The 227,678-nt window shown below is 41.8% G+C and overlaps 10 protein-coding genes and 2 long non-coding RNA genes across 18 annotated transcripts in view; 7 read left to right on the top strand and 5 right to left on the bottom strand.

Moving 5' to 3' along the window:
* Nucleotides 1-4,704, bottom strand: part of LOC125901998 (uncharacterized) — a 14,288-nt gene extending 9,584 nt beyond the window's left edge. The window contains exon 1 of the long non-coding RNA XR_007451052.1: nucleotides 4,572-4,704. This is a non-coding gene — a long non-coding RNA (uncharacterized LOC125901998). The remainder of the gene's footprint in view (nucleotides 1-4,571) is intronic.
* Nucleotides 4,705-25,176: 20,472 nt separating this feature from the next.
* On the top strand, nucleotides 25,177-29,332 carry ticam1 (toll-like receptor adaptor molecule 1). Its single transcript, XM_049598822.1, has 2 exons — nucleotides 25,177-25,575; nucleotides 25,774-29,332. The coding sequence occupies exon 2, from the start codon at nucleotides 25,876-25,878 to the stop codon at nucleotides 27,634-27,636; it is 1,761 nt and encodes a 586-aa protein (XP_049454779.1). The 5' UTR covers nucleotides 25,177-25,575; nucleotides 25,774-25,875; the 3' UTR covers nucleotides 27,637-29,332.
* A 1,749-nt stretch (nucleotides 29,333-31,081) lies between these two features.
* On the top strand, nucleotides 31,082-84,360 carry camsap2b (calmodulin regulated spectrin-associated protein family, member 2b). Of its 4 annotated transcripts, none has more exons than XM_049597928.1 (22): nucleotides 31,082-31,749; nucleotides 41,842-42,101; nucleotides 52,229-52,408; nucleotides 53,525-53,611; nucleotides 62,473-62,614; nucleotides 67,955-68,094; nucleotides 71,355-71,445; nucleotides 71,584-71,685; nucleotides 72,262-72,331; nucleotides 72,438-72,719; nucleotides 73,108-73,846; nucleotides 73,942-74,088; nucleotides 74,167-74,398; nucleotides 74,830-75,013; nucleotides 75,096-75,795; nucleotides 77,412-77,548; nucleotides 77,678-77,892; nucleotides 77,982-78,081; nucleotides 80,164-80,223; nucleotides 80,889-81,004; nucleotides 81,664-81,782; nucleotides 82,311-84,360. In XM_049597928.1, exons 1-22 carry the CDS (start codon nucleotides 31,611-31,613, stop codon nucleotides 82,608-82,610), a joined length of 4,542 nt encoding a protein of 1,513 aa, XP_049453885.1. In that variant the 5' UTR covers nucleotides 31,082-31,610; the 3' UTR covers nucleotides 82,611-84,360. The 4 variants fall into 4 exon arrangements, with proteins under 4 accessions (XP_049453885.1, XP_049453884.1, XP_049453887.1 ...); XM_049597927.1 differs by having other exon boundaries at nucleotides 71,581-71,685; XM_049597930.1 differs by lacking the exon at nucleotides 80,164-80,223 and having other exon boundaries at nucleotides 82,311-84,359.
* Nucleotides 84,361-88,077: 3,717 nt separating this feature from the next.
* Nucleotides 88,078-104,868, top strand: wdr47a (WD repeat domain 47a). The gene is made up of 17 exons (XM_049597720.1): nucleotides 88,078-88,346; nucleotides 90,365-90,534; nucleotides 90,994-91,077; nucleotides 91,225-91,309; nucleotides 93,999-94,130; nucleotides 94,223-94,399; nucleotides 94,597-95,108; nucleotides 95,211-95,328; nucleotides 98,017-98,198; nucleotides 99,201-99,440; nucleotides 99,528-99,591; nucleotides 99,913-100,070; nucleotides 100,324-100,493; nucleotides 100,597-100,767; nucleotides 100,884-101,015; nucleotides 101,216-101,434; nucleotides 101,927-104,868. Exons 2-17 carry the CDS (start codon nucleotides 90,377-90,379, stop codon nucleotides 102,067-102,069), a joined length of 2,745 nt encoding a protein of 914 aa, XP_049453677.1. The 5' UTR covers nucleotides 88,078-88,346; nucleotides 90,365-90,376; the 3' UTR covers nucleotides 102,070-104,868.
* A 48-nt stretch (nucleotides 104,869-104,916) lies between these two features.
* On the bottom strand, nucleotides 104,917-118,290 carry gpsm2 (G protein signaling modulator 2). 2 transcript variants are annotated; one of them, XM_049597721.1, is made up of 16 exons: nucleotides 118,088-118,290; nucleotides 116,500-116,538; nucleotides 113,734-114,099; nucleotides 111,433-111,654; nucleotides 111,218-111,353; nucleotides 110,885-111,024; nucleotides 109,499-109,622; nucleotides 109,256-109,371; nucleotides 108,472-108,627; nucleotides 108,268-108,376; nucleotides 107,990-108,119; nucleotides 106,999-107,075; nucleotides 106,670-106,858; nucleotides 106,377-106,536; nucleotides 106,061-106,251; nucleotides 104,917-105,750 (listed from the first exon to the last, which is right to left on the bottom strand). In XM_049597721.1, exons 3-16 carry the CDS (start codon nucleotides 113,796-113,798, stop codon nucleotides 105,580-105,582), a joined length of 1,986 nt encoding a protein of 661 aa, XP_049453678.1. In that variant the 5' UTR covers nucleotides 113,799-114,099; nucleotides 116,500-116,538; nucleotides 118,088-118,290; the 3' UTR covers nucleotides 104,917-105,579. The 2 variants fall into 2 exon arrangements, with proteins under 2 accessions (XP_049453678.1, XP_049453679.1); XM_049597722.1 differs by lacking the exon at nucleotides 113,734-114,099.
* A 1,897-nt stretch (nucleotides 118,291-120,187) lies between these two features.
* On the top strand, nucleotides 120,188-132,579 carry LOC125901799 (uncharacterized). Its single transcript, XM_049597717.1, has 22 exons — nucleotides 120,188-120,442; nucleotides 121,594-121,815; nucleotides 122,648-123,855; nucleotides 123,967-124,041; nucleotides 124,147-124,267; nucleotides 125,619-125,758; nucleotides 125,838-125,897; nucleotides 126,040-126,173; nucleotides 126,275-126,461; nucleotides 128,196-128,377; nucleotides 128,803-128,955; nucleotides 129,285-129,444; nucleotides 129,584-129,678; nucleotides 129,838-130,034; nucleotides 130,131-130,245; nucleotides 130,417-130,599; nucleotides 130,768-130,874; nucleotides 130,966-131,109; nucleotides 131,192-131,287; nucleotides 131,554-131,668; nucleotides 131,792-131,960; nucleotides 132,310-132,579. The coding sequence occupies exons 2-22, from the start codon at nucleotides 121,611-121,613 to the stop codon at nucleotides 132,478-132,480; spliced, it is 4,017 nt and encodes a 1,338-aa protein (XP_049453674.1). The 5' UTR covers nucleotides 120,188-120,442; nucleotides 121,594-121,610; the 3' UTR covers nucleotides 132,481-132,579.
* Nucleotides 123,766-131,625, bottom strand: LOC125901801 (uncharacterized). 3 transcript variants are annotated; one of them, XR_007451029.1, is made up of 5 exons: nucleotides 131,535-131,625; nucleotides 130,522-130,620; nucleotides 129,265-129,433; nucleotides 126,994-127,153; nucleotides 123,766-123,849 (listed from the first exon to the last, which is right to left on the bottom strand). It is a non-coding gene; the product is annotated as an uncharacterized LOC125901801 (long non-coding RNA). The 3 variants fall into 3 exon arrangements; XR_007451031.1 differs by lacking the exon at nucleotides 131,535-131,625 and having other exon boundaries at nucleotides 130,437-130,546; XR_007451030.1 differs by lacking the exons at nucleotides 130,522-130,620; nucleotides 131,535-131,625 and adding an exon at nucleotides 129,559-129,712.
* Nucleotides 132,580-139,579: 7,000 nt separating the features above from the next.
* fndc7a (fibronectin type III domain containing 7a) lies at nucleotides 139,580-153,435 on the top strand. The gene is made up of 13 exons (XM_049597719.1): nucleotides 139,580-139,636; nucleotides 140,145-140,163; nucleotides 141,510-141,767; nucleotides 143,419-143,679; nucleotides 144,266-144,523; nucleotides 144,601-144,855; nucleotides 145,415-145,669; nucleotides 147,562-147,819; nucleotides 150,145-150,402; nucleotides 150,634-150,888; nucleotides 151,104-151,370; nucleotides 151,486-151,515; nucleotides 153,404-153,435. The coding sequence occupies exons 1-13, from the start codon at nucleotides 139,580-139,582 to the stop codon at nucleotides 153,433-153,435; spliced, it is 2,463 nt and encodes an 820-aa protein (XP_049453676.1).
* A 36,211-nt stretch (nucleotides 153,436-189,646) lies between these two features.
* prpf38b (pre-mRNA processing factor 38B) lies at nucleotides 189,647-195,422 on the bottom strand. Its single transcript, XM_049598334.1, has 6 exons — nucleotides 194,990-195,422; nucleotides 194,310-194,378; nucleotides 193,978-194,129; nucleotides 192,884-192,944; nucleotides 191,425-191,660; nucleotides 189,647-191,064 (listed from the first exon to the last, which is right to left on the bottom strand). Exons 1-6 carry the CDS (start codon nucleotides 195,197-195,199, stop codon nucleotides 190,383-190,385), a joined length of 1,410 nt encoding a protein of 469 aa, XP_049454291.1. The 5' UTR covers nucleotides 195,200-195,422; the 3' UTR covers nucleotides 189,647-190,382.
* Nucleotides 195,423-196,436: 1,014 nt separating this feature from the next.
* Nucleotides 196,437-206,970, bottom strand: LOC125902468 (protein FAM102B-like). Its single transcript, XM_049598815.1, has 11 exons — nucleotides 206,683-206,970; nucleotides 204,404-204,524; nucleotides 204,086-204,115; nucleotides 203,473-203,589; nucleotides 202,174-202,220; nucleotides 200,320-200,423; nucleotides 200,044-200,139; nucleotides 199,723-199,915; nucleotides 199,404-199,540; nucleotides 197,573-197,636; nucleotides 196,437-197,332 (listed from the first exon to the last, which is right to left on the bottom strand). Exons 1-11 carry the CDS (start codon nucleotides 206,826-206,828, stop codon nucleotides 197,290-197,292), a joined length of 1,098 nt encoding a protein of 365 aa, XP_049454772.1. The 5' UTR covers nucleotides 206,829-206,970; the 3' UTR covers nucleotides 196,437-197,289.
* Nucleotides 206,971-209,114: 2,144 nt separating this feature from the next.
* On the top strand, nucleotides 209,115-217,567 carry LOC125901834 (calcium-binding mitochondrial carrier protein SCaMC-1-like). Its single transcript, XM_049597784.1, has 10 exons — nucleotides 209,115-209,758; nucleotides 209,937-210,063; nucleotides 210,225-210,312; nucleotides 210,456-210,567; nucleotides 212,013-212,171; nucleotides 212,668-212,820; nucleotides 212,931-213,038; nucleotides 213,182-213,349; nucleotides 213,511-213,661; nucleotides 215,135-217,567. The coding sequence occupies exons 1-10, from the start codon at nucleotides 209,579-209,581 to the stop codon at nucleotides 215,314-215,316; spliced, it is 1,428 nt and encodes a 475-aa protein (XP_049453741.1). The 5' UTR covers nucleotides 209,115-209,578; the 3' UTR covers nucleotides 215,317-217,567.
* Nucleotides 217,568-218,422: 855 nt separating this feature from the next.
* prkab2 (protein kinase, AMP-activated, beta 2 non-catalytic subunit) lies at nucleotides 218,423-224,654 on the top strand. The gene is made up of 8 exons (XM_049597785.1): nucleotides 218,423-218,568; nucleotides 219,615-219,791; nucleotides 219,910-220,055; nucleotides 220,184-220,277; nucleotides 221,686-221,800; nucleotides 221,913-222,046; nucleotides 222,178-222,246; nucleotides 224,284-224,654. Exons 2-8 carry the CDS (start codon nucleotides 219,636-219,638, stop codon nucleotides 224,359-224,361), a joined length of 792 nt encoding a protein of 263 aa, XP_049453742.1. The 5' UTR covers nucleotides 218,423-218,568; nucleotides 219,615-219,635; the 3' UTR covers nucleotides 224,362-224,654.
* The last annotated feature ends 3,024 nt before the right edge of the window (nucleotides 224,655-227,678 follow it).

Here is a 227,678-nt window from a genome sequence, read left to right as displayed (position 1 = left end):
TGGTTATTTGCTCTACAACCTCACTAAGGAGGTTTCCCATTGTAAAAAGGAGTGGCTGCACAGCCCCGTTTCCTTTCATCCCTCTCCTTGAGGCACGCTGCCTTTGTCTCACAGAGGACAGAACAACCAGCCTCCCAGCCACGCTACACTGGTCAAATACCTGGGAACTACCACTGGCCTGGTGGGAAAAACAACAAGAGGAGGAGGAGGAGGAAGAGAGAGAGATGAGGGTGGGGGTAAGGTGTGAGTGTTAATCTGAGGTACGGCGAGACTGACCAGCTCAGGGAAAAAAAAAAAGGAGCCTGTTAAATAAAACCTGTTATTAAATCTCAAAAGGAAGGAGAGGGAGGTTGAACTATGAACACCTGGTGCCAAACTCCACTTCAAAAAGATGTTGTTGACTCTGAAGGAAAAAAATGTTATGTATGATTTTTAAATCACCACCACCTGTTTTTACTTTTCTTTGCTCTTTTTTTCATCCTTATTAAAGGTAGCAACTGTATGTGTGCAATTAAGGACTCTGAGGTTAAGGAAGGCACGTCTAATGTGTGCTTTTTTCTCCTTTTTTTTTCTCTCCTCCCTCCAATTCTGCACTTTCATGCCAGCTCAGCAGAATGAAGGCAGTTCCTGTATACGAGGCACTGTATAGGGGTGAAGTGAGTTTAAGTCCTCCCCAAACCCGACCGCAGCCGGCTGAATGTAAAGCTTTAACGTTCCAGTCCACACGGACTGCCTCGGCAACCAGACCTCACTGTCACACCTCATAAAGCAGAGCTCAAGCAGCAGGGTTGTGTTTAAAGCCAGGGGAAAAGATAAGGCAAAATAAGGACAAATAAGGAGGAAAATAAGAATGCACCCATTCAGGAAACTGTAGAGAAAAGAGTGAAAAGCCCTTGACAAAAGCTCTTTAGCTGAAACTCTGATGGCATGTCTCCAGTACGCCGAATACGAAAATATACTTTCGGGACAAATTGCAGCAGGAAACATGAGAAAGTGAAAAAGCCATTGAGGGATTTTTAAGACCATAATCCTCTCTTCTTATTTCTAGTTTTTGCCTAGCTGTCGAGGGGGAAGCAAGGACCCATAAGTTTATTTTCAAATAGTCCACAAAGAATGCCTGTCATTTCCTGGCGTTCCCCACTTCCATATGAAAGCCCCCTTTCCTTTAGGAACAATGGGAAAGATTCCAAAATTTCCATGGGGAGTTTCTTGCATGGCGATACAATAGAGAGCATGTTGTGACAGAATCGAGACGGGCTGTTTTCTCTCAGCTGTGACAAGATCGGGACTAATGCAGTGTTTTTGTCTTACAGCTACCACACTTCATGATTAAAAGCGGCCGCACGACAGCTGTAACGTCTCATAAATGAACCCAGAGTGAAATCTAATGGCGGGCCTGAGTGTGTGACAACTTACTGGAATATCTGTTATTTCGAGGAAAAATTTGAGTGCGAGCTTCTAGATAAAATGAGCTCCTGAAGCATCAAACTGTTTGGACAAGTGTCTGACTTCATTAAGCATAGAAGAGGGCTAAAATCAGATTACATCAGAGAGCAGATGTTCCGAGTTTGACAGGTTTTAACAGGCTTCCCTCACCTCTTAATCTGTGTTCTCTGATTTATAAATTTACCTGCAACACACACACATATCTACGCACAGTCACACACAAGCCGTAAGGGTTTCTTAATTAACCAAAAGAACGTGTTTGGTCCCAAAGTGGAAAGAGTTCAAATGTCATGTGTGCTCCTGAACGGGCCAATGGGTTCTTGAAAGCCACCTGGCTTGACCCGAGCAGACCCGCGCCTTTGGCTAGACGAGAGGTCAGAGGTCATCCACTCAGCTAGATAGGCAGTATGTCAAGATGCCTGGGGCAGGGGGCAGGGGTCTGCACTGCCTAACCTTTCCATTTACCCAACACTGCAACAGCACACTCGAGGGAAGCACAAACACGCACATATGGACACGCAGGGTCCTGCTGCTGTGAACTCGTTCAACCCTTGACTTCATTTACCTGTAATGCATGAGGCCAAGTGTGTGTGTGGTGAACATCTGCTATTAGATATTTCGCTTTGGATCTATAGATGTGAACGAGAGTGTAGGTTTTGTTTCAATATTAAGGGGGAGGGGCATGATTTTGAGCTTTAAAACCTTAATTTCCTGCATTCTGGTGAATTCTAAGCACCAATTTGTGCCTTTATTGCATCAGTGTATAGCAAAAATGTCTTTAATATTGTCAGAATAAAAGTCCTCTGATACTTTCATGTTAGTATTGGAGCACATGTTCTAACCTATGAATGTACAACAAAGTCTTACGTGAAAAAACAACACAGGCATTACCCAGCTCCACTTCTATAAATTAAGGTCATTATCCCTCGGGCATCTGTGCTTTTTATGTCTTCCAGATGACTCAGAAATAATGAATTAAAAGTTTGCATGTTGTATTTTAATGATTGAAAAAGGGGGGGAAGCAAGTGTGTAAGCTTTTTTTCCCCCTTCCTCCTCATCTGTGCGTTCTACGTTTGATGGCAGCAGGGAAGGAGCTGGGTGTCTGCTGGGAGTCATGTGACGGTGGGAGATGGGACTCCCTGATGCTAACAACATTACATTTTCACCGCCTAACAAAAACAATAGGAGCATTATTTTTTAATTTGAACTGTTCTGCGAGGAGGAGGAGGCGATGATGTGGAGGAACCGGCGGTGGCGAGCGGTTGAGGGCCTCTCCACCGTGATGGCAGGTTGCTTCTCGACATAATTGCAGGTTGATGAAGCTCGTCTCGGGTGATGATGAGATGCACAGGAATGATGATCATAGCTCCAGCAGGAGATAAGATAAGCCAACATGCAACCGGCCCTCTGCCTCGTGCAACATTAGGAGGGGGAGACAGAGGGCTTTGCTCCATTCACTCAGCTGAGAGCAACTCCAAACTGAATTAAGGCCCTACAGCAGATATGCACTCGCGCTGCTCTTTGCTGCGAGGGAGCAGGAGGATGCTGCTTTTTCTCTTCATGAGGTACAAAGTGAATTATATGCAACTCAGGCCTGAGAGGGACGGAAGTGAGGCCATCACAGCACATCAGCACCTATCAGCACCACTGTGCATTTCTCTATTAACATAATACAGATATTTTTCCACCCAGTGGATTATGTACCAAAAAAAATAAAGTTCAAGCTGCATTAAGGTAAATGTTTGTTCTTCAATAAATAGCCATGCATTTTTCATTAGAGCAAGCTGTGTACAATCCATAGCCAGTAAAATGTAGTGCTGCACTAAGCGTCTAGACCTTCCATAATCTAAATGGCAGAAGAATTTATGGAGGCTACCTCATTAACCTTAAGGCATATTAGTGCTTGGCACTGCACGCAGAGAGACTGAGCACGGCAGCTTCGAAAGTCTAAAGAAAGATAGTCTCAGCTGCATTAAATTACCTGCAGGGTCAGGCTGAGTACACCAAAAAAAACTGTACCGCTCGTGATGTTTATTTGGTCAGTGCATCCTCTCAGAGTGCCCACCCTGAAAATGGCAGTCTGGCTGTTTTTTGCCATGTGCTGGAGGCCCAAATTCCGGGAGGAAGTCAGATGCGCACAGACTGTTTCCGAGAATTCAGGATGCGCAAAGCCACGCAAGTAGTCTACTTACACTATTCCAATTCCTGTCTGCGTTTGAAAGACACAAGTCATGCGGGCGTGTTGCTCTGCACCTTTCCACGAAACACTAAACATTTTTAATTGCACCAGTTTGTTTTTCTGTTCATTTCCTGGCTTCGTTACGCACCCATCCACACAGACACCGACGGATCACATCATGAGTCACGGCATGGCGAGAGACGGGTGGCGGCTGTGAATGATCGCTGTCTGCTTTCGCTCTTCAGGTGTCTCACTCGGATTCTCCGGGGCAGGAGGGCTGCTGGTAATGTCGATACAATGACAGATGGTCCGCACAAAGCCGGTGCGCATTGTTCAGCTGGAAAATAATAGCCACCATTTATCAGTGTTCGCCGACTTTCAGGCCCAATAGGAGCAGCAGACTGTCTGCTGAGTGAAATGAATCAAAGTTATATTGTTTGGGAGGCTCCCACCAGGATTCCTTTGGGCCGCACTGGCTGTTTAAACATCGCGTTCAAACTTTCCAAGCAGCGGAAACAAGCATTTATCTGTACACTGTGTACCATCGATGCGTCGCGCGGAGCTGTGTAAAAGTTGGAAGTGTGCAAAAGAAGGTCGCGCGGACCGGTCGGAAATCACGTTTTTCCTCGAGTCACACGGATGCTCTTATGAAATGACCGATGAAAGACACGCTTTTCTGTCCGCTGGCATGTTTCACATGCGCTCATTTTGGAGACGCCTCATTAGTACCGAGCGCCAACCCAGACCCCGTCACACATTGTCACAGTTTCACATTCAGTCCATGTGCATTAATCAGCAGAAAACCCACACTTTGTTTCTATTAATGAATAAATTAAAAAAAGCATTTCCCTTTTTTTTGCAGTTTGCACAATTTCTGGATTTAACAAAGCAACGCGTCACAATTTTTAGATCATACTTTATGCATTTTACATGATGGCATACTTACATTCCTCTTCTTGTGAATCAGCAGGATTCACTGTCCTGCCGATGCCATTTCTTCAAGTCTGTCACACAGGGTATTTTCACTCTCATCACTTCCGTCCGAGCCCAACTCTACACCGACTGAGCGCCTGCCTCTCTGATCCACAGATTACGTCTGTTTGAGATGCAGGAGGGAGGGCATCCGGTTTACAGGGATCACCGGGAGGACCGGGATTGGCTCAGAGGAGATAGCTTGATAAAATGCGCGTCTGCCATTGGACGGCGGGGGCCACGCGGGGAGGGTGGAGGGTGGATGGGGAGGGGAGGGGGGGGGGGGGCGTCGTGTATTATTCAGGAGAAACCGGGTGGGGAGTGGAAGAGGAGGATACTCCGGGGCAAAGCGGCATATGCAGACAATACCCCGTGTCTCAGAAATTTCATTGGTGGATTTGTCCACCACAGTTTATGGCTTCCAATAATGTCCTCATGTGGACTAACAGGCAAATTGGAGCACTTATGTTAACCCAGGAGTGTCTGTGGTAGCTATTAGTGTTTATAATGACCTCAGAGTTCTTAATATAGGCTCTGGGATCACTGTAATAGCCCCATAATGGCAATTTCATATAGGAAAAAATGATGTGACATAGAGAAAACTGTAAGATTTACACCATTACTTCTCTTTTCTAGTTTCTCTCTCTATGTTTGTCCTATTTTAAGATAAAATTAAATATGCCGGACTAACCAGATGGAAGGGAACAACTATAAATAAATCAAACAACCATTATTTTGCAACATCAAACCTCAAGAAAGTCTGTGTGTGTGTGACTGTGCAGGAGTGTGTACGAGGCTGTGTGTGTTTCTGCTGTATGTAGGCTGCGAGACAGCTGGAACTGCAGAATTTTCCACACAGGAGTAGGGGAGGAAATGGTGCATGGATAATTCTCTCTTCAGATCCTCTGGTACTCGCTCCGAGAGTACTCAGCTGAATCAATACTGTTCAAAGCTTTCTCATGTTCCCCTTCTCACATCAGTGCTACTGTTGGGAGGCAGCAGAGTCCAGGGCAGTCCATTTTAGGGCGTCTTCTAGAGATGATTATTTGAATTAAAAAAAAAAAAAAAAAAAAATCACTCCTTGTGCAGAGGGATAATTACAATGCTAAATCACCCTTGACCTATAGGCCTACTGCACATGCACAGATTGACATCCATAATACGGACTGTGAGTTGTTAACCTGCATACTGAGCCGGTGTGTGAGCAGACAGAGAAATCCTAATAACCACAGCGGGGGCTCTTCTCTGACCGGTAGCCATGGTGATTGAACACATTTCTCCACACAGCAAGAAAGGCGGTCTGTCTGCGCTGCACCACACAGGCCTTTATTAGGCCCAGACCCTCTGGACTGGAAGGAAGGAAGCACCAAGTGGAGGATCACACCCATTTCTTTGTGACTCTACAATTTTACGACAGTCAAGAGGCCGTCCACCACAAATTAGCTCTTTTCTGGAAGCCCTTGTCTCCGCTAAACCGATAAAATAGCACGCTCAAATCTCAACAAAGCGGCACATCATCTGATTATTGTGCGGATTTGAAGGCTGATTTGCATAACTGGTGGGAATGATGCTCTCAGAAGTGTAGCACCTAGATTTATTCGGTATTCAGTCTAATTTCAAACATCCAAACGGGAGCAACAGCCTTGGCTTGATTTCCTTTAAGCTTCTAATCTCTCTTTCCTCTTAATTTAGCTGCAGCTTCAATCACAGCTCTTTCACAAATCTAACCGTGTGGGAGTTTTATGTGTGTGACTGCTATCATGTGAAAAACCTCATAATTCCATTTTCGAAGAATTTAATAATTTCATTTTAATTGAGGAGTCACGTGGTTCTCTGTGGGTTTAAAGATTTTAGCACCACTTTCTGATACAGCAGGCTTCATAACAAATCTATGAGTTGTAACTTTTATTTCAGTTATAAGCCAATACGACTTGGTGTTTGTTAGTCAATGGGCCACTTCTGGAACACTGCAGAGGATCAATTTAATAGCCTCATACTAACATTTATACCTCCATTCTTATAGCCTCACTACAAAGTGAAAAATGTCCCATCCTTTACTTTCATTAACACTCCAAACATAATGGTTTATAAGTTAAAAGTATTATTATGAACATGCTGGTAAAGATTCTCAGTCATCCAGGTCATGGTAATCTGAAGTGCTTTGTCGTTCAGCTCCTCAGAACTGAAGAAGCCTCTTGAATAAGAGGTGAAACATCCTCAAGAAACTCAAGTAAGTCCAGTTGCCTACGATATAGCACTTAAGATTATTATTACCAACATAACTGCGTCATTACAGAGAGGATGGAACATATATCGGTCAAAGTGTTTTCACAACTGGACAATAGGCCTTAATGAGGATTGTGATATGATGGCTCTCACCTGATACCCTTTCATAACCCTTTGTTCTGCTTTGGTGTTGAGATGTGCATTTTCTAGGTTTCGGGATCTCTGTTTAATGATGGCTTTAGCCTGATTCCTCTCAAAGCCCCATTTACTATGTGATGAAAGTGTAAATTGATACTGTTATAAGGTGCTTTGTGCCGTTACATGTTTTTCTGTAGTCACTATGTTCCACCATTTTTGGTATTCTGGTATTGTATGTCGAGACAAATATGGCTTCCATTTGTATGCCCCACAGTTTGCCATTAAGTACTTAAAAAAACTACAACTCCCAGGAGGTGGAGCTTCTACCACCAGGGTTGAGCACAGCAGTGTTACACTAGACAATTCTCAATCTGCATTCTTCCCTGTTGTGTTCTTGCGGACTTGTGAAACGTCATCAGCCACAGCCCAAGTACTGTTCTAATTCAAAGTCTGCATCCAGCCAAGCACAGTCCAAATGCCCAGATGTGAACTTGCTCTGCCTGTTCCATTGGGGATGCATCAGGAGGTGACTTGTGTAGACTTTTGACAGCCAGGTATCCCAGAATGCATTTCTCACAGACCAGTGGCAATGGCAGCCGTCCTTTGGAGTTTGTACTCCCAAGTCGAACTTTTCAAGTTGGAACTCCAAAGTGTGCAAGTCCGAACTTGGCGTACTTGGTATTGAGAAATGCCTATATTGCCAATGATCAGACTGTAGGTGTTTCTCAAAGCATCCTTGGTAGGATGGGTCCTTCCAAGTTGGGTCCTACAGAGGCTAGGCAAGACTCCTTCCTATTCGATGAACACGCATTGGAACAGGCAAGTGAGTGCCCAGGTGTGCGTCATTGAAGAGGCCCCGCCTTCAATTCTGGCAAATAAAAGAATTGTGGGTACTTCACGCTTGCTAAGGATAAACACATGCATCCTTGAAAGTTCTCCTACAGAAGGACTTGGTCCTCTGTAGGTTTGACGGATCCTTGACATTGGAACAGTGCTTTGGCAACACTTTATGACGTAGCCTCCTTGAAATTCAACCATTTAAGGATCCCTCCTTGACTTTGAGAGGCATCATGAGATTGGTTACTTTTACTTGCCTGTCTATTGTTGCCTCATTTACGTTCTGATGAAGGTTTCTAGAAAACGGAAACCTCAACAGAAAAGTGAAACACTGCTTAGATGTCAGTGTGCAGAAATCTTTTCAACCAGTCACAACTTGACAATACAAGCATATAATCTCTTATAATTGATCTATAAAGCATTAGTACATGTTCATGTTAACAGCTAAAGAAAGGTTATTTAGCAGTTGAACAGCTGTTTCATAAAAATTAAACTACCTGGCATGATATCACATTTTCACTACACAGTTATTGTGACGATTATTGAGTTCATGATAACGATATTATCGCAATATAAATCTTTTAAAATAAAAATAGCCAAATGCTCTCAGTCAAAATCATCTTTAATTTTGTTGATTGTGCATTTTATGTCTTTTTTTGGCAAACAAATTACACTCAAAATCAAGTGTGGGGAGGTGCAGTGAGGGTCTGTAACCATACCTGTACAACACTGCACAAAAAGAGCAGTTTCACTCGACAGATAGCGAAAAGGCAACCAGGTCGCGTTGGGGGAGGGAGACAAAGTGAGAAAGAAAGACATGGACATGATTAGATTATTTACACAATATTATTATATGTGCATTGTGATACTATGATATCAATATTTAAGTTTCAAATATAAATGAAACATTGAATTTATTCCCCACCATTGCTTACTTCAGTACGCTCTTACCATGCATTGTACGTATATGAAGATGGACAACTTGTCTTCACTTTCTCAAAAATGAAAATATCCCGGATATGGGTGCCGCCATCTTGTGTTGGTGATGTCTCTGGAGCCAGAGTCTGTGCAGTAGCAATCAGGAACTAAAACAGAGGTATGGAGTTACAGCCAATAGACTCATCCAACCCAATGGAGATCTGTGTCATTGTTCACGAGCGCTTGCAGCTGTCAATCATGACGTCAGGTCCCTTTTTTATGGCATCAAATAACAAACCCTGCTTTCATGTAGTGTCGAAATAATTGGAAGAATGAGGTGCCATCTGGGAACATTTCCCCTTAAGCAACTCTTAAAGTCAGCACAAGTTTTGGTACACAAGTTGCAGAATTGACATCATATACGCAGAAACTTGGTCAATTAAAGTAAATGTTTGGTTGATGGAGACAAACTTTTTGCATGTCAATTTTTTTGTTTACTTGTGATTTGTATTATGGTATTAGATTGTAATCATTAGGTGCTCTCTGTGTAGTGTCCTAGGCAAATTAAAAAAGTTATTTTTATGCATTAACCCTGATAAGAAGTCAGGTAAAGCAATATTTTAGTGGGATTGTAATATAAAGCTTCAATCTGTTATCAACGTGTTGTTTAAATGCTCTGAGCAACAGAAGACAGCACGTTTTTTGTAGCGTCCATGTTGTTTCCACCTGAGGGAGGAGCACATGAATGCAGCATGATTAAAACTTATGAGGATAAAGCAACACTTGAACATATATCAACAGCTCAAGTACTGTTTAAAATGACAGAAACCATCTTTGGTAAAAATTTAATTGACATATGTTGAGTCTTTAGTTTGGCCCATGTTCCATCTGCTAACATGGAGCGGGCAGGCTTTATTAAGGAGCCTATATTTGGGACAGGCCTTTAATTCCTTTCACACACAATTGTTGATCAGCAACGATCGGGAAATACAATCAAACTGTTCATTTAAACCAGTATGAATATTACTGGTATAAAAATTAGGCTTCAGATAATAAATCAGTTATGAATCATTCATTTGATCGAGCTCCATCAGACACAGATCAGAGCGAGTGAGTTACGGCACCCAGCATACCGACACAGCGCCACTCTATGCTGTTAAAACAATCCTCACAGCTTGGATTAATTTTTATGAAAACCCCTTTTGATTCTTTTGATCCCTTTCAGACTAAAGGAATATGAATAACTGATAGGGTGATCAAGGAATGGACTCTTGTCACTGACTCTTACCAGCAGCATGTTGTGGCTTATGTTAGCTAGTGTTAGCAAACTTTAGATCTTGTTGTATAGGTGATATTGCTGATTCAGCTCACTAGCTTTATGACTCCTCTCTATATGTGCTGTAAACACTATGTATTAGCATGTCACAAATAAATATTTCAACAGTTTTACCCTAAAGGTCATACAAGAAGTGAGCTAGAACTCACTTGGAGAGTGCAGACCTCAAGGCCAATAATTTGTGTATCTGACTCGTGATTTGGATTTGCTCCTAATCGGTTCTTCCTTGGCCCATCCAACACCTTTCCACCAAGTTTCATGATAAACGGGCCTGAAGTTTTTCCTGTAATCCTGCTGAAAAACCTCCTTAACAGTGGTAATGAATTGCACAACGCAATGTTTGTGTGTTCCCACTTTTGTTCCCGTCATACCCACTCTAAGTCAGTTCGCCTCTGGTGATGATATCTTTGAACCAACTAAGTCAAGAGTAGACGAACAAAATCTTCACGCAATCAATCATATAAATTCCAAAATGGCTCTTCATCAATCTGCAAACATGTCTGTCTGCTCAGCTCCTAAAAAGTTGATATTTCGTCCATGAGGCTGATGTGCAGCCGTGCCTGTGTAAGCTAGACTGATGTTCGTATTTACTCTCATGTCCACATGTGTGTGTGATCCAGACACAAGCCAGCCCTGGACCCAACACAAATGGAAAGTGTCCGATGTGCTTCTGTTGATTACCATGACAACGTATTAAGCTGAGGCTTAAAACCATGGCTGTCCCATACTGTGCCTAGTAAGAGTGACATCTCCAACTGCTTCAGTAATTAGCTGTCTAACATGCTGTCATCCTCCACAGATGGAGCACATACTGTACAGTAGGCCACTCAACATTTCTGACAATTATCCAGTCAGACGTTGTTTTTTTTTAAGGGAATATTTTGACATTTCAGGAAATATGTTAATTCCCTTTCTTGTTGAGATCGAGATGAGAAGATTGATAAAAGTCTTAGGTGTGCGAGTGATATCAATCTCCTCATGTAACTCTCATCAGTGTGGAAGCAACATGAAAGCTCCTTACACCTGTATTTTTTGCTAAGGCCACTAGTTTGAAAATAAATCAAAGTCTTTGAAAAAATGCCCTACTTCTCATTTGATTTATTATCTCAGTAACTATTTACTGATTTACTGAGTTTATGGTCTCAGTCGCTAGTTTCAAGTCTTCAAGGATAGACATGTAGCAATGCATACATGCATGTACCATTAGGTAGATGGGTAGGTTACCAAGGAGGAAGTTGGTATACTTTATATATTCAAATGGCTTTTTGGCAGATAGGTGGTGTTACTTCTCTCCGTCAACTTCTCTCGCTCCAAATCGTAGCTGGGAACACGCTGGCTTATTAACATTAGTTTTAGCTTGGCCTGTTATTAGCTGGTAACTAGCTTCCAGCAGTCCAGACCACTCTGCAGAAGGAAGGATGGCGAGGCTAACGGATCAATCCTAATGGATCAATTGCAGTTTTCACCACAAAACAATAAACATGGCCTTCTCATGAGGTGTAGCAGTAGCCCTGAGCTTATCTAGACACTTAATTCTGCTGACTATCATCACTCTTTGCCACCTGCCGTCTTCACCGTGACGCACCAAGAGGGCTGCTTCCTTCCACACACAATGACGCACATGTCACACCCTCACAGGTTACCCACAAGGCCACCACCCATAAAGGGGAATAGGGTGAGCTGGTAACAGTGGGTACAGTATAGTGTAAATGGCCAGAGAAAAAGGTGGGTATACCCCTTACACCCGTGTATACCCTCCACTACACCACTGGTGTTGTTCATGTATGTGAGAACTCTGATCTTCACAGTACATTTTAAGTTCATGAAAGTTAGTTGTATCATTTTGATCACCTAAAATTGTCTTGTTCAAGCACATTCATTCATTCATTCATCTTCTAACCGCTTCATCCTCTTGAGGGTCGCAGGGGGGGCTGGAGCCTATCCCAGCTGACATTGGGCGAGAGGCAGGGTACACCCTGGACAGGTCGCCAGACTATCACGGGGCTGACACATAGAGACAAACAACCATTCACGCTCACATTCACACCTACGGACAATTTAGAGTTATCAATTAACCTAGTCCCCAATCTGCATGTCTTTGGACTGTGGGAGGAAGCTGGAGTGCCCGGAGAGAACCCACGCTGACACGGGGAGAACATGCAAACTCCGCACAGAAGGGCTCCCACGCCCGGGATCGAACCGGCAACCCTCTTGCTGTGAGGCGACAGTGCTAACCACCACACCACCGTGCGGCCCTCAAGCACATCTGCCAGAGGAAATGTTCGCATTGTACGTTTCTGCAAATACACTACATTTGTACTATGTAGCAGTTTCATCAATGCCACGGTTAACATGTGGTTAGGTTTAGGCACATAAACACATTAGTTGTGGCAAGGGAAAGATCCATGCTTTGTGGGTAAACAGCCGCTGGAAGACGCAGCAATGCCACACTAAAAAACAACTGGTTTTGTCATTTGCTGGTCTCGAACAGTGGTCTGCATTTTGGCAGACGTCTCACGTAGGTGTCAGGTCATTCAGTGTCCCTCCACCTCTTGATGACAAAGTCAGCTCAAATACTCCATTACTTTAGAAATGTTGATATGTATGAAACATACAAATGTATTGTAGGCCTATCCACGATTTGCAGAATCACGCAAGGCCAACATTTTCTTCAGGTGACTGGACTGCTTGTTCAGTGTTCTGTTTCCCGAACCCTATAAGAACTGGGCTGCTAACCAAGCTAGTTAGGGGTCCATGTCATTGGTTTGACATCCCATTAGTCTGACTGTCCGCGGTGCTGAATGGCTCGTGGCGGGCGTATGGTGCGCCACGACCAGCTTGAGGCGGAGCAGGCTCACGGCTTATGTGTTTGTCACTTTCTTTTTCATTTTAACCCACACCATGATCTTTTCCTGACCCTAACCAAGTGGTTTTTGTGCCTAAACCTATCCAGACCTTAACCACAGGGCATCATGATGATTTCGGAACGGACTTCGGAACAATGAGTTTAATATGGTCGGAACAATGGGCCGTCGAACCAATGGGCAGTTCCCGATAGTTAGCATTAGCTTTAGCTAACTAGTGTGAGGGGATAACTTTGCATTTGTTAACCATCCCTGGCCTGCTCTCTGTCAGATCCACCCTCACTCTTCCACAGCGCCAACCTTTGGTCCAGATTTGATCACTTCTTGCTCCAAAAACCAAGATGGCGACAGCCAAATTTTAGGCTTCAAAAAGGTAATCTGCAAACCAAAGGTGGCAACATTATGTTGTTTATGTCCACTAATTTCCTATGGTCTGTGCAAGAAAGTGAATAAAATTATTTCCCAAAGTCTCAAAGTGTGAGCAGTTAGGCTAATCCTTACATATGAGATAAATCTGTCCACTAGCCAAATGAATACACACGTGTGTCATACAGGGCTGTTGTGCTTTGGGTAATTTGGGAATCTAGATATCATCTGTTTTTCTGAAAGAGAATAGCGATCACCACCAATCCCCTTTTTTTGCCTCCAAATGCAAGTAGCTATAAAAGCTTGGTTATCATTAGACACACACAGGTTTTGTTTACTTGATGGGTCAGGAAATCTACATATGGCTGTTGTCTGGTAACTGTTCTCATACAGCTAATTGTGAAACCACAGTGTGAGCACCTTATCTCACACCATCAACAGTATGGCACAGTCCCCGGCAACTCCGGACCACCTCCACCAACCCTGCGTACAACTCTGCCATCATGGATGCCTCCTGTCGGGTTTCATTCTTGCTCGATGCCAGGAGCAAATTCTCCGTCTCAATTAATCACTGAGTTTCTAATGGAATGCTTCCCTTCAGGATGAGGCCCATCACAGAGGGGGCTGCAGTCAGTGCTGTCGGTGAAGCTGCTCTGATTGCCTGAATACACTCCCAGCTTTGGAGTCACTGCAGATGTCTGCTAATTGTGGTGATTATGGTGAACGGAGGGGGGTAGGAATATGTAATGAATTTCCCATTGCTTTCATGTCTCACATCCTTTGGTTATGTGCATCTGCTATACAAGCGGAGCATCCGCAGGGTTTGGAGATGGACAAAAGTGACATGGGGGATTGGGCACAGGCTTTTGGACGGGCAGCTATTCTAACGGCAAGTGCAGCCAGATTGGGTCCATTTATTCTTTTAGTTCTGTTCATTTCTGACACAATGCTGGTTTTAATTCCTCTCCTCTTCTCTTCTGCTCTCTGCTCTTGTTCTGTCACTTCTTCTCTTCCTTTTTACAAATCCGTGAACGAGTGAATGACAACCTTTCGCACTGGCCAAAATGAGATCCAATTTACCCCCCAACAAAACCTCAGTTTTACTTATATAGCCTAGAATCACAGATTTGTAATAGAGGGCTTTATAATTTGGACAGAGCATTGGTTAACAAGGGAAACAGCTAACCTGGCTCTGTCCAAAGTATAGAAACAGACTGAGTAGGGAGGACACTGCGCTGTTTGCTGTGGTCATTTCACTAATACAAAAGAACATGGTGATTGTTTTTAGTTGTTATGGCAACAATACACATCCACGTAGCCATAAAGTGTGTCATGAGTTTGAGAGCTTCGTTTTGGCACTCTGTTATTTAGATATGTTTCCAAAAAAAGCAATACACTTGAAATATTACAGCATTTCTTTGTATCTTTTATGCTATTAATTGCATGCTTGCTGAAACATGATGTAACGTTACTGTAGCTGCCTCTGAGGATCGAGTGAGAGGTGGTTCTCAGTGCCCAGCTGAGAGGAGAGAGACAGCAGGGGGAAACACAGCATGTAGATCAGTTAATTTTAACACCGAACTAAATGAATTAAGGGTTTATTTTGACCAAACCACAGTTGGTGAGTGTTGACTAACAAGACTAACTGAGACGTTTTATTTTGATTCCTCTGAGTTTGAATAAAGCGTGTTTTAGTTTGTCAAGGCAATTAAACTCGTCTTAGTTGGAAAATAAAGAGAGAAACTTTGATTGGTGTATAGTTGTATTTTTCTTTTTAATAAAGAAAACAGGTGTGAGAATATTTCCTTTCCTAACATGAGATTATGCTCTTTATTCAATATATACAAAGGTAGTGAAGTCTCTGCTCAAACATATCTCCCATCTAAAACAGCGGAGGAATTGTAACGAGTTACTTTTTTCAGTAGGTAACGCTGTAACGTAAATCCGGCGATCCTCAATTCCTCTTTAGCAGCAACCCAACAGAAACCAAAGCTGCCTCTCCATGTTTTGCACTACTACTCTACTGCTTGTTTGGTCGTTACTGCAAAACCTCACCTCAGTGAGTTCACAACCTGTCGCACATGGGTTTGTTTATACAGAAGTTCATACAGAAGTTGTTCTGCTCAGCACTGATTTTAATAATAACTAGATGCTGGATGCCAAGATGGGGAGTTGCTCGCCTGGTGCATCCGCTAAAAAAGCTTTCTAGCTTCCGGGTTTTGCTTCCACTGTACGCGGCCCACTGAATAGGCACAGCAGTATTTGTCCTGTTGGACCCGCACGCAAATTCCCACTCAGCTCATAGACTTTACATCATCGACGTCACAGCTTTTTGAATCTCTTTTCTCGGCTTGAGGAAAGTTTTACAAATATAAAACCACCATGGATCAAAAATTCTGATCAGAAGGATTCATAATTGGCCTTGTTTGCAGTTTGAGGTGTCCTGTCAAATGTTTTACAGACGTGTCTTTTATTGTCTTTTTCTGCAGTACCACTGGGAAAAATTTGATGCGAGGTTGAGCAGCCTACCTTGGGTTCCTGTGCTGCAGCAGTTGCAATAGCAACAATACACATAAAAATGGCCAACGCTGTGATCATCCTGCTATGTTGATTTGAATGGGAGTGTCCATTCTACTCACTTTCTCTGTGTTTTAAAGGTAACAAAAACCTGACCAGCAGCTCTAAAGTTCACTAATTATATCTTGTTAGTTTAATCTGCACAAAAACTAAAGTGTAAAAATGACAAGTTGTAGTTTTGCCGGAGGTTTTGTCTCGAACTACAGAGCCAGCCTAGCTGTTTCCCCCGTTTCAAGTCTGTATGCTAAGCTATGCTAAGCAGCTGGTAGCTGTAGCTTTATATCTAACAGGCAAACATGAGACTTGTACCATCAATCTTCAGCAAGAAAACAAATTAACTTATTTTTTTAAAAAGTCAAATTTTCCCTTTAAGGAAATAAATAACAAATATACAATAGTAAGCAAACATGAAACATAATACCTTGAAGAATTTCAGGCAGGATGTGAACTCGAGTGCAGAATATGGACCAGAACAACTTCCAGGTGCCACTGAACATGAATTCCAGGGCTGCATTCAATCTCGACAAAACGTTTTTCAACAGAAAGGGTGGTGTGTTCAACACCCTGTTGCGTTACACAGGCACGCTGCCATTTTATATGGTGGGGTTTAATTCAGTTTAAGTCGAAATGGCTTTATTGGCACGGGAAAAACATTTACATTTAAATTCTAATTTTAAAAATCGTTAGAATAAGTAAAGATCTATTACACATTCATTTATATATATGTCACTGCTGATTGGGTAACACCTCTGACACACCCACCAAACCAGAGAAAATGTACCTCAAAGCCTGTTTCACACCGTTTCAAAGAGTCATGTCATTCAACCTGCAAACCGTAACAAAAAGGTGCACACCACTCTGAGACTGAACATTCCCTAGTTGTATTCGTGATTAAACACTGTAGCTTCCAAATCCACCGGCAGAAATAAACAAAATGTTAAATAAGTTGTACAGTCTTCATGTCAGAAAACACTGTGTCATTTTAATATATTTACAGGAGAAATAAAACTGGTGGTTGTGCGTATTTTAAAAGCCATATGTAAATTGCTTGCACAGCTTAACAACCTATTAAACTGAGAGGATTATACACGCAACCTGAATTTCTGCACATTCTTCTCTTTATGGTTATCATGCCACTCTTGGACATGCTACTCTGGACGCTGAACTGGAACAAATCATATTCATACATTTAGCATATTAATGAAGCTAAATATCAGACAGACATTCTCTCTGCTCCTCTGTTGCAAATGCAAACACGCCTGATTTATTGTGGATGTGCTTTTGCAAGGCAAGAGTTAGCTAATTCCTTTGGGCGAGTGCCCTTCCTGTCACACTGATCAAAGACTTTCTCTTGATATGAGCATAAACTGCTCCATGCCCCATCACCGTCAATGTCTGTGCATGCGTGTGAGCTTGTGTGTGTGTTGACGCAAGTGTATGTCTATGCGTGTGTGAGGTGGGGGTGTTGTGTGTGTATCCATCCCCCATCACCAGAGGCTGTATTATGCATTGTTGTTGGCATGGCCTACATGCTCACCCAAGCATGGTCCAGTGTGGTACAGTACACACGTCTTCCCATCCCCACCGCGCTCCCCTGTCGTGTCCGCAGGCCCGCTTCATTTACCTTTGCTCCTGAATTAATGCTAGTTAACTGTCACATTAACTCAGATCTGTTGGCCCGCTTTGTCAACAACATAAACTAGCCTCAGTGTGTGATAGCCAGGGTTATTTTTGCTTTGATACACAGCACACGCATGGACTGAGCTTGACTCAATGCATGTACCTAAAGCTGCAGCCATCCATATATATAACATAATCAGGACACTATGCACTGTTGTGTGAGATTTTAAAGCTATATGCTGCTCCGTAATTTCTCGACAAAACTGCAGAGAATGCAGAAAATTGCAAAACTTGTGCAGTCATGGCTGCAGTGCAGGTGTTTCATTCAGTGTCTCAATAGAGGCCAAACCGTGGGCGTGGACGTCGACTGAATGAGTGCACGTCCTTGTATCTGCGTATATCTTCACATGTACATGTGTGTGGAGCATATATTTGCCTGCCAGAAGAGAGTGTGTTAAATTCTCTTAGCATGTGTGACGAATCAAGTGGCTGGGAAAAGAGCAGCGCGTTGCATGGCCTCTCTCGGCCTCTCACAAACTGAATTCTAAAGAGGCTATCGATCTGTCAAGGTCTCAATTCGAATTTTGCTCTGCCCCTATCTCACTGTCTTATCTATATGGCTTTGTATCTGGCTCTCTGCATCTTCCACTGTGTCTGTCTTTGTATCTTCTTCTTTATGTCTTGCTCATTTTTTTTTTTGAATAGATATCGTGCAGAATGTGGGAGAGAGATGCAGCAAGCGTGTGAGACAGATAAAAAAAGAGAGAGCATCCCCCACTCATAGGTCTTTCATCCTAATCCGTAGTCTCTGTCCAAGAAAGGGCCTCCTTTTCACTTGTCTGCCCTAAAGCCTCTTATATGTGACCCCTCTGTGTCTCCCTCAGGGCTCTCTCCCACGGCCAGAAACCACAGGCACAAACACACAAACACACACATCTGTGCATTTTAGTTTATGGTTATAAACCATGTAAAAAGTTTGCATGTGTTTGTGTTGATATATTGTAATATTTCCACTAACAAAAAACAAGCAAAGGTCAGGATGCATTTGCTCCAAACACTATTACCATAGCTGTCCAAAGTCAAGGTTTGCGGAACTGACAGAGCCTCTTGGTATATGTTTTGCCTGAAGGTGAAGGCGAATTTACCGCCAGGCTGACTAACACAGCTGCTGGGAGAGCGTGTTTCTCGTTAAAAGAACTGACCTCAATAAAGATGGACGTTTGGCAGTCCGTTATGTAACTGACTGAGGATGATCCTGAGGCTGTGTGAATGTGTGTGTGTGTGTTTCTTTTTTTGTGCGAGTGTTTTCATGTTAGGAGCAGATTATGTGTGCATCTGCTTGCATGTATGAGTTTTATGGAGGTATACAGGGGCCTATATGGTGTGAGAATGTTTACAAGGAAATTCATGGGCACATCATGGCAAGTTAGGGACCGTATAAAAGTTAGTAAGGTTAGGAGGCGTCTGAATCTTATGTCTCACTAAATTTAAAGGGACAGTTCACCCCCAAATCAAAAATACATATTTTTCCTCTTACTTGTAGTGCTATTTATCAGTTTTAACTGTTTTGGTGTGTGTTGCCGAGTGATGGAGATAATATAATCTCCAATATAATGGAATTAGATGGCACCAAATAAATACACTTGAAAAACTCAACACTGTCTCTCTCCAGAAATCATGACCCAGTTACTCAAGATAATCCACAGACCTTGTTGTGAGCAGTTTCATGTAGGAACTATTTTCTTTATACCGAACTACACCCACCAACCGTATCACCGTGCAGAAGGAAGCATGCATCTACTCATGGATGAGAGGCTCTCGCTCAAGACAGCACAGGGAAACTGAAAATTTACAATAGCTATAAACTCTCTGTGCAACACATCACTCTCATGCTCTGTATTGGAACTGTGTTAAATTGCAGCATCCCTATAAAACAAAAAATATATTGGCTGAGCTGTAACATTAGCTAACTCAGCAGTGCTAGGTGAGCTAGCAGTAGATGCATGCTTCCTCCGTGGTACAGTTGATGGGTCTCGTTTGGTAGAAATAAAATAGCTCCTACATGAAACTGCTCACAACACGGTCTGTGGATTATCTTGAGTAACCAGGTCATGATTTTTGGAAAGAGACATTGCTGTTGAGTTTTTCAGTTGTACTGTAACACGAGGGTTCGATGTGTGGTGGTTGGATGACTCTTGCTGAGAGTGCACAGCAGGATGGAGACTTTAGCAGCACTTTACTGTTCCCTGAACGTCAGCAGCTTCACAATAACAACCACATTTCTTTGTTACACTTCCTTGTTATGGGTCACATGTCTCTTAACTAACCAATGAGAAGCTTGAAGGACTTAGACTGAGGCAAATATGTGTGAGAATTAGTGAAGTATAATTTTTTAACTGTTTTCAACAATGCTGCTGCAAAAATTTTAACATGTAAATAATAATTGTGAACATAAATGTGTAAATAGTTAACTGTACGAACACAATGTATTTTTTAGCAAATTACTAAAACACATGAAATAACTTGTAAACCCTACAGTACTTTTGGGTGCTTGAGCACTACAAGCTGAGTGCCATCCAGTTCCTTTACATTCAACAGAAATTTGTTTTTGTCTTTCTAACATGTGTGTCTAATAACATATCCAATGTACAGAGTAAATGTGAATTAGGAAACTGCCAAATCTATAGCAGACATCACAAAATTTCAAGTATACTATTAATGTATTTCATATGGAAGATTCCACTTTGAATTGTGAGGCCTGTGTTTTTACTCCACACCAGATTTCAAATGAAAAGAGTAAATGTTCATTGGATCAGCTGTTGTTGTAACTTATGTGTAAGGTAAGTCTTTAGTGTGATTGCCTGTCATATATGTGGACTGATTCTGAAAACCTGCTCCATTTTGGATTCGTTTCCAGGTTGGTAAAACCTCAAGATTCGGCAAACTCTGCAGCCAATCTTTCCTTCATGATCTCTCTTAGATCGTCTCCTTTGTCTCTTTCTGACACTATAGGCATCTGCAAAAACTGGTGCCAAAAACTGGACATGTGTTATCAGCAGGTCATTAACTTCATTGACTGACTGAAAAAAGCACACCACCTGACTTAAACGTGTAGATACACTTCATCAAAGTCAACAAAACAACTGCTCAATGCAATATTTGCTGGAGGACAACCACAACAACGGGGGGAACACTTCCCTTGCTTAAATATTTATTTATCGTCCTTCATGTTAAAGTAAGAGCTTGTTGCATTTTTGATAACCTGAGAAGGACAAGTACCAGTGTTGCACTGTAATCTGTGACCTATCAGATCCTGTGACCTGTAGCTGTGAAACAGCCATTTCATTTTCAGACAATCGTGGCTGCAGAAAAATCAGTAATTTATTTAGTTGTATTATATATTCAATATATTTATATTATTTCCTCTGTGTTGTTTTTGCTTTTGCTTCTATGGCTTCTGTGGATGTCACACAGCCCCCCAGCGAGGAGCAACCGCTGTTTTCCCTCGCAGCAAAAGGAAACATGAGTCAGGTCCGTTAGTGAATGTCACAGAGCAGTGACAAAATATGTGGTGACGGCTGCTCACCCTTTTAGCACAGTGCAATCTCTGTGGTTTAGGTTTCTTACTAAAAACATATCTTTTAAACTGTGCTGTTGTTTCACTCCCCACCACATAAACTACCTAAAAAATTCCCCCTTTTTAAAATAATGCAAATATGCAGGATCTTTTAAATGGGGGGGGAAACCCACTAAAAATATGCAATAGAGTCCTTTCCCATTGCTTATAGATCAGAGCATGTAGCCAGCTCTGCAGCAGACGAGTATACTGTACATTCTGTTCTTTATTCAGAGTCACACTCGATGCCACAGATGCACCAGAAAACTGGTTTAGTAAAGTGTAGAGAGCAGCATGGAGGCCAGTGAAACTGTTACAATGGTTATTTCTTTTTTATAACTGTTACCTTTTAAGTCTCTTTCAATTGTAACCTTTCCCACTGAAGAAAAAAGCCACATGTTAGTGGGGTTTTTGTCCAGTGGGAAAGAGACTTAAAGGTCCAGTGTGTACAATTTAGTGGCATCAAGTGGTGAAGTCTGCAGATTGCAACTGAAACTTAGGACAGGGGTCGGCAACCTTTAATTTTAAAAGAACCATTTTTGACCAAAAGTGAGAAAAAACCATCTGTATGGAGCCACAAAACATATTTGATGCTTTCAATGAAGGTAAAAAAAAGCCTGTTAAGTCTAAATTACTAGTTTTTATTAGTTTCCTGTACTAATAGTCTAAATGAGTATTCATTCATGTTTAAACACGAGATGGCTACTCTGCAGGGCACTATTTTTGATTTTTTTTTGTACTTCAACTTTGCAGAGTTGGCGGTGAAAGCAAACAAATCCGTCCACACACTACTAAATTTTCTATTTAATTCCCAGACTTTTACATTTTTGGATTTGGCATCCATGGCTAACCAGTTAGGAGGACTTAAGACTAGCCACTGCTATCGAGGTTCGGCAAAATTTCAAGGAAAAGGTGCCAGGCAGTAGATGTATTACACACATTTTAGTTTAGATGTTAAAACATTTTTTATTCAGTATAGAGGCTTCACATTTTCACAGTTGGGGAATGTAAGAATTTCTTTAGGCCTACAACATTGTTATATAAAAAATAAAATGTTAAAAAAATAATTAATAACTATAATCAGTTTCCATATAATTCATTTGTCAAAGCCACATGTGAAATCACGAAAACATGAAAATGCAAGTATCCCTATCTAGAGTCAGTAGCCCCTTTAACACTATCTCTTCAAAGTGGGAATTTCACGTTGTTATGCCGTCTCACTGTTATGTATAAAAAGGTACAATCATGGAACGGGGGGACAGAGTTGTCTTGCCTTTAAGATGGCATCGAAGGTAGTAACAGTATCGGAACAATGTCTGCATAAACGGGAGAGTCGGCAGGAAGGGATCATGCGCAGCACAGGTGCGACGTTTTCACGAAGTCTCACTTTCAGGAGATTTAAAAAATAGCTAATAGTGGTTAGCAGCTAACTCAAATTTGAAGAAAAAAGCAAAAAATGTCCTCAAATTGGGAAAACAATGAGGGCCAGGATCAGTCGCCATATAACAGGGATGCTTAATTACTGTTACTGCCATGTTAATGCCATTGTTATTCTGGTTCAGAAGGAGAGATCTACTCAAAGGTTTATTTTCTAAACTCACGCAATCATAGTCAAAGGCGCTGTATGTAAGAATGTGGCCAAAATGGTTACTGCACTCAAATTCAAAATACTGCTGCAAGTCGTGTCTGCCCCCCCTCCCCTACAGATTCGAGGTTGCTGGACAGCAGCACGCTGGAGACTGATTTGTTTGCCCACGAGCGGCTGCCGTGGCAAGGCCGCATCGCCGCATCGCCGCATCGCCGCATCCTTGATCTTCGGTTTTCCAGTGGACCGTTCGAGTAAGTCCGGCTTCTCTGCTGCTAAAGCTGCTGCTGGGATACAGCTGAGGAGACTGCTAATGCTATGTACCGGGACACTGCTAATGCTGCTTGCTGTGCTGCTGTAGCTCAGTTGTAACTGTAACTGATGCTGAGACTCTACTGACTGCGTGACTGGTAGACGGCAGTGGGTGGCGCAACAGGCCAAAACACAAATTCAAAACATAAACATGATTTGCGGGCCGTAAAAATTTTTTTTAAATGCGAATATTCTGGCCGTACTATTGTTGTCGGTGAGATCAGTATGTTATATGAACATTATTCCTTAGTCTCTGTGACATATTAGGAGGATTTTATGACTATTTGCTTTAGATTTCTTACATATAGCTCCTTTAATCATAAAGGGGGAAGCAAACACATGGACTGTGGAACCGAAAGAAACAAATACAAAAACTTGATTCAAATTAAACAAATGTCCACCTTAATAAGGATAAATAATGCTCTTAAACTATTAATGTACAGGATCAACTAAAGAGAAAGAAACTCTGTTTACCAGCACTGCCGCTCCATGTGATGATGAAAAAAGTATGAGTGGAAGGGTGTACAGGGTTTAAATAGGAGTGAGCAGGTGAACTCAGTGAGGTTAATGAGTGAACAGAGAGTGAAAGGAACCAATCAGTGCTGAGGAAAGGAAGTGAGGTAAGTAGAGCATGTCAAAATAAGAAAAGTAATGTCACAATAAAGGAAAATAGGAATCTTTACTACAGTAATTGTTTCCAAAGTGCTGCCAATGTATATGTTGTATGTCACAGTAGAGGCAGATGCTGTTGTGTTACGGTTCACGCCTGTCACGCCTCTTTTGCTTCTGCGAAGCTGCCATGCTGTCTACATTGGCATATAGAAGATTGAACACACTGTGGCATATGCCAGTGCTATACTGTGTCTTAGCTGGTCTTTGCATTCATGTGTAGTTGCCATTTTTGTGTATTTATGGTTCATTTTTAGTATATATTTACATACTTTTTGGCTTTTCTTTGTAGGAATCTCATTGCATGTTTTATATTGCTTGTTTTAGAGCTTTACATTTCCATTCTATATTTTTGTTTGAAGTTGTCTGTCTGTTATGTTGCTGCCTGTCTTGGCAAGGACACTCTTGAAAAAGAGATGTTTAATCTCAAGAGGTTTTTTCTGGCTAAATAAAGGTAAACAAAGATGACAAATAAAACACACACTGAAGCAGTATGATGTGCCCTTGTTTGGTGCTGTGTAAAAATGCAAAGGCAGCATAAAGAAGGGACTTTTTAGTGGCCCTATAGTGTGATATCTGTGTAAAAAGGGCAAATGTTTGTCTTGTCCACTGTGGGCTAATGCAGAAACAACATGGTGGACACTCGCCATACTGCTCCGTATGTAGATATAAACAGCTAATTTTTAAGGTAACAAAAGCACGACAAGTTTTAGTTTGGGGTGATTATGAAAACATAGAATATTATACACTGTTGCTGACTATAGGTGCACCTATGGACACACTGGACCTCTAAAGGCTTCAGATTTGTGAAAATGCTATTGAACACAATCCCTGATCATAGAACTAATACAGTCCCAAACCCCAGTAACTGTACCCCTTGATATTGTTATAAAACAAAGACCCAGAAAAGTCAAAGTACTGTCCTTTCAGCCAAAAGTGAACCATCTGTTTTTCCTGACCCCTCCTCCACGCTCCTTGACCCCTAATAATTTTCATACAGTCCCTTAGTTGGTATGATTTATGCTTAAAACAACAGAGCTGTGGTCGTGGTGGCATGAGCTCAGCTGAATACTTTATTCTGTATAGATGCATACATACCAACGCCACAATATACATAGAAACCACACTTCCTATGGAGTTACTGTAATCCTTCAGAAGTGGTCACACAGTAAACATATCACACTGCACTCAGCACTAAGAACAGAGAAGTTCTCTGTCTGCACTGTATTGAGGGATTTGATGCTGGCTTGCACTCTGCCTGGTGTGACCCCACCCCTGGTAAATACAGGGTTGGAGGTTTCCTCCGTGGATAAAAATACACTTGCCTCTCAGACGGGGGGAGAAAAGCCAGAATTCTTCTCTCTTCTGCACCCATTGTGCACGAGGCGCTAAAGACGTCCACACTTATCTCAAGTGTGTTTTTTTTTCTTTTTTTTTTTAGCAGGCCTGCTATGTTGTGAGAAATCAAAATGAACAAAAGTTGACACTGTTTTATAGAAGTGAGCAGCAGTTCTGGTGAATGTGCATTAGTGTCTATAAAGGATGGAGGAACTTCTTCTATGTTATGGAGAACTATGCTTTCCCTTCTTCCTGCTTCTGTCTTTTGTCCCTCATGAGCTCCCTTAGTGCACAACCTGTGACATCATCAGTATGTTGCTAGAAGTTTTTCAAAATGGCAGAGGCCTGCAGCCGACTGAGGTATGGTCACTGATAAACTCTGGACCAAAAGTTTGACAAGACGCAACAGAGGTGTCCTGTGTTTGACCTCAGCTGTGCACTAAGAGCTTCCTGTTTAGAGAAAAGTTTTTTACTGGTTGAGTTGAACTGAACAAGAGACATGTTTAGTGACTTCCTTATTTGAAGTGGAAACACACAAACTTTACCCAGTGCCATGGCTCCGAGGAATCCGTGCCAGTAAGTTGTGTCATCAAGTTTATGATTGTTATTGTGTTTGTGTGAACGTGTGGATCAAGTCTTATCCATTAAATTGCATTTTGGCTACGTGTACAAATAGTTTTACAGCTTTTGTAACATGCAGTCAGTACGAAATGTCCAACATGTGATCATAAATGTTGACTGTATACTTTCTGATGTTTGTTGATCTCTTCACAGAAATTGTGCACCTCTCTCTTCATCAAAGTTTATGAAGACTTAATGAATATGTCTGAAAATCACATGTGATCCTGTCGGCCTCTGAAGCACATAAAACTGAAGATGAGTCAAGGGGGGCAAGAGGTCCACGGGACGGGACTGAGAGACGTCTTTGACATACTAGTCAAAGCACCTCCGCAGCGACTCCTAAGCCTGACATTCCAGCTGGGCGAGTCTCCTGAAGATAATATCGTACACGCCTTATGTCTGATTATTCTCCAGAAAGAGGAGCGGGCCCTGAACAAACTCCAGATGCTGAAGGGCAACTACTTAGCTAAACACATAGCTGAGAAGTGGCAGAACAGTGGAGGCAAATTAGACGATTTTGCCGTTCAGTGTGGTCAAGAGCATCCAGGAGAGCCTTTGTCAGCATTGCCTCGTATTTTTAAAGTGTTGTCAGAACAAAGGCTGTGTGATTCACATCTGAGGAATCTGGCGTATAAGAGAGCCCTCTCCGGTGTCGGCAATTGTGAGGATCTGGAGTATGATCAACTCAGAGAGGAAGCTAAAGTCGTCTGTGGGCCTGAGTTTGCAGAGATGATGTGCTTCCCAAAGGATCTCAAGTCAGGGTCTTACCGTGATCCTCTTAGCAGCCTGGGTGGAGGAAGCATGACTTTAAAAGTTACCCTGTCTCAGGATCAGTCAGCGAGCGCTCACAGTCTGCCGAGCCCATTGCAGGTGACCTCTTCAATGCCCTCATACCCCACTCATTTAGAGATAAGCATTCCTCCAACAGCCCCATTTCAAGGCGACAAAATTACTCCTGAAGCATCAGGTGAATCCAAACAACATGTCCGTGTTAGTGAATGTGAAGCACCTCGGCAATCTCACACATCTGAGCCTAGGTCCAGTCAACCTCCAGCGTTTGGCGCAAATAAACACTCAAAGAATGAATCATTAACCACAGAGAGCAGCCTTGTCTCTCGGAGTGAGACTCTTAACCAAATCACCAAACCAACCACTGGACCAAACTTTGCACTACCAGCTGCAGCAAACATGTTTCTACCCATGATGCCTGCTATGGATGAAATGTGTGAAACTATAGATGCAGAAGAGGAAGAAGAGGCAACGTTTTATGCATTTGTCATCTTGCATGCACCTGAGGATGCAGATATGGCCGAGAGCATGAGGGAGAAACTGGAAACAGTCCTGGAGAGTGATAGTGAAGGTGCAACTTTCTCTGGGGACTTTGCCCTCCCTGGGAAGAGCACCCTGAGGTGTGTCGAGGATGCCATCAGCAACTCGGCCTTCACTATCCTGCTGCTCACCCACAATTTCAACACTCGCTTGCTGGAGATGAAGACGGACTCTGCCCTTATCAACTCCATAAACAAAAAATACAAGCACAACACTGTCATCCCTCTGCTGCCACGAGAGAACAGCATGCCCAGACACAGCCTCCCCATGGTTTTGCAGACAATAATTCCACTCGTGGAGGACAAGAGCTTCACGAGGAAAATACAAAAGGTCTTGTCTCCAGTGAAGATTAGAAACCAGAAGAAAATCTGGACTGCAGAGCAGAGGGTGAAAATGCAGATAGAGAGGCAGGAGAGACTAAAGCATTTAAACCAGCACCAGAAGCAGCTGATCAGAGAGTGTACAGCAGCAGAGTTGCTAGAGACAGAGAAACTCAACCTTTATATGGAACAAAGACTTCTTCTCACGCAACCACAACAGGACGGGGGTCAGTGGCAACAACAACAACCAAATATTCACATTAATAATGCTAAGTACATTATGATTGGTAATGATTCTCGAATGAATGTGGATTTGAGTGGTAGTCCAGACAATGAAGATTCAATTTATAGAGAGGAAGAGCAATAACCTTAATGATGAAAACAAAGACATCCTCTAGAGTTGGTGTGTTTGTAGAAAATGAGAGCAATAATCACACTTCTTGTCTGAACACTAAAATGTCAGGGCTGTTAGAGCCACGGCGAGGTATTCACTGCAGACTGTTTTATTGTATTTAAACCTGTTGGTGAGAGAAAATTCAATAAAACCGTTGAAAGTGCAATTAAGTGCCATCTTATGGATTTCAGAGGACGCTGTAAAGAGAGTCTATTGAGCAGAACGAGGGCTTCAGATGATTATTTAGCAGAGGACTGCCATCTACTGACCCAGTGTGTGATGCATGCCTCCAGATCTCACTGACTGTATGAACCCACTGTGGACACTAGGGAGCGATGTTGTTACACACTCAGTGCTCCTCAGGATCTTTGAAGTGCAGTGTCATCCAGTAGCATCACTGCTTTGGTTTATGGGAGCTAAACAAGATTAAATAAACTTTTAATGTCAGTGTTTACCATATTATTTTAAGTGTTCTTGTCTGTGTTTGCAGATTCAGATCATGAAATTAATCGTGAAGGTACAGCTTTGTATAAGAGTAACTGAGTAACTATGAGCCTTTAACATTTTTGGTGAGGAGATCAAGTTTGAAGCATGCAATACAGTCTCCATAATATGTTATATCCTTGTCTGACCTTGACTTTTATATCATCTCATCATCTTCCTGTCTCTGTGACAACTCTCTGTCACGTCTGCTGTCTGAGGGTGACAGCAGCAAAAGTTGGAGAGTTGCCAGTAACCAACAGAGAAATATGTCACTGATAGGCTGAAGTTAATGCTTACGCTCCTAGAACCTTCCCACATATATCTGACTTTTTGTCTCTGAGACAAACTGCACCCTAAGATTCTCAGACAGGTTGCTTTTAATAGTTCAGACTGAAAATGAGGACAAGCAGTGAGAGAAACTACCTGAGGAGGTCAGGTAAAAACACACTTCCATGTCTGTTGCTGGAGCCACAACCCAAATGTATGTGTATGCTTGTTTTCTACCTGATCTGCACCACTGTAACATCTTATTTTGCTTTTAATCAGGAATAGAAAAAGTATTCAAACCCTTTATTGAACAAATGTAGCAACACACAACTTAAAGTGAACAAGTACTTAAATAAAATGTAAAGTGCTTGGTGTTAAAAAGTAGGCTTGTCTAACGTTGACCTTCAGTAACTTGAATAAAGTCGTCAGCTAAAGTAGTGGAGTACCGAGCACATTTCTCCCTCTTATGTTGAGTGGTGTAAATCTCTACAGCAGGGATACTTAACTTGCTTTGCCTGGGGGCCACTTTTGCAAAATGACAGGAGGCCAGGGGCCACTTAGTAAACATTAATGTCATTAACATAATATATATCAAATGAAATACATAGACATGCCCATAACAAATACCAATGCCTGTAGCTCATCTAAACATCTTCAAAAATCTTTATTTTTTCAATTAAATGACTTATTAACTAAATCTATGAACTAAAATAACTGGCATTGACACTGTGTGACAGAGAGATCACATATTTTACAGCCAGGTACAGCAGCCCTGCACAGGTGTATGCAGTGGCAATGCTAGGGGTTGAGGACTTTCGGGGGCTTTTTAGGGGTTTAGCCTGGACCTGTGTTGGGGCTTTATGAGATCCTCCCCCATTTTTTTAAAAAATAAATCTTTTTTTTTTTTTTTTTGCTTTTTACACACTCTGGCACCTTTTTTACATTCACAGCACAAAAAATAAATAAAAATCCCAGTGTAAATCAATTAATTTTCATTGTAAAATAGAAAATAGTCAGCAGGCTCCCCAGCACCCTATCAAGCACCAGATTTGGCCTGAAAGCTGTAAGTAGAGATCACTGGTCTTACAAAATACAAATACTCACTGTACCAGAAGGAACTAAGTCTAAAATCAATATTAATTTCCCTTTCTTAACATCTTAAACATGTTTTATGAGAAATAAACATGCAATAATTATTCATATTTTCATAATTAGTTTTAACTTTTGTTGGTGTTTCAAACCAGAATATCAAAAAGGACAAAATAGTTTTAAAATAATGTATAGTGGTAAATAAATCAAATTGATACAGAGGTTTCTGACATTTCATGGATTTCATTGTAATGCATCTTAAGTTGTAAACTAACTTATTTGTCTTCTTTACAGCATAGTCCTTAAACTTTGATTAATTATGCAATATCTGCATTTTTTTTTAATCTTTTTATTTTTCTGACAGTTGATAATTAATATGAGAGGTATCTTCATAGACCATTTTTGGCTTCTAACCTGCACAATGTTCACACTTTTTATTTTTCTTACTGTTTTTATATTATTTTATTTTATTTTATTTTATTTTTTTGCCGGTCACCACTTTTCAGGAATCCTCATGATAAGATGGTATAAAAAAAATAAAAATAAACAAATAATACTTTGAAATTTGAGGAAATTGTTTATGTGTAATTTGTCTGGTCTGTACAGAAGCCCTGAGCAAGGTGATTTTTATTTTATTTTGTTTTATATTATTTTATTTTATCTTATCTTTTACTTTATCTATCAACTGTTTTTTTTTTGTTTATTATTATTATTATTAGTTTTTATTTATTACCACTTCTAAGGAATCCTCATAATAAGACAATACAAAAAAAAGAAAGAAATGAAATGAGGAAATTTGAGATAAAAAATTTTTATGTGTAATTTGTCAAGATGATTTTCTTTTATTTTGTTTTATTTTTTTTCTAATCAGTGCTGATTTATCCCCTATGTAGGACATAAATGTAGAAAATCGCCTTGCCCCTAAGGGCTTCTGTAAGTCTGCCCTCAAGTAGCCTGTAATTAATTTTAATTTTTTAAGTATATCTTTCCAGATGTCTAATGAAAAATAAAACGTGTATTTATGACTCTTTCTTCTTCTTTCTTACAAAATGCATCATGAGTGTCTGTGAATCTGACATTAATAATAATAACAATAAACTTCATATATATATAGATAGATAGATAGATAGATAGATATAGATATGTATGTATCTATCTATCTATCTATCTATCTATCTATATCTATATATATATATATATATATATATATATATATATATATAGCACCTTTCATACAAGAAATGCAGCACAAAGCTTCACAATAAGGGCATTATGTGCTTCACCTAAAAATAGACATAATGAACATACATAAACAAACAAGACAATTCAATGTAAAAATAGCCTACATTTAAAACAGTTCCAAAAATCATATTGTTCATTGTTCCAGATATATATGAAGAATTACATACAGAAAAATAATCTCTTTTCTGCCCATGTGTCCACTGAAGCAACATCTGGGCTTTAGTCAGAGACCATCCTGCCAGTGAACTCCACCTTGGTTTGTGTTACACTGTGGTGACTCCTGTCAGGACTGAATAGACTGGGTGGGTGGATCGCGCATGCGCAGTGCGCTCTATCCTCCTATCAGTGCCGCAGGAAAAGCGCAGAGAAGACGCCGCGGAGAGATCAGATAGAGGGGCAGAGGAAAACTGTTACAAAAGAGAAACAAGATCAACATGGACACAAACAGCGTCTGTAGTTGATGTGTGAAAGTGTCCGCTGGTGTCGGACTGTAGCTCCGCTCCTGTGCCGCACAGCTGCTCCGTTATGTCGGACAACCTGAGGGGGATAATGCCAGGGAATGGAGGAAATCTTGAGAAATCCTGCTGCTAAACTGCGCTGCTGTGTCTGGCTTTAAGGATCTTACTGAGACATTAAAGTGAGGATGGTGCTGGTGTGACCGAGGAGCGCCCCTGTGCTGTAGAAACTCGTCGTGCTCTCCAACAACCAGGCCAAAGTTTTTTTCCATTATTTTTTTTTTTTTCAGGAGAAGGGGAAATTTTGCTGCATTGAATTCCTCTGGACGGGATGTCATCCGCAGTCAGGAGGAGTTCCTCTGGCTGACTGATCCTCCAGCTGCAGTGTAGCGGGATCCCGAAAGAGAGAAGATGGGAGATGCGGCAGATGACAGAGGGATGAGACGGACCTTCATCGTCCCTGCCATCAAGAGCTTCGATCACTACGACTTCACCAGGGCCAAGATATCATGCAGCCTGACGTGGCTGGTGGCCAAGGCTTTCGGCTCGGGTAGGTGGCGCCTCTTATATCTTCCTCATCTTTGGATGAAATCAGTGGGAAACACAGTTCAGATAATCATCTAGCGTGTGTAATAATGTGAACTGATGTCGTGTTGGACCAGGGGGGATATTTAGTAAACAACAGCCTGTAAACAGACACTCACTGTCAGACAAACACAATTAAACTACTTTAATGCTCCTTCCTTGTTGTAATAAATAACACTGAGGTATTTCCTCTCTTTAAAGCCAATGAAAAGGCACCAAAAAAGAGCGTTAGTGTGTAATTGCTGCATTTCTATGTGTTGTTTACATTGTTTTCCATACAACAACATCTCCCTGGTGGTCAAATCAGCTGCTCATGTCACAGTGTCATTGATCTAACCTGTTGCTGGGCTATTGCTAATTATCCCCCCCACTGCAGGAGTGTGAGGCTAAACCTATTATGTAACAGTCTGACTGCAGATCTTTACTGTCAGCTGTCACTGTTTGATGGCTGATCAACAGATGCAGAGACTCTGTGCTGTAACTTGAGTCAGTCATGTCTGGAAATTCATGGCAATTGAATGTATTTTTTGAGGCAAGCACGTTTGCACACACAACACACACACAAACATTCAGTCACACCCATAAAAACAAACTAAAATACAAAATAGTAGAAGGCGAGAGCTGGCCGACAGTGTTTAAGAACACAAAGACAGATGTCAACAAGTGAGGATGCATTTGTCACTCTATACACATGGAAAATGAACTGTCTTGCACTCTGGTGTCTGGAAAAAAACAAACCAGGTCCTGAAAAAGTCTTAACATTCCTTAAATTCAATTCTTAGATAAATATTAGGCCTTTAAATAGTAATTAAATAGTCTTTATTCATCTTAAAGTTGATTTTGGGTGGCGTGGTGGTGCAGTGGTTAGCATTGTTGCTTCACAGCAAGAGGGTTCCTGGTTCGAACCCCATTGTGGGGGAGCCCTTCTGTGCAGAGTTTGCATGTTCTCCCTGTGTCAGCGTGGGTTTTCTCTGGGTACTCCAGCTTCCTCCCACAGTCCAAAGACATGCAGGTTAATTGGTGACTCTCAATGGTGAGTGTGAATGGTTGTTTGTCTCTATGCGTCAGCCCTGTGATAGTCTGGTGACCTGTCCAGGGTGTACCCTGCCTCTCACCCAGTGTCAGCTGGGATAGGCTTCAACCCTCTTGTGACCCCTAAGAGGGTAAGCGATCACAGAAGATGGATGAAAGTCCAAATTTTTGGTCTTTCAAAGTTAAACTGTCTTTTTACTTTATCCTTGTACTTACCTGTTGGCTAAATGTAGGTTAACCTAACTGACTAATAACCATATTCCTACATAAAACCTACCTCTAGACGGGACTACATATGCACTACTTACCTTTATACTTACCTGAAGTGCTTAATTGAATAAGAAAAAGAGGATTAGTCCAAAAAACAGTCTTAAATTTGGTTAAAAATTATCTTGAAGGGGTTTTTAAAGGTGTTGAATATCTCTGCTCCATTTGTTTAGCTTGAGGCCAATCTCAGTGTTCTGAAACAGTGGTTCCCAACTGGTGGGTCGCGGTCCAAAAGTGGGTCGCAGGTCCATTCTGAGTGACTCGCAAATGTGTCAAGTAAAAAACACACTTCATTTTTAAGTACAGCAAATTTCTGACGCAGAGCTTGTATTTTGAAGTGATGTTTCCTGCTGTGGAGTGAGTGGATAATGGACATTTGCTTGAGAGAGACACTCATCGCACTTTGTTAAAGCCCAAGATGATGTCTTAAATGTGCTTGTTCTGTCCCACTAAGGCTCCAGAGCCCAAAGATATTCAGTTTACTGTCACATTAGATGAGAAAAGCAGCAAATCCCCACAATAGAGAAACTGGAAACAGGAAATGTTTGGTGTTTTTGTTTGAAAAATTGCTTAAATGATTCATCTCTTGGTCGCAAAAAGGTAATAAAATGGTGAATAATGACCAAAACACTCTCCTAAAGCTGAAGGTGACGTCTTAAAATGTCTTGTTTTGTTTGACCAGAGGTCCAAAACCCAAAGATACTCAGTTTACTGCCACATAAGACAAAGACAAACTCCAAAATGACTCCATTATTGACTTAACTGTTAAAAGTAGTTGCTGTTGATCAACTAGTTGTTTCAGCTCTACTAAAGTTACTCCTTTTAAAATACAGTATAACAGCTCACAGTCATAACGGTGATGTTTTGACATGTATGTGTGTGTCAGTAAATGTTTTTCGCGTGTGACTACATGTATGCGAGCTCTGGCCTGTCTCCTGTCCTCAGTGTGGTCTGGCGGCCTCCTCTCATAAAGACTGAGTAATTCCAGCCGGCTCTCAGCCCAGAAGTTTACTCCAGCTCCTAATGAATGCTTTTAACGGCTGCTCCTCCATGTATGATACTCCGAGCCTCCGAGTGGCCACCGCACAGACAGACGAACCTAGAAAGAGACAGATCAAAAGGCAGACCTCTGAATCACACCCACTGGTCCAACAGCGAGCGCCAAACAGAGCTGCACGTGACTCTTTACTCTCAGAGAGCATGAAATGTTGGAGAGACACAGGACAGCAGCGTGTCTCAGTTCAACAAATCCTGCGGCTGTTAGCGTACTGCTGCCGCTGCCTTGTTTTTTCCCATCCCTGTAGTGACACAGTTTCAGCTCCCAGCACCGCCAAGAACTGTGGCCCAATTCATAACCAGTCCTCAGAGCCTTGTTTGGCCTAGTTTGGACGGATGAGAGATGGTTTGAGTCGGACGATGCTCAGATATAACAACTTTCTCATCAGCTGAAAGTCTGTACTGAAACTATGTGCTGACCACATATGCAAAGTGTGCAAGGAAGTTAAAATATTCATACGACACTCTTTAAAACAAAGTGATTTACTACAAGAAGAAGAAGAGGCAAAACACATTGGTGCATGTGGAGATCTGTGAGTGAGTGGGTGTGTAATGAATGTCAGAGCACAGCTTAACTGTCTCCACACTTTTGTCCTGATGTGTCTCCATGTTGGCATCACATGACCAACAAAGATCGCCTCAGATTTTAACACCAGTGTCTAAGTGCCAGACTGATGTTTTCATGTCTTGCTAAAAGACCCCACCAGGCATGTTTGAAGACATATTAGACTGCTCTGCTTTTTCACTGTGTGTGTGAGTGTTTGAGGTTTTGTGTTGCATTTTGAACTACGATTTGCTTCCAAACTAGTACATATGAAAGCAACAGTTCACCCCAAAGTCAAAAATGCATATTTTTCCTCTTACCTGTAGAGCTATTTATCAGTCTAGATTGTTTTGGTGTGAGATACCGGCTGTAGAGATGTCTGCCTTCTCTGGAATATAATGGAACTAGATGGCTTGTGGTGCTCAAAGTGGCAAAACATACATTTGAAAAACTCAACAGCAATGTCTCTTTCCAGAAATCATGACCCGGCTACTCAAGATAATCCACAGACCTTGTTGTGAGCAGTTTCATATCGCAACTATTTTCTTTCTACCAGCCGTATCACCACGCAGAAGGAAGTGTGCATCTACCACTAGCTCACCTAGCACCACTAATCTAGCTAACGTTACAGCTCAAACATTAACATCGATGCCATTAATGTTTACATCTCGCACTGTCACGAGCCTGTTGTCCATGAGTGTATGCTTCTGTCTGCGTGGTGATACAGTTGGCGGGTGTCGTGCGCTAGAGAGAAAATAGTTCCTACATGAAACTCAACATAACAAGGTCTGTGGATTATTTTGAGTAACTGGGTCATGATTTCTGGACAGAGACAAGCCGAGTGCCGTCTAGTTCCATTAAACTCAAGAGAAGGCAGACATCTCTTCGGCCAGTATCTCCAACATTCGGCAACTCGCACCAAAACAGCGCTACAGGTAAGATTTAGGGGTGAGCTGTCCCTTAAAGTGAGTGGAGATAAACTAACCTGAACCCTTTATTCAGAATATGGATGTGAAGAAAGTCTGCACATAATTAACTCTGCACAGTGAGGCCCAAACATCCAAGTAAAGTCACAACAAGTGAAACACATGTCTGTGTGGAGGGGGACTTTTAGAATCAATGCCTGAACAGCGCTGATTTCTGCAGAGTTCTCTTGAGGCTAATGTATCTGGTGGTTACTGGTCACTCACTGTCTGACATTTGTTTATCTCTGTGATGCCTCAGTGTAACCGCACTCAGCAGCAATATATGGTTATAATTTGAATAATATATCAAGTCTGAGTGGTGAGTTTACACCAGAGTGTGATTTCACGTTATCAGCTGCAGCACAGAAACCACAATGATTCTGTCTGGACAGCAGTGATGTAACCGACATCATCACAGGTCATCGACACTGACCTTTCATTCAGCTCATTGAGAGGATGCCATCAGATAGCTGGAAATGCAATCCATGAATTCCATCACTTAAAACAATGAAAAATCTCATCATGTAAAGTCAAGAGAGTAAAAAATACTGCTTTGCCTCTGAAGCTATGAGGAAGCTGATCAGTGAAATCAGATGGGGCAGGGATTGGCTTGAATGGAAACATGCATACTCCTTACATGAAGTGTAGGGACTTTTAGGCTTTGATCGACTAACGGCTGTGCAGTGATTTTCATGGCTTTGTGCTCTCTGTTTCATATGTTACTCTGCTTTGAAATGAGAGTCGTCCACTAACTTCCACAGCATGTAGTGCAGGAAAATTAATAAATATTGGATATCCAGTATATGGATACATTTGCTGCCAGCCATCATGTGGCAAAATGCAATGACAGGTAACCTACATTGGCATCCATCCTGCAGCTCAGATGGTAGAGAGGATTGGTTCACTCTTCCTGTTCTCATTGTCGTTTTTGGCCGCAGCAGACAGTTGTTTTCAACAGAAAAGTTGTAAAAACCAACTGTGAGCCAACTGCGAAGCACAAAATGACACAGTTAGACACAGTTTGCAGCTCGCTGGTGAGCCTTTTTCCACACATGTGCTGGCTTGGCTTGACTCACTTTGACTCAGCGCATCAGCCCAGTGTTGCACGGATTTGCATCTCCACAGGACTACCTGCTTGAAAGTGCGTCTGTAACTGATGGCACGCTTATCTTCTTAACTTGCTTACCTCTTATCCATCTGAAAAATGCAAGAAGCTACCATCTACACTCTCTGACATATTCACAAGGCCTACTCTATCTGTTCCCAAAGTTTGTCTTGAAGTGGGGGAAAGTGTGAATCTGCCAGAGACTGATTTGAGTCATGAGGAGCTGTTCTCTTTCAGTGTTTCATAAGCAGACTGAAGAAGTTGGAGGAAAGTGAATCAGGTCACCATGATGGATTTTCAGGCTGTTTTGTCTTGATTTTGCCTGGCATCTAGCGCTTTAAAAACAGAGTTAAATCATTGCTAAATCATACTTGATGATTACGAAGTCCATTTGACATCACACACCCCTCTTGGAGGTCGTCGGGTGCGCTTTAACCCAAACCTGGAGATGGTTCATAATGGGAACAACCTGGCACAACTCAGCGCATAGAGACACATAATGGAGGCACAGATCAATGCAAAATGCCCTGTCAAAAGTGCCAGTGGAAAAGCCCTACAGTAATAGTTGAGCATTTAGCAGCTAAAGAGCCAGATATTTCCCTCAGGGGTTGGTAGAGACCAAAATCAGAGCTAAAAGATTGACTACTGGACTCACATCCATCAGGTGGCCAGAAACACGACTCCAAATAAAAGATAATGTTGATCTGTAACTGTTGGAGGTGTAAATAAAGCTAGCCTACGGCTATAATCTGGCATATTTACGTATTAATATGCACTGTCCCTTTTTAAATACTTTTAAATACTACTTATGAAGAAGTTTGTTTCAGCTTGTACCCAAGTATCCAAAAAAATCATTTACTGCAGGTGTAGGGCTCCAACTAGCGATTATTTTCATTATCGATTAATCCGCCAATTATTTCCTCTGTTAATGGACTATTGGTTTTGTCAGTAAAATGTTTCCCAGAGCCCAAGGCGACTTCTTGAAATGGTATTTTTTAACCAACCAACAGTCAAAAAATCCAAAGCTATTCAGTTTATTATAATAGATGACATAATAGATGACAAAGAACTTTCAAGATCATCACTTCAAGATCATCATTTCTTTGCAACCCAGACGGTGAACTGAATTTGTTTTTTTAACAAAGAGCAGTTAGCCAGCAGAGATAAACGCTGCTGACCGTGACGTTGTGTATGCTGAGCTGTGATCCCGGGGGTCTCCAGAGCACTCTTCTACGTGCCTGGACTTCCTGTGGCAGCTACTTCCTGTCTGTTTCCTCTTTGATGGCCAACACAAAGGAGAGGGTTTTTACTTGACGAGGCAGATTTTCATGAACTCTAGAAAAGCTATTGTAGCCTGCTGTTCTTTTTGTTAAATGTTTATTTGAAAGGATTTCATTAAAAAAGGTCATCTGATTAAATACTTTAAACGTAAACTGCCATTATCTGAAAAGAAAGCTTGTGTCTGTGAATTTCTGAGGGATCGTCTTCAAAGAGTGTACTGTAGCTAACCATTTCTAACAAAAGAACCATAGTTGCTCTGCACAGACGTCACTTTTGTTGCCATATCTGTATTCTCAGAGGCTACAGCTTCATTAATAAGCTTTAAAGACACTCTGACAAGAGTTGGATCGATTTAATCGCTGTTACTAGACGCAGGAGGGCTTGTTCTGAAGTAGATGTTGATGTGGTTCAACATCTGCCTGTTGCTTTAAATATATCTTTTCATCGCCCACCGCTGGAGCATGGGAGGGCTGGTCTAACCACAGCAACTGGAAAACTGCAGAGTTTGATCACGAGCTTAATGGATTTTGAGCTGTAAATATTTTATTTTATTGTGTTGTTTTGCTGAGCTTTTTTTTTTTGCCTTTTCAGTGTTGTTATTTTGGAAAACTGAAGAACAGAAAGCTGTACCTTTAAGATAAACTCGTCTAATGTCCTCTATTTCCTTCAGTGTGATTCAGAGGCGGGCAGAGAGGAAATGACCCCACACACCAGGAATACACACTCATACTGGAGCATGCAGTAAAAGTGTGTCACCACACACACACACACACACACACACACACACAAACACACACATGCCTATCCAAGGGGTCTGACTAAAGTGATGAGATAGAGATGATATATATAGGGTTTATATGTAATACAGTGAGAGATTGATGACTAGTACAGTATAACTCTGAGTCACAACATGTGGCTAACAACAACAAAGTATGATGAAGAAAGAAAGAGTGAAGAAAGTAAGGAAGTAAACTTACTAGTTACAAGGTGCTGTACAGTGCAAACAATAAAAAGTACAGAAGGAATATACATTATAGGAGAAGATGATGACGAAACAGGTGAGTTTGTAACAGCTTCTTAAAATCATCAATTGTTTTTCATAACCAGGGGGAGACAACACATTCTCAGTCCTCAAATACTGATGCTTGGTTTTAACATCCCCTTAAACAGCCCTTAACATCAAACTATGACGTTCTGGTCCTCCCAGCGTTAGTTTTGGATGTTCAGGAACTGTGTGTCAATTTACACCATCACATGCATTGCGTCCTCAGAAGAAATGCACAGTTTCTGCTCATTAAATGCATGTAGTTTCCTTTCAAAATAAACTCAGAACGTAGGTTAAAGACTTTGTTTTAGGTTTACTTCCTTAGGTTTAGACAACAAAAGGACTAAGATTAGTTTAGAAAAAAAACTTTGGCTTAAAATAAGTACGATTGTCACTAATCTGATGTCATGTCACGTGCACAGCATGCCACATATATTAACACACTACAATATTATTAAAATAACTCGATTCACTTTTGGTTTACACAAAACACAAACAGCGATCTTGTGGGTGAAAGACCTGAGTTTGTTTGACCCATTCACCTCCCTCCCATATGTCCTGTGCAGATTTTCTTGGTCCTTAAACTATGGCAGCTGCTTGGAGCATCAAAAACTCCTGCTGCCCAGTGCGTCTCACACTGCCACTAAAGGAAGCCTCTCTGCATTGGTATCTCCTTTGGTCCCCTTTGGTTTTAAGCCTAGATTTTGGGACAACTAGAGGGCCCTGGTCATAAAACCTTACCGTGTCTTGGAGACACAATAATTTAAAAATGGTAAAAAAAACTAATTAAGAAACCAAGGTGGAGCATCTACAGGGAGAAAAGAATTGGACCAAGGATTGAACCCTGGGGTACACCAGACAGCAGCTGAGCAGATGAGGCTGTGCCTGTCATACCTGCCCAATTATAAAGCCTACTAAGGAAAATAAAGAGGTCAACAGTCTGAAAAGCTGAAAAGAAGAAGAAGAAGTTAGTCCTTGAGGTGTAGCTATGTGTGTGTGTCCAGCTATGTTCTTCAAATCAGATTTACAGGATGAGGTAACAGGATTAGAACATACTCCATGCTTTGTAAAATACTCTTCCACTTCCACACATAGAGGCTACAGTGTACTTCATACACACACACACACACACACACTGTGGCTTTGTGCTCACAAGATGTCCTGTGTGGATCTTCAGTGAGATAAGCATTAGCAACGTGACATCGGTGTGCTTATTATTGTGATGGTGAAAACTCTCCTTCTCTGCCTGAAAACTGCCTTTTACCTCTGACTGACCTTTAACTCGTCACTGACTGGGTGTGTCTGGTTGTATGTGGTTGTGGCCATGAAGCCATACTAACAGCAAAGGCAGTAAAATATGGAAAGAATAGTAGCATTATTTTCTTCTATAGGCATTCACTGTTTGCTTCTCTGTTGATGGTGGTGGAGTTCATGTTAGGGATGAACTGTAATATCACCATGTCATCAGTATCGGTAGGCAAAGGCTCAGTATTTTTTAACCTGGACCTGGATCTTCTCATGTTTTTGTGGCGAATGGAGACAACGATTTTTTAAGATTGGTCCGGTATCGAGAGAGACTGCTGCAGCTATAGCGGCGAAACAGGCTGCAATGTAATGTCATTTTGCACCTTCAATTTACATCAAATAAAAGTGCTTCTTTTTGCGTCTGACAGGCTCAGATTATTATTAGAAGTGTCTGATGTGTTTGTTATTGTGTGTAACAGTCGCACTCAAGGCGAAGTCTCATTCTGAAATCACACACATTTCCATATTGTTGAAATTAGCTACATATTCAGCCATGACACTGAAATTCTTTTAAATAACAATCAGCTACACTGGGTATTTCAACACAACAAACTCCTCTTGCCAACTTTCAATAACATTTCAATGTTGTTTTGGCTCCAACAATTCAACTCTTGCGAGATTTTTAGAACAAGACTAGTCTTTGAGCGAAAATTGGTAACAATAACAAACAGACCAGTAAAAGGTACAGAAAATTTAGTTTCTCTCTTCGCCTTTCAGTGGCAAAGACAAGCACTTTTACTGGAAGCAAATTGACGGTGCTCAATTGCGCGGAGGGATTACATTGCAGCCTGATTCACCGCTGTGGCTGCAGCGGCCTCTCTTCAATTTCAAAAATCTGTGTCGCCATTTGTCCCTTAAACACAAAAACATGGGAAAATAGAGTCCAGGATAAAAAAATACTTAAGTGTCCTTTCAACATGAAATATTGGTATCAACCTGAAATGAACATTTCTGCTGCTGTGACAGATCAAGTATTTAATTAAGCGACTTTAATTAGCCAAAATAGGTCAAATTAGCCCTGGTTATGGCTGATGTCAGGATTGACTTAGGGAGAGCATCATCCAAGGCTGTTAAAGTAGGATGAATTTTACAGTTTTGTTTCAAAATGTCACATAGAAATAAATAATGCATGTTTTATATGCAACCCAAATGAAGTAGTTTTCTTGTTTTGCCCTGTGAATGTGTACATTTCAAAAAGCCTTGTATTTTGTCTGCATGTGCCAGAATAATAAGAGCAGGGATATTATTATATTAATTTCACTCCACTACTTCACATTCTCTGCAAAGTGGAGAAAAGTATGTGCATATATCTGTATCTGCAATCAGCTGAAATGAGTTGGAAAACATCAGCAAAAAACACAACATTGTGCATCCCTAGTTTCCTTAGGGCATATTGATCTAACCCAGCTCTAACCCGTTTATCCCATTTCCATTTTTGTGTCTTTCTCTCTTCTCAGATGCCGTCCCAGACGAGCTGGCCGAGCCTCTATACAGGGACCAGTACAACCAGGAGCACCTGAAGCCCCCGGTGGCCTGCCTGCTTCAGTCCGCAGAGCTCTACTGCCGAGCGGGGAGCCTGATCCTCCGTAGTGATGCTGTCAAACCATTACTGGGACACAATGCTGTCATCCAGGCCCTGGCTCAGAAAGGCCTGTACGTCACTGACCAGGACCGACTGGTCACTGAGAGAGATCTGACCAGCACGCCTATACACATGGTGAGTGGAGATGCACTTGACAGAGGACGTATTTTGAAACATCATGATTTTTTTCTCCTGCTTTTACATTTCACAGTTCAGTCTTATTTATGTTTTTGCACGTTTTTTTCTGTACATTTTCTTTTGTATTTTTTCATACACCACTGTTCACACTTTGATATGCATATATGGTAACTGTGGTGATAAGATGTGTGAAATGCTGGATTTAGATCGCAGTCTGTTCATTTGTAAGGACTACAACAAAGGATTAATTTGCATTTATTGTCTATAAAATGTAAAAAACTAGTGGAAATTACCCACAGTTACCCAGAGACCAAAATTATGTCTTTAAATTGCTTGATTTGCCTAACTAACAGTCCAAACCCAAACATATAAAACATGCAGTGATATAAAACAAAGAAAAGCAACAAATGTGAAAAGCTGGAAGCAGCAAATGCTCGCTAAATGATACATTAATCAGCTAATCATTTCAGGATTATAATAACTGTGGATGTTGTTGCTTCTCTGTGTCTCCCCTCATTGGGGAATAAGTTAGTTATATGATAGTATGTTTGTGTGTGCGGCTCCATATGTCCGACTGTTAGACTGTCCTCCAAGATCTGTCCTGTTGAGAGAAAAACAACCGCTAATGACGGGTTTCCTATAGCAACCCATTACTCACTGTTCGGTCTCTGTGTCATTAGACAACTCCGGGCAAACATGCCTTAGAGATATTCTAGTACTGTGTTGTTAATACTGTGTGCAGCACTGGATGGGAGAACATAATAAGGCTGCAGTGTACAGTTATTTTCATTACTGATTCAGCTTAATGTGAAAAATCCTTATTTTTTTGTAGATTAGTCGTTTAGTAATGTGTTCATATTGTTCATTGTGTCATCAACAGTCCAAAATCCAATGATATATTCAGTTTATAATGATATTAAAGGGACAGTTCACCCCAAAATCAAATATACAAATTTTTCCTAATACCTGTAGTGCTGTTTATCAGTCTCAATTGTTTTGGTGTGAGTTGCAGAGTGTTGGAGATATCGGCCGTAGAGGTGTCCGCCCACTCTTGTATATAATGGTACTAGATGGCGCTCGACTTGTGGTTTTCAACGAACAAATACATTTGAAAAACTCAACAGCAATATCTTTTTCCAGAAATCATGACCCAGTTACTCAAGATTGTTGTGATTACACTGGCCAACCGTATCATAGTGCAGAAGGAAGTGTGCATCTACTCATGGGCGAGAAGCTCTTGCTTGTCACAGTGCGAGATGTGAACATCAATTGTGTTCTCCTCAGCTGAGCTCTAATGTCAGCTAGCTCAGTGGTGCTAGGTGAGCTTGCAGTAGATGCATGCTTCCCTCTGCATGGTGATATGGTCAGTCAGTGTACTTCCGGGGACGTTTTTGTCATATAGCTGCAAAGTGAAGGTTAATGCTCTCCGGCACAGGCAGCTGCAAACCCAGACCCAGAATGAGTCTGAGTGAGACGCAGGCAGCTCCCCGGAGGAAGAGAAACTTTGTGCGTTCAGGCTCTGAGACAGTGTTATATTCTTACAGCTCACAGCAACTTAACACGATACAGTCTCTGGCTTTTTTTTTTAAATGTAATATCGGCAAAAAAAATGCTGTTGCACGTTTCTAATCAGTTGTTTGCGTAGTTAGCGTGCATTAGCTCGGAGGGCTAACTTGGCTTGTTTACTTTATTACATAGATGTTACTGTCAACCTCTCAGTACTGTCACTGCTGAATATTTGTTTCAAACAGCCAAGTCTGATTCGACTGACATCATTCTGAGGTGGGTACAGCCCTAAAAATAGTTCTTACATGAAATGACCAGCCGATATCGCCAACTCTCGGCAGTTCACACCAAAAACAATCTAGGTCACTGGTTCCCAACTGGTCCACCTACAGGGTCCAGATTTCTCCTTAGTCATTTGTTCAAGGTCCACACAGTTCAATATATTCAGCGACATACTTATGTTTGGACATGTCATCAAGCTAGATTGCGGTCTCTGTCAAGTGCACTTTATCTACAACAGGAAACAGCACTTCAAAGTAAAAGCTATGTGCTGGAAATTCACTGTATTCAAACATAAAGACTTAGACTTAGACTTCTTTAATGTCCATCAAACTTTACATAAAATGGAAATTTGTCTTTGACAGTGGCATAAAAAAACACACAATACAGACGACACTATGCACAATAAATACATATAAATAAGAATAAATATAAGTAAAATAGACTATGAAATCAGTCCAGTTTGCTCCAGAGAGGAGTTACAAGATAGATGGGCATGAATAAAAATGCACAAAGTGCCTATACCAAACTAACTGCATAGTAAAATTGTAAAAGTGTGTTTTTACAAACTTGACATGTTCCCAAGTCACTTGTGGTCCATTCAGAGTGGACCTGCGACCCAGTTTTGAAACCGCGACCCAGCAGTTAGGAGCCACTGATGTAGATTAATTAATAACACTACAGGTAAGAGGAATGATATTTATTTTAGGTAAGGTTAGGTTAGGTTCTTTAATGTCCCTTTAAACGGAGACAAGCATAAAATCCTCACATCTGAGAGGCTGTAACGAGCTAATTTGGGGGATGTTTGCTTGAGTAATGACGCAAGTATCAAGCAAGTATCATAACACCTTTTACTGAACTGTGAGTAGAGCAGATTAGATTCAGAGCCCCAAAAGCGTTCGTTTATTGTCATGAAAGGAGGGTGAGTCTGTGGCAGCCGATCCAGACACACTGCTAGCACACGCATGGCTGGAGACCGGGCACTTCTGCTGACGCCAAAAGGTGTCTGCATTGCAGTGCACCCTCTCTCCCTCCCTCCCTCTCTCCCTCCCCTCCCTCTCGTGCTCTCACTCTGTCTGTCTCACTGTCTGTCTCACTGTTCCTCAACTCTCCATCTCTCTCATCCTGTCATGGGCTTTGCTGTCCTTTCCTACTCCTACCTCCGTCTCATCCAAGCTCTTATCTTTGTGGATTAAATGAGACCAGGACATTATTATCTCCTGAATGTTTAATTGAAGCTTGAGCACATTTCAGCACGTCTACCACTGCCCACATATGTTTCTCTCTCTCAGGTTGTAGGCAGTGTTTTATTTGTTTGATTCAAAGTCACTAGTCAAGGGCATTTTTATGTTTACAGTTGATTGTGTTTACTACATCTCTTATTGATTGAGGGTGTCATGAAGGTGGGAATGATGGGCGGCGATTAGGTGCAGCACTTAATGACCTCATGTCTTTTGTCACCTATAAAAGTGCATGTGTATGTCTATATATCTCTTTGTCTCTGTGATCCTGTGTGCACGGCAGGTGATTTAATGACAGCGTTAAGTAGACAAATGGAGTCTACAGTATAGCCCACTGAATACTGTTGACCTTCGTTTGTGTAACACACATTAATCTGTCCATTCGTATTGCTGCTCTGTGCCCTTCTCAATTCATCGGATTGGCTCTGCAAAGTAGAGGAGGAGTGTGTGTGTGTGTGTGTGTGTGAGTGTGAGTGTGAGTGTATTTGTGGACTCAGCAGGATAAATTCAGTCACGCTACAGTCAAGGCTTTTCATTTTGGGTTATGGTATATCTGCGGAGAAAGTGATGACCTCATGGTTTTCCAAATACTGTGCAACAGAAGAATAACTCATGTCAGGGAGGAGGAGGAGCGTGGCAGTCTGTCAGAGGGCGAATGGATCTATAGAGAGAAGGAGGGAGCGGAGGGAGGGGGGGTAAGATGGAGTTTAGGGGCTGCCATTTGGCTGTGATTAAGGGAGAAGCAGGAAAGTAGAGCAAGAAAGAGAGGAGAGGAAAGGCTGGATGTGAAAGATGTGGAAGTCTACAAGATTGGAAAAGAGGGAGATGGGGAATAGCTGTGGAAAGGCGGGAAGGGAAGGAAAGATAGAGAAGAGAGGAGAGGGAAGGTATTGCCTTCTTGGCAGGCGGGACGACATGTGTGAGCCAGAGAACGAGTGGAAAAGGCCCACTGTTAATATGGCCATCTGGAAAGAGGGGAGAGGAGGGGACAAAAGGGAGACGACGGGGGAGGAGAAGAGCGGAGTACATACATGGAGAGCAGGGAGGGTTGAGGAGAGGAGAGGAGGGAGGAGGAAGGAGGAAGACGTGATGTGCACTACTGCAGCACTGTAGTGGGTGGGGTCTCACCGTGAGTCAAAGCACGTCTGGTGCACAAATGAGAGGCCCCCCCCCCTTGATACTCACACATGCACATACACCTCCAAAGAGCTGTCAGACCTCCAGAAGTGTGTGCAAGTCCTGTGTGTCCTTGTCCAGCTTTACTTTCCTGCTTCTCTCCGACTTTTTTTTCTGTCTCACACACGCTGCCCTCTGAGTGTTAAAACACTAAAGTGTCGGTGGAGAGGGAGCTGTAGCCATAATTGAATTTTCCTGCAGAGGGGTGTGTACCCTCGTCTAAAAGCCTCCTGCCGAATAGCGCTGAGAGATTTGGAGGATTTTATGGATGTGTGTGTGAGAACGATAGCTGAAGCGGTCATTATTTTTAGTGGCAGTTTGGACAAACACGTAGGTGTAAAGTTGTACAATAAAAACTCTTGTGTTGTACCTGCGTCCAACGGACATTTGTGATGTTTGTGGGGAAAGAGGTTACTTTGATTATCTGTTTGCTCAGCTGTATTGTGCTTTCCTATAGATGCCTTTGATCAAGGGCACACACACACATACACACACACTCGTGCAGCTATAGTGAGGATGAATACCGATGCTGCTGTTACACAGCACTGCAGCTCTTTACAGCACTTTATGACCAGTATCTGCCATTTCCACAGCCTTATAAGGCGTGTCTGTCACCATGAGTGGTTTAGACTTGCTTCTGTGCCCACACACACACACACACACACACACACACACACCCCAAAGGTCTTTGTGAAGGGATAATAGACAGCCCACGGCTTTTAAATCCATGCTCTAGTGTCAACAGTAGTGTTTTTTTCATGGATATGAGAGCAGCCCGTAGATATGTAAGCAACGGCTCCATATACTGTCTGTCTCCTCTGTCTCTCGTGCACACTTCCATAGACACATACACACATTCATATGCATACACACGCGCACGTTAGATCTGAATACAATGTGTTATTAGAAATGGTGACAAAACAGTAGCACAGACACTTCTTCACAGCACAGTGAGGCATAAAAGCAAAGAAAAAAAAATGTTAATGGGGAAACAGCTTCCTGGCTCTATCCAAAGTTTAAAAATCTGCCTACCAGCACCTATAAAGCTCACTAATTAACACAGTTAATCTCGTTAATTTTATCTATGCACAAATGTAAAAATGACAAGTTATGGTTTTCCATTCCGTGCTGCTGCACACAATACTACTAATACACTGCTACGCTAAGGCCCCGATGACATAGAAAGCATTTTGCAGGTTGCAAACGTATTTAGTAGCTAGTTCCTAAAAAGTTGAGGCAGAGGGTACTTGCTGTAGCTCTGGTTGAGGGTGAGAGGCTGTCAGCACATAGTTTGTTGGTCACAGGGAAACAGAGATCAGTGTGGGTAAATGAGACCCTAAAAAAGAGGGTGGATCACAGGGAGTACCACCAGTTGGTCCAGGAGCTTGGGTTCCATGATGGCCACTTCCAGGCATATTTGAGGACGACTCTGGAGCAGTTTGACAACCTGCTGTCTATGGTCGGGTCATATAGCTCTGGGTATCCAGCAACAGCTACCCCTAGTTTCTCCTCCATTGTTTACCAACTGTAAACTTGTTGTCATGACCACCATAGAAGGCCCGCCTCTCAAATCATTCTATTGGACAATGGGAAAAAAGATGGTGAAAAAAGGGATGACATGGGCCACTTTTATGCTCTGAGTTGAAGTTTTTTCAACTCAAGCAGTTGAGAGCACTGTTGCAAAAACACCTGGAGCCTAGAGCGTAGAAACGTGAGCTGAGGCGCATCGCAATGCGAGCAAAATGCTTCATTCTCATCGAAAACAGTTACAAAAAGCCGCCTTCAGCTGCTAAAATGCTTTCTGTGTAATAGGGCCTAAAAGACCCTCCCCTGCTCTCCTTAAAGTGCGGATGACCCTACCCTATGATCATTTTCATACAGTCCCTTACAAAATTTACAAAATATACACTTTTGTCAAATGATGGTCAAACATTTACATTCCATTATACAGGTGGACAAATTGTGATCCGTGTTTTGTATTTTAATGCAGAGTACAATGTGTTCAATAGCCCTAATGAAACATAAATTAACAAAGTGATTTGTCATTACCATTAAAATTCATGTGGCCTCTGTGCCCCATGCTCTGAACACACACACGCAGACACATGTGCACACACCTTCACAAGCTTCTTAACATCATTAAAGATTTAGGGGGGGTTTATGCAAATGAGTTCAGAAAAGCTTCAATCACAGAAAAAGCTCAGTGGGTTTTCATGAAAATCATGTTTTCTGGATCTCCAGCTCCGGTCTAAGCTGCTTGGCCTGTCTCTCACTCCCTCTGTCTGTCTGTCTCTCCCTCCCTCTGCTTGTCAGTCAGACCTGCTACTGTACTGTAGAATGCATGCAATGTCAAATATCTGGCAATATCCTGAAGATGCAGGAATTCAAAACAGTGTCTGCAGACTGATTCGCAGACAGTTCAATATCAGGCACCTATCCAAACAATCCTGTTTACCCATTTAATGAACTACAGCTGCAGCATTGATAATGTCCACCAGCATGCATCATCATACAGGTCAGCTATAAGCATCAGTGTCGACAACTTTCAATAAAATTTTACAGTCATCTTCTCGGTTTTGTAATTAACGACATATGCTGACTTCGGGTGACACATATTTCCAGTTTATTTAAGCATCTCAGCACTTATTTCCATGAGGAGTTTGTTTCTAACAGCCATATTTCTTCGGTACACGCTGTCTGTTTAGACTGGCGGGCCCTGAGGACCAGCACCAGTCCAGAGTCGTAGCGCTGGATTAGTTGTTGGTTTCTTGGGGAAACACTTGGTCACACTGGCTGTTACACGAGGCTCTGTGGTTATGAATAGAGGCCTGTGCTTGACAGTACAGGCTGCGGTGGGACGACGTCTCACTGCTTGTTTGTGTCTGTTGGTTTGAGTCACCTGGATGGTGGAGCACCTGACTGTAGGTGTTTGTTTAGTTAGGTTGCACACATGCACACAGAGCGTAAATGTTTTTGAGGTGACCTGGTGGTGTGACAGGAAAGGGAAGGGGAGGTCTGTTGGTCTGACCGGCCTGGAATGGGATTAAAAAGGCCACGAGAATGTCAAGCTTTGTGTGCTGTAGGTGTCGATGGCCAGTAAAACCACATTAGGTAATTTTAGTTTAAAAGTAGTTCCACACATACAGATGTTTAAGGGTGTTTCAGATGTCATGAGGCAAGAGGGGTTAAACAGAAACTCTGAATCTCTAAAACATCACATCTGAGCAACTTCCTGGTGTCCACAAGACTTCACAAGCCGGAGAAGGTTTGACACCTGACAGATTTACTACAGTAGCCAGGCCTGTTACTTCACATGAGCAAACAAAAGTCTGTGTGGCACATGCAAGATCCTTGCTTACATAGCAAACACTCGCACAGTGGCTTTATTGAGCTCCTTCTGAAGTTACAAAACACAATTCCACACAGAGGAAGTTGAGCCGGTGTGATGCAAAACAAATTTTTGAATTAAATGAATTGAAAAATTGTTAGCTACTGGCACTCAGTCTCTGACCTTTTAGTGCCCTACACACCAAGACGTACTTTGAGGTCCTCAGGCAGAGGTGTTTTGTCTGTTCCAGAGGGGACAGAGCGTTTGCTGTCGGGGGCCCGAGTCTCTGGAATAGTCTGCCCGAGGAAATCACGTCTGCCAAGTCTGTGATCTCCTTTAAGTCTCTTCTTAAAACATACTTTTATCTGAGGGCCTTTACTGATTTTACTAGAGTTTTAAGTTCATTTTATTTCCTCAGTTTTTATACACTAAAGTGTTTTTTATCAGTTCTTTTTGAAGTTGTGAAGATGTCTTGGCTCTTTTAATTACTGACATGTAAAGCATTCAGTGAATGTAGAGTCTGTAGGCAAACCCTGGAGATCTTGCCTCCGGAAGACGAGCGGAAGAGCCCTGGTTTCCGGTTGTAGGCTGTTTGTAGTCCGCGTGATATTGACCAATCACGTTTGAGCCGGCTGCAGTTGTTGCCAGGTTAAACGCTCCATGTGGTGAACTAACGAGGCGGAACATAATTTCGCCGTCTGCTGGAAGTCAGACGCCGAAAACAGCCGATGGGTTCCGAGAATGAGCACGTTGTAACTCTGTTATGAAAATCACTTTATAAGTAAAGATTATTATTGTTATTATTATTATTATTATTTGTGGTCTAGAGTTTTAAAGAAATGCTTCAACCTGAAAATGACCATTTGAATACTTGTGACTCACGCTGTGTTGGATTCTTGAAGTAAACAGTGGACGAAGAATCCAAAAACAGAGAAAATTCTTGATGAATGTAAGTCATAGGAATCTGTGTTTAACAACAGTAAAACTATATCAAAACTTCAGTTCACAACTCTAACAACTCATACAGTATAATCCAAGTCTCACATATTGAGTCGTATGCACAGTACTTTTCTGATGGGGAACTGAACTAAAAGTGAAACTCTTAGATGCTCTATTTCAAAGCCAGTCTGCATCGACAACAACAGTAATTTCACCTCTCTGAACACGAGAGCTTCAGGATAATCAACTGCCTTGACTGGTACTTTTTTTAATGTTCTTGTGTGACCTTTGTGTTTTAAAGGGTTAATTTGGATTCATCAAAGTCACATAATGTCTCTGCAGTGAACGGAGAATCCAAAAGAAGCAAACATGTTTCATGAATTGACGTAAACTCTGACACAATTCGTGCAGTATAATTAAAGTCTCAAATATCCAGTCGTATGCTCAGTACTTCCAAACACATGCATTTTAGCTAAAATTTATGATTTAAACTACATTTTACTACAAACATTCTCTGCACGGCTGAATAGCGTGCCTGAGTATGCACATGCACTTGAACTCTACTCAAGCGGAGTTCATACACTCGTACATGCTCAGGAATACGTGGGCGGCAGTGTTATAAATAGTAAGGTTTTAGTGAAAATGCATGTGTTTGGAAAGAAGTGAGCATACAGCTGGATAAATGAGACTTGGATTGTACTGCACCAGTTCTGTGCAAGTTTTCAAACAGATGTTTCTCTATTTTTGGATTCTTTGTCCATGCAAGAAAAATTCAATTTTCTTAATGAATTAAATGTAACAAAGACATACAAAGGGTCATTTTGGGAGCTGAAGTACCTTCAAGGCGCAGACCTTAAACCACAACATCCCCAGTTTGAGTGCAGCTGCACACCTTTGTTGCATGTTGTTCCAATTTCTCTTCTTCTGTCATATCTCTACTGTCAGCTGGCTAATTAAAAAAGGCACAGGCCTAATAAACCCCCCAAAAATATCACTGTGTGGCAAAATCTCTCACTGTAGGCATATTTATATCGCCTCACAGCATATAGTGTCATATTTCCCAACTTTAATCCTGTAGGTGAAAATTCTCACCTCTTTCCACTGATGCTCGGGGGGGGGGGGGGGTTCACAGGAAGTGGCTTCTTTATTATTAGTTGCTAAGTATTTTCTTTTAGAAACCCCACTTGAAATGTGTAATGCTTCAGCAGATGTCACCGTCATGTCACTGCATAATTAATGCATAATTAATGCATAATGCCAGTTACATTAACAAGGAACACCACTTTCAGTGTCAGGTTCCTTATACCATTTCAAGGAATTTGCCAGGTTTGACACACTGCATGAAAGTGGGGTAGACTGTTGAAAAGTATTTTAGGCAGAGGAGATGTGACGTGTATTCAATCTGAGTGTCAATCTTAATTGCTATCCTGTAGATGCTGTTTCAGATGCCTTTTGGAGCTGCATCCAAACACATACTTGCATTTTTTCTTTTAAGAGAACAAAACTTATGATCATTTATTGAATGAAAACTTCTGTTTCAACCTTCTGTGCTTAAAAAAAGTCAATGTAATGCACAGAGAGGCACAATATGAAAATATGTAATGTCAGGCCTTTAGTTGTCAGATTGATGCTGTAACGCTCTTGTATTTCTACAGAGTTCCCATCTGGCGCTCATAGACACCCTGATGATGGCGTATACCGTGGAGATGGTGAGTGTGGAGAGGGTGATGTCCTGCATCAACAGGTACTCCTCAGCCGAACCCTCACACAGTGACGGACACATCCAGGAGCTGCCTTACGACACCGAGGATGCAATCGCCACCTGGATCAACAAGGTACACACACACACAAGAGCACGTTGTGTGCACACAAAACCTCAAAGGACAAGTGCTTTCTCATTTCAGAGGACAACGACTGCACACATCCTTAAGCCTTTTGACAATTTGACACACAGGACTTTGTTGTACTCCACATACAGACGACACAAGAGGTGCTGGAAAATGTGTCAGCGTTCACATCCTCTGCTGCTGGTTCAAAATTTAATATGTTTGCAAGAGAACTAGATGGAAAAACTGGCGCTGAACACATGTAATCATGCCAGAGAGATTACCGAGAGATAACTGACTCGACCTAACTCCTCTGGTCTGCTAAAGCAGGATTGGGAGGGTAAAGTCAGACCTGGAGTGGGCTTTAAGCTTTAAGAGGGCAGTTGTTAAATCCCTGTGATTGAATCTTTAGTTTATGTCATCATCATACAGATTATTTAGCAGTTTAAAGGTGCTTTTACTGACATTACAGGAGATTTTAAGGGTAGTTTGACGCAGTTGTCTCAAAATGTGATGTTGACCTAACTCTGCCATGTTTAAAATAATGAAACAAGCCCCAGCGTAGCATGAATTAATCAATTAAACATTCATGCTGAAGAAGCTTGTGTGCTCACTGCTCCCTTATTGAGCCCAAAGACAGGAAAGACACATATGCAGGATTCATTTACAGACACACATAAAAAAACACATGGGAGATTGTCTGTCTGTGTAGCCCTGAGACGTAGCACGCTATCGTTGAGACTGGCCTTGTGCACCCTCAAGCCAAAATGTTACATCACTGTTAGTGCAGAGCCATTGAAGATAAAGGGAGCAATGCTTAAAAGAAAAAATACTATCATTAGAGTAATCTTTGAAGATCTTTCTACATTGTGTCTGAGTCGGAAGTGAGCTGCATGCTGTATATCAGGTTACAGCGATATTTAGCATCAGCGGCTAATGAGCACAGGTGGTGGTGAAAAGGTTTTTCTTTGATGTGTGGGTGGAGCCTCTTGTTCTCGTGTTCAGGTTTCTCCTCTGCAGCACAGACTCACCATTCAGTCTCTCAGTGCGCATAAATTCCTGTCATTTGACCTTGATCTCTCCGTCTGTCTCTCTCTCTCTCTGTGTCTGTCTGATTCCCTCCAGGTGAATGAACACCTGAGGGACATCCTTGTTGAAGAGCAGAAGCTGAGAGAGGCTGCCTTCCAGGGGTCAAACGCAACAACACAGAAAGTGAGGACACATTCACACTAACACAACCTCCCATTTATCAGTTATCCAAATAACATTGAGTTTGAAGAGATATTTCAACATTTTGTTTGTAGCTTAGCTTAGCATAAAGACTTGAAACAAGGGGAAACAGCTAGCACCTCCTTTGTTTACTTACACAGAAACCGAAAAATGACAAATTGTGGTTCTGACGTTACTGCTAATTATTTTATTACTTATTCACTTTTTTAACTGAGGGTTAGATGGTACAGAGCTACAGCCAAGAGCTTAGCTTAGCTTACCTGAGCATAAACACTTGAAGCGGGGGGTAACAGTTAGCCTGGCCCTGTCCGACGTTTGAAAATATTTTGACCGGCATCTTTTATGTTCATTAAGTAACAGGTTGAATCTCTCTCTTTGTACAAGAGTGATGTTAAAATGACAATTTGTGGCGTTAGACTTTTAAGCAAAGAAATAATGCTATGTTACCTCCTCTAAAGTTCAGCAGGAGTTACGTAGCATTCTTGGAGACTCCCTAAAAGCCCCTTGTTAAAACTATTTCACCTGGATGGGTGGGGGTTTTGCAGGATGCAGCAGTGAATACTTCTGTGAGCTCATTGACCTGACCATCTCAGCCCATGCTCTGAGTGCATGTTCATACTTTATATGACAACCTACGTGCACCTTTGTAAGAATGCAGAACAAAAATCCTGAATTATTTTGGTTTGATGATAATGAGACGTTGGACTGAGTGGCAAAGCATGGGCTACTTTTATTTCTAAAGCTTGAAAATTAGGCAAAATAGACTGAATAATACACATCTGAGTAGATTTTTGTCATTGGACATACTTTAGTCCATCTTAGTGTTAATATTTTTTAGCACTGTATAGTTAGAAATATTTTTCAGTATAATGTTATGAAGGACAATTTGAGAATTTATCAGCAGTCAGGTAAAAGTCATTTTAAAATCTGCAGGGCAGTACATAGACAAGTCAAGTCAACATTATACCCAACATAGCAGTGAGAAACAGTCCCTCCAGAAAAACGCGATTATGTGATTGCATAATTCAACGCATAATCAGCCAAAGTCCACATATTTATGCGGGGGCCGCATTTTTTCAAAGACGCTGCACTTTCGCCGCATAAATTGCTGATTTCTGCACAAAATGCGCAAAATATGCGGGGCTTGCATGATTTCATAATCCTTGCATTTTCATTGCAAAAAAGTCACATGTATCTTAGCAGAAAGTTGAAAAATGTTGCGTTTACTTCACACAAGAGCAGCCATTTTCCCCCTGTTGCCTTGGGAACATTATGAAGTGACGTGGTGGAGGGGGAGGAGATGGAGGAAAAAAACAGAAAGCACACATTTTATTTTTTTATATTATATTTATTCATTTTCACGGAAGTTGTAGCATTCTTTTTGTAAAGCTACAGAACTTGTTTGACTCAACAATGTTTTGTAAGTTTGAGCCATGTGTTTATTAAGGTCTGAAATTAAACAAGATGAGAACTTAAATATTCCCTGCACTTTCTCTGATGTAGTATGCTTGCTTATCATAGGAAGTAAATAGAAATGACTCTTTACATTAAGGTAGTAGCCTAGTGAGAACAGGGTGTTGGGGGAATCACTTTTTTTCTCTTTTTCATCAAACTCCAGTTTTTGCAAGTTCTCGCAATTTCATTGCATAAATATTCTGCATATTCCGTCGCATTTTTTAAGAAAACGTGCCGCATCATCAAGGATTTTTGCCCGCAACAATCACAAAAAAACTCCGCATTTTTCTGGAAGGACTGAAGAAACACAAAATGTCATAATCCAATGCCAGTTCTGGCTTTATCTGCCATTGTTTAAAAGCTTTATAGACAGAGGTATGAATGAATTTTTAAATCTGTTCAGTCAACAACGAAGCACTCTGAGTTTCCTACCGGAGGGCAGCGGCTCGTACTCTGTATGCAGGACATGAGAGGAGTCATTGATGATCTTATTGGCTTGACTTAGAGTGGTCTGTTCAAAAATAGACTTCACGGAAACATGCTCTTGACACATGATCACACAGAAACAAAAATCATCTCTGTTTGAAGTTGGCGTAAGGACTCCTGCAGGTTTAAATTTGGACTTAAGGCAAAGATTAGGTAAATAAGCAGCTAGCTTATTCAAAAAGTGACGAGACAATTTAATGAGAGCCGACAAGAACACACATCAGGAACACAACATTCTCTGTGACACAGGACGTAAGGGGCCACCCCGGGTGAAACACCAAGTTTTTAGGGAGTCCTGGTGACAACAGCAGGCGCACTGACTTCCCTGAGTCCTGGCATCTTAGGGAGGTTGCCAGGCAACGAGCAGAGACGTGACACAGGAGTGAACTGTTGTTTGTCAGTATTGTTTTTTGTTTTTTTTTTTATATTTCTCAGCTTGCCTACAAATTAGACAAAGAGACACAGATTGTTATTAAGTGAGCTTTTCAAGTGTTTTAAACTTCAGAGAGAGCCAGGCTGCCCCACTGTTTCCAGTCTTTAGGCTGAACGAAGCTAATCTGGTGGCTCCAGCTCTGCACTGAACAGTCAGATATAACACAATCATCCTTATCAAAAAGTATATTTTCCAAAATGTTGAATTATTCCTTCATAAGCAGCAAGAAAAATTGCTTTTCTTCTAATGCTTTTATCTAATTTGCTTTTGTTTGAGTCATATTTCCTGCTTCTTAAACTTTTGTTTTGTCTCCTCTCTGTTCAGATTACTTTTTAAATATTTCCCACTTTAACTCACAGCCATTAGGACATGTCTTCGTCCACATAAGGCACACTCAGACACGTAATATATACACACACACACACACACACACACACACACACATACAGCACAGTACAGAGAGCTCTGTAAATCAGAGGAACAGATGAGCTCAGTCTCCGACCAGCTGCAGAGAAATGTTGGCAAGAGTCGCGACGCCGCTGTTAGTGGAGACAAAGAAATGTGAAACAGAGAGAGAAGAAAAGTGAGGAGGGGAAAATCAGAGAGAGGGGAGCGGGTGAAATGACACCGGGGTGGGAGACATGCAGAGAGACACTCAGGAACTTTGTCAGCTGTAGCGAAAGAGAGTCAGTGACAGACAGAGACAGTGTTGTCATCCTGCGGGCCTCGTAGTTATGTAAGATCCATGTGACCCAAAGAGTCAGTCTGCTGGGACAAACACACAGCAGTCAGCTACCGTCCTCTTCCACTCACTTAACCATGAAGCTGCAGCACAGCACCGTATCGGGTCGTGACCCTCGCCTCGGTTCGGTGCTCTGAAACACTGACAAAAGGGTGCAGGTTAAAAAATGGAAAAAGAGATATAATCTCACTGCGAGCATGTGTGTAAACAGGCCGAAATAGAACTATGGCGAATGGGAATGGGTCGGTAAACTTCCTGCACTTCAATAGCACGTCAAAGAGGTAAACACTGATTAAAGCTCTGATTCAGCTGAATGTGTAAATACCATTACCTCCATGCAAACCTGTGTGGTTTCAGAGATAGCTGCAGCTAACTGGTGCGCTAACCTTTGTCTGGAGTCAACAAGACTGAAAGTCCACAGCTCTGTGAGGCTGATCACAGATACGGGGGTGATTTAAACTAAAAGCTAACAGCAGCATGCTCACAGTGACAGTGTTTAGAAATAATGTTTTCCATCTTCGTTTAGCATGTTAGCATGATGCACCCATTTTCTAAATATACACAGTGACAACACTCATTTGTTTTGCAGGTTATTTGGTCCTAAACTAAAATTCTGGACAATTGAAAATTTCATCTAATGATGGTGCAAGATGAAAAGTCAAAGGATCACCAAAATCATTAAAATACATCCTGACGGGAACATAAACGTCTGTAGGGCCCTTTCTACATCCCAAGCCTCTAATGAAGTTTTCAAATGAAGCTTCAAATGTCTGTCATCATATTTTATGACATCATTACCTTACAAAAAAGAATCAGTAAATAAAAAATCCTTTGTACAAAATGTTCCATTTAAATGAAGTGATTCATCTGATTAAATTAGTTAGCCCGGCTTTATTAAATCAGCTTTCTTTAATGAATAAATGTAATTTATAGCTGTGGGTGGAGACAGAAGCAATCATTATCAGGATCTTAGATTAAGACTGTCATGTAGAGCAAAGAGAAAACACTTTTACATCATAAATTAATCAACGAAGAACAGAGTAACAGTGAAATTTGAATAGCTTCTTTTTTAGCATTTTAACCATGTGACTGATTTTAACTATTATCCACTTTTATGAGTTTAGTCAATTCTTATGAACTGTTGTTATGAACTTCTCAGGCTTTTTATAAACAGGCTACGAGTAAATCAACTTTTAACTATTAGGGGGCAGCAGGGGGGGCTGCGAGCTGGAATCGAACCCATGACCGCTGCGACAAGGACATTTCCTTTGTACATGTGGCAGAATTTTAACTTTAAACTGTCTTTAACACTATTAAATCGGCCTGTGAGTACAAGGACATGCCTCTCTTTGGGGAGAGCAAACAGTTTTTCACCGCACTGACATGTTTATGTATTTATTTTATTTTTATTTAACGTTTATTGAACCAGAAAAACCTTTTGAGATTAAAAATCTCTTTTTCAAGAGTGTCCTGGCCAGACAGGCAGCAACATCAGTTACCTACAATAAAGAACAAAAATACAGAATAAAAATTTAAAGCTGTAAAACAAGCAATATACTGTAAAACACAAAATAAGATCACTACAAACAAAAGCCCAAAAACATGTTAAGATATACTAGAAATGAACCATAAAAATGCAAAAAAAATGGCAACTACACATCATTACAAAGACCAGCTAAGATGCATCGTGACATTGACATATAGAAGACTGACAAGTGTAGTTTTTGAAAGGCTAAACGGCAGTAAATATGGATTGAAGATGATGTTCTAGATTCAAAAGTTGATTTACTATTAGAGTGTCAGTGTTATGAATGAGGATTTGAACTACCAGATACAGCCCTTAACATCTTAAACCCAATTTTAATGGCAATCCATCCAGTGGTTGTTGAGGCATTTCACTTAAACCCACAAATGTTAACCTCATGGTGGCGCTAGTGTAAAAGTCAGTGGATCACCAAAGTAAGACGGATTCATTCTCTGAGTACGATGAATGTACAAAATGTCATGGCAGTCCGTCCGATAGTTGTTGGGATATTTTAATTTGGACCAAAGTGATGGACTGACCGACAGACAGAGAAAGCGAGCATCGCTGAAAACAAATCCGATCACAGATTACACTGTTTACACACAACAGGTCTCTGTTCCCTCACATGGAGCTAAACTTTCTCTTCAAAGAGCTGCAGGATGTCACGAGTGGCTAAATCAGTTTAGAGGGAGCTTTTATCTGCTGTGGGAGTTTCTCTTCTTTTACTCTCCCTTGTTTTGTTTCTGTGTCGGTACAGTGAGGGTGCTCACTGCCTCAGTGCGGCTGCTCTGTGAGCTGATAATACACATGGGGTATGTGACCCATCACACACTCAGGCTTTGTCAAAGGCAACAAGTTACAAGAAGGGAAGAAGAAGGTCTTTTTAAGAGTGTGGGGACGACGCTGTACACTCGGTGTCAGTCAGCTGCTTTCCTCCTGCATGCTCCATCACACTGCACCCTCTCTGCATTATCAGCTGCAACAGAAGTCTATTCACTGAGTGGGACATACTCAGAGGAGATAATTTCACACACACACACACACACACACACACACACACACACATACACACTAATGGAAGAGCACAAGACACTTCTCAGTCTCGTCTATTCTGGGACGGTGTGAAAAATCTTTAACTCTGGTCTTATGACTAAGTGCTCAGTATGTTTGTGTGTGGATACTGTGCGAATGTAAGCTTGTAGCTTTGACTAAATCCATTAAGGAGTTGAAGTTTCAGGTCCTATTTTTCTTCTGTTCATTAGCTTGCAACATCTTTAAAAACCTTTCAACAGATTTCAATATTCTTTGGTGGAATGTTTGGACGGAGGCCGAGATATGAGCGCAGAGCCACATTTTTTGAAGGTTTTCTAAGAGTACAAGATGAAATACCTCAACGATTATTGAAAGATAGTCTTGTTACCCTGAGAATTAATCCTTTATGACCCCTATTTTTCCTTCTAGCGCCACCATCACGTCAAAATTTAATCTGTCCGATACCTGAGTTAATTACCAAATACCTACAAAACTCCCATCCCATCAGACTCTGCTGTACTTTGTGTTTAGTGCTAATCAGCAAATGGTAGCATGCTAACAAGCTAAACTCAGATGGTAAACATGGTACACATTATACCTGATAAACATAAGCATTGTTGTTGAGAGTATTTTATCATGTTTATGAGACTGAAGACAAGGTCCATTTTAAATTGCTCCTTATATGATGACTTTAAGAGTAATATATGTAGTTTTCTACCATGTTTTGTGTTTGAGTGACTAATGGGAACAACAGTTTTTGAAATTGGTCCAGTTTTTAATGAGAGTGCTGTAGTCAGCAGTGGCAAAACAGGCTGCAGTGTAACCACTCTGGCCATTTGGGCACTGTCAGTGTGCGTTCACTAAAAGTGCCTGTTATTGCAACTGACATTTTAGATTTTTATTCAAGTCTCTGATGATTTATATAAAGTATTCCTACAGAGATAGACCTTTTTGTTAAAGAGTAAGATCTTTTTTTTTAATAACAAGTAACAGCCCGTAAATCACTATCACCAAAGCCACCAGACTCCATTTAAAAAAGCAGCAATTTTATCATCGTAAAACACACTTTATTCAAAGTTGACAGAAGCAAAATGAAACTCACAAAAACTGTCTGGATTCCTCTATCCACTATTCCAGCAATTGCCAACTCTGGTGTGGTTGAAATAGACCCTCAGTTCACCCAATTTGATGTAAAAAGATGCTGGCTCTACACATGCTAAAACTACTGTTTATTTATATGGAGTCTGGTGACTTTGGCTACAGTGACTTCAGGGTTGCCTCTAGTTGAACAAACAGGATCGTACTCTGTCTTTTCATAATGTTGTCAGACACTTACAATAATGTGTCATATCTCACGGCAGCATTTACAAGCAGACCAGATCAAATGCCTTGTGCGAGAAAGCTGCCCTTGATTGGTCAGAATTTCCATGTGGGAAAAATCCAGGAAGTAAACAAAACGTTGAAGCAGAGTACACTTGCAAGATAAATGTGACACTTCCTAATGTCACAATGGAGGGACAACTACGCAGGTTGATTTTAGCGCTGCTCATCGTGGACTATATTGCTGTCATTGTTCATTTTAGTCAAACCATACAGTTTGAAAACGAGGCGCGGCTCCAACTAGAAAACAATGTTTTGATGCATTGGATGTGCTGAATGTGCATATTAAGGCAGTACAGGAGGAGGTGCACATTAATAATCCTCCAGGACTGTAACATGCTCATGTTTAACCCAAACAATGTGTCATGTGACTGCAGTTGCTTCGGATCCAGGTCGGAACACGTTCTCACCACAAACAAACTGCACCAGAGTTCATTTGTAATTGCTGTGTTCACACCTGCCCAGATGAACCGCACTTAGGGGGCATGACAAAGGTCTTTGAATGCAACGTAATGTTACATATTAGAAGTTGTCGACAGATGGATTCAATTTAGAGGATTGTGCAGCTTTTGCAGAGATGTACCATAGACTCTTAGAGTTCTTCCTCGTCTTAAGAGAGGGTTTATCCAGTTCCAGCTGCAGTAGCAAACTTATTTTACATTTGGCCTAATGCGTCTCCCACTCTCTCCTGTTGTTGTCCAATCATCATCCACCATCAAGTCTCCTACCAAATGGTACTGGAGATTAGTACCTGTAAGTCCATCCATTCTGAAGAACTCCTCTTCATCAGCCACTATCATCAGCCTCCTCTGTCTAATCTGAAACCTGCAAGGATACACCCCCTCACATGCTCCCCTCCAGTTCTCTTGTCATTGCATGTGGCCCTGAGCCCCATCATGCATTGGTCAGATACCTCTCACCCAACCCCACCCGAGCCCTTGTCTCCACATTCATAAAATCCAGTTGAATGATTTACTAACCATTTTAAACTTGCATCACTGTCAAGAGCAGTCCTGTAGCATGATAATACCAGGAATTACCCAGTTCATCATCAAGTTGCTTGACAGTAAAAAAGCTGTCAAAAATGTTCTGTAATACAAACCACATTTAATGAAGGACAACATTGTGTTCCTCATAGTTCAGTACACAGACTGAGAGGCTGTCAGACAGTGAGCTGATCTGTAGAATGCATATGTGACGCCACTCTTGTGTGTTTACGGGCAAACTGGGAGCTCTGATGTCGTGAAGACATATGCAGTAGTGTTGTCTCTGTGGCTTTTACTGGCCCAGAGAGACAGAGACAGAAAAAAATGGATGTGCTAACACAACATTTTATTAAACTTTAAATCACATGGCGCCCTAAGATGTATAATGCTCATCTGTTACATGCATTTTGTGCCTTTTCTCCATTTAGAGAACTAACAGCTCATCACAAGCAATCAGAAGGAGCAAAATAATGCTGAATTCTTTTGATTGCATCTTTTTTTTTAGCCATTTATTTATTTAAAATGTAGGATGACACTGTGAATCTAAATATTTAGGTGTGTTTTTGCTGCATAAATTCAATCTGCATCATCTGAGTTGAGCCTGAAGCCCTCCCTATGCTTGAAATTAACACCTACGTGTCTGTGAACGTGTGATTGAGTTGTGTGTGTGCGCACCAGTGCATGCAGATAAACGTGTTTCTGCAGATGCTGGCCTGTTTGCACCAACAATCAGAGAGCCAGCTGTACATACCCACCCCGATGACACATATATGTGATGTCTTTGTGCCGTTGCCATGGTTTCAGGCTCGCTACAGGAGGGAGCATGCCCAGCACAGGAGCGCTCCATCGCTCCCCCTGGTGGAGAACCTGCTGAAGGACAACACAGACGGCTGTGCCCTCACCGCCCTGCTGCACTTCTACTGCCCACAGGCCGTCAAACTGGAAGGTGGGAACATCCCCTCATTCTGTAACCACACCCACTTGATCTCAGTGACCACACCCTCTTTTATTGTGATTATCCAAAAAGTAAACACAAGACTAAAGTCAGTTTTGTTGTAGAATCAAAAATATGAAAGAAAAGGCATACAATAAGCGAACCACAATGACTTTCAGTCTTAACTTGAAAGCACAAAGGAGGCTCTACTCTGCTCGCTGCTCTAACTACAACCATACATCTGAATAGAAGGCTTCAGACAAAGGCTGTATTTTCTGAGAGCCTTTTGCCTTATGATGATATAATAAAGTCAGTTCAAAGAAAACAAATAACAATAGCACTAGTTAAATGCCATTTGTTATACCAGTGCCTGTTATAAAAGATAAAGCTGGTTAACTATAAACAGTTTGAAGAATTACAGACATGAACATGGCACTGATAGGTGTAGTTTTGGCCCCAGAAGAGATTTTAAATAAACACAATAAGCAGACAAAATTCCACAATTTTTATGTGCTTTATTGATTCCTCTAAACCTTTTTAATCACATAAATCATGAAAAATTACTTAACAAATTCTATAGTAGAGGGGTCCCTATGTTTCTAGTGAGAATCCTGGGACCTTTTGCACAAAACATCTTAAGTTTTCTCCTCAAGTATGACACCTCAGGCCTTATTTCTCCTAGATGAGGGACTTACATATATGCACACAATCCCTTGAAAGGTATCCTTTGTTAAGGAAAAGCATTAATTCATGTACTGTGTTGAAAGAGATTTGACAGTGGTACAAGTTTCCATGGAGATTGTTTGTTTGCTTGGACTCACGCTTGTGATGCCTGTTATCATCTCACGAAGTTGACTTATGGTTAGACGGTGAAAAATGGCAGAAGAAAACAAGACTAGAAAATCATACTGGCCAGAGGAGGAAAAGATTAAACTTCTGGAGGAATACAATCATAGACAGTAAAACTACAAAGTAAACTTGATCCCCAAATCCAAGAAAACAAACAACGGTTGCAGGAAGAAATTGCACGGTCAGATCTATAGTGTCAAATCAGAAGCGTTTCCATTGAGTTCTCCTGGTCGCAGAACGCTCTTCTCAGGATGTGTTAGTTCTTTTCATTTATCACGATAAACTTGGTCATGTTGCAGTTAAGATAGAGTCAGGGTTTTTTTTTTTACCTTGCTTTGGTTGCTAAGGTCTTTTGTGCAACAATCCAGGAACCAGTTTTGAAATGAAGAAACCTTAACTAGGACTTTAAGGAAAACCTTAACCTGGTTTTCTGGTATGCTTATCACCCAGTTAAATGAGGAAATTCTGCATCTACTCTGTGCCATGTGAATAGTGGAGTTTGACAGGGCAGTACTTTGTCTCCTTGTTTTCACATTTGTATGGATGATCTGTTACTGCAGCTAAATGGAAATGGAACAGGGTGCATGGTTGGTGAATTTCCAGCACATAGCTTTTACATTGAAGTGCTGTTTCCCGCTGTCGAGTGAGTGACTAGCAGGCAACGACTTGACAGAGACAGCAAATTAGCTCAAACACATAGCCAAGGGGAAGTATTATGTTGAATAAATAAAACTGTGCAGACATTGAACTAATGACTGAGGAGAAATCTGGACCCCGTGGCTGGACCAGTTGGGAACCACTGATCTAGCAGATGATGAGGACATTTACCAACAGTGTTGTAAAGTACATGCATAAGCAGACGTGATTGAATTTAGTGTGTGGTCAGTGTCTGTGAAGATCTCACTTTTTGAAGCTTTTGGTGCCCCACTATATGATAATAAAGACACCTTATGTACAGTACAGGCCAAAAGTTTGGACACACCTTCTCATTCAATGCGTTTTCTTTATTTTCATGACTATTTACATTGTAGATTCTCACTGAAGGCATCAAAACTATGAATGAACACATGTGGAGTTATGTACTTAACAAAAAAATGTGAAATAACTGAAAACATGTTTTATATTCTAGTTTCTTCAAAATAGCCACCCTTTGCTCTGATTACTGCTTTGCACACTCTTGGCATTCTCTCCATGAGCTTCAAGAGGTAGTCACCTGAAATGGTTTTCCAACAGTCTTGAAGGAGTTCCCAGAGGTGTTTAGCACTTGTTGGCCCCTTTGCCTTCACTCTGCGGTCCAGCTCACCCCAAACCATCTCGATTGGGTTCAGGTCCGGTGACTGTGGAGGCCAGGTCATCTGCCGCAGCACTCCATCACTCTCCTTCTTGGTCAAATAGCCCTTACACAGCCTGGAGGTGTGTTTGGGGTCATTGTCCTGTTGAAAAATAAATGATCGTCAACTAAACGCATAAACCGGATGGGATGGCATGTCGCTGCAGGATGCTGTGGTAGCCATGCTGGTTCAGTGTGCCTTCAATTTTGAATAAATCCCCAACAGTGTCACCAGCAAAACACCCCCACACCATCACACCTCCTCCTCCATGCTTCACAGTGGGAACCAGGCATGTGGAATCCATCCGTTCACCTTTTCTGCCTCTCACAAAGACACGGCGGTTGGAACCAAAGATCTCAAATTTGGACTCATCAGACCAAAGCACAGATTTCCACTGGTCTAATGTCCATTCCTTGTGTTTCTTGGCCCAAACAAATCTCTTCTGCTTGTTGCCTCTCCTTAGCAGTGGTTTCCTAGCAGCTATTTGACCATGAAGGCCTGATTCGCAGTCTCCTCTTAACAGTTGTTCTAGAGATGGGTCTGCTGCTAGAACTCTGTGTGGCATTCATCTGGTCTCTGATCTGAGCTGCTGTTAACTTGCCATTTCTGAGGCTGGTGACTCGGATGAACTTATCCTCAGAAGCAGAGGTGACTCTTGGTCTTCCTTTCCTGGGTCGGTCCTCATGTGTGCCAGTTTCGTTGTAGCGCTTGATGGTTTTTGCGAATCCACTTGGGGACACATTTAAAGTTTTTGCAATTTTCCGGACTGACTGACCTTCATTTCTTAAAGTAATGATGGCCACTCGTTTTCTTTAGTTAGCTGATTGGTTCTTGCCATAATATGAATTTTAACAGTTGTCCAATAGGGCTGTCGGCTGTGTATTAACCTGACTTCTGCACAACACAACTGATGGTCCCAACCCCATTGATAAAGCAAGAAATTCCACTAATTAACCCTGATAAGGCACACCTGTGAAGTGGAAACCATTTCAGGTGACTACCTCTTGAAGCTCATGGAGAGAATGCCAAGAGTGTGCAAAGCAGTAATCAGAGCAAAGGGTGGCTATTTTGAAGAAACTAGAATATAAAACATGTTTTCAGTTATTTCACCTTTTTTTGTTAAGTACATAACTCCACATGTGTTCATTCATAGTTTTGATGCCTTCAGTGAGAATCTACAATGTAAATAGTCATGAAAATAAAGAAAACGCATTGAATGAGAAGGTGTGTCCAAACTTTTGGCCTGTACTGTAAGTTAAAATAATCTTAGAAACAGATTACACTAAAAACATGTAACACACAACATTAATCACTCTGATTCGTGATTTGAACTGGGAGAGTTTGATGCAGTCCCGATTGTGTTTTTGGAGAGAGTACTAGAAGGAGGGGGCGGCTATGGAGACGACTCTGTCACCACAGGTCCGTCGTTTGGTCCTGAGTGATGGAAACAGGAGGTTGGCATCAGAGGAGTGGAGAATGGGGGAAGGAGTGTGGTGGTGGAGCAGGTCAGTTAGGTAGGAAGGGGCCTGGTTATGGAGTCCTTTGTGAGCAAGGAGAGGGACTTGCCAGTGAAGGTACTGGAGAACGGGTGAGGTGATGACGGGAGCATGAATGAGTAAGCAGCAGAGTTCTGAGTGTGCCGGAGTTTATTTAAGACTTTGGATGGTGTACCATACAGGATGCTGTTGCCATAGTCAATCCTGGATGTGCTGCAGGCATGGATGAGAGTTTCAGCAGCAGAGAGGGAAAGTGATGGGCTGTGATAAGCAATATTTTTTTTGGTTGGACAAAGGCAGTTCTAGTGGTGTGACTGACAAAGTCTTCAAAGGAGAGCTTGCAGCCCACCTGTGGCATCGCTATAAAAAAGGCAGCATGCAGAGACTCACAGTGGCTTATGATGACAGTATGAGGCTGCTGCTTGAAGCTCCAAGAAGCTGCAGCACGATCCAAAAGTTTGTTAGTGTTGGTGTAGCCACCTGCTCTGCTGTAATAAGGAATCTTATAAATAGATGTATGTGTAGGTTATCTAATTCTGTGGACAGTATTGTTAAAGTCTGAAACAACCGAGCTCTGTCAGGTTCTAGAGTGTGAAACACACCTGTGTGTAAATGTGTAGTCATTGTGGTATGTCTTTTGTGGATTTATTTATTTTATCTTATTTTATTTATTTTTTTATTTTATTCTGTTTTATTTTATTTTATTTTATCTAATTTTATTTTTTTTTATTCTATTTTATTTTATCTAATTTTATTTTATTTTTTTTATTCTATTTTATTTTATCTAATTGTATTTTATTTTTTATTGTATTATTTTATTTTTTTACTTTATTTATTATTGAGTTTTATTACCCTCATGTCCTTCATAATGTCTGAATTGAGCTGAGAGCATACTCAAGAGATTAAGGACGGCGTTTTGACTCTCCATGGTTACATTTAACAATATCAGTGGAGGATATTTTACTGACCCAAGAAGGACACAGTGAGGCAGAGAGTATTCAGGACAGACACAGAGAACAAGTGCGAGGCATGAGAAACAAAGACCCGTTTCCTCTCAGCTCGCCTGCGCTCTCATTTCTAAAAATGCCCTGGGTTGGGTTGTGATTGGTCACGAGGGGTCTGTGACGGCAGACCGTTAGAGGAGTAGCTGGCTGCTATTTCAAAGATAAACAACTCTCATATCGGCGCTCTGAGATTGAATGTAGTTCACAGGGTGTACGTACACATGTGAGCCAGATGTGGGGGGCAAGATAATTTAGGTTTTTCTTGCTGGCAGATTGATTTACTCTAAGAATAATAAAGAAATACAGTGAAGTAGAGAATGACATCATTCCAGAGAAATCAGCTGTGTTTGGTCATCTGTCCCTGAATTGTTCCCTCTTGTCAGACAGTACACTCATACAGTACGTGGGCAGTTCGTACAGTCACGTCAGGGGATAGAAATCCTGATGATTCATTCAGAGGGAGCTGAAGACGGTTTGAAAACTCAAACTGTGTCAAGGGTTTTGAGTGATTCAAATCAGCGACTGCATATGGTGCACATACCAGTGGAAAATGTAGGCTCTTTTTTTAACGTAAACTATGCCTTATCTTCCCCTCATCTCCCTGCCTGGCCTTTGCTATCACCCCTCCCTCGTGTGTGTGCGTCTGACCCCTCCCCTCCCCTGGTGGAGCAGATATCTGCCTCAAGGAGACCATGTCTTTGGCTGACAGTCTGTACAACCTCCAGCTGGTGCAGGAATTCTGCAGGAACAACCTCAACCACTGCTGCCACTTCAGCCTGGAGGACATGCTCTATGCACATGCGTCCATAAAGGTAAGGAGGAAGAGGTTCAAAGAAATGTTTAGGTTTAAAAAAGACATGTATGTGGAGGATTTGGGAAGGTGCTATTTTTATAATGTGGATTAAGTTAGAGGAGGAGAGAAAGGAAAAGAGTTTTGGGGATAAGGAGAGTCAGGGCGGGAAATTACAAACAGGCAAAAATGAGTCACACAAGGAAAAGTTTAATAATGAATGTGTGTGAGCGGGTTGGGCTCTCACAGGGGTTGTTATTGTGTGTGTGTGTGTGTGTGTGTATTAGCAGGGACATAAAGATCATTTTTGCTACAGTGAGAATTTCTTTGCTGCCAGATTTAATGAATATGAATATGTGTGTGTGTGTGTGTGTGTGTGTGTGTGTGTGCTACAAACGCTGCAAGCCAAATACCCCCCTCTCTCTCAGACAGAGGACAGATTCTGCTCAGAGGAGATTCACAGTCCTGACCCGTCTCTGCCTGCCTCCCTTGTTCTCCCCTCTCCTCCCTCCTCTCCCACATCCCTTCTGTTTTTTTTTATCAAAACAACAAAATCTGTGAACTTTAGAGATAACAACTGCTGATTCACTCAGTCCTCAGGCTGACATCTCCCTGGTACACACACATGTGCGTCTGATTAATAAAATACTTAGTGTACAACTTCTGTTCCATCCAGACATCAGATGCAGCTGAGCCAGTGTGGGTAAATAGTATGCGGGGAGCGTGGGTAGGAACATTCGGATTCAAGTCACGGTCCGAGCTGACTGCGACTTTCCATTCTTCAAAACAACACAGCAGACGGTTTTCACACTTGTGCACTCTATGCTCTCTGTTTTCCCTTCCTCTCTCATTCACCACAGTGTTTATAGTGAGTGTGTTTTGACTGCATAGAGTAACAATCGTACAAGGAGGCAAATGAGGGTGAGGAATGGTCTTGAAGAGCAGTTAAAGAGACTGGCACACTGCCCATTCACCATAGACTGCCCACTGAATCCTAACCAGTGTGTGTGTGCATGTCCATTTATCTAATATACTACACAAATACCATTAACCCTTTAAAACCTGAGCAAGTTGGCTTTATTTCTTTCAAAAACACAGGAGGAAGGCAACGAAAGAAGAATTGACCCACAATATTGCAAGAAATTAGTAAAAAATAAAATAAAATAAAAAGTGATTTATTATAAAAAGAAACAAACAAATAAGAAAATTACTTGGAAAAAGTGCTTAAAAATTATAACAATTCTTTACCATAATTTTTTAAAATTATTCATTTCATATATATATTTTTCTATTATTTTATTTTATTTATTTTTTATTTTATCTTTTTTATTTATTATTTTATTATTATTTTTATCTTTACCATAATTTTAAATATGTAATAATAATTATTAATAATGAATAATTATTAATAATAATGATTATAAATATAGTTTTTCTGTGTTTTTTAACATAATTTTCTAAATCTATTAATTTATAATTTGTGGGACATTTCTCGACAAGTTCCTCATTGCCTTTATCCCCCATGCTTTTGACAGAAATCGCACCAATTTGCTCAGATCGGAGTTCAAAGTTTTATGTATTTGTGAAAAGCGTCTGAAAGCAGCACAAGGAAAGTGATGTGACGTCAGGTTTCAATGGGTTAAAGGTCCAGTGTGTAGGACTCAGTGGGATATATTGGCAGAAATGGAATATGAGAGATAAGAAGTCATTCTTTCTCTCTAAAATGATAGGCTGGCCAGTAATAAGACTCACCAGTGCAGGGCAGACGCAGCAGGAGCTCAGCCATGTATCAGTTCAGTCAGTCGGACTACACGGTACACAGTCAGGGCTCTTCCCGCCAAGCACTAAATGATTCGGTGAACGAATCTTTTGAACAAATCTTTTTAATTAACTGATTCTAGTGATTCAGTAACATCTAAAGAACTGCTTTGCCCATCAGTAGCCTTGACGTCTTGTGAGGTACCCAGCTAGTTGGTGGCTGGGATGTCACAAGTGAGTTAAGTTAGCCTGGGAAGTGCAGCTTATATGCATTTTAAACTACTTAAATAAAGTCATGGAAATTAGGTAAATTATAATGGAAAAGCTATTGAAAAAAGTTTTGAAAATTCATTGGTGAAAATTTGCGGGAACCTTGTAATGTACAATTACCTGAAAAAAAGAACCACTATGTTTTCGTTGCCTTAGAATGAGCTGTCAGTATCTACACAGGGCGCGGGTCCTCGTCCACAGAGTCCGCAATGTTTCTATTGAAGCCACGGACGGACAGACCAAACACTGGCTCTAGATAGCACCACTCGCATTTTCACATTATCGCATCAGCTGCTGTAGTTAGCAGCCCCTCTGTGATGAGCTGAACATCATTGGAAAACCACTATTTTTAATGTGAAAGTGCTTTTTTCCTATGTTTTTTCATGCTAAAATTACCTGGTCCATTTGTTTTGGAGAGGAAGACACCTCTGCAGAGAATTCGGCTCTCAGTCAAAACCTCCTGAACGTCTGGATCTGAAGTTATCAGAGAAAAAAGGGCGAGCATACTTGAGCACACTTTCAGCTAGCACCCCATCTGCGATTAGCCAAACAGTGCGGGAGAAACACTCATTTACAATGTGAAACTGCTTTACTTTATTGGTTTAAATCACCAGGTGTATTTGTTTTGGAGAGGAAGAGACCTCTGTGGATAATTCGGCTCCCTGTTTAAACCTCCTGAACAATCAACTCTGAAAGAATCCTAACCGGGAGTTCACTCTTTCTATTCCAGTTTATAGGAACTGGAATCTTTTTTGTCTTTCTCTCCATGCTAGAAAGTAAATCAACAGACCTGTGTGTGTTTTAACTGAAAGGTTTCCTACAGATGAAATCATCTGTTTTGGCCCCCAGAGTCTGTTTACAACATGAATGCATTTATCACTGATGTGGGTTACTCACTGGCTGCTTCATGCATCCGTCTATGCACATGTGACATATTTAAACTAAACTCCAGATGGTGTTTTTGGCAGTTTTCATGAGGCATATGGGTTTGACATTAAACCACTCAGACAATGAAACATGCCCTAATATTGAACTACACACACCTGAGCCTGTTACCTAGCAACAGCTTTCAGGCCGTGATCTCATTGATCTGTCAAAATGCTGTATTGTAGTGTGAGTGTAGCTCATCCTACATCTTTGCAGAGATACAGGGAGAAGGAGCTGTGACTGCAGAGAGGACATGTTGTTCCAGTGACATTCATAAATAACTGCAACATTAACCGTGTGTGTGTGTGTGTGTGTGTGGCCTTGCAGAGTAACTACCTGGTGTTTATGGCTGAGCTTTTCTGGTGGTTTGAAGTGGTTAAACCCTCGTTCGTACAGCCCAGAGTCTTCGATCCAAACGGTACGGTACAAGTTCACAGTAACATCAGCATGCTAATGATGGTGTTGCCAGTTTTGCCATGTTATGCATACTAACTCTGATAATTAACTCAAGGTTGCAGCTGAATATTGAGTATCTGTCATGTGTTTCCCTCAGCAGCCTGTGAGCCTGTGCCCTGTAGAAATATGGCTCCTGTGTCCAGTCCAGTCAAACAGAGCTATGCAGACAGACCTGACAGCCCAGAGAACATCCCTACACAGGGTAAAATATCTGTTATTGATCGGGGATGGGATTGGTTCATGGTCCTCACTTGTGAATACAACAAAAGGCTTGGTATCAATATTCTTTTCAGCATTGCTTTCACAAAGTTTTTCCTCTATTTTCTTGACTTTTCAGTGATGTCATGATATTAAAATGACGTTTTCTACTGTTGCATAAAATATATAAATTTAAGCAATTTAAATGACCCATGCCTACTTTCAAAAGCTTTCAAGGCCTTGTGTTTTCCCTTCAAATGCACAGACTTTCAAGTATTTCCAGGACCTGTGAGAATCCTGATTTACACAGAACAGTTCCACAGTTTGTGTGGATGTTGTTTGAAACCAGAGGCCCTCTAGTGGCTGATTTATAGACATGCAGTGGCTCAGATGCTCATTTCAGCCCTACACTTAAATATTTGGCTTCTTTTAATTATCAGTAAATGAGGATGGGAACTGATCCGATTTTTTCATACCAATACTGTCATTGATTCTGCTAATTGATCTGATTTTTTTTTTTATGCCAATGCTATCAGGGATTTGACACATCCAGTAAGAAGCTACTCTGTGTCTGTAACAGGTATAATGAAGAGGTCTACCTCCATGTCCTATGTGGATGGCTGTGTTGGGACGTGGCCCAAAGAAAAACGGTTCGTACCTAAACTCCACAGAGCAGATGACATTCACTAACCTACGAATGCGAAGTAGTTTGTTGTTTCCCTGTTTAACCGACAGTACATTTCCTCCCTCCCTCAGCTCCACCTCTCGGGGAATCTCCTTCGAGATTCCTCTGGATGGAGACCCGACTGTGCCACTCTGTGAATCTCCCTCCCTCCGAGGGATGACCCGCTCTGCCAGCAGTGACGGTCTTGGGTTCAAAGTTCACTATGCATCTCGAGGGGGCATGAAGCGCCACCTCTCCCTCATGCCTGTTGATGTCAATGGCCAGAGCAGACACATACCTGAGGAGGACGAGGACTTCACCCCCCACAAGCCCTTGGGGCGGAACAACACATTCTCAGTGAAGAACCAAAGCAGGTACGGTATGGAGAACAAAACTGAACGTCTGCAAAATGTCATAATGTTAATGCTAAAATTCTAACGTTGTTATAAACGTTTAAAATATCGTCAACCTGATTTTTAGTCCAATCAAAATTTAATTTCTGTCTGAACGTTTTTCTCACATCATGTTGACATCCGGTGCCAACTGGGAGGTTGTTTTTGAATCAATGTCATTTCTGCTAAAAAAAAAAAAAAAAAAAAAAGCTGATCATATAGTTGAAAATATGATTAAACTTCATGAAGAGACATAAAAATAAGAGGGACATCCGGCTGTGTATCTGACTCTGGGTGAGCAGGAGACATGTTAAAAAGCTGACTGTTACTTTAAACAACCATCGGTTAATTTACCCACACTTGTCCCTAGGTACTCTAATGGAGTCCTCCCAGACAGCAACCACAGCCCCAGTGATCACCATGGCAACCACAGTGGCCAAATCAGCCCATCAACTCCTCCGAGCATTGAGGAGGCCCTGAAGATTATCCACGACACTGAAAGGCCCCACGCCAGCTTGGGCGTGGGGGAAGGAGACAATGGCTTCTTTCTCCATGGGGCAGAGCCCTCAGACCCTTTGGACCCTCCAGGGGCCCAGGGTCAAGGGGATGACCCAGGTTCAGCGAAAGCTCGGCTGAACGACCACGACGCCAACTCTGTGTCCACCGACGAAGTCGACACGGGCATCCACGTGAGGACAGAGGACATCCAGAGCTTGGATGAGGACTCCTCCTCTCTGAGAGACTATTCAGACATAGACCCAGACTGCGAGGCCATGACCCGGTCGTGCCCTCTGCCTGACCAGCAGGAGAAGGAGAGAAGCAGGGAGGGAAGAAGGAAGGGGGTCGGTGATGCTAACCATGAGGGTGAGAGCGGAGGTGGGGGTGAGAGGAGCAGCCCCTGTCCCAGTTCAGCACCCACAATCCCCAGATCGCACACAGTCAGCCCCACCTCGTCCTCTGGAGGCTCTGGAGGCGGCATGGTCCGGATGACGAGCTTTGCAGAGCAGAAGTTCAGGAAGCTGGAGGGAAGGAGCAGCGGAGGAACCACACCAGAGAGTTCAGACCTTAATGTGCCGTACACACACCCACCAAAAAGCATTTCTTCTCAGGTTTGTGTCCAAATGTGTGTCACTCACCCACTCTTTTATCTGAACTCTATTTTTGTAAAGGATAGCTTGAATTAAAACTTTGCAATTTTTTCTAGATGTCTACACCTCCTTTGCCAATCACATCCCCATCTCCAGTAACGCCTTCCCCCAGAGATCCCTCCCATCTGATAGCTTCAGAGATGATTCAGCTGAGGATGAAGCTTGAAGAGAAACGGAGAGCCATTGAAGCCCAGAAAAAGAAGGTCAATGAATACACAATAAAGTTCTCAATTGGTGTAGATTTAAATGGAAATGTTAACACTATGTTGCTCCCGTCACAGGTGGAAGCAGCTTTCACCCGCCATCGTCAGAGGATGGGCAGAACAGCCTTTCTGAATGTAGTGAGAAGGAAAGGAATCACTGCCCCTCTCAGCCCCAGCTCAGGGGCAGCAGAGACACCTTCTCCAGAGCCTCTCACAGCCTCAAAGGAACCCAACCAGAGCAGCATGGAGCGGGCGGAGAGATGCAAGCCGGACGGAGCAGCTCCTAAATCTCCCTGTGAGGATGGTGGAGGTGAATGTTGTTTACACATCACTTATAAGCACGCTTTCCTGACATTTCATGACCAGAGGAAGTAGAAGTTTATACTAAAATCACACTTACTATCACAAGGTCCTGTGATGGGACAGCTTCAAACAGACAAGAGTCCACTTGGAAGCAGACCCTCCTTCTCAGGTAGTCCCAGTTCCTGATCACACAGAAAGCGTTTTAGCAGCTGGAGGCGGCCTTTGCGTTGCGATGTGCCTCGTGTTTATGTGCTCTAGGTGCCTGGCATTTTTGTTTGAGCTCTCTGAACTCCTCAAGTTGAAAAACCTTCAACTCAAAGCGGAAAAACACCCCGTGTCAGGACAGACAAGGCCAGCATTAGGGTGTTTCTCTGGGCATCATTTTCCACAATGCTTTTAGACTTTGTAAATGATGATGTTTGCTCTGTGGTGATACAGGTGTGGCTCCAGGAGAAATCGACCTTACAGAATACACACGCTCCATTGAGAGGCTGAACACGTCGCTGGGCTTCCTGCAGACAGAGATGCAGCGCTTGGCTCAGCAGCAGGAGAAGATCATGTCCATGAGAGAGCAGCAGCAGCAAGCCTGGGTCATTCCTCCTCCTGCTCCATCTCCACACAGGTATTACCTAATGATAGATACTTTAATCCAAAGAATAAGTTCACCATCATTTACCACTGTGTGTGTTTTCTGTCCCCCTCAGGCAGCTCCGTGAGTTACGCAGCAGCAGTGTAACAGGACGGGGATCAGGCCGAGGCTCGGTTGGGTCTTTATCTCCCATCCTTTCTTCCTCCGGCTCACCCCGTGCTCCCAATCGTTCCCCTGCTGGCATCAAGCGGCGGCCGGCCTCCTTTCATGCCCGGACACCACGTACTCCGCGACCAAATGATCTGAAGGTCACACCTTTCAGTCGAATGCTAAACACCCCAACTTCAGTGGACAGCCTACCCAGACTGAGGCGTTTCACCTCCAGCCAAAACCAGATCAGCTCGTTTGCTTACCTGGGCCACGACGAAGGGGGTCAGGACAGTAAGAAACAAGAGGCCAAGGACAATAAAGAAAACACTAAGGACGAAGAAGAGGCAGCGGCGAAGAAGAGTGCTGGCACTCCTCAGCCTTCTGCTAAAGAAGCAGCCAAAGAGAAAGAAGATGAGCGAAAGGAGGAAGGAAAGAAGGGTGAAGTCAAACAGTCGAGGTCATCAGAGGTGTTGCGTCAACCGGTGTCTGAGAACCAAGGGCCCACAAGCAGCCAGCTCAAGGGAGAGCAGCAGGACAGAAGAGACCTGGTGGAGGTGCCTCTGTCTGGGCTGAAAGCTCCAGGAGGAGCACCAGAAGGAGAAGGAGAGACAGGTGGAGACACGTACGGAGACGACCAAAAGATGTGCTGTGGATTCTTCTTCAAGGTGAGCTGGAGCTACAGAATTATATAAAGGATCATATTTATAGTCATAAAAACATTTTTTTTTATCTTTCCAGTGTCTAGGATATTTAATGTAATAGTTTAAGGAAATATTTCCTGTGAAACCCCGTTTCCACCACTTTCTGTGTGGTACCTTTGAAACCAACAGTAACCCTTCAGACATGGTACCTAGACTACAGCGTTTCCACTGCAAACAGTACTCTTAAATGTGGGTGGAGATGTTGCACACACTTTCATTTTGTAGTTATAGGTTACTAGTTACAGTCTACTACTAATAAAACCCTCCACAGTATGAACAGTGGTTACATGAGTCTCAAAACCAACAACAACTCAGCCCTGAGCAGAGTGACCGTCTGCTATTGAACAATCAACAGACTGCAGTGTTCACAGCTCCACCTTTTAGTACCACATCTGTATGTTAGGTACCCCAACAGAGGGGGGACCAAACATGGGGACGGAGGGGCACGTTCGAACCAGGGACCCACTGCTCCACCGTGCCACTGACACCTTCCAGCAACCCTGTTTTAACAAATAAATGTAAATTTTAAACGTCATTTATGATTTTTGTAAAGGTACTATATTATTACTGTACTTAAATGGCTTTACATTTAGTGAAGAGTGCATTATGACTTCTCTAGCACATAAAACTCAAAGTTTAGGACTTGGGATTTGCCTTTCTTGACTTAAGACTTAACTGCAAGGACTTGAGACTTACTTGTGACTTGCAAAACAATGACTTGGTCCCACCTCTGTTTATGACAAACTTTTTCACAGGAGGCATTTTGACAGAAATGCCCAGGTGGCACTAACAGTATTAAAGGTGTCTTCAAACCCACAATTGTTGCAGTGCAGCAGTTAATGATGTTATTAGCTGCTCCTGTCTTTGACAAGTCAAAATATCTGCTGAGAAAAAGGGCTATTTAACTTAAGTTTTGGGCGCCCAGTGGCTTAGTCCCATATATGAAGCCACTGTCTTTTCCGCAGTGGCCATGTATTTGATTCTAGGGTGCGGCCCTTTGCCCCTTTTGTGCTTAGACTGTCCTGTCCAATAAAGGCAAAAAGCCAAAAAAATAATAGTATTAACTTAAGTGCAACTCCACCTTTTACCTCCCTTTTATTCCCCATTTTATTCCTCCCTCACCCAGGTCTGGAACCACTACAGTAAAATTATAATACCAACTGATATACACAGTTAATTAACTCCTCATTAATAATACAGTATATAGAGCCTCATGGTGCTATATGCAGGCTGCAGCGACAGGAAGAATCTCATACTGTGTGAGCCGGGTACAACATGTGCAGTGTTGTGCCTGTTGAGCCATGAGCTGATCAAATACAATACATGAGTGAATCTAGGCCAAAAAAAAAAGAACAGCCAGAGCACAGATGCATGGTCGACCATCAGAGCTCTGATTATAGAGCAAAGTCACAGCTTTGTTGACAGAAGGTAATTATATTAAAGCCACATTAAATACTTGATACCACCATAATTCCAATAATTACACTCTAGGGTTTATTATGTCATAACAACTTAATGCAGGATGTAGTCATTCATCAACTGAGTAAACATTTGTGTGCTCCCCATCCATCAAACACCAGGATGATGTGAAAGGGGAAGAGGACATGGCAGCAAAGAAGGCAGCTCTGCTGGAGAAGAGGCTGAGGAGGGAGAAGGAGATTCAGGAGAAGAAGCAGCAGCAGGAGCTGGACCAGGAGCAGAAGAGGGAAGCTGCACGGTCTGTCTGACTTTCTTACTCTCTATACTCCTGTGCGGGCACTGTTCCCAGGTTTATGGCATCAATACACACAGTTAAAATTGAGTGTGCAGTCCTACAATAAATCTTTATCTTGGGCTCCTCCTCTAGGTTGAAAGCCGAGGAGGAGCAGCAGAAGAAGGACGATGAGAAGGCGAGGAGGGAATACATCAAGCATGAATATCTGAGGAGGAAGCAGCTCAAGCTGATGGATGATATGGACGAGGTCATCAAGCCCCGATCTGGAAGTCTCAAGAAGAAGCCGCGACCCAAGTCCATCCACAGGGACGTCATGGAGTCATCTACGCCCCCTGTGAAAGCGACAGGTTAGCAGCTTACAAATCATACGCACGAACACACATGTATCACTGCATGAGAGCCACTGATCCATGCTTTACCTGTTCATGTGTTGCAGGGGTGCGTCCTCGAGGCTTCTCAGTGTCAAGTGTTTCTTTGGCGTCTCTCAATTTGGCTGACAACGACAGAGATCAGCCAAATAACAAGAAGAACAACAGGTGAGACCCATTCGAGTGGATTTTAGACTCTTTCCTTTCCCTTGATTTCAATTTCATTTATCCCATTAAAAGAACATATCACCCGCAAAATAAAAATTTCTATGTCAGTTACTCACCGCATGTTGAGTTGAATTTGTGAAGAAAACATTATTCTTCTCACATGCCTCCACGGTGAACGAAGAATCAAAAAACGGCAAACATTTTTGATGAATTGAAGTCCAAGTGAAACCATGTTTAACAACAGTAAAACTATATCAAAACTTCATCTGCAATCTCTCACACAACTTGGCAGTGTACTCTAGGGCTGCCCCGACTAAGATTTTTCTTTGTCGATCAACAGTCGTCATTTTGGACCATTAGTTAACTAGTTGCCTGCATGTTTACGATATTAATGTAATTATTAAATAACATATTTTGGGTGGGGCAACACAATGGTTTGAGTTAAAGGTGTGAGAAAGAATAGTATCAGTAACATTGTTAACACTGTGCTACATTACAGAGAAATACAAAACCGTACTAATGAACCTTCATTAATATAGGCCTATATTTTATCTACAAGTGCACGTCACACACTGAGCGAGCCGCCTGTTAATGACGCTGTGGGCTAATGGGCATGTAGCTACTTCCGTGTTTCAGATGATACGTCATGTTTGTAGTCGACCAATGAAGATGAGTTTACATATCACCTTGGGTTCGTCCTTCACCTTCTCAAAATGATCCCACACTTTGGATTTCCTGCCCGACATGTTATTAACTAGCCTGTGGAATAACCGCAGGTACCAGCCCTGGAAATCAGTGTCACTCCTGTCTGACTGCTGAGCGTGGACACTTCCTGTGTCTGTCCTTTGAAATTAAATCCCCACATGGTCCAGTCATATAGGTTTTGATTTATTTTGACAAGGCGCAGCTCATAATAGAGTTTCAAGTTTGTTTGTTTTTTTGTTTTGTTTTTTGCAACTAAGCGACCTCTGAAATCTTGCTGACTAATGACCTTTCTGGTCGACTAATGTTTGGTTGACTCCAAACAGAATCCAAGTCTCATGTTTTCAGTCGTTTGCTCAGTACGTCCCAAACACATGCAGTTTCACTAAAATGTTACAATATAAAACACTTCTGCCTGCATTAGTTCCACATGAGTAGAGATGCAGCCACATGCTCAGGTGCTACTCAACCGTGTGTGAGACTCTTTTAAACTGAAATGTTTTAGCGAAAATACATGTGTTTTGGAAGTACTGAGCATATGACTACATAAATAAGACTTGGATTATACTGTTTGAGTCGTGTGAGAGTTTGTAAACAGATGCTTTGATATAGTTTTGCTGTTGTTGAACGTGGTCCCCACTGACTTCATTTCATTAAAATTGTTCCTCCTTTTTGGATTCTTCGTTTACGGTGGAGGCATGCAGAAAAAAAAATGTTTTCTTCACGAATTCAACATAACACGGGGTGAATAATTGATACTGAAATGGTCATTGTGTGGGTGAACTATTCCTTTAAGTAACGGGAACTGTGCTGCAGTGTGCTGCTTTACAAACTTTTGTGTGATGGGTTGGTCGTATCTAATAATTTTAATCGTCATGTTGCCTTGTTGGATCTGTCTAAAAAACTTGATGAACTTAACACCACCTTAGTTCTGTTATCTTCTGCCCTCTCACCACCTCTCCATTCTCATCCCCAAATCAAAGTCACCTATTTAAGTTGGCTGACATCTTATAGTACTACGAGCAGACTTAACATGCATCTCATTTTCGTGCAGCTTCTCTTCAAACTCGTTACAATCGTATTTTATTCTTCAAGTAGAAGTGGTTTGTGCAGTTAACCATTCATTCATCCACATATTACCACCACTGTGATGTGCTCTCCCACAATTAAACTTTTAAAACTTTAAGACACTCCCACCCCATATTTCATCTGCATCACACCCAGATGTCATAAACTCTGCTGGGATTTTAATGTCATGGGGCGTTTTGATGTTGAAGTCATTTTGCTCTTATTGTTAAGTCTTGACTTTTATGAGGTTTACACTCTCGACTCTTTGTACCCCTCCCTCCTTTCTCTTTCTATTTTGCATGCGTCCCTCAGAGGCAATAGAGTATCCCATATCCCGTTCTATCTAAGCTCTCCCAAAGAAAGAAAGGGAAGGTTAGTAAGTGATGAAGTGTACTGGATGTGGCTCCATGTAGAAATAGCTCCATGTAACTTTAGCCTGTGTTTCATTAGACATTCTTTCAACGCAGACTCACATTACAGCAGACAGACAGTATAATTCAACATATTCCATTACTGCAGTTTTTGCTTCTGTATTAAGGTACATGGGACCGGCGTGCGCTGAGATGTTTCCGCCTCAGTTCTCCTGCTCTGTATCCTCTCTCTGCCTCTTGCAGTATTGCTCTCAGGCTGCTGTTTGCTCTCCTCTCTCTGCTGGCTGCTCTGCGCTTCACCACTGTGTTTGCTGTTTTCTCCCACAAGTACTCGAGCTCATCCCTCACAGTAGCCATAAAGACAGCACTGAGACTTTGCTTTGCTTGGCTGAACATGCCTTTCTGTCTCTCGCTGTGCAGCTTCGTCGGAGTACGTACAGTGTGATGTAATGCAAGACAACAGGCAGGGGTTGGAGAATTGTGTCACAGCGTCTGACCTTGTTCTGCAACATCTCTCTCTCTCTCTCTGTGCATGTCTGTCTGTGCAATCTGTCGGCGTGCGCTTTCATACCCCATATATGCTCATGTGTGTCAACCTCTACGTGTGTGTTGTGGGTTCTTGTGTCCGTGTGTGTCATTTGTTGGTTTGATTGTGATCGTTTCCAGGCCAGACTCTGCTGAGGGGTTTTCTTCCTGTCCTTCGACTGGTAGTCGTAACGGAGAGAAGGATTGGGAAAATGACTCCACCACCTCCTCCACTCCCTCCAACAATGAGTACACAGGTAGAAGACACACCCAGCTGTGTATTGTGTAAAAAATAACTGTACCACTATCGTTATATCAATACCAATAGAATACTTCATTTGAAATAATCCTTTCATTTTATGGATTTATTTCTATCAGACGCCACAAGTGTGTAGTGTAGCCATACTTTCAAACAATTTGGTTGCATCTCTGTGTGCTAAACCACTAGCTACATCAAATACACTGCACTCGAAGACACCACAAAACAGGCTGTATGGGTTGTAGCTGTTGCAGTAGTGGGCCAGTCACACGTCGCACAACCTGTTCAAATCCCCCGTCCATTCCAATAGACATGACTTTTCTAAGATGTCTAGATATATGATTACTGTCAGCTGATTCCACCCAAATGCTCAGACTTATTTGAATGGCTTGCAGTGCTTGGTCGCGAGCAAAACCATACAAGTAGTCTTTTTTTTTCCCCAAGATCTGGGTGCAAAAAGTTTTGAATGCAGGTAACGCTTGACTTGACAAGTTTTAGCACTACTTGGTACTGTGTTATTTCAGCCAATACCTTGAAGGTATGGATTAGCGATACCCAGCCCTACTGTTTATAGAGTTTGTCAACATCTACACAGCTACTGAGCATGACGTGACATTTCATGTTTGCAGTCTGATGCTTGTGCTTTTCTTCCCACAGGACCCAAACTATACAAGGAGCCCAGTGCCAAGTCCAACAAGCACATCATCCAGAACGCCCTGGCTCACTGCTGCCTCGCTGGCAAGGTCAACGAAGGACAGAAGAACAAGATACTTGATGTACGTTTTCCAATTATGCGTCTGTGTCTTTCTGCATTAGTGGTCCAGTGTTTAGGATTTATGGGGATTGCTTATCTTGGTTAGGACTCCGTCAGTGTTCATTGCTCATGACGTTTTTACAATGAGCCGAATTATCCGCAGAGGTCTCTTCCTCTTCAGTTTCATGTTACAATTCAGTGTTTTCCGACACTCTTTTTGCGGAGAGGCTGCTAACTATGGTGGCTAATGCAAGTATGCAAATGGCCCTATCCAGGGCCAATATTTGGTTTGTCCATTCTGGGCTACTGTATGAAAATGGTGGTGCAACATGGCAATCTCCGTGGACGAGGACCCGCTCCCTGTGTAGATAGAAACAGCTCATTATGAGGTAATGAAAAAACAAAGATTCTTATTTTCAGGTGATTATACACTGTAGAAAACATACTTATATTATATTCCACTTCTGCCAATATATCCCCCTAAATCCCACACACTGGACCTTTAAATATTCCGCACTAAACAATGACTTTTCTCTGTGGTTTTCTGCAGGAAATGGAGAAATCCGAAGCCAATAACTTCCTGGTGTTATTCCGTGACGGTGGATGCCAGTTCAGGTCTGTGTACACATACTGCCCCGAGACGGAGGAGATCACCAAACTGGCTGGCATCGGGCCGAGGAACATAACGACCAAGATGATCGAAGGCCTGTACAAGTACAACTCAGACAGGAAGCAGTTCAGCCAGATCCCAGCCAAAACCATGTCCGCCAGCGTGGACGCCATCACCATCACCAGCCACCTGTGGCAAACCAAGAAGCAGGGGACGCCCAAAAAACTGCACACTAAGTAGCGCAAGATGGCAGGGCAAGATTTGCTTCTCTGGAAGGAACACAGACAAATTTGTGGATTTTACTTCATCATTAAAAGGACACACGGTCCCACTGTAATAAATCACAACTGGAATGTAGAACACGAGTGGGCCTCACAGACGTTGTTGTCACGGAGCTGACTGTTGCGCTCTGGACTGCTTAAACGGGCACAAGTGTGTACGTGTCAGCATGTGTATCAATGTTCTCATGTGCCAAAAAAGAGAAGAAAACAATAGGCGGACCAATGCCTTACCTAGTTGAACCACTGAAGCACTGAATGTCACGCCTCAGACAGAGGCAGTTTGGTTTCTATAAGTTGATCATGCGTGGCCTTATGCTTGTTTTGTGTCATATGGATGCGCTGTGGTGTCATTTTGTCAGCGCCTGTTGAAACAGTCTGTTGTGATACAGGAGAGGTTGTGTGTACTCACAGGTCTGGGATCAGATTACGCCCCCCGGCAAGCCCAGGTCGTTAAAAGGGTGGCCTGTCTGATCTGTGATCAGATAGAGGCAGCATTTTTGATGACCGTTTTGCTGCTACACAGGCATGTTTTTGTTTTTTTACATGTGACTGAAAAACAGTTCAATTTTGTGTATGTGTGTGTATATTGAAGTGCCAAGACGAGTGAGGAAAATACCTCAGTTGGTGATTGCAATTACTTTCCAAAAGTGTGAAATGATGAGAGTGTTGAGCATATGGAGTACCATGAAACAATTCTGGAAAGCACCTGCAATAGACTCTTAATTTATTTCATTTTGATAATGCTTTGAAGAATATTTTAAAAAGGCGTCTTAGATTTTATCCAGAGAAACATAATATACTGTGCGTATATAAGTTAAATTAGTTTGTATATGATGGCAGATCCATTCGAAATGAACGAGTCCGCTTGTAGTAGCTTTTTGAGTAGCTTTTATAATTTATCACGTGTGTGTATCAGTACGTATGTCGTCGTTTGGGGCCTTTAAATGTGTTACAAATGCAAAAAGTGTGATCCAACGCATCACTGATAAGACGATCATTAGCGGTAGAATAGACGGACATCCCACGCTGTGTCATCTGTCTGTGCAATTTAAGAGTATTTTAAATAATCACCACTGACCATGTTTGAACTAACAGATGCTCAAATGCCACTTTAACGTGGGTATTGTCTTAACTATTAGATCTTGATGACGCCCAAAGTAGTCCACACTTGTAAATAAATGAATTCACGTCTGATAGCACTTCAAGACCCCGCCCACTGTCGTTAAGTCATTCAAGACTGTCATGCTTGTTACTTTACTTTTACATATTTTTTTTTTATCACATGTTCCTTCAGTATGTGTTGACACTGTACAGATATATTTTTGGCATATAGAAGTATTTTTTGTAATGACATTGACTTGTCAGAGGTGTGTGCTCATGAAGCATGTTGAAGGAAGTGTGTTGAAAGCAAAGGCAAGGTATGCAAAGTCTCAACGAGGCTTTATTGTTGTGTTGTATGAAATCCATTAAGTATACTGAGGAAATCATAGTATTTTTTTTTCCAACTCTTGAATTCATTTTCTTTTCAATTTACTAAATATGCTAAACTGTTCATGGATTTTTTTTTCTATTACTTTGAGCTTTATTAAAATGCCAGCTATCAACAGTATTCATGGTGTCTCATTTCACATCTCTATCTCGATTCAAGTGTGATGATGATGAAAATAGCCTCATTTAAACTGATATTAAAGGAACACTTCAACTACAAAATGATCATTTGTATCTAAGTTAATCACCCTGTGTTACAGTGAATTTGTGAAGAAAACGCTGTTTTTCTCACACGCGTCAACAGTAAACAATGAATACAAGAAGTGAGACAGTTCCTAATGAATTGAAATCATAGGGGGCCATGTTTCACCACGGCAAAACTAACACAAAGTCGTACAGTAAAATCCCAGTCTCATTTATCCAGTTGGATGCTCAGTACTTTCCAAACACATGCATTCTCATTAAAACCTTACTATTCAAAACACTTACATATAGTAGTAGTGCACCTGGGCAAGTGCATGCATTTGACCTCTGCTCATGCATTGGGTCTTTTTATGTGAAAGTGTTTCAAATACTGAGGTTTAACTAAAATGCATGAGTTTAAGATGAGTTTAAGAGTTTTGAGATCAGACTTGGATTAGAGATAATTTGATATAGTTTTGCTGTTGTTAAATGTGGCCCCCTTTTTACTCTCACTTATCCAGGATTTTATCCATTTCTGCATTCTTAGTTTTAATGCAATTTTATTTGTAAAGTCCAACATCACAAATCACAATTTGCCTCAGCGAGCTTTACAGTGTACGACATCCCTCTGTCCTTAGGACCCTCACAGCGGGTAAGGAAAAACTCCCCCCAAAAAACCTTTAACGGGGAAAAAATGATACAAAACCTCAGGAAGAGCAGCTGAGAAGGGATCCCTCTACCAGGACGGACAGATGTGCAATAGATGTTGTGTGTACAGAGCAGATCAACATAATAAATTTACAGTAATCCATATGACAGTGATACATAAAGACAGGGAGAGACAGAGAAGGCATGCATGAGTTATTAATATCCAAAAGATCATGTGTGGTTTAAGTATTCTTTTAATGCTGTTCGGTTTACTCTCTGAAATAAAATCACTCCCCCTTATTGATGCAAAGAGCTAAGTAAATAAAACCTGCTCGTATCATCTTGATTATCATCACTGTGTTGTGTAGGCTGCACAAACAGAGACCATCAGCGGGACTCACACAGACAGTTTATAAAAAAAATCTAGTTACTATGCAACTCTATTATCATCATCATAGTCATTATTTGTAGCCGTGTGTATTTTCATCCAGACTAATGAAGCTTCACTGAGGCAGTTAAATAAAACATGGAGTTAATAAGAAACTTTGCACTTTATCCACCACATCCATCATATTATTCTTATAGATGGATATATCAGCTGGGCCCATATATCAGCCAGTATCAGCTTATTGTAGATATATTGGTATCAGAATTATGTCGGCTGATAATTAAATGGCAGACAGAAATGTCAAAGGCATGTTTGAGGTCATTTAGAAATCGTTTTCAGTACATCATTTGAAATGGTGATTTGAAATTGTAATCATTTCTGTGTTAGGGTTATTTTTCAACTATAAAATGTCAACTTACATATCTTGGTATCAATTCTCTGATAAACAGATAAGAGGGGATCTTTATCAAAATGTTTGTCAATGTTCAGAAGTGATTAGACTCAAAATAGTTCAGGCTCTAATATGATGTTTTTGGAAATATCACCAGAAAGTCTTAGATATTATTTATACAAATGTTTAATAGATGTCATATTTATGGACTGTGAAAATTATATATTTCATAATGCAAATTAGACCAATGTTGTGCACAAAAACTAACGGGCAGGGGTTAAAAAACCTTTTTGGCTGTGACAGAATAGTTTCCACTGAGGGGCCACAGAAGGTCTGTGCTAATGAGGACAAGACACCACAGGCATACAGAGCACTAACAGCTTACAAACATTTCTTCCAGCTTTTTTGGAAGACAGTGTCACTCTCTTAAAAGTAGTATCCAAATGTATTTAAAGAACCAAAGGTAAAAGTATTCATTATGCAGTATAGCTCATGTCAGAATAAATATCTGTGACATCACTGGATTACAATTAGTGATGCATTTATGTGTAAGTGTCACTAATGTTACAGCTGGTGAAGGTGGGGCTAAGTTCATCATATATTTGCATTGATAATCTAATTCTGCAAAGTAGCTGGCCCTTTTCAAAGCAAAGTTGCAGTGCCTCTACTCCGAACTCCTTACCCTATTTCCAAGACTAAACCCAGCCACCCTTCAAAGGAAACTCATTTCAACCACTTGTATCCACGATCTCATTCTTTCGGTGACTACCCAGAGCTCAAGACCATTGGTGAGGGTTGGGTCGTAGATGGACCAGTAAATTAAAAGCTTGGCCTTCTGGCTCAGCTCTCTCGTCACCACAACAGTCTGGCACAGCACAGTGACCATGGTTCAAACACTGTGCAGAGTTTGCATGTTCTCCTGGTGTAAATTAAGTTAAGCCTTAGAGATAGGGTAAGGAGCTCAGACACCCAGAGGGAGCTCGAAGTAGAGCCGCTGCTCCTTTGCATGGAAAGGGGTGAGTTGAGATGGTTCGGGCATCTGATCAGGATGCCTCCTGGGTGCCTCCTGTTAGAGGTGTTTCAGGCACGTCCCACTGGTCGGAGGCCCCGGGGCAGACCCAGAACACGCTGGAAGGATTATATATCTCGTCTGGCCTGGGAAAGCCTTGGGGTCCCCCAGGAGGAGCTGGAAAGCGTTGCTGGGCAGAGGCACGTCTGGAGTACTTTGCTCAGCCTGCTGCCCCCACGACCCCGCTTCGGATAAGTGGTTGAAGTCCCACTGAATGTTCTCCTCGGCAAATAAGCTCAAAATAGCCTGGACCTCGTCCACTTCTCGTAACTCCTCTTCTTTTGCTCCATTCTCCAAATGATCAAAACACACATGTTAAGCTTGTAAAACTGAAATAAAGTTTGCAGCCACACTGGTATTAAGGTGCGGAAAGCTGCAAGTGTGTCTTGGTCATTTCGGTGCAAACACACCAAGGTTTTTCAAAATCCCGGGTAATGAAAAAAAGTTCCTGCAGTGGAAAAGGGGCTAATGCTTGATTTTTCATACTTAAAGGGATAGTGCACCCAAAAATGAAAATTCAGCCATTATCTACTCACCCTTATGCCAAGGGAGGCTCAGGTGAAGTTTTAGAGTCCTCACAACACTTGCGGAGATCCAAGAAGAGAAGGGGTAGCAACACAACTCCACCTAATGGAGGCTGATGGTGCCCCAGATTCAAATGTCCAAAAACACATAATTGAAACCACAGAATATCTCCATACTGCTCGTCCGTAGTGATCCAAGTGTCCTGAAGCCCCGACATAAAAGTTGTTTGGAAAAACCTCATTTGAACTCTGTTTTTAGCCTCATTGTAGCCTGTAGCTCTGACTGCCTCTCTCTGGACCACGCTCAGGTGTGTGCGCTTGTGTGGGACACCAGCGAAAGCACGTGAACACACATGAACACGGTGCCCAAGTCTCACGGTCTCGCACAAGCGCACACATGAGCACAGTGTAGATAATGGCTGAATTTTCATTTTGGGGTGCACTATCCCTTTAAGTATGAATCCCACTGATCGCAAATAAATAGGAAAAATTAAAACAAAAGTTTCAGGAAGATATCCTACACACTGGACCTTTAATGTTTTTTATTTAGGTGAATGCATTATTCCACAGAAAAGTCAGAAGAGTCTTTTGCAGATAAGATGAAAAGGGCCCCATGTCAACCTCTATGTACGCCACTGTTTCATTTTCCATCTCCCCTCACAATATTTATGTATTTGATGTGTGTATCATATTGTTGCTGCAGCTGATGTGAAGTTTAGTGTGGAGGGCTGGAGGGAGGCGGTGCTCCTGCAGGCAGCAGGCAGCAGGCAGCACCAGCAGCAGGGCTGGGCAGCAGCAGCAGTAGCAGCAGACCGCAGCGGAGCGGCAGAGACACATCCAGCAGGGAGGGGACACAGTCATACACGGAGGAGGAGGGACAGCCAGCCGGGCAGGACAAACACCACCCACAATACCGAGCCGCACTCGTCGTGACAGCGTCTGTCAACAGCGCGGAGACACCCGTGGGGACCGTTTTCTTCCACCTCATGTATTTATAGACACAGGTGAGCTTTAAACGCAGGCAGATTTGTGTTGTTGTTGGGGGAGCTGTCAGTGCGCACCCCGCCCGTGCAGCTAACTAGCGGATGATGCCTCCTCTCCCCTCGGCCTGGCTAGCTGCTCAGCCCCCTCCTCCGACAACCAACGGTTAAATTAGCCCGCTTTCCTTGAGCTCTAACGGTAACTAGCTGTTTGTTGGTTTCGCTGTAATCCGGTCGTTAAATTCAGAAGCTATGTAAAGCTAACAAGTAGCCTAAGCTTCTTATGCTGTTTGACTTGGGGCTTAGTGCCAGTGTTATTAGCTAACCATCTCTCATGCTAGCTTAGCAGGACTGCAGTGCTGGTGTCTGTCAGGACATGTAAGCAAAACTGCTTCATGGCTAGTTTTATAGCTGCTAATGTGTACTGTTGATAGACAGATAACTGTACATCCATTAGAGGCTAGTTACTGTCATGACAATAATATCAGAGGTTATTCTGTCCTGTGTAAACACATGTGGAGGGGTGTACATCCTGTCAAGCTAAGTCTTGTTTCATCTACCTCTGTTGTCTGTGACATCCTAGTTGAATGTGATTGAAGACCAACATGCTGCAGACACTTCTCCCACTGTTGGATCATCTGATTAAGAAAAAGCTGGACTCCTATTATATTAAAACAGTCAGTTGTATGATCCTGGATAGTGCTGATATAGCTGCAATATCTCAGAGGATCAGTCCATCTGGGTACCACCACCAGGTTACCTGACCAGGTGTAGCCTGAAGATAAATTTAACATGCAAACAAGAGTTTGTTGCAAATCATAACAGGCTACATGGTTGTCAGGTTGGACACCTTAGCAGTTTGAGAGGTGATGTGAGATTATCGTGATGGCCCACCAGCAGATACGTACATGAAATACAGTGGTTTTCAGGGTATATGATATTTATTTATTGTGCAAATTAAGAAAAAGCATGTTGGCTGATTCTGATTGTCCATTTTAAAGCTGGTATTGGCCAATATCGATGACCGATACTGTCAGCATGTTGACTGACTCCAATAGTTCATTTGAAAGCCATTATCGGCCGATGACATGCCAATATTATCGTGCATCCCTAATTTGGATGCTTAGTCTCTTCTGTTGTTTTTTCCTGGACATGAAAGCAAAACTAGTTTTGGAGCTGCTGATGTGTAATTATGGATAGATAGATTACTGTACATGCATTAGAGGCTGTTTACTACTTTTCATTTTGACTGCATTCAGTTCCACACGTGCATATTTAAGAGCTTTCCAGTCTAACCACAGTCCTCCAGTCATTGCCAGATCAGCTTCACTTAAAGGTCCAGTGTGCAGGATTAAGGGGGATATATTGGCAGAAATTAAATATAATATAATTAGTATGTTTTCTTCAGTGTATAATCAATTGAAAAGAAGAATCATTGTGTTTTCCTTACCTTACATTGGTCCTTGTTCAAGGAGTCCATCATGTACACTGCCATGTTTCTATAGTAGCCCAGAATGGACAAACTGAACGCTGGCTCTCGAAAGGGCAATTCGTGTTTTCGCATCGGCCACAACAGTGTCAGAAAAACACAGATTTGTAACATGAAACTGCTTCAGTCAGTGTTGTTGCCGGTTTGACTCACTAGAAGAGGAAGCGATCTCTGCGAATAATTCAGCTCTCAGTAAAAAACCTCCCGAATGTCTGGATCTTAAGCTATCACAGAAAAAGGTGCTTGTCACAGATGAGCCGGACTCGTGTGAAACTGGTCCTGGTGTTTTTACCTGTTATAATCACTGGGTTCATTTGTTTTGGAGAGGTAGAGCTTCTGCTAAAAACCTCCTGAACGATGAACACTGAAGGAATCCTGAATGGGAGTTCATGCTCGGCACATGGGAGAAGTTCCAGCTGTTTGCAATCTATAATCTTCCCCGCTAGATGCCACTAAATTCTACACACTGTTCCTTTAAACATCTGCATTTTAAAGGCCTTCTTCATGTGTAGTTTAATTAGTATTTTTGCTTCTTTGCCCTTGTTATTTGCAGCCCGTCGTCACCATGACAGCGGAGGAAACCATAAATGTGAAGGAGGTGGAGATCATCAAGGTGATCCTGGACTTTCTCAACTCCAGGAAGCTGCACATCAGCATGCTGGCCCTGGAGAAGGAGAGCGGCGTCATCAATGGGCTCTACTCAGACGACATGCTCTTTCTCAGGTAAATGAACTCAGGTGTGGTCTCAGGTTGCAGCTCCAGAAAGGTTCCTACTATAAGGCAGAAACAACGGGCAACTGTCCCAGTCATAATAAGTTTAGTGTTTCTGATAGTGTCCTTTTTCATTTGGGATACTGTAACACTGCACTGCTGTTGGAGAGGTGAGTGCTCCCTTGAAAGCCAGCCAACTGTGTGTGGTCTGTAATTCTACTCAGCCTGAGTCTTAAATACATTTTGATATTTCACCTAGTGTGAAATGTGTCTCACCTCGTCGTAGTACACCTTATTAAGAAAATACTACAGCAATTAGGGAGTCAGAGATTCTGGAAATGTTCAGTTATATACACTTACCTGGCCACTTTATTAGGAACACCTTGCTAGTACTGAGTTGGACCCCCCTTTGCCTTCAGAACTGCCTAAATTCTTGGTGGCATAGATTCAACAAGGTCAATTCTGTTTCAGGCAGTTGGTGCTTGATGGCCAATGGGACGAGGTCCTGCAGTTTATTCAGCCTTTGGAGTGCATGGATAAGTTTGACAGAAAAAGGTGAGTTCACTGTGTGTTGGTATGTTCAGGTTCATGCATCCTTCCTTGACGCTGGGGTAGCCTACAGCTGCTAAATTAGACACAAACAGCATCACCGCTTGCTTCTCTAAGTGTGACGTCTTCTAATATCAGCTGTCGTGTCCACAGGTTTCGTTACATCATCCTGAAGCAGAAGTTTCTGGAGGCTCTGTGTGTAAATAACGCCATGTCTGCAGAAGACGAGCCACAGCATGTGAGTCACTAAACGTTGTAAATGTACTAATAATCAGTGTTTTTATAGTGTTCTCTGAGCCTCCTAAGTGACAACACGGCCTTGAATTCTCATCCTGATGAATAGATTTTGTAACAGCGCTGCTTTGTCCTCCCAGTGACTGTCACCGGTTGTCATGGTAGTAAACAAGTCGGCTCAATCTCAAAGGCAAGACGAGAAGCAAACAGTGTTCAGCTCGTGTAGTTTGAAACTGTAAGCCTCACGATCTTTGACAGAGAGCAGGGAGGAGAAGGCAGGTTGCGTGTGTGTGTGTGCGCTCAGCAGTGGCTGCATTTGCATGCAAGGAGTGACGTGACTATTGGCCTCGCTGCGGTCAAGGATTTATCCGGATTAAGCTGTTTATGTGCGCCTCTGATACAACTTCATCGACTGGCCATGTTAGAGTAAACCATCATTATTTATCTGTTCACCTGTGATTTTCCTGCCCACAGAAGATTTGGTCAAAAGGCAAAAAAAGTGTGGCCATCTGCTGCCCCCTCTCTGTTTTTGTCACAGTGGAAAGAATGAATGACCCAGTAGCAACAGTAACAGCAAGAAATAGAAACTAGTATGGTTTTTCTCAACACAAAAATGTACTTGTATATTAAGATGTGCATAAATATGCACAAAAATCCAAATTGATTCAGGTGAAATCCAAAAGTAAGATGTTTTCTGCTCCACTGTCGTCAGTTTAATCTGTGGGAACAAGCAGGTTGCGTCTTGTTATAAGTATAAGTATTTGCTTTATGGGGTCGTAGCTCAGTAATGACATGTCAATCCAAAATCTTGTTACTGAATGACACATAAGAGATGACGATGTGGGATCAGAGGGGTTTAAAAATAGTAGCTGGAGAATGAAATTCACCCAGAGGCTTGTCAGCAGCTTTACCTGGACATGACTGAATGTTTCTCTGTGGTGCAGAAATGTCCCCAAAACAAATGCATAATGACCTAAGTCTTTAACAGGGGGTCCACAACCTCTAGGGGGTCCTCAGAGTTACTGCAGGGGGGCCACCAAATTTTAGTAATTTAATTTATGTTTTGATTTAAGATTCTTCACACACAATATGAATCCAAGATAATATTAGTAACATCTAACTAGTTTTATGTACAACTCATTTTATACAATATATGTAGTAGAGGGTCCCTGCTCCATCTCTCATGTAGCTAAGGGGTTGTGAAAAATGCTGAAGACCCCTGCAGAGCTAGGTTGTAGACGGCCTTAAAGGTGAGGAGTAAGATTATGCAGGGGTCTTCAGCATTTTTCACGACCCCTCAGGTCTTCCTCTTCCATCCACCTCACTGTCCCGCCAGCCCGCCCGACCACCATGGGGTGTTAGAGCCTTCAGCCACTCTGTCCCCCGACCTCTGGGCCTCCCTCCCACCGGACATTCGTAGCATCAACTGTCTTTCCACATGCAAATCCCGCCTCAAACTCATCTCTTTCAAAGAGCCTATTCAGTCTGACTCACTATGTATTTGTTGTTATGTTACTACTGTTTTATTATTTAGTTATTTCTTTGATGTTACTTTATTCCTCACCTTGTTGACCTTTTTAATCTGCTGTTATTTTCTCTATCTTTGCCTGTAAGGTTAGGTGACCTTGAGTGTCATGAGAGACGCCCATAAATACAATGTATTATTATTATTATTTATATTGACGTTGATCATCTTGGCCATCTTGTCATCAATGCTTGCAGAAGCTAGACGACTCAGAATCAAATCTAGGTGTTTGTATGATTACAAACACAGATGCCAGTGTACTTATCTGTTGTGTTGCATCAGTTGTATGTGGGCTAAATGTTGTGTTGGTTATTTATGGGGTTTTTTTTTTTGTCTCTTTCTTATCATTATTATTCGGAAGAGGAGGCCCAGGGAATCGGAAGGCTCTCCTAAGAGGCTCATTTTTGTTTTGTAAAGAGGCCCATGTTCGGCCCCATGATCATATAAAAGGTTGTTTAATAAATATATACACACAACTGGGGGATAAATGACAACAAAAACCACAATCAACAATAAAAAAAAACATCAGTATCGGCACTGGCTATCGGCCAAATTGTTATAACCATCGCTAACAGTCCAGAATTCCACAATCAGTGCATCCCTGATAATAAATTATCAAACACATCAGTAGATCTGACACACAGTCAGTTTTATTCACACATGCTTATATTCAGATCTCTTCTTTTCTATTCATGCCCTAGCTGTGGGCCAGATGTCCCACGGCAGAGCTCTGAATGCAGCTCGTGACACTGTGCCAGAGCCATCGTGTCCTATTAACTGGATTAGCTCAGACTTCTTTGGACATCTGTGGACATCAGTGCGTTGGTGTGCTGATGGGTGTGTACTGGCTGCTGTGATATGGCATTGATTGTGTGCTGGCAGCAACTTTACGGGGTGGTGCAGGATAAAATTTGAGGAATAACCCCAAAGCTTTGTCCTCTTTTTTCTGGATAATTTTGTCTTGTGCATGTTTTTATTGAAGCTGCTGTTTTGTTTTTCGGTCTCATGACATTTAAGAGTCAGCTGTGCCTCCGGTGTGCTGCTGGAGACAAAACTCTCTTTAAAAGTACCGTGTTTTTCTACCTCTGCTGCACAGGGAGAAACTTCTACGCAGTCATCTATGAAAATCTGAAACATATTTCATGTTTTTTTTGTTTTTTTTTTGTAGTTGGAGTTCACGATGCAGGAAGCAGTTAAGTGTCTCCATGCCCTGGAGGAGTTCTGTCCCTCTAAAGATGACTACAGCAAACTGTGTCTGCTCCTCACACTGCCTCGCCTCACAAACCACGCAGAGTTCAAGGCAAGTTATATAAAATATGTCTGTTTTTTTGCAGCATGCTGAGACTGTGCACGTGTATGCTGATCTCTTATTTCTCTGCTGCTGTCCTGCAGGATTGGAACCCGAGCACGGCCAGGGTGCAGTGTTTCGAGGAGGCCTGCACCATGGTAGCGGAGTTCATCCCTGCCGACAGGAAGCTGAGCGAGGCTGGATTCAAGGCCAGCAGGGATCGACTCTTCCAGCTGATGCTCAAAGGAGTCCTCTATGAGTGCTGCGTGGAGTTCTGCCAGGTCTGAACCACTAGAACCAAACATAAACACTGAGGTCTGAACCAGTTTACAGAAGGGTTGGTGTCATGTTTGCAGACGATTAAAGGGACAGTTCACCCTCTTCCTCTACCTGTAGTGTTGTTTATCAGTCTAAATTGTTTTGGTGTTAATTGCGGAGTGTTGGAGACATCTGTAATTTGTTGGATGTCTTTGTGCAGAGCAAGGCGACAGGCGAGGAGATCACAGAAAGCGAGGTCCTCCTGGGTGTCGACATGCTGTGTGGTAACGGCTGCGACGACCTGGACCTGTCCCTGCTCTCCTGGATGCAGAACCTCTCCCACACCGTTTTCTCCTGCGCCTTTGAGCAGAAGCAGCTCAACATCCACGTGGACCGCTTGGTCAAGCCCGCAAAGACCGGCTACGCTGACCTCCTCACCCCGCTCATCAGCAAACTATCTCCATACCCTTCCTCCCCGCTGCGGCGCCCCCAGTCCGCCGATACCTACATGTCACGCTCCTTGAACCCGGCGTTGGACGGGTTGTCTTACGGGCTGTCCGGCCAGGATAAGAGAGCAAGTGGCGGGGAGGTAGTGCCGGGTAAAGGGGTCTCTCCCATGTCCCACTCGTTTGCCAACTTCCACTACCCTGGAGCAGGAGGGCAGAGCCTGAGCAGGAGTCTCATGATGGAGAGCTCTGACTGCCACAGCATCTTTGAGGAATCCCCTGAGACGTGAGTGGCCTTTTTTTGTTTCAGCATCGAGGTTTTTTACAGATGCCATCCCTTATCTACTGCTCTAATAATCTGTTGCTCTGGTGTGTTTTCTCTTTAAAGGTCGAGGACAGACACACCTGTGGATAAGATGATGAGTTCAGGTGGCACTCCGAACCTGCGTCCTGCCTCAGCTCCGGGCGAGGACGCACCATCCGATGGTTCTGTTGACAGGAACGAGGTGAGCATTGCTGACCTTTTTAACTTGTTAGTTTTATGTCACACATCACTGAACAAGCACTTGATTTAATTACGTCCTTGCATTGTTTTGTTTTTTTTCATCAATGGGTGTTGCCTTCACTGAGGTTCTATATATAGGCCAGTTCCCATTAATTGTTTTCAGTTTGTGTCTGAGTCATTGTCCTCCGGCAAGTCTGCTTTACAGTCTAGTCACTGACAAGGCTGACGTGGCTGCTTAGAGTGATAGGCTCAGGCCCATTTAGCTCAGAGGTCCTCTGCCTGGATGAGAGATGTTTGTGGTGAATGCTTTTATTATGTCCCACCACTTTATGTACACGTCAGAAATGGCTGTGTACAGATTGTTCACACATTCATTTAAAGAATAGACAGAGGAAACCTTTTCAAACAGTCAGGCGTGTCTCTCTGGGGAGGTGACGCAAAGAGGACAGCTGCATGCTGGTGTTGGAGGAAGGTAGTTATTGTGCTGTAGCCCGGGCTACTGATAAATCACAATTCAGACTCCTTCTCTGAGTCATAACTCACATCTGAACAGGCAAACATGATGCACATATTTTTGATTCAGTGTGAATTACACTTTGCACGGATATCATCATCTCTGATGTCAAGGCTCAAAATGCTTTTCTCTGTGTACATGAAATTACATGCATTTGTCCTTCTTTGTCAAAAGCAATCCAACATCTACTGCTGCAAAATGTTCTTTTTTTTTTTTATGAGCGTTCAAATATGAAGAAAATCATCACTGTGTTTTAAAGTAATTTGGCCTGACATTCCTTTTCATATCCTTAAAAATTGTACAGTATAAAAATTTCAAATTTTACGTAGTCATGGTCAGGGTCTTCCTGAACAGGATTACAGTAAAAATTTCTGCAAACCTCTGAAGGAAAACATTTATTCTTGTAGTTTATGAGAATTTAAAAATGAGGACATTTTCATTGTGTTCCAGTATAATTTAATTTGACTTTCCCTGAACTGTAAAACTACTTAATCATTTTTATGGTCATAGGAACAGTTTGAGCAGAATGTGGAAACTGTTTTTATCATCTTAGGACTTCTTCTCTGACATCGCATATTCAGTCCAAGTACCGGTACCTTAACAGCAGTAATAGATCCAAATCCAAATCCAAGCGGCGGCTGGCTTGAGTTGGTTTTACTCAGTGCTACTGTGTTGTTCCTGTCTTGTCTCTGTCAGTGTGTCCTCTTTTTGTGCCACAACGTTATTAATTTGTTTTTCGCTGCGTCAGAAAAATGGACGTGTGGCATGATAGAGTGTGAAAATTGTTAATTGCATAAGTCTCACGATCACTGCGTGGGAGATGGCAGCCCTGCACGACGTATTTTCTGTACCAAGTTACGTGCAACTGTGGATGTAGAGCTGAGAATTATGTGTACAGATCAAGTTTTACGTGCACTACTGTGCCTATGCATGTGGTATTTTAAGCCCTGGGTGTTAATTGCAAACAAAAGTTCATAATCTGCTAAGAAATTATAGAACTCAGAGTCATCACGTTTTTAAGTTTTCTTCATTAACAAAGTAGTAATATTGCACCAGGTACAAGATGATGAGATATATAGATAATCTAAATAGATTTAGAGCAACTTGCTGCATACATTTCTATATTAATAATGAATGATTGTGGTCGTTTGTTTTAAGTATCCAGTCTGTAACAAAGGAGACTGACAGGGCAGAAACAGAAAAGGAAGCCCAGGTGGATTTAGTTCTAGGTCAGCAGAGACACGTGGCTGAAGCACCCAGGAGCTTAACCACAAGAATGAGTCATTCTTGCCCTCCTGTTGCTTGTAAACACAGAGTTAACACAGTATCCATTTCTGTCTGTCTCATGCCTTCTATTCTGGTCCCCTTGTGCAGCGCCGTGTGAAGTTGGTGCTTTGTACTGCCTTCCCCGTCACCCTAGAGACACACAGAGTCCAGAACCAGAAGCAGACTTTGGGGCCTCTGTGATCTCGCCGTCACACTCCTCCTACCCATTCTTTCTTGTTTTCCTCTCTGCCCCTCCATCCGTTTTCAAGAGCGGGCGCAGCGCCAGTGTGTCTCTCCCCTCCTGAAACATACAGTAAATCTGTTCCCACCAGATTGTCAGGATAGGAAGGAGAGAACAGAGAGGGGAAGTGACCTGTCCTCAGCTATCAGTCTCACCCTCCTTCCTCCTCTAATACCTGAGCTGACAGAAGAACAGGGCGGAGTAGGGTTCATCTCATCACAATGCTGGCTTTGAATCGTGTTGATAGGAGTTGGCAGTGGCCGTCTTCGGATGTTAATGTGCTTCACTGTGTGAGAATACTGTTTTGTATGTGTTATGTTTAATTTGTGTAGAAAATTTTGTTTTTCTTGCACGCCTCTACAGGGAAAAACTGTTCACAAACTCTCACACAACTCATGCAGTATAATCCAAGTCTCATTTATTCAGTCGTATGCTCAGCACTTCCCAAACACATGTATTTCTGCTAAAACCTTACTATTTAAAACACTTTTGCCGAAACAGTCTCACGCCTGGAGGAGTAGCACAGCTGGATATATAAATCGATATAAACGGTGTTGTCTAAATCTATATCATGCTTGAAAATATATCGATGTATTGTACACAGTCATTATATCGCCGAGCCCAATTCCATGTATATTTTCTCTAATGGTATCATGTTCGATCCTCAGCTTCGAGACTCAACAGAGAAGTACGAGGAGTTCTATCGGCAGCGCCTCCGCGTGCAGCAGCACCTGGAGCAGAAGCAGCAGCAGAGGCAAATGTACCAGCAGATGCTGCTGGAGGGAGGAGTCCAGCAGGAGCCCCCGCCCAGCGACATGCAGCACAGCCTCACAGAGAAGTTCCTCAACAGGTACAGACGGCAGAGATGTCTAAAATGTTCCCCTGTCAGACAGGTATTGCACGTCTCTAACATCTGTTAGAAGTCATATGGCAAACTTCAGTCTGTCGGTGCAGCTCGCCTGAGTTGAGCTTGTTAATTACAGCATGGCTTTTAATATCGTGGAACAATAGAGGAGCAGCTGTCAGACATGGAGAGGTAGACATGTTAAGGCCCTGATAATGATGAGCCCCATGTGGCTTCTCCTAGTATGACACACACACACCTCCCCCAAAACCCGCCTCCGTCCACACTGCACCATCTGTGGTGATCAGCTGCATCACGTCACGTGGGACCATCATCTCGTGTTTATTACTTAGACACAATTAGATTCAGACTCCACTCAAAAATAGCATCTAAACATGTATGGTGCCAACAGAAACATGCTCCCAAACCACCACAGGAGTATATTTAGTGTCGAGTCTGAGACAGAAACGACATGGAAATTTGTTCATTTTTGCTTTTTCAGCATGATTTGATTTGTCCCGTGAGAGTTCCTCCTTTTCCCCAGCCTCTCCCTGTCTCTGTATCCTCTGCATTATTCACAAGGGTGGCCGTGCATAATTACATCATTACTTCAGTTTTCTTTTATCTGCTGCCCTTTGTAGTTTAAAGGGACAGTTCACCCCAAAATCAAAAATACATATTCCTCCTCTTACCTGTAGTGCTGTTTATCAGTCTAGATTTTTTTGGTGTGAGTTGGCTAGTGTTGGAGATATCAGCCGTAGAGATGTCTGCCATCTTTTGAATATAATGGAACTAGATGGCACTTGGCCTGTGGCGCATTTGGAAAAATTCAACAGCAGTGTTTCTTTCTATAACTCATGACCCAGTTACTCAAGATAATCCACAGACCTTGTTGAGAGCAGTTTCATGTAGGAACTATTTTCTCTCTACTGAACTACAGCCACCAGTTGAAAGGCCAAAAGTAAGACAGATTTGTAGACACAGTTCATGAGTATGTGTGTTCTTTAGGTCCATCCAGAAGCTGGAGGAGCTCAATGTGGGGATGGAGAATTTAGGGGGGGACATGAAGTCTCTGACCCAGCAATGCAATGGCAATGGGAACCCGCCCACCTCTGAGGACAATAACAACCCTCCATCTGCGACCCCGGAGAAAACCCTAGGGGGAGGGGTGCTCAGCAGCACCCCACAACGCACCGTGGGGGGCCGCCCCGTCCAGCCTCCAAATGAGTCCCCTGTCATCGCCCAGAGGTACTGTGGATATCACTTTTTTTGTTTTTATACCGGAGTTTGTTGCAGGATTGAATTTGATGATTTGCGGTATTTGTTTTTTGGCAGTGAGCAGAAACTAAAAGGAAGTCAACCAGGTGACTCTCCAGGCTCCTTGTCCCGAAGTAAAGAGGTAGGTATGCACACAAGTAACAACGACTTGTTCATTTTCCCTCATGTTAGCTGATATTACTATAACAGAACAACGGTTTTATGGCACTTTGTAAAATTCTCAGATCTGATTTTAAAATTGTTTTCCTCACAGCACAAGACAAAACAGTGAAATGCTAATTTCTCATTTGACTAAGCAGATTATAACATGATTATATCCTGATGTCACGCTGGCATCATGACAGTATAAATATCATAGAGTAGAGAAGATCAAAGTAGATTACACTGCTAATTACATGTAATCTGTGCACTGACATGTTTTCATATGTGGGTCTGTTTACAGGGTGACAAGTCTAAAAGCCTGTTTGTGCCAGTGCATTCTCTGGAAGACACTCAGGCTATCCGAGCTGTCGCCTTTCACCCGTCCGGATCGCTCTACGCTGTGGGATCCAACTCCAAAACTCTACGTGTCTGTGCTTATCCAGAAACACTGGACCCAAGGTAACATGGACAGTCACCTCAAGAACTTTGAGAAACAATTGTCCGTTGGCTTTTCTTCTTATCAAGAGAAAGACCCTGCATCCTGTTCTTGTTGTTCCCATCAGTCACATTGACTCGAACACATGGAAAATAGAGTCCAGGTTGAAAAGCACTGAAGATACCATGTAAAACAAATGATGAACACGATGAGGTTTGCTCATCTTCTCTTCTACCATTTGTCACTTCTCTCCTTTCTTTTTCCTTCTCTCCTCAGTGGTTCAAGTCCAACAAAGCCGCCAGTTGTCCGCTTCAAACGAAACAAACACCACAAAGGGTCCATCTACTGCGTGGCCTGGAGCCACTGTGGGCAGCTGCTGGCCACAGGCTCCAACGACAAATATGTCAAAGTTTTACCTTTCAGTGCGGAGACGTGCAACGCCACAGGTACAGGCAGTGGGATATTTCCTTGCTAAAATGAGGGCACGTGTCTGTTAGTATCAGCATCTCACTAGCAGTCTACTTTTTGTTTGTCTCTCTGTGCCATTAGGCCCAGACCTGGAGTTCAGCATGCATGACGGCACCATCAGAGACCTGGCCTTCATGGAGGGTCCCGAAAGTGGAGGAGCCATCTTGATAAGCGCCGGAGCTGGAGACTGTAACATCTACACTACTGACTGTCAGAGAGGACAGGGTCTGCATGCCCTCAGTGGACACACAGGTGCACTGACTGTCTCATTCACCCGTCCATCTGTCTGTCTGAGCTCAGAACATGAAGTGGAGAGAGAAAGATCGCAACTAACGTGTGTGACGTGTGATTTTTGTGTCACTTTTCAGGTCACATCCTGTCTCTGTATACGTGGGGAGGCTGGATGATTGCTTCTGGCTCTCAAGACAAGACGGTGCGTTTCTGGGACCTCAGGGTGCCCAGCTGTGTCCGAGTGGTGGGAACTGCTTTCCATGGCTCAGGTATGACTCACTTCCTGTGTGTTACAGGTTTCACCTCCATCTTTGGATCAAACAACTCCACCAAATGTTGAAATCTTCCATAATAGGTGCTGATGCTCTCCATAGGAAAATACTGATTCTCCCAGTTAGTGCAGGAGGATTTTACTGGTAATCATGTACTGGTTTACACAGCTACACCCCATTTTCTATTTACTCCACAGGCAGTCCTGTTGCCTCAGTAGCAGTAGATCCTAGTGGCCGTCTCCTAGCAACAGGACAGGAGGACAGCGCATGCATGCTGTATGACATCAGAGGAGGACGAATCGTCCAGGTGTATCGGCCGCACTCCAGTGATGTGCGATCCGTCAGGTTCTCCCCTGGAGCGCACTACCTGCTCACCGGCTCCTACGACACAAAGGTCATAGTCACCAACCTCCAAGGTACGTCTCATCTCATCTGCTGACGTATCAAAGCAGCTACAAGGTTATAGAACAGCCTTGATTCAACACTGACGCCTCTATGTGACCGATAAAAGCAAACGAGACCATTAGCGAGAAGATTTAGACTATCTTCCCTCAGTGTGTAACGTCTATAAAAATAAGAATGATGGAAAGTGGAGTCTGTTTAAAGGTGGAGTCCGCAGTTCTGTAGAAAGATTATCAATACGCTGTGGAGTTCAGCACTTTATTTAACGTGTGCCAGATTTATTGTCCCTTTCACTCCCACTGCCTTTTTCTTTACACATACACGGCGGTGTTTCCCCTCAGGGCTTTTCCATCCGCTGACATTAAAGTATTTATAGATCTGCTGTCATGTCGGCCACATGGGAACAATCCAGGACAAATTCTGACTATTCTGTTTTTCAGATGTGAAACATGTGTCATGGTTTTGAATCCGCTTTTCTGAGCTCCATTCCCTGTGTGTGTTTCCAGGTGACCTGACCAAGCAGTTGCCTCAGACCGTGGTGGGAGAGCACGGCGACAAGGTGATCCAGTGTCGATGGCACACAAATGACCTGTCCTTCCTCTCGTCCTCTGCTGACCGCACTGTCACACTCTGGACTCACAACCCATAACACACACACACACACACACACACACAGAACCAGTCAAAATCTAACAGCCTGTTTACACCTGGTATTAACGTTCATTTCAGTCATCTGAACACAAGTGGACAGCCGAGACACATCGCCACTTAAACCTGTGTGTGTATATGCGCCTGCAGCTGACCACTTGTGTTAGATTTCGTTACTGCCTACGTCACGTACGCTGGAACAGGGGTAGGCAAGCTGCAGCTATTTAGTCCCTCTCTTGCGCCGTGCTTTTGACAAATTATATGTAAAATAATATCGGCTTATTTTTAACATTTCATTTATCATTGTCGTCGACCTAAAGTGATGCACATATTCTCCAGTGGTAAAAACGTGTACCCTATACACCAAGGAAAAAAGGGTCTTAACATTTCGTCACCAAAAATGTGTGTCACATGTCTATGGCCTTGTTCCTTTTTCCTCTAAATTTTGCCAATACTGGCTAGTCTTGTTTCGCCCTAGCTAAGTCTCGTAGGAAAATAGAGAAATTAATAGTGCATGGACAGATTTGTTTGCTTTCACAGCCAATGCTACAAAGTTAAAGTACCAAGCAATCATCAACAGATCACTGCAGAGTAGCCTTCTAAGCTAAAACATATTAATGAATGCTCACTTAGACCTATTAGTAATGTTGATAGACTGATTTAGACTAGAATAGGCTGGGTTTTTTTGTTTTATTTTGACCAAAAATGTCTCTTTTGATATTTAAGGTTGCCAACCCCTGCGCTAGAAGGTTTAAGGGCCCTGCACACGGGTATTACATCCACACTAGCTGCTCGCTAGTCATGTTAGAGGATGTGTCGGTACAGCTGGAGATATCACTGGCAAAATGATGCACAGTCACACAACACTTAGTCCTGCACTGATGGAGTAATCTTTGTCAGGGACGCATCAGGACACAATAGCATTTACACTACAATAGACGTGGTCAAATGCGTCCCAAGTTTTGTTCTGGAGTTCGTTCACACTTATATTAGGTGCTGTCCACTTGTAATCTGATCACGCTGTTAATACCAGTTGTAAAGTGGCTCTTAAAGACACATTCCCTCTAAAGCAGTGGTTCCCAACTGGTCCAGCCACGGGGTCCAGATTTCTCCTTAGTCATTAGTTCAAGGTCCACACAGTTTAATATATTCAATGTCATATTTGCGCTTGGCCATGTCGTTGAGCTAGTTTGCTGTCTCTGTCAAGTAGCTGTCCGTTAGTCACTCACTCTGCAGCAGGAAACGGCACTTCAAACTAAAAGCTCTGTGCTGGAAATTCACTATACGTCAAAATAAAGTGTATTTTAATAAACTTGCGGTCCATTAAGAACAGACCTGAGACCCACTTTTGGACCGCGACCCACCAGTTTGGAACCACTGCTCTAAAACAGCACAGCTCCTCCTGCACTATCAACACCGTCACACCCTCTCAACACACTTATAGCTCGAAAACACCCACACACATACACACACATACACCGACACACGAGCAGGTGAATGAGCCTTTCGCTCCTGTCTGTAGGAAACCAAAATGGATACAAACCTGTGACACATCAGAAGCACACGTTGCATGTTGTCTCCTTTTTTTCTTTTACATCACTCACATTGTATTTGTCATGCCGATTGTCGTCACCTTGAGGGTCAAACAGCGGGATCATTCATTATTCTCACTGTCACTCCATCCTACATCTTCACTTGTTACACACGAGTCAGTTGCTGCATGTCCTTTTCACTGAGGAGTTGTTGAGGTTAGACAGGACAGAGTGCTTTGTTCATGATGGTGCCTTTCTTGAGTTTCCATAGCAAAAATGTAAAAAAAAAAAAAAAAAAAAAAACAAAGACAAAAAAAAGATAATATGGTCATTTTTCAAGATCAGATTTTGTTAAGCCATCTTGGAAAGTCCGACATTCCTTCTTCTTTTGCATATCATTTTCTTACAGCTGGTGTAATGCTGCTATTGTTTGAGGAAACGAGTTGAATCTCTGGTGTAAAATGTTTTCTCAGTGTGTCAGTAGTGAGCTTTTTCCCCTATCAGGAGGCTGAATCTGTGGAGGTCATACTATCTGTTGATCAGTCAGCTGTTGCTTCCCTGTGGGATGTGCTGATGTCTAATGTTACCGTATCCACTGCATCGCTACAACTCAAAAATGTGTAAAAATAATTAGCTTGTGCATTCGTTTTGAAAATTTGAAATCAGTGTTTTTTGCGCTGAAGCTGTTACAGTGTCTTGCGATGGCTTGCTTGCAATGGAAGATCGTTACTATGTCAGCATCAAAGGGAAAATGTGATTTGTGGTTGAGCGCCCCAGCATTCAGTTTAGGAGTTGTAAGTGTTCAAAAGCTTTGGTTTGTCTACTGCTGTAACACTATAACAACAGTAGGTGGCAGTCTTTGCCCATAGCAAAGGTCTAACCATATGCACAATGAAATCTGAATGGACGCACGGGTGTTTTGATATTCATTTAGAACCAGTATTCGGGGCATATGCATCCTTTTCTTGTATTTTACATGCGCACTTTGTCTTTTAACATCGTCTTCTGATATTAATTTACTTACAAAGATGCATATTTTACGTTAATGTATAGTATATATTGTTTTAACAAATAAGGCCAAACTAATACGTACATAGATGTATTTATTTCAGTTGTGTTAATGTATGTACAGTTATTAGTATGTTTTTGAAATGCTAGTGGCTCTTGTATTAAGCCTTTCTAATTCTTGTTTTTAAAAGTGACTTAAATTAATTCAAGCTAACTCAAGTCTGACTGCTGGTACGTTCAATAAAGTGTCTTTTACACAAGCTGGGTCTTTTGTGTCAAGTTGAAATGAACAGGTCAAAGTGAACATCTTAAAAAGTTAAAACATGATGCCTACGTGGGCGAGGCTTTATTCCTCTGATGTCATTTAGTACAAACTGGCATACTGGCTGTACACACGGGTTAAATTCATTCTTTTATCAAATAGTTTGCTTAAAATATAATTTCCTTAGCCTGGCCTTTGTGACTATTAAACATAACAACCCCCCCACCCCCCCACCATCCCCCACATACAAAACACAGAATACATGGAAATAGTGCTGTACCTCTGTGTCCGCACTGACTCAAACACCACTGTGAGTAAAACCACACGACTTCATAGTGGTGGGACGGCAGTAAACAGAATCATAACAATCATCAAAAGTACAATAAATACAGACATAACTGCAGTTGTGTATTGAAAAATACACGAAGGGTGAAATGAAATTTATAGGAGTACAGAAAAAACACTTTTGTCCCTGAAGCTACTGAGAGTTTGTCGCTGTTGTGTGAAACAAGTCCTTGTTCATTTGAAAATGTTCCATACTGTGTACTACATATAATGCTGACAGTGCTTTGTTTTGTCCAAAAGGACAAATGTGAAGACACAAGGCTTTCCCGTGAGTGACCACCCACTGGTCAGTCACATCACTGTCCACACCTTCATGAGATGAAAAACAAAAAGACAAAACCTGGCTGTCCCTTTAGTGCTTAGTTCAGTTGGAGCTGGAGCCCGGCCTGGCTGCAGAAGGCAGGGTGACACGTTGCTCGTCCATTCGTTTGGCCTGAGAGCGCATGATGAGGCTGAAGAAGTCCTCGTCTGGTACGGTCGGCCCTCGGACCGGGGGAGGGGGAGGGGCGCAGCGCTGGTCATCCAAACGGGATCCCTGGAAGAGTAGAGGGGAGAGGAAGTAAGAGAGCGGCAGTTTGAGATTTGGTCATGGCTTTTTTTATGTTCTGTTTTAGAAACACACATTATAACTTCTTGACACAAATAAGATGTGCCAGAAGAACATGATTTTTCTAATAGTTATCAGTCTCGTGTACTACTGTCAGGATACGGTGACGATTTTATCAAATATGGCAACTTATCTTTACAAAAGTTACCAACTGTAGCTTTAAATGTACTGTATGTTTATCATTGTGCAGGAGACAGCGTTTTTCTTAAAGCACCGTACAGTTGGTCGTGTCAGGTACCTGGCATTTGACAAGCATATCGAAGAAGTCGTCGTCAGGCTCAGCACTGTCAGCGTTGGCCATCAGGTGGCTGAGCACGGCCTGGTTGCTGTTTTGATTGAGCCTGAGGCCGGGCAGGCTTCCCCCTGCTGCCGACGACTCCTCTAACCGCCGGCCTTGGGCACCAGAGACGTTGGCGGACTCTGATACAGCTATAGTTTGAGAGAGTCGATGAAATTCAAGAAGAGACACACAGCAGAGAAGATTTACTTCAGTATGAAAAAGAAGATCTACTGTGGGAATAAGATGACTTCTGAGTGTGAACACATGGACTCACATTTCCTGATGGCTCTGGGCGGTGACTCTGGACCGCTGTTTAATGATAACCTGCTGCCCTTATCCTGTATTGAGCAGCGCTGGTCATCCATACGGTTGCTCTGGAAACGGCTCAGCAGGTCGAAGAAACCCTCGTCCCCGAGCATGTCAGGACTGAGCCGCTGATAAAGTACAAAAACATGAACATAAGAAACAGCTCAACAGAGCGGGCTTTGTTTGATGATAGCTGAAGGAAATTAAATGTGGTCCAGGCATGTGTGTGGTTATCAGCTGAATGCACCCTGTACAGTGTACCTTCTGTGGTCCCTGTGCGGGCGTCTGGCTGGTGTCCAGGGTGTTGCTGGTGTCCTGGAGGACCTTACTGGAGCTGCCAGTCTTGTACTTCTTCCCACGCAGACGGCTGACAAAGAACAGCTTAGAGGAGGCCTTAGCCAAGGAGGGTTTGGACTGTTTGGTCAGGATGTCACTGTTCCACTTCTGACCCTTCAATACACACAAACAGATTAGTTACCACAATGCAGAGGGAAACGATGTTAAGCATGGAGAAGATAAAGCATCCAATTGTGATAGATCATGTGTGTTGGTGGACTGTGGACATCATGTGACAGGAATGAAGTTCTTACGTTTATCTTGTCTGGAGTGAGTTTCATCAGCTCCAGGTTCTCCATGCTGTGTCTTCTGCTCATCCTGGGCCTCGCTCCTAAAACACAACAACACAACACAGCAATGACACCAATATAAACAACAATTATAAGAACTACACTGTGTAAAGAAGACACAGACAACCCCCATGTCTTTGGACTGTGGAAGGAAGCTGGAGCACCTGGAGAAAACCCACGCTGACACAGGGAGAACCTGCAAAGTCCACACAGATGGGCTGACCACCCTGGGGTTTCGAACCCTCTTGCTGTGAGGCAACAATGCTAACCACTGCACCACCGTGCCCCCGTTGCAATGTTGTGACCACAACAATTAACACAAATTCAACCAATCTCCATGGATTTTGTGCAACCTTGCAATTTTGTCCCATCACCCCAACTCTTCTGCAGATTTGATCAATCATCATAGCTTCCCCCGAGTTTCACCAATCATAGCAGTCACCCGCTCATCATCACCAAACTCACTTCCTTGTTTCTGGTTGTGAAGATACAGACACGTGTGACATGAACGTCTCACATTTACCAACAAAAATTACTGCCAAAGACTGTGCAAGGCAATTCCCTGATGTTCTGCAAGAAAACAGGAGTAAACTGTTTTGCACCGCGTGCAACTTGGTGGTGGAACACAAACCAAAGCCATTGATTACATTTTTTTTTATACTACACAACACGTCTGGACAATGGCTAAAACATGTGGGCAGCAGATAAGATAAATCACCATGACAGACGCTGTTGGATCCAGATCTATCGCGCATGTGGAAAGAATCAAGGTGAGTTAGATTAAATATGCAAGGTGAGTAGTAATATTAGTGTACAAGTACTTTTGCAATTTTCACTTGCTAAAAAAAAGAGCAGTTACAAACAAATGACAGAAAAGCTGCCATGAAATTGGGCATTATAGGCCGCAACTATCCCTGTGAAATCCTGGAGGTACTGCATATAACTTCTAACTTACCATGCACGTTGTAGTCTATATCCGTATTCTCTGACATTGTGGAGTTATTTGTGCTGTAACTCAGACCCAGAACAGTCTGGAGATCAGACACATTCATACGAGCCGTCAGCTCCCCGCTCCTGTCTCCAGTCTAGAAAGAAAGAAAAACGTACATACATATAAAGAGGTTAATTTTGCCACTGAAGAATTTCTTTACCTGTTTTGGTAAAGAGAAATAAAAGTACTTAGAAGACAAGGACAGAAGAACATTTTACACTGCTTTTAATTACATGATGTACCTCTTTGCAGATCTCCAGGTGTTTCTCAGCAAAGTGCATGGCTTGGTCATGGTTCCCCAGTGCAGTGTAAGCATTTCCCAGACTCCAGCATGCACGGCCCTCCCCAATCCTACATCAGAAAACATATTTAATACATGTACAGGGGCGTAGTTAACATGTAGGGAATACTTCCTTCTATAGTGAATGTGTTGTGTGTGTGTGTACCTGTCATTGAGGTCCTGGGCTATGATGAGGTGTTTGAGGTGGTAGTCTATGGCTCTCTCATAATCCTGGAGAAGAGTGTAGGTGTTGCCCAGACTGTAGCAGGCCTGGGCCTCCACAGCGCGGTCCTTTAGCTGCCTCGCGAGCTGCAGTGTTCTCCTGAAAAACAACCAAAACAGCTGGTGTAAAACACTGCAGAGACTGCTTAAGTATGTGCCTCTGGTTTCTTGTCCCCACAGTCTGGCAACAACATATGATGTCATACACATGGGGAGATTGGTTTCTGACATCAAGACTATTTTTATTGTCTTCAGAGAGACATTTTTAAGATGCTCATGAGAGAAAGCTTAATTTGTGCTCGGTGGTGCAACGCTCTTAATGTGGTCTTTCAACAGAGATGATATGTCAAATCTCACCCAACATTTATATCTTTGTGGCAGTTATGTAGACAGAGACAGAAATAATGAAGTGGAGTGTTTGTGCAGTTAACCCCTCACTGCCCTGCTGATTTGAGCAAGTCTGCTGTCATTTCAGTAAAGAAAGAATTCAAAATTAAGCACCTTATCTCATAATTGTAACAAAAGACCTCGGAACAACGAGATCAGGATCCTGTAGCCTAATTCTAAAACAAACTGGAAGTGCATGAATTTATATCCTGCAGGAGGAGCAATACAGCAAAACTCTTTGATATTACCTGTCATGTAAGATACTACATGTACACATACCCTGTCACACTTTTTTATATAGAAAATGATGTAAAAAGATTAATGTGTAGGCTGTGGCTCACTTGTAATGCTCAGCTGCCACTTCAAATTCCCCCAAAAAGATATAGGCGTTCCCCAGGTTGCAGTAAGCCCGTCTCTCTGCCGAGCGGTCGCCAAACTCCTTAGCTATGAGCAAGCGCTGTTCAAGGAAAGAGACATAAAAACACATTTTATCATTTCTGTTAGAATAAGTCACACGTATGTTTAAGTGAGTCACATTTATGATGATGAGATTGATAGTGGAAGTTTTCGGGGTTACACCACACCTGCTCGTGAGAAGCTACAGCTTTGCGAAAGTTTCCCAACAGGTAGTACGTGTTGCCGAGGTTGCCGTAGGTCCGACCCTGAGCTGCGCGGTCCCCGAGCTCCTTCACGATTGCCAAGTTTGCCCTGAAAATACACAAACAGTCAAATGCAGTATGATAAGACAAGACACTGGGCCTCATGCAAGAAAAGATACATGAACACATCTTTTCTTATTTTAGTTCATATGTCCACGATTTGTTCTTATTTTGTTAGTTCTTTGTGATTTTTTGCTCTTAGGTAAGAGATAATTTTACGAGTGGTCGAGAGCACTCTCACCTCGATAAGAAAAAGCCATGAAAAGACATGAAATTTATACAATCAAACTTAGATTATATTCTAGAGGAATCAAACAACTGGGTTATTTAATTTGTGGGCTAAAGAAATATTACTATATGTGGTCCATTGATCCAAATTACTGTAATTACTCTAAGTTTCTTTTTACTCGAGTACTGTACTTAAGTATAGATTTGAGGTACTTTTACTTTACTTAAGTATTTAAAATCACATGCCACTTTCTGTCTCTACTCCACTTCACTTCAAAAGGAAAATATTGTACTTACTTACTCCGCTAGAATTATTGAGTAACTATGAAAATATACCAGTTCATCTGAAACAATTGGTTGATTAATTAGAAAATTAATTGGCAACTATCTTAATAATCATTTAAGTCATTTTTCCATGCAAAAAAAAGAAGATTTGCTTTTTATTTTAATTATCATTATGTATTATTTTTATGCAAACTTCTCTGCATTGAGCACTTTTACTTTTAATACTTAAATTGTACTTGCATACTTTTATGTAAGTAACATTTTTACTGCAGGGATTTTACTGGTAACAGAGTTTTTTGACAGTGTGGTATTAGTATTTTTACTTAAGTGAAGGATCTGAATACTTCCTTCAACAGTGCTGCTGACATGGCAAATGTTTTTCCATTACCGTGTTCTTGATTTTCAGCTAACATCAGCACTGACACTACGGAAAATCACATTTACTTTAAGATTTTGTAACAGTACATCAGTGTCACTACTGCTGAAGTTCTCCTTCTTGAAGGCCTTTTTTGGGTGGCATCTCTGACTCTTGTGCATGTGCCAGTGTCTTTGCACACAGCACAACACCTGCCCTTATATAGTATTTAGGGAGCGTTACTTATGCTATTACATGCACTCCAAGGTAAGAGCTGATCTGGATGGTTGAGATCATTTGGTGCATTTGAAGTTGACTTCTTTTATTTTTTCATTTAACAGAAAATTAAGAGAAAATATAAGAGAGATCTAAGAGCATGCTCACTGTGTTATTACAATGTCACCGAGACTTATTCCTCAGGATCGGACTGTACAGTCACTTACTCATAATACTCAGCTGCCTTCCTCAGTGCCATCATGACCTCCTCTGGGAAATCTCCAGGCTCAGCTCCACTCCAGCAGATACTCTTGCCTTTGGCATGGTACACGTTCCCAAAGTTATAAAGAGCTCGTGCCTGACCCACCTAACACAAATCCAGGAAAAACATGTCAGTGCTGAAGCTTGATGTCTTCTCAATCCTTCCACTTACACTGCAGAATATTGCACTGTATACTTGATGTATCACGGCTTGTTCGGAGTGAGATTAAAATGACTATCATGAACAGTGAGTATAAATTACAGTATCACCAACAGGCTCGAATAACTTGCTGCCTCACCTTGTCACTGATGTCTCTGGCGATGTCCAAGTGTCTCTGACAGCAAACCACCGCCTCATCAAACCGCCCCAGCACCTTTAACGTGTTGCCAAGATTTCCACTGGCTTTGGCTTCCCCGAGCAGGTCACCAATCGTCCTATCAAACACACATTTCATTAGTAATAATAAATATAGTTAGGTTAGCAGAGTTGTGGGGATTCTTGTGTTAGTCCTACCTGGTCAAGGTGAGGTCATGCCGGTGGAACTCCAGGGCCTTGGCGTAGTCATGCAGGTGGAAGTAGGCATTGCCCAGCTGGCTGTAGATGGCACTGAGCACCTGCAGGTCCTCCGTGCCCACCTGGATGGCGGCTTCAAAGAAGGAGACGCCTGCTCTGTAGTCGCCCACCTTACAGAGCCGCTCGCCCTCCAACGCCAGCTCCAGGCAGGACACCTCCATCCTACAGCAGGAAGAAGCAGTCCGTCAGGTAACTAACAATGATATGGCCTGCTGTTTAAACTGGCTTCTCACTGAGCAGCACTAAAGTAGCTGGAATAATTAAGAAGCTATGGAAAAATAGATCTTCTCTGGCTGAAAGCTACAGCCAACTGAGCTGACTCCCCCTCACACCCAGTGAACAAACCTTTCAGCCTTTTGCTTAGAAAGAGGGCTTTGAGCTACTTCCTTCCACCTACAGAGAACAATGGTTCAAACTGGGGTCTGTTTGTTATGGAAAATCTCACATCCTTTTGACATGCATCAGAAAGTGAAGCGGGTTCCTTTTACAGTAAAATAAAGCACAGAGCGCGTAGAAATGTTTCAATACACCAGTGTTCACCATTCCCATGTTTATTAGCTTTGCCTCAATGGATCTACATTGGGTAGTGTTGGAAATCAGTATAAAAATGGAGGTACAAAATGAGGTTCGGCTCAGGCGTTTCAAGGCCAGATGAAAGCAGTGTTACTACAATGGCTGGTGGCTTATCTGCACATGGATGGATTATCTTTAGATTAAACAGCATATGTGCGCAAAGCAAAAACTGTCAGTCTGCCAACTTTTGTTTTTCAGGAAACTGTATTGTTGGGAAGAGATCAGCGTCATACAAAGTCTATTCAGTTTGTTTATCTCAAGCCTTCCTCGTGTACACGCCCATGGTTTTGTCTGAAAGCTCTGAAAAACTAAAACACAAACACAGGCACAATCTAGTGCAGATTCCTCACGTGAAGTAATGGTTTACATAGTCTATGGTGTGCTATTAAAAATGACACAAAGACCCCAAACAAAGCAGCTTGTTTCACCCACCTAGGCTATAATTAAAATGCAAACATGGTGTGAATAAAGCTCATGTAATCATCAGTCTTGGGCCTTAAATTAGAAAAACCTACTTTTTGTTTACTACTAAGTCAACAACAGACTTTTACAACACTGTGGCAACCACTAGCCTACCTGCTCGCTTCTCGTGTCTTACAACGACAACAACAGCACATGGAGCTTATGAGAGGCATCTACCGAGGTTTCCACTAGAAAAACTTCCAGGCTGCAGCTCCTTCTGTTTGTCTGAACCATGGAGAGTGAAACTCAACCAAATTTCATAGTCTGGACTAAAAGAAGGTGATCAAGATCCTTTTTGTTGCTGATTTAAATCTAAAATGAATTTTAAAAAAATAGCATTTCTTCCCTGTGACATCAAAACAATCGGTCATCTGACATCACAGAGCTATTTTAGCATCACGCATTGGAAAAATTAAAAAGACGTATGCAATGCTGTCACAGTATTTACTTCTAACGCATGGCAGCAAGGAAACTTCTCAATCAGCATTTTATAATCTGCTTGTCTTTAAAGCTCTCCCTTCTGACCTGGTCACCTGAGATTACGGCTGTAGACTGCGCACCCGACAGATTACATCCCTGGTGAGTGTTAAGTAGCTTTATTAGACGTGTCAGGCACAAGCAGACTCTGTAGTGAAGTTTAATGGAATCAAGTCATTAACGACAACCATCCTCCTCATAGTAGTAAGGGGGAAACATGTCCTTCCACCGAGCAGATGCCTGCTCTGTCCAAATAAGTTGGACACACGTGTGGCGAAAAACAAAGCAAGCAGCGATGAATTTTTCAGGGCTTGTTAAATATTGAAGCCAACTGGCGCAGGTCACACCTGCTGCCAGAGCTCTTTACCTGGATATGTACTGTAGGGACAGCTGGCTGATGCCTTTCTGCGAAACTCGCTTGCCTTTAGTCAACAAACTCACAGACAGCACTGTAAACAGTCCTCCCACTCTATTATTTAACTTTTTAATCCCACATTATGCACCAAATGAATAAATAAATACGTAATCTGTTACCTGACACTGAAACATCTTGTGTAACACGTGTTAAAACAATTACAAATATAAAGGGAGTTTTCTTTTCTTAACCGACAAGCAATAATTTAACTTACAGTCCCTTCTAAAACTAATGAAGGAAAGCAACATGTTAAAAGCAGAGCCAGGAAATCTACTCTACAGCCATGCTTTAGTTCAGAGAGGAGAGGTTCCTACCTGTAGCGGACATGAAAGGACTGCTCTTCAGTTCCCATTCTAACCACTGAGCCACTGGAATCCATTGATGTGTATAATATGAGGGAAAATCCCAGTTTCGTTCCCGAAAAAATGATTGCGTTTTAAAACGAGCCAACAAGAAAGAAAAAAAAATTCTGTGGTCAAAGGAAGCTGGGTGAGAGGAGGTTCACCAAAAAGTCATGAAATGTGGTCAAGTGCGTGACCGTCCCCTCTGATGAGTGCTGCCAAGGCAAGGTAACCCCATGAGTGTTAGACAGAGCTGCATAGTCCTGAGTGCCAGTCCACACGGCTGCGTTTCGTATACTGTGTATTGCGTCACTGCACCTCAATCTCGTCAGCTGCCCTCTGTGAAGAGAACACAAGATGCTGTATGTGAAGCCTCACTCTGGCCACACGGTGCCATGGCAACACCAACCAAACAGCAGCGTGCACAAGCGGGGCAGGCAGAAACTTAGAGAGAGCAGGGCGGGAGTAAATGAATGGATGGTGGGTCAACACAGGCGAGCTGTCAATCTGCTGTAAGACGGTGACTCAGTTCATCCAGGCTTAGAGATGTGCGTGAGTGCTGTAAAGTTCCTACAAGGTGAGCAAGCTATGAACGCCACAGAATGTAACCTATGCAAGCAGAGATGGCAGGAAAAATATCATCTCCAGAGTGTGTAAATGCAAACAAGAAGAAGTCGCTGAAAAGAAAGAGAAACCAGCAACCTGTTGCATGATTTTTTAAAGAAAAAAAGTCACTAAATTAAAATTAAAGCTCTGAAAACATAAAACAGAAGAACCTACTTCCACCACAGGAAAGGACAGTGATAAGCAAGCTACATGGATAAGATAGACTGCACTGAGTGAAGACCAGAGCCAACCGTTACCACATTTCTCCATGAGGTCATATTAGCCACACCCAGTTGTTCCCCAAATTTAACCCATCGGCCCCTCCCCTCCTCAAACACACACACAAACTGGGAAATGGGGCAGACCAGTTATTTGCAAACTGGGTTAATTCTTTGTGCTAAATTAATATAAAAGACAACAAAGACATGGCAAATAAGCAGTGTGTGTGCTTGAAAATCTTTTTAAATACAGTAAAAACACAAAGCACAGGCAGATAAATCAAGATTGGGAATTATAAATGACCACCACTGCCTTCTTTTTACAGGAATCTAAATATGTTCTGCCCTACTTTGCATATAGGCCACTCAGTGGTGTGCTAAAATGACTTTCTCCTCCTAATATTTCTTAAAAATACTGTCAGATATTTACTGTGTTTCATAATCCAGGCACAGTTCTGCCTACTGTACATAAAAAGGAGGCCAGTGTTCATGAAGTACTTTGGATTAGGACCTTTGATCTACAAGAGGCTCGCTGAGCAGCTCCGTGCATTAGGTCAGCACTGAGCTCATACTGCAAGAAGAGCACAAATCTTGAAAACAAACGACGACCAAAATAGAAACAAAAAACAAGAACTGTTTTGACAAATTGCGACAACTCAATCATGCCTTGTTTGTCAGAAGCTCTTAAAATAAAAGTCCTAAATACTATGAGTCAGACTTTTTTCAGACATCAGTTTTCAGTCGATGCACCTAAAATAGCTAGGAAAAGAATACTCTGCAAGACGGCTGCGCTGTTGCTTCAAGTTGTCAGGTGATTTGCCAAGCTAGTTGTAGATCTGTGCTAGTCCAGGTTCCTTTGGCATATCTTTCATTGACTTTTTGGGAGTTATCTTTGTAAATTTTGAAACTGTTACAGACATTTGACTCTTTCAACATCATGCTAGTGTATCTGTAAACCTGCCACAGGTGGTCAAACTGTCAGAGTCACAAAACAAGGCCTCTCATTGAGTTTAAATGTCCTTGTCTGAAAGGACTAATAAATAATGTTGAATTACTATGTCTTAACTTATGGGCTATTTGGGATTTTTGGGCACTTGGTATATAAAAACGGAGCATTTGAATACTGATTTGGACATCAGTTACCATGGCAATGATCGAAGCCCCAAAGCATTCGGGTCAGCCCTACAATGATACACAGCTAAGAGCTTGTTTGTGCACATGAACAACGGGAACCTTTCTAAAATGGAGGGTTGTATCTTGTCATAATCCATGCACTTCCTCAATAAAAACAGCATCTGTGTTTTTAGAGTCCATATTATTTCATTTAGGCTACTTGGGTTTTAATCAACTTGTCTTGGACCTGAAAAGAAAAGTGACTAAAAGCATCTCTTTGCCCAGCCTTGTCTTCCTGCTGCTACGTCAAAGTGAGCAGTTATAAACTAGAGCCCAGGGCTTTGGGAGTCTGTGCAGTACATGTTCCTGCACATTATAATAATCACCAATTGATGTGTGCCAGTGTTGGTGCAGCCTTTTCCACCATTGTATGCCAACTGGGTGTGTTTAGCAGAGACCAGCCCTGCTCACAGAGCCACACTGGGCATGAACAAGTACGTAGCATGAAGAAGTGATCCGAGGCTAAAGGCACAACAAAAGAAACAAGAGGTTGTTTGTTTAATTACAGCTTCCAGGCAGGTAATCAGCACCTCTTGAGTCACAAACAGGACGTGATTTCATCTCAAACACGCAGCAGAGGTGATCTATTTTCATTGTGCTTACAGCCCATTGATGCTCTAAAAATGACAACTGCCACTGAGAGCAAAAGCTAAATATGGAAACACCACTAAGTGTTACACCATGAGCCAGCAAAAGCCCACACCAAAACAAAAGAAAGAAACATAAGTACTGGGATACTGACCGGTAAGTCTTCCACACAGGAACAGGAAATCTGGGAAGCCTGCAAGGAAAAGTGTTGTGAACATGAATAACTTTAGACCTAAATATACAGGTGTTGCAATATGTGGTTACTTAAAGGAGAAATACACCCATTTTCGAAATTCATACATGTTATTCATACAGTCAAAGACAGACAACTCTTTCAAATCCAAAAACTAGGGTGCTAAAACTCCAATCTGTGATATCGTCAAATATAAAGTTTGGAACTGCTCCATAGACGATAAACTGGGAAACTTATAGATAACACTGAAAGCACCGTACTGAGAATATAAGTATATCTTCTGTTTCACAACCAAGAACACTACAATAAAATAAAGCTCTTGTAGGTATAAAAAAAGGAAACAAACATTCTTTTGGTCCTAAAAATCAGTCTCCCCATTCATTCTCAGCAGCTCCAGACTTTATTCTTGATGACACCACAAGTTTAAGACTTACTTCCCTGATTTCTGGCGCTTAAAGAGTCGCTCATGTTCACAAATACTGAGTGAACTTGACCAGGGAAATAACATATTAAATTCTTACACTAGGTGGTGTCCCCTTTTAAATCTGTGTATGAACATTTGCATATTTGCCTTAACCGATTATGGACACTACAGATTTTATATAACATTAAACTTGCCCTAAATACTTTGTGATTTTGTACCCCAGATGTTAAACACTCTTGGCTGCCTATTTACTGGGCAAACCTATCTAAAACTAGGTGTATACAAACCAGGTAAACCCTAAATAATCCTGAAAGATTTTATTATTTCTTTCAGGGCTGTTGCACTGGTTGTAGCTAAGTATACCAAATAAACTGGCGACTGAGTGTATACATGCCACATGACATAATGTGCAAGAATGTGACATTAAGGCAATATCATGGACATAATCTTGAACACTGTGTATTGACCATGCATGCCTAAACTCTACCTCTGATTTGACACAGCATAAAGACAAGCAACTTTATATTTGCTATATATTTTGTATGTTGCAGTCTTTGTATCTGCACTCCTCCAACTTTGTATTGCAACTGCTGCACAGCAATTTTCCCCCAGGATAGATAAAAGTTATCTTATCATATCTTATGTACTAAAGGTCTGGCTGATGTCTGCATGAGTGGCATATTAATAATGTAAGTGCAGGTATAATGTGGATGACATCTGTATTAAAGCGGCCAAGACAAACAGATACACAATTACTATGTACAATACTTTAACTATACTTATGTAGTAAGGTTTAAAGTGCTACAACATGCTACAGGATATATTTGTGATACTCATATGGCCGTAAACAAACAGCAGCACCATTGACTGATCAGTATCGTTATTAGTAATCTCCCCTGGACACATCCCTGTCAGTGTGAGCTCCATTCAGACACATTTTTAGCGTCACTCATCCACGAGGAAGCTTCATAGAGGACTGTAAACACCACACGTTCATGCCGGCTCCTATCGTCAGGAGTTTAACACCAACTCAAAGCCACAACCTCAGTCAGTCAGTGAATTCACAGTTACAGTATCACATTCAGCTAAAGATTAGCAAGCTAGCATGTTAGCTGCTAAACTTACGTTAGACGATCCAGCTCGAACAATGGTGACTTCTTTTCTTTACTGTCTCACAAAAATAAAAACAATACGTGGATTAAAAAAAACGGACGTCTGTAATTTAGGGTCAAACTGTACTATTTCCAGTCGGGCACTACATTATCCTTTAACTTTTGTAAAAGTTGGATTTAACTTCGATGAGAAAGAAGAAAAACCCTGTGGTCGTACTAGCGTATGTGTTTTCGACAAGGAGCCAATCAGGAGACGACATTCAAAGATAGCCACGCCCCCAACAACAGTCATTGGACCAATAGATTTGAATAGGAAAGAGATGACGTATTGTCATTATTAGGCTGTCAGGAGGTGACGGACAGACTTCATAATAAAAATGAAGTGTTGACACCCTTTAGCCTGTAAAGTGAACACACAGGAGCACTTCACTCTACACTGTGTTTCATTAAGGGAGGTGCGGATATAAAGTTCTCCTTTGTCTGACCTTAGAAAACACTCTCAATAAATAAAACAATGAGGTTGATTGTTCAAAACTGTATTTACTAATGCTTAGGGACTGTTCTTTACTTATCAGAGGAGGGAGGTTGCTGCAGTGTGTCTTAGTCATTTTTATCCTCCTTAAAGCTACAGATATTTTTCCTTGAGCCTCTCTGGGTGACTGGTGGAAAATGCATGACTCCACCATAACTTAGTTGTTGAAAAAAGCCTTGGTTTTTCACTCTTGTCGTGCATGCTGGTTCAGAGTCCTGCACCGGGGTACCCAACACATATCCTGGAAGAAATTGGGTGACAGGTAAAACCTGTTATATATATCCCCCTGAGATCCTGTGTCCTCATATTGACTATGGAGGCCTAAGTGTGTCAGGTAGTAACAACTGAAACAAATGATGTGTAATTATAACACTTATTATTACAAATGCGCATTTGACTTTGTTATACATATTACTGCTGTATAATTTCCCCTGTTACGTATATATAAAAATTCATGGGTACGGGCATGGGTAAAAATGACCTACACGGGGCGTCAGTGGCTTAGTGGCAGAGCAGGCGCCCCATGTACAAGGCTGTTACCGCAGTGGCCCTTTGCTGCATGTCTCTCTCTCTCTCTCTCTCTCTCTCTCTCCCCCTTTCACACTTAACTATCCTATCAATTAAAGGCAAAAAATGCCCTAAAAATATCTTTAACAAAAAAATATATATATATGTGTAATATTTTGACGTCTAAATCACTATTATCAAGCCGCAGTTACTTTTATTTTGAAAGTCAATGACACAAGTTCAATCTTTAACCCCTGTTGTCACATTTGTCACCAACGAGGACTCCAGCAATGAAACTTTGCAGCCTGAGGATGAGGTGGCAGCCTACATCAAGTTAAAGACAGCCAACAAGGATTGTTTCAAAGTTTTATGGTGGTGGAAGGAGCATGCTCAAACGTTTCCTTACCTGGCAGTGATTGTGCAGAATGTTTTTGCCATCCGGGTATCAAGCACAGCCAGGGAAAGAGACTTTTCCTCTGCTAGATTTGTAATTCAAGAACACAGAGCCCAGCTTGTTGTAAGTGACTGTGACCTGTGTGTGTTACATCACAGGTGCGGGTCAGGTCGCAGGGACTTTTATTAACTGGCGTGACTTTGACCTAGACACAGTGACAAGTAATGGGGCACTGAGCTTTACAGGTATGGGTGGGCGAAGGATGCTGTGTGGGTTAGTTATTGCAAATGGTTTATTCTTGGCCAAGTTTTAAATGAGGCGTATAATAAAGTAATTTATGATGAAATATCACTATATTAAGGTCACATTTTGGTTATTTATTTTATTTTATTTGTTTATATTTTTGGAAATTTGAAATTCAATGATAATTTCTGTTTTTACAGTTTCTGGCTAATGATAAGTGGTGTAATTTTGGTGATTTTTAAAGAAAACATGTCTTCCATGTTGTCTTAAAAAAAAGCAGTAAAAAAAAATTACAAATACAACCATTTAAATTCACATGCCCCTCCCTTGTGGCAGAATAAAAAACACAAGCCCTTCCCCATTGCTTAAAAATTATGTGACATGCCTCCCCCTTACAAGTAACGAACAGTCCCTAACTTACTTACCCCTTACTCTTCTTTGGTCTGAGGTTTCACCGTTGTTCCCTAGCAACCAGAGTCCGCCTGCACGCTGCCAGCCCGGCTCCAGACGTCCAGCGCAGGCTGCATTATTAATGATGCCACAGACATTAAAACCTGTCCGAGAAACCATATGGCAACAAAGAAAGAGACAAAATACGGCAGATAGTTGTAAAATGATGTCAGGAGCGAGATCACGGCTGTGGATCGGATCAACTTAATGTCGCAGTGCTGAAGGACCAGTTCAAAACCCGGGTAAGTTCCCACCACAGCATCACGATATGAGACTGACGGTTTAGTAGCCTGCAGAATACAGACACTGACTTTTGATGAAGCGTTTTATGACAGTCTGACTCTGCAGTGTAGTAGCTTATGCTACTTTATTGTAATGCCAGAGCTTTCACAACACTCCTCACTAGTGGTAGAAAAGAACTAAGTGCATTTACTCAAGTACCTGCTATACTTCAGTGCACGTTTGAGACATTTCTCTCGAGTGTTTCCATTTTCTGCTACTTTATTCTTATACTCCACTACACTTTAGAAGCAAATATTGTACATATTATTTTATCATTACATTTATTTGACAGATACAGTTAATATACTTTCAGATTGTCTCCAAGTCCTTAAACAGTCTTACAATGTCTTGATTCTAATTTTGTAATAGGCCTTAAAAGTCATTAAATAGTCTTAAATTTGAATTTGTTAGTCAAGCTCTTCTGTGTCATTTCTGATGTTACAATTTTTTTAACCTACCACTGAACCTAAATACTTTATACTTACACATATTTGCTGGCAATTGTAAGTTAACCTAACTCCCTATTACTTAACTTTAAACTTACCTGCGATGCTTGAATAAGAAAAAGTTGATTTATCCAAAATTCAGTCATGAATTTGGTTTAAAATTATCTTAAAAGTTCTAAAAAAGCATTTAAGTGTCTAATACATGAAGACACTCTGTTTCAGATTCTCACCGAACATAAACATGCAGCTTGTATCAGCTTATAAAATATGATGCATTACCAACAGAATATTGACAACTCCCTTTGACATCTACAACATATAAAGGAATGCATAATACTTTACACTACCTCTGATTTCTGCTGACAACCTGACTAAGATTTAAATGCAGGACTTTCCTTGCAATAAAATATTTCAGTATTTTGGGAATTGCTGCTCTCATATATGTAACCTTTGTCCACTGCCGTTTCTCACACACACACTTTCACCCGTAATCATTCACACCAACACCTTACACATGTCACACAAACCTCTGCGCACACAATGCATGATTGTTAAATAATTGACAGGTTAGCACATTTTGATCCATTGTTGTCAGCTCAGGAGTAGCGTTGCTAAGTGATGAACAGGTGCTCCATCCTACTTTCTTACCCCCTGTCTTGACACAGGCGAAGACAAAGTGTCCATGGAGGGAGAACCAGAGGAGTCAGATGAGGACGTTCAGGGAGAGGACAAGCCCACGGTGCTCTGGGAGAAGTGCATTCAACAGAGCATCTTTGTGGACCTCAGTGAGGATGAAAGTCTCCACCTCAGTGACCTGGAGAGTTCTTTAGCTTTGCATCTGTCCCGTGCAGGGTCTGCGGCCTCCGAGGCCAGCATCCATCTCAGTGGTGAGTCCTGGAGTCATCTGTTTCTCTGTTGAATTTTTATGGATGTTAAACTGGCTTATTTTATCTGTCTTGACAGTATACATCACATTGTCTGAATAATTATATGCATGTCTGACAACATTTCTGAAAGGATCCCTACAGAGATAGACCTTTTTGTAAAAGAGTAAGATCCTTTTTGTTTCACCAGAAACCACCCTGAAATCTCTATTGCCAAATTCACCAGACTCCATCAAAATAAACAACAATTTAAGCATGTATAGAACCAGTATATTTTCATGTATATTTTGAGGATTAAAGTTTTATTTCAATCAAACCAGAATTGGTGATTGGTGGAACAGTGGGAGGACAAACCAAGGCTGCTTTTCCATGTTTTATTTTGTTTCTGGCGACTTGGAAGGAAGTGAGTTTTTACAATGATAAAATTAGTTTATTTAAATTGAGTCAGGTGGTTTTGACAATAGCGATTTTGGGGTTGCTTGTAGTCAAACCCAAAGGATTTTACTCTTTAAAAAAAGGTCTGTCTCCGTAGGGATCCTTTTCATAATATTGTCAGACACTTAGAATAACAATCCGAGCCTGTCAGTGGCAAAAATGTGCATTAACGTAGCATAATTAACCCAAGTGGTTATACCGCAGCCTGTTTTGTAGCTGAAGGCTGCAGCCCGTTTGTTTAATACTGGGCCAGTTTCAAAAGTTATTGTTCCCATTAGTCATTTAGACACAAACATTTAAAAAAAAAGAAGGTAAAATAGCATCCAGGTTGAAAAATACACGTTTTCCTTTAAATCCCTTTAATTTGTCATTTATGCTGATGATGTTCTTTAATATGCAGGGAGTGCAGAGCTGTCAGCCTTGGATGTAACCTCCTCAGAGTCCAGTGTTGTCAGCAGTCAAAGTGAGAGGGTGGTAGACAGCAAGACCAAGAGTAGCATATTGCATGTGTCTGCCCAAAGACCAAATACCATGCAAGATGAGCCGCCCTCAAAGCAGCATCATGAGGACCGAGGGCAAGATACCAGTGACGAGGATCATGAGGACCTACCTTATGATGGCGACCTCGGAAGCCCTTACTTCAATCAGACAGCTGACTCTGGTCATATGAGCTCTGATGGAGGAGAAACGGTTCATGGAAGTCCTGATGTCCCTGTTTTGCTTGATTGTAACACAAGGGATAGAGATGATATTAATGGACGTCTGGTTTCCGTTGAGCATAACGCTGAGAAACCAACAATTTTGTCACAAGAGGATGCCAACATGAAACAGGACAACTGTTTTGATGCTTCCAACCCAGGTGAGGTTGGACCATCATGCCCTTATCCTTCAGACATTAACCAGGTGTTGCTGCGACACTTCTCCCAGGAGGAGCTGTTGCGGTCAGGTCGGCCAATTGAGGCAGAGACTCTGCCGGAGGTGTCCCTACTGGAGAGCATGGATGACACAGTTTTTAGCTTGGCTCCGACACACAACAGCACAGCAATTAAAAGTAACCACTCAGAGGGTCCTGCTTGTACTTCTGAGATTGATCAGAGTTTCTGCTCTGACAGGACAGATGAAAAATCTGCATCAAAAAATTCAAGTTTAGAGAAAGAAGAAGAGAGGGGAATTGATACTGTCACTTCTGCTCCTTCTAGCGGCATTATATCCAGCCCTGTGAGTACAGACTCAGAGCAGGGCAGTGGCGGTGTGAGTGCTGCTGACGTAGAGGAGCAGGAAAAGGCCAAAGAGGATGTTCAGGTTCAGAGAGTCCCACTTGTGCGCACAAGGTCCTTCAGCGAGATGAAGTACGGCCAAGGCCAAGTCCATTACCCCCTCCCTGACTTCTCCAAGGTTGCCCCAAAGGTAAAAATCCCCAAAGCTCCAAGTGGTCCACCCAAGCCTGTACCCCAGAGCCCCAGCACCGTGCACAGAGCCCAGTCCTCTCCAGGTATGTTAGATGTGATCAGCAGAGTCCTTGAGGATACGGTCCAGCCATCAGAGAAGCCTTATGTCTTCAAAGACCAGGACAAACAGACTTCTCCAGCACTGGCGCATCACCTGCAGGTAGAAAACAGTCATTTTAGTGCACCTGTGCACTTGTATTTCCTTAAACAGAAACAAATTTTAATGTGCGTACGACGTGCGACTAACGTGTCTTATTCCATATTTCTTCAGGCTGAATATGATGAATTAGTAACCAAAAAAGCTGAGGCAGAAAACCTAATCGATCAAATGAGAATAGAAACCAACGTAAGTACAAAGTTTCTTTTACACAACCTAAATCATGAAGGCATGTGAGAAATCAGACATAATTTTTTCACTGCAAGTTACAGATTTATGGATGTATTTTCACAGGCTCAGCCCTCCTCTAAACTGATGCTTTACTTAGAGTGTGATGATGATGATGATGATGATCAGGGGAACTTAGTTGAGGGAAGCCATCTTGGTCCCGTGGCTCCTCGCCTTCCCCCATCAGGTACGTCTCTGTGTCTGACATCTGATATTATGACAGGTCAAAGCTTTGCTTCGCTACCTGCAATTTGCCCAGTGAAGTGCGGCTGGTTTCCATGGAGATAGATGGGGTCAGATGACAGTATTCTAGTTACACAAACATATTCACTTTGCTGCTGGAGCACGTTAGTCAAGTGGGAGACAGTGGCTGTAAAGTGGATCTAATTAGACTTAAATATTTCAACTTTTATTTCTGTCATATTTTTAAATGGTAAGATTGTCAGTAACTGTACGTATAATATACACTTTTTTATACTTCACAAATTAACAAATTCTTTGCATGAGTACACTGAAAGTATAAAATATCAGCTTACACTCCTCATCGAGTATGAGGTAAAGACAGGTATGTAAAAGAGTGATTCTTTTTATTTTATTTTAATCCTGTCTATTATTCTATTTATAAGTTTTCCGTCACAAGAATACAGATATCTTTTTTTATTTTTTTTTCATTAACAGATGCTCAAATTACAGTGTATGAGCAGTTCCAAAAATGTGTTTCCATTCATGCATTTGAAAATATTATTTTAAAAAGAAAATGTAAAAGTAAAAGGACAAAAGAGGCAAAAAACAAAACACAAAAAATACACACACACACACACACACACAAAAATTAAAGTTCAAGCATCTCAGGGTCTTGTTCACAAGTGAGGGTAGAATGCAGCGTGAGATGGATCAGCGGTTTGGTGCGGCGTCTGCAGTGATGCAGGTGCTGTGCCCGGCCGTCGTGGTGAAGAGGGAGCTGAGCCGGAAGGTGAAGCTTTCGATTTACTGGCCCATCTACATCCCAGCCCTCACCTATGGTTATAAGGTCTGGGTAGTGACCGAAAGAATGAGGTTGCGGATACAAGTGAATTGAGTTTCCTCAGTGACCCCACTGAGGAAATTCATTTCAACCACTTGTATCCGCAACCTCATTCTGGGCTCAGTCTTAGAGATAGGGTAAGGAGCTAGGACATCTGGAGGGAGCTTGGAGTAGAACCGCTGCTCCTTTGTGTTGAAAGGGGTCAGTTGAGGTGGTTCAGGCATCTGATCAGGATCCTCCTGGGTGCCTCTTGTTAGAGGTGGTTCAGGCACATCCCACTGGTAGGAGGCCCTGGGGCAGACCCAGAACACGCTGGAGGGATTACATATTTCATCTGGCCTGGGAACGCCTTGGGGTCCCCCAGGAGGAGCTGGAAAAAGTTCCGGGGAGAGGGGTCTTTGGGATGCACCAGTTTGATAGTTGAGATTAAGATGTGGAAGACCCAGGATCGGGTACATGTTGCTTACAATGCTTTGTTAGGTGTGTATCACTACAGCTCTGCTTTGTGTTTCAGAAAGCTTTGGTGAAACAACCCCCCAAAGCAACATGAAGGAAATGAACACAGCTTCCTCCAGCCAGCCTGAGGAGGGCCCCAGTGACGGAGACACAATGACTGCTGAGCTGACGGACATCGTCAGCCAGTTCCTGCAGACAGTAAGTTTGAAGATGTGCCAGGATGTTTGTAGGCTGCCATTAAATGAACAAAACCATCTATAAACCCTCTTCTGTTCAGGTGGAAGAGTTCAAATTGAGTGTAAGCAACATGTCAGTCAACACAGCAGAACAGCAAATGGTAAGAGCTGTTCACTTCCTTTGTATGTAGTTTAGATGTTTTTTAATGTAATGCATGGGCTATGATAATATGGGCTGGAACATCACAGGTGCACTTTTTTCCTTCTGCATGTGCGTAAATGTAAAAATGTGTCCATTGTCAGATGTTGAGGAGCATGATGGAGGCTCAGGACCAACTGGAAAGAAAATACATCAGTAAGAAGGAGGAGCACAGAGCTCTGGAGATGCAAAACTACATGGGCTTGTCCAGGAACACTGGCACCTTTGATCCAAACAGGTTAAAGAGACACCGCTATATCACCTATGTGAACGTGTCGGTGTCATGTTAATGCATCCATTCATGTGTGTGCGTATGTGTGTGTGTTAAAACGAGTGCAGGTTGGTGGAGGGAGACATATTCAGAATAGGGATGCTCCTTGAGGACATAAAGGAGATGATAGATAAAAACGTGTGCGAGCAGATTTCTCCACCGCCTTCATCCTCCACTCCAACACCCATGAAAGAGATGCTGCATGTGAAGCTCAGTCCTCTCTGCATGACCACACCCTCACCATCTCTGCATGAGGTAACCAACTCACAAACACAACCATAACCTCACTAACACCTTCACCTTCACAAATTTTTGCCACTTTAGCAGCCGGCTCTAGGACTGGCACGTTATTCAATCAACCACTCAGTCCACAGTGAGATATGAAAGATTCCAATAAAATTTCATAGTGATCCCTAATTTTGTTTTTAATAAACTCATCCTTGAATTTCCCCAGCAGAGCTTATGTTACTATATGATGATGATGATGATGATGATTTTAAGATATAGTAATGAAGAATACAGTATGTAATCTCACTGGAATGTACTACATCTTATTAAAGATGTTCTAAGTGGCTCTATTACAGTGCACATTTCCTTATTTTGATATTATGTACCAGCACATTCTGCCATGAAGCAATCGGCCACTATCTAACCTTAACTCTAATTTAAGCATCTAAATAGCAAATGCACACACACATATAATGAACAGGATAACAACATAGAAAAATACTACTGCATGTTATACCCCTCTCCCAGCAAGCTGGTGACCAGCAGCACCAGGTCTAACCTGTGTAACAGCAGCAACAGAAAGTTTGATGATCTGTGAGCAGTTGGGGCTGTCTGGTCCCTGGAGTTGCGAAGTGTACTGGCTGGATTTTGGGTTCTGTGGCTGCTGACTGGGGGTCCATATCCAGAGCTCCTGTCAGTTCTCCTCCAAGCAAGGTGAACTGTAGTGGTGCAGAGTGAGACACTGTGATTCAAGGCTCTAGCCAACGTTAGCTACATAAACGTGAACTCTGCTCCTGTTAGCAGAGTGCTAAACTATTAGCAACACTTTCTCTCCATCTTTGGAACACTTTGCCGATACTGACATGTTTTATTTTGTTTATTGTCAGACTCTCTTTGAGACTCTGTCTTTGATAAGTCCATCTTCCTTTTTTGAGTTGCTTTGTAGTGTAGGCAGTTGATGCCCAAGATGGAATAGCAAATTTCTCTGCGAGATTCGCCACCATTGATCAGGCTTTCACTGAAGGGACGTGCATGGGCATTTACATTAATAGCACAGCCAACATGAACGCCCTCTTTCGGAAATGACCCGTGATTGGCCAAAGTCTCTGTCACATGCTAGATTTCTAAAGCCTGAACACTGAGACAAGAGGAGATGCAGAAATCTAGTGTTCTTTCAGTCCACATGAATAACAATATGCTTTGTAAGTTCTGGTTTATTACCGGATTTTTGCCCAATGTTGGCAAAATAAAACGGCCTACTTGAGCTTTAAAGGTCCTCTGACTTTTCTTTTGGCACAAGCAGAGGGTTATTTTTGGCTCAGAGTGCAATTTGTAATAACTGTGGTAAGCCCCTGACTTTTCCTCTCGTACCACCATCACGTCAAAACTTTAATTTATCATTTTAGTTCCTAACCTTTGATGTATCATCAGCCTCAGCTTTACTTCAGTCTGTTTAGTGAGCAAATGTGTGCATGTTAACATGTTGAACTAAGCACATGAACATGGTTAACATAATACCTGCTAAACATCAGCATGTTACAGTGCCATCGTGAGAATGTCGGCACTTTCAAAATGCCTGAATACAATATGTCTAATGTTTATGTAACATACTCCGGCCTTCAGAAGCTAATCTGTAGCATCCATGCACCTTCATCTGTGATAAACTCTTTCCTGAAGGAAATTCCGAGTGTGCATGTGCGTATGTGAGTGTGTGTAAGATCACACTAACTGCAATTTGTCTGACTGGATCTCATGTTTCAGGGTCCAAGTGCAGGTTTTTCCACTGTGGGTTATGAGATGGAGACATGGAAAGAGGAAGAAAGGGAGGAGGAAGTGGAGGACGTCAGTGGGGTCCATGGAGATAATGGATTGCAGCGGAGCAGTGAACTCATAACAACTGACTCTTGGCTGAAATATACTCGCCATAGCTACTGCCAGTCAAGGTATTTGTTAAAATATTGTAAAAGCTGCAATAATGTTTAATCTTTTATATATATTTTTAAATTTTCATAATTGTGAATAATGAATATCTTTAGTTTTTAGGTTTTAGATATATTAGTTAATCACCTGAGTGAAACACCTCTGCTCTTGTAAATGATTTGATCAAACAAGTACTGGTGTTAATTCTGTACGGGAAATTGAAAGTGGCCAGGATACATAAATATAAAACACCACTGTTGTTTCACTGCCACTATTGTGTCCAGCTATTGATGTTTTGAGTGGTGCTCGCATGCTTGTTTGTGCTCAAATAATAGGCACGTTCTCAGCCCTCCCACAGGCAGATAGTGTTTCAGGTGCAGTGTTGGTGTTAGTTTCCACCGAGTGTTCGAGTCGCTGTGTGCAGGCTTTCTTCTCTGTCCTGTTTCAGGAGCTCACAGGGCTCTGTGGAGGGACTGGAGATCCAGACAGCTGAGGCTGAAGAAGATAGGAGCGCATCTGAGGCGATAGATCACAGTGACATCTTAGCATACTTGAATGGAGGTGGTTCATCCTCAAGACGGAGGCAGTGGACACCTCACAGGTCAGTGATATTAAAATCTTCTTGGCCATATAAAAGAGCTGATTGTGACTCAGTCGGCTCGCTGTTGTGGTTTCTCCATACTGTTTTGCTCTTAAATAATGTATCACTCACACAAGTAATCCATCATGTAATCCTGTCACAGTGTAAGTGAGCTACTTTTGCATACTGTGTGTTCTGTTAATCTAGAAACAGGAAGCATCTCTTGCTACATTGTGAATTTTTGCACATCTCCTGTTCAATATGTTTGCATATCCTGCACAAAACTTGTGTTAGTAATTTATCGGATTCTGATCTACTGTACCACCCTACCTCACTTGTTGTTGTTGCAGTCATAGCATCCCTGTTAGCGTCCCGAACCCGGTGGGTGAATGTGATCAGGGTGATTCTGTGAGTCTGGCTGTGGAGGTCTCGTCTTCCTCTAATGCACCCGGAGACTCAGACACCCACAGCCTCTCGGAGCCTCCTCTCAACACCTCATCTGTATCACAGGTCAGTCACAGATAGTTGGTTAGTTTGACAATTTTAGTCTAATGTTTGTTGATTTTCAGGGATGCCGTTTAAGTTTCAGCAGTGTGGAGGATGTGTAGGCTGCTTTGTCTTAACTGTTGTTGGGGTTTCTGGGGTGCAGAGGATTGTGAGTCCAGAGACAGACAGTGGATTTGGGAGCTCTTACTTGAATCAATCAGCCTCTGGAACGTTTCAACCAAATCTACTCACAGAGAGGTACAAATCAATATAATCAGCAACAATGAAATGTTTTTTTTTTTTTAAAGGGACAGTTTAACCCAAAATCAAAAATGGATATTTGGACCACAGTTACTATCTATATTTCACATGGGTCTAACTTGAGAATAAACCCTGTTTTCATCCTCCCATCTACAGTCTGCAGTCACCGAATGATGGTCTAAGTAGCTCAGACAGCGAGGGCTCTGGCTCCAACTTGCAGACAGCTATCCACCCTGTCACCCAGCGGTGGGCCAGTCCGCACCCGTCTCTCCAGTCACAGTCCTGTGGTGCAGCAGCAGCAGTGGAGCAGTGGGTGGAGAGCACCACTAAAGAGCCTTCAGTCAGGCTGCAGGGTGAGTTAATCTGTCTGCATGAGGAAGTTCTGTTTTTATTCCATCTTATCTGGTCAATACTGAAATGATGAACTGTTTTCCCCCACTGACTAATAGGATCTGAACGCAGTCTGCCTGCCCAGCTCCATCACCACGTATCTGAACCTGTTCTCAGCACCACCATGGACACAGAAGAAAGAGGCAGCCCACCATACTCATGCCCGTGTAATAGGTCGGTATATATGTGCTCAGGAAGCAGCCGCTTTGGTAGTTTTCTCCATAAATTCAATGCTAAACAAAAGCTCATTTTAGGTGTGAAATATGTATCAACAGTTGCTACTTCTCTGCCATTACACAGTGATACACATTTGATTATCTGTGTGTGTCTTATGTGTGTGTTTAGTGAGGCTCTCCTGGCCTTACAGTCAGAGGTATCCCGGCTTAAGAAGGACCTGGAGGAGGGCTTGGTCCAGCTGCCTCATCTAGCACAGAAGATGGACTATCTCACCTCCAAATACAGGCAGGAGCGTCAGGAGCGCAGGTCTAAAACCAGGTCAAAGACCCACCACAGATCAGGCTGCAACAGGTGAGGAGCTGATCCTGCAGGCTGGAGGAAGAAAAGGATAGTGGACACAAACACACATAAAAAGTCTCTGTGACGAATGCAGATGCTGAACATCAAATGATAGATCATGTTCTTACCAATTAATCATTACAGAGTCATTATTATGACCCTTTTTATTATAACCTCTAGTGTGTGGAAGCCGTCGAATAGCACACAGAACGTGAGTGATCTTAGTTCCAGTCAGGTGAAGACAGAGGACTGGATCTCATCAGACATGGACCCCAGCAAGAGCAAAGGTACTCCATGTCTCAAAGTGTTTATTTATATTTGTATATGTGTGTGTTTCCTTCGTCATCTACTATAGTTCTGATTATTTACTCTCTTTAGGTACAGACAGTGGTGACACAGCTGGCTCCGAGATCATGTTGCAGTCCCACAATTCGCCTGTAGGGAGCAGGAGAGGCAGCTGCAGTGTGCGCTCCTCACCTGAGTTTCAGTATAAACTTAATGGAGCACAACAGTCCAACAGAGGTAATAATCACAGCTGTTTTCCACAGTATAGTACAGTACTTTTATATAGCATGTCATTTACATGTATGTTATCCTCTGTCAGGGTCAGAGGGAAATGGCTCAGTGAAAACTTTTGGTCTGACCAGCTCCATTTTAAAAGGAGGGACAGCTTCTGACAGCCATGCCAAGCAGAGACAAAGTGAGTGCTCTGATGTTTGTAATGTCAACATTTTGGTGTTATTGGTATTGATAAAACAGTGAATATGGCAGTTATTAACTTTATTTTTCCATTATAGACAAATTGATATCAGAGTATATTGTATACTAGAAACACACAAGAGTAACAGTGTCCAAAAGTCATCCCTTATAACTTCAAAATACAAGTCAGGGCTGTAGATATGTGCAGTATTGTGTTTTATTGGTTTACACACTGTAGTGCCGCTTACTGTATGTTCCCTTGGTCAGCAGCCTTCACAGAGAGTTTTTACTCCAAGGAGAGGTGGTCTCTTTTCTCCTCTCCATCTCTTCAGAAGCCCCTTCTCCAGGTCAGCTACGGCTCCTCCAGCAGCCTGCCTGCAAGGTAAACACATCACTGACTGGAAGCAGACAGACATTTATCAGCAGTTTCCCAAATAAAGTTGGCAAATGACAAAGCTCTATTAAAGTGGAATCATTCTCTATCGCTGTTTGTCCTCAAATGCAGCTACAAAGTGAGGGAGCCACCTCTGCACTCCATGTCCCATCACAGAAAGCGCTCCACCCAGTCAGACACGGCCCTCCTGCCCAGTAATGTGTACTTCCAGCGGACGCCGTCCCCAGCGTCAGCGCCTTCAAAGACTGGCAGCAGGACAGGAAGACGCAGAGGAAGCAAGGTGAGATGTTTGATCTCTTCACATGCATGCAAGGGAGCATATGAAACTGATGGATTTAGGGGTCCTTTGCCACAAAATTTTGAGCATCACTTAATTTCCTGCATTCAGGTGAATTTTATACACTGAATTGTCTTTGATTTTATCAAAATAAAAGTCCTCTGCTACTGCCATGTTTTTTATAAGGGGGGACGAATGTACATGTTCTAAATATTATCCTGTGTCCCCCCCAAAATCTATTCCCATGCATGTCTGACATTTTAGAGATCCTCCCTGCAAACAAGATATTTGTGGTTGCAGTGCCATTTTTTTTATGTGCAGCCCATGGCAGAGTGTGCTAACTGTTTTCTAGGAGGAAGACATGAACAGGACTCTAGACCAGGCTATTGAGGTAGCCCGCAACATGAAGAGGACCACCGACCGAATGGCCAAGAGGCTGTCAGCTGACCTGGCTAAGGCTCAGCTCCACAGGAAACTGCACCACATGCAGCCACTAGGGGGCAGAAAACACCATGAATTATAACAAACGGTACAGATCAGTTTACTCTGTAATCATAAACCTGCCAGTCGCTGTGACACCTGCTGCCTGTGTAGAATATATCACTGTTAGATGATGAGTTATTTAAAGAGTTATTGATTTATATTTTACATGGTTGTATGTTTGTGTATTTATACATATTAAAGTGAAAGCACACTGCAAAAATGAAAATTTGATATCATAAACTTTCCATTACATGGTAAGGTTTGGGGATTTTTTTTTTAAGCAGATTGACATTTTGTTTTTGAGTTTCTTTGCATTTTTATTTAAAAAATCATCCAGCATCTCAGTTTTATTCCCATCAGTGTGCAAGATTTAACCAAAAAACATGATATACCCACGACAGAGGGAACATTTTTGCAATATGGGCCAGTTGTGACCTTTAGGAGGGACAAATCAGTCACAGTACAATGCAATAAATATAAACTTTATCTTTTCACAATTCTCCGTATCAGTCACCCAATCCTCGTTTTCTGTACATTACACCTGCTCCCCAACTCCACTATCCAGTGCACCCAAGCAGCCACAGGGGAAAGAGATAAAGTTAAATCACACTAAAAGTAGGTCAGATTTGAAATCTTACATTTCAGGAAAATCCCTCTCTGTCCATACTTTGAGTATCAGCTTTTGGCCTTTTAGCTAATATGCTCATCTGACGCCTCTAATGCACGGCCCTGCTGGCCTGTGGCTGCAAGTGTCACCTTACTGAGTTTCTGTCGGAGGGCTTTGTCGCCATCACAGCCTGCTGGTGCCGAGCTGCGTTCACTTTTTGTTTGTTGGGTGTTGAGTTTCATTGTTGTTCTGGAGGGGGGTATCAGGGAAGACGATGTGTCCAAACAACATTCCTGAACTGCTCCCTGTGATTGTTTGGAGAATAGATGATCCTCTCGGTGTTCACTAACCTGTAGGCCATCAGCAGGGCAGACAGTCACAGTGTCTTCTCAAACAGAGCAGTTGATCTCTCACATTTAGACACAGAATCACCCCCACGGATCACTGAGCGTCTAAGACAGCTCAGGGTCACAGTCTAGACGCAACATTTCAGTGACTCATGTTGAATGCGTAATAAGCCATTTTTAGTTTACACCGCTGTGATACTCTCGTAGACGTTCCAATGCGTTGTTTTTCTCCTTGATGCCGACTCCAGGATGTGATCACACTCATTGAAAGCACTCATTGAAAAGCGACAACGGAAACAAAGCGGCAGCAATTTAAAGTAAGTTTCCAGACTGCAGTGTTCTGGAGATATTCTAAACATAGTTGATAAACAGTGTATTTTCATGTCGCATACAACACTGACGACCTGACATCATATCTGTGCATGGACTTGTTTATTTGCCGGTGCCCAATCCAGCATTTTAAAGTATCAGGCATGTCCAATACTGTTGTCTGTTCAGACTTATTACAAATGATCAGCAGCACTAGTTATGGAAAACGATTCTTTCTATGAAGGTTAAAACTGTGGGCCAAATTCTGGTCTTTGGTTTCATTCCCCCATGACAACACTGGATATTCTCACTCCCAACTCTTCAAATACTGATGATTGATCAGAGGCCCTACGCTTCTTATGACACTCTGGGTACTCCTCTAGCATTCTTTTTGGATGTGTTAAGTTTAGGCTTGTCACATGTATACAGGGTCTTTTCAAAATAAAGTCAGTGTTCAGAGGAAATGTGGTTTTTTGGCACCAAAGCTACTCAATTAGGTTTAGGAAAAGATCATGGTTTGAGTTCAAAAGACCCAATTATCAACCCTGACCAACCTCCTCCTCACATGGACTTTCTCGCTTTCAGTCAGTTGCTCTAAGGTTTACTATAAAGTTAGTGAAAGCCAGGTGCATCTCATACAGACACTAAAGGGTGCCTTGTGCATTGGTATCCAAATGGCGTCAGCATCTGAATAACAACTGGTTGGGAGGAGCAAATGTTTATCCCACATTTAAAAAAAAAAAAAAAACACGATTATAAAAGAGAGACCATTCAATACCTAACAGGTGAACAAAGCCGGACACGTGGAAAACTGTTAGCATTTCACCTCTTTGTGATGATCAGATGACTAACCTTTCAATCAGAGATGTCTCTATCTTTATGATACTCATGTCCTCATCCAGAGCAAGAGTCCAATCACTTGACTTAAATTACAGAGTTTAAGAAGAAAAAAGGGTGCAGAAAAAGCAGCTTGTCATTGGCACTGCCACCTATTAGACCTGCAGGGGGTTCTGATATTTGTGTCTTCCCAAGATTTCTTCAAGATTTTCTTTTCCCTTTTTGCTTTAGGGGGAAGTCCCCACTTAATTTAAAGTGCTGTCTATTTCTTTTCTTTTTTTTCCTCCTGACCAACGACGTACAACTGTGGAGTTGTGGAGAGTTACAGGCCTTGCTCGAGGACATGTAAGTGGTGGGTACCCTTTAGAATTTAGAATGAAAAATACTGTTGTTTAAGTATTACAACTAAACCATGTTACAGCTAACTATGTTAAATCTGCTCATTACTTCTTTAAAGTGCCCAGTATAGACATAAACCAGATGGCAGATGTGAAGGACTTGATTAGATTATTGTGGTCATTATATCAAACTAATTATTAAACCATTCATTCTTATACAGAAAGACATTGGGTGAAGTAACAACAAAAAGTTCTGACCAGTAATCTAGGGGTCTCATTTATAAAACAGTGCATAGGATCCATACTAAAAATGTACTTGTGATAAAAAGCCAAAAATGATGTGCACCAAAAAGTATTTGACAATTTGTAGATCAGGTGTCCACCTCACCATCTGCGTCACCAATTTCCTGTCTCCAAAATGTTAATGTAAGCATGGGTCAAAGATTCTCCCATCAGGTCTGTTTTTTAAATCACAACTTTTCCGTGGGAAGTGGCGCACGCCTCTTTCAGACCTTGTTTTGTGCGTGTGCAGTGTTAATAAATGGAGCCATAAATGTGGATTCATTTCAAGGACGAGTTCATGATTTTTCAAGACTGTCTTGAAACAATACTCCCATACTGACTGTACATTGAATCTGTTTTCTCTTGCTGCAATCATCCGTCTTGTCCATACTGGCAATTGAATTCATAAAGGGAATTTTGTAATAAAAAGACTAAACTTTGTGAGAAAGAAAGATTTGACTAGCCCAGATTAACCTCGGAAAACTGTTGAAATGAAATAATCATCTACAGACTTCAAACTTTGACTCTGCTCAAATTACAGCTGCCTTTTTTCAGATCTTGTTCTAATTGATTGGAAATGCTTTTAACTATATATTTAGTACACAGATTGTTTAATGTCCCGTATTTTAACCTTTAGCTATTAAACATTGTTATTATTGACTGTCTTTTTTTTCCCCAAAGATTATTTTTTCTGGCTTTTTGCCTTTAATGTTCAGGATAGAGTGAAATGGCGAGAGAGAGAGAGAGAGAGAGAGAGAGCAGGGGGTGACATGCAGCAAATGTTTGCAAGCCGGAGTCGAGCCTGCGACCGCTGCGGCAAGGCATCGCCATTGTACAGGGGCGCCGGCACTATCCACTGCGCTACCAACGCCCCTACTGACTGTCTTTTTGTATGATTTTATTTGTTAAATTGATTTTCAAATTGATCGTTCATTTGAATTTATTTTAGGTTTGCTTTTTTTCTTTTTGATGTCTTTGTCTTTGCTCAGCATCACTGAAACTGAGGGTGCCCCTCAACTGACTCCCTGAGTCTTAAATAAAGGTTTGAATATATTTTTGTACAAACTGGATTTCATGTCCAATCACTGTTGTGAGAGAGACAAAACGTGAACCTGTCCTTACAGGATACAAAACAATTGGAATCTTAACTTGGAGTTTTATCATTTGTTTGTTGAATCTAAAGGTTTCTAAATGGTCAGTGACACGTAAGTTATTTGCATCCTTGACTGTATATTGAAGCACACTGCACTATTATCTATACACAAACAATTACTCTGGGGATTTGGGGAACTGGACACGGTTACGTTTTGTTCTTTGAACTCTTCCAAAGCGATAATTATCTCATTTGTGTAGAGTTGTATCTGATCGTCTCTTTTCTTTTGGCCTTTAAGCACAAAAGAGTTGATCTGGTCCTCTGGGATCCTCCCTGCCCATCTTCATAACACACACCTGACGCAGATACTCGGCCACCGGGGACAAGACAACCTATTATTATACAACCTTTGTTGCTTAAACTGAAACTATCTGCACAGACAGTTTTGTACATGCAGTAACTTTAGAGTATGGTAAAGTTCCCTGTAGTGAATCCCAATGTATGGAGTTACAGTTATCCAAAAAGCACGTTGTGTGTGGTTACATAAGTCAGCTTGTTTCTGCTGGATTGTTTTGATTGTCAGTCTTATTGAGAAAGTGACATTTGACCTCAGCTGACTCGGACGCAGATTCATTTACTCATCAGAGAAAATAAATACTTTATTGTATACATTCAAGGGCACCTACGCAGCAACTATCTTAAATTGTAAATGCTATACTTTTCTGACATCCAACATCCATATCTACACTGACAATAAACAAATATCAACGAAGCAAGATTAGTGGCTTAGCAAGGCATGTTGAGTCTACGGCCACCCTACAAAGATGGCCCTCTTTTAACCTGGTGACTTGTACAGCAAACCTAACATGGTCAGGGCCAGTTATGTTCCGAGTTTCGGCTTGAAATCAGCTGAAAAGCTCCTTCCACAGCTCCTCTGAGAAGTGTCACTCTATAGTGAATGTAATTCATTAGCAATACAGATCGTCATCTATAGGTTATAAACGCACTTAATCCATCTTGTTGAGCCATAACTATAAAAAAAAATAGAATCACAGTTATTCTATTTCTATGGCCACAATGTTACATACATGCCCTGGACTAAACCCTATTACAGTAGCACTTACTGTATGCATCATGTCGCATTTTCTTCTTTTCAACGGAACCTGCAGTACGTCAGTGATGCAGAAATCTGAGTGATATTGTTTTATATTATTTGCAAGGCTGTTGCTCTCAGTGTTCTCTTGTCCCTGTGTCCACACTGGCTCTAAAAGAAGCCTTCAATAAAGGCACAGGTAGCATACACTTCACCATATTATTAATCAGGATGACGTTTTTATGCGTATGAAATGTGATATAATTCCTGCAAAGCATTATAACGTTACCACAGGTTTTATGCTTGATCCTGATTTGCTAAAGTCCATTTAACAATGCAGGTCAAACTTCATTTAAAAGCCCAGTTCCTTTTAGTAGCCTGGTGTAGCTACACATTTTGACGAGTAAAGGCCTGTCTCAATTAGAGGCCTGGTCTGGTTACCAGGCAGTTAATTTTTATAAAAGTTCTTTGGATGTATAAAACCGTATTGTTAACTACCCACTTGAGCTAACATTAATTGGCTGCTTAGATTGAACATAAACATATAAACGTTTAAACTTTTGCCAATGTGGAGATGCTACACATTTCATTTTACTGAAACCACGAGCACGGGAGAAGACTGTAAGTCATTCAGATTTACCAGCATAACGAAAAAACACGTGGTGACTCCATTCTTCTGAAGCTGTCAAAAAGTCAGAATAGGTGTCAATTCCTTGATTACCCAGTAATTCTTTTTATATTTATATTTTATATTATATTTATATTTTATATTTATATTTAGTCTGTAAGGGTCCACCAATCAGAATCAAAAGTGTTTTTCATAAAAATAAATCCAAGTTATAAAATACTGTTTTAACAGGATGAAGTGGTGTTGTGTCGAGTGCCGTTATCCTCTTGTGCCATGAAACAAATGTCATAACAAAACACATAATATGTTATTCGAAGCCTAATTTCAACTTTGCTGAGCAACAGTTTTGTGTAAAAGGAATTAAAGGCCTATCCCATAGATGCCTGTCCATATGAGGCCTGTTGAGTTCAGTGATTAAAGCAAATAATAGCCCAGGCTACTAATTGAAGTTTTACAATATTACAGCTGATAAAACACTGATTAAAAAATTGATTTGTCTATTAGTGTTTACTGCAGATAATAGACTATTCAGTCAGTAAAATTTTATTTCACTTTAATTTGACCCAAAGTTTAATTGATTTCCATGTCTCCTTCATTATGGGACAGTACATGCAGCTCTTCAGTTTAATGTTTAAATCTGCTGCATCAAGTTTTAAGTTTCAGAGCTGCAGAAAGTGGAGCTGTTGTGTTGGAAATAAATGGAGCAATAAAATGAATTTAGCATTCCTCTGAGTTCACATGATTAGTAATATTAATGAAAGCAATACTCTCTCGTCTTAACTGAAGCAGAAGTAGGCAGCACACAATCGATCATTTTAAAGTGTTTTATAGGAGCGCCCACGGAGCCTGAAGCAGTAAGCCTCGGTTAACAGAGCAAGTTGATAACTACCTTAGTGGTCCCCATTATCTCTGACTGAGGCTTTAGGGTTTGTTGTGCAAGCTCAGACAAAGACAACCTAGCTCGGTTGAACGGGCTTCGTGGTGCAGCCCTCGAGTGTGTATAGATTTAAGATCGACAAATGGAGGGCAAAATGACTAATTGCTTAAAAAGAGGTATATCTGTGACAAGATGTAACGGATGTGGAAATCAGGAGAGATCAAATATTGTTTGGATGAAACCTTAATCAGGCCATAAAACTGCCTCCCAGACACAGAAATGGGTCATCACTTATCAAGTTATCTTTTTGTGTAACATGTAATGATGGATGTTGCTCAACTGGGATGTTAGGGTAGCTTTCTCGTGGTGCAAACACTTCAGACTACAACACAGAAATTAATTTGTACCATTTTTAAAGACAGGGTTGTAAAAGTAAAAAAGTTTTTAACACAATTGTTTTATATCGACATCCTCATTGTCTAACAAAGATGAGCTCCTTCCTCTCGCTCTGATCGGCCCCCCAAACACCCCTGTGGGGAGGAGTTACAGCCTCTGGGCTCTTTGGTATTTGCTGAAACAATAAAGGACCTGTCGTTTCATCTGAGAGAGGGAGGGAGGGAGAACAAAAAAAGAAGAAGTCAAATTTAAGCCTGAGCTGCTTCCCTGAAGTCATTTTGAGAAACAGCATCACACGTCTTGCCTCCAGGCAGCAGGGAAACGCTGACGGCATGGGAACAATACAGTTAAAGATGCTGAAACTTTTGCTTTTATTGACCTTCACCGAGGTAAGAGGTGGTCATTTTCTCACTGTGCACTAATTTTCTCTTAAATGTTTTAACAAAAAGCCACAGCAAAGTATGATTTTAACATAATCAGTGTAGGTAGTGGGCATGTTTTCCTATTTTCAAGACATATCCAGATAAATATTACTGTACAGAGGCAGGACTTTTATGAACACAGGCTCTTTTGAGTGTCACTGCTTTCAACAAGTGCGTGTGGCATGCCCAACCTTAGCTCAATAGACAAATTCATTCCGACCTGAAAGAAATACCAGCGCTGTGACCAGTCCTGAAATCTGTGTTGAGTGAAGGTAATGTGCAGCCTGCTGCCTCTCATGCGCCGAGAACATGATACAGGCATTATATGCTGAGGCATAATTTGCCCCAGGATATAATGTGAAATACCAGCAGCTTGCTACTCTTGGAATGATGTCCTTGTCTTGAAATACTGTATTTCCTGTCGTTTATCATCAGGTTGTTTCAGTATTAACCTGCCATGTTTTGTCATTTTCAGATTTGTGCTGCTCAAAATGGTAAATCATCTTCTTTTACATTTGTCTTACTCGATGATCCCAAATTCTTACAATGTACAATATCCCTTAATGTGAAATTACCTTCTAAAAGTCTCTCTAAAAGATTTTTATTCTATAAAGAAAGTTTCAAGGAATACTTCATCCCCAAAATAGCTATTTGTATATCAATTGCTAAGCTTGTGTCATGTGTCACAAATTTGTGACACAAGTTTTTTCTCACATGCCTCTACGGGGTGACTGAAGAATCCAAAAACGAAGGCAATTCTTGATGAATTAAAGTCGCAGGGGTCCAAGTTCAACTGCAAAACTAAATCAAAACATCTGTTTACAAAATGTCACACAACTCGTGCAGTATAATCCAGTCATATGCTCAGTACTTCCCAAACAGACAGTGCTTTTCGATGGGGAACTCAACTTAAAGTCAAACCTGTCTATGCTCTCTTCAAAGCCAGACTCCATTGACAGAAACAGCTGAACACGGGAGCTGCTGGTCTAATGCTGCCCCAATCTATTAACTTTGTTGGTGTTATTGTTGACTCTTTTTTTTAAGGGTTAGCTCGGATTCACCAAAGTTACACAATAACACAAACAAACTAGAGGCAGCGGTGGACCAGTAGCATCCGTTTTCATTTAAGTAAAATTACTGTTTTTGTCAATGCTGTCTGGCTCTGAAGATCTATAAGCATCTATGAATTTCACGAGTTGTGTGAGAGTTTGGCAACGGATGTTTTGATATAGTTTTGCTGTTGTTAAATGCAGACCGCTTCTACTTCAATTCATCAAGGATTTTCACAGTTTGTAGATTCTTCATTCACCATAGTGGCATGTGAGAAAAATAAAGTTTTCTTCATGAATTCCCCGTAACAGCGTATGTAATTAACAACACAAGATCATTCTGCTAGCACTGTTAGCAGCTGTTAGCATTGTCACCTCAAAGCAAGAGGGTACTCCGGCTTCCTCCCACCATAAAAAGACATGCAGGTTAATTGGTGACTCTAAATTGTCTGTAGGTGTGAATGTGAGTGTGAATGGTTGTCTGTCTCTATGTGACAGCCCTGTGATAGTCTGGAGACCTGTCCATGCCGTACCCTGCCTCTCGCCCAGTGTCAGCTGGGATAGGCTCCAGCCCCACCGTGCCCCTCACAGGATAAGTGGTTACAGGAAACCAATGAATGAATGAATGAATGGTCAGTCTGGGAGTAAAGTATTCTTTTAAGCCATATCTTCTGAAACAACCCAAAAAAAAGCACATTTTATTAGCATGTGATGATTTTTTTAACCTGCAATACGAAAACCGGTAAATCCTTTTGAATGCACCCCATTGTTTTCTTCTCTATCTCCATCAGACATCACTCTGTCAGTGTTTACAGTCACATCTAAGAGTATGACAGTACAGTGGAGCGGCTACACCGGCGCCAGCTCCTACAAGATCACAGCGACACCCAAGAGCTCTCCGGAGCAGCCGGTCTTTGCTCAGTTCAGTGGAAACTCCGTGATGGGCTCAGTCAACTCCCTGTCACCAAACACAGTGTACACTATGCAGCTCGAAGCCATGGACAATGCTCTCAAAGTCCTCAGCAGTGCAGAGACAGAGGAGACAACAGGTCAGTGTTAACAGTACAGAGAGGAGAAAAATGAGTCCTGGTGGTGATTCAGATTGAGATTCACTGCCCACGAAGACAGACTCATTGTTTATTACATTTCATTTACAGTGGCAGAAGAAGTCCAAAGATTCTTCACTGCCGTAAAAGCAGCAATATTACATGTAACTTGTCGGTGAAGATTCTAAGTCATCCACGTCATGGTAATCGTAAGTGCAGTATCGTAGGCAACTGGACTTGCTTGTGTTTCTTGAAGACGTTTCGCCTCTAATTCAAGAAGTTTCTTTAGTGCAAGCTTCTCCCGTGAAGACTCTTGGATGAAAGGCGAAACGTCTTCAAGAAACGCAAGCAAGTCCAGTTGCCTACGATATTGCACTTACGACTACATGTAACATACTCCACTACATTATTATTGGATTATTAGTGATGCATCAGCAGGGAGCTAACTTGAACTACATTACATACTGTAGGGTAGTTTAGGTTGGTTGACAGGAAACCAATCTGTGATTCTGGTGACCGATTCATCTGCAAAATGCCAACCATCCTCTGATTCCAGCTCATCTACTGTCAGGATTTGCTGCTTTTTTCTTTTTCATATCATTATAAACTGAATATCTTTGGACTGGTCAGACAAAGCAGACATCGGTGGACATCACATTCAGCTTTGGGGAGCTGTTAAGGACATTTTTCACAATTTTTAGAAGTTTAATTGACCAAACAATCAATTGACAAGGAAAATATGTTCAAAATTTATAAAATCTTTACGTTTAAATACATTTTGTGGCATAAAAACTATAACATTTCTCTCTTAAATGTAGTGAAGTGAAAGTTAACGAGCTCAAGAAAAGTACAAATACTGAAAGTACCTGGTTACATTCAATCACTGCATTTATATTATATTTTTATATATAAGGAAAACAGAGAAACTGTTTTGACCCTTGGAAACCTACCCCAGAGCTATCTTTTTTAAGGGGGGACATGGGACTTTTATAGGGATATAGCAGATTAACATCACATGCCACGTAGAAGTGGTATTCATCATCTGAAAGCAGGGAACCTGGAGATTAAACTGAGGTGCAGCTCAGTATGGCACGTTAAGTTTTCTAGTCATAAATCTGTAATAATCATTGCGTTATGGCTAGGCACATAATCAAACTTTGAAAGTTTAGATGTGGTTCTCAACTGGGGATCTGCAGACCTATGGGGGTCCTTAAGGGAGTTCCAGAGTCCCCAGAAAAAATGAGGTATCATTTATTTTCACTATTTAATTCACTTTAAAAGTGTGAGCTAAATGTGAGCAACAGTTATACCAGTGACTATTCTGATCATAGGTTGTACTTCATAGGTTTTCTCCTCAACTGTGGTTGACAACTACAGAATTCTGGTCTCAATCATATCTAACAATCAAACTATTTTCAGATGGCGGTCCTTGAGGCAAAATCTTATCAAATGGGTTGGGTTGATACCATTTGTTACACAAATTAGGTGCAAAATTTTAGCATTTTTGACCATTTGAGAAATTTTAAAGATGGCAAAATGATCCCTCCAATTCCAGATTAAAAAATATTGTCATCATAAATCAACTTACTCTATTGAAAACCATTTTATTTTGTTATCAATCTCACATTTTTTTTCTATCATTGTGATTTTTCAGCTCCTGAGGTGCCCAGCATTGAGCAGGCCTACTCTAAAAACAGCGACAGCATCACTGTAGAGTTCACAGAGGTTTCCGGGGCAACCAGCTACATCCTGAGGGCACAGTCGGAGACCGGCGATTTCTTCTCTGAGACCGTGGTGAGCGGCTCGCCAGGCACGGTGGAGCAGCTCCAGCCCTACAGAGACTACAGGCTGAGCGTCATGTCCGTCAACTCTGGGGGGAGGAGCCAGCCCTCGTACCCCATCGAGGCCAGGACAGGTACGGACAAAAAGTCTTCATACTAGAGTCCTAAAAACACTTGCTTGAGCATTTCAAATGTCACTAAAGTGATCGAAGTTGAGCTAACAACACTCATTTGACACATATTTATGATTTTCACCACTAATAATCAATAAAATTTAACAATAATGACCTTTTTCGCCCACTTTCACTTGTCCAGACACTACATTTCAGAAGCAGTTTATTCAAGATGGTAATCTGTGTATGAAAGGTGAAACGCAGCCTTTCTGTTTTTCCTGTGGGACAATAGTTTGTTAGTTCACTCCGCCGGCCATAACGGCGTGTCCTTTCACTGCCCATTGTCACACAGTCTCTACTCTTTGCAGCCAAAGCAGGAGGGTGGAAACTGTATCCATGCCTTTGCACTATACCATTCTCATAATATGAAAAGGGAAACCATGAGAACTGGGTTGTGTCCTTTCCTGAAGGTGTAATGTAACATAATCACAAGGAAACTGTTTCCATCTCACACCTATCATAAAAAAAGTCAGGACAGTAGATAGAAGAAATCTGCTTGTTTGACCATGTTGACCTCTCATTACTCTCTACCTGGACTTGTCTGTAGTGGTGGTGGCGCCCAAGTTGAACACTGAGTCTCCTGACAACGGCACCATCCTCGTGACTTGGAACCCGGTGAGCAACGCCGTCCTCTACATGCTCTGCATCATCAGGGAAGGCTCCAGCTCCCGCTTCAAACTAAACACCACTGACACCACAGTGACCTTTGACGGCCTTGAAGGAGGGACCACCTACTGTATCAAGGGCACAGCCTGGGACTCTGAGGGTCGAGCTGGGGACGACCTCACTGTCTGCCAGATCACACGTAAGCACGACATGACGTAGAGCCTGAATGTAGCCCAGCAGATCGTGTTACTCATTGCCTTCTGGTTTCACTCACAGGTCCTCCGAGCACAGATGTGACCCATGTCCAGTTGTCTCAGGGACGGTCTCTTTGGGTCACTGTGTACTGGGTGTCAGTGCAAGGAGCTGAGAACTACATCGCCTGGTCCAGTAATGGTCAAAATTGTACCTCAACAGCTAATAGTTTCTGTTATATTACATCTGTGGAGTGTGGCCAGAACAACTCTATCACTGTCGTAGCCTACAACAAAGCTGGTCCCAGCAGCCCCTCACAGCCAGTAGACTACGTTACATGTGGGTATATCACACACAACCACAATCACAATCACATATAATATACGCAAATATACTCAAATAACAGTCTGACATATTTGGGAATACACTAATTGGAATTCTTTCTGAGAGTCAGCCACAAAGATCAATACGACTCTCATGCTTGTAGCCTAAATATGAAGCTACAGGCAGCAGCTGGTTAGCTTAGCTTAGCACAAAGACTGGAAACTGGGGGACACCGCTAGCATGATCCAATGCACAAACAAAACAAACAAATTTTGACTACCACCACCTCTAAAACTCACAGATTAACATGATATATCTTGTTTGTTTAATAGCTACAAAAGTTCCCACTCCCCGCTAAGTAAAGCTAATTACCTCCTTTCTTTAGCTTCATATAGAGAGGCAATTTACCTCTTTATTTGCCTATAAAAATGAGAGTGGCATCAGTGTATGATGAGTGATATTCTTATGTAATGCTCTGCAGGAAAGTGAATAGTATATTCCCCAAAATGTTGAACTATACCTTTAACAAGTGATGTTAAAGGAGTATGTCTTCATAACTCTCTTTCTCTGACAGATCCATGTCCTCCAGAGAACATCTGGGTGGAGGAGCCCGAAGCAGGCAACTGCTCGGTGGTGTGGGACGAGGTGCCACTGGTGGAGTATTACATAGCTTTCATAAAGAGGGACGACGGAACTGAGAAGTCATGCAACACCACTGAAACCACATGCCCGTTTTCCTGCATGTGTGGCTACACCTACCTCACCACCGTCTTCCCCTACAACCAGGCCGGCTCCAGCCCTTATGCACACGTCCGCAACTACACCACTAGTAGGACCCTACGCAGCCACACCAATGCATGTTTTTGTTATCAAGTAAAAGGACCATACTAGTGGTTTTTAGCTCACTGACTTACTGGGTGTACCTTCAGTTTTTATTAGTAGCAACTTTGACATCAAAAATGCAACGTGTGGCGGCTCAACAAGCAACATTTCAAAATAAGAAACGCCTAAATCCACATTGTCCTTCCTTTTTACACCCTACTTTTCCTCTGCGTTTGATTTTCTAGCATCACATCTTATGACTGCAAAGCATTTTGGCAGCTGACTCTAAAATCTTAGATAACGGAGCTTCCCTGACTTCTCCATCATGGCATTGTTGGAAAATACAGATCTTTGTCACAACAGATATTATAACATGCCATTTCAGGAAAGTGGTGTAATTGATACTATTAAAATGGCTGTGTTCCATTTAGGTGTGCCACCTCTCTCACAATACCGCTTCCTCGACAATAAGCACACTGGCATGGCTTTCTAGGACACGTGGCACACAGCCCATATTAATATTTACACCTGTGCCTTTCCTAATATGACAAGTCAAAATTTAAAAAGGCTTCCCCACCCATCTTTATCTTTCAGCAAATCAGGTGCTTCCAAACACATATAGTCAACCTACAACAGGTGACCGGTTCTCATTGGGTAATTGTTTGAACAGGATTTCAGATCTATTAGATGGTGAATCCACAAGTTGGAGATACCATTGTCGATGCCACACCCAATGCAACAAAATCACACCAGTATCCCACCTGGTTTCACTCCCAGAGCATCAAAATAGGCCGCTTGGGCAGTGCCCCCTAAGTTTAGCATCTGTGTGTGACACACCAGGCTTTCCACCAACTCTAATGTAAACCTGTCCACATCATTATCTCTTTTGACACAGAGATTGTGCTACAGGGCTGCTGCGAAGTCCCTTCTCTACCCCTCCTTTACATTTTTACATAGAACCAATGCCACCCGTGTGGCATCGCAGAAGCAACAGAGGCATGATGAACCTGATATTTAACATAACAGCCTCAGCATCCAATGTTACACATAACAGACGTGTTGGCAGCGCTTTCTAAACGATAACAATGACATAAGAAGGCATAAAACAACTGTTTACCATCACTTATATGGTGTTTGATCTTGTCACCTGCTCGTAGAGTAAGGAGCCACTGGAACTCATTGTCTCCCTAATATTCAGATGTTTTCAGCCGCTGTTCTTCTTCTCTGAGTTAGCTGCTAACTGCTCCTAGCTGCTTTGTCTCCCAGCGATGGGTCATATACATAACATGTCACATTCGTCCCGTCCATGATCCCGTCCTGCTGGCTGTCTTTTTTACACAGACGTTGATTCACACTGTTACTACTTACACTGCCGGCTTAAAGACTTTATCTCTCCAATCCACAATTGCAGCTTTTGGGTACGGCAAGCAGAATAACGGCACAACATTCCCACCTTGAGCAGGCAGTGTAAAAGGGGTAATAACAGATGGTCAGAGCAACAGACTTAGTCTAAAGAACCTAAAAGTCCACTCAGGGTGGGAGAGGCAGTAGATGGGCCAACACACACCGGACTTTGACCAAGGAGCGCTGTGTTCAAGCCCAGCAAAAAACAACATCGGTTGCTGTGTTTGTGCCACTTAAAGCCAGGTGTGTTTTGGCGACATCTGCAATCTTATCCTAATAATAACCACATAGTTTTGTTGCCTAAACCTAAGCGCCAACTCCTTTGTACTGCCGACCCCTTTTGCGTGAAGATAAAACGCAAAACATCTGCTCTGTCATCGTTTTAGTAACACCAACGAGGTGAAAAACATGTAAAATCAAGAGTATGGTCTTTTGCACAATGTTGATTATCATTCTCATCTGTCTTTGCATTTCTCCTCTCCGTTTCTCCCCCAGTTCCTTGCTGCCCTCAGGACGTTAGCATTACGCTGGTTTCTACAGAGACCCTGGAGATCACATGGTCATCGGTCAAAGGGGCCGAGCTCTACGAGACAACGGCAGCACAGACTAATGATGTCATCCACTGTAACGACACAGCACCAGTGTGTGCGCTGTCAGATTTGACGTGCAACACGGCCTATTCTGTGACCGTCACACCGTGCAGCGAGTTACGAGGATGCAACCGCACCTGCACACCACACACACATGAGACAGGTATTAATGGGGCTGTTTAGAGCGATATCTCACCTCATGAACACATAATTATCAACATACACACAAGAGAGGGAAGTTAGAGTGTTACCAATCTTTATGGGGTGCCGTTTGTAAAGTGTCTCACGCTGAAAATAACATCAACATTTTGCCACATTTAGCCTCAAACAATGTTTAAAAAAGTATTGTGAATTTTTTAACGTCACCTTTTACCACATTTACAGCAATATTGTTAACTTAGAAATATATTAAATAGTTAAATCTAAATATTAAATGTGGCACCTAAATGTTAAATGTTAAATCTAAATATTAAATCTAAATCTAAATCTAAATATTAAATTTAAATATTAAATCTAAATCTAAATGCTAAATATAAATATAAATGTTAAATCTAAATATTAAATCTAAATCTAAATATAAATGTTAAATCTAAATATTAAATCTAAATCTAAATCTAAATGCTAAATCTAAATCTAAATCTAAATGTTAAATCTAAATATTAAATCTAAATCTAAATCTAAATGTTAAATCTAAATGCTAAATCTAAATCTAAATGTTAAATGTTAAATCTAAATGTTCTGGGTGAAACTAAATATTTAGCTAATATGCAAATTTACACTGCCGGTCACCGGAAGTACCAAAATAAAAGCTCGAGATGGTCAGACTGTGTTTATAGAATCAAATAACGAATTAAAACCAACTTATCGGGGGAAATGGACACTTGAACATACATTAGCGTGATAATAACTACCTAAAATAACAAGAAACGTGTTTGGAGAAATTTTATTTGATGTTTACTTTGAGTTGTTAGTGTCCCTTGGCAGGGAATCACCTTGTTGTTTACAAATACTTCCAGGTAGAAAACCAGCGGAGTTTAGCTACACATATATATGCATATCTCACATTTTTCACGTCACTGTATCACCGTTTAGACTAATCTGGTGTTTGTGAAGTCTATAAACACTATGACTGAACAAACATTACTATCACGTTCTGAAATTAATAACATGGTTAGATTAGCGGGCTAACTGTTAGCTGTTAGCCCCGTTAGCGTGTCTGTAATGACTCACTAACTCTAAACGGTCCGTGAAGAAAATATTTTTTCCAGCGGATGTCTTAGTTACAACATGATTGAGCTAACTGGAGTAGTTTCATGTCGTATCCGACAATGGGAGACATTTAACAGATGACGTCCTGTTAGCTTTGCTGCTGCAGCCGCTGATGCTTTCTAGACATCGTGATTTCCCAAAACTGAATAAATACCACACATCGCAACACAAAACTGCTTTGCTAGCTCAATCATGTTGTAACTAAGACATCCGCTGGAAGAAAATATTTTTTTCACGGACCGTTTAAGAGTTAATGAGTCATTACAGACACTGCTAACGGGACTAAGAGCTAACGGTTGTTAGCTTAGCTTAGGTTGTTAATCCCTCCGAAGGGACACTAACAACTCAAAGTACACGTCAAATAAAATTTCTCCAAACACGTTTCTTGTTATTTTAGGTCATTATTATCACGCTAATGTATGTTCAAGTGTTCATTTCCCCCGATAAGTTGGTTTTAATTCGTTATTTGATTCTATAAACACAGTCTGACCATCTCGAGCTTTTATTTTGGTACTTCCGGTGACCGGCAGTGTGAATTTGCACATTAGCTAAATATTTAGTTTCGCCCAGAACATTTAGATTTAACATTTAGATTTATATTTAGCATTTAGATTTAACATTTAGATTTAGATTTAATATTTAGATTTAACATTTATATTTATATTTATATTTAGCATTTAGATTTAACATTTATATTTATATTTAACATTTAGATTTAACATTTATATTTAGATTTAATATTTAGATTTAACATTTATATTTAGATTTAGATTTAATATTTAGATTTAACATTTATATTTAGCATTTAGATTTAGATTTAATATTTAGATTTAGATTTAGATTTAATATTTAGATTTAACATTTAACATTTAGGTGCCACATTTAATATTTAGATTTAACTATTTAATATATTTCTAAGTTAACAAATATTGCTGTAAATGTGGTAAAAGGTGACGTTAAAAAAATCATAATACATCACAATACGTTTTTTAAACATTGTTTGAAGCTAAATGTGGCAAAATGTTGATGTTTTTTTTAATGTGAGACACTTTACAAACGGCACCCCATAAATCTTTGCATGTAAGTGTTGGCAAGAAAGCAAACATATAAAAATATTTGCAAAAATGTTGAACTACTTAAAAATAATTCCTCACTTTGCTGCATTAGCATACTGTCTGTCTTTTTGGTTTGAAACAATTCGTTGTCTGTCATGCTGCAGCTCCATGCGCTCCAGATATCCTGAATATGACGCAGACCAACAACTCCACATACAGAGTCCTATTCAGTACCCCCAACAGCCCCAACACAGATTACACCATCAAAGCCACTGGACGCTATGAAACACACACCTGCCGGTCAAGAAACAACTCCTGTGAGCTCACACAGCTGCCCTGTGGCTCAACCTATGAGGTCATGGCAGTGGCCATGACAACTGTGGGGAGAAGTCTACCTGGATTCAGTAAAACTTTGGAAACAGGTATGACAGTATGATTAGTTATCACTGGGACTGAAGGTCAAATCGTAAAAATAGGCTAATTAGGGTGCTCGTAGAAAAAATATGAGCTCAGATTTTTAACATATTTATCAATATTAGCTCAGATGAATGGATAAGAAAGCATCATCGAAGCTAGCTGTGGCAAAATATTCTCATCATACATCCATTCACTCACTCCAGTATTGATTATTGTTCCATAATTCATTCCCAAAGGACCCTGCTGCCCCATGTCTGTAAATGTGACCCAGGTCACCCAGGCTATGACCAATGTGACCTGGTCACCTGGCAGCGGTGCTCGCTCCTACATCACCACCCTGAAGTCCTCACGGGGACATGCTAAGTGCCACACCCTGGACACCCACTGCCTGATGGGATGCATCACTTGTGGCACCAACTACAGCGTCCACCTGGAGGCCATCAGCAGCACAGGACACATGTCAGAGTGCAAATACCGTGGATTCTCATCCAGTGAGGACAAACACAAAGAAGCACACAACCACAAACATAGATATTTGAGCCCATCACTCCAATGAACACATACTGTACTACTTTACATTGTCTAATAGAGCTGAAACAAACAGGTCAATCAATCATAGTTGGTCGACTGAGTAATAATGGCCACCACTATAATCTCTGGCATAAACACCACCACAAACTCAACTTCTTACAAATTATTCTTGCAGGTGCCTGCTGTCCAACGAGAGTCAAGCTCAAACGCATGGCCAACAACAACTCCCTCAGGGTGTACTGGCGCTCTCTGGGCTCTCAGACGCTGAACCACACAGTAGAGCTGTATGGGACGGGAGCTAACTACACCTGCATCTCAGCTGCCGGCAGCAAATACTGTGATATCCTGGAGGAAATGTGTGGGGACGTCTACACAGTGCTGGTGGCACCAGTAGGACAAGATGGGGTCATAGTTAGCTTCTGTCAACGCAGGACATACTCAGGTGAGTCATGAAGAGGATGGAGGGTGTAAATGATTGATATCACACATCTGATATTTGTTCTTATAATCTGTGGCAGCAAAATTCATTCATGTTTTTATTTTTGTGATGTTTTCAGTTCCCTGCCCAGAGAGTAATGCTGGTATGAGTAAGTATCTTCTAAACTTCATATTTTGTTTTGCAGCAGTTTAAGGAATAGTTTTATATTTTGATATTTCCATGTAGCTAAGAGTCAGATGAGGAGATTGATACCACTCTAACTGTTTCATGAAAACTACTAAGTCTGGATCCCAAACATTTGAAGGGACAAACTAGGTAGTGTAAATTTATCAATATTGTTTTTAGTATGTAAAGATATTGTGAAATTATAAATTAAATTAAATTAAATTAATTAACATAAAGTTAGCTGTAGTCATTTTCATTCTGTCCGTTTCTCACATTCATGCGGGGTAATACTCAATAAATGCTGCACACATTTCAGTCTTTTGTTTTTAAGTGCATAAATGTTTCCCTGTTCATGGGAAATGGGCTAAATCAACCAAACAAACAAACAAAAAGTCAAACCAGTGTATTTCTGCACCAAAACAAAGCACCATTTCTTTAAAGGGTAACCGTTTTTTTTTTCAACATGGGCTCTTTTTTTCCCACGTTTTTGCATCTAAGTGACTAATAGGAATAAAAGTTTATGGAAATCTGTGTGGTATTTGCTCTGTCCAGCAAAACCGCTTCAGCTAGCAGCTCGAAACTGGCTGTAATATTATGACTTGGGGCATTTGTGCATCATCAATATGCGTCCATTAAAAGTGCTTGTTTTTGCCACTGACAGGCTCAGATTATTTTAAGTGTTGACAACATTATGGAAAGGATCCCTACAAAGACAGATCTTTTTGTTCTCACTCAAAGTCCTGAGAAACAAAATAAAACTCAACAAAAAAAAGTCTTGTTTCTTCTGTTCCTACCAGCTCTGGTTTGGTTTGAAATTTGGTTGAAATAAACCTTTAGTTCACCCAGTTAGATGTAAAAAAGAATATATATATATGCTGCCCACACTGAAATTACTGTTTAATTAATTGGAGTCTGGTGGCCTTGGCCATGGATACTTGGATGGATACTTTAACAAAGAGGTCTATCTCTGTAGGGATCCTTTCCATGATGTTGTCAGACACTTACAACAATCTGAACCTGTCAGTAACAAAAACAAGCTTCTTTTAGTGGACCAAACTGACTGAGCAGAAATGCCCTCAGTAGTTACATTGCGGCCTGTTTCAAGCTGCCATCCACAGCCCTGTAACTCAGATCTGGACTACTTTCTAAAACTATTGTCTCCAATAGTCACTTACACACAAAAACATTGTAAAATAGTGTCCAGGTTGAAAAATATAAAGTGTTACCCATTAAGTGACCTCGCTGAGAGAAAATTACATCATTTAAGAGTTTGAAGAAGACAGTTTCAGATGCTGGTGAGTTTTGATTATCTTTCAGAACCATTTTTTGGTTCATTTTTCTTTCAAAACCTTCTCTGTCAAGCACATATCCACCCTGTCACTCAAAAAACATGAAGAAAAACACTTTTTAAACAAATTTTCTAAACGTCTTTGTATTAAAGATGATTTTTTTTCCAGTTAGCTGCATGCTAAGTCTGCTAAGTGTCTAAGCTTTGACCACAGAGAGAACTTCTGTCACAATTATCTGGATATAAGGCATAAAGAATAGTGCCTGAGCTGGCAAAATATGTTTACCTGCAGGTCTAAAATATCATTCCTGCTATAAAATACCAAATTTTGCATTAGTTATGACAAAAAAAGTGCAGTCTGAACAGTTTCCATGGAACGACCCTCCCCCTATTCCCATTCTTTATGTTAAGCTAAGATTATCAACTGCTAGCTGTAGTTTCAGGAGTGGTATCGATCATCTCATCTAACTGTCGGCAAAAAAAGTGAATAATTGTATTTATCAAAAGTGCTCTTTTAAACTGTTATCAAGTTACAAACTGAAAACTGCCCCTGCACTGAAATCTTATCTCTCTCCTCCTTCAGTGATCTCCCGCGGAAGACGAAGTGTGGATTAATTACAGTAAGTTTATTGTTATTGTAAGTTTACTGTTACTGTAACCTGAAGTTACGTAACAACCTGAGACAAACAGCATCATGCTTTCCCGTGAACATACAGTCCTGTGATGATAAAAGAAATTGATAAAAGCTGCTTTCACACGACGCATTCATTGTGCTGCTTCACCGCTTGAAGGGTATCTTGTGACAGCATCACAGGCATCCATAGACTGACTGAGCCTATGCTGCGCTAGTATAACAATAGATGTGAATGTTTGAGTAGAAGATATAGTGTATAGACAAGCACAGGTGAGGCTGATCTCTATCTGTCTCTACCCCTGGGACGTCTCAGATATGTATATGTCCATGAAACATGGGAAAAAGAACGAGGGGAACGTGACTCAGGTAAATGAAGATGGAGAGCTGCTGCAGGAACGTGACACAAACATCTTATTGTGTCTTGGCTGACAGATAAGATGATGGATATTTAATAGCCTGTGACTCAGTATGACAAGACTGTGTTCTGCTTTTTGCCTATAAAGTTTCCCAAAACAGCCACTTGTTGAGCGTGATGAATCAGTACTGAAGCTATGATGAGACATAACCGGTTTTCCCACCAAGTCCAGGTTGATAATTTCTCTCTCTCTCTCATCTTTCTTGTCTTACAGTGAACACTTCCTCCCATTACCACCAACCCCCCCCCAACATGAACAGAAGACTGCGTTTACACCAAGGGCAACTCTAAATATCCAATATACCCAGATGAAATATCACTCTTGTTAAGGAATGTAGGAAATGTTTTGTTTTTACTGCTGTTTGCAAGAAAAGCCTCTGAATTACTGAATTAAAACCATAAAATTTATAAAAGAGGACTTTTACATAAATAACAATGGGCATTTATCTAATGTTTATGAGTGTTCTCCATGTTGTTACTTTTTAAAGTAGGCTGCATGTTATTTTGCTCTGTGCTCTGCAGCTCCTCATCTTTAACCAATTGCCCTTTGATAATAATGATGTAACCTCAACGTGTAATGACGTCAAGGAAAAATGAAAAAGACGCAGAAATAGAAACTTTGCAATGAACGTCCCACAGAAATGTGTCACGGCAAATAGTCATTCTCTACTCGCATCATGTAGTGTGACTTAAATCTGTTTCACAAACTCAGTGTCTGTTTACTTCCTGTCAACTCGCCTCCGACATTAGTGATCAAAGTGCTCGCTCATCCTTAAGTTAGTTACTAAACTTTTCGCAGTTAGCGAAAACATAGAATAAAAAATAGAATATATCTTTATTGTCCACCATGAGTGGAAATTTGTCTTCGGATCATCAAAACACAAAAGACAATATTGTAAAAAGCAGACAAAAAGTCAATACAAAACGCTTAGACACATTAAATCCGCTCATTGTCTGTCTGTGGTTTAAAACTCATCAGTCACATTACTGAGTTAAGGATACTGATGGCACTTGTGATGAAGGACTTCTTAAATATATTTTTGGTTGCCAGAGGGGCTCTATAGCGCCCCCTGGAGCTCCAGAGCTCAAACTGGCTGAAGAGAAGGTGGGAGCTATGTGCCAAGATACTCCTTGCTTTCTTCCTCGTCCTTTCTGTAAAGAGTGGGGTGGAGGGCTTTTGTGGCTTGCCAACTATTTTACTTGTACTTGCTATTGTCACAATCTTAGACAGTTTATTCTTGGATATGCAGTTAAGGTGACTGCACCAGACAGGAAGGTGAAATGTTAAAACGCTCTCAACCATAATTTGGTACACTAACTCTAAAATCTGCTTGCTAACACAAAGGCCACTGAGTTTCCTAAGAAGATAAAATCACTGTGAGCATTTTTTAATTTGAAAATATACTCAGTATTTCCACAGAAGCTCACATGGGAGTCCAGAACCAAACCAAGGTATTTAAAAATTTCCACAGTTTCAACACGTTGGCCATCAAGTGAAACTGGCTCTGTCTTCAGATCTTATTTCATTAGCTGACGGTTATCCTCTAAGACACTGAGGTGATAGCTAATGCTAGGTCGCTATGGCATGGCTATGGCATTTTTTTTTTTTTTTGGCTTGAAAGAGCTTCCAAAAATATTACATTGACTGACGTTTATTGTCTTGTGGAAGCAAGCAGTAAAGCTCTATAAAGCTGACCATCCTCCTCATAAACTTGCTGTGACTTTTCTTCATTTTAGAAGCCAGCTAGGTCAGTTGAATGGCATAACACTATATACAAATCGAATGGTAAATACAACCAACAATATGTACAAAGCTGAAGTGAAAGTCAAGTAGCGTTACTAACTTAAGGATGAAAAAGCACTTTGATCACTAAGGTTGGAAGCAAAGGTAATAACACTATCGTAGAGTTACATTACATTGTGCAAGCGCAGAATTCAAAGACAACACAAATTTAAGATAAGATCTTAGGACTTCTCCAAGTAGAAGACCTCCATACGGCGGCCTATGACATGACTCTGGGTTGCAGAACCGGTTTCTGACCCAGAAAAAGGTCACAGTTAAAAGTGGGGCAGCAGGTATCCATCCCGTTCGCCTGGGGTCATGCATATCAAGTCCTGTGGATGATACGTCTGATCGGATTGCTGGAGATAGATTCACTGTTACCTCTGCTCTCATTGGATTTGTTTTCTCTCCGATGACTGACGACAACAATAAAGCACATCGTTTTTGCATTACCACATCGTCTGCTGTCAATCATCTTGAGTGGGCGCTCTTTATTAAGTAACATGTTTTGTTCAGATGTGTGGGGTCAGATACGTGAGCTAAATTCAGTGCTCCAAAATTATCCAGAAATGAATCCATCAGAGAAACTCCCTGAAGTAGGTCTTACTCATTCAGGACACCTGTTATGGAATAGCACTTTCACTGAAGTTGTATAACTGACACAATACATTCAACATTATACATACTAGGGGTGGATCATCAGTTGCACACTATTATAAATGAAGTGAGTATCTTCCTAAGGGTGTCATAATACACCAGTACAATGACCATGATATGAGTGAAATATTAATATCATAATACACATATGATAATATCCTATAAATACTTCAGTGCCTCTTAGATCATTTCTGGTTCTTTCAGTTGTCGTTTTGTCCCCCTCCCCTAACACTGTCTGGTTGCCTTTCACTATCCATATAGTGTAACTGTTCTTTGTGTACGATTTTGTACAGTTATGGTTGCAGACTCAACCTCCCTACACTCGTATTTTGAGTGTTCCCTGTCAATTTGCACCCTTAACATTTGTCTTCAGAAGTAAAGTTATGTAACCTGGAGAGTTATGTAATCATTCAATCACTATGAAATAAAATGAAATGAAATTTACTGTACTAAAGTTTTTCTATTGATGTTGCTAAATCAAATCCAAACGGCTTTATTAGCATGAGTATATTTAAATAGTATTCACAAAGCAAGGTATGAAAACTGACATCATCTTATAGCAATGGTTTTCAAACTTTTTGTGCCCAAGACACACCAAAGGGCAAGCCAAAATCTTGAGGCACACCTGTATTTGTATCTGTGCACAACAGCATCTATAATTTGTGTATAACTCTTATCATGACATAAGACAATAAAAATAAGAAAAAATAAGACAGGTAGTTTTTGTGATACTGTCTACTGACAGTTTTTTTTCTTTTCTCTTGCTCTGTTTGCTCTGTACAATAAAGCAATCCATTTTCCCACTCACGGCTTTCTCCTTTCAATAATCATCCCTCACACTGGCTGCCGATCAGGGCTTTATAACACACTTATAAATCCCACACTACATTACACGCACATGCGCACAACATACTGATACATCCATTCATCCATTTTTGTAAGCGCTTATCCTCTTGAGGGTCGTGGGGCGGGCTGGAGAGGTCATCAGACTATTACAGGGCTGACACATAGAGACAGACAACCATTCACACTCACATTCACACCTATGGACAATTTAGAGTCACTGATTAACCTGCATGTCTTCCTCCCATTGTGGATTGGCATCGCCGCACAACGCACACCATTTGAGAAACACTGCCTTTGTAGTATATCCCTTAGTACCAGCCTGAACCGGCTACATGGGCTCGTCCCCCTGCAGGCCCACCACCCGCAGAGGGATCCAGAAGGGATTGGTGCTATGTGGATCAGGCAGCAGACCAAGCCTGGGGCCTTGGCGGTCCAATCCACGGCTACGGAAGTTGGCTCTTGGGACATGGAATGTCACCTCTCTGGCAGGGAAGGAGCCGGGGCTTGTGGAAGAGGTTGAGTGCTACCGGCTAGATATAGTCGGCCTCACCTCGACACATAGTTCCAGCTCTGGAACCCAAGTCCTTGAGAGGGGTTGGACTCTCTCCTTTGCTGGAGTGGCTCCGGGTGAGAGGCGGAGGGCTGGGGTGGGCTTTCTGATAGCCCCCAGACTCTCTGCCTGTATGTTGGGGCTCACCCCAGTAGACGAAAGGGTTGCTTCCCTGCGCCTTCGGGTCGGGGAACGGGTCCTGACTGTTGTCTGCACTTATGCGCCGAACAACAGTTCAGAGTACCTGCCCTTTTTGGAGTCCCTGGGACGGGTGCTGGACAGCGCCCTGACTGGGGACTCCATTGTTCTGCTGGGGGACTTCAACGCTCATGTGGGCAATGACAGCAGGACCTGGAGGGGCGTGATTGGGAGGAACGGCCTGCCCAATCTGAACTCGAGTGGTGTTCAGTTATTGGACTTCTGTGCAGGTCACAGTGTGGTCATAACTAATACCATGTTCAAACAAAAGGATGTCCACTGGTGCACATGGCACCAGGACAGCCTAGGTCGCAGGTCAATGATTGACTTTCTTGTCGTATCATTTGACCTGCGGCCATATGTTCTGGACACTCGGGTGAAGAGAGGAGCAGAGCTGTCAACTGATCACCACCTGGTGGTGAGTTGGATCAGATGGCAGGGGAGGACGCAGCGCAGACCTGGCAGGCCCAAACGAACAGTGAGGGTCTGCTGGGAACACCTGGCGGAAAAACTGTCCAGATGATCTTCAACTCCCATCTCCGGGAGAGCTTTGACCGCGTCCCGAGGGCGGAGGGGGACACTGAGTCCAAATGAGTCCTAAACATTCTTATTAGAATATATATGTAGATACAGAATGTATTATTTAATAATTCATAATCAAAGAAAAAAAGGCAGAAAATGCTTTTTGGTAACATACTGCAGCAGCAGATTCAACCTGGAGAAAATGTGCAACAGAACTCCCATTCTTGATCTTGAGCTTTCTTAAATGATTGCATTGTCTGGGGACCATGAATGTCTCTTTTAGTCTGGACCGAAGCAGTGGACTTATCCACATACCCAAACCACAGATCTGTTATATTTGCACATTATTATGTAGCGGATACATTAAAACTTAACGTTTCAACAATGCTGTGGCTCATGCGTGGTTAGGTTTATGCACAAAAACCACTTGATTACGTTTGGAAGAAGATCATGTTTTGGCTTAAAATATCAAGCTTTGGGAGCACAATCCCAGCTGTATAAGAAGCAACTTTTCAGTAAAAAACAACAGCTTTTCGTGCCGCTATCCCAGCAGGAATTGGGCAAATGTCTTTGTAAAAAACAGCCTCTTCTTATAGCACTATCCTGCAGGGAAAACAGCAATGGGCTGCTACAAAACATTGACGTTTGGTGCCTAAAAAGCCATTGGAAATGCAGCAGTGACTCGCTAAATCACAACCAGATTTTTGTTTGTTGTTTTTGAACAGTGGTCTTCAACTTGGCAGGTGTCCTAGGTGACACCCCATCCACCATCCCCTCCATCTCTAGATGACAAAGTATACTCATACTACGTTGATTTCGAAACATTAATACAATACATTTACAATGTACAAATGTAGTGTATACGTGGTTTGCATTAATGTACAATGCCAACATTTTCTTAAAGCAACTGGGCTGAGTTGGTTATATAATGAAACTTTACCTCTATCATGGGTTTCATCCCAGTTAAGAAAACAGAAGAGAGTATCTACACTCTGTATATTTCCCACCCAGACAAACACAGTGGCAAGAAATCCCAGAGATGGATTTTCACAAACAATTTCTTGGCTGAATTCACAAAACGTGTACGTACTTAAGAACGTTTCGTTCCCCCATGTGACAGACAAAAGCTTATTAACACTCAGGTGTATACATTTCACCGTCATCATTTGCATGCTCACCAGGGAACGTATAGCGGATAGAGCTCAGAGAGGAAACAGAGGGGTGGACCTATTGTCACCAGCTCTCTTTGTCACACACTGCAACATGCATGAAGCTATCACATTCATTTATGTAACACCCTCAGCAGGATACAATGGGCTTAAAACTGGGATACAGTACATATAACGAACAGGAAATCCCTGTAGCCTTTAGCTGGTAATAAAGGTATGAGTCCAGTATGGTTTGTACAGTAGTTTCAATACCCTGGGTCACAAAATTATCTTTGTTCACTATCTCTTACAAAGCAGTCAAACAATTTAACATCAGAAATGAAATTAAGACTTTATCATAAACTTTTAGAGTTTTTCAGAGATGACATACATCCATATATTGTATGATGAATAGTTTAGCAGAGGGGGATCCAGCAGAATACAGCCAAAGAGAGATTCAGATGGAAGCAGCAACTCAAAGACAAAATAAAGCATAACAGCATAAATTCCAGTCTGTGGTTTATATTTCAGCTTCCTTAGATTAATACTCTGTTCTTCATAATACACTGAAATTTCAGCTCTGCAGCAGTGAGGACATTGTGCTCTTAGTACTATTCTCCAACAAAGATTGTAAGCCAGGAAAGAAAAGAAATTAAAAATCATCTAGAGAGACACCTAATAGGTCCTCTTACTATGACCTTCAGGTAACAGTCAAAAAAAATGTGTCTCCTTGCAACAAACTATTTCAAAATGTTGTTTAATGGACATTTATTTGAAATTACATCATCGCACATGATTAATGAACATTGCAATTGTCAGGTCTTCCTGGAGTGAGACATATTTTCCATAAAAGGTTTATATTACATGTAGTCGAGAAGTGAGGTTTTCACAGGGGATTTTTACAGCTAATAGGTGAAACTGGAGCTTCATCACTAGACTGAATTGTAATACCTGAAAATTAGACACACTCTCATGTGCCTGCTGGCATTTATGTGTCCAGTCAGTCAAGTGGCCAAACAAAAAGAAGATGGCATTGTACATTTCTGCAAACCATATCAACATTTCTATAATGACATAGCACATGAGCTGACTTTGTCATCAGGTGGTAGAGGAGATAGGGGGTGGCATGACACTTCGGCAAGATGCCTGCCAAGCTGCAGACCTCAGTTTGAGACCAAAAAAAACCCAAAAAAAACCACCAGTTGTTTTTTAGTGACCTGTGTTTCCAGCGGCTTTTTAGTCACCAAACATGGGTGTGTTTCCAGTGGGGATAGTGTGACAATAAGCAATTGGTTTTACCGAGACAACGTTGCATTTCCAGCAGGGATTGTGACACCAAATCTGGGAACTTTAAGCCAAAACATTACCTTCTCCTCACCATAACCAAATGTTTTTGTGTCTAAACCTAACCACGTTAACTACAGCCTTGCTGCAACCTGAGGAAGTTTACGTTTTAACTTATTTGCTACTTTATAATGTACAAATGTAACATATCCATGGTTTACAGAAACTTACATTGCTCACATTTAGTCTGCCAACTGGGTTGGTACAGTATCACCTGATGTCTCCTATATCTATTTCATTTCTATCTTCCCTTCTTCTTCCTGTAGAGCACTTTGTAACTTCTGTTTTGGAAAGTGCTTTAGGAGATTGAGATACTTACTGGTGATCTTACATGGGATTTAATAAGTCTGTGATTATTTTAAAAGCTGATCTTTTTGTGCAGTTACTGAAAAAGACATTTCTTAATTTCAGTAAGGCATACCAAAAATGAATGAATTTTTTAACATGGCCTAAGTCCTGTAAGAGCAGCTGTTATATAATGATGCATAATGACAAAATTTCCCACAAAAATGACTTCAATCCAGGAAGGATGTAGCAGAGGGACTTCATTAATAATGTCATACAAAGGACATCATATCACTTTCCAGCAGGTAAATCCTGTTCTATATACTAGAAAGTCAGCAGAGTTACAGAAATAAAATATTCCGAGAACATGGAGGAAGTGCAGTTTGAGCGTAATAGGCCGGGGGATTGAATGCACCCCCACCTCCACCTAACAGGCCACATACTTTGTTTCCTTCTCATGATGACAGGGAGCCCACAGGCACCCACCTGTCCTCATTTAGGACGACTCCTGATTGGTTCCCATGAAGTTGATCTACAGCGCTCAGCCTGTAAAGATTTCAGATGAGCTGCTGTGTGCAGGAACCACATATGGATGTAACGCACTGAAACTCTGATGATTACAATGGATAAGATGTGGATGTTTTATTCTTCAGTCGTACTATTGTCTGTCATACAGGTAATTATACTTTATTAATTACTATATTTATACTTTATTTTACTTTATTAAATTTATTTTTTAACATTTATTTCATTTTTTATGTCAATATGTTAGTATTTTGTAATACTTTCTAATTTATTTTTTTTTTTCTTTTGTAGACACAACATGTTTTGGCCACAGGTGAGTGCTCTGTGTTCTACATGTATGAGGGAGACACTAATTTCTAGAGACTTTTTTTATTTTATTTATCTTTGTCCTTCACTTATATGACAAGATAAACAGATACACACAGATATGGATAAATGTTTTTTATATTGGGTAAAAATACAAAAGCAAATTAAGAAAGAAAAGCAAAAGCAGCTGCTTGTAGTTAATTGCTCCACCAATTTCTGATTTCCAATTAAGGCAGATGACTAATGAGCCGGAAGTAAGCGCTAACTAACAGGTTTGAGGTGGATTAGATGGACTGGTGATTTGATTAATTGAAAATGATAATGGCTGCTGCTCACCACTAGAGGGCCATATTTCTTATTCTGTCTTTCTATTTACAGAACAACAATTCTTGATGTTACTGAACTGAGTCGATGGCATTAAACTAGAGTGAGCAAGGGGACATTTTGAACACAGCAAAAGGTCTTTTGCAAGCAAGTGGGTCATTCGTGTTACGCAGCATTTCTGACCCATGAACTGGCTTAAATTATACATTAACATCTCCATTATCATATACACATAGAATAATGCAAACTTAAACCTTTTTTTTTAACTTTACTGTCCTTTTTTTTGGAACTGCATGATTTTACCATGTTCCTCTTTTATAATAGGTCATGTTAAACTCTCTCCGATTATATTAGAAAAAACTATACATGTTTTTAGCTTTATTGTCATATTTATTGTCCCTGAAATCTTTTTCCAATCTCTTAGACTTACACTTCCATTAAGGATTAAAGTATAGTGAGCATAGCCCTCTTCCCAAGGTTTAGTGATCTTAATTTGTCTCACCCTTAACGTTCCATCCTGTCAAGCAAAATCATGAAGTCTGTTGGTGAGATTTTTTTGTTTTTCCAAATGTAAAGACATACTTGGTATAGTTATAAAAGTGCTGTGTAGAAGGTTGGCTAGCTAAGGCTAACTAAGTTAGCCTTAGCTTTGTAGCAGAATAGGAACAAGTCGAGCCATAAATATTATTGTTGAGTGCATGAGATTGGCACTCTATGATTCCTGAAAGTTAATCATGTTATTTTTCTTATATAATGAGAAAATATAACGTAAAACTCTTTTAACCCCCCCCCAAAAAAACCCGTTTTGAAGCCAAAATGGTGCTGCATAACAGGAATGACACACGTATTATTATATGTTGTTAAGAAATTATTATCACACAAGAAGGCTGACCTTTTTCCCCATATGAAAAATAACTACAATAAACTAAAAATTAAACTAAAACCACATATGAAATGCTCATTATTAGTTTAATTTTACCTTTTAATCTCAAAAAGTCAAAAGGTGGTATTCCTAGACTGATCATTTTCTTCTTCTTTCTGTTTTTCAGGATGTAATATTTTGTCAGTGACTTCTCCGTCAGCATCAACACTGAAAGTGGTATGGAGCACCTACACAGGAGCCTCAGTTTATTTACTGGACTTGAGAGTTGTGAACTCCACCAGTATCGCCCCGGTGGTGGTGACGCAGTCTGCACCCAGCACACAGAGGCTGATTCAGGGGTTAAGACCCGGACATGTCTATGAAGTCACACTAAAGGTCTTTGTGTTTTACACTATCATGTGCCGTGATGTTGAAATAACCATGACAGGTAAAGACGCAATTTGAAAAAAGTTGCCAGTTAAGTAATAAAACAGAAGAATCCCTTTGCTGACTAATGTTCAATACTTTATCTTGCATTTCCACAGTGCCGGCCACATCTCAGATCACCTATTCAAAAGCTATTTCCAGTACATCTATAAAGTTTGAGTGGTCAAATGTGATAGGGGCGGACAGCTACAACTTGTTTGTGGAGAAGTTGTTTAGTTTTCCCGCACAAACATACAACCAGACGTTCACGACCCTGAGTGGACAAGTGGACGGCCTAAATCCCTCTACGACTTACAACTGTTATATTTACTCATCAAACAGTGCTGGAAGAGGTGCCAAAAGTACTACAAGGACAATCACAACGTGTAAGTGCACATGAATTGCAGAAGTGCCGAATTACGAGCTCAGTTACGTTTGAGCCAATTCCTTAACATGAATGAGGATTTGTGGATTAACAGCTGTATTTTCTCTTGGAAGTGGTGCAGCCACCAACTGGTGTGACTCTTGTATCAACGGGAAGGAGCACAGCCCGAGTGACGTGGAACTCTGTAAGTAAAGTCCTGCTTTATCAAGTGACCGTGAGCGACAACGACAATCCCAGCAACGCCCCGGTCATCAGAAACACTTCAAGCACAACTATGGACATCAGTAACCTGGAGCCCTGCTCCACCTACACAGTGGGAGTATCATCAGTCAATGGCTTCTTAGTTCCTGGGGAGGCCTCTAATGTTACACACACCACCTCCAGTGAGTATCTTAGAAACAGAATTCATCTGTCAGAAGGACCAAACAGAACATTAACATGTCACACTTCCTTTACTCAGCCATTAACCCAGTGACGACCATCTCTGTGGACTACAGCTGCACCAGCGGCATGGTGACAGTGACTTGGGATTTGGTATTCGGGGCCAATTTGTACAGGGCCACAGCTATCGATGGCACCGGCGCGTCCCTTAACTGCACATCTGCCTCCACCAGCTGTCAGATCACCATGCTCAAATGTGGTGAGAAGTACCAGGTCCACGTGACGGCCATCTCTGACGACTGTGAGAGCACCTCCAACGCCACCTCCCTGTTCGAGACAGGTGAGCAGAGCACCTGCTCATGTGGAAGCCGCAAAACGTGGCTTCTGTTTGTTTGTCATTCCCTTTTTAATGCTTATGTTTCCCACATGCATGCACACACCGTCTCATTTTACCTCTCACTGTCACACAGTCTCACACTTCTGGACATAGTGTAAGCTCTTTCTCACAGACCTTCCACATACAATAAGTATGTCCTATGGGAAGCTGTTTAGGTTCCTCCCATGGTGTCCTATGGACTTTTCTCATGATGAGCAGTGAAACACACCCTCTCATTAGTCAACAAGACCTGCCATCCTACACCAGTCAGTCTAAAGCTCTTTACAGTCTATTGAAGTCAGGGAGTTATCTCAAAGGTCAGCTACAGATTCAGTCTGGAAAGTGAAAAGGTGGAAGGGGACACACACACATATACAGTCCGCCCAGGGAAATTATCTAATATCTAACACACACACACACACACACACACACAGCACCACAAGCATCTTTGATGACGTGGTGAACGCTACAAAGAGGTTAATTACAAAAGGTGTCATATCTCAGGTTTCTTACGAGGACTTTCAAACAATAGAAAGAGACTTACTGGCCAGGGAATCTGCTATAGTGCATCACAAAATTCACTCATCAATATAAACTCCACACCTCTCTGCATATTTCTTCTTCTTTTCCCCTTATTCAGCCAGATTTTTTCCACTCCTTTCATCTTTTGCTTTTATTCCCTCCCCATTAATTGTCTCTAAATGTCTGATTCCATTCCCCCAGTCCCCTGTGCTCCAGCTAATCCTCACACACTTCACGACTGCTCCAGCAATGTGATTGTCTTTAGCTGGCAGCCCACCAACAACACCGCCTACTACGTGGCAACAGCTGTGGACAACACTGGAAGAGTGACCGAGTGCAGGACGCCAGACAACACGTGTTACTTCACTAATACTGGCTGCGGTCAGTACTACACATACACCGTGTACGCCGTCAGCTTTGAATGTAACAGCGAAGTCAGCCAACCTGAGTTTGTCCGGACCTGTGAGTAGGATTTGATTTATTTCTCTTTTTTGTGAATTCTTTCCTGAAAATATAACAAGAACATTTTGGTGATATGCTATATTTTTCATACTGTCAACAAATCCCTAAAAAAAGACCCAAGCCAAAAATAAACTGACCTTTCTACCAAGTATTATAAATAGTCTAGCCAAAGCCTGATATATCTTATTCTGTGTCATCCCTGCCCTAAAAGACTATTTAAGCATGTACATGAGCCCCACCATCGCAGTGATTGACATGTTCCCTTCTTACGATTAACGTGGGCATTGTAGTTTATTCTGAGTCAATCTAATGAGTCAATCTTTGTTAAATTTAACTGAGCATCAAGTGTGTATTACTCCACTGCTGTTTGAATAATGTTGGTTATAGACTGAAGTGCCTAACTGTTTCAGTAATGTTTCAGCTTTAGAACAGACATGATTGTTGAATATAATTTAATAAAACTGAATACAAGTTCTGGGGTGATGCCCCCATCTAGGAATGATAAGCATCTGTCAATCGTTCATCTTCAGAAATGTTAAAGTATGTGCAAAAGACAAATGCCCATGATGAAGAGAAGTTATCGACAGAGGAGCAAAATGATACATATATTGATACTTGCAGACCTTGACAGCTTGCCACCCATCGACGTTACAGTCCCTGATGTCTATCTGGTGCTTTGGGTTTAGCGGCTATACACCTGTCAGCTATTAAAAAACTTAAAATCTTTGAGGCCCATGTCCAATTTGGAAATCAGTGGGCACAGGAACTTAAGATCATCCAGACAAAGATAAGCTAGCTAATGTTATGCTAACTGAACGCTAACAAAATGGCCAACAATTAGACTTAAGACTATAGTACTGATATAGTTGTTCTTACACAAAACTGGCTTGGTACAATTAGAAATTCAAAACAGTATATATGGAAATAATGGAGCATCTTGCCGATGTTTACTTGAGGAAAGACAAAATAAGAGTGTGTTGAAAATGCACGATATGTTTGTCTATTCTGGCGGTCACTATGTCAGATTAGGTGACTATGGAGTCTTAGAATCTTGCCGTGACTTGGCAGACAGACATGACAGATTAGAGACTGGTCCACAACCAATCATTGCTCGTCATCTTTAACAACATGCATGATGTCATCGGATTATTCTTGTCCTATTTTTATTTTTATAATCATTTCAGTAACTGTGGCTGTTCATGTCTAAGCCAAACTGTATTTGTAGTGATGTAAAAAAAAAAGTGCCACCAGTTAGCAGGAGCTACATCTAAAGTACTGCATGAAAACTGTGCAAGTCACTGAATCCTGCACAAGTTCCTGCAAAAGTTTCACAAAAAAGTCTTTTTTATTATATGAAAATTTTCTCTCCACTGAAACAACAAGGTGCTTTTAATTTTAAATGGATACAGGAAGTGTTGAGTTTGAAATGATGTGATGATTTAAAGGAGCTATATGTAAGAAATCTAAAGCAAATAGTCATAAAATCATCCTAATATGTCACAGAGACTAAGGAATAATGTTCATATAACATACTGATCTCCCCGACAACAATAGTACAGCCAGAATATTCGCATTTAAAAAAAAATTTTACGGTCCGCAAATCATGTTTATGTTTTGAATTTGTGTTTTGGCCTGTTGCGCTATCCACCACCGTCTACCAGTCACGCAGTCAGTAGAGTCTCAGCATCAGTTAAAGTTATGACTGAGCTACAGCAACACGGCAAGCAGCATTAGCAGTGTCCCGGTACATAGCATTAGCAGTCTCCTCAGCTGTATCCCGGCAGCAGCGTTAGCAGCAGAGAAGCCGGACTTGCTCGAACGGTCCGCTGGAAAAGCGCAGATCAAGGACGCGGCGACGCGGCCCTGCCACAGCAGCCGCCCGTGGGCAAACAAATCAGTCTCCAGCGTGCCGCTGTCCAACAACTTCGAATCTGTAGGGGAGGGGGGGCGGACACGACTCGCGGCAGTATTTTGAATTTGAGTGCAGTAACCGTTTTGGCCACATTCTTACATACAGCGCCTTTAACAGGGCGAATTGGAGTGGATTGAAAATAAAAATACAAAAATACAGACGGAATGAGAAATAAAAACCCGTGTCTATTGTAATCTGTTTCAAATAAAGGTGGTATCCTCTACAGTTGTGGTAAGTAAAGACCCAGACACTATTTGTGAATAACATGGCATGTATTTCTACCCGATCCTTCTCCATTACGAGAATTAACATTCTTTGCTGGCTTGATACTAATGGCAGTATTCACCGGGTTGCTGAGGTGCCTCTACTATTTCAAGCCAGCATTTTTCCTTTTTCACTCTGTCCTAGTAACGTCCATAGAGGAAATATCAAAAGGCTGTGGTGTTGTTGCCGTACAGTTAACCACGGCAAGAGATCACCATGTGTTCCTATTGGTCTGAATGATGGCTGTAACAGAAAGAGTTGTGGAAGACAAAAGTAAATCAAACATGCTAGTCTTTCTGTCAGTCGCCGTCTACTATGACACACTACATGGAATAAAACTAGGGATGCTTGATATTGGAATTTTTGCCAATATCAGATGGGCCAATATATAACAACTTAACTGGCCGATAACCGATACTGCTATTGATATATCCACATTTTTCCCACCCACAAAAAAAGAAAAGGCACGTTGGCTGATTCTGATAGTTTATTTTAAAGCCAATATCGGCTGATACTGATTATTGTGCATCCCTAGATGAAACATTTAATTGTTGCGCAACAACATTCGTTGTTGTTCACGATCCAAGCCAACACCGTAGGACGCCCGCATCAGGCTATAATCAGGCCAATATTGTGTCGTCTCAACCCAGCATAAGTAAGTCTTTATTTCTCTCCTTTCCTCCAGCTCCTTGTCTACCGACAAACATAAGGACAGGGGCTGGGTGTCACTCTGAAATGCTGATCACAACTTGGGACTCTGCTGCTGGAGCTCTTTCCTACACTGTAGAAGCACAGGGCAACACTGGAGAAACCTACAACTGCACCTCCTCCTCCAACAGCTGTGCAGTGACCGGGGTGCCGTGTGGTGAACACCTTAGCGTGTGGATCGTCGCCTCCAATGACAACTGCTCCACTAGCAGGGTGTTGGGAGAAGTTGCTCAGACTGGTACGAACTGTGGGAGCTCAATGATACTAACATATGACATCACAAATACTCTGTTTTTCTGATTTATTTGCCAAACTCTTCTCTGCTCTCCAGTTCCCTGCGCCCCAATCAACGTCTCAGCAACAGTCGACTGCAGCCAGGACTCTGCTAGAGTCAACTGGACGACAAACATCGGTGCCATATTCTATATTGCCGTTGCTGAAGATGCAAACGGGAATACGCATAGCTGCAATTCAATGGGCACCACCTGCCTAATTGAGGACCTGAGATGTGGACAGAATTATACTGCCAGCGTTGTTGGCACCAATCTGAAGTGCAACAGCAGCGCCAGCCAGGAGGTCAACTTCATGACAGGTAGGTCAGAGGGTTGGATTACATTACAATTGGATTCATGATTGTGTTATCAGGAAGAAGACACTGTGACACAAGATCTGTATTAACTGGAAATGCTGGTTATTTTTCTCCCAGTGATGCCAAATGAACTGCATCTTTAAAAATGTGCCACAGTCAGACACACTGTAAATCTAATTGACTGAATCCTCTGCTTCTCCATCAGCTCCTTGTTCTCCAACCAACGTTGAGGCATTCAGAGACTGTGACGCCAACCATGCTCTGATAGTGTGGCAGAACCATCAGCCCACAGGCCTCTACACAGCAACCATAGAGGATCAGAGCGGCGCTCAGCTCAACTGCACCAGCAACACTGTCAACAACTGTAAAATCACCTCTCTGCCCTGTGGAAAGAGATACAGCGTCATTGTCACCTACAATGATGGAAACTGTCCGTCCACCTCGACACCCATCAGCATGGACTCAGGTAGTAAATTAAGAGGGGTGAACAGTGTCTGTCTGGAAGAATAATGAATATTACAAATAACTGATGATGCCCTGTCTCCATTTCTTTTAGTGCCATGCGGTCCTGAGGATGTGAGCGCCAGTGTGACCTGTGTAACCGGTGAGCTGATGGTCACGTGGAACATCTCAGTTCCTGCAGAGAATTACACCACTGTCATCACCAGAGGAATGGGTCAGCCTCTGCACTGTAACTCTTCAGACACACAGTGCACCACTGGAGGGTTGTTGTGTGGAAGCTCCTACATGGTGACCGTCTTCTCCGTCACCGGGATGTGTTTCAGTCTGCCGAGTACAGAGGTCACGGTGCAATCATGTGAGAAACGCAGATTTGTCATCGTTAAAAGCACAGACACAGCAGCGGGACTTACTTGAGTTTAAAATATCTCCTTTATATTTATTTCCCTTCAGTGCCGTGTCCTCCCACAAACATCACAGCCGTGCACACATGTGCTCCTGATCCTGTTCCTGTGTCATGGATGGCTAGTGACAGTGCCAAATACTACACTGCTGTCGCTGTGAGCAGCAGAGGTCACAGATCAGAGTGCACGACCAATGAAACATCCTGCAGCCTCCCTGAACTTCACTGCGGGGAGGTTTACACTGTTGGTGTTTCAGGAGCTGATGACAACTGTACAGGTCAACTGAGTGACACCGTTCCTTTGAACACAGGTAACACCACACTGACCACCACCAAGAGAGTGTTTTTAAAACATGTGCTGTCATTCATAAGGCTTATAAAAAAAAGTGTTATTTGTTTCCCTCTTCAGAGCCATGTTCTCCCTCTAATGTATCCAGTCACCTGATGTGTAGCGCTGCCACTGCTCATGTGTTCTGGCCCCCCAGTGCGAATGCAGTGAGCTATGTCATGGAAGCAACCAGCAACGGACAGACCCTCACCTGCAGTAGCCCCAGCCCCAACTGCACGCTGAGTAATCTGATCTGTGGCCAGGCATATGACATCACTGTCACTGCGTCTGATGGCATCTGTGTCAGCAACTCCAGTGCCCCCTTCAGGCAAGAGCAAGGTACTGAGAGAGAGGTTGAGCCACATAAAACCTACCGCACTCTTTGTGACAGGACTCACACTGTTGTGGAAAAGCCCAACAGGTTTAAACAGATACTAAGGGATTATCTGAAGTTACTTTCAGCCAGCTAACTGATGTTAGATCAGTGTTTCTAGTAGTGAGTCCCATAAAATGCAAGCCTATATGTTTATAAATGTTAAAAATTAAAGGTGCTTGTAGGTAGTTTTTAGAATATTTGGATGGACCCAAGCCAGCCATTTACCCCATTTCCTGTCTCTGTACTACCCTTCGCTAACCCGTTGCTGGTGGTAGATTCATGTTTAGCCAGTAGTTTCAATTTTCCCATTTATCTCTCAGCCTAAAAAGACAGCATATTTCCCAAAATGCCAAACCGTACCTTTAAGAACTTCCAGGTTTGCCTGAGAAGTATTATTTTGACTAATTCACATAATGTTCTGTCTCTGTCAGTACCATGCCCTCCAGAGAACATCACAACAAATCTGATATGTGGCACCAATGACGCAACGGTCAGCTGGGTCACTTCTGCTGTGTCCCTCAACTACAGTGTCACTGCTGTGCCGCTGGCTGGAAATATCCGTTCAGTCATGTGCCACACTGGCAGCAGCAGCTGTAGGCTGAGTGGTCTCCAGTGTGGACACGTTTATAATGTCTCCATCGGAGCATCTTCTGGCAGCTGCAGTGGACCAATCAGCCTCCCGCAGATGGTTGAGACAGGTAATAAAGATGTTGATGATCTAAGGATGATAATTTCCATGATCTAAAAACTGTTACTTTGATTGATGTCATGTACTGTAACATCTTCTTCCAGCACCCTGCCCTCCTCAGGGCTTAAAAGCAGTGACAGAGTGCGGCACAAATTCTCTTCTGGCCTCCTGGAACGCCTCTCTCGGTGCCACCTCATACATAGCGACAGTGACGGGCCCCAACGGCTTCTCCGAAACCTGCTCCTCATCAAACCTCACATGTTCTGTCTCCGGCCTGCAGTGCGCCAGTCAGTACAACATCACAGTGAGATCCGAGGGCAACTGCACCAGCTCTCCGAGTCAAGCTGCATTGACGACAGGTTGCCTTTACATATTTTGTACATTTTATGTAAAGCACTTTCCTGACTTGGATCACATCATGTGACACATATCCTCTCTCTACGTCTTCCACCAGGACCATGTGACCCTGTCAATGTGACAAGCATCCTCCACTGTGGTTCAGACACGGCCACGGTGTCCTGGGAAGCTGCTGCTGGGGCCGTGGCCTACACTGTACTCGCTCAAGAGGATAGCTCTCAGCATTATACTTCCTGTAGGAGCAGTACAACTTCCTGTCAGCTGAACCAGCTGCAGTGTGGAAGAGTTTACAACCTGACTGTGATAGCTGAGGATGCCACCTGTAACAGCACTGGAAGCATCAGTACAGTCCTGATGACAGGTAGGAAAGAGGGAACCTGGACAGACTTAACTTTAAGAGAAAATTCAAAGAGAAAATATATTTCTTATGTCTTAACTCATTCTCCCTTTCATCTCTCTCTCTCAGCTCCTTGCTCCCCCTCTATCCAGAACAGCACCCTGATCTGTGGCACCAGTTATTCCTCTCTGTCATGGATGCCAATGGACGATGCCACAGGTTATGTGGTTAATGCCACGGCTACAAACGGGCAAACAGTTTCGTGCAGCTCAGCTTCTGCTATGTGCACCCTGACAGATCTCCTGTGCAGTGAAACCTACACAACCACAATCATTGCACGAGGACACCAGTGTGACAGTGCACCTGGCCCCAGCACCAACATTACCACGGGTGAGTGTGTGCATGGTGTGAGAGAACATGCCGTATATATGTGAAAAAGGAATTTCTCGCTTCCCAGGAAACCCACAACTATACACTGTTTCTTCTGCTTTCTTTTCAGCCCCCTGTTCTCCAGCTATCATGTCAAAGCATTATACATGTGGCGCTAACACAGCAGTGTTCAGTTGGACTGACCCTGAGGGAAGCCTGAGCTTCCTAGCTCAGGTAGCAGGAGAAGGGTATCAGGATAGCTGCCAGACTACAAATACCAACTGTACGTTCCAAAATCTTCCTTGTGGCTTGGATTTGAATTTAACGGTCCAGGCTCAGGGGGCGCAGTGCAGCAGCTTCCCAAGTGTCAGTGAATCTCTTGAAACAGGTAATTCTTCCGCTTATGTTGTTCTCATAAACAAGTCAAAGAAATGATTTAACTGACTGTTACAGAGGTACTTGAAATGGATGGTTTTAAAGCAGTAGCTTGACATTTTGGAAATTACACTTATTTCTTTGAAGATTGATACCACCCTCATGTCTGTCAAATAAATGCACAGCTTCAGCCACTGCCAGGTTATCTTAATTTATTATAAATACTGGAAATGGGGAAATAGCTACCCTGGCTCTTACTGGAGGTATCAACATCCACGACTAGCAACTCTAAAACACAACAATAAGCAATTAGCATTATATGTCTTTTGTTTAATCTATTTAAAAACTGAACCATCATCAATCATCACCATGACGTTGTAAAATATAGGCTGTTTTAAAGCCTCGACTTTGGCATTTTGGCAGTCACCATGTTGATTATTTTAATGCAGAAATGACAATATGTGGATGAGAAGGTGGAGCTGTGGTGGAGCGAGGGATGGATCTGACTCAGAACCTGAAGGAGAACCTGAGGTTATCAGCTAACGGTAGCACTAGCTTGGTTAGCAAGGTGCATCCATAATTCACATAACTGTGATATTAAGTGGGATGAACAACCAACTCCTCAGAGTTTGTTTTAATAAAACCAACACCGACATTTTTAGGCAACCAAAATGTTAAAATTAACTTTCATGAACTGAAAACTGTGAGAAAAATCAAAAGTTCTAGGACAAACACACGGACAACACCCCAAAACTAACCAGTTCATGGCTATTTAAACGAACCCAGTGCAATGGATATGTATTGCTGTGCATCTATCTTGACTAACAAGTCACCATGGTAGCCACGCTCTAAAGCATACCCTGCTTTATCGTCTGTTTTTCTCTAAATGGGACCATAATTTACAAAATAAACATCATGCTGTATTGAAGAAGAGTTAAAACTATCAACTGAGACCATAAGCTCATTAGGAAAAAGTTTACTGAGGTAATAAATCAAGTAAAAAGTAGGGTCATTTTCTCATAGACTTCAATCAGACTTCTTTTTGCAGCCAGTGGAGTCGCCCCCCGCTAGCCATAGAAAGAATACAGGTTTAAGGATCCACGTTGGAGGCTATATCCACTACTTTTACACAGTCTATGATACAACCCCTTATAACCACAACTTAAGGTGTTTACACATTGTTCTTGGACATATTAAAAAACAAGACTGAGCTGTAATATTCTTCTCATTTAACCTTGGCAAGAAAGCAAATAAGTGTATATCCCAAAATGTTGAGCAACTGATCTAACTGCTGAACGTAACAAAATGTCAGTTGCTGCACATGTTGATAAACACTTTGTCACCTTGCCTTTTTTTCTTTTCACTCCACAGTCCCGTGTGCCCCGCAGAACGTTAGCGCCACACTGGTCTGTTATAATCACTCAGCCCTGGTCTCGTGGGTAGGAAGCCCCAGTGCTGTAGGATACAATATGACAGCGACAGGCCAGGATGGACACACACACCACTGCTGCACCAACACTACCAGCTGTCAGCTACCCGACATTCACTGCGGTGAAACCTACGATATCATTGTCACACCGTACTCTCAGACATGCACAGGACTCCCAAGTGCAGTTTATCGCTTTAAAGCAGGTGCAGAAAGATTTCAAGTTAGATACCCATGTTCTGTAACAAATGTATCTTTACATTTCAACTCAGAGAGACAACGTTAAACCCTTTTTTCCTTCCCTTCTCTCCAGGTCTTTGTGCTCCCAGTAACGTCACTGTGTCTCCAGCGTGCGAGGACAGCATTGTCTCTTGGTCTCATGTAACAGGGGCCGACATGTACATAGCAATAGCAACTGCAGATGATGGACACAATCACACTTGCAGCTCAAACAATTCCAACTCATGTAATTTCACTCACCTCCACTGTGGGGAAACCTATGCTGTTACTGTTGTGACTGTGGACAGGGGCTGCTGGAGTGAGCCCAGCTCAGCTGTGCAGCTGAGAACAGGTGAGAGGAAACTCTAATGTCAAAAGTGTGGAAACACAGATGCAGCAATAATGTAGTGACACTTTTCTTACTAATTTCCCTCTCTTATCCTAGCTCTGTGTCCACCTACAAACTTGACGGGCCAAGTCAGTTGTAATACCAACACAATGACACTCACATGGGACCAGAGTCCAGTTCCTGGGGCCACCTATGCTTTACAAGTCAAGAGAATAGGCAGTACACTCCCTGCATCGGTGCACACTACCTCTAATACCTCACACACACTGACCAACCTAATGTGTGGACAGAGATATGCTTTCCGCATCACAGCCCAGGATGGAAACTGCCGCAGCAGCTACAGTCCACCCATAGAAATCAGCACAGGTAGGATGTGTTTCTATGGCAACATCTGCAAGAGTTTTACCTGCAGTAAAAAATGATCATAATCTAAAATCAGTTTTTTTTTCGTTCAGCCCCTTGTCAGCCCACCAACTTCACTGCTCGTGTGGACTGTGGCACAAACAAAGGGAATTTCTCCTGGTCTGAGAGCAGTGGAGCAGGCTTCTACACTGTTCAGGTGACAGGAGAGCACGGCCACATAGCATCCTGCTCCTCCAATGACACCTCCTGCGCTGTGAAACTCCACTGTGGCCGGTCATACTCGGCTACACTGGTGGCTTCCACAGAAAGCTGCAACAGCAGCCAACATGCTGACATTAACTTTGACTCCGGTAAGATACAAGGACAGTCAAAAGTAATCACCAATGACAAATCAGTCAATTCACTAATAAGACAAATCAACATTGTCCCTTTGTAGATCAAAATGAAAATGTCCTGGAGCCATCAATGCTCATTTTGTCACCAAGCAGCGGTTATAACTAATGACCAGTTTAGTCACTCATATCAAACGTGGCGTGGCGTGGATGTTAGCGTCGCCCTGGTTCCCTCATCAAATAGCTTGTGGGATTTTGACAGGCGTTTATGATGCTTAGATGTTTTGTTCAGCAAGATAATCTTCACAAATGAACACCACTTGCATGATTTTGAAAGCCTAAATGCAATTGCCAGAAGTTAAAAGCTTTTCTCGGCTCAAGGAAAGTTGTACAAATATAAAACCTCCATGGTTCAAAAATTCATAACAGAAAGAGTCATAATTGATCTCGTTTGCAGTTTGAGGTTCCTGTAAACAGTTTTACAAGTGTCTGATTATAATGGCGGTCTATGGGGAAAATGCATTTTTGGCCACAGGCAATGTTTGCGCTGTAATACTGTGAGTGGCCACTGGGCCTAATTAGAAGCAAAGTTGAGCTGCATTCCTGGGGGCTTGGGGTATGCATAGCTTTGGAGTACTGCAGGGAGTACGTGAGATTATAATATCAGTCATAACTCCTAAAATAATCCTAACACTGACCTGTACGTGCAATTTATCAAAAAGGTGAAGTTCAGGCAACCTTTAGCTCACCCGGTAGAGTGTGCACCCTATATAGGCTGAGTCTTTTGCTGTGACCTGTGTTCGATTCCAACCCACGGCCCTTTGCTGTGTGTCATCTCCCCTCTCGCTCCAACCTTTCCTGGCAGTCCTCAGCTGTTCCGTTAATAAAGGCAAGCAAACACCCAAAAAATAAGATTAAAATCTAAATGTATCTACAATGGGTACTTGGCTGGAAAAATATTTCAAAGGGGACATTACTGAAATACTGAGAACCACTGCTGCGCCCTTATCTGTGATCAAACTCTCTGTCCCTTAGCTCCCTGTCTACCAGAAGATGTCCTAGCCGACTTACAGTGTGACACCAACGTTATGAATGTGAGCTGGACACAGACCCCAGGCTCAGACAATTACACTGCCTGGGCCATCAGCACCGATGGACACAGAGCCTCCTGCAACTCGACGTCCAACTCCTGCTCCATTCATGATCTGCTGTGTGGCAAGGTCTACGAGGTGGTCGTCACCTCCTCCTCCGTTCACTGCAAAACCATCGCTGGCTCTGACTACAAAGTTCAGTCCGGTCAGTGCGGCTCTTTCATGTACATAAATGATGCTGCTGAAGGATAAATTAAATGGTTTTAATGACAATGTTCCTCTTCTTTAAACCACCTCTAGCTCCTTGTAAACCTGAGAACACAACTGTCGACCAGAACTGCAGCAGCAACGTTATGACAGTAAAATGGAAGCAGGGCGCCACAACACAGAACTACACTGTTAAAGCCACGTCTGCTACAGGTGTTAACTCCACCTGTGACTCCACTGAGAACAGATGCTCCTTCCTGGACCTGAGCTGTGGTCAGCTCTACACTTTCACTGTGATGGGACACACTAATGTGTGCATGAGTGAGATGAGCACTCCTATAGAGAAGCTCACAGGTACGCTGATTAAGCCGCTTGTTTTTGTGGATATACACTTTTACATCAGTTTTAGTATGGATTAATGTATTTTTATATTAACTCTATTCCACCAGTGTCCTCTATTCTAACGTGCCTCTCTTCTTTTCTAGCCCCATGTCCTCCCACGAATGTGTCTGCTAAAATTAACTGCACTACACGTAACGCTCTGGTCAGCTGGAGTAGTGCAGCTGCAGCCACAGCCTACAGCGTCCAGGCAATCTCCACAAGTGGACATAACTCCTCCTGCAGTGAGATGGGCACGTCCTGTACCCTCAATGACCTGATCTGTGGCGGGGAATACTCTGTTGTTGTGGAGGCAATGCACACTGGCTGTCCTGGCCCTGCCAGCGCCCCTGCCAGGCTTGCTACAGGTGAGTATGACTCAAACCACACACTGCTGAAACCTGAGGGAGTCTTAGTATCCCAGTCAGCACACAGGGATAGTCATCATCTACCATGGAAACATCTGTGACCTAGAATATATTTGAACATGTAAAGAAAAGATGAGTAAAGAAAAGATGTGCTGATGCCAGATCCTTGTCATAGTCTTAAAGGGTAATCAGGCGTCAGTCATTCAGGCATTTTGCTTGAACAAAACTAAAACTACAGCATCATTTTCTTCCCCTAGAGCCCTGTACCCCCATGAGTCTCTCTGTCCACTACAACGTGAGCACTGCCCAGGTGATGTGGGGGGCAGCAAGAGGTACCAGCTCATACTCTGTCCAGGCTGTGGCTGACCAGGGCTCAATGGTCACTTGTAACACCACCAACACCAGCTGCTCCCTGAGTGGCCTGCAGTGCAGTCAGATCTACAACGTGACTGTGATGGCACGAAACCTGGCCTGTGACAGTATGACCTCTGAAACCCAACACCTCATGACAGGTTTGTCATCTAATCAGGAAAAGATATGTGTGTGAAATATTTACAGTACTGCTTTTGTGATACTTAAATGTGTGTGTTTTCACTTCCTTAAGAGCCCTGCCCACCCACTAATGTTCAAGCCAGTACGGCGTGTGAACAACTTACTGCGACTGCTTCCTGGCAGCAGAGCGACCTCGCTGTGGGTTATGTTGCCTATTTTGACAACCAGAATGGCCACCAGGCTTCTTGTGTTGGAACAGACACAGATACACAGTGTGCTGTCTCGGGGCTCGTGTGTGGCACAGTGTACAACGTCTGGGTCAAAGCCTTAGGACGGCAGTACAACAGCTCTGACAGCACAGTGACCACTTTTACATCAGGTAAAGACATACTCGATTTATATAGATTTACACATATTACATGAACAAAGTTATTTAGATTTAGTGTGAGGGTATGTGAGTTTAATGTGTGTATGGATATTTGTTCTTCACCATATATTGGTATAAATCCCACAGCACCTTGCCAGACAAGCAGCATCGAAGCCATGATGGACTGCGAGTCCCAGTCTGCGATCATATCCTGGCAGCCAAGCGTCGGGGCCGCATCCTATGTTGCTGAGCTTACAGCTTCATCAGGCCACACCACCAGCTGCACCACCAACCACACCAACTGTGAGCTGAGCTCCCTGCAGTGCGGAGAAGAATACAATGTCACTGTGAAGTCTCTGGGAGATACTTGCAACAACACTGCTCAAATGGCAGGACGCCTCACCACAGGTACAGGATGTTCACCTGAGTGTCTTTTTGGAGCATGTCAGCCATTGTGTTACTGCCACTAACTTAATCCTCTCTCCTTCCAGAGCCCTGTACCCCTATGAGTCTCTCTGTCCACTACAATGTGAGCACTGCCCAGGTGATGTGGGGGGCAGCAAGAGGTGCCAGCTCATACTCTGTCCAGGCTGTGACTGACCAGGGCTCCATGGTCACCTGTAACACCACCAACACCATGTGCTCCTTGAATGGCCTGCAGTGCAGTCAGATCTACAACGTGACTGTGATGGCACAAAACCTGGCCTGCAACAGCACTGTGACCTCTGAACCCTACCGCCTCATGACAGGTTCGTCCATAAGAAAGCCCATTTTCACAAGTGATTAAAGACTAAAAGATTAAAGATTAAAAACGAAACGAAAGATCCTGTAAGTCACTGTAATAAGAAACTTTCCCAAGATAATGACATATCTCAAAATAATGAGGAAACAATACTTTTTTGAGCGAGTTTCTGATCATAATCACTCACAGTTTTGTTTTTTCCCACTGGCGAAAATGGGCTTCTATAGTCATCTGATTGGAATGTTTAAAATATGTCACTACATGCAGGTATAGCTTTCTATTTCTCTTTCCCTAATGCTTAAAAATGTGTATTCATTTCTTCATTCAGAGCCCTGCCCACCCACCAACGTTGGAGCCAGTATGATGTGTGAACAACTCACAGCGACAGTCTCCTGGGAGCAAAGTGACTTCGCTGTGGGTTATGTTGCCTATTTCGACAACCAAAATGGCCATGCAACTTCCTGTGTCGGCACAGACACAGACACCTTCTGTGCTGTCTCAGGACTGATGTGTGGCACAGTGTACAATGTCTGGGTCAAGGCGCTGGGTCAGCAGTACAACAGCTCTGACAGCACAGTGACCACCCTTACATCAGGTAATGATGTAATCAGTATAAATCTAATTTTTGGTCCATTTGTTTTTTTGGCATTAATTTATGTACTTTCTCGTGCTGTATCCTCAGCTCCCTGTCTGCCCAGAGAAATAGACATAGAGGTTGACTGTAACTCTGAAGGTGCTGCCATTGTCTACTGGAATGCTACTTATGGCGCAGCAAACTTTTCCCTGACAGCCATTGTCAGTGGAAGTCTTCAGACTCTGTGTGAAACTCAGCAGAACCGCTGTAACGTGACAGGTTTAAGTTGCGGTGAAACCTACAACATTAGCTTGACCGCCAGCAACACACAGTGCAGCCTAACAGCGCCGATGCACGCCAACCTCACCACACGTGAGTGGTTAAAGCAAATCCTCATCAGTGGCAACAGTTTTACTTATTCAAGATTTAACCCTCACCTTTCAACACGTCTTCGTAGGTCCTTGTCCTCCTCAGCGCGTAGCTGTCGACCTGCAGTGTGGCTCCCGCACCGCCGTCCTGTCCTGGGAGGAGAGGTCTGATGTTGAACTGTATGTAGCAAGTGCCACCAAGACATCAGGAGGGCAGGTGCAGACGTGTAACTCCACAGGCTCTACCTGTCAGTTTGCCAGTCTGGACTGTGGAGAGATGTACAACTTCACTGTGAAAGCACACAGTCAAGGCTGCCGTAGCCAGGCCAGCAGCTCTGTGTCCATCCAAACAGGTACTGTGGAAGCTAAACTGATTATGTTTTATTCAGTGGTGAAAAGTAATAAAGTGATTAAACGATTAATCCTTTCGTCTATAGAATGTCCAAAAAAAAAAAAAAAAAAAAAAAAAAAAAAGCCCATCACAGCTTTCCGGAGTCCAGGGTGACATCTTCAGACATCTTGTTTTTTCTGAACAACAAAAGAAATTCTGTTTGCTTCATGTGATCGAGGAAAAGCAGCATTACTTAAACAATAAATTGATTATTAAAATAGTTGCAGATTAATTTTGTGTCCATCTACAAATCGAATAATCCACTTTACATTTCAGCTATAGTTGTATTTCTAGACTGATAATCGTCTAATCGTTTCTCTGTGTTCCTACGCTCCCTTCAGAGCCTTGCCAGCCTGTGATTGTATCTGTTCAGGCACTCTGTCAGAGTGAGCAGGTCCAGATCTCCTGGCACCAAGCAAATGGTGTTGTGAATTACTTAGTAACAGCCACCGGGAGCCTTGGGTATGTGGAGACCCACAACACAACCCAGACCCTTCTGACAGCTGCTTTACCATGCGGACAGGACTACAATGTCACTGTACAAGGAGAAGGCGACGAGTGTAACAGCGTCCCCAGCAGCCCTGCCTTCTTCAAAACTAGTACGATCTTATATCTTACACCACAACACACACGCACAACTTCTGTCACGCTTGTGTGAATTAAAGTTCACCACCTTCCTCTCTCCCCAGCTCCATGTATACCCCACCATGTGACGACCTATGTACAGTGTGAGTTTAACATGGGCTCTGTCAGCTGGGGGCCCAGTGATGGTGCTGAAACATATGTTGCCGTAGCAACTGGGCTCGACGGCCACCCCCACCAGTGTCGCACCAACACCACCTCCTGCACGTGGAACAGTCTGCACTGTGGAGAGGAGTACACTGTTGTCGTGAGAGCAAAGGATGGAAACTGCACCAGCCTGCCCAGCAACAGCTCTGTCATCCATATGGGTTAGTTGTGCAAAGTTTGTTAAAGGGACAGTTCACCCCAAAAATAAAAAACTCCTAGTTTTCCTCTCACCTGTAGTGCTATTTATTAGTCTAAGTTGATTTAGTGTGACTTGCCGAGTGTTGAAGATATTGGCTGGAGATGTCTGCTGTGTCTCTAATATAATGGAACTAGATGGCACTCGGCTTGTGGTGCTCAAAGACCAATAGCCAGTTTACTGAATGCTGGTGTACTAAAACTTAAATGTTGTTGAAGATTTCTTTTGTAACATTCGTCATCTTTGTTTCTTCCAGATCCCTGTGCACCCCAGAACTTGGCTGCCACTGTGAACTGTGATATGAAGGTTGTTTCACTGAGCTGGGATGCCAGTAATGGGACAAACTTGTACATGGTATCAGCGGAGTCAGGAAACAAAACAAATGGGCTCACCACTAACGCCACAACAGCCCACTTCTCTGACTTAACCTGCGGACACAACTACAGCCTCACAGTCACACCTTACAACCAGCACTGTCCTGGAAACTCCAGTGCAGCAGCTTCCATACAGACATGTACGTACCAGACAGATATATTTCACTTTTAAAGGCAAACAGATTAAAAATATTATGTAACAGTAAAATTGAGTTCAAACTGGTCTAAGATGAACTTTTACCTTGCTTTTCCCAGGGCCGTGCCAACCTTCAGGAGTCTCCACCATGCAGGACTGTCTCTCTGGCATCGTCATGGTAACCTGGCAGGCCAGCAATGGGTCAGACTACTACACAGCCACCATGCAGACAGACACTGGCATCTCAGAAATGTGCATGTCTGACTCTAATGAATGCAGCGTCCCTGGTCTGACCTGTGGGCACAACTTCTCAGTGTCAGTCACAGCCTCCAACCAGCAGTGTAACATCACCTCCAGTCACACCACAAGTCTGCAGTCAGGTGAGGATTTAAAAATAGACTGCTGGTTACTAGGCTTTGTCTTTGTAATCAAGATCTCATTGGTATGATTTCCTTTTCTCCTTTTATCATTCCTACAGTATTTATTACTCACACAATGCAGCACAGGGTCCAAAAGCAATTTAGACTTAATCAGGACAGCATTCAAAATTATCTAGTAATTTTATTTCAACCAGCTTGTGCAGCATTTTCATTATTAGCTGCCAGCCAATTTAATTTTACTCCATTTCAGGGACATGTTATGCTTTTTAGGGGGCAAACTGTGTAAAAGGAAACTTCTGTTACATGGCAAATATGGTTTAGATTTAAGATAGTAACTCCTGAAATATATAGTACATAGAGCTACATAATCCACCCAAATAAGGCCAAGTGTAATCAAATCAAAGCAAAGGAAATTCAACTTTTTAAAATGGTAAAATGTGTCACAGTCTACCATTACACATGAAAGATTGTGATGCAGAGGACATGCCCGGGTATACAAATTAAATGCCAGACCTAATAGATAATGCTCGTCTGATACTGACCCCAACAAAAATCACATTATCATATTTTTTAGATTTCTTTCAGTGAAAATGAAATGCAAATTTTACCATTAACACTAAAATGGTGACTCAGATTGCGAAATCTGTCAAAATATTATCAATACAGCCTTAGTTCCACAGTAAGGTAACATCCGGTCAAGGTTTTAAGCTAGCATTAGCAGCCTTTATTATCTAATACCGGTAAGTTATTTGATTTAAAACAGTGCAAAACTCAATTATCCCGCTTTCCCATTTCTTTATAGAACAACCTCAAATGTTATACAACTACCTAACTTAAAGTTAAAACATAAGTAACTTAAAATTAATATGAAACCGTCGTTGTGAGCTAACGTGCGAAGCTAGCTAAAGGGAGTTAACGTTAGCATCTTACCTCGGAGTCCATGTTGATTTACATACGTCACTTAGAATTAATAGCCAACCGTTGTTGTAAACTAACGTGCTAAGCTAGCCAAAGGTAGTTAATGTTAGCATCTTACCTCGGAGCAAGTTTGGGAGTTTATGTTGATTTTTGATGGATTCAGGTGTTAGTGAGGGCTTTAACACTTGTTAATCCTTGTTGGACATCTCCCCACTTAAGTTGTTGGCTCAAAAAAGCGAAAAAAAAAAACCCCACCAACCTCTAAACTTTGAGGATTTCTGCGGTTGGACTTGCAGCTCCATATGTGTACATCATCTCCCATATCAGTCTGTGGGAACTACAGTCATACCATAGTGTGTGTACCTGTGACAGTATGCATTACACCAAATAACTATATGTACTTTTCAGGTGTTGTAATCCAGTTTGTAATGTCTTGTATTATATTTTGTTTATAAATGTCAGCATTAGTTGGACATAACATTAGTTTTGTTGTTGTGAGGTAAAATAAGGGTGACATTTTCTGACTTAATTGGTGAACTGTTCCTTTACTACATAGTATACCATAGTAATACTACACCTTTACTTATAGGTCAACATAATGAGGTTATTACCCATGCATGCTTTTCTCAGAATATGTAATGACAATACATAGATTAACTAATAACTAGATATCGGATGCCAAGATGGCACCTATTAATGCCAATGGAGTTTCTCATCCGGTGCATACACCACAAAAGTTTTCTAGTTCGTGTGCAGCCCACTGAATATGTGCTTTAGTCTTTCTTCCACTGGCCCTGCACATAAACTTCTTTTCTCAGCTTGAGGAAAGTTTTATAAAAAAATAAAACCTCCACGGATCAAACATTCAGAAAAGAAAGAGTCATAATTGATCTTGTTTGCAGTTCGAGATATCCTGTCAACATTTTTACAGACGTCTCTTGAACAGTGGTGGTCTACGGGGAAAATGCATTTTGGGCTGCAGGGGATTTTTTTCGCTGATATACTAGCGAGTGGCCTCGGAAAAATTTGCTGCAAGGTTGAGCCTGTGATCAAGCAGCAACTTCAGGGGCTAAAAAAATGAAGCCAACATGGAAGTGCCAAAAACTGCAGTTCCTTGAGTGGCCACTTGAGGCTGGCTCCAAAAGCAAGTCAATCCCCATGGACCCTCATGTAAAAATGTTCAACTTCACAGCAGGAATAACTATGTTTACATCCTGGTATAAAATACAGTTTAGATTTGTATAGCTAATTTCCCCATTCATGGATTCATTTTTGTATAACTCACCCATTTAATGTTTGAATTTAAAATCCAAAAAGGCCAAAATGCCAAACTGGAAGCTTCTAAATGGGAGTCCACAAACCAATGTCCACATCCATCATTTCTTTACAATCTATGGTAATGACTAACCATTCCTGTCCCCTACCTGCAGTGCCATGTGCTCCCACTAATGTCTCAGCGGTGATGGACTGTGCCAACAACACTGCTGTGGTGTCCTGGTCTGCCAGTCGGGGCGCCGTGCAGTACTCAGTGACAGCCCACAGTAGTCATAGCAACATCAGCTGCCAGACCTCTAACCTCAGCTGTAGCCTGGACAGCCTCATGTGTGGCAACCGCTACAGTGTTCAGGTGGTGGCTATGGATGACAACTGCTCTAGTATCCCCAGCCAGGCTCTGATATTAAACTCAGGTAAGACAGGAAACACCAATAAATACACTCTAATACACAGTTACAGTTTTATACTTTTGTGCTATGTATATGATACTATTTAAACTTAAAATGTCTCCTTGTTCCCAGCTCCCTGCCCGCCTCAGAATGTGAGCGCTGAGGTCAGCTGTTCATCAAACGACATGATGATTTCTTGGGATGCCATCAGAGAAGCAGACCACTTCTTGGTGTCAGTAACTGCAGACAACGGTGGAGCCAGAGAGTCCTGTAACACCACCAACACTGCATGTTCCATCAGCAATGTAACCTGTGGACATACATACAGGGTTCAGGTCATCTCCGTCAGAGGCGACTGCCGCAGCCAGCACAGTCAGACCCACAGCATCATGTCAGGTATGAAACCTTCAAAAAACCACGCGTCCTTACGTAAACCCAGACATCCAATCACAAATTTAACTGTTATGTTTACTTTTTAGCTCCCTGCCAGCCTCAGGGTATCAGAGGCAGACTCGACTGCGTGACCAATTCTGCCTGGATATCATGGGATGCTGCTCCGGGGGCAGACAGTTACACTGTGTCGGCTGTAGGTGACGGGGACTACTCAGCCAACTGCACCACTTCCTCCAACACTACCTGTGAGGTGGAGGACCTGGCATGTGGCGTGCTTTATAACTTCAGTGTTATTGCTAAAAACAGCAAATGTGAGAGTCAGCCAACTGCCACCATCGACTTGCAAACAGGTAACAGATCTATGAAATATGCTGAACCATTGGGAAAACATAAATTCATGCATGCTGCAGAGTCATTTAATGAAGTCTGTCTCTTCCCCCAGCCCCTTGCTCCCTCTCCAGCATCACTGCATACCCTCAGTGCCACAATTCCTCCATCCTCGTCCAGTGGGATCTGATGGAGGGCGGCGATGGAAGCACTGTGTATATTGCCACAGCAGAAGCCAGTGACCATACCTACCTATCCTGCAACAACACTGGCACAAAATGCTACCTCCACGGAGCACAATGTGACCTCCATTACACCATCATCGTTTCTGCTTCATCAGACCAGTGCAGCAGTCTGAGAAGTCCGCCCTACAGAATAAGCATGGGTACATAGATTTCTGTTTGTTTTCTGTCATGCATTAAATCATTTCACATACTAGCTTAGAAGGACAGGGCTGCATTCGGAAGTCAGTATTAATCATTTCATTTATAAGTTGATGTGCAGTGGAAGCCAGCAAGTTCTTGAGTAGATGATAGCAAGGACAAGGAGAGAGAGCTTTTAATTATGGCTGTTTCTTCTGGTGTGTGGGTGTAGAGTTGGAGTGGTGGTGGGATCATGACCTGAAAGGTTTCACTGAAACAGATTTCATCCAAAATGTCATGATGTCAAGGGCTACTTTTAATTATACCTGTAAGTGCCTCTCCATAAGACACTCAGTCCAGGTGACACATCTCCCTGAGAGAACACGTAAGAGTTGGGTTGTATTGGCCAGCAACAGGAGCGGGCTAATGCCATGGATGTATATGGTTACCCCACACTGTCTAACCTCCCACCAGCACAAAAATATGACAAAAGAAATGAGAGTTTGCGATTCCAATAAAGCCCCTGAAAATGTGGCATAAATTCTTGATCATGTCTCCACAATATTTACTGTTTCTGACTAAATTAAAGTAAGCAAAAATCACATTTAAAAAGACATCTCTATATATTATTCATTCAAGGTTAATGCTCAAAAACTCAGCTTATCTGCATCATCAGAACTGTTTTGGGGGTTTGATCAGATTTCATTAACTGTTACCAAACAACCCACCAACTGTCATATGCTGCTAAATCCTGGCATATGACACATCACCTATTTCCAACTTTTCCACAGAGCCGTGTCCACCCAGGAACGTGGCGGTTAACATCACCTGTGAGGACCACAGTGCGCTGGTGTCCTGGAGCCCCTCTCCTGTAGCTGAAACCTACCATGTTGTCGCAATGAGTGCAGACGGACACGTGCACACTTGCAACACCACCTCCAGTAACTGTAGCGTGTCAGAGCTCCGCTGTGACCAGCAGTATACTGTGTTTGTGACTGCCAGCCACGAGAACTGCTCCAGCAAGGCCAGCCAGAATGCTACAGTCACCACAGGTACTTGTCTTTATATACAAGTGCACACAGTTACCCAACATGACTGTATAATATCGTTTTCAGCAGTCTGATCTTTCGGTTTCTGTGCAGGTCCCTGTCAGCCCGATGGTCTGTCAGTCACTTTCCACTGTGGCAATCAGTCTGCATTGCTGTCATGGACACCCAGAGATAACGCTGTAGACTACTATGGCTGTGCCCAGGCTGGAAATGGAGACATGCTTTACTGTCACAGCACAGGTCCCACGTGCACCATCCAGGGTCTTGATTGTGGAACAGTTTATAATTTCTCTGTCCAGGCCTCAGACGGGACATGCAACAGCTCCTTCAGTGACCCAGTACAGAGTGGAGCAGGTATAGTATTAGCTGCATGTAACACTCAATAACTGTGTTAACACTTGCACTAAAATGGACAACAACATTAAATCCTCCTCTCTCTCTCAGCTCCCTGTCCTCCAGACGCTGTTGAGGTGCAGCTGTTGCCGATGGAGAATGAGATCCAGGTGATGCACTTCAGCTGGACAGAGATCACCTGCACGGACACGGAGTACTTGCTGACGTTAACAGGGAGTCTGCTGGGAGATAGCCAAGCCCAGTTTGAGCTCTCGTCCTATTGGACGAACACGACGTACTTTGAGATTCCTCTCCCCTGCGGCTCTTCCTACTCTGCGACAGTGGAGAGCAGGAACCCTGCCGGTACCAGTGACCCATCAGTGCCTCTCAATGACACAACAGGTAAATGACACTGAACACTCGAGATACTGTTCAAAAACATTTATGTTGGACTTCAAGCCTTTAGCTAACAGTGGAGTAATTGAAAATATCTTGTATTTATAGTACACTAATTAAAGGTGTCCACAGAGCCAGCTACCTGACAGTAGACTTAGAACACAGTAGAACACAGATACACTCCCCTGGTTAATCACTATGGCTTACTGGGACACTTCAATGGAAAAGAAGCATAATTTATTGTATAGGTTACACCTGCTCTATTCCTACTGTGACAAGCCAGAATGGTGATTAAAATGTTATATCAGCAATCAGAGGTCTAACTGGACCAGGGGTTGACAACCTTTCCAAAAGCATGACATTTGAAACCAGGTTTTGAGACTCTACTTTCTTCCCTTCTCCCAGCTCCCTGTCCACCATCAGGCGTGGAGTACAGTGGTAACAGCTCCTTAGCCACAGTTTCGTGGAATGCCTCCGTGTTTGCCACCACGTACACGGTGTACGACAACAGTGTGACACCAAAAGAGCAGCTGTGCAGCACCGTGGGCTTGTCCTGTGCTCTGTCTAACGTTGCTTCCAGTAACTTGGTGATCACAGCCAGCAACACAGCCGGAGAGAGTGAAGAGAGAAGTGTCACGAATGGTAGGTACTGATGTGTGTGTGAGAGAGCATGGAGAGGATTCTGTATAAAGATTTGACACATTTGAAGGGAAACATTTTCTGTATTCTTTTAGACAAAGTAATTGATCTAAGGCTTTTTTGTTTAGTGGTACCACAAGGCCGCAGGAGGAGAGATCTCAGTGGACAAATGCCAGAGGATGGTGAGTTTGTATAAAAAGTTTAGCTACCAATTCAAAGCTAAATGATGGCACCTAATTCACAACTGTGATTTGTCTCTCCCCACCAGGATGCCTCCCAGCTCCCGTGCTGAATGTCACCCAAGTAGAGTCAGTTATTGTTATTGAGTGGTCTCAAGTGGATGATGCCACCCATTACAACCTGGTTATCAGGAATCAAGGCAGCTCCAGTGAGCATCAGGAGATGACAGTGTATGGCGAGCGTGTCCTTCTCACTGACCTGAGCTTGAACTCTAACTACTGTTTCTCTGTGTCAGCTGAGAACTCTGCAACCAGCGGACCAGAGTCAGAGCCCGTGTGCGTCAAACAGGGCAGGGGCTTCCCTGGTAAAAGTACACTTCAGTAGACAAAGCTAGACATCTGCATACATGTCCCGATTAAAATGTGATGGTGTGACTGTCAAGGTGACAGCGTTTTTGACATTTAAGACTAGTAGCACATGGGAATTAGCATGGGTTTGTGACATTTACCTGCCATAAGCTGCACAATAGTTTCATAAGGCACGACACAATGGAAGATGCCCGAGCCCAAAGGATTTCTCTACTCTATGCATGTAAAAAGCCTTCATTGATCTTTTGTCTGCTGTTGGTTGAGGTTATGTTTTGTATTTAGAGCTTTGTTCCTCTTGCTTTTACATATTTTAATCACTTTTGTAAATTATATATTAGTATCTGAAAGTTAATATATCAGGAAGTGTTTCACATGTCCAGAGTATTTACTTTTTACCATTTCTAAATGTGTATTTAATATGGAAATTATTTTCAGACATTCTAATAAAATCATCAAAAATACTATTTGCTTTTCTCTCAATTTTGTCTTCAATTTCTATTAGTGATCTGTTCTTGTATATTCAAAATGAGAACAGCACATGTTTGTAAAAGTGTTTTATTAGAAAACAAACTGCAACAGAGCAATAACCCAAACACAGCACAGGCAGGGCTCAGTGTGTGTGGTAAAAAAATTACCCTTTGCGGACTGCCCTTTACAGGATGAAAACATTCTCAGGCTGTCTACACAGGACCGTGGAGAGAGTTGCTTTGTGCCGAGCCACACCGCTGGTGTACCTTCAAAGCGTCACAGTACAGCTCACCAAGAAGATTAAATATGAAGAAAAATCCAGACATATGCCCTGTAATATTAGTCAAAATTTAAAATGTTTTGGCTTTTGTACCGCCTGAAAATATCAGTAATTCTGTATAAATTACATAAATTATGACGTTTGTTGAGCTGAGCTTTCGGCACTGACTGCACCCGACCCAGCAAGCAATGCAACTCAGACCTTTCATGGTGTGTAGACAGCCTGTGGAACGCTATTTACAAACCCACATCTTGCTGAAGGGAAACGAACGCACCATAAAAAATTAAAATGCCATTTTGTCACTTTTCAAATTTCAAGTGAGGACTAACAATGGGCTAATGGGGGAGTGAAAAAGGCAGAAAAACATAAATGGAAAGCAACAATACATTGGCCAAAGACAACAACTCCAGATGTCCAATGTGCTGACATTCCTTCTCTTTAGCACAAGTGACAGAGCAGACAACTGGGTAGAAAAAAAGGAAGAAAAACACAGGAGAATAAGAAGTAATATTGCTGGGAGGCGACATTTACTCAGTGCTCTGACTCCTTCTGCGTTCACTATGTCTACTATGGTCATTACTGGACTCTCGCTGATGATGGCTCCTCTCTTTGCTACCACTACGTTTGTGAGAACGCTGTTCTCCATCTCTGTCCCTGTCTCTATCTCTGCTGTGGCTGCGCTCTCTTTTCCTGCTCTTCTCCTCTCCCCCGCTTTTGTGCCTCCTCTCCCTGCTTCGACTCCGGCTTGACCTTTTGGCCTTCCTCTCTTCTCGGTGCCTGTCCCTGTCATCTTTGTGCCTCCTGTCATCCGTCTCTCCCCTGTTCTTTCTATCCTTGGACCTCTCCCTCTCGGCGCCTCTATCTTTATGGTGTTCCCTGTCCTTCCTCCTGCTCCTGTCATCCCCGCCGTCTCTTTCTTTGTCTCTGCGTTCGTTCCTTCGGTCCCGGCTGCCGCTGCGGCTTCTTCTACGTTCTCGCCGGTCTTGGTTCCTGTCAGTGCTGCGGGACCGCCGTCTCTCCCTGTCCCCTCGGTCCCCTCTCTCCCTATCTCTGTCGCGGTCCCTGCCCTCCCTCTCCTTCCTCTGGCGGTCACGCTCCCTCTCCAGCTCTCGGTCAAAGCTGGGGCCGTGGCGCTCTTTCTCGCGGTGGTGGCTCCTACTCCTTGACCGCTTTGGTGACCTTCGGGGGCTCGGTGTCCGTCTGGGTGTCCTGATGAGAAAAGTAATATAGCATCAAGCAATTTAACGTCATGGCCAGAGTTGGCGCAGACATTCTTTCCATTCTAATTGGTTGCAAAATGATAGGAAAGACAAGATTGGTTAGGGAATAGGGATGCCAGTTTCAATTAATTTGCTGTTGATAGCACAACACCCATTAACCAGTAAGCAACTTTTAAGAAAGAGGGTGTCACCATTAGGGTGTTACAAGCGATAACTGGAGAATGAGTGGCACAGCTAGCTAACTCCTACTAGACCTGGGTGGTGCAAAGTGCAGTATAGATCAAAAATATCCTTGCCATTGACAAAGATTAAGTTAACACTAAAAAGTTTGAAGCATTAACTCTGTTACCTGGAGCGGCGTCGTTCTCCTTGCCTCCCTGCCTCTGCCACTGCAACATCCTCCTCCTGTGTCTCCTTCGGCGCAATCTTGCGAGGCCTGGCCTTCATCTGCTGGTCAATAATCTTCTGCACAGGCACTGGGATACGAGGGAACAGAGTGGAGAACCACTCCAGTTTGGTCAAGAAGGAGCGCAGCATCTCTCCGATGGTCATCACACAGCCGCCTCCTGCCTTTACGTCGAGCTCCTGGAATCAAACGGTGGGAGAGAGACGTAGAAAAAGTCAATTAGCAGGGTATGGGCAGGACAGAGGTAAATCTGATCGCTTTTTTCAATCTTGCCTCAAATCAAAAAGCAATTTTGTGATGACCAAGTACTGAACCTTCACCTCTGTTCATCTAGCTTAATCTCTCAAATTAATTTAACTGATGATTATAAAGAGGAAACAAAAGTATAAATGTTAAAAGAAACTTTGCCTCATCTAAACTGTCTGGTATTTCTGGAGTCTGTACTTACAATGTGAGCTTTAATGATCAAGCAAATATTATATTTGTAAGATCCACCCCCTTTTCTTTCACATCATCTGTTTTGAACAGCATCTCCAAAAAGTGGTTGGATCTACTGTTCACAGACAGATATGAAGGGAAGGGAGAGTGGCAATCAAAAACATTAAGACACATTGTCACTGAGCCACATGGCTTCATTCTTCAGCCTCCCAAAAGCACAATGGACTCATAAGGGGCCACTAGAGCATAAAATACACCCACAGTGTAAGCACAGACTGGAGCAGGTAGGCAAGTGCACACCAGTTGAAGAGTTATTGACTTCATATGGTAGAGAACAGCTGCTTTCCACTCACACACGCAGCCCAACAGTGCTGAGATACAATATCCAATTCACCTGCTGCACAGTGGGCATCTAAAGAAAAAAACAGGGGAATTAACCAGTTGGGTAGGATTTCATATGATCAATTCAAATATAATGCAACAGAACATCAAAGGAGGCCTGGCTGCACAGCCTGGGATCAAATTAAATACAGTGAAAACACAACAGATATGCATCAGTTGACATGTGTTGTATAGTTTGTATTATCTGTCTGTTTGTGTATTCATATGACTGCTCCAATCGCTGTTTATCCCAAATTTAGTTTTGTGCAACAAGTCCTGATAAAAGCTTTAGCAAAAAAACAAAGGGCATGCCTTAATGTTACATTAACTGAAAGATTTACTCAGCATCATACATGGTACTTACCCCGATAAAACCCAGCAGCAGAGCAGTGAGCAAGTAACCTAGCTACTCAGGTTTAGAGGATGAAAACTGGGGACAATTAAGCCAAATGAAGGCAAAGGTGAAAAATCAGCTATGAGCATCACAAGGTGGGAGGGAAACGGACAGCTTCTAATGTATGTTGTGTGACTGTGTATTTGATGGAGAAAAAGAAACATCAAATCATTACCCGAGGTGACATACCTCCTCATCATCCAGGAAGCCGTCGTACCATTCTATCAAATCTGCTGGGGGCTGAGTGTATCTGTGGAGAAAGGAAACAAAGGAGCACAACATGAGCAAAAAACATCAGAGAATCACGTTGCAGTTATAATTTTAAATAATGTTTTTATAGTGCTGTTCGCATTATACCTCATACACTGATTTTCAGACAGGTGATGTTAATATAGGCAAAGATTTAGTGTAATATTGACAATCAATATAATTTTCCATACCACAGTTGTGCTGTCAAAAATACTGATTATCAATACATAGATGATGAATATTTTAAACAATTTCAATACTCATTTTCCACAGTATTGACACAATGGTACGAGCTGTACTTTCCTGTTCTTTTTCTTATATCTATGTTTTATTAAAAATATGAATTTTATGCTCTCAGTGTCAATTTTTCCCATGGTACTGAATAGCAATATTTTTTAAGGTATTGTAACTGAAGTTAGAAATTGAAGTACCATGACAACAGTACACCATGGGGAAAAATGACATTAAGGACATAAAATTATTCATTTTATTATACCATAAATAACAATGCTATAAAATGATGACTACAACTTTGCTTTCATTTGTTAGTAGCATAGAAAGGCAGAATGACTTAAGTAAACATATACAGTAAGAGAGCAAGGAAGTGCAGCTGGTATCAGTGTATCAATACTGCAGAAAATGAGTACTAAAACTGTTTGTAATGTGTATTGATAAATTGATATTTTTGACAGTAAGTAAAACTTTTCCTGATTTGAACGCAGCATCAATGATGTAGCCAATTTCCCCTTATATATATCTTAGACATAGATGGATGCATCAGAGTGAATTGTCTATAATCATCTGTTAATATCTATCAACTCACTTATCCAATGAGGTCTTTGAAATTATATAAATTACATCATTGCCCCAATAACATCTTTCTTCTGGAACAAGCAGGGAAATGAGCAACCAAAATGTTTATCTAAATTGTGACAATGTCAAGTAATACACAACATCTTTTAAAGTCTAAAAGAAAAAAACTCCATAAGAGAATTCTGTTGGCCAAATGTGGCAGTCTCAAACAAAATGCATACCTTATGTACATGAAGCCGAGAGCCCTGATGTATGGAGAGTCTGTGTGAGTGATCAGACCCATCAGCTGTTTGCGAGTCAGCTTGAGAGTAAACAACTTGTATAGAAGACAGAAAGCAGTAGACACAATACCACCAGTCCCGACTCCGCGCACCTAACAAGAGTGAAGACACATTAGTAAAGCACAACATTGACAGCAAACCTATACACAGCGACTGACCCTTTGCTATCAGTATGTGTGTCGTACTTGTAAATCATCATCCTCCAGACTGGTAAGCGAAATGAAGAGGGGGGAAAAGATGGGGAATATAAAAAGCACGTACTTCTCACTTACCCCTCCGCACATTCCAGTCTGGCCTGCGGTCTTTCTGCTTCCTTTTTCCCAAGGCTCCGCGTGAGTCACCTGTGGACACACAGATCAATAGTGAGGAAAGATTAAACATTAAGACGTGTCTTTAAGACTTGATCTGAGCTGCCGTTGTACACACATCACATCTGAGAGATCCCGGCCATCTATCTAACGGCTTATATTTCAGGATTCATTACAAACGCTTAGACTATCACGGTATTTCCCGTCTTTATTCACAGATAACTTGTATAAATAACAATGGTAAACTGCTTTTAACCTACTGTTAAACTATTAAATGAATGGAACTGTAACTAATTCGGAGTACACAAGACGTAACGTTTAACTTGCGTAAGTCTGTATTTCTTAAGGCAGCCAAACAGCGGCGCCTTGTTTGCTTTAGCTTAAGCGCTAACGTCAGTTAGCGTTAGCTTACTGACAAGTTAACGTTACTTATAATGAACATGACATATTTGGGCGCTATAGCGTGATATGAGAGGACACATTTCCGAGTCCTCAAGCTTAGTTAGTGACAACCAGCCGTGTCTGGTCCCAGCCTCCCTTGTTATTTAACGACTGCAGTAAAGCACAATACTACCCCGGTACCGTTAGCTTGACTCAACAGTGGTTACCTAACTAGCATGCGGTTTAGCATTAGCTGATGTTACCTTGAAGTAGATTTCGTCCACGACTTCGTGGTAGGTCTTTAGTTCATAAAGCTGGACTTTAAAATACGGCGAAGACAGCACATTTGTGAGAATCATTGGGTTGAGGTTCATAGTCTTTTCGTTGCCCCACAGGGGCAATACATTTCCATGTTTCCCTGGTGCAGGCTTACTAACGGCCTGTGTTGGTAGCTGGTTTCCGACGTTAGCCATGTTAGCTGAATCCCACGCCGTGAAGCTTAGTGTACAGCTAGCGTGTTTCCGATTACAGATCCATCAATGTAAAATAGTGAAATGTCGACCGTTTACAGTTTCGTCCGGTTAGTTGTTGCTGTTTTGTGGTTAAATTGATAATAAAAACTTCCCGCCGTCGTTGTAGCTAAGGTGCTGTTGCGAGGTGGAACCGGAACTGTAACTGTTGGTGGTGCAGTGTGAACCGACTGTTGATTACGTCATCACGGTGAATGATTTTTTTTTTCTTCTTGTAGAATTAAAACATGAATGCACCATACAATAATTTATTTCTCAGGTATTCAGACACCAACTGTAAAATCAATGACCGTACAAACACATATATCTAAAAATACTGTAAAGAATGTGTACAATTATTATATCATGGTGTATTTAAAAAGATGCTGTCTCTTTTTTGCGATCTATATCAATGTTTATGTATTTTGCCCTAACCGGAAATTTCAATGTTACAATATCCATTTTCATAACAACTTCCTCTTTTAGCTTGTTTTTTTTACTACACTTAACTTGGCCTGATGACAAGGGTAGTAAAATAAAATGAAATTATTAATTTGCTAAATTGCTTTTTGCACTAAGAGATTATTTTCCTGGAGGGGTTTTAATGTGGATAGATTGCACTTTTATTGAGTCAGTTATAACATTTGTCATAATCTGCTTGTTTGGAAACCTTAGCATGGCTGATAAATAGCAGGCTGGGAGATATTTTAAAACTCCATTAGAAGAGCTTTGGCACTGACTTGAGAGATCTTGGTCATTTTTACCAGGTTAGAGCCACCCAGAGGGCAAAGGCCATCTTGGTAGACCCTAATCATCCTCTTCATGAAGAGTTCCAGGTCCTGGCATCAAGCAGGAGGTTTACATTCCTTCAGAGGGCCAAATCAAAAAGATATCTGAGGTCTTTTGTCCCATCAGCAGTTGGGTTTTTAATCAAGTCACCTTTTCATTCTAGTTGTATTGGACTGCAATTCATTTCATGGTGACATCTGCTGTATGTTATATGTACTTATGTCTATTTATTTTATGATTCTATGATGTTAGTGTTGTATGATTTTGGTTGTGTCGATTACTACTGCCAATTTAAATTACCCCTCTAATCTAATTTAATTGTAATTTTCTATTTTATTTTCATTTCTGTGTTGCCAAAATGTCCTCTACACCCTTCTGCAAAAAAACTGGTAAAATGCAGCACATAAAGTGGTTTGGAGTAATCCAGAGTTTCACGTTTTTATTTGGCCTTCAAAACAACATATATTTTAAAACAGTTGACTTTCAATACATATATATAGCTTACATACGTTAGTTATGACTTCTTGAGTGGCAGCAAATATACATTCTACTAAGTCTGGCACATTTATAAAATCTGTGGTAAAAATAAATTCATTACTTATGACTGTACAGTCAACAGCCATATGTACATTCTCACACAAAATAGACAGAAGAAACAAAACATAAAAACTTTGTGGTATTAAAATGCAGTCATCCTCCCTCACAACCAGGTGAACAGAGGTGTTTATCTATAATTGGCATAAGCTGCAACAGTAAATTTCAAAATGTCAGTTTTATATTACTTTAAATATACGACTTCAAGGAACAGACGCAGTCTCCCCCCCTCCAGCCACTTATGGTGAAACAAAATCAGCCATACCAAAGTGAAGGCATGTTAGATACTTAACATAATCTTAAAATAGCAGAGAGACCCCTTAACAGCTTAAATGACACCAAGATGGCTGAACAATATGTGCACAATTACAGTACTAAGGCTTAGTATGACAGTTTTCATAGAAGAAGATCAACAGAAATGTCAGTACACTGGTTATCTCAGTCACCACAGTGTTCCAGTAATGTGGCTTTCACCTCCACGTCTTGAACACAAGGGGGCTCTCCTGGCCAACAGACTCTGTAGGTCAGCTCCAGAGGGATTGTGTAAGAGAAACCAAATCTCTTGGAGTGAGGCAGGCGAAAGATCTGATGGCACCTCAACAACTCAGTCTTGTGTCCCCCACATCAGTGTAATACAGCACCCTTTATGACGGGCACATGCTTCCCAAAGCCTAGCGCTTGATCACCACCTGCTCAAAGGCTCCAGCTGTGACCCTGAAAGAGAATGCCACAATATGTTACATGACAGGAAACGTGGGGGGTCATCTGACCTGGCTGTGGTCCATTTTTGTACGAGCAGGACTAACACTATGTTGTGAAATTAAAATGATCTCAACATGTGGTCAACAGATGGCTTATTAGAATCCCCATTTAGCATATCTGTTATGAATTTAGATGTGTAATGAACGCCTGCTGCGTGACACCCACAATCCACAGTTACATAATCACACCCACCTCATATGCTGGCTTCCCAAGGCTGTACTCCCACCAGGACCGACAAACAAGCTGAGCCCCTCCTCTGCAGCAACACAAACACACAAACAGATCAGAAATAAGTATACTGCCGACACATTGCTCACACTTAGGCTACATCCACACTGATACATTTTTGCTTGAAAACGCGTAACTATTGCTACTTATATATCTAGCGTCCACACTACTTCGGCATTTTGAAGCCTGTAAAATGAAGACCTTTGAAAACTTGTGTTTTTGTCTGGATAGGTAGATACAGAGACTTTTGAAAACCATGACGCAGACACCCACGTTCGCTCCCTGATTGGGTTTTATCAATCACGATATGTCAATCCAAAACATTAAAGCTAGGCCGATATACCGGTGGTGATTTCATTCTTCTCATGAGTGTAATGTTACCCCTTTCCCATTGCCATGGCATCCTCTGGCCATTGATCATGCTCCCTGTGTCACTTTGATATGCTGATGTTTTTGCTTTGCAGTAACTCTAAATCTGTCTTCTGTGGCCTTGACTGCCTCAAGGCTCATTGACATTCCCTTGAAGTACAAAAGCAAATATGTTCTTTTCAAATGTTGTGAACGTCATTGCCCACATATGCCTATGCGTCCCTCCTGTTGCCATAGATACATCCAATAGATGGCACTAGAGGGCAGAGTCAAAAGTTTCACATAGCAATAACCAGCGACAGTGGAGGAGGTCGTAAAGTACCTTTGAACAGAGGCAGTGTTGTAGACGACAGTTGTCTGTGAGCCCATTAAATACATCATGACATGGATGGAGAACTTTTCACTGCATTACCAATTTGTGATTTTATTGATTTTATAAATATCTTCGTCACGTCCTTCAGTCATGTCTCACTTGAACCAAGCTACACCACCCCTACGGTCTTGTTGTGTCTGTATCTCTAAGCTTTCAGAAAAGATGCACAAATACAGAGGAAATGTACGCAGAGTACAGACAGAAGGCTCTGTCCAAGTCTTTCAGTAACATTTCCACCTCATCGTCGGTCCAAGCAAAGAAATGTCTGGTCTTACTTTGCACCATCTCTGTAGTAATTTCTGTAATTACGCAACCAGTAGCAGAGAAGACTATCTGCTTCCTGTTTACTTCAGCACACACATGCCCACGTACATGCCTGATTATGTGATATATGCTTTCAGGCATGTTAGTATGGACGCTCATGTGCATGGAGATTGTTTCTGTTTCAAAATGCCGTTTTAAAATTAAAACATATCAGTGTGGAAGCTACCTTTGTTTCAAGAAATTCTGAAAATAGTTTACAGCTGAAAGGGGAATGTTGTGGTGACGCTGATGAGATCTTTTGAGGAACTTCCAGGGAAGTAGTTGAAAAGATGCACTTTCACAATAAAATGTATGTAACACCAGTCTCAGTGAAATGGCAGACTCACCATCTCTTAACCCAACAAATGTCTGACCTCTACAGTACGTCCTTGGTTAAGGACAGGGGTTTGTAACATGGCAGCCACAATGTGTGCTCAGCTATCAGTGAGGTTAAACTGACCTTGTGGCATTAAGAGAAATTATATGTAACCTAGCCTCTGTAATCACTAATCAAATAAACCTTAAAATTTAGGCTGGTGAGTATGTAAGTATGGTCTTACTGATGACCAATTTATGATTTGCAGTCATGAACATCTAATCATCATTCAGCATTTCAAGGAAGTACTTAAAGGCGTTGCATTGTTGCATTGCAACAACTCAGAAGTAATTTGATTCCACCAGCAGGATGGTAGGCAACTGTCCAAAATCAGCCTTCATAAGTCCACCAAGTTAGAGATTAAGTGTACACACCCTCTGCACTGGAGTCCAAGAAGCTGTGGCTGAAATCCTGGCTCTGCAGGATTTTCTCTATTATGTCATCAGCATCCACCCTGGTGGCATCAACTCTCTTCAGCTGATTCTCCACTGAGTTCTGCTTTACTGGATGTCTAAACAAAACAGAAAGAGCGTGGAATATTACACAAATGTGCTATAAATAAAAGACATAAGACAATATGTTTGGTGGAAATATTAAGAGTCTGATCCCCAGGTTTGTTTATACACAAAGGCCCAAGCCAGTATAGAAAATATGTTAAAGGGAAAGGTGAGAAGACAAGAAGAAAATTCAGACCTTGGAACTTTAACGGGAGTAGAGGGGTATTCAGATGAGTGGTGACCGGTTGCAGAACCTGGGGGAGTGATCCTGCTCTCCCCCTGCTGATCACTGGGCTCCAGGATGCTGCCGATGCCTGTGGAGGCAGAACCTCCTGATGCGCTTCTCCGATGAGACAGATCTGTATAACTGGAGTGATTCGAGCTGTAACCTACATGAGAAGCAAATAGAGATAAGAAAACCCCCCACAAAGGTTATATTTCTGATTTGTGTGACTGGTGTGGCAGTAATGATGCTTTTGTTTGAAGGAAATAAATAATGTGTCACTGTGTTTGGTACCTGAGATTTTTGACTGCTGACTTGTATGGCTGGGTGTTCTAGAGTGACCGTATGCTACCAGCTCCTCTGGGACTGATACAGACTTGACCGGAGTTCCTACATGACAAACACACACACACAAATGTTACAATCATAAGTTTTGTCATAAACACTTTTGAAACTGTTACTGTTGACTCTCGTTCTTTGTAGAACCTTGTCAAAACTACTGTAAACTGAGAGACTAACATCTTGCTATTGTAAAGAACACCAAACTTATTTAACTCTTTATGTACACACCTGTTAGTGAATGGGATATGTTCAGGTCCCCTCCTTTTCTGTCTTCGAGGAGACACTCTGCTTCAGCCTGTGGGATTCCCAGAGTCATGGCAGTAGATGGGGGACTAAAGGGATCACAGGAAAGACTGATGTTACCAAGAAGCAGGGTGGTGTCATAAGAGCTCCTTTAACTGCTTTATAAACAGTGAGGATGTTTAGAGAAAATAAAAATTTGACTCTAACCTGATTAAAGTGGAAAATGACAAGTTTTTTGTTTGAAGTTATCATGAGGTAAATGTTAACCACACAATGTAATGGCTATAGAATAATGACACCATCAGCGTTTTGATTGGTTCCCTATAAGCCTCGCATTCACTGTCTGTCACCAAGTACGACCTCCCGGGAAAATTAAGCCTCAACTTATGGCACAAAGAAAGTGTGTCAACCAATTCGCAACCAAAACAGCAAGATGATAGCGTTGATTGTTTTTCCCAGAAGCTATCGGTAGCTATTTCAGATTACTTGAGAGAGGAAATGGCAGATGGTGAACAACTTAACTGTGGAAACTTTGCAAAAGAAAAAGAAACCTGTTGCTAGGCTCTGAGGAAAACACAAAATGAAACGAACAATATAATACCACTTGGAAGGAAGGTCTAAGGGCCTGTGACCACACTGGGTTTTTTTTCTGAGCACTAGCATCCTTGTTCAATTGTTCCCAATGAGAAGAAAGTGTATGCAGCTGCCTTGAGCCCAGTGTCTTTTTTCAGAGTGCTCTGGCTTTCTTGTGGGGCCACCTCGAGCACTTTGATTTGACAATCTCTGAACTTTTCAGAAAGGCGCTGGTGTTGCCACTGCCATTCCTTTACCTACTGTTTATCCAGAGCCTGATGATATGTCATAAAACTGTCAGAAACTATCACCTCTACTGGTGAATAGATGGCACCAAATACTGCAGTAACACTGGGATGTTTTTTGTTTGCAGTCATCAAAAATGTAAAAATGCTGTGTAATGGCTAAACTGCAGACATTAGAATAAATCAGTAAGCAAACATCAGAGCCAGTCTTATACTAAGTCTATTAAAACAGAATCACAATTGCTTCTCAGCAGGTCCCTCACATTAACACAGAACACCCCACCTCTCTGCTACTAAGATGCTATGTTTAACACAGGATTGTGGGCAGAGAGGCAGACAAACAGTGAAGAAAAAAGGAGCGTCATTTCTCTTGTTCCATCACACAGAGTGAGTAACACTGTGTGGGATGAATGACTAGGCTATCCTCAAGTTTACGCATTAGACATCTCCTAGGCGTGTGTAATATTACACTGAGAGGGAGTTGGAGCTTGAGAGAGGACAGAAACAGACTTGTGTTGGTTGACGAAAGTTGTTTGCAAATGGCACAGGCTTTGGCAGGAGGGAGTTGTTACATCACGTCCTTTGTGACAAACGGCTCATGACAAAAGAGATGTTACGTCCACAGGGCTGAGCTGATCACATATCAGCTGTTCACTCCAGAGGTGAGGTAGATTAATATCTGGGTGAGGTGTTATTAGCTCTCAGATAAGACTCATAAAATCCCAGGTACAATAGAATACTTCAGAACTTGAAACTCTGTGAGTGTCTCAAATATCAGACAGTAGAGTGTATTTTCAGATAGGTGACAGACAGGATGTGATGAGAACTCTTTCCTCTGTGGTTACATGCAGACTTTTGTAAGTGGGGGACAGACTTCCTTTAAAACCACCTTTTTGTAGCTGACTAAAGCTGAACACAAGTTACTTAAATTGGAAATAGGTTTTTAAATTAAAATGATATTCAGACTTTCAAGGTGAGTGACAGAAATGAACAGATGAATAAGGTCAAAATGAGGTCTTACGTTTTAAAACACGGGTCTCCAGACATAAGTTGCGTGGTGATGACAACCTGTAAGAGAAAAAGGAAGAATAGTAATGTCAGTTTTAAGCTGTAGAGCAACTGTATTTGTGAGGCAGGAAAAAGCTTCAATTTTCTCGTTATTTTGTGCAATGTAAGCCGACTGTAAATCTGTGCCCCAGGTAAAAAGAATAAAAATTTCATTCCCATGTCTCAGGTATTTTACAGCTCACAGGCTCAGACATGTGTGGAATCAACTGTCAGGGTATCCAACTTTTCAAGCCATGACATAAATTCAACTTTTCCCAATGGAAGTGTCGACATCTGCAGATGAACTCAAGAGCTGGTGACTTGCAAAGCGACATAGTTGCGCAAGAACAGGTTTTAGGCTTATCTGCGGTTCGCTAAACCAAATTATATTTGTACAGACATGTAAGAGCAAATTACTGGACGTCACCAAAACATTGCCAGTTTGGCAAACACTCCTAAGGAAATTTCTACCAATATTTAAAGGTTCAGTGTGTAGGATTTAGAGGGGATTTTGGTGAAAATGGAATATAAAGAAATATAATACGATATAATAAATGTTTTCTTTAGTGTACAATCATCTGAAAACAGAATTCTCATGTTTTTGAATGAGCTGTTTATATCCACATACGAAGTGGGTGCTCTCTGTGGAGATAGCTATTTCGCACTGTCGTGTTTCTACGATAGCCAAGAACAGATGAGCCAAATACTGGCTCTAGATAGAGCCATTCATTTTTTTTGCATTGGAAACCATAGTAAGCAGCCCTTCTGCAATGCGCGTGTTGGAAAAATACTGATTTTTTAACGTGAAACTACTTTAGTGAGTGTTGTTACTGATTTATATCAGTGGGTCGGTTTGTTGTGAAGAGGAAGAGACTTCTGCAGATAATTCTGCTCCTGGTAAAAACCTCCTGAACGTTTGGTTCTTAAGTTATCAGAGGAAACAGGGGAGCACACATGAGGAGGTGCTGGGCAAGCAGCCCATCTCCAAAATGCTGAAAAGCGCCAGAGAAACACTGATTTGTAACTTAAAACTGCTTTATTCAATGCTTTTACCAGTTTTAATCACCTGGTCTGTTTGTTTTGGACCTCTGCTCAATTTTGGCTCCCGTTAAAAACCTCCTGAACAATAAACACTAAAGGAATTCAAACCGAGAGATGTTTCAGCTGGTTGCAATCTGCAATCCTCAGCATTAGATGCTACTAATACTCCCTAAATCTTACACCCTGTTCCTTTAAAGAAAGACTAAGAGCTATTCATTAAACATTACCTCACCTTCAGAATTGAGTTGTCCTGTCTGGTGTTCTTTGTGTCATATCCCTCCAGGAGACACCGTCTTGTGGTGCTGCCAGACCCAGCAAACTCAGACAGGTTCAAGTCAGCAAAGCCCAGCTGCACAGGGATATAAGAGATCAACCAATTAGAACCATTTGACAGTCAGTTTATGTCTGTAAAAGTGCCAGCATTAAGAACCTATTTGTACATAAAACATCATCCTAGGATAATGTTGTGGTATTAAACATATATACAGTAACCTACATATGAAGAAATCCAGCCCAGCTCATGTTTTTGGAAACACAATATACGTGTCTTAGATGGGACCTTGAATCCTTGAGAAATCGGATAACCTAATTCTTTGACTCATCATTAAAGTTATTGGTTAACATAGCGTGGGTTTTGTTTTACAGATTTTTCAATCAGTAACCAACACCGGAAACTAGAAATAAAAACATTCCTTGTACAAACACTCCCCAAAATGTCCTCTAAGGGCACTTGGAGACCGACTGTTATCACATAAATTTTATGATAAGACTGTTCTAATGGATATCTGGCACCTGCTGTGTTTACAACAAATGCCAGTCTACACACTTAAGAACAAAAGTGTTACCTTTGCAAAAGATTTTCCACCCTTCAATTCCTAAAATGACAAAAACACAAACACATAGTGAGTCTACGTTCATCTGATTCATCATTATCTCACACACTTTTTTCATTGAAGCCTTTTTGACTCCTTTCAGTATGACAACAATCTGCACAAAGCACTTCTGATATGGTTACAAATTAACAGTGCCACTGATCTTATGTACATAAATATTTTCGTGGCACATTCAAGGCTACAGTAAGTTAAGTATCTGTTCCTACTTTGCATTTTCGTTGTGTCAACAAAAAAGAGCTTGATGGCAAAAAAACCAAAAAAGTCCTGTACCTTGCGCACAGACACCCGACACACACAAGGGTCCAGTACACCTGTCCCAGCATTGGCACTCATCTTACACATGAAAGAGAATCTCTTCCTCCAGTGTACAGAGTTGGCTTGGACTGGCTCCCTGTGAGAGAAGTACATGTAGAAACACTTCTTCATACAGAAACAAAAACACACAGGCATACTGAACACTGAGAGAGCAGATATTAACCCCAAATCTGCCAGGTCAATGCTTGGTTTACCCACAGAGTGTGTGAGGCAGATGCACAAGTTGTGCATCCAATTTTAATCAGAATATATAGACACATGTAGTAAATGATATTGAATGTATTTACATGGACATGAGTAACCTATTCATGGCTAAGTTTTTGGAGTATCTAGTTTATGTGTTTGAGCATGTAAACAACCATATCCTAAACATGATCATAACCGGGATAGGCCTCATAAACAGATTATTCATGTCCACGTAAATGCACTTGTTTAATTTAGTCTGTAAAGTGAGCTTATGACCTTCATTTAGGCTTTAAAGGTCCAGTGTATAAGATTCAGGGGGATTTAGTGGCATCTACGAGTGAGGATTGCAGATTGCAACCAGCTATAAATTCTCCTGGTTAGAATTCCTTCAGTGTTCATTGTTCAGGAGGTTTTTATTGGGAGCTGAACTATCCACAGAGGTCTCTTCCTCTCCAACACAAACAGACCCTGAGATTGAACTGGTAAAAATGCTTTTCTAACAGTTTCATGTTAAAAAAATAAGTGCTTTTCTGACACTGCTCATCGCAGAGGGATGACTAAGTATGGTGGCTGATGCAGAAACACTGATGGCCATATTTGGGCTACTGTAGAAACATGGTGGTGCAACATGGCAAGGTTGGTGGCAAATTGGCTCACCATGTAGATATAAACTGCTCATTCTTTGGTAACAAAAACATGACAGTTCTTATTTTCAGGTGATATACCTACTATATTATGTTCTACTTCGGCAAATCTATTTCCTTAAATCCTACACACTGGACCTTTAAGCTGTCTTCCACAAAGTAATATTAGATGACGTATTCAATCATCCTTTGCAAACATTTGCTAATCCAACTGGGTACTAAACACTTCAGTCCAATGCTCACCGTACTTGACATGTGGTTGTTTTAGAGAAGAAGACCGCCTTTTGAGGCAAATAGATTTTGGCCTGTATTAGTACATCTGAATTCACAGGGTACATGCAGAATGTACAGAGCAGACAATGCTGATGGTGCTGCTTTATAGTACATTTTTGCCAGTTAAATTTTCATGGTTTGATGTCATAAAGATAGCACAAAGAGTTTTAATGTATTATCTAAAAAGAAAAAAAGTAGTATAAATAGGAATAATGTTTTAAAACAGTATTTTCATACACCTAGAGGATGGTCAATATACTTGTGTCTGAAAAAGAGAATAAAGTTGTGGTTGGAGCAGGGTAAAACTAAGTACACAGTGTTTTGATACACAGAGTAACCATGGCAAAGTAATGAGGGTTTAGCGGTTGACATGTGCTACGCCTGTGTACTTTTTTCCACAGTGACTCATTGTAAAGCTAACGTTACAAGCAGTCCTAATCACAGGCCCGAGGGAATTAACCGTGTACGCTTTACTGCAATGGAGGAAAAAACAAAATGTGCAAATGACAACAGAGAGAAAATCAGCATGATATAAATTTACCACTATAAGGAGTCTCTGGTGTATTAAATAATCTCCAAATAGCGTTATGCCGTTGTCGTTATTTATACCCAACTGCTGACTGAATAACTTGAGCGGAAACGTGGTTCGCGGTGCTGGTTGCTTAGCAACGGCTCTGATTAACTGTATGGCGTTACGCAGGTTAACAAAAACTAGCATTTCTTTCCATTAAAATTTGTTTAGTTTATATTTTATTTAACTAATTAGTGCCACTGGCTCTTTTAATACTACGTTAAACCACAGCCTCCTCCTTACATGCAGCTGCAAATCTTCAACTCTTGACTAAGTACGTTAACATTAAGTTAAAACAGTTAAAGTTTTAGCTAGCAGCTAGCTAGCGTTAATTTACCGTTAGTTAACCCACCTTTTAGCTAGCTACTGTGGTGAAGCTAAACGTTAACTACACATAACGTTAAACGTTAAATGTCAAGGAATGCAAAGGCAAAGTCGAATGTTTAACAGGTGTTTAACGGAAACTGAACAGGGACTAAAAATGGCCAAAAACACGTTTAACTTAATTTAATTTTAGCTTGTTCTGAACCGTTGCTATAAATAGAAAAGAAAAATCTTACCGAGACGACTCTTCGGCGAAGCCTCCATCCACGAGTCTAACTTTACAGAATAAAATTTCATTTACGAAGGGCACCGATGACAACTCCTCCAAGTCGAAGTCCACTTTAAATTTAAACCTCTTTTTCTTCATGAGAATGAACGACATGATATCCGAGTGTCAGTAACCGGGGCGCGACGAGTCCTGACAGACAGACAGCTGAACACTTTCCCTGCTCCGTGCTGCTGCTGTCCTGTCACTGCTGCTCACTCAGCTGTTGCTGGCTGTTGCTTTGGTCTGCAGACACGATTCAAAGTTCAAATCTCCTCCTTCCCACCCACTGAAAAATACAATTCATGACGCGAGGGAAATTCCAGCGTTTGATTGGACACTGTAGCTCATGGGGGAAAAAAGAGAATCAAATACCGAGGTCACGTTGTGGTGGTCTCACACCCCACGGCCCATACTCATTCAAAGTGGATGCACTGAAGTAACTTCCCGTGACTACACTGGCACAAAAGAGAAGTTGGGAAAACTGAAAGGACAATGTCTTTCATTACGGAGGCATGTGACAAAAAGAAGAAATGCAAAATAAGCATATGACAAAACTGAACAAAATACAGAAGGCTACTATGGTTCAAATGACTGAAATTAAACTTGCAATGTGTAGGTGGACTGACTACAACACAGGAATAGACCATGAATGCTATTAAAGATATTCAGCTATAGCACACTCATATTTATGTCTGAACTAATGACTGTGGAAAAAGTATTCAGTATTCCTATAGGTTGGAGTATACTTCAGTGAAAGTAACAAAACCACTCTGACTTCAGGACTACACTAGTGAAAGTCTTCAATTGTTTACTCAAAAGTACAGAAGTATCCTCAGTAAAATGTGCTTAAAATACCAACAGAGTGGTCATGCCATATATACATTACGTTACTGGATTATTAAAACTGATGCATTAACGTGTAAGCAACATTTTAATGGCGTAGCTGGGTGAGGTGGGGCAAACTGTAGCCATTTTATATAGACTACTGTTGAGGGGTTTTATCTTTAACAACCCAGAGATGGATGTAAATAATGTACAAACATTTACTCAAATTCAAATTTAAGTTATTTGCTCTTTACTTTAGTCTTTTCATGTCACTATGTACTTTTCTACTTTCCAGAGTACAGTACAGTGTACTGCTCAATTTCACTGTTTCTTTGACAGTGTCAGTTAACTAAATATTTGATAGAATAACATATTGTAAATATTACAATACTGCTCCACAGGGATCAAACAATAGTTCTCAATCCTATCAATCTTCACTGATTTGACATAATAGAGAAACACTAGGAGCAAAGGTCAGGGGAAAATACAGCTAGTATGATTAAGTGGGAAGTTAAACTATAAACAAACACACAAATGACAATAACTCGCGTAAACCACCATGTTCTGGAGAGACACACCATAGACAGACAATATAGAGCTTATAAAATATGGTGGTTTGTTATAAAATAAACTACTTAACAGTACAAGTGCAGCTGAAATTATGAGTGGATTAATCAGTCAGCCAACAAAAAAAAGATGTCATGAAAAAATTTTTTTCAGGGAATGGCAGCCTTTGCCTTATTCATTTTTCATTTTTTTTCTTCATTATTTTAATTTATGTATAATGTTGATGACAATTGGTTGGCCAAAACAAGCACTGCAAAGGTGTCATTTTAGGCTCTGGGTAACAGCGACAGCATTTACTGATTTTCATGTTTCTTATATACAACAAAAAAGACCAATTAATAGAGAAAAAAGAGTGATAATAATAATAAGAATTACTTTTTGCAGTCCTGTACAAATGGTGAAAAATTAGCTGCACCTCATTTGTACAAAAGTTAAATCCTACTTTTACAATAAATAGAATAGTACAGTCACAGGGAGCATTTTTCTGCATTAGGTACTTTTACTTTTAATATTTTAAGTACAATATATAAGTATTGGAGGACTTTAACATGCGACAGAGTATTTTTTATAGGTATTGGCACTTTTACTGGGGTTAAGAATCTGACTACTTCTTCCATCACTGACAATACATCATACAGTATTTTACAAACTGTCTATATGTTTTGCATTCAAAATCTTAAACTGAAAAGAAGAGGCGGTAGTAATGTTGCAAAGTTAAAAGCACATTTCCTTTTAAAATGTAAGCAGAAGAAGATAAATGGCAATACTCAAGTAAAGTAGCTGTGTAGCTGTGTCTGTCAAGTAGCTGTCTGTTAGTCAGTCACTCTGCAGCAGGACACTGCACTGCAATTAAAGTGTTTTTAACAAACTTGACATGTTTGTGAGTCAGAATGGACCCATGACCCACTTTTGGACCATGACCCACCAGTTGGGAACCACTACTGCCACCTCTTGTGTGAGGAAACACCTCCCTCTGGTGGCGACTAGATGTGCTGCGCTGTAGGAAATACTACGCTGTGTGTTTCTGTCTACTGACACGTCCTGCTAGATGAAGAGATTAAATTCTTCCTATAATACACCACGGCATACCACACAGAGCAGGGGTAAAAAAAACAGATGGGGACTTTCACCGTGAGGAGCATAAACCGGATTATGCCGTGGTTAATCCGGTGGTTATTTATTCCCCCACTTTCCTATTTTACCATCTTTCCTGCTTTTCCGTAGAAAACATCGAGCGGCTGCAGCACTCATCGCTCCGCCCTCTATTACTGCAGTTCGTCTGAAGCGTTACGGAGTAGCCTGCACCTCTGCATGGGACAAATTAAAGTAACTGGGAACGCTCTCTCAACATCCAAACCGAGCTCACATCTGGATTTTTGCAGGGTTTGTGGGTGATTTTCAAGATGGATTAATAACCAGATCCTGACTGCAGGGCGACTCGTCTGGACTGCTGCTTCCACATTAGCCTTACAATGTATCAGACGCTACGGACGCTTTTACTATCAAATGCGCGGTGCTGGGATGAGGACAGCCGAAAGTCCTACCAGGACCTGTTTGAGAGGCTTGATACCAACAAAGATGGGAAGGTGGACGTCGCTGAGTTGCGGGCGGGCCTCAAGGCGATGGGGATATTCCGCCACGGTGCAGCACAGGTAAGACTTCAGGGTGGGGGTCCTGTAGAGACAGGTTAAGGGTTTGGCCTGCTCGTTTTGCAAGAAATTCCTTAGCAGTGTGACTGTGACTGTGTGTGTGTGTGTGTGTGTGTGTGTGTGTGTGTGTGTGTGTGTTGCTGGAGGAGGCAAATAATAAGGTTTTATCTCCCTTCTGCAGAAAATAGTGTCGTCTGGTGACCAAAATAAAGATGGGAGTCTCGACTTCAACGAGTTCAGCAAATATCTGAAGGAGCACGAGAAGAAGCTGAAGCTGACATTCAAGAGTCTGGACCGGAACAATGATGGTAGGAGATGGGTGTAGCGGGCTCCAGGAGCTGCCTCATTATTAAGAAATACTTGGCACGAGTGATCACACATGGTAACACATGCCAGTGATTGTTTATAATACCACACATCCTCTGTTTATACTGCAGCATATCTGAGTGGATTTTTTATGGTGTTTCAGGGCGCATTGATGCCTCAGAGATCCAGCAGTCCCTTGCAGAGCTGGGCTTGGAGATCAGCAGAGAGAATGCCCAGAAAATATTACAAAGGTCTGATCTCTTCTTCAGTCCACATTCTATTTTGGGCGTGACCAGAATGTTGCTTCTGTGTAATCTGAAAGCTTTATCTGGTCAGTAATGTGCTAATTGCATTCATAGATAATAGATGATGAGGTTTCTGTGTGTTTCCCCAGCATGGACATCGATGGGACCATGATGGTGGACTGGAACGAGTGGAGAGAACACTTCCTGTTATGCCCAGCGCACAACCTGGAAGAGATCATTCGCTACTGGAAACACTCCTCGGTACATACACATGACCCTCACACGAAACGCACTCTGCAGGCAAACACAAAGGCGACTGCAGTGGAATGAATCACATGACATCTAGTCCGCTTGTGTTAGATGTTATGGATTTTCTCTGCAGTTCACATTTTGGCAGCGACTTTGAAAGATTAGACTGGCCAACATAATTAGGTCACAGCAGCACACTCTGCTTCCCTCAGCTCGCTCCTCCACCTCTTCTTAGTGTAAATAAGGATGTCATTGTCAAGATATGCGCTCCGGCATGAGCAAAACACTGCCTCCCTTTTCTTTAAATTGTTCCTAAATCTTCACCACACTGCACATTTATGGTGTCTTGGGCAACAAAACCAGACAAACTGCATTTTCATACCGTAAACGTGCCCTAGTGTGCAGCCCCTGTGTTTCTCTGCAGTTGTATTAGATTGCTGCTATGTTTGTCACTACCAGACAGCCTCATGCTTTTGGAACAACATTGGATATGTTTATCTGGAACAGCCAATGCATGCAAGACAAGGGCTCAGTCGGCTCAGTGATAGTGCTCTCACAAGCAGTTTTAGCTACAGGTTAAGGAGGTCAATTCATTGTTTGTTTTTAAAATAGTTTAAACTTCTGCAGTGTTTTTATCCTTCTCCTCACAGACCTGTTTTTCTTGCACAAGTTGCACCAAATAGACTCTACAGCAGAAAGAAGCACATTATAATGTGTTTACTTTCTGTCTGCAACCTTACATTCAAGGTTTTGTAAATGTTGCCTTCCATCCAGTGTACAAACGGTAATTTGTTAAGATTGAAAGGGCAGTTGCTGCGTGACTGTGAGAATAGACAAGAAAGCAGAAGTGCTTGTAATCTTGTGAAGTTTTTTTTGTCACATTGACAACCACACAAAGCAGCGTTCTGTGACATCTGCCTTCCTGAGAGAGATACGATCACAAAGGCGAAATGATTCTGCTGTGAGACATCTCACAGCGTTTATTATGGCCGTAAACTGACATAGCTTTGAGCCAAAATGTGCTGTTTTTGACTCTGATGAAGACAAAGTGGTGCTGAAACCTTTGCACTATTTAAGGCTGTAAATTGACCAGTGTGCTCCAGTCCTTTCTTCTCCCTTGGAAAGTCGCTGTCCTTGAGCTGAGAGGCAAGAGGCAACCCTGTTTCAACCAAACCACTGAGAAGATGTGTTATTAAGCACTAATTCTAAAGATATTTTGGGGGGGGGGCAGCACGAAAGGGGGAGAGAGAGAGAGGAGATGACACGCAGCAAAGGGCCACAGGCCGGACCCGAACCTGGGCCGCCATGGCAACAGCCCTGTGCATGGGGCGCCCGCTCCACCACCAAGCCACCGACGCCCCGCGGGGCACTAATACTACCAGACATGTCTTCAGTTTTACCATGAATGAGTCCATGAATAAAAGTCATTTGTGCAAATGTGTTTATGTAACCACCAGGTGCTGGACATAGGTGACAGTCTCGCCATCCCAGATGAGTTCACAGAGGAGGAGAAGAGCTCAGGTGTCTGGTGGAAGCAGCTTGCAGCAGGCGCAGTAGCGGGAGCTGTCTCTCGCACTGGTACTGCCCCTCTGGACAGAATGAAAGTCTTCATGCAGGTAAAATATATTCAGAAATAGACAGTGATTCTCTTCATTGGAAAGGTTGGTTAAAGATATAGTATGCAGCATTTTCCTAAAACACAATGTGTAGACTTCTATAGAAGTAACCCCTCTAAATAATCACCTATGACCTACTAGAAGGTGTGGCGGTTTCTGCAGAGCCTCTGCCTGTGATTACTTTCTTTCTTCATATTATCTGTGTTCAGTATGTTTATGGGTGTGTACCACAGTGCTCAGGTGAGGTCAGGGCTTTATAAAAAGGTAGCAACCTAGTGCCACACCATAAACAGCAGGCATCCAAGAGACACAGAGCAGAAAAAATGTAAATACAGTGGGTGAAATGCAGAACAAGAGTGAATCTGTGGTCGGCTTTTACTTTCACTTTCACTGGCGAGTGTATTTATAAACAGGGACAGACAATCCTGCATTGTATACCCTTAAAATAAAGATGTGCGTGCAACTGTCATGCAAACCTTTTATATCTGTGCTGCAGGTTCATTCTTCTAAGACCAACAAGATAAGCCTGGTAGGGGGCTTCAAGCAGATGCTCATAGAAGGAGGGCTCACTTCACTGTGGAGGGGAAATGGGATCAATGTTTTAAAGATTGCACCTGAGACGGCAATCAAATTCATGGCTTATGAACAGGTAAGCTCCAAAATGCACATTGAGCACATTTGGTGGTGTTTATCACAGCTTTAAAACATCACAATTAATTGGAATAATTTATTTTCTTGCTGTTTGTATGTGTTGTGTAGTATAAGAAGTTGTTATCAGCAGAGGGCGGGAAGACTGCGACACACAAGAGGTTTTTAGCTGGCTCTCTGGCTGGGGCCACGGCACAGACAGCCATCTACCCAATGGAGGTAACACAACTGTTGCATCACTGTTTCAGTATCAAATAAAATGAAGTCAGCTGTTTTACGTTTTTCCTCAAAACTTGAAATACCACACAAATCAAAAGAATCTGTTTCTCAGTTTCTCTTCTGTTGTACTTTCTCTCTGTCAGGTATTGAAAACTAGGCTGACCCTGAGGAAAACTGGCCAGTATTCAGGAATGTTTGATTGTGCCAAAAAGATCCTGAAGAAAGAGGGTGTCAAGGCTTTCTACAAGGGCTACGTGCCAAACTTAGTGGGCATCATTCCCTACGCTGGGATAGACCTCGCTGTATATGAGGTACGCTGACCCTTTAGAGATATCTCACAACAGAGTGCACTTTGTTAAATTAACTACTTAATATGCAGGATAAACCAGAGCTACATTAAATTATTAGATAAATAAATTATTGCATTATGCTGATGCACACTATTTCTATTCATTTTTCTCCTGTGTGTCAGACTCTGAAGAACACGTGGTTGTCATACCACGCCAATGACTCAGCTAACCCAGGAGTTCTGGTGCTGGTGGCCTGCGGGACCATCTCCAGTACCTGCGGCCAGCTGGCCAGCTATCCACTCGCACTTGTGCGCACACGGATGCAGGCACAAGGTAAACTCAGTCTGACATTTGATGGCAGTGGTGACAAAACTTGCATGGCACATAAATTAGACAGTGCATAATATTTTTCATGATAGGTGAGATGTTTATGTAGTCTGTAAAGGCAGCTTACGTTTTTTCTGTAAACATACACTTGAGTTGAGCATGTAATAAGTGGGCTGTGATGGAGAAGTGCTGCCTTTAAAGGGATAGTTTGGATCTGTTGAAGTAGGGTTGTGTGAGGTATTTATCCACAGTCAGTGAATTATGTAGAGTAGATGGCAGTTGGTGCACTCCTGGTTTGGAGAAGTGGCAGAAGTAACACCATGGAAGCTAAGCAGTTTACTGCTGTGGATGGGGGACAGCAGCAAAATGTATTTTAGCCACCAGAAAAAGTCCCACCTCAGGCCCTGATCACACAGAAAGCAGTTTGCAGGTTGCAAAAAGCATGGCCTGCTGTACTGCCTTTTTTTTAAATTAAATGCCGCTAGTGGAAAAGAAAAAACTTGTTGCACCTTTTTATTGTTGCCAGGCAACCAAGGACTCACCTCCTTGGGGAGACGGAGATCTGTGTGGGTACATGAGACCCTAAAAAAGAGGGGATGTGGGGCATTTTTTCTGCTTTTTCAACTCGAGGAGTTTGGAGAGCTTCAGCAAAAGTGCCAGGTGCTTAGAGGGCAGAAACACAAGGCATGTTGCAGCGCAAAAACCATGAGCAAAAAGCTTCATTCTCATTAAAAACAATTACTAAAAGCCGCCTCCAGCTGCTAAAATGCTTTCTGTGTGATCAGGGCTAAAACAACCAAAAGCAACCGATATCAGTTAAAGCGTGTACTATACTGATCGTGCAATTGTGCGATTTCCAACGCGGAAGCTGTTAACTGCTTCAATTTCTCATCTTTGCTCTCGTCAAAGCCACCAGACTCCATTGACAAAAACAATAATTTTAGCTTGCTGGATGCAGGAACAGCTTGTCTACCACTACTCGGTTAGTTTGTGCTATTGTGTGACTTTGGTGAATCCGAATGAACCCCTTTAAAACACCAACATCACACAATAATACTACTTTACTAACAAATGAGGGAGCGGTAGACCAGCAGCTCCTGTTTTCAGCAACGTTAAATTGCTGTTTTTCTCAGTGGAGTCTGGCTTTGAAAAGAGCAATATATCTGCTTCAGTGTCCTGTCGGAAATCGTCTGTCTGGTAAGGCAAATGGGGAAAAATATACTAAATATAGCGTACACTTAAACTGCTATAAATTTTTAAGTTGGCTAAATCCAGTTTTGTTGATGACCCTCCACATCAGTAAATTGCTTGTGTCAGTACTCTAGCCTGCTTCTCCAAACTAGAGCATGCCAAATGACATCTACTGACCTCACGCAACCCCACTTCAAAACATCCAAACTATCCCTCTCAACATAAAGTACAAGACTAAAAAACACGCTTTCAGGTGCACCACCTCCCTAACTTCCTTTTTCTCTCCAGCGTCTCTGGATGCATCAGACCAGTCCTCCATGAGCAGCCTCATAAAGAAGATTGTAGCCAAAGATGGCTTTTTCGGACTCTACCGGGGCATCCTGCCGAACTTCATGAAAGTTATCCCCGCTGTCAGCATCAGCTACGTGGTTTATGAGTATATGAAGACTGGTTTAGGAATTTCCAAATGATGCTGCAAGCAGATTTAAAAAAAAAACTTTATTTGTCAGACTTGAAAATGCGTGAAAATAACTCCAAGAAAACAGACAGACACCAGACATACAGAGCATGACTTCCGCCAGCTGGCCACAGGAGTTCAGCGGATGGAAAGCTGTATGTATCCCACTAAGGGTCGTCTGTCAGTAGCTAAAGCAGTTATCATTGTGCTGAGCATGCTTTAATTTTTATCCTGCTGTTATACATAACACACACTCCCAAAACATGTGCACGGTCCAAAGCAATATTTGACATAAAGATAGCACTGTTAGTAAATACATACGTAGAGTTCAGAAAACATACATGATGATTTTATTCTTTTAAAACTGTGATCAAAGCAAAGTGGTAGCTCAACAAGACAGAATATTGTGCTTTTTGGGAACAAAAGAAACATATTCTGTGGTCTTGTTTTGACGTCAAATGACACTACGCCAGTCCACACCCTTCAGAGGTAATTTAACACCTTCCTAAGTTGTAAACGCCTTCCCCTGGAGTGACATCAGCTCCAGAAAGACACTGCTCCAGTCTGCAGCTGTCAACTAAAAATAACTGGCTGTGAAAAATCAAGAAGTTTTTAACACTGGAATACTGTCTGAAAACAAAAAGCATCTTGTGCAATGTGAAAACCACTAATTCTGTGTGTTATTTGATGATCATTTAAATGTGCCTTACAGCCACTCAATGTGAACTCTCTGATATCAACAGATGTGTTTTATACTTTATATATATACTGTATTTATGTACTGTATATATATATCCGTTTTCAGTTCTGGTTATTTATGGGTGTTGTTGATGCTACTAACACTTTGAAACAGTAACAACTGCTCGTTGGACTGAAATACTTGAAGGAGTATGCTTTTTGTCTTGTGTCACTTCTCATTTCAACTCATGAAGACCCCCACCCTCAAACGCACACATACACACCCACAACAGGATACAGTTACCTTTAACACTGTGTGACTTGTTCTTCCACACAGCGCAGCGGTGGGACGTTTGTATCCAACATGTACAATGACAATCAGCCTGTTGTCTTTAATATAAATTGATTTAATGTGGATTTTAAGAAACTAAAACAGGTCTCAGACTCGATAGTTGTGAACTTGAACATGTGTAAACTTCACTTAGAAGTTTAACGTGGTCTGTTGATGGGAGGCTTACTCGAGAACAGTGGTTGGGTGGTGTAAAGGTCAGGATGGGGGACTGCATAAAAAAAACAGTCGAGGTTTGTTAACAGCTCTGCCTGCTGGTCAATAAAGACAAAACACATGGACACATTTTTATGCTAAGTATACCACATCATTATAATTTATAGCATTTTAAACTAAAGTTGTGGGGTTTTTTTCACTTAATCATCTCAGTCCAGGGGTGTTAAATGTGTTTTTATAATGAATACAGCTTGTCCAATAAAGAAGGAGCCAGATGGAGTCAAAATGGGCAGCAAGAGACTCTTCAGTGACAAAGCAGGTAAAATACAGACTCAGTAAAAGACTTAGAAAATTATTTCATCAGCTTTATATTTGTGATTTGGTTCTCTGGCTTTGCTACAGAGTATTTTTGTCATCATGCTTATTCCAAGTTCTCACAATTTTTTGAATTGGCTTTCATTCATTATACAAAAGGATTTGTGAAAATTCTTCAAAGGCAATATTAAAAGGATTCTTCCCAAGAGGAAAATGGGTTATATCTTAATCAACCAAATGAGTGAATGAAGCTGATCAAATGATTCTATAAATGACTATCTGCACAGCATACACATGAAAAAGATACACAGATATAGAGGTTTTTATCAGGAGCCTCCCTGCAGCCAAGAATGCTACCTGGGCTAAGTGACATGACTGGTAAAGAGTGTGTGGTATCATATTACTAATTATGTCAAGAAAGAATTTGACTTGATTATAGACACCAACATGATTGATTATGCACAACAGTACTAACATTTATATTAGATAAGTTGAGACAGACCAAGAGAACATAAAGAAACCACATGACAGGGCACCATATGACCCCCCAAAGTCTACAACACTAGGTGTTTTGCTGCTTAAATGTAATGGAAATAATACCTATCAAGTTTATAATTCCACAAAAGTAAAGTACATTCTATAATGTCACTGTATGTGTATTACATCTGTAAACAATCTTCTAGTTTTATTGAAGCAAATAAGACACATAAGTACTTAAATTTTAACAGCCAAGGGATACTTAATATTAAAATAAAACACCTGTAAATTCATGGCATTGAAATATCTTACTTTGAAAACTATGTTTTTGTTCTGAATTCACTTCTCTGAAATAACAAATTTCTTGATTTGCAATTTCAAAAACTACATTTGAATATATATATTTCAATGTTCATATATTCAGATGCAAAAAAAAATCAAGTTTCAGAATAAAAATAAAATCAACTTGAATGTTTTGAATTACATTTAATTAAGCATATATCTATTTTAATAATTCTGAAACTTGTTTGGGATCTGAATTGGTGAACATTAAAAAAAATATGTATTTCTTTCCTTTGAAACAGTAAAGTAATAAATTTCATATTTTAATTTCAAAGAGGTGAAACCAGAACAAATAAATTCAAGGAGGCTACATGGATTTCATAGTAAAATTGAAATCAAAGTAAAATATCTCAATACAAAAAATCTAGTTTCAGAATTAAAATTCAAGTTTCAGAATTTAAAAAAATTTTTGGAATTGAATTGAAGCAACCTGAATCTGTTGGGGTTTTTTTGGCATTGATGAACATTGAAAAAAATAAATATTCAATTTCAGTTTTAGAAATTGCAAATCAATAATTTTCATATTACAATGTCAAAGAGATGAATCCAGAACAAATACATTCAGAGAGGCTACATGCTAATGCTATGAATTCAGTTGTATTTAAATTTCAATGTTGAACGAATAAGAATGAATATTTTTTGTTTCAGTGACATACATCTGGAGAAACAAAGATTGTTTCACACAAATGTTCGCAAAAAGGAATAGGCTTAAGCCCCGGGTTTATTTTTTCCTATCGTATAAATATCTACATAAAATTAAAATACAAACATTTATGTCTCTTATTTGCTTCCATATAGTTTCCTCATTCCTCCTGTGACAGGCAAACGGTCTGAACGGGCCGACCAATTTGGTCCTAGCCGCACACCGTAGTTGGGGTGCCACCGCGCTGCTGTTGTCGTAGAGAGGTTGGCCCTCCGCTGAAAACAAACTAACTCCAGCAGGAATCGGTGAGTTTGTCGCTGTGTCATTTCAACACGGTTTTGTTTTCGTCGCGTTTTATTAATCGACTCTGACGTCGAATAAAAGACAAACGGCGCACGGAGCCAGTTGTCAGGAAGTGACAGCTAGCTGCTAGCTAAGTGTAAGCTAAAAATATTCCCCTGCCCAAGTGATTTGAGGTGAGCACAGCTGAGCTGCCAGAGGGGACACTGTGGTAGGTTACAGCTAGCATGCTTCGGTGCTCACTGCTCTGAATGAGTCGCTAAATTATATGTGTAATTTAATTTGGGAAGTTAAAACTTGTTGCTCGGTGAGCAGCTGGTTGGTGGGCGTTAACCGTCGATGCTGTGTTACGTCTGACAGGATGATTGTATTAACGCTAAGCGGTCGTTGCAGTCTTATCTGTTGGGGCAAGTCGAGGTTCACAGTTAGGAGACACTTCTGCTACAATTACTTGCTTTTATCTGAGACCATCTAGCCTACTGATAAGCCTGTTAGCCTGTCTGCTAAGCCGTTTAGCATCAACCAGACAATGTATCTTTAAAATGTCTCCCCTTGCAGCTGTCAAGATGGTGTTTAGCATTTTAAATCAGCCACATATCACACTTTCAGACTGTATTTTAGTGGTGTCACAATAGGCTGTAGCTACCCCCGGTTTGTGCCTTGCATTTGTTGTCATTGCATCGTCATATGAATACATGAGAGGCACAAACTGGGGCTTGTCTATGGCAGGTATTCACAGCAATTTATGTCTTCTACATATTGTTAACTCTTCTTGAATCTTAGCCTGACATGAGAGCAAGCATAAGACACAGTGAGGTTCCTCAGGCTGCTGCATTATTAATATTCATTAATGAGTTTGTTCACATGGGTGCACCTTATCACATTCAAAGATCTTATGAAAGGACATGAAATCAACACCAGCTATTATGTTGTTCACTACTGATTCATTTTTAATCTGTTTCTAGTGTCTGAATGGCCATGTTACAGTAAAGTTAATCCTTCAGTATGTGGTTTGTGCCCAAACATACAAGTTGTCTTTTCTTTCCAATAGCACCATAAATAGTGAGGCATCATGGGCAACACAAGTGACAGGGTGTCCGCAGATCGCCATGGAGCCAAGGCCCACCGCTCAGACAGCAGCGGTCACAAAGACCATGAACCCAGCAGCAAGATGGTGGACAGCACAGACGACCCCAACATCTTCAACACCCATGGGCCAGAGTCCAAGGTGGGGCTGGAATAATGCAGATTATTTACAGAATATTCTTTGTTGTGCTGGATTACCTTTCAGATGTTTGTGTCATTTGTTACATATTATTGTTGGGTTATCATTTAACTGGTTTTAGGAGCAGAAGGAGTCAGATCTGGGTGACCAGGTGAAAACTGGTCCTCAGGCTCGACCCACGGTCATCCGCTGGGCTGGAGGGGGAAAAGAGGTTTACATCGCTGGTTCCTTTAATAACTGGAGCACAAAGATACCTCTCAATAAGAGGTAAACTTCCATGCAATTATATCTCTGTTTATCCATCTTAGCTCCAGCCATATGTGACACCTGTAGAGTTTAAATTGAGAGGAAAGCCCAGTATTAACACTAATGCTCTTTCTTTCCTTCCTCCAAAGCCATAATGACTTCGTAGCGATCCTGGACCTGCCAGAAGGAGAGCACCAGTACAAGTTTTTTGTAGACGGACAGTGGGTCCATGATGCCACAGAGGTACATCAGTGTCATTTTTATCTTATTGTCATTCTCATGTTATTGAACGTTTTCCTCAGGCCCTGTCTACATGTGTACACATATTTTTAAAAACTTTTTTTATTTTTGTTTTAAGAAATAATTCTGTCTACACATCCTTTGTTCGATAAAATATCTCTGCCCAAACTAGAGCGCGCGAAAATGACCCCAAATGCTGCCAGCGTTAGCCGACCTCAACAGTCTCCCCTCGTCACAAAGATAGTAAAATGTCCAGGCTAAAGTTACCTTTTTTAAAACACCAACTGGAGATCCCATCACTGTCGATTCCTGCTCTATATCAGGATAAAGAAGCTCAACTCAAACATACAAAGTGATGCTCAGAACATGCTTAAGTTTTCCCACCGTTTCTCATTGACAACAGTCCCACTTTAGGAAGTGTCACACCATTTGTGGACTTTAAACCACTGGCACTGAGGTAGACCAGATAACAATGGGTGCAGCACTACTAAATTTGAGTGTAAATTATTCATTAGACCAAGGCCATCGTTACTTTTGTTTCTAGTGTATGCTCCTTACACAAAGCAACAATGGGCATGCATGAATTGAGAGATTAGGTCATTGTTTCTCATCGGTCTGTTTTACATGTCCACACAGATAAACAGTAACCAGGGTTTTGAAAAATCTGTATTTTAGAAGCAGGGATTAAAGTTCTCTGTCGCTATGCCGGATTTCTGTCATTTGGAGGGCGTATTTAAACTTCATGGCTGCATTAGAGAACATCAGCAAGCGTTACATGTGGGATGGTGCTGAAATCTTGTAAATATATATCTTGTGTCATTTGTTTGGCAGGCATAAAGTATATGTTTTATGAATTGCAGATGGGATATATGACTTGGCTGCGGCATGAAAAAAATTCACTTAAAATGTTATTTTTTATTCTTTCCATCACTGTAGAGGGCATTTTAAATCGTCTCAGTTTTAGTGAACTTAAATTCCATTCGTATGTGGACGAGAGGTAAAGAAAAAATACACATTTACAAATATGTCTGTATATTTGTAGACAGTCTTAATCTCTAACAGGTCAGTTCCAGCCTGTGTATTTTGGCTTGTGACAAAGATCTGTAATGTTACGTCAAGAAGTCTTCAAGAAACTTACTAAAAATCTCATCAATTCCAAACCCTTAAGTGCTGACTGATGTTGTCACTGTTGCTGATGTCATGGTATTGTCATAGTATTGGTCAGCTTAGACCACAGGAGAAGTATGCAAACATTGCTGTGTGCTTTTTAAGGTCTTTAGGCCATCCTGATAATCGTGTAAATGCAGCTGAGGTCACCACAGCATCATTAAATCCCAGGGAAATGTGTGCTGTCAATGATAATTATAAAAATGCTTAATCATTACCTTCTTGACACCCTTATCTTTTGCAGCCGGTTGTAACCAGCCAACTCGGCACCATAAACAACCTGATCCAGGTGAAGAAGTCAGACTTTGAGGTGTTTGACGCTCTTCATGTTGACTCTCTGGAGTGCTCCGACACATCAGGTTAGTTAATGTCCAAAATGTTCTTACAGTGCAGTAAACACTGATAAAAACGAAACAGTCAAAGCCTTTAGACCCAGTCAGCAGTGTTATCATGACTGTTGTATGTTTGCAGACCTGTCCAGCTCCCCTCCAGGTCCATACGGGCAGGAGCAGTACATCTTCAGACCTGAGGAGCACTTCAAAGCCCCACCTATACTCCCTCCTCACCTCCTTCAAGTCATTCTCAACAAGGACACCAATATTTCTGTCAGTGCCTCCACCTTTCCTCTCGCCACATCTCTCACATCCACCATAATTTCCCCAGACGTTGATTTTTTTTAATTGCATTTGTAGCTGTTTACCAGTTTCTAAGTTTTTCTCTCCCTCTCTCTTGACAGTGTGACCCTGCCCTGCTGCCTGAGCCCAACCACGTCATGCTGAACCACCTTTACGCTCTGTCGATAAAGGTAGGGCCACTGGAAAAAAGCTGAAATACTTCTCATGTTTCCAGATGATACTGGCACCACATGAAGTACATATTTCCCCTCAGCTTTCAAACTGTAAATCCCTGAGCGAGGGGAAGGGTTTGAATCTCCCTTATCTCTCAGCCAGTGTAGATGGCAGGGCAGTAACAGCTAACGTAACATAATAGCCTTTAACTAGGGGTGTAAATCACAAGTTCTATATAATATCAATAATCTTTGGACAATGATTCAGCACTTTTTGATATCACAAAGTCCGCCATGATACGATTTTTGTTTCAGTTCAGGGGCCTGCGATCAATATGAGACGATATCTGTGATATCAGTAATTATCTCCGTCATCTTTAGTGTGGCTGATTAGCATTATCTGCCTGATGCTCGGACGATAGCACTGTTTAAGTGTTCAGGAATAAGGTGTGCTTAGATGAAAATGATGACACAGCAGTGCCACAGAATTTCAAAAATTCATCGTTGAATTGATATAGTGATCCAAATTGAAACTCTACTATCTAGACTAATTTGATCTCACTTGTCTTTTCTCAACATGACTCAGTTGCACACACCTAAAGGCCTCATACTTTCCATGGATTATGTTGGTTTTGTTTTCTCTTCCTACGAAGGTGAACAAGTGTCTCTGAAAATATTTACACAGCAGATCTGTGTGTACTATTGAGATTAAGGCCCTTAAACTTTTAAATGCCAATGTGCGTTACTGTGACAAACAAAAGGATTTGAGCCTGCATAACTTTTAGTATTCTTACAGCAACAAAACTGTGTTCAGAATGGTTGCACTAATCCTAAGTATGATGTTAGACAGTTTTACAGTTTAAAAAAATACGTTTTCATGAGCTAGCTGCTAACTGCCACTGCTGCCACTAACAGTCTCTGCAAACCTATCCAATAGCTCCATCATCCACAGTCAGACACACACGGCTGCTTATTTACTGCTGAATTACAGCTCACTACTCACACTAAAGGTTGACGCTGCTCCTTGTGAGTGTTTGCAGCCTAGCAAAACATCCTGGCCTGTTTAGAAGAGTTTGCCAGCCCATTGCTGCTCCGATCTCATACTGCTCATAAAGCTTTAGAAACAACCGCAAGCACGGCTGTTCCTGGCTTCCTATTTCCAATGAAATTTCCATGAAATTGTTTATTACTCAGTTCTCCTCTCGTCTCATGTTGAATGTCCGATAGTCCCTTACTGACACTTTCTTCCTGTCTCGTCTCCAGAGTGAAAATGAAACACACATTTCGTCATTGTTTTTAAAATCAAGATCTGTTTTAACTTGTCAACGTCTCGTCTTCCTCATGGAAGGTTTTCGAATTAAATTAATACAGAAATTAAGATACAGATGCAATAAATAATACAATAATAATAATAAATACAAGAAGATACAGATATTTTATGGCCTCAGTGAAGCCAAAGCCTTGTTCAGAGTCTAAGATGAGCTCCGGATTATACTTACCTCAAGTATGCGACTTGAGGTGATCCCCCGGAATAAGCAGGCACACTGCATCCGGAGCATGTGGAGTATCACCAAGATGGAAGATGTCCAAACATTGTCATTCGCTAACAGCTAGCTATTTGGGACCAGGAAGTTTCCAGGGACAAGTGTTCATGCCAAAAGTTAAATCCCCGATGCTTGAAGTTTTGAGTTACAGTGCAACATCTCAGGTTTCTCTTTCTTAATCTGTTCCTCAAACTACTGGAGCAAGCGATGAAGAGCAGGCTGCACCCAGCATGCTGTGTAACAGTTAATCGGTGTCCCCTACAGTACACAGTATGTACTCCTACTCACTACTAATAAGTATTTCCCAAAGCAATATATCCACAAAGTGGGAAGTGGATCAGATAAGTGGTTTTAGAGACAACTGAAGGACAGACATGCAGACAAACAGACTCCTTCCACTTCATCATCAGATGCAGTGTGGACCAGTGGTAGTTCATCATGTTTATTTGCTCCGTGGGTTTGGGTTCCACTAATGGCAGCTCGCCTGCATATTGTGTTTCTGTCTGTGCAGGATGGAGTCATGGTGCTGAGTGCGACTCACAGATACAAGAAGAAATACGTCACCTCTCTGCTTTACAAGCCTATCTAAACCTCAACTCGGGTGCTCCTCAGTGCTTTTAGAGAGCAGCATGTTTGTATTCTGCTGTTGTTTTCTTTCTGTATCATCACGTTTAGCCAAATGAACTTGCACTGAAACAAGTTTACAGGCGAGCTGAAGGCCAGTGGCTGTGACTGTGGCTTGGTTTTTAAGAGGTTGCACTTCTGTCTACATAGGGCTCTGAACAAAAGTAGCGAAGTGTGTGTGTGTGTGTGTGTGTGTGTGTGTGTGTGTGTGTGTGTGTGTGTGTGTGTGTGTGTGTGTGTAGGGTGTCAGAGAGAGATGAAAACCATACTGTGGCTTTTTTCCTGTGACATCTACAGACAGAGACTGACTAAATCACTGTGTGTGTTTGAGTGTTTGCTGCACTTTGTGAATATATGCATGTCTGTGTGTAAAGCGAGATGTTTTTTAAAATGCTGGGAGTAAATGAAGGGGGCGATGTGTGGAGGATCGGGTTCTTTTGAGGACTTTTGAGTGTTACTGATGTGGATTAACAGTTTGACTTTTAAGTGTTGTGTCGTCAAATCTTTGAACCGATTGATAGCATTTCCGGCAAGTGCATACAGAATGACTCAGTGTGTCCAGAGTGAGGGCCTGTAGGTGCTGGAGAGAGCAGCATTGCTTAAACATTAAGTGCAATAACCTGCTGGAAAGAGATGTGAATTTTAACTCGAGATAGACTCACAAGCGTGACAAACAAGAACAGGATGAGGAGGCAGCAGTGAACGTGTTACTTTGTCTGTACATATTACATATTGAATTTCTCACAGTTTAGCCATCATTCAGTGGAATCTACAGCGTCAGCTCAACCACCAAGAAGTCCAGGATTCCAGTTTTATTCATGTTATCAGTCCCTCCAGGATATTGCAGGCTTTTATTGGGATAGTTGCGGCCTTAAATCTAAAATTGCAGTTCATGTTACTCTGTTTATACAGCTTTCTTTGCAATTAAATTGTGGAAGCATCTAGTTACAGTGAGAAGAAAAACACCCTGTTGTGAGTGTGTGACCCTGCATATTTAGCAGCTGGGAGAAATTGTCCTCGAGGGCTTTCTGCCAGAAAGAGACCTCTTGGTTAAGGTTTGGAAAAAAGTAGTGGTTTGAGTTTAAATTCTGGGAGAAAGCCTACAAGGAACACTTCTTCCATGTATTTAATCTGAGCTACGTTGATGCTCCCAGCACGTGCAAGAGACATGAATGCAACAGCCTCTGTGATGGTGATTTGTCTTACCTGTCACCAGATTTGTTTTGTGTCAGAAAGGTGTTGGTCAACTGATGTCGTTTGTGTTTCATCACAGTGTTGCAGAACAGTTTACCCCGCCCTCGTGCAAAACATCAGGGAATTACCTCCCTCGGTCTTCGGCAGTAATTTTTGTCGGTAAATGTGAGATATTCGTGTTGCACGTCTGCAGCTTCACAACCAGACCAGATTTTACTGTGCATGACACCCTGCCTCATTTATTGGCATTGCTAGAAACAAGTGAGTGTGGTGACGTAATGCTGCTGTGATTGGTGAAGCTCACGGGAAACTACTATGATTTGTGATTAGACACAATTGAAAGGTCGCACAGAATTCACAGGGTTGGATTTGGGTTAATTGCTTCAATCGCAACATCCTGGACGGGCTGTTTTCTGTTAACTATTAATTTCTGTGTCAACACTTTCCAGATGGGGAACAGAGGTCAAAGGTCAATGTTTAGTTCTGCTGTTGCCTTTATCCAGACATAATTTAGCGAGCACTTTACCATCCTGTGAGCAGGAGTGTTGATATAAGCTTTTAACTATGCAGCAGACAACCCTTACTGTACTGTAGCTTCTCTGGATCATAGAGCCCAACTTGTGCTTTGACTTCTTTAGATATGATGAACTTTGCAGAGCTTTATTTGTGTGCATGTGCATCTGTATTGAGTTCTATTTATCAAACAGGAGTGTACTGTGTGTGTCTGTCACATGTGTAGTCATACACACGGGCAGTTTTTAACCTGCTGCTTTGCATGCATTAAATGTCTGCGACTTGTGTTGATCCGACACATTTACTGAGCGTGGTGCACATTGGGATGCAGATCGATGGCATTCAGATGAATTTACAGGGCTATGAGGATAGGTAGTTGCCATAGATTTTAAAAGTGTACAAAGTTTGCTCTCACGTGTTCTTTAAAGTGTAAACCATTTAAGGTGATCTGTATTTTAAGGTAAGGTGGCTTTGAAAGTTATTTTTGTCACGTGTTGTTTAATTGTCTGCATTTACAGTTAAGTATATATAAATATACTCGTGGTTGATACACGCCACAGACTTACAAACAGGGCTTTCATAGATCCTGTTGGTGTTCAACTAGACGCTCTGAAAGTATTTTGTGAATGTCGAGCCTAGCCTTGAAGTTTTGTCCAAAGAGTTTTTAAATCTTACAGATGTGATAAGGGAGACTGGACAAGCGCCGTGGAGGTGGTGTTTTAAGGCTAAAACCAAAACTTGAATTTTACAACCGTTTCATGAATGTTTTAAAATGCTTTGCAGAACCAGTGTGATGATTCACTGTACAAGGTTTTACTTGTTTGCAAATAAAGAGAGGACACGCTGGTCCTAATCCCTGTCTGTCTGGTTTTTTTAAAATATATATATAGTATGAGAAGCCTGTATTCTGTCCTCTGAGGTAAAGACACTTTTCTATGTTCTTTAAAGGGTGAGCTTGGATCCTTTTTCCGAGTTGTTTTTTGTGTCTAAGTGACTAATGGAGAGAAGTTTTGAAATCTGTCCTGCATCGAGTGAGACAGGCTGCAATGAAATCACTAGGGGCATGTTTGCACCATCAATTTATATCCATTAGAAATGCTTGTTTTTGCCATTGACAGGCTCAGATTATTATTGTAAGTGTCTGACAACATTGTGGAAAGGTTCCCTACACAGATAGACCATTGTGATAAAGAGTACAATGCTTTTTGTTTAACCAGAAACAGCCCCGAAACTGCCATCACCAACCCACCAGACTCCATTTGAATGAACAGTAATTTTAGCCTGTACAAAGCCAGCATATTGTCACATCTAACCGGGTGAAATAAGGGTTTATTTCAACCAAACCAGTGCTGGTAATTGCTGGAACAGTGGAAAGACAAACTAGGATGGTTTCAGGGAGTCTTATTTAGTTTATGTCCACTTTGAATGAAGTGTGTTTTATGAAGATAAAATTACTGTGTTTTTAAATGGAGACTGGGGGGGATTGGCGATGGCGATTCCAGGGCTGTTTCTAGATAAAGAATAAGGATCTGACTCTAACAAAAATGTGTTTCTCTGTAGAGATGCTTTGTCAAG

Source organism: Epinephelus fuscoguttatus, linkage group LG15 (genome assembly GCF_011397635.1).
Source record: "Epinephelus fuscoguttatus linkage group LG15, E.fuscoguttatus.final_Chr_v1".
In the NCBI taxonomy this organism is placed as follows: domain Eukaryota; kingdom Metazoa; phylum Chordata; class Actinopteri; order Perciformes; family Serranidae; genus Epinephelus; species Epinephelus fuscoguttatus.
Note: the sequence above shows the minus strand (reverse complement) of the source record. Positions and strands in the feature narration are given on the sequence as shown.

Excerpts from the sequence above, each read along its gene's own strand:
- ticam1 (XM_049598822.1), top strand. The coding sequence starts at position 25,876 with ATGAGTCAAGGGGGGCAAGAGGTCCACGGGACGGGACTGAGAGACGTC.
- camsap2b (XM_049597927.1), top strand. The coding sequence starts at position 31,611 with ATGGGAGATGCGGCAGATGACAGAGGGATGAGACGGACCTTCATCGTC. Across the intron at positions 53,612-62,472 it reads CAAACGCAACAACACAGAAA|GCTCGCTACAGGAGGGAGCA; the intron begins GTGAGGACACAT and ends CCATGGTTTCAG. Across the intron at positions 81,783-82,310 it reads AGAAGAACAAGATACTTGAT|GAAATGGAGAAATCCGAAGC; the intron begins GTACGTTTTCCA and ends GGTTTTCTGCAG.
- wdr47a (XM_049597720.1), top strand. The coding sequence starts at position 90,377 with ATGACAGCGGAGGAAACCATAAATGTGAAGGAGGTGGAGATCATCAAG. Across the intron at positions 91,078-91,224 it reads GATAAGTTTGACAGAAAAAG|GTTTCGTTACATCATCCTGA; the intron begins GTGAGTTCACTG and ends TCGTGTCCACAG. Across the intron at positions 101,016-101,215 it reads AACTGCTTTCCATGGCTCAG|GCAGTCCTGTTGCCTCAGTA; the intron begins GTATGACTCACT and ends TTTACTCCACAG.
- gpsm2 (XM_049597721.1), bottom strand. The coding sequence starts at position 113,798 with ATGGATTCCAGTGGCTCAGTGGTTAGAATGGGAACTGAAGAGCAGTCC. Across the intron at positions 109,372-109,498 it reads CTGTAGCTTCTCACGAGCAG|CGCTTGCTCATAGCTAAGGA; the intron begins GTGTGGTGTAAC and ends TTCCTTGAACAG. Across the intron at positions 106,252-106,376 it reads GCCCAGAGCCATCAGGAAAT|CTGTATCAGAGTCCGCCAAC; the intron begins GTGAGTCCATGT and ends CTCAAACTATAG.
- LOC125901799 (XM_049597717.1), top strand. The coding sequence starts at position 121,611 with ATGGAGGGAGAACCAGAGGAGTCAGATGAGGACGTTCAGGGAGAGGAC. Across the intron at positions 123,856-123,966 it reads CACTGGCGCATCACCTGCAG|GCTGAATATGATGAATTAGT; the intron begins GTAGAAAACAGT and ends ATATTTCTTCAG. Across the intron at positions 131,110-131,191 it reads AGCACAACAGTCCAACAGAG|GGTCAGAGGGAAATGGCTCA; the intron begins GTAATAATCACA and ends ATCCTCTGTCAG.
- fndc7a (XM_049597719.1), top strand. The coding sequence starts at position 139,580 with ATGGGAACAATACAGTTAAAGATGCTGAAACTTTTGCTTTTATTGACC. Across the intron at positions 143,680-144,265 it reads CCCCATCGAGGCCAGGACAG|TGGTGGTGGCGCCCAAGTTG; the intron begins GTACGGACAAAA and ends ACTTGTCTGTAG. Across the intron at positions 144,856-145,414 it reads GCCAGTAGACTACGTTACAT|ATCCATGTCCTCCAGAGAAC; the intron begins GTGGGTATATCA and ends TTTCTCTGACAG.
- prpf38b (XM_049598334.1), bottom strand. The coding sequence starts at position 195,199 with ATGGCTAACGTCGGAAACCAGCTACCAACACAGGCCGTTAGTAAGCCT. Across the intron at positions 191,661-192,883 it reads GCTTCCTGGATGATGAGGAG|GAGCTCGACGTAAAGGCAGG; the intron begins GTATGTCACCTC and ends GTTTGATTCCAG. Across the intron at positions 191,065-191,424 it reads GGAGAACGACGCCGCTCCAG|GACACCCAGACGGACACCGA; the intron begins GTAACAGAGTTA and ends TTTTCTCATCAG.
- LOC125902468 (XM_049598815.1), bottom strand. The coding sequence starts at position 206,828 with ATGTCGTTCATTCTCATGAAGAAAAAGAGGTTTAAATTTAAAGTGGAC. Across the intron at positions 200,424-202,173 it reads GGAGACCCGTGTTTTAAAAC|TCCCCCATCTACTGCCATGA; the intron begins GTAAGACCTCAT and ends TGATCCCTTTAG. Across the intron at positions 200,140-200,319 it reads CATATCCCATTCACTAACAG|GAACTCCGGTCAAGTCTGTA; the intron begins GTGTGTACATAA and ends TTTGTCATGTAG.
- LOC125901834 (XM_049597784.1), top strand. The coding sequence starts at position 209,579 with ATGTATCAGACGCTACGGACGCTTTTACTATCAAATGCGCGGTGCTGG. Across the intron at positions 210,313-210,455 it reads GCCCAGAAAATATTACAAAG|CATGGACATCGATGGGACCA; the intron begins GTCTGATCTCTT and ends GTGTTTCCCCAG. Across the intron at positions 212,172-212,667 it reads GAATGAAAGTCTTCATGCAG|GTTCATTCTTCTAAGACCAA; the intron begins GTAAAATATATT and ends TCTGTGCTGCAG.
- prkab2 (XM_049597785.1), top strand. The coding sequence starts at position 219,636 with ATGGGCAACACAAGTGACAGGGTGTCCGCAGATCGCCATGGAGCCAAG. Across the intron at positions 219,792-219,909 it reads CCCATGGGCCAGAGTCCAAG|GAGCAGAAGGAGTCAGATCT; the intron begins GTGGGGCTGGAA and ends AACTGGTTTTAG. Across the intron at positions 222,247-224,283 it reads TTTACGCTCTGTCGATAAAG|GATGGAGTCATGGTGCTGAG; the intron begins GTAGGGCCACTG and ends CTGTCTGTGCAG.